Raw genomic sequence first — 270,289 nt, forward strand, 5'->3', positions numbered from 1 at the left:
TACTTTTGAGTTCTGCTGCTCACACACACAAACAACAGTACTAATAATAGTAGCAAAAATTTGTTTTTCTTCCCCATTTCCCCCCCAATATATGAACACAACATCAGCTAATGATTCATTGTCTTGCTGAGTGTCAATGCCTGGGCAGATGTGCGCATAAAAATTAATTAGCAGTTGCTGAATAAAAGTTTTTTTTTCCACTCTATATTTAGTCCAAAGTTGGTTTATAAAACTTTTATTTTCATTATTTGCTGAAATCCTCCTCATGCCTTAAACTGCCATCAGTGAAAAAAAAGTTGTCTAGTGTCTGAAAATGACACTCAATGTCACTCAAGAAACTTTAATACAGCATAGCTATGGATTTGTTTGTGTAGCATATAGTAAATTCTGCAGCTCCCATTATTTGACCCCTATAGTCCTTAAAACAGGCTTTGAGGAGCTGCTGGGCCCCCGACATTGTTCTGTTGCTCCATATTTACTGTGTCATAGTTACTGTTGTGAAAAAAAAAAAAATGTCCAAAACTGGTGGAAAAGCTCTTTAAAATTTGACTTTCAGGTGTTTGTGAAGATAAATAATTTATAAATGACATGACTGAAATGTCATAACACAATGAAACAATTTCTACAATGACTACAAAGCAAATGTTACTATATGTTGGTATTAGGTAAAATCAACAAAACTCTTTTTCATCACACACTTTAATCTTGCTCAGTGTTCTTTGTTTACATCATGTTGCATTCAAGTTTTTAAGTTTAAAAGGAAGTGGAAAAGTTGGTGTATAGATCAAATGTAAATGTGAATAAATTAAATGGAAACTGATTCAGTGAACAGAAGAAGACATTTTAAAATTGTGTATTTGAAATGTCCCAATTCCACATTTCACTAAACTGGAAATGGTAGAAACAGCAGATCTAAAAATTCTGTCAAAATCTGAAACACTTACGTCTTGTGTCGCTCTTTGACCGGCCCTGTGATGTGATTAATCACAGCCTCCCGTCATGATTGAATTTAAGGACAACTGGGATAAAGGGATTTGTGTTCAAGAACTTCGAACTGTGATTACAGACTTGAAAACTGTGTCTATTTACAACCTTAAAGCTCTTCCTCTTCCATTAAATACCAGCAGGCTGTGAGGCTGTAAATAGAGTAAAGAGGAGGTGCAGAAGAGTCAATCAAAACGAATAGACAGGATTAAAATAATCCTGCCTACTCTAACTTTAAGGTGTTTCTAGATGACACAGATTATGACTGGGGCAGTGGTTGTTTCAGTGTACTATAAGATGTCCTGGCAACTTTATTTCCTATGGGCGTCATTCCAATCAAAGTGTCAACAACATACGAATCGTGACGTTGTACCGGTGCGACAACGACGACATCGAACAAGACACAACAAACAACAATGGAGGGCATCCAGCAGCACCTATTTTGGTACTATTCCTAATTGGAAATGCAACAAAAATACAAACCGTACCTTACTGAATCAGACCCTTCCACTCAGTGGAAACGCCACCACCCAGTCCCGGCATGGTTAATCTCCCAAAATTTAGGAAGGAAATGTCTAAAATCGAGCCTCATCACAACCCCTGCTGCTGTATTTCAGTGCAGTGACTGTGCTCGTGCAGGAAGTACTGAACAATTATTTTTAATTAACTGAGTCTAATGATTCAATTACACCGAAAACAACTGCTTTACAAGTCACTAGTCGGTATATTGCACTCTAGTTTGTGTGTGTCGCGTGTTTCATGCAGCCGTGCTAGACTCCTCTGTCCCCCATCTTCTTTTTCTTGTTTCCTTTCACCCCAACCGGTCGAGGCAGATGGTTGCACATCTTTGAATCTGGTTCTAGTGCTTGCTCATTGTGTGAACTGTTGGGGTTTCTCTGCTTTCCGAGATGTTGTATTATTATTATTACTCCACCCACATTGAGGAGGTACTATAGTAATGGAAAATCATATCAAAATGTGCATTGTCCTGCCCTGTGTATGATATTCAGAGCTGTATAGAAAGTGATAGAAAGTGATTCTGTGCTGTAAAGCAGGGGTCTCAAACTGGCGGCCCCTCACTTAATATCATGTTATAATGAAAACATGGCCCACAACCTCACCGTCTTTTAAACACAGTGTGTAGCTAATGCACAGTTGCCAGGCATAGAATATAATATATGTTTTTTACAACAGTAATAATAAGACATTTGGTCATAATTATCCCATTATTGAACATATCATATACAACATTCAAGTACATATATAAATACTCTTGTTAGGGCCCAAGCCATGAATGGCAGTGGCCAAAACGGCTCCTGGTATGAATTTTAATGACAGTTGTCCACACTATTATTTATGTAATTTAAAATAAATGTCGTATTTTGATATGAACAGATTAATTTTGCATCATAAATAGTATTATTAACCCTTTAAGTTACTATTCAACCATTTGGTCGAGCACACTTTAAGTCACTATATCTCATTGAAAAATGCATCAAGCTGAACTCACTAACACTCAATGTGACTTGTTCTGAATGTCGTACTTTATGAATTATACAAAGCAGGTTTATTATGAACAGACGTCTCAACCGTTTGGTAGACGCCTGTATCTGAAATATTGTAGGGTCTAATTTAAAAAAAATAATAATAATAATATTGATTTTCGTAATGTTATCATGAGTAAGCAAAATAAAATAATAAAAAATGCAAATAAATCATTTTTCCTTTGCTTTTTTTCTTGGTGTGTACCTTAAAGGGTTAAGTATACGTGTGATATCATGATGCAATATTGTGAACAGTTGTGTTTTGTTTTTTTCACCTTTTGTTCTCTAGGTCCCCGGACCCCTCTTGACCACAATAGATGCGCATTGACCCCCAGGTCATTTGACTTTGACACCCCTGCTGTAAAGGATTTTTATACGTATACAAAGGAGAATGTGTGAATTTCTATACCAGTGGTGCCCTTCTAATTTTGCCCCTGCCCTTCCAAATGTCTGTGCACACCACTGGACTGTGGTGTAATGTGGACCTGACTGTGTCCTGCTCCAGTCACAGTGTCTGTCTGTCATGGATGTTATTGTGGATGTATCGATGCAGCTGATCTGCTGCAGTCCACCACTAGGCTTCCCCCTCGGCCTATCGCTGCTCCCACAACACGCTGACGACGAAACCCGGAAGCGCCGCGCTGTGCTCTCTGCTCTGCTTTGTTTTGTTTTAGTGACAGGAGTTGTAGGCAGAGGTCCATCCGGGTGAGAGGCGCCCGACAGATGGGGAGAGCAAAACTGAGGATGGAAGATGACGGACCGGTAAATGACGCCTGTATAATGCCGAGTTTCACCGGCTGCCTCGAGGAGGGGAGGGCGAAACTGTCCCGCAACCTGCCGACACAAAGTTCCGTCGCGGACAGCAAAGTTGAGCGCTCGGTCCGAGCTCTGAGCCGACGTGTCACCCGAGCGAACTCCCGCTTGTCACTCGACGAAGGTGCGAGGGAGCCGGAGGAGAGGAGCAGCGAGGAGGACAAGGATGCGGAGAGCAACAACAATAACAACTGCAACAGCGGAGGAGGAGGCGACAGGAGGAGGAGGGCGAGCGCCGTGGAGATTCTGAGGAGGAATTTCTCCGTGGTCAAATCTCCTTCTCTCCGTTTGAACAGCAGCGGCCGAATGCACCGCGACACCGAGCGTGAAAACCACCCGGGGAACGAGAACAACGACGCTCTTCGCGGTCATGGGAGCGAGTGTGCAAAGTCGGACAGAGAAACGGGAGAAGCCGGGACTAAAAACGAGCCAACCGTGAGCGACTTGACGAGTTCAGATGCTGCCGTGGTTCAGTGCCATCGTCTGTGTGACAGTGACGTCAGCACAGCGAGTCTGGACGAGTCTCTCAGTGTCAAAGAACATGTGTACTGCACTGTTTACTGCATCGCCGACGACATTCATCACAGAGACACTGACACAACCTACGATGAAACTGTCTCGTCTGACGAGCCGGACTTGGACCCCGAGGCCGGACCACCAGACGCGGGTCCGAGTTCGGAACCGCCCCTGTACATACTGGACGACCTGGTGGACCCTTTCGGGGACATGACCCATCAGCTGTTCAAGGAGCAGACTGATGCGGAGAGTGCGACGCAGAGTTGCCGGGTGTGCCTCGAAGACAAAACCATCGCACCCCTGCCCTGCTGCAGGAAGGCCGTGTGTGATGAGTGTCTGAAACTCTACGTCAGCTCCCAGGTCAGTGAGAGGGGGTTTATACAGTGTGTGGTCTGTCCCACTGTGATTTATCACTGATTTAACTGAACATCAACTATGATTATTCATGAGAATTTTTCTCTGTTACTGGCCCAGTAACATTTAGTAAGGTTTATGACAATACAGTACAATAACATCACTAACTGCATGGTAATAATAAGGAAACTTTTTTTTTTATTGTGTCATCATAGGGAGGAACACAGGAGTTTCCACTGTGTAAATCATAATTATAATAATGTGGTAAGAAGGAGGTAATATTATTCTCTTATTACCATGTTATTTACAAAGTAATATCCACTTATAATAGCTGGATTTATGAAAATTGTTACAGGCTACCATCATATATAATAACTTTCAAATAAATATCATTTAGTTTTTATAGGCCTTGCATTTAGGGGTGGTTGTTGGTCTTTGAAAAAGGGGTACGCTAATTTCAGGCCCGGTTAAACATAAATTCTGCAAACAAACAAACAACCAGAAGAAGGGAATGCAAGTAATTCTGAAGCCTAAATGCTATAATGCTTCTTTTTTTTTTACAGCAAATAACACACAACGCCAGTTACATGTCTACAGACCTACCTCGCAAAATCCACATAGGACTGAGGCAGAAAAGTTGCGTTTGTTTCTGTAACGCTGTCAATCAAAAACTAGTTCCGCCTCTCAGTCATTTCCTCCAATCATCATCACCTTAGAAGCCCAGCGTCTGCACCCGCCCACTGCTCCATTAACTCGGAGAGAAGCTGAGCTTCCGTGGAAGTGACATTTTTGCCGCATTTGTCCAATCACAGTTGAGCTCACCGCAGTGAAATAAACCTATTATGTGCCGTCCTATAGAGAGCAGTTATGGTTTTAATACGGCTGCCAGGGAATACCAAAATCACACAAGACACTGATCCCAAACAGATAATGACATGTTCTAATTGCGTTCTCGCGCACGTTTAGTGTTGAAATGTAAATACAACACAGAACATATTTGACAAGATTTTAGAGGAAGCTGAGCTCCCTTGCATTGCAGAGGCATCTATCATGTACCGCCATGTTTCTACACCAGCTTGAACACACTAACTAAGAGGTCAAATGGGGCCTTTCATATTTTAAAGTAATAACATCCTGTTTCTTGTATGCAAAAGCTACTGTACTTCCCCGAAGCACCTGGGAAAGGAAGTGATGATAAAAGAAGTCCTTTTCATTTGTTAGATTTCTCTGACCCACTGTACCTTTAAAATAAAAAATGGTTTGTCTTCTAAGCCTTGGAATAAGCCAAGTATGAAATTTATTTCTTGCTTTATGGAGGCTGCTATTACAACATCCAGGATTTAATATGCAAAAGTTCCCTATTTCTTACACACTCATCAAACTCTTTCTATGTATTTGGTTTGTGTGTAAAACAAAACCATTTTCTGACATTTTATAGATCAAACAACTTCCCCATAAAATTGTGAGACTAATTGACAAATGGTTATGAAAATAATTGTTAGTTGGTTGGTGGTTTGCTAAGCAGCAACAGCAACAACAACACACAAACTATCCTCTCTGTTACCTTTCATGTCTTGTGCTTGGCATCTTATCTGCCTTCAGGCGGGGGCATGGCTGCGAATTCTGGGAAGTGTGGAAAAATACTGATCCTCCGCTGGATGGGATCAGAACGCTCATGTAAATATTTGGATTAGAGACTAAAACCTTTTTTGTGTGATTGTCGCTAAAGTGTCACGGCGGCAGTGATGAGTGTTTCTCTGTGAATGTGGGTCACGCTCTGCTCTAAAATTGGTACCTGGGCAGGGAAGCTTTTCACAAAAGCACACTGAGTGTGATGCCGGGTTTATGCATCAGACTTTTATTCTCTTACCACAGGCCCACTTATTTTGAAGGAGCAGGATCCTCCACTCGGATACTTTACAAGTGTGTACTTGAGCTTAGGTGTGCTGCTTTTCTTCTCCTCACAAGTTGCCATTTCCTGATGCCAAAAAAACAAAAACAAAATAGTGATGTGATTTGAGCTGCAACTAATGATTATTTTCTTGTTTAATCGATTAATCATTTGGTCCATAAAATGTCCGAAATTGTTAAAGGTCCCATATTATACCCTATGTCTCCAAGTTAAACTAGTTCCCTGGTGTCCTAATGAACATGTCTGTTACATGCTTTGGTCAAAATACCATAAGAATGAAGCACCACAGCAGTTCAATCACTCTGCCAAAACAGCCCTGTGCAGAATGCTCTGTTTAGTAGTATCTCTTTAAAAAAAAAAGTGGGACAGGAAATGACATCAGCCACAGAGGCTACTGGGAGCTAACAGCAGTTAGCATTTGGAAAAGTGATCATTTGCAGGCTCTAGCAGGAACATTGCCGTCATATATAACATGTATCCACTGGACAGATAAATCCTCTGAGGCTGGAAGTTTGTGTAGAACTCTGTGCTGCACTGTGGAGCCAAGAATAGAACTTTTCGCGGACTTATGGTTTTCGAATGCCGTTGCCCTCGCCAGCACTCTCGCGTGTTTTATGGACAAAACAATTCCAGGAATTTAGCGTCTTGTGACGTCCCAATGAGTGCGGAAGTCAACATTGCATGTTTTATATCCTGTTCTTAGACTGAGGAGGACCACAAAGACATGAGTGAGTCATCTTTTTTCACCTCCAGAGTCCCAAATATCAGGATTTAAATGATTAAAAAGTTGATTTTGCATAATATGGGACCTTTAAAAAACCTTCATCAGTGTTTGTCAAACCTGGAAATGACGAGGTTTTTGAATGTCTTGTTTTGTCCGCAAACCAAATTGATTTAATGGTTTCTTTGTTATGTGGAGCAAAGAAACTAAGTAAACATTCACATTTAAGAAGCTTAAACAATCGGAAATCTTGTTTTAATAATGCAAAAATTGTATAATTGTTGTTGATAATTGTTCATATCTAGCTATGACAATTATCTTCCTTTATGTTACCTTCTTATTTTAGAAAAACTAAATAAGGAATCTACATTTATTGCAGTTCTAGCAGTCTTTGCAATATGTAACTTTTCCGATGTGTACCGAGTCAGAGGTCAAGTCAGTCAAAATCGACTCATAAAAAGAACGAAAGATTTCACCCCGTCTGACCTTTTTGAATATTGATGTGAAAAATAAAGAGCCGAGTCACAGATCTCACTCATTGGTCCTGGCGATGATTTACTGATGCATCAAGACAATGAATAATTGATAGATGAAACATTTGCTTCCATTAATCTTCAGTGGAGCTGCATGGAAATAGGCACTCGGCAACCAAAAGGCACATTTCCAGTTGCTGCCTCCTACCGAAGCCTAAGTGTCTCATGATGGATTCTCTTTTGTTTTTAGTGCCCAGTTTCTAAACTGGTGAATCTCCTCTTAAATCTGTTGTACTAAAACAGTGTTTTATCAGTTATAGAGACTTACTTTATATCTGTTATTATCTCTCTCTTTGATAACAGTGTATGGATAATGGTACAAACACAGATGTGCACTGATAAGCACACTGAGGATGAGATAAGGTCATGTAAACCATCCTGAGCAGGTGGAATTTTTCTTCTGCTAGTGCACCGCGCACACGTTTGATGTCGTTCCCCCAGTAGTTACAGTAAATATTAAGTGAGAGAGCTCACACTATAAGGACCTGTTGTACGAATGCAGTATCTTGCTCCAGGGCACTTCAGAAAGGAGGTCAGGCAGGGTAGATGGATGCAGTTTTTGGAGGTTGGATTTCAACGCTTTGTCTCTGTCCATATTGTTATGACAAAGGTTAAAGCAGTCACCAGTCTCCTAAGGCTAAGGCATTATTGTCAAACTGTTGATTTTGCTTTGTGTTTTCTCAATAATATTCTGAGTTTACGTTGATTTTACTGTGTACATCGCCTTGAGATTAGAGCCGATTAATCTGTCAATGATTTTCTCGAATAATCGAGTGTTTGGTCCATAAAATGTCAGAAAATGTTGATTGGTGTTTCCCTAAACCCTCGAAATGATGATGATTAGGGATGTGAATCTTTGGGTGGCTCACGATTAGATTCGATTTCGATTCTTAGCATCACGATTCGATTTCGATTCTTAGCATCAAGATTCTATTCAAAATCGATTCTCGATTCAAAAATTGATACAATGCATAGTGTGTTAAGGCAAATTATGGCATCAAAACAATAGAGTTTGTATAAGATAATGTGAAAATGTGATCACACAAAGGCAAACTTGAGACAAAAGTTAACATTTATTCATTCAAAACAAATAAAAACTAACTGTACAAAAAAATAACTTGCATAAATAAAAGCTTAGGCTAGCTGCCTTATTCTCCCAGAAGTTACAAAACTAAACTGTACACAAATAACACAAACTGGTGTTTTGTGTGGTTTTGCAAAATAAAAACTTTTTAAAATAGATTTTTGCAGTTTATGAATCGATTCAGAATTATGGATGATTAGAATTGCGATTCCTATGTGAATCGATTTTCTTCCACTTTTGGCCACAATCTTACATATGGCGCCTTTAAAACTGATCTCATTTTGGTTTGTGGACCAAACAAAACATTTGAGAACATCGTCATTTTTGGGATATTTTTCAGCATTTTATGACATTTTATAGACCAAACGATTACTCGATTAATCGAGAAAATAATAGACAGATGAATCGATTATGAAAACAATCGTTAGTTGCAGCCCTAGTAGGATTTTGTCTCAGGTTGCCTTCACAGTTATATAGTAAAATATATATGATATAAGCCAATTATACCTTGTAATGTACAAACAACCATGTCTTCAAACCAGGTACAGTAGCCTGTGTTGTAGCATTTCACACACATATATTACATTGTTTATTTTCCAAGATATTAGAAACAAAAAGAGTAATAGTGCTTTAGTTTTACGCAGCACCTGTTTTTATATGCTTATATATATATATATATAACCTATTGCTCGTTGTTTGAATCACTTGATTTATGGATGAGAGGACGAGATGATTTCAGTGACACAGCCTGACACTCGGCAAAGCTCAAACGCTGTAGATGACAAGCAAACAATTTGCACTACAAAGGTAACAGGGCCAGGTCGCCCTCTGTCGAGTATCTCTCCGCTAGCTGGAGGAGATGTGGACTCTGTTTTTTTTTACCTTTATGAGTGGAAATGTTGAACATAGTCACCCACACTTTTAACACACCGCATGTAGTTTGTGGGTGTGTGTATACAGTATGTGTGTGTGTGTGTGTGAGAGAGAGAGCTGTCCAAACCTGTCCAACCAGTCTGGCAGTGGTCATCACAGACCACAGTGTGAGTGTTGTGGCAACAAGAGTAACACATCAGCTCACAGCTTTGCAGAGGATATGTTTTCATATTCGTATAACACGCTGTGTGTGTGTGTGTGTGTGTGTGTGTGTGTGTGTGTGTGTGTGAGCACGTGCTGTAAGTGATATTTGGGATGTCACCCACATGGCCGCAGCGAGTGCTATTGTTATTTGCCTCTCATTGTCTTCCATTCATCTGAACAGCCTAAACCAGGGGTGTCAAACGTACGGGCTACAGGATGAATTTGTGAATCCAATCATAATTTGATATATTATACTTTTTGCTTCCAGATACCTGTTTTGTGCATAATATTGTTGCAATTGCACTTATTTTTCCATCTTATTTCTGGTTGTTCATCATGTGTTTTGTAAAAAGATCCTTCATTAACTGTAAAACAAAGAGAAACATTTGGAGATCTTGTTGTTTATAGGTTATTATGCTATTATTTTACTGTTCTGGCCCACTTAAGATCAAATTACACCATCTGTGGCCCCTGAACTAAAATGAGTTTGACACCCCTGGGCCTAAACAATCCCTAACCTTAATCAAGACCAGTTCATGTAGCTCTAAACTTAGCCGCTAACTCAGAAATAAGGTTCTGCCTTATTAGAATCAGGTTTTGATTGTCACGAAGACTAGGGGTCCTGGCAAGGTACATACACACACAAGCAACAGGTCTCATTGACTTTGGACTGAAAATAGTAGCGAGATATTCAAGAAGAGAAGTTCAGGGAAGAGGACAAAAAAGAGAAGAAGATAGTGAAAAGGAAACAAAGAAAAAGTCACTGGTGTAAGTTAATGTCCCCTCCAGTCTTACCTGGAATAATCACTGTGTCATGTGAAACATTAGCTGAGATCTGAGCACAAAAGGCTGTCATGAGTATCTCGAATTAATGCATGTGAATTGTTGTGGAAATTCTCTGCTGCTGATGGTGAAGAATGAAATGGAGACTTCTGCCGGCAAATAAGGTTTTATTTTCTTTGCAAAGAAAAGGTCAATCTTCACACGACTGGTCGTAGCTGGAGAAAGACCCAGAGCATGGCGAGACCTAAACATTTATACCTGGGGAACATCCCCTTTCAGATCTCTTTGTCTGGGAAGGGGTCTGCCCTTCTAGGCCGTGCTTTCACAGCCCTTTGTCTACGGCTGGATATATAGGAAATATCTTGTGTTAGAAAAAGGGTGTTGGGCAGCTGTAGCTCTGAGACAAAGACATTTAAGAGAGAGAGAGAGAGCACACCCTAAAATGAGAGCATGACACCCTGTCATGAGAAGAACGCTAATGTGATTCTTCATCTGAACAGCATTTTTGATTGTAGCTTAATTCAAAACATGACTTCCAGTACCAGTAATGTAAAAGTTTGTGTGCATGCGGATGTGCTTGAGTGTTGATACATATTAACTTACACTCTCTCCACTGCCTCCTTCAGTCTGACATTAAACTACCAATCTCTCACTCTATTCTCCGGTAAATTATTAACCATTCCCCCCCATCAGTAGCTTTTGTGAACATACCCCACATCTAACATTGTTACTCTGTGGGAGAAACCCAGCAGCTGTTCCATCCAAACTCCGGAGCAGTTATGACGCCTTTGTGTATTTGAATAAAGAGCCAGATATGATCATATGTGGTCACAGGAGATTATTCTAGGATGCATTTTAATCCTTGGTGTGATATTGTGTCATATTTAGCCCAATCTGGCTGAGATCTCAACTGAGGACAGATGTTAATACCAAGTCTGAACTGGGGCCATAGCAATTGTACACTCTTAGAAATAAAAGTGCTAAGTAGAACCATATAAGGTTCTTTGGTTTGTCCTCATAGGAGAATCGTTTTGGTTGGTGGAACCCTTAGTGTTACCTTTGGGAAAGGGTTTTTCAGAAGCAAATGGTTCGAGGTAGAACCTCAGCCCTTGTAGAAGAACACTTTTGGAACCCTTATTTCTAAGAGTGTATAGTCAGTACTGTCACTGACTGATCTGTGATGTCTCATAGGTCCGAGTGGCCAAACCTCACATCAGCTGTCCAATCCCAGAGTGCAGTGGTTACCTGGAGGAGGGGCTGGTGATTTCCCACTTGGCCAACGAGGACGTGGCCAAATATCGTTACTTCCTGGAGTTGAATCAGCTGGATTCCAGCACCAAGCCGTGCCCCCAGTGCAGTGAGTTCACTTCTCTGAAGAAGCACAACAATAACCACGCCGAGCAAAAGTACAAGGTGAGCTTGACCGTTACAGTGCACATGACCCCAGCAGGTGAAACACATGAAATCCTTGACTACAAGACTAATGTCTGCATGGGGGGGGTCTTCTTTCCTCTAGATCCAGTGTAGTAATTGCCAGTTTGTGTGGTGTTTTAAATGCCACGCGCCCTGGCACAACGGCATCAAATGCCGCGAATACAGGAGAGGAGACAAGCTGCTACGAACCTGGGCCAGTGTCATCGAACATGGACAAAGAAACGCCCAAAAGTGTCCACAGTGCAAGGTAAGAAGCTGCAGTGCAGCGTCGGTAAGCACGGGCCACTGCTGGCCGATTCTGCAAAGCAACGTGGGCGTGTGTGGAAATGGAAAGGGAGTTGACTGATGGGGTGTGGAATCAATGTAGATGAATAAATCGATGGAGGCAAAGAAGCATTAAAAGCAGGGACAGATGATGGATGGGGGGGCACTACAGAGAACGAGATGGAGGCCCAGATTTAAAGTGCATGTAGTACAACGGATCAGAGGCACATAGATGAGGAACATATTGCAAAAAAAAAAAAAAATGATGATGTCTCTGCTGCTCAAAATCATGCCTGGTTGACTCTCACGGTCATAAAAACCGACCTGGTCTTATCTCTCTCTGTCTCATTACAGCTGAGTTAGACTGCACTGTATCTAATTTGACTGTCAGAAGATGACTAAAGGAAGGCATAAATTAAGCTAATTACCGGTTTATGGGAAATGTTTGCTCACAGGAGCAAAGGCTTTCCATCTGTGTGTGCGTGTGTGTGTTTTTTCGCACTGCTGTGCCGCTCCACGTCTCCGAGTCTCCCTGCTCTGGAAACAGGGTGGGACCGCGTCGCGTTTGACTGTGAAGCCAACAAATTGGTGTCATGGTGGGTTAGGGTGGAAAAAAAAGAGGCAGAGAGCGGCTGAACTTAATTCAGTAGTTTATAGTAAGACTGCTTAGCTGATAGAGCAGCCAAGCAGTGAAAATCCATTAGCAGTGCTGCTGCATGAATACACTATCGCTGTGCCGCTAAATGGTCGCTGAGCCAAATTGTATGAAAATAAGAGAAATGTGTACCTGCACTGCACTCAAATGTCAGTAATGCACTTATTTTACAATAAAATGATGATACTGATGTTTGATACTGTCAAATAAATGTGTCTCTCTTTCCTCTCGTCATCTTTTAAGATTCATATCCAGCGAACAGAAGGCTGTGACCATATGAGTTGCACACAGTGCAACACAAACTTCTGTTACCGCTGCGGTGAGCGTTATCGACACCTAAGGTTTGAGCCTTTTGCTATTTTTCCCCCCTTCCTTTTTATGTTTTTTTATGTTTTTTTTTCTTCCCTGCAGCTCTGGTTTCATTATCACCATGTTTTTTTTTGTTGGCAGGTTTTTCGGGGATCATACATCAAACCTCAGCGTTTTTGGCTGCAAGTATCGCTATCTGCCCGATAAACCTCATCTGAGACGGCTAATTAGAGGCTCTGTCTGTGGTATGTTGGTGTTTATATGTAGGAGTATGTGCTGGCGGGGGGAAGAGAATCCTGAATCTGCTCCTTTTCTTTACTCTGTGAAAAGCCTTTAATCCCAATTAATTGAGTCTGAAATATTGAAATTTACGCTAATACATCTAATGTGCCCTCTGTTAATACGCACTATTTTGCTTTATTGGAGTCGTTTAGGGTTTTAACGAAGATTCAGCACAGTAGAAAACTTATGTGGCCATAAACTGGCTTTATTTCCTGTTGCTCCACTACTCTGCCTGACTCAAAATGAACCAGTGAGACAACTTTGCCCTCAGCTGGAGATTATAATAGTGTACAAACATGAGCAATACTGTGAGTTGGTTTTTCCCCTTCATTTCTCTTCAGATAAAAAGACAAAGGGTCATGTTCCACAAATATTTGTGAGTTTCCAACCGTGCAATCATGCAAATTCATGTGTACCTACTGTATGGGTGTGTTATTCTCAAAGTTAGGTGTGGTGCAGTGGCACTGTTGGTACATTGCAAATTTTAGGTAGTGGAACTTGACTGTGTATTTGATAAACACAAACAAGATCTAGTGACACAATGTCCTGTTATTTTTAAGGTGTATATCAGTATAGGGATATGTACTGACCAGTTAATGGCTGCTATTTCCATTACTATGTTTAAACATAGAGTATATGCAGAGGCTATAAGAATATTCAATGTAGAGTGTCTTATATCCTTTTTTTTTCCTGCACAACCTAGACTATCTGATGAAAAATTATGAAACACACCTGAGCAAAAAGTACTCAAAATGTTTAAAATCAAATTGAATTTGTGAAATTTGGAAATAAGTCACTGTTCAAAGTTCACTTGACTCGGTTTTATGAACAAAAACTAAAGAAAAAGGGGTCTATATTTGTGACATCTGCACAATTATTGGTACTTTTTATCACTGCTAAAAATTCTATAATAAAATGAATCATGCCTTTGACTAAACAACACATGAGAAGACGGAAAAAAACACGCTTTTAAAGCTTGAATATGTGACCTGTAAACACACACCCCCAGGATGTCCATATAAGGAGTTGTGTATTATTCCCACGGCAAATTTACCATGGGTGCACAGATTTAGAATGTGTGAAATTAACCCTAATCTCCTAACGATGACACCCTGAAATGGCTTTATATGTCCACAAATTTCCAAAAGAAATATTCAGTTTACTGTCACAGAAGACCAAAGGAAAAAAAGCAAGAAAACACGTAAAACGAGCCATGCTATTCCCGATCACACCACACATTTTGATATAGGTTCTCAAAACTGTGGGAGGAGTTTTGCAGCAAAGTTTTGGGTGGGAGAAGAACAAATCCAAGATGGCCGACTTCTTGTTTAGTCGAGGTCATGGTCCCAAGAGGATTTTATGTTCGTCTTGGGTGGGACGGTGTTCCCACCAAATTTCGGCCCCGCTCCATAGGCGTTTGACCTGTGGGGGCGCTATTGAGACATTTTGCATTGGTTTTTCGCAATTTCATTATTTTATAAAAAAAATTCGCCAGTTCTGGTTTACGTGGCAATTTTCTTGCACATTTAGCGGGTCAAATTCGAGATCAAAGCAGCAAAAGAAAAATAATTCCTTGACGAATCGGTCCCTAACTAATTTATCAGTGATCAAAATTGTTGTTAGCTTGCTATCATTAGCTATAATTGGAAGTTTAGTCTAAATCCAATCATTCCTGAGCACCACAGACTCTATCTCATAACTGCAGGATGAGTGTTCATTCATATCTGACTGTGTTCACAGAAACCACAGACTGACGCTTTATAATGAAGTATGAAGGAATCACTATACTGTATCCGATTAGCTTAGTCATAATCATCTTTTCGTATTTATCAAGTTATTGCACGTCCTCCAGGAGGAAGCGCAGCTTCCGTGATAGAACTGTCTGACTCTGTTCTTTGTGACAGCTACAGCTTGTTATATCAGCGGGGAGCCTGTCGGACCCGAGAGTTAATTTCTACCTTAACAAGAGCCCGTTCGCTCATTACGGCTCTCGTCGCTGTTCTAATGTCATGGGCGGTTAGCGCCACACATTTTTACATTGAACATGAAACGGGAAATCTCAGCTGTATTCCTGTAACTACATCCTCGTGACTAAATCATCTTTTAAAAATGAATTAACTCTTTAACACCTAAGCCTCAGATGTTTATTTTAATCATAAAAGGGCCAGAAAATGTGTTTGTGCCCATTTTTGCAGAATAATTTTGAATATCTGGAAGTTACTTACAATTTACTACATGTTAAAATGGTGTATTAACTATTTAAAGTGAAGAAAAACACTGTAGTTGTACACGAACAACAGATTTTGCTTGGTAAATTTGTAAATTAAACACTATAAACCATATTTAAAGTAACATTTGTTTGAGTTTTTGTCTCAATGTCCTGGCAAAAATTACGGAGAACGCAGACCTCCGCCAAGGCAGCTCAGCCCCCCACAAAATATACGGATACTGCCCAAAATATAATCACTTGTTCCTGGTTCTATTGCGGACATTTTTTTGAAAATTTCATCCAAATCAGTCCTCGACTTTCCGAGTTATGTTACTAACAGACAGAAAGATAAACAAACTCCGGCAAAAACCTCCTGGCGGAGGTAAAAAATTGAAGCTCTGGTGACAAAGACGCTGATTTGCCGGCTTCCTGCAACAGCACGAGTGAAATTACCGTAATAACCACACGTTGGCTTTGACGTGCCAACTTCCCAGCTTTTTTAGAAACCGTTGGAATTTTTTCCCGATGGCACAAACCATTGCGTAACTACTGTGATGTAAAGATACGCTCGGTGTTGAAGGGTTGAAATTTAAATATGGTGGCACATATCTTTCTATGTAACACAATCATCACAATTTTCCTCACAAAAGTGATTCCTGTTGTTGATTCTTGCTCTCTCCGTGTCTCTCTCTGCAGGCGCTAAGGTGCTGATAGCTCCAGTGGTCATGCTGCTGGCTGTGGTGCTGGGAGCTCTCGCGCTGGTGATAGGTAATGTAATTATATGCATGCACGTTGATCATGAATATTAACCAGAGTGCAGTAAACAAACAAACAGCCGAATGCTTTGGCTTCCACGATCTTGCTCTGAGCACAGCCGTGCAGCTGCAGTGTCAAGGACGTCCTCAGTTACAGACATCTCATTAGCACTGATCGATCCAGATTTCCACTGTCTGGGTGGCTTATATTTATATTTGTCGAAAAACCAACATCCAACAGGAGACCGTCTGCGCCGTCTGTCAGGCACTATTTTGAACTATCGATGCCTCGGCTGAACTGTAATTAGTGTTAATCCCTTCGCCGTGTCTGTATGTCTGACAGATGATCTGCCACAGGCGCACATGCCGCCGTGGCAGATTGATATTTATTTTCATAGTTAATAGTCGTCACTCCTCACTTTTCAGCTCATTTCATTTGGCACACGCCCCAAAATCTGTTCACGGCGCTTTGTAGTGCGGAATAATCGAATCGGATCCATGTGGAAACGTCTTGACATCATAAAGCCGTCGTGCATAAATATTTTAAGTAAACAATTGCATTAAAACTAATGGCAAATGAGATCACGCAATGCTGATTAACCCTATCAGCAAAATTCCCACCTCCACAATTTGACTCTTACCTTTTAAGGACCTTCCCTGGCATAAACACTGACCTTATCAGGACCAGTAGTCCTCATGGAGACCAAAACCTGGTCCTAGTGCAGCTGAAAATCACATCTTACGATTTGAATTGTGGTTAGGTTAAAGGGATACTTCACCGATTTGAATGTGGCTTTGTATTGCTAGAATAGCAGTAGTATTTTTTTGAAAATGTGCTTCCCTCCCTCAGTTTTTCCCTGACTTGTAAAAAAATCTGTTTTCTCTTATCCAAATGTGCCCTACTGTGTTGCAAAACGTGTCATTTGACTCACAGTAGGGCACATTTGGATAAGGGAAAACAGATTTTTTTACAAGTCAGGGAAAAACTGACGGAGGGGAGCACATTTCCTAAAAAATACTACTGCTACTCTAGCAATACAAAGCCCAGTCAAATCGGTGAAGTATCCCTTTAAGTTTTAAGGTCAGGGATTCGTCGGTTATGGTTAAGGTTAGGGATAACATATCGTTTAGGCCATTGGTTCTCAAACGCAATGAATTACTGTTGATAGTTTTAATCCAGGCGCTACTAAGCTTGTTAAATGTTTATTGGACATTACTGGATACAGACCAATTGTAGTGTAAACTGTAGAACTGCAATCTGGTCATTAAAATTATTAGAAAAGGGATTTCTTTCTGGTTTATTTTCTTGTTTTTTTTACTTTGGCGGCCCTCAGTTCAATGTTGGGTTCCTAAATTGGCCCTCAGATATCAAAACTTTGAGAACCCCTGGTTAAGGCTGTCCAAATGAATGGAAGTCAGGACAGTGTCTTCAGAAGTATAGCTGTGCAAACCTGTGTGTTTAAAGAATACATGTCCTCCTCACACCAGCGTCTCTGTCACACTGCAGAAAATGTCTTTTTTGTACTTCCTGCTGCTTGTTTTTGAGCTTTTGATCATAACCACTGAGTAACTATCAGAAAAGTACTTTTATGTCTTTATCCTCTGCCAGTTTTGTGTGCTTCTTGTTGAGAGAGAGAGGGTTAGGGTAGAGAGGAAGAGATACTGCTCTAGTGCTTTTCACTGATACATCATTTCTCTGTAACTTCCTCGTCTAGGTTTGGTGGTTTTCCCTGTCTACTATGTGTGTAAGAGGAGGAAGAAGCAGCGCACTCAGGGCTCTGGACGATGGCTCTAAAAACCTGCCCTACTCTACATCCAGGCCTCTCACACACGCACACTCAGACACACACACACACACACAGCTGGAAACGATGACGCCCACATTTCCTCAGGGACAGACACGCCATGCTGAGTCATCGCAAGAGTCTGAGAAGAACGTCAGAGCGTCTGCAATTATCGAGGGAGCAGGATATTCATGCTGAAACGGAAGTAAATAAGTAAATAAAAGAACACCCTGACATTGAAGTTGAATTCAAGAGGAAACCACTGACTAACGGTTGCTGCGTTTCAGTGTCATATTTAGCAAGATCTAGCTTTGAGGAGAGCAAAGGCAAGCGGAGGTGACGGACGGAGGCAGATTCGTTTACATCTGCACTGATCACTGATGGACAACGTGGGAAAAAATCTGGAGAAAGCCATGTTAGAGAAGGGAGTTCTCTATGATGCAACAAGGACTGACCGTCATTTTATTTTTTATTTTCCCCCCCTCTGATGGAAACTCACATTTCATTGATATCGAAACCTTTAAGCTTTTGGAAGCGCACACACACTGAAAAAGCAAAACAAAAGGACTCAACTTTGGGAGGATCATGGAAGGAGCATCATACTCTGGTATTGTTATTCGGATTTACACTGGATAAAGGCGGGGATCGGGGCCTGATCTCAAGTTCTTGCTCGAAAGGTTAAGAGTTTTTCTAAACGCGTTTGGCATTCTCGTTAATGACACTTTTGTCTGGTTGAGGATTTCCATCATCATCATCATCTCCTCCCTTTAATCCTTCTCACTGTCCTTTAGTTCTTCCATGGCTGGGGCGACACGGCCTGAATGGTAATCACCATTCACAAGTTTTAAACCAGTAATTGCAGTTTAAAACTTCTTCATGGGTTCTTCTTCATTGCTTTATCGCCCCCTGCTGTAGCTCCTCCTCCTCTTTTCCTGGCTGGATCATGGCCCACACACACACACACTCTCTGTCTGTCTGGCACCTGTACTCACATAACTGTGCGCCAGTATCTGCACCATCGAAAAAGAAGAAGCTATGCAGTAATTGTGCCAAAACAAAAACGCTGAACGTGACAGGACAGACAGTTGACCCCCTCCCCCTTTGTTAGCTTATTCATACATTGTCTTTATTGTCGCTTTGTCCTCAACAGGAGGGTCAGGGGACGCTGGAGCCAATCCCAGCTGACACAGGGCGAAAGGTGGGGTGCACTCTGTGGACCTCCATATGGTGTTGGACTGTGGGAGGAAACCAGAGTCCTGCAGAAAGGCCCTGGTTTGGACTGGTTCTCAAATCTGGGTCTTTTTGCTTTAAGTGCAAAAGTGCTAGCCACTCTGCCACCGTGATTTGTTTTTAGAGGGTCGCCCTTTTACAGAGGTGAGTGTGGGCGATGCTGCCGTCTTGCTGTGTCACACAAGTTGCAAGCATTTTTATGCATGAGACAGACGGAAGCCATTCGGAACAACGCAGCAAATGCTGTGACTGTAGACGCACAGAAGACTGTGTTCAGGTTTGTTGTTGCGTGGGTGGTAGTTTGCCAAAAGGATAACCTGGATTTTTAAATATATTATGAAAGCTTTAAGGGTCTTTATGAGGTTGCTTTGGAGTTTGCATGTACATCATAAGACGATTTAGTTCTTAAGCTTTTCAGGAATTAACATGTAAGGTTTTTGATTTTGAAGTGCAGAGGATTTCTCTCTGATTGAGTGGAGTGACATTGTGGATTTTATCTCACACACACACATCAAGCTTCTCATTCACATCTAACTATAAAGCAAGTTGCGTCTGTCTGCCTGTCTGTGACAGGCATATCTCTATGACCGTTGGTCAGATCGCCCTAAGACTTAGGATATGGGTTGAGCACTGCCCCATGGTGTGCATCCTTGATTTTCAAATTTTTTAGAGGAATTTTAATTTTTGCCGATTTATCACGCTACACCAAGCAGGCAGTGGCTCATCAGCAGCAGCTGCGCTGTCTGGAGCAGGGAGGTGGGAGTGAAAAGGCTGTCCTCACGGTGGGTGAGACATTTTCACACGGTTCACTGCAGAACATGGTGTTATACTGATACAACGAAGTCGGTGTCCATTCACCAATACGCGAGCACATGATTTATTTAGCATTAGCATGCTACTACTTTGCAGCTAACTTGGCGAACCTATTTCCAAAGGTAAGCTAGAGAGGCTACAATTAGCATTAGCGCAGGGCTAATATAATGCAAACACTGTGCAGCCTCATGAGGCAATGTTTTCATTTTCGATTAGCATTAGTGTAGCTAGCTGTTAAAAATGAGGTTGCACAGTGTTTGTATTATGTTAGCTTTTACGTTCCTTATCATGCATTACCATAATTGAAAAATTGTATTCAGCTCCCACTATAGGAATACATACTTCCTACGAGCACTGCACTAGTTGGCGCTAAAGCAAACATACATGTTGGATGCTGCCAGGAATTAGGAGATTTCCAAGCCCTTTAACAGTCATCATGTGACAGCGACTAGCTCGAAATCCTTCTTTTATCTGTCTATTCTCTCTTCTCTTTAATTTTTTTCCCCCCATTGAACACTCACTGGGCACTTTGTTGTCCAGCCTGTCCTCTGAGGTGTCACTGCATTTACATTTCTCTGACCTCTGCCCGTGGAAAGAAGCTGAAAAGCTGACCGTTGCATTATGAATGGCTCGTTTGTGGAAATGCTCGTCCGCTGCAGCTGAGGCAGAAGAAGCCGTCCAGACTGGATGCTTTTAAAGCCTCTGATGTATGAAAATAACACGGAGCAGAAGTGTGCCGCACACTGCAGTCAAGTACATCAGACACAGACATTTGTGTGTGTGTGTGTGTTTTTATCCCACGCCACTTTATGGATCTATCTTTTCTTTTTGATGTTTCTCCTAAATGGAAAGTCTATGAACATGGAGACGACTAAATGACAACAAAGGATGAGGAGAAGCACAGAAGTGATGCTACGGCACGGAGGGAAGAGATTGCTGTGTGTGTGTTTTCATGAATGCATTTTTATTTTTTTTATTTAAATCCGTCGTGTTTACCGGTGGAATATATCCCGAGCGTTACAGCATGTTTCTTTACTAAATCCAGGATTTAAAGTATGAAGGAAAAGCAGGTTCTTTGTCCCTGCATATATGGGACTTTTTTTTGCAGTGCAATGCCATTCGCTTGGCTTTATTCCAGGGATCTGAAACACTTTTTAGGAAATAATAATAAATAAACTGCTGTCTAGAACAGTACAGTCAAACTGTACATGCAAGGATTTCTGCGGTCCTGGGTTTGAATGCTCTCTCAGGAAGTCCTATTCTCTCTTCACTGTACCCAGAGCTCTCCATCTACACTGGTTCAAGATACTTCCTGATGCATTCGCTCTGAGCTGCTTAGCACCCTTTTTTTTTTTTTACTCCAGGGGAGGAAAAAGGAAGTCCTCCAGTGTCAAACCCCCCCCCCCCCCCCCCCAGATCCAGATATCAGCCTGTGTTTCCCTGTGTGACTCAGCCGTGTTGTAGAGGTCAATGCTTCTTCAGAATCAGCTCTGGGAAACTGAATTTCAGTTTGGCGCCAAACAAAAACATGCTGAAAGTGTGTACGCCGACTGTCTGAAATGTTTTATTGCACAATGTGTTTTATGTAACTGCTTGGTTAGCACTACAGTGACTATACATGTGACTGACTGACTGACGGGAGTGTGGTGGATATTTGTACTTGTGTCTTTAGAACAGAGGAATGTATCAACAGAGCGGGGGGGGAATTAGGTTCATTTACTTTGGGCTGTTGTTTTCTAACGTATGAATACTATCATTCATTCATTCATTTTTCTACAGCGTGCTACCACTGAATTTTCCCCCCTTTTTTTTGCCAAAGAATCAACAAATGTCATTTATTTTTTTTGACGACTGATTAATTGTTTACATGATTTATCAGGAAAAAGGAACGCCCATCATTTGGTTAAAAGTTTCCTGATAAACATGGGTTTACTGACACATTGAGCCCTCTGTTTCGCTGCAGCCATTCATCCCTATTCCCTGATTCCTTTACCCTCTATGTCAAAGATGCCATGTTGAAAATGCCATCATTGCTTTGTTACATTACCGATTATTTACCCAAACTCTACGTTGATTTTAAGTTGCTCTATGTGTTGTTTTAGCCAGTGGATTTCCTTCGCTGGGGTGTATCGGCTGGCTGATTCCCCCCCCAGTTGTTTGGTTATGTCCCAGTAATATTGGCATAAATATGCAACGGTGCCTTCACATCCAGTATAGATCAGGGTTTACGAAGCTGTGGTTCGTGTTGCGAAATGGGAGTGGAATAATAACGGATCACCGCGCGTTTGGTTTCACCTCTGCTTCAACGCCAAAGTATTTGATGAATGATTATTCATTGTATATGATAAATGTGAAATGACCCCCATCTTCAAACTCTATTTCCATGTTGCTCAGAAATGCACAAAACTGTAAACTTTCAATCAGGCCTTCAATTAACTAATTAATGTGTGTGTTTTCCTGCTGAATGTTATTTTATTTGTTTTGTAGAGATTAAAATGTATACACAGGTATCGCAATCCAGGGTTTCACTTATGTCCCAGATACTCAAAGACCGCAGTGATGCTTTCTTTCTCTCGCTGAGTGCGAAAGAGGCTATGAAACCAAAAAAAAAAGGATTTGTCAAATCAAAACGTCTATTTATTGACAATCATTGAGGTGAATTTCAACTCTGGAGGCCTGCAGATGAGTGTGTAGTGTTAGTATTATGGGCTTTCCTGATTAAATATGCACTTGCTGGAAAAAAAAAAAGCAGCATAATTTTTGTATGTTTTTAAATGTCTTGTCTGTCTTTTCTCTTTTTTTGCACCAAAAAAAGACACATTCTTCCACCTGCTGTCACTGTTAAACTTGTCTGCTGATATTATTATTATTATTATTATTATTGTTCACAAACATCTGATGGAGAATAAATACAACTGGATCAAACTCTTTCATACATTTGTTTGATTCGATCTCTTCTTCTGTGTTGTGCTGTATTTACAATGTGTTGCCAGCAGGGGTCGTCAGAGTGCCACACAAGCATTTCACCTTAATTTGTAAATGAGAGAGTGTATTCACTGTGTGCTGCAAGCAAAGTTTATGTAAGAATAATATTTTTTTAAGATTACTGTTGCAATAAATACAGGATATATATATATATATATATATATATATATATATATATATATATACATATATATATATAGAGCCTGTATATAACCTTATATATAACCATATAACCTTCAGGCACTACCACCTATGGTATAATATGGCTTGTTTATAAAAAGATGCTGCTCGAAATGAGACTTGTCATCTTAAATATGCCTTTTAATTAGATGTATTACTTTGACTATTTAATTTTACCTGTCTCATTTTATTTAATTATAGTCTTCTTTTTTTTTTTTACCCTTCAAAAGGTTTTAATTTTGTACCATTGTTTGGAAAAGTGCTATTGAAATAGTTGTTTGTACAGTATTACAGTACCAGCAATATAAGCAGCCACACATGCAATGCTAATATTTATCATCCTGTCGCTCCCTGACTGTCTCAGCCCGAGGTACTGTATGTGATGGGATGAAGCACAGCCAGATAATGCTCTACACATTGTGCAGGATAATACCCAGCACTCAAATAAAATCCTAAAAATAAAACAAATATTGTCCCTTTTTACAGGTTTTAACAGGATTATTTTGTCCGTTACTGTCTTCAAATGGATCATTTCCTGAATTTCAAAAATTCATTAAAATGATTCCCTAAGAGGTTTGCAAACATTTTCAACAGATCCTTGTTCAGGGCCATGCGGACTATTATGATGGTAAATTTCAAGTCATTTCGGGATACTTTTTTGTTTTTGAGAATAAAAGCTCACTGTCAAAGTGCATCAGGGCACATGGATCATTTCCTGAATTTCAAAAATTCATTAAAATTATTCCCTAAGAGGTTTGCAAATATTTTCAACGGATCCTTGTTCAGGGTGATGCCGACTATTATGATAGTAAATTTCAAGTCATTCCGAGATTCTTTTTGTTTTTGCTAAACTTAGAAATTCTTATTAATGTCTCGTTTTGTCCACAAACCAAAATGTATTTTTAAATCATTTGTCACACGGAGCAAGGAAATCAGTAAATGTACACATTTAGGAAGCAGAATGGAACATGGCAGAACTTAAATGTAGTTGAAAATAATATATTGCAGCACAATCTTGGCTAATGGTAACAAAATAGACTCTGAGTTAAGGAGTCTTGATAAGCAGAGGTGGAAAGTAATGAATTACATTTACTCATATTACTGTAACTGAGTAGGTTTTTTGTGTACTACCGAAGTATTGTACTTCGTTACGTTTTAAGTCACATCTGTTACTGAGTAAAAAATTGGCCTGACTTAAAAAATAAAATAAAATAATGCACAGTAAATGACAATTGGCATTAAAGGTGCATTATGTAATAAATCTAAAGCAACTGGCCATAAAATCCTTCTAATATGTCACAGAGACTCAGGAATAATATTCACATAACAAACTGAACTCACCAACAACAACAGTAGAGCCAAAATATTTGCATCACAAAAAATATTTTGCAGACTGCAAATCATGTTTATGTTTTGATTTCCTGTTTTGGCATGTGGCGCCACCTACCGTCGTCTACCAATCATTGCACTCAGTAGAGTCTCAGCTGCTGAGCAACCACGGGTTGCCAGTTACGTCAGAAAGCGAAACCTAAAAGACCTCGGTATTTTGAATTTGAATGTAGTAACTGTTTTTGGCCACATTCTTAAATATGGCACCTTTAATAAAAGCCCCTGAAGTATGTGTGACCTTTGACCCATTTTGACTGATACATTGTGTTAACATATTTTATTTTGTTCAGCATTATAATTAGTAAAGGTTTGCCTTCAATCAATGTGAGATTTGTGTCCCCTTGTCCTTTTTGCACAACACATGGAGGAAAGAGGAATTACTTTTTTTTTTTTTACTTTAACTTGAGTACACCAGTAATTTTACTTGTACTTAAGTAAAATGTTATCAAGAATATTGGTACTTTACTAGAATATTTCAGTACTCTTATGTTGTTACTATTGTGGTCAGTGGGAAAATTGCTTTTTGAGCCCAATTAGTATTTTTTCATGCAATACCCAGAGTGGCCACCAGAGGGGGCGGTGCTCTATCCAGTTCTTAAAACACATCCATCGCCGAGCTCCGCCTCAGGGCTGGAAGCAGCGCGTGACATCCGTAGAGTGCATGAACGCGCACTGAACCCGGCGCCGCGCGTGCTGCGTGTCTGTTATCTGTGTGTGTGTGTATGTGTGTGTGGCGGTCTCACGAGGCTGTTTGTGTTTAAGGAGTTCACCTGGCCGTCGCTGATGGAAACCAGACAACAAGGTGAGGAGAAAGAAAACGTTTCACGTTTTACGTGTTTTATTCGTTTTGTTTGTTTGTTTGTTTTGTTTGAGCTGGAGTTTGACGTGGGGCTGCACACGTCACTGAGGTCACAGTCACCGTGGGTATCAAAGCAAAAACACTGGGCAGTAAGAATTGACAATACACTACAAAATTATTGTAGTAATTCTCTTTTATTGAGAGTTTTTTTTTTCTCCCCACATACAAGTGAACACGTGTCATTTGTTGTGCTGAGGTTTTTAAATACACTCACTGGTCATTTTATTAGGTACAGCCGTTCAACCGCTTATATTTAATGTTAATGCTAATATTTAATGTTAATGCTAATATTTAGTCAGGCAGTGACTCGGGCGTGGTGAAGATGACCTGCTGGAGTTTAAACCCAGCGTCAGAACAGAGAACACAGGGTGATTTCAGTGACTTTGAACATGTTTTGTTGGTGACACACAGACTGATTTAGGAGCTGCATGGTGACCGTAGTGAGTTCAAGTAGAAAAACAAACATCCTCCTCACACAGCGGCTCTGTGTGCAGCAGGTATGTGTTACTGTTTGTTCAAGACGACACAGAAACCCCACATTAAATAAAGTTGTCCTGCACAGACTCTGTATTATGGTTTAATGCAGGAGATTTCTGGTATTTGCAGACTTGCTTTTAAACTCCTTTACTATGATACAGAGTATATACAGCTTCATTACTTGAGTAAAAGTACAGATACCCCTTGCTAAATTTTACTCAAGTACAAGTAAAATTACTACAGATGTCAGATGTCTACTAAAGTAAAAGTACTTGTTTTTAAAAGTACTTGAGTATCATGAGTACAAGAGTATATTTTCTAAATATTGCATTACTACTGCCACAGTTACATTTACATATAGAAATGTCCTACATGGAGTTATGACAAATGTTAATGTTAATACCTCGAAAAATGTAAAAGGAATCCAAAATTAAGTCGTTTTCGTCTTTTTTACCATGTTGTTTTATTTAACATTTCTCACTTGCCCACAATGCAATAGTACAATGGCAACGCTCTGGTTTAGAAAAGTAAGGAATTTTATTTCAATGTATGCAACTTGACATGCTTCCTCAAGTTGGTGATGAAGTTTTGTTTTGGTAAACACAGCAAAAACACTTGAAGCAAACACTATCATTAACTTTTTCAGAAAATGGAAATAGTCTGGCGAGGTGGGGCCACGTGTTGGCACATTCCCCAGATGGACCTACTGCGTCTTCATCCATTGTTTTCGTCTCTCACCTAAATCTGACCATGGAGGAGTTGTTGTTTTTTTTGTATAGAAGAAGTAACTGGTACTCATGGTTATGGATAGAAATGTACTGGAGTAAAGAGTACAATATTTGCCTCTCAAATGTACTTGAGTAAAGTCATGAGTACTCAAAAATGATACTCCCCTCAAAATTGTACTGTACTCAAGTATATGTACTCCATTCCTGTCCGGCTCTGATCAAACTAATGTCGCTGTTGTCCACACACGGTCTCCAACATTTTCCTTTGAGTCATTCAAATAATAAGAATTATAATCTTACAGTGTGATATCAGTGTTTTTCATAGAGCAGTATTTAAATAATGTGTGATCCAGCCATGTCAATGTGTGATATTATGTTATAGTGGTGTAAATGATTATTTGACTGAAGCATGTGGAAAATGTTAGTTTAATAGCCCTCAGATTACGCGTTATTATGGAAAGATTAAAAAGAAAAAAAAAAGCCATGGCTTGAGAACGTTGCTTTGCTCTTAACTTTTCCCATAAGCCCTTGAGAGGTTTATTCGCTGCACTGTACAGCGCGTCGGGCCAAAACTGCAGGCCACTTGGCCTCGGGGTTTAGCTTTTCAATTGATTTTGCAGCCATATGACCGTCTCCGGGCCTCTGATTTAGCTTTAGCCGCATGACTGCCGGACCAAATGGAAGTCTTGTGACCAAAGATATTCCACCCCCACTGAAAAAGAAGTGGGGGGGAAGCGCGACACAGGAAAGGGAGAGTAAAGAGAGTGAGAGAGAGAATGCTTATTTGAGAATAATATTCTCAAATTAGCAATGCATATATATTATATATGCATTGTTTTGAACTGGAATTGCACTGGAATAACCAACATGTTTTTTTTGCCTGTAATGACTCTTATGCCAACTTGATAAATTATATCGAGTGAACGATATCACTGACATCAGATAAACTGTGGAACCAGGAGGAAATGACTACCACTGAAACAGCACAATGTTGGCCTGCTTCCTCCTCCTCCTCCTGCTGCTCTGCATTATGGTGTTGTAATCGCATTTCTTGAGCAAACCTGGTTGGCTCAGAATTGCTAACCGGCTCGCTTTTCAGATTGCAAGAATTGAACACATCCAGTACAATGCCAGGGAAGTTCAGATCTCTGCCACAAAGGGGTCAAAAATCTGATTTCCTGTTTCACACCAGCGCAGACTCCTATAAGACAGACCTGACTGTTATCCGTTGAGTGGATTTTGGTACAGACACCAGAGAAACAGATCCCTGTGCGTGTGTGGATGTCTAACCAGTTTTCTTGTCTCCTCTGTCTGCCCTGCTGCCTTGCTCTGCTGCCTTGCTCTGCTGCAGCGCTGTACTCTAGTGTTCTGAGTGAAGCAGAGGTGGACTGGGGCAGCATGGGTCCCGGAGAGCAATGGGTTAACTCAATCACACACGAGGGAGAGCAGGGTAAGACTCGACTCTCCCCGTCCGAAATATAAATCCACAAGCACGAAAACGCCGCTGTACACAGGCGGCGGCGCAGGCCGTGACATCAGATGGAGTGTTTGTTTATGTGTCGATTTTCTGGAGAGTGGTTGAGTGTGCTGTACTAATGACACGGAGAACAGGAAATATTGCTTTTAAAATAATAATAAAAAAGAGAAATGTATTTGGGGTTTTTTTTTTCCACGTCATTTTGTCACAGTGTGTGTAGAGCGCTGATGATCAGAATCGTAGTTTGAAACAAAACAAGTTATCTTGCATATCTGACAGAATATTACTGCACTGTCAAAGGTTTTGACTTCCCTATTTCAGTGTCAGAGATTCTTAGAGAAAAGATCTTCTTATTATTGGACATATTTCATTTCATCCCATCCTTGCGTTAGAATGTAAATCATGCGCCGACTCATTATCTGAATAAAATTATATTATTTCCCCCAGATTGTTCAGTCCTAACACTGTGACAAAGAGTCTTATGTGTTCATTCCTCCCCCCCTTGACTGAGACTTGTCTCTTTATGACCCCACTAACCAGAGTGCATTCTTTTCAGTTGACAGAAACTTCCCTTTGCTTTGTTCTCACGTGGTTCAAATTCAAAATCTGCCCACTTGTTTTGCCAGTTAAGCTAAAACACAATTTCCCCAGAACTCGTCCCTTCCAAAAACAAGATGAGTCAAGCGATTTCTGCTTTGCCCAAGACTCTGTAACTGTATTGCTCAGGTTTGAACGAGGTTATGTTTCTACCCATCCATAGATGAATCATATAAGTGGACCTCAAATCATGGCTATGTGGATGCTGGTTGCCAAAATGGGGAAAACCTGACAGGATAGGGTAAAATGTCACCAACCAGGGAGTTTGGCCAGAGCTCAGTGTCCTACTCTGACAACTGGGCCATGTCCACTACTTGGGACATGCAGCTAGACGGCACAGGTGAAGAGAAACATAGATTAGAGTCTATAGTGTAGACCTGTCTTTCACTTTGGTTGAACATTTACTTAACCTCACTAGGGTCAACAAGACACTTCATCAGAATCTAAATGGCAGGTGGTTGGTGGTATTATGCTCACATTGATTAGAGTGGCAGCGATCAGCTCACGTGACCGCTTACGGTGGAGATCGGGGTTAGTCCGGTTCCGTTGCCGATGATCTTCGCGGTCTATTTCGGTCCGTTTAGAACCATGCATATGTGAAAGCAAACCGTACCCACGCCTGTTTGCTACAATATAACATCTTTCTGACTGGTGCGGACCAAAGCAATCTAACTATAGGTGTGAAAGCACCCTAAATTGTACGTAGGAGTGAATGGTTGTTTGTCTCTATGTGGCCCTGGGATGGTCTGGCAAATTGTCCAGGGTATACCCCGCCTATCGCCCTATGTCAGCTGAAATAGGCACAGCATCCCCCACAACCCTCCAGTGGAGGATAAAGCGGTAGCGAATGCATGGATGGAAGTGTCCAAGAGGACTTGGATGTGTCTCTAACCCTAACTCTCCAGCATAGAGTTTAATTTGTATATGTACTTGGTCAGTGTGTTTTAGACCGATCAGGTTCTGAGGTCCAGTTTAGGTTAACGGTCATTGCCGGAGTGTGAGAGAGGATATGGACAACCTGCTTCTAAATGCAATCTACAGTATGTGTCAGCTCACTGAAATATTTAAAGGGTTAATCAGTGTGGATGGACTGTGTGTTACATGTTCAACCAAAGTGAAATGTTTCCTTTAAAATGTAGGGGTGTTTGTTTTTTACCATTAATGTTGAACCTAGCTATAGCAAAAGGTTTACACAGATGATCGGCAAAGATATTGGCAAATATAAGCATTAAATTGAACTAGTTCCACTCCAGGGACCACATCACACCGATCCTGCAGAAACTACACTGGCTTCCAGTACAATTCTGGATTAAATTCAAGGTTCTTCTCATCACCTACAACGTCCTTAACAACCATGGTCCTCCAAACATCACCAATGACCTCCTTCAATGTCACTCCCCAACTCGCTGCCTTCCGACTCCTATCACCAGATACAAAGCTAAGATATCGCTACATTGCTACGCCATTGCTGCCCCAGCCCTCTGGAAATCTTTCTGGCCAAACATCCGCAATAAAGACTCACCGACCTCATTCAAAACCCACCTAAACAAGATTGTCTTCAACACCTGACATAGTCTTGATAACTTTGCTTAGCTTCGTTTGTAAAGTGACTTTACTCTGTCTGTCTGTCTGTTAGCAACATAACTCGAAAAGTCACGGACAGATTTGGGTGAAATTTTCAGAAAATGTCTGCCATGGGACCAGGAACAAGTGATTACATTTTGGGTGTGATCCGTAGAGGGGGGTGGGGAGTGGGTGGCTGAGCTGCCTTGGCGGAGGTCTGAGCTCTCGGAGTGCTTTTCTGGTTATTATTATTATTAGTAGTAGTTTTAAACAAATATAAGCTTGCTTTTAAAGTGGTGCTTTAAAATCAAACTTGTATTGACCCAACTTGTGTAGTTTAGTGAGGAGTTTCTCTCACAAGCGACCTTTGTAAGTGGCTACAACAGTCCCACTGTAACTGGAATGTACATTAACTCTTCATCTGTCTGACATGCAACACAACCAAACCATCCTCTGGCTAAAAAAATGCACAGTTTCACAGTGCACAGTCTCAGTACACTTAGACAAGAAAAGCTCCTGTCTGAGCCACAGGGGTTTAAAAACCCTAAATGTCCTCCTGCTGCTGTCGGTGCTGTTGTGTCAGAGCTCTCATCTATAGAAATGTCTGAGTTGTGCGTGCTGTGCTTGAGTTTAGTGCTGTGAGCTGCATGTGGTGCCGTATTGACCCTGTTAACCTGTGTGTGTGCGTAGAAACACACATATAGTGAGTCTTTACTAACATTTCTCCATCTTCCCTTGTCTTGTAATGCTTCGCTTTGAAGAGAGAGGACGACTCGGAGCAGGTACAGTTAGTTTTCTTCCATAAACTGGATATAAAAACTGACGCAAGCGGCGAGATTTGATATCAGACCAGTTTCATGACTGTTTTTTTAACCCAAAAGTCCACAAAGATCACTTGCAACTGGGGACCAGGATCAGACCAGGAGTCCACTTACATGTTTCTGTGCTTTGTTTTCTATTATCCTCTAAATGGGAACATATGTACAACACTGACAAAGACTTGAAAGTTGCATTTGAGACCATTAACTCCTCAGGAAGACACTGATTTTATAAATCATGGGAGAAGATGACCCATTTTCCCATTAGACTTCTGTCTCACTTTCCAAGTTGCACTTGTCACTTTTTATATACAGTCTATTGTGACTTATTTTCTGTCAAAATGACACACAGACCACACACCCTTGTGTTTACAGTCGTCCTGTTTTTACCTGTTACTGTACACCACCGAGGTTATCGGGTAGAAACTGTCTCTACTGTGTTAACCCCATGTCATTTTTCTCACTGTCGTTTGACTCGGTTCAGTCCTTGCGTTCCTTGTGTCCGTGTGTGTGAATTTCTGCTGCATCACATTCAGCTGAGGCTGATCAGATGAAGTTCAAACTGTCTTCATCACTTAAAACTGTAGAGTTTTAGTGTATAAAGAGAACATGCTGGTGTTAGTGGGTGTGGCACTGTAATTGTGTGTGTGACTTAGCGATTTTGTTTAGTATAAATACAGTGTGCAGGTCATATAATAAGGTGTTTTCAGTCACTTTTGTCTTCACTCTGTGCTCTAAATCTCCTCTAAAGCACATTTTCTATCTCGCATCTACCCATTCACACGCTGCTGGCACAGGAGGAAGTTGAGGTTGATTGTATTTCCCAGGGACACATCAGCAATAATATAGATTAGAAGAGCCCGCGGATCAAACCTCCTCCAGCTTCCTACTTGTGGGTCTAACACTGACCCACAGTCGCCTCCATGCATCTTAATTATTTGTTTGTGTGTGTGTGTGTGTGCGTCATGTAGTGTCACGTCTGAAGACTAAAAGCAAGATAATCCGAACGAGTTAATCCCGATTAGAGCTCTACTGGCTGCGGTCTCAGATGACATAACTGACAGGCAGATGGACACAGAATAAAAACAGGGAGGAAAAAAACCTGATACATACATACTTACATTTTATTGGTTTATTTCATTGCAGTGTAGGGTGACATAAACCATGTGATTATCAGTGAATAATAAACTAATCTACTGAATATATTCATCAAATATGAAATATTTCTTCCAGGTTTCATGGATTCTGAGCCGCTGAAAGAGGTCGATGAAGACCTGGTGTCAGAGGTAAACCTTACCAACTCCACCATGACGGAGGAGGAGAGAGAAGAGATTCAGCAAGAACTGGATAAAGTATTAACACACACACACACAGACACATATTTTGATCATTCAAAGGCAGTAAAATGACTGGTTTGTTTATGTTTGTGTGTCTAGTTGGAAGAGGAGATCAGCACACTGAGGCAGGTTCTGTCGTCCAAAGAGAAGCAGCACGCCGAGCTCAAACAGAAACTGGGCCTCACTCCTTTGAGTGAGCTGCGAAACAACTTCAGCAAAGGCTGGCATGACATGCAGAGCTCCACGGCGTAAGTTAAGTGTGTGCGTGTGTATATGTGTGTGGAAACAGTTGGCAAGTTGCGTGAGTGTGTGTGTTTGTGTTTGTGTTTGTGTTTGTGTTTGTCGGGCAGCTAACAGCAGAATGGATTTTCTGTTTGCTGCCAACTTGGATGCCCTTTACAGAACACACTCACAGAAAGTAAACACACAGAGATAGCAGCCACCGCAACCATAAATAACCATGTCAGCTGTCCTTTGAAACCAGATGTATATCAGAAAACCCAATTAAAAAGACATAAACATCTGCTTCTGTAGCAGCGCAGCATGTGTGTGTTTCGTTATCTTTGTTGTGACGTCATGAATACGATTAAAAACACATCAAACTGCGCTAACGGCTATTGTTGACCTCCGTGCACGGCCAGCATCACATGCTGTTTCCTGTCTCTGCACTGTAAAAGAAAATAATTTCTTATCATTTGCACCTTTTTGATTTGACAAAGTCGGATTTCCTACAGAGAAGGAGAACAGTGAAAAGTTATTTTCATTTCCAAACTAAATAGAGCAACCATCTTGCAGATGTACTGTATGTGATTAAAGGGGACATATTATGCAAAATCAACTTTTTAATCATTTAAATTAATCATTTAATCCTTTAACCATTTAAATATTTGGGACTGGAGGTCCTATCAGTCAGCAAAGTGTGTAAAAAGATGACTCACTCATGTTTTTGGTCCTCCTCAGTCTAAAGACTAAATTCCCAGGAATTGTTGTCTCGCGGAGCTCCGCTTTGTCTGTAAAACATGTGAGAGTGCTGGTGAGGGCAACGGTATCCGAAAACCGGAAGCCCGCGAAAAGTTCTATTCTTGGCTCCACAGTGCAGCACAGAGTTCTACACAAACTTCCAGCCTCAGAGGATTTATGTGTCCAGTGGATACATGTTATATATGACGGCAATGTGCCTGCTAGAGCCTGCAAATGATCACTTTTCCAAATGCTAGCTGTTAGCTCCCAGTAGCCTCTGTGGATGATGTCATTTCCTGTCCCTTAAGTTTCGTTTTACTCCTTTTTAAGGTGGACCTAAAGTGATACTACTAAACAGAGCGTTCTGAACAGGGCTATTTTGGCAGGGTGATTGAACTGCTGTGGTGCTTCATTCTTATTTGGTATTTTGACCAAAGCATTTCACAGACATGTTCATTAGGACACCAGGGAACTCGGTGAAATAGGTTATAATATTACCGCTTTAAAATAAAATAAATGCTTCCTTTTTGTATAATTCGATATTTCAGGACTGAATGCTTGTTTTTAATCTCGTGTTGTGTACATAAATAATCTAATGATTGATTGGTTGGTCAGTTGCTGAGCAAGAGGATAGTCTCCACAGGACATTTTCCTTATCCAGTTACACCTGAGCCTGAAGATCACTTTACACACACAACCTTCCACTCTCATCTATAATGAACCAGTGTGACCGCGGGAGTGTAAGACGAAGACGCTAGAGAGGCTCGGACACATTATTGGTTAAAGTTTCAAATCATGATTCAGTCGACATGGAGCTACCACATTGCGAACATGTAAAAAGTTGAAATGTAAACATGAAATAAAAACCCTAAGACTGATAGAGAGCAACAAAGTGATGTTAACCAGTAATGTGCAGAGGAGAAACTTTTCCTAAAGTAGTAGAGTATGGTGCCCACACCAGAAAATATGATAAATATTTATGCAGTATTAAAAAGGCTAAATTTTCAGAAAAGAAACCAACCTCTATCTCAACCCTCAGGGTTCAGTTTAATCTACTTACCCTCTACAAAAATGTCCACTTCCAAGAAAACTGTTGTAAAAACTTTACAGATAAATATTTCTTAAATTTATCAAACATTCAATCATATTGAGGACTTTAACCCTTTAAATGCCAGTTTGATTACATAAATCCCCCAGTCCCCCAATATTTGATATATGGAAAATAACTTATTTTTTTGTGTTATCAAAAAATATTGGCATCATGTATTCTGGCATTGAAAGGGTTAACATCCTGATAGTTATTCATTGAATTGATCAAAAGATTTAACCCCAGAAAGCAGATTTTTTTTTTAAATTTGTACTATTTTATAGCGGTTTTTTAAAGTGGACATTTGTTTTCTCTAATGAATAAGTGTATGGTAAAATGATTTAGTTGAAAAAATTGAAATTTGAATTCCAAATTTTGTCAAGAGCGAGACTTTCTCACAAAACACAACCAAAATGATGATGCATTCAAGAGGAAAATTGATTTATAATAATTAAGTCATTGTGACATTGGGTTTATTTTGCCAGCGCCTTGGGATGTGGGTGTGAGTTCAGTGCATAAACGTGTGGATTAGTAATGACATTTGACGTTTTATATGTGTGTCTCAGCTACAAGAAGACAACAGAGACGCTGTCCACAGCAGGACAGAAAACCTCCGCTGCCTTGAGCACCTTCGGCAACACCGTCACCAGGAGGTTTGAAGACTTGAGGTACACATTCTTTATTACGGACTCATAGTTCAAGAAAAGGAAAATTATTATAAAGACTAAATGGCAACCCATAAAAAAATCCAACTCACTCTAAAATATTTAAAAAGCACAAAGATATTCATGATGATACGATATCTATAAAGGTTTATAAATAGCTATATTATAGACATAGTTCTCAATTGTCAGAGCATTATTATCATACACCACCTGTAGTCCCTGCATGCTAGACTGTTTTTGTGTGTGGTAAACAGAAGTGTACAATCTGCTTTAAAAGGGGAAAATCAACATATTGTTTGCTTGGATCACATTTCATCATCTTGCTCAATCATTTTATGTCAGTTTTGTCAGAAACTACAAAGTTCACTGTTCATCCTCCTCGGCCTGTTTTGATTAATAATCTGCAAGGGATTCAATTTCTCCTTTTTTCACAGACGATTCATTCTTTTTGAAATGGTTGCATCCTCTTTCTAACATCATGCGACTTAACTGTCTGCTGTCTCACTTTTGACTATGTCCACTTCAGAGGAAGGCTGTGATTATGCAACACACACACACATACATTAAGCTGCTTTCAGAGTTGAAGGACACCCTCCGTCTCCTTCAGTCTCTCGTCGTCTCTCTGCGTCTGAGACGGTGACAGTAAACAAACAACAAAGTGTCAGGCCGCGTGTGTCTCTATTGTTCCGAGTGGAGCATAAAGACGGTTTGTTTGCACGACAACAAGAGAATGCTCCAGGATGTGAGGGCCTGTGTGTGTCCAGTACATGTGGGACAAAAGGTCAGAAAAGAAAGCCGATCGGACAGAGACACATGCAGAAGACAAAGTGAAACTGGCAAATATTAAAATAGAAGATCATTTATTCACATATGTTTTGAAAACTTTATTCAAAGAACAAAACACAGATTTTATGTTAAACCACAGGTTACTGTTTATACTTAAAAATATGGAATTCAGAAAGACAACAGTGCATTGTTTTTGGTGTGTATTCCAGCATGGTTGGTCTAGAGTTACTGTTCCCGCGGAGGTATGTTGTGTGAGTGTGAGTGTGAGTGTGTGTGAGTGAGTGTGTGTGAGTGAGTGTGTGTGAGTGAGTGTGTGTGAGTGAGTGTGTGTGTGTGTGTGTGTGTGTGTGTGTGTGAGTGTGTGTGTCTGTGAACATGCGTACAGTAAGCATGTTTACCAATTTTGCTGTTTATAGCATGTTGCATGTCATTAAGATGAGTTTCTTCAATTGAATTCTCAAAAAAACAGCGTCTCACCATAGTTTGCCTATGTTTTTATTATTCATATTGTGTCTTGTCGCATTAATAATTAAATTCACTTTTATTATCACCGTATGTGCAGCAAATATCCGACTTGTACTACTTTCAGGAATATAAGGATATATATAATGTAATGCATATGTAATGAAAACTCACCGTTTGTGGAGAGGTGAGTGTCCTACAGTGTGTTTTACAATATATTTTAACATAAAAGCTTATTTTATCCTTGACATTTCTGCTGTGTTCCTCATTAAATTAACTGTAAAAATAGATATTTAGTGCACTTAATGTTCCTCTGTTTCACCATTACTAATGCTTCTTATAACAACAAACTTTATCCTTTATATTTGCAGTGTGTTTTGTGTGCGCCTTGGTTTGTGTGGTGGTATTTATTCATTGTGTGTTTTTACGTTTGCAGTGTTTAATTTGAGTATTACTACCTTACTCTTCGCACGTCCACAGCAACATTGATTACTTATCTTTAGTTTACGTAGAATAAATGTTGAAAACAATATTACATCCAGTGTGTGTTAGTTTAATATTTCCAATGCCTGTGTCTTTTAAATGTTTTTCCATCTTCCTTCATCATGCTTCCTAAGGTCCAACTCTATAGGGTAAGAGTCACACAGCTCATTATCCCTCATTAGTTGTTCCAAAGAAATTTAAATGGATCTCTGAGTTCAGTCAGCTGAGTAAATGCTGCTGCCATGCTTGACTCGGCTGCTACAGCACGGACACACATCTAATTGATTTTGGGTTTTCTGATCGACCAAAATGAACGCACTCTCTGAATCATGTTAACAAGATTCCGTGTACTTTCCCTGTACATGCCTGTTTTTTTTTTTTTAAAGAAAATCCTCATTCATTTTATTGCTAAGACTGGTGAATATAGATGGATTAAATGACTGTGAGGTGTAGCCTTGTATAAATGATTCCAAATATGTAATATCCCTTTATTATACATGTCATAGTTGAAGCTGGTACCTGCTCTAAAGTCGTTTGTCTGTCATTTCATCAATGTTCTGGGACAACTTCTGCTTTCTCTTGCCTGCTGCGGACCTGCGTGCATGCAATGCAAACCCTGTGCTAATCATTAACTGCTCTCTCACCACGCTCTCTGGGAACAGCTACTCTGTCCGACACTCTATGAGCATGCCCACCATGAGGTAACTACTGTGAGACTGCTTCCTCCTTGTGATTCCTATTTTATCTTTTTTTTTTTTATTAATAACATCGCTTCTGTTGATATGCATGTAGTTAATGTCTTTAATCGGGGGGTCACAGCCATTCTGACACTGATTAAACCTGTGGAAATGTATATGTGGGGGGCACATGTTTGGGTTTCAGGACACCACAGTTACAGGAAAAAAAACAACTAGATTATGCATTGTTATATGTACAGGTATGTAAGTGGTACAAGGATAGTAAAAAAAATGATTTGTATACCTGATTTGTGTCTTTACAGAAACTCTCAAAGCTTCAAGTCCTTTGAGGAGAAAGTTGAGAATACAGTGTCCACTATCAAGGTATGTAGAGTGTGGATTTTATGCACGTCATTTTCAAAAATCATTTTATCACTAGTTCTTTCGTTATTTTTTAAATTCACTTTTTTATGTCGGTTTCAAATGTGTCATCACGTGCTGCAGAAAATGTCCGGCCCATCTAAATTGCTTTGTTTTCAGAATGCGGTCCAACTGAGTTTGTAATCGAATGGTTCTGCTCTACGACATAGTCCTGTCTAAAACGCATGGGTTCATACATCATTGAGCCTATGAAACCCACTCTCTATCTTTAAACACACAAAATACACAGGAAGTAAAATAAAATTAATGTAGAACTAGAAAAGCACTCAGAGAGCGCAGACCTCCGCCAAGGCAGCTCAGCGCCCCGTCACGGATCACGCCCAAAATATAATCACTTGTTCCTGGTCCCATTGCGGACATTTCCTGAAATTTTCATCCAAATTCGTCCGTGACTTTTCGAGTTAAATTGCTAACAGACAGACAAACAAACTCTGGCGAAAACATCCTTGGCGTAGGTCAGTTAACAAAACTCACAGAGAAACAACAGACCTCATAATCAGTTCAGTATTTTTGCACATTCCTAATAAGAGAAACGTGACATGGAGGTAAATATGTGGAATAAAAAGAGAAAATGTTTTAGCTGTAGCTATTAACGTCTATCTTCAGCCTATCATGAGGCAGATCTAGTATATTAATCAAATCACAAGGGGAAAGTTTGTATGCTCAACATAATAAATTAAAGAAAGAACCATATAAAACCTTTCTAAAGCAGTCTATGTTAAAATAGTGGATGTATCAGGAAAGACCCATGGTCTTTGTGTTGTTTTACACAATATACAAATGTCTTATGTTGTAAAATGCTGCCATCTTGAGTCTTTTCTGCAGAACAACAACAGTGCTGCAGTCAAAAGATGGAGGAAGTTGAGGATGAACCGCCATGTGACTGCCTTTTCTTTCTTTCTTACTTCTCAGACAAAGGTTGGCGGCACAGGACCCGGCGGCAGCTTTGAAGAAGTCCTCTCGTCTGCGGCGAACGCCAGCTCTCAGGACACGCCCACTAACAACTTGACAGACAGCTCTGAAAGACCCTGTTAGAGCTGCGTCCAAAGCACGAGGCAGGACCAAAAACCAGGAACTCTATCACTGCTGGATCACAGCACTCGTAGTCATAAATCCACTAAAAGCTCTGACTGAAACTTTATTCTATTTCTCAACTTTTTTTTTTTTTAGATGTTTTTGGCAGAAAGTCTTTTACTGTATGTGATAAATATCATCAAAGACAGACACCATCATTAACTCCTGTGACAACACCACATATTTTAATAATACAAGGTTAAAAGAAGCAGAAGCAGCTAAATATTCTCCTTACGGGGCTAAAGTGCCTCAGATCAGATTACAATTGTCAAGTTATATTTTCAAAATCTGATTTGTGTCACTTCAGTATGCGTTTTTAGACCAGATATGACATCATCGACCAAATTCAAACTCAATCTAAACTAAATCTCACCTTCAGATTCTCTGTGATAGCCTTTTTCTAAATTTGTGGCATCAATAAAAAAAAATCTGATCTTATCTTCCACATCTCTCACTTTAGTACCGAGTGGTTTCACAAATATGACATCATTTCCTGTTCAGCACTGGCTTTCAGATGGAAGACACAGATTGAAGTTATGACTGTGAACAGCTAATCTGAATTTAGCCTCAGTCATTCAAAGTTCAGTGATGAAATCACAGGTAGATTCTCCGTAAGACACAAATCAAGGTCTTCTAAAGTCAAACTGGGAGATGTACAACACATTTGACGGCCACCTCTCTGAACTTTGATTATAAAAATATGCTTTTCAATGTTACATTAACGCATTAAAAATGTACATAACCCAGGCTGACATGATCAACCCAGAACTCCTAAATACAAAAATGATTTAAGACTAAAACTGTATGTAGATAAGTTACTGTAGATTTTAAAGCTACATTGAATTGTATTTTCTGCTTTAAAAAGACCTTTTAAGATTTTGAAAAAAACATTTTGTGCTCATCCATCAGTCAAGAACTCATTAACTGCTTTATACGACCCAAAGAAAATGAACATTTTGTTGCAAAAACGAGGAAACATTTGACTTTTTTAAAACTTTTTATTTCTCTTTTCGGTAGACTAATCGACTAATGAACTAATTGTTGCTGCTCAAAAAAATAATTAAATGTTTTTAACTGACTAATCTATCCATTCTACAGATAACATTAAACTATTTATCATCACAATACGTGATTTAACTAGATTCGTCTTTTCAAATTCACTTTAAAAAAACAACTTTTTTTTTCAAATGTAACCTACCTATTTACACGTACCTGCAGTCTTACCTTTATTTCATGTACATATTATTACATTTTGTTCATGAATCGGTGTAATAATTAATTACCTATATTACACTTTGTACATATAATCATTCAAGACTTTGAAATCTGATGCTGGATTTAGATAAAAACTGTTGTACACACGACTGGGAGTTAGGATGTATATCATGGAATTAACCTGAAATTGAGCGTTTGTGTGTCTCCTGCTGCAGAAACCCAGGATAGTAAATCTGAGTCATATTACACGTCGTAAGTGTCGTACCGCTGAAACATAATCCCCGACTGTAATGTGAGACTGAAATCCAGATCGCGCTGTCGCTCCACAAACTTCATTGTGCGAAATGACCCTGATGTTGAAGCTGAAAACAAAGTGTGGAGTTACTTTGAACTTGAAAACGTTGTCTCCACCAAAGATGCAAACGACACGGAACACTGGTCGATCATGTTTGTGCTGTGTCTTCATTATCACCATGTTTTCTCTCATGTAGTAAAGACTGAACTGTTGAAATGACCATTTCGAGTGTTTTATTTCCCCTCCACAAATACACAGACAAAGACATCTCTTTAATACAAATAGCTTAAAAACCATAACTGTCCACTAAAAAATTTTTTAAAACAACACATCTTAGCATCAACATTTTGTTAAAAGGCTTCTCTTCATGTAATTGTAAAAAAAAAAAAGACTTTATTAAACTTTATTTTTTACACAACATTCGAATTCATTTATAATACATCAATCACATCTGCCAACGCAAGTCAACCTGCGTCCTCGCGTCTTCTGGCCACAAGGTGGAGATTGACTGGCTTATCTGGTACCAGAACTGTGCGGCTGATGGATTTTAACTCTCCCATCGTTGGGTCTGGTTTGATCTCAAAAAGGCGGATGAGCTGGAGGGGAAAACAAGAGACAAGGAGTTACTTAACCTTCACTTATACTGGGTTCCATCTGCATTTACTCTGACACAGTGGCATCTACAGTGAAAACTTACAATTCTGATGGAATCTCAAGTTTTTTTATTTTGGTATCGTGGTATCAAAATCTTGGCATATCTTCTAGGTATAATTCGGTAATCTTGTTATCCTCTATTTATACACTATATACTTTTTTGGGACCCCAAAAAAGGGTCCGGGAAGTGACTGACTGAATGAGGCCGCACCAATTTGGTTGCTTCATAGAAAAACTACGGTGGCCCTGAGGTGCAAAACGCAAAACAAAAAACACAAACACAAATCACAGAACACAAGCGCAAAACAAAAAATACAAACGCAAATCATAAAACACAAACGCAAAAACACAAATACGAAACACAAATCACACAACACACAAACGCAAATCACAAACGCAAAAACACAAAAACATTAACTCAAAACGGAAAATCGACCAGGTTTGTCGCTCATTGGACGGACGCACGTTCCATGTTTTTAACAGGAAGGAAAGGCACCAGACGCCTATCCACCGTGCTATCATGGATGTCTGCTATCCACCAAAAGGGCTTATGTTATACATCCATAGGTGTATGCTATTTTGCGTAACGTGTTGTAGTACTTCCGGTTCAGGGTCACTGTTGAATATGGGGCTGTTTTCGGTCAAGGAGCTACTGAAGATGACAGTGACCGATGTCCGTCACATATGCAGGCTGACATCTAAAACTCCTGCCACCAAAATGGATAAGAGTTTTAAGCTATATGCTTCCTCATACATATGGGACAATACATATTGGATTTGAGTTTGTGTTTTGCACCTCAGGGCCACCGTAATAAACACAGAAACTCTGGCTTCATTTTCAGCTGCTTTCCTTCAAACCCCATGCTCACAACTGAAGCAGTGACTCGCTGTTGTTTTGCAGCACGAAGCAACAACCACTTACAACCACTTACATGAAACACGATCATATACATCTCGAGCTCAGCGATCCGCCGGCCGACACAGCCTCTCACGCCAAAGCCAAACGGGATGGAGCCGAAGGGGTTCGGCAACTTGCGGCCGTCGCGCAGCCATCGCTCCGGCCTGAATGTGAACGGTTCTGGGAAAGTGTCTTCATCGTGACTGATCGCGTAGTGACAGAGAATGAAAGGAGTCTGGGGGGAAAAAACAGTCAGATAGCATAGCATTAAATTATTAGCACTCTGGAAGTTGAGCTTATAGGACAAGATAGTACAATCCCTCAAATAATTAGTACTTGGTGTAGAGGTCAGGGTAACGGGGTAAACGCTTCACAGAGGTCTTCAGGTGGGCACCCTCCTTCATTGCTGTTTCGTTGAAAGGCCCACGACACCTCCAAAGGGCTCCAGATGTGCCCCCCTCTGCTTTTACCCCTCAATGGTCATTTTGCAGCCCAGTTGGGGTCCTTGCTCTTGATCCATAGCCAGCTGCTGCTTCGTTCGGCAGCAGCATCTGTCAGTGATTTGACGGCTTCTCTGAAGGCCTGTCCTCACACTCCCATTCCCTTAAGAACCTTTGTTGTGGACGTGGCAACAAATCCTCTACACCCAGATTAGAGAATGGGAGACGGATTTGAAAGTGTTGGCTAGGTCCAGGAAGTCTTCCCAGGCGCCCCTTCAGGTCTGTTTGCAGGAGGTCGATGCCCCTTCTTCCCTCCACTGAGACTCTCCTCCATTGCTTCCTCAGCTCCCTTCTCTCTTTGACAAGGTGCTGGATCTCTTGCTGCCCTCTGGACTTGGGAGGGGTTGTTGGTGTCCTGTCCTTCTTTCCTGTCCTTTATGTTCCAAACCTTTCTGCTCCGTAGTAGATCAGGTCGCCCATTTTCTCCAGTTTCCTCTCCACTGTTCCTCCGATTCCGTCAAGGATCTTGATCAGGTCTGCATCAGTTGTTGCCCACTCTTTCTTGCTGCTGGACTTCGGGCACTTTACCTGAGGTCTGTGGCCTTGAATGTTCTTCTCCAATGCAGGTTGCAAGTGACTTGGTTCCAAGTTCTCTGATGTTGTGCTTGAATTGCTTTCAGCCACTGGGTTGCTGATGCTCGGTGGACTGTTGGTTAAGTCCTGCCGCTGACCTTCACTCACCTGAAACTTAAACTACTATTTTCCACTTAAATATTCACAGAACAAGTAAAAATCAGCTAACAAGGGTTGAAACATGACCCGCCTTCTTTGAAAATTCATATCCACCGATAGCAACGTCCTTTTCTGACATGATCCTTGCATTCATAGGAACGACGGGATACATCCTGCAAAAGGAGAGGAAGGAAGTTATGAAGGTATTTAGTGGGAAAATCTGTTTAGATTGCTATATTCTTTAAATTAAAATATCAACATTTGTATCTCAGAAGTCAGGTCAACAATCAAGTGTATTACTGCATCATTATCTAACATGATCTTTCCTCTCTGACCAGTTCTACCTCAGAGCTTCCTTGATAACGGCCCTTAAATACGGCATGTGGGTGATCTCTGCAGTGGAGGGGATTCGATCTGCCGACACCAATGTGGACACTTCTTTATAAAGTCTGTCTTGGCTTTCGAGGTCCTGGGACAGTAGGTACAGAGCCCAAGCGAGGGTGTTGGATGTCTTGACAAAACAAAGAAAATCCAATAAGTAAAGGAAGGCAGGAAACCTCACACTGGATTTTTTAAAGTCAGTAGTAGTTTGAATGTAAGGCTTGAATCGTGAAGTATGCTGTATATGTATTTTTTTTTTTTTTTGCCACATTTACCGTGTCCACTCCCGCTAACAGCAGCTCGGCGATGCTGCCGTACACATCCCTCATGCTCATCTGAGAGTTTGAGAGGAGGTATGTGAGGTATTCGCCCTCCACATCCTGGCTGCTGTCCACACGCCGCTGAATGTCCTCCATCTTCTTATTAATCAGCTCTTTAGCTATGGAATAAGTGCAGACATTCATTCAATTGTCACTTGAGACACTAGTAAACTAGTAATCTGGCAATGATGGTGATGGAACAGCTTCTCACCAAATTTGAAGATGCCGTCCCAGCCAGCGATGTAGCGTTTCCAGTAGGGCAGCACACTGCGGCTCCACTTGGGTGTCATCACCACGGCCATGCTGTTTGCGAACATCTGCTCTATGGCATTGATGAAATCCTGCGTGCCTTCAGGAATCTCTTCCTCCAGACACCCGAGCCTCGTCTCAAACAGAATGGAAGCGATACCTGAGTGGTTGCAAAATGGATACTCTTTAAGTCTTGGTTGAATACCAGAAAATGGTAAAACTTCACTTGACTTGATTCATCTTTGCCATTAATTTTAGCCACTGCAGAAGCCTTAAAGCTTTAGTATGCAACTTCTGTTGCCAAAACACTGCAAGTGTCGCTACCCGCAGAATCACCCCACGCCTCAGGCGAGCCTGCACAGCTTTCTGAAAGGAACGACTCTCAGTCCATATTGTTCTTTCTCAACATTTGATTTAGTATTTCACTACTTCACACTTGTTTCAGAGGGATAACACCTTAACATTAACCTTATTATGACGTTTTTATGGCTGTAGAATTGCCAAAAACGGTTCAATGAGTGAGTGCTTCTGCCCCTTTTTTCCAAGACAACCAAACATTTATCTGCTTTCTGGTATCAATCCACCTTCTACCGCTTTATCCTCCACATGAGGGTCACGCGGGTTGCTGGGCCAATCTCAGCAGACATAGGATGAAAGGCAGGGTCAGCTCTCCAGTCCATAGTTTTTGAATTTTCTAGATATCACAAACGGTCTAGGAGTTACGGTAACACGAAGTACGCATGCGTCTCACTTTACTAGCGTAGCTGTTATGCGTCCGCCTTCCCTCCGTCAGTGGGGATGTAAAATGCGTCACACTGTGTCTCCACAGACACGAAAACAACACAGAGAGAGTCATGTAGAGCTGATAGACTTAATCATCATTGTGTGAACTCATTTCACAATACTTATAACAAATATTCATTTTTAAAAGTTACATACTACAGCTTTAATAATATGGTCACTATTTTGCAATAGTGAGGTAATATTCTCGTAAATACCATCTATTTTCCAATGTTATTTCTAGCTTGGAAATAACGTGTTATAGTGCAGTAATATGATATTATATTGCAGTAATACCATATTATTTCCTAACGTAATAGCCAGGTAATAGCTTGATAATGCAAATATCTATTGGCTCCCTTTACATGAAAATTACATGTTAAAAAGCTGAAAATGTGACACATTTTCCTTTGTTTTTTATCAAGTTATTAGTTGGTGATTACCATATAAACACTTCCTAATGACAAAATGTATTGTATTGTAATGTAAAATGTAGTTCAAACAAGCTCAGTGTGCTCAGTACAACCCGAGTGCCCGGTCAACTTACCCTCGAGCGAGAAATGATGGAGCTCGTTGGCCATGTCGCTTACCAGGTCTCCCGTGGGGCTGCACTGGCGCAGAAAGTAGATCCTCTTGATGAAGTCGGCGACCACTTCACTGATCGTTCCTCCGTACTGTGCAGAGTCTTTGGGGTGCAGCATACGCTTGTTCAGGGTGGACCTCAGGCTGTGCCACTGCTCGCCCTCCCTGGTCACAAGAATAACATCTCAGAAATCGTATCAAGTCAAGAAGGTCGTTGTGTTGCACATAAACGAAATAGCATTTGTTGCGTTTAATGAATAATACCACAGCACAAACTGGGGTTTATCAGACATTTAAACTGATAAAGGAAGCTTAGTGTTTGATGATCCCTTAGTCACTACTGTTGCATAGGTTTGATTATTTGGTGAGCCGAACAAGGATGGGGTTTCTGGAGTCGGAGATGAGTTAAGTTTGAAAGCTTTATTGGAAACAGCTCAGATCTGAGGAGAACTGAGACGATGCCGAACGTGAACAAGTATATTAACAGCTGGGCATCTTCTGTCAGTCTGCCTGTGAGTCCCAGAGTTAGGATACTTAAATGTGCTTTTCTTTTTCTGACCTTCGGGAGGACTGTGCAGTTCAGTTATCAGTCATCTGCCCCAGTTCGGTCAGGCTCTTGAGGCTTGTGCTTAGGAATGTGAGCTGATAATTTGAGAGAAGGCCGAATAATACGTTTTTCTCTTACAACTACTAAGGGATCCTTTAGCTGAAATATGATGACCTTTATTGTTTTAAAATCTACTTCTTTAGCATTAAAGTATGAGCTAATACATTTCTTGAGTATTTAATTCCTGCTGACCTATCAGTTAGGCCTATGTTCCCTTTTTGTGTTAATTTGAATACGATACTTACATTTAAAGTTGGTATTTGTTTGAGAAAAAGACTGGTGGGCTTTTTGCCATCATTCTCCCGGTGCAAACACTTAACCAGTCACCGTCATTCAATCTTTACAATGGATCTATTGTATAAACACGCAGGAGAGAAGCATTCTGGTTAGTTTCCAGTCTTACACTGTGAAAGGCCCGTATCCAACTCCCCTCATGTCCCGATAATCTTTCCACAGAGACATGTCTCCTCGACAGGGGAACTTGTCATCGTGCCTCAGGACCTCCTCCAGTAGCTGTGGTGTGTTCACAGACACCGACTTTAACCCGTCTCTGTAAATGGGCCCATATCGCTGCTTCTCATAGATCTGATGCAAACAAAAGTGAAATGACTCAGTCTTATACTCCTTAAAATAAATGTTTCTTTTACTTTTGTCATATAAAGACATTGCACATTGTAAAGCCAGTGATTGGAGCATGTGATTGTGTAATTGTGAAAGCGTGACTGAATTCCATTCTGAACAGAAAGTCCTGTAAACAATCCTCTCTCTGAGGGAAACTGGGCTCAGCTGTGATTATCTTTAGGTTACTATGGGAACAAATGTAATACAAGTGGCCTGAGAACAGACAAACTGTGTCAGGGATTTTCTAAAAGTGCAGTCCACAAGAATGCATTTCTGTGTCACCCAGAGACCCCGTGTACCCCAGCTTGGTCCATACCTGTAACTCGTGCATACGTTTGTAGAAGCCCTGACACACCATCCTGTAGATCATCTCCAAAGAGCCGACATGCGGCAGGTCCTTCACCGTCCGAGGCTTGTCCTGGACAACTGTGGTGCTTCCCGAACACCTAGACTTGACCCTGGCCACGGCAGCGGGGCCGGACAACAACCAGCCCCCATTTCTTTTCACCAGACATCGGGTCAGTCCTAAAGCCATGGTGGTGTGGGGAAAAAGAAGTATGCAAAGATCCCTAATGCGTCCACAGAGTAGCTCAGCAGGGAGGAGTCATGTTTCACCCAATGTTTAACCCTTCCCAGCTCTCGAGGTTCTACCAGGAGCAACAAAGACATCATGCATATGGAGTCCAGAATTTTAGGAAAAAGCCACAAATGTTTATGTTGGGACACTATAGCGCATAGAAAAACTGTATAATAATGTAATGTATAATGTATATATTGTGCTATACCGTACACTACATTTAACTTTATAAGACATGCTGCTGAGCCTGGGCGCTTCCTGCACTTTGTTAGAATTTTAAATCAAAGATGTCTATTGTCTGAGATAAAAAAAAAAAAAACCTATAATATCGGTTATCGGCATCAGCCCTATCTCTACACTACATTCTTCAAATAATAATAGTGCCGTACTGAACAATGTTGATGAAACAAGCCTGAACAAGATTAAACTACTTTCTTTAAGCAGCAATTCAGTGAAATAAAATCTGGACTCTGAACAGTCTCATATACTTGTGAGGACATATTGCTGGGAACAGCCTCAATATAACATCTGTTTTCATTTCCTTTCTCTTTATTGCACAACTCGAGTCTGTATTTGAGGCTGTGTTTTCTTTCCGCTCTCACTGAGCACATCCTCCACTGCTGGAATTGCTGAAATTCTTTCAGTTGTATTGCAAGAAAGAGATTGATTGATTCTGTCTGAATCTAAAGATTTGTGGTGTCTAAGACTTTTACACAGCAGAAGTCATTCATAACTTGAATTGGAAATGTAAAAACAACTCATGGGTCTTCATATTTCTCTTTATTTAACTGTCATTTTCCAGTCCCGTCATCCTCTTATGTGGGCGACATTGTCTATAGACCCCGCGGAGTCAGTTTTGTGCAGCAGAAAATGTCCTTGCACCTGAGCAGCGCTGATCTCAGAGTGGGCGGCCAACGCGCTCTCCGCGAACCGCTCTCCTTCGGGCGCAGGCTCCTTTGGGTAGAACCTGCGGAACATCTGCGCGAGCTGCCAGTGCGTGCAGTGGCCGATGTACTGCTTCATATCCACGCGGCCGGGCCGGATCAGTGCCGCGTCTAACCTGTGTGCACAAGTAGATAGTGTTTTGTTTTATGTTGTGGAAATTCTCTGCTGCTGGTGAAGAATGAAATAGAGACTTCTGCCGGCCGACAAAGGTTTTATTTTCTTTGCAAAGAAAAGATCAATCTGCACACGAGTGATCCTAGCATAGTGAGCCCTCCACATTTATACATTTATACCTGAGCAACCCCTTTTGCATTCAAGGAATTGAATTTGCCATTATAATATACCAAATATCTTTCCATCAGATATACTTCATAAGAAGATAAGAAAAAGATTACCACAATACATCAGTGTGATGTCAGCATTGGTAATCTGTCTATCCAGCAGATGCATTACGATTCATGTGAAATACAACACTTACTCTTCTTTTAACTGTTCTGATAATGTTCATACCAATGCTTCGATTATGGTCTTACCTTTCAATAAAGTTGGTGGTCATGAAAACTATTCTGGCCTCCGATGAAGCCACTCCATCCAGAGAGTTGAGCAGACCGCTGAAGGTCAGTCGTCCCATTCCCTGGTAGGCCATAGGGTCTGTGAGGCATAGACAGAAGGATTCTTCTGATTTAAAGCTACACTGTGTTATTTTTAGTGATTTGTTGTTGTTATGAGGTTATTATGATGCCAATGTTTGGTTATGTCACATTATTTGCATGCCGTGTCCTTCGTCTGAAAACAGGCTCTGCCAAGCAATACTATCAGACCTAACTGAGGGAGAGTTTGTATTTATAAGTTCTGAACAACCGTTTTTTTTTTAGCTGGATTCTTCATTCTGAAGCATATCGTGGGCATTTGTTTGTGTTTTTTCGGTCATTTGCAGTGCAGTGTTTGCAGCATCCTCGCTTCACTAGTGCAATCTTGCTGTTGTCACCATCTGTCTTGACATAAAACAAATCACTTCCTGTACATGTATGTGGCACAGGATGTTGCTGGGTGACAAATAGATACATTAATAACAACAAGTCCTCAGCAAATCTAAAACCACTTGGCCTTCTCTTCTACTTACTCTCTGTGGGAAGCAGGTCTCGACTGACGAAGGCTGCGTCCACATCCTCCAGCAGTATGATGCTTTGCTGCGGTGCCACGCTCAGCAGGTGGTTCAGGCGGTCATCGGAGAGACTCCGGTCACTCAGACTCATCAGACAGATGCTGTAGCCCAGCTCGCCTGCCAGAGCCGTGCTGAAGTACAGTCATTCAAAAACAGGACAGATGTTATTGATTTGTGTATATATTTGTACCCACAGATTTGTTATGCAGTTTTAAGACAGAGGCTTCCTTTAACAAAATCTTACAGACTGTACAGACATGACAATCATAATTAGGGAACACACTAACACTAAAACTAGATAAAAACTGTTGAGATAAAAGTGCTCCAGGCTCAACTAAATAAGACTCAAAATACATGATAAATAAAGAAAAGAACCACTGACCAGTACAATAATAAAAATCTATCAAATGAATATGGTAACAATAACAATTTCAACAAATGACATGAAAAAATGTTTCAGAAACAAGATTTAACTTGACTGAGCCCATCCTTCAATTACGCAAAAACTGTACAGTCGATAAGAAAAACCTTAGCCACACTCACATAAAACTACTTTTGCCACATCCTGGCGGTCCATAGAGCAGATATCCTCTTCTGTAGGGAATGCCTGCAGACAAACGGCACATAATCCTTCAAAACAGGCAATTTTATCACAACAGTTGTGGTTTTGTACATTTAAGCTGACCAGCTACAAACCCAACAAGAATAAACAATGACAAAATATTTATTATTTCGAGATTAACTAAAAATGTTTGAGTCCTTGTGTGTACTTTACCTCTGTCTGTGTACCACTTGGGGGTTCCGATGAAGTCCTTCACATCGTCCACAATCCTGTCAGCCACGCCAGCCTCCAGCACCACAGAGCTGAGGGGTCTGCGTCGCCGTGGAAACCCAAAGGGCCTCCACTCGGCTCCCATGGCTGTGTACATGACTGTCCGCCCTTCCTCCTGCTTCAGGGCCAGTTCTCTTGCTGTAAGACATGATGCAGTAAGTGACCACGATGCACAACAAAGAGTTAAACACAACTTTAGGAAACTATATTTCTGTCCTGTACCTTCTTGTAAGATATTAAAGAAGATCTGTCTGTCTCTGCCTAAAGCAGTGAACGTGACAGACTCCCACGGGGTTCCAGTGTGCAGATCCACCATCTGCTTCTCTCTGGTCCTCTCGACCCTGATCCACTTCCTCCCATACCTGCAGAGCACAATGGATAAAAGTATTAGGTACAATATCATGCAAAACAGGAAAACAGATTCTAGAGAGAATGGATGCAGCACTACGTGTACAGTATCGTGTGTATTCTTCTGACCATATGATGTGGTTTCCAGGGCTCGGGTGGAAGTCAAACTGCGTGTGCACCCGTCCACTCTCATGAGCCAGGTAAGAAGTCTCCACGCTCAGGTGCTGAGTGTGCCTGGCGTGCTTGGTGATCCAGCTCAGCAGCCAGTGGTAGCTCTTGTCCCTGCTGGGAACCTCCAGAGTGATCATGTAGTTTCTGCGGAAGAAGATCATCCCCACCTGTGCACTTTTCCTGGCCACTGCCAATGCTGTCCCCACCCCAACTAGCCCAAAACCAGCCCCAAAGTATGGGTTGTCCTTGAGGCTGTCCAGGAAGTCTGACAGGGGCATGATGCTGATGTCTGCTGATCAGTCTCTACTATATTAAACCGTTCTGTAGGAGCACTGGTTTGCAGACATTCATTTGGAGATGAAGGAGACAGTCCAGACAGGTTAGGTTTTTGCAGGACCACTGTCACAGCAGTGGCCCTGCAATGAAGCAGGTCTACAGTCTACAAACAGCTGCTGTTTACGTTATAATTCACGTCAAATTACTCATATCCGCTCTCGCTTGACTCCGTCTTCTTCATCTCCTGCCGTAAACCCGTGACATTGGCGGTTTCCAGTGTAAACAGAGTCCAGTTCAGCCGACTACAATCCCCATGTGAGCAAAGCTGTACGTCCGCGATTTCGCTCCGTGCGGCGACCTCTAACTACACTTCCTGTGCTCGAGATATATCGTTCCGACGGTTCGCCTGCGCAGAAATATTCGTTCCTCCCCCGTGTAATTTTTACGCTAGCAAAGTAGAAAAAAACAACTGCATAAATTTAGCAAAAAATAATAACCATTGCGTATTCGAAAGACAATAGGAGAGTAATACTCATAGTTGGAGTATTCATATTTAAACTGACTATTACAGTTTTATTTTGCTCCACTACACGTGAGAGGGAAATATTGTACCTTTTACATAATACATGTGACACCTTCTGGGAATGCTATAAAATAAGACATAAACTATATGTTCCTATAATAAAGTGACTCTTTAACCTTTTAACCTGCAATTCCATATAAGGAAATTTAATGTACAGAATGTACACACATACAAATACAATATTGATGTGTATAAATTGTGCAAATGTCATTGTTTTGTACTTTCTCAATTACTAATTACTAGTAAAACAGCCTCCTGTCAACCATTGGACACTTATGTGAATAACATTTAATAGAGATGTGACATTTATCTATGAACAAAATGATTTGAAAATCGTGTATTATGGGTTGAAAGCATAATTTACTCATCACATTTGAGGACCTTTTTTTTTTTTTACAAAACCTTTTATTACAAGAAGACACTTGTATATAATAGCTTTCAAATGTATTTATTTAGATGTATTTACACAATTAAACACTGCTCTATAAATAACATCTTTATGGCTGACATGTCAAATACCACACATATTTTAAACCAAATATCACAACCCTTACCCAGGTTAGAAAAAAAACAACATGATCACATTAACCAAAAATGTAATAATGAAGAACACAAGCTTTATGCAACATATTGAAAATAGGTTTAAAAATATTTGCATTCAACTTAACCACTATTTAATCATAATTTATTATACTGAGTTTTACAGAACAGCATTGATTTGACAAACACACTGAGGTAAAACAGAAACCTCTGACTCAAAAATACAGTTTCCCACACCTGGTCATGTGACATAGTTGTGCGTGCTTGTATGCACATTTGTGTCCAGTATCTCTGTCACTCCACTAAGGAGGAGCTTGTGTGTTACTCTCAGATTCTACAGTGGCAGTCTTCAAGTCCCCAGAATTCTTTGTGTCACCAGCTTTTGTCGTGTGATTCTCTCTCTCTTCATTCAAAGAGCCGAGGAGCTGGAGCACATCTGGGTGGTGAAAACGACCTGAAGACAAAGGAAAATGTCAAACGGAAATTATGCAAAATGTAAGTGAAAGCAAACCTGCGTTTAAATCTCAGAAACATAAGTCCTCATATTAAAAAAATGGATACACAAAAACCAAAACAGACTTAAAAGTCACCTTTGGTGGAGTCAAAGAATTCCTGAAGTCTTCCAGGTGTTTCCTCTAACTCTTCATACTCGTGAGCCTGCAGGATCATCTCCAGAAGGTCAAACTGCTTCACCAACCGAGCCTCTGCACTGCTCTGGGTTTCATATTCCTGCAGATGAGAGAAGAGTGTGTGTTATTCAAATATAATCATAAAGGGACATTGTAATCTGTTCTGCTGAGGCAACTGTTAGTTAGTTATTAGTTTAACCGTTTACCTCCCAGAGTCCAAAAATCTCCTGTCTGAGCACCTCTGGCAGCAGACCTGCTAAATGTCTCATCGCTTCCTAAAAGAGATTAGAATTCAAAAATACTATAAGTACGGGGTATCTGCAACATTATACTACCATAAATAGAATAAGAAACCACTGTAGGTCAAAAACTTTATTGTAGCTGTAGACAAAATGCTGTTGATGCCTTGCCTCTTCTCTCCTGTGTTTCTCCTCTTTACTGACATTGTCTGGAGGAGCGATATCGCCCACAATGCACTCTGCCATATCATGAACCAGTGCCAGCTTTATACACCTGCGGAGACACAGTAGTTTGATGTTAATAAACGCAGACAGGGCGACATCTCATCTCGTCAGTCTTCAACGAGTTCCATCAGTTACAGATGCATCGGCAAACCCGTGTTCAGTCGTGGAGAGTGAGATCCCACCTGTCCTTGTCCACCGTGGGGTCAGTGATGGTCAGGGACATCATGGCCATGCGGTACATGTGGTCTGATACACTCTCTGGTTTCTTCACATTCCTGTAAACCCAGCCTGTCCGCGGCACCCTCTGCAAGCAGGTGACATCACACACACACACAATTATAAAATAAATATAAACATTTATTTTTAAATCTCTCACTCACATTACTGACTCAGCAGAGTGACAGTGTTTGTGTTCTACATCCTGTATAACAAGTACTTAATCAGCTGATTATTCAATATTAAAACTACACTCAGCAGCCACTTTATTAGGTACACCAGTTAATCATAATCTAATCAATTGCATGGCAGTAATTCAATGTATTTAAACATGTTTTAAATTAAAATAAGTGCTTAGTAAAGTATTAATAAACACTACCCAGAACTATGTTGGGTCCTCCATCTGTATAAAGCATACAGAGGGCTATTATTTGTTATTATAAGATGATATTAGTTATTGTTGACTCCATAAATCGACCCTATTGTCGATTATTTAATCAATTACAGCAGCAAACGGTTTCCACGTCGTCCACAAGTCACGCTGACCCAGATCCAGAAAATTGCATTTAAATCAATCTGTTGTTCATATTTTTTTGTACAGGGACGTAAACACATGCAAGAAGCTTGAGTGTGGACAGAAGTCTTACTTTGAGTTGACCTATAAGTTTCATAAACTTCAGTAAATCGCTCATGCCGGTCGCTGCCTCCATCGTGGCAGCCATTGCTGTGTACGCCGCAACTGACTGTTAAAACTCGCGGCCGCTAGATGGCAGCATAAGCAAAGGGACGAGTCTCAGGGAGGCGAGTTAACCCCGTCCTAAAATTGGAGTGTAGTAGTGTTAGAGTTAGATGATTTGCTTTTATGTATATATAATCATTGAGATAATTATTACTACCCTGTACTATTCGGGAAAATTATACTATTTGAAAATAAATGTGTACACAGGTACTTCAGAAGTACACCTGTGGGTGGGAGTACTGCAGCAAAAGACGACATTAATGACAAGGAAACACACGAAGAAGAAGCACTTACGCACAGGAACAGGAACTGCAGCAAAAGACGACATTAATGACAAGGAAACACACGAAGAAGAAGCACTTACGCACAGGAACAGGAAGTGGAAAAAGCGGGACATTGAAAAACGTAAACAAACTTTTTACTGGTGCGTGCTGGGAACATTTGCTCAAAATGCTGAAAAAGGCCCCAAAACTGAAATATATCATTAAAACGAAAGCGAAGAGTAATATAAACGTGAAACCAACATCGGAAGCGATGGTAAGAAATCATTTTGTATTGGTTCCACTCGTGTGTAACTTCAAGTTAAGCTAGCCGAAGTAAAAACAGGATTTCTCCGCGTTTCCTCAGATTGAGCTACTGACGTTGATGTTTCTGAGCAACCTGGCAGAGGAGGCCAAGACCAACGCGTTTGAGGAGAAATCTTCTACAATCAGAGCTCACAACGTCAAAGCAGTCGCCAAGGTGAGTTTATTTTGAGCTCATATACTGTGTGTAAACATTTTCTGGCTCTTGTGCTAATATTCCTCCAAAATGGTGTCTCTAAAATACTTTATGCTTTTTAACCAAAAGTGTTTGACGGTAGACATGCTGTGGTTTGAAACTCATTTAATAATTTAATGATTAATTTAATGTACTATTATGGAGGAAAAATATAAAAGTATATTCCCCATATGAAGCATTACAGCAGCTAAAAGCAAGTTACTAGTTGTTAAAGTTGATTTTGAATTAATTTAAGTTTAATTAATGTTCACTTCAGGTAATGTAATATTCAGTTGTTGTCAGGTGGTTTTCTCACTGTTTGTTTATCAAATACGTTGTATTCAGGATTGTTCTTACTTTAAATGAGCTGCTGTTCTTCAAGATATTGTTACTTATACTGGCTTTCATAATCTCTGTGTTAATCACTGCATTGACCATAACATTTTATCATAATTTGATTGTGTTAAAGGTGTGCATATAAACTAAACTGGTAACAGCTGAGGTTTCAAATGAAATAAGTGTCATCACACTTTCACCAATACGTCTACTTTTTACATTTTATCTGCTTGTATTTTTTGAATCAAATTGTTTCTTTGGTTACATTAAGGTTTATTATTGCACTGAAACTTTATTGTTGTTTGCATTGCATACAAGCGTTTGCTTGTCTAAATTGACTGCATTTAATGCTATTGACAGTACGTGGAAGCTGAGCTTAATAATACATGCAAATTTTTTCTCTTTTATAGAAAATGCTGAAAAAGGCAAGAGGATGAAGAGTGGAATTCATCACTGTAGTTTTTATGAACGTCATTGTGAATGACATTTGCAATATTTGTTTTCTTCTTAATTTAAATTTTTCATGCTTTTTATCTTGTGCAAGCAAAGGTTTTGTCGTTAGTTTCTGTTCTTTATTAAATCTTTGTGAATGTTACGCTATAATGTGTCATATATTCTTAATCTCTCTAAAATATATTTTCTTTTATTGGTATACATCAAAATTAATAGATTGGAATAAACATATTTTGTTGCAATGATGGCAAATTATCAGGAATAGACAAAAATATATAGACCTCAGGACAATGAGTATATTAAGCTATGTTTGAACTCTGGGTACAGCAGGAAGGATCCTGGTTCGCCCCGTTCCAGGTCTTTCTGTGTCTAGTTTCCATGTCCAGAAACATGCTGAGGTTACTTGTCCGCTCTGAGTGAATGATGAGTGTTTGTTTGTCTCATTGTGTGCCCCGCCTTTTGCCCTACGTCAGCTGGGATTGGCACCAGCAGCCAGTGGAGTGCAGTGGAGGATAACGTATGAATGAATGAGTTCTTGAGTTGTAAATAGCTCAGGATTTATTGGCACGTTCAGATCTTTTCACCTCTTATCTGTCTATTATCCGTCATGCTCTGTCGCATGCTTTGCAGCCTCCTCTCCGAGTGTGGGCTCAGCCTCCTTCCAAATTCCTCACTTCTTCATGCGTTATAGATTATCCGATGGTTCAGATGATATCCTCTTCATTCCTTATCACTACAAGGTCCTTATTGTGAGCGGTGAAAAGGTCACAGTCGGATTATGAATTGCTCAGCCAAACAGTATGTGCCTCGATCGTTGCTACTAACTTGTCGATGCAATTTCAGCAGCTGGTCATCCGAAGAATGTCTCTGGATCATGTTATATCAGACTCGTATTTTATTGACCTGATCCAGTCGTAAATGGATTGCACATGGTCAGTGTGAAAGCAGTACATTATGTGCTTTCACACAAAAATGCAGAAGGTGCAGCTTCAATGTCTGATTACAAATGTGTACTCTTGTCTTTATTCAGCTGTTTCTTTCTAGTCATTTCTCTGGTAGTTTGCAGTAAAGTTGTGACTCTTGCAAATCTTCTCAACCCTAAAACTAAGCCCTTCTTTTGTTTTGTTAACATTTATTCAGCAATGGTCTGGTGACATCAATGTATACCTAAAGGTGAATTGAGGAAAAGGGTGCATATCATTGAAAGCACAGTCTGATCATGCAGGAAACGCATCCCAAAATCCATAGAACTCATCCTAAGTTGCTTCCAAACCTTTGACCTGTAGTTTATACATGTCCATACGCTTTGCATTGAAAACCTCTATTACTTGCTTGGATCATAACAACTTTTGCTTTTTCTAATTGTTTATCATTGTACAGTTTCCCCTCTTATGGCAGTGGAGACATTCCACAACCTGCAATGGTTGTTTTCGTCCAAGAAACTGATCTGGCACCCCGGCGAGTGTAGATTCGTCATGTTTATGTTCCTAGTCGGGTCGAGGGGATGTTGCTGGGTTTGTTGTAGCCCCGCCCTGGTGACCCCTGAACCCTGCGACACCTCTCAGCGGTCTCGACACAGTTATTCTCTGCTTGACTCTCCTGTTGTTATTACAGAGCCCTCTAATATTTGACGAGGCACCTTCATGCTGTATACGAATATTAAAAATAAACAGATTAAAAGCGGCATATGTAAGAATGTGGCCAAAATCGGTTACTACACTCAAATTCAAAATACTGCGGCGAGTCGTATCCACACGGACCTCCAAACTCGAGGGAACAGTTCAAAACAGAACTTGAAGAGTAGCCAATTCTGCATCCGTTTTGAAATTTCTCTCAGCTATCAGCTCTCCACTGTTCAAAAGCATGTCCTATATAGACCCTCGCTTTGCCTTTATCTTGACGATTTTGACACTCGTATCGAGGTCTTTTAGGTTTCTTTTTCTCCGCCATCATAGCTCAGACATAACTGGCAACCCATGGTTGCTCGGCAGCTGAGACTCTACTGACTGCAACGATTGGTAAAAGGCAGTGGGTGGCGCCACATACAAAAACATAATTTGTGGTCCGCAAAATATATTTTTTTAATGTAAATATTTTGGCTGTACTGTTGTTGTTGTTGGTGAGTTCAGTTTGTTATACGAACATTATTCCTGAGCCTCTGTGACATATTAGGAGGATTTTATGGCCAGTTGCTTTAGATTTATTACATAATGCACCTTTTAAATTTCTAGCTAGTTTTCAAACAATGCTGTTTGAAACGATTCAATAAACTTTTAAAGGGAGCAATTTAGGATATGTTACACAGCATATCTCACATATGGTTTGGTTTCAGTAATGACCATTCATATTTTCATATTATTTCGCATATGCGGTCATAGAGTAGTTATTAATTTCAGGGTAGATCATGTGATGCTCCATCACATACAAAATCAATTATCATTTTATTATTATTAGTATTAGTTTTATGATTATATAATAATCATAAAAATAACACAATTATAATATCTTAGAAATATTTTTATATTTTCCACAAGTCTTTCACATGAACTTCCTCTGACTATTGGCTCTGAACAGAACTGTCTAAACCACCACACATGCAGACAGATGGATGATGTTGTTGGCCCGGCTGCACACACACAGAGGCTCCTCTCCTCTGAGGTGTTTTTGTATCATCTCGTCCACGTTTGCTGCTGTTCGTGAAGGACTTGAAAAACACACACTCTTCACCCCTTCTCAAAATAAAGAGGTAGCCGCAGCCACAATGTTCCCCGCCTGTTCAGTTCACATGTGTCTGAGGAGCACCTGTTGACAATTTAAGGCTGCCAGCATATCGCCCTGTCCAGCTCCTCTCTCGCCTACAGTAAATCAAAGAAGTGTAAAGAATCCCACCGCATCGCTTCTGCTAATATCTCATTTGACATTATTCCCAGACAAGCCAAGATGTAAGAGAGCCTGGCAGAGACGTTATTGTGATAAGTAACGGTTCCTTTCTTAAAAAGGAGCCCATGGTTTCACAGGTTTCAAAAATAAGCCGCTGTTTCTGTTTATTTCAGAGAGATGACGTCATGCCAACTACTCATTATGGCCTGTTAACGAATGTCGTCATTTGCGACACAATAAGCACCGACAGGCTATTGACGGCCCAAAGGCTCCGATTCATGAACAGCAGTGGATACCGATTCCAAGGAAACTATGCATGGAGGGACAGTTCCAATCTGTTTTGGAGAAGTGCTGAAAAGAACCACAGAGTTCCCAAAACAGACGATAATATACAACGAGACAAATCTCCCACATGCAGGACTGAAACTTTCCTCACATTCCAGAGGCTTTGTGGGAATCACCAGTCATTTTTTTCCGACACCTCCAGCTTCTCCAGTGTTGTTTTCTTATCATATCATTTTGTTTTCTGCACATGCAGTGGCCATTTGTGGCTTAAGGCAAAAAGTCTGGGAATTGTAGGTTGGTTTTTTTGCAGTGTGTGGATTTGTGTCCTTTCCATAGTTCAAACATTGTGACTTCATCTGGGAGCTTTGTCATGATTTGTGTCAAAAAAAACATTAACATTAAATTATGCAGTTATTTTAAAATAGATGTGACTGATATAGAGTTGTGTGCATTTCCTATACACCTGAAGCACGTTAACGTCGCATATTATGAGTTTTTCTCTAGTAATTATACTATTGTTTTTTTGGTTCAAAATAGAATTACCATTAATTTAATTTTTTTTGTTGATTAGTTAAAAATGAATGGGGGGGGAAAAGAAGACCACCTACCACACAGCTACATGATTGACAGTAAAACACTCTCACTGTGGATTCTAGTTTCCTCTCCGTTTGTGTGGGTCGCTAATAAAACAGTGGCTTCCAGTTGTGCGTCAGAAAGGTCAAACGTGAAGCAACAAATGGACTTGATGTAGAAATGAACTGATATTTTAAGATTGTTCAGTAAGTTCTGTTTTTGTGCCCCCCCCCCCCCCCAAAAAAAATAGTATTTCCCAGTCCCATTCTGTTTGAGACATTTTAGATATGATCTTGTCTCAGGAGGAGGGTCGAGCAGAGGAAAAGGAGGTGTGTGTGTGTGTGTGTGTGTGTGTGTGTGTGTGTGTGTGTGTGTGTGTGTGTGTGTGTGTGTGTGTGTGTGTGTGTGTGTGTGTGTGTGTGTGTGTGTGTGTGATACAGACACAGCAGCTTAACCAAAGTTTACATTAGCTCTAGGTTGCGACTGTCATATCACGGTGTTCTCTCGTGTTTGCATTCTTTATGGCTTCTTTCTGTCGGCTTGAGTGACAGCACGGAATGTACATGGGGTTCTTCCTTGGAAAAATATTTGTGCACTCGACTGCCGTCTCGTCACACGTCTTCTGCATGGATCCAGCTCCATGAAGAAGATTTTTTTATTGTTTATTTTTTTTTTAAACGTACATAATGATATTTGGGATGACATGCAAGGTGTCTCTGTGGACTGGATCGATTTCAAAGTGAAGGAAAAATGTGGACATCTTTATCAATTTGGATCCTGCACTTCATCGTTCTAACTGTACGTGTGGATGGCACCAAGATTCTGCAACAGAGACGTAAGTATTTATGTATAATTTGTCATTTCCATGTTTGGAGACCAATGGTTTTATCCTCACACTCTTGGCTCTATTTAGGGACCTCGTACACAACAGTGAACGAGGAACCTATTGTAATTAATAACTGTTTTCTCATGAAAAAATTTGCTTGTAGAATTCTGTATTGTAAATGTAACACAAGAAGAATATCAAAATGACTCTCTGACCTCTCACAACAGGCACTAGCTCCTCAGTGACGAGGCCGTCGTCGTGTCCGACGGGCTGCGCGTTGTGCTCGGCCCTGAACGGATGTCTCTCCTGTAAACCTCGCCTCTTCTTCCACCTAGAGTTTGACGGCATGAGGCAGAGAGGCACCTGTCTGTCCACCTGTCCCCGAGGTCACTACGGAAGCCGATCACCACGCGTCAACACCTGTCACAGTAGGTGCCAGTGTAACATAGAGTATAGGAATCGGCTGATATTTACCATTTCAGATGTTATGAACATGTTGTTTTCAGTACTGCCAAAAATGTAAAATTGCTGTATCAGACTGTTTCATATAGCCAAGGTTACAATATTGGTTTTGGTATCAGAGTCAAAAAAGTGGTATCGATCCATCCCTAACATACTGTGTGTAGGAGTAGTTTCGGAAGTATTTTGAGGAAGCTTGAATGAGGCGTGAGGAGGTGGGAGGTTGACGGCCCAAAAGTAGAGTAGCTACAGTACATCACTGATCGAGGTTCACTCCATTCGCAGGGTGCAAAGAGGACTGCGCTTTCTGCTTCAGCAAGAATTTCTGCACTCGTTGCCGCCCGGGCCACTTTCTCTTTCAAGGCAAATGTGAAAATAGCTGTCCGAAAGGGCTGACGGCGAACTCTGTACTGCAGGAATGCACAGGTGAGCTACCGATCACTGTTGGCTGTTAGACTATTGGATGGAAACCGCAGCACACTCTGTAATATTTTGCCACCCGTTGTCTCAGAGTGCCCCGTTGGCTGTGAGGTGTGCGTGAGGAGGAACATGTGTGTGAGGTGTCGAGCACATCTGTATTCTCTCCACGGGAGGTGCCACCACACCTGCCCGAGCGGAACTGAGCCTGATGTGCAGCTGATGCAGTGCATCCCCCAAGGTAAGAGCTCACCCCCCCATCTCAAACTACCCATCCTGCTGTTCTATTTCAACATCCTCACATCTAAGTCTACCGTCTCCTCTACAGTGAACTGCGAGGTTGCAGAGTGGACCGAACGGGGTCCATGTGTCCGGAAAACGAGCACACAGCAGCAGGCGTACAAGAAGGGAGAGGAGACGCGCACCAGACGAGTTCTGCGAGCCCCAACTGTCTACGGTAATCGCTGCCCCCCCCACGTGACAGAGATCAGGAGGCGTGTGATCAAAAAGAGACACAGCCCTGTATGACATAACACATTTCTGAAATTACACAGCTATTGATCTTTAATTGCACTATACAAATCAATTTTAATTGACATTTTTAGCAATGTATGAAAGTGTAGGGAAAAGGAGGAGGGAGGGCATCAAAACAAATGAAAAACAGGGAGGTGGGGGGTGGAGATGTCAGGGTTGTCCTTCGTTATCCCTCAGAAAGATTGATCTTTTGAGTTTTTGCACCAGATGTTACATTGTTCTTCTTCATCCATCTCCAGGGGCCATTTATCTCTAAGCTTGTAAATTATTCTTTAATCTCCAAGTGCTCATAGATGGTGGGTTTTTGTTTAAATGCAGTGATGCGTATTGTTAAATAAAGATATTTATCACTTTTCTCAGTCGTTTCTAGTGAAAGTATATACAGCAGATTGGCTCAATTGGTAAAATGTTTTGACTTGATTCGTGGTGTTGTGAAAACATCCTCGTATTTATTTTCCCAGAGAATTATCTCCAGTGTTTTGAGCGTGTCCTTTCATAGATTTGTTTACATCTACAGTCCAAAATTATTCTTGCTAGTTCTTTCTCCCATTTTTTTTCTTTAGCGTTTAGTAAAAATATACTGTGAATATCCAAATATGTTTTCCAATTTGTTAATGTGCTTTCTGCACAGTTTTTTATTCCATTATGTTTTTGGATATCTTTTGAGGATAAAAAGGGTCGTGTTCCCACTGATATTGATGTAGACAGTTTCCATTTAGCTTGCTCATCCATTTCATTATTGTTTCTACTTGTGTGGCTTGAATATAAGTTAGTAAATATGATAAATTAAGCCCATGATTTTCTTTGTGTTGGGTAAGCAGATTCATTTTTTCTTCTTACCTGTGTCTTACTTGTGGTGGAATGGAGATATGGCAAAACTTTGTCTGTCTGGTATTGTTTTCCGATATTTATGTATCAAGTCTTTGTTTCTCCAGTAAAACTGATTATTTACTTCAAATCTCATTTAAATGTAGGTCTATCTTTTAGTTCTGGTGGTTCCGGTTTACCAATAATAATCCTTTAATGTTATTATTATCCCTTATATTTTCGGGGAGTGCTTCTATATGCACATTCCAAACACACATTGTACCATTTACCTTTACTGTGGATATTGGTAGTATGGTATTGGTGGTATTTTATACATTCCCTGGAGGCATCTGTTAAAATGTTCCCGATTTGAGTGTAAAGTTGTAAGCTTGAAGTAATAGCGTTGTTGCGGTTTTACCCATTTTAAGTTTGTTGATGTGTAACAATATCTCCTCTGATCTCCTCTATCTCCATCTTTAATCAACTCACTACTTTAGCATACGGAAGGCACGCCCTCTGCTGGCCAGTCACAGGCCTCATTCATCACATTCAAAACAAAACAAATATGTGCTGATGCACAGTGCTGCCCAATAAAATTAACTGGCATCTAACTGTTTTTTCTTTTTTTTAAATCCACACACAAATATTACCCTGTAAAGAATGTAATCTATAAATACATCCCTAATATAAAAGAAACATGTACAACAATTTGACAAACACATAAGAACATCTGTTTTTCATTGTGAACATGTGAAAAAATATCACATTCAAAGAATCTGACCTATTAATGATATTCCTGAAATCCACATTTTTAAAATATAATTAACATGCTCATTATTTTTTATTAAGATTAATGTAAATAATAGAATTTAAGCTCAATAGCTTCCATGTCATATGACCTAAAGACTCCAAATCAGTACAGGACCATAGTACTTGTCTGCCTAGTCAGGACACACCTCTTTTTATACCATTTGAATACTTCACATATTTGTTTATAGATTTGTATTATGTAAATATTAGCATTTTAGCTCAATAGCTTCCAGGTCATGTGACCTAAAGATTTTAAATAATTTTTTTTAATGTAAATATTGGCATTTAAACGGTAATTTGTTGATGGTCCCTAAATGAAACCGCGGTAGTCCAGAGCGATGGGTCGGACTTTGAAGAAGCCGTTATCGCACACCTATCCCTGGGTGGAGACGGAGGAGGGTGCCGCTAGATCTGGAGCGGATGTCCAACCTGAAACTTCACCGCGGTTGAGCATGCCCAGTAAACTGACAAGAGAACTGTGTACTTTCCTGTCATTGTTTTGTGTAGAATTAACACAGTCAGTGTTTTGGCGTATATAACTTTATATATAAACACACATTCATCTCTATAAACCTTTATAAACACCCGCACAATAAGGACAGCATTTAAAGGCACCCTGTGCTCAGGTGAGTGTATTAACAGTGAACTTTAAATACACGCTAACAGCTATAGCTAGCAGCTACATACATATGCAGCATTTGTCGTTAACGTTTTTCTGAAATAAAGTTAAGTGAATATTCGACTTTTACCGTCAAGTATGTTCGCTACAGCGTCGTTTTACACCAGGCAGACGAGCGTTTTTTGACAACATTGAACACAGTTAATACAGGAAACGCCAGCGCTGCTAGCAAGTTAGCTTAGCTTAGCCACTAACTGTAAAACAGAGAGAGGGCAGTTGTTGTGCTTTTATGATACGGCAAAACCAGTTCTAGCTTCTTTGTGTTAGGTACATAATCCTAGCACACATATCAGAGTAATGTGTAATGCGAATGTATTTAGCGTCTATTGGTATTGGCTAAAAAAACAACAAATATAACTTTGCAGTTAGTCGACGAGGGCGTGTCCTCAGACTGTCAACAGAGCAGACATGCAGCAAGTTAGCAGCAGCAGCTCTGAAGGCGTTGTCATGTCATACTTGATAGTGTATTTTGTGGTTGTGTTTCTTTATTAATTTAGCCTTGATGCTCATGCTTGGCATGAATGAAATAAAAGTTAAATGAAAATGTGTTGTCAGCTTTATAGGATTGTGACAGTGCAGTCTTTTTGTCTGCAGCATGGCTGAATTGAAAGCTCTGGCTCCCTCTAAGCTGAAAGAGGAAATGGGAGATAGTTGTGCCACAGACTCGTCTGGCTCCCCCACCACCCGAGAGTGTGCCACCTGCCTGCAAAACTGGATCCACCCTGTACGTCTCCCATGCCGCCACGTCTTCTGTTTCTTGTGCGTGAAAGGGGCTTTCTTGCACAGCAAGCGTTGTCCCCTGTGCCGACAGGAAATCCCAGAGGACTTCCTGGATCGACCGGTTCTCCTTTCACCTGAGGAACTGAAGGCCGCAGCTGCTGGGATGAGCCAAAGTGGTGGGACGGGGAACGGTTCCCTTGGAGACCATGCGTGGTATTACGAAGGAAGCAATGGCTGGTGGCAGTACGATGAGAGGACAACCCGTGATCTGGAGGAGGCCTTTGCCAAGGGTCAGAAGAGAACAGAGATGCTCATAGCAGGGTTTCTGTATGTGGCTGACCTTGAGAAAATGGTGCAGTATCGCCAAAATGAACATGGCCGTAGGCGCAAGATAAAGCGGGATGCTGTGGATATCCCCAAGAAGGGTGTGGCAGGACTGAGGTTAGACCCTGAACCTGCAACCACCCCTGTTTTACCAGTTGAAACCGAACGTGTGAGCTCAGCTGATGGACTGGACACTGCAAGACAGTCTTCATCATTTGGAATGTTATCTCTACCCCCAGTTAGACCTCCAACACTCCTGGGCCGCCATTTCACTAGTCCTTTCACTCCGTCACTCTCAGCCTTAGACGAGTCTTTGTCTCGGCTTCAAATTAGCCAGCCAGAGGGAGAAGAAGTGGAAGGAGACGAGTTTGCGTCAAGCAACAGTGAGAGTGAGGACGACTGGGAAAGTGAGATAAGTCGAGCAGAATCAGTACCTCGGAGAAGGCCACTAAGAGAGAGCCAGCCAGCCAGAATACCTCCTAGAGGTGGACCCTCAAACTCTGCGCAGTCCTGATGGACAGTGCACTGTGACAGAAGTGTGACCGCAAATAACACAACCTAAACTCTTAATCAGTTCTGCAAAACACAAGTTAAATGTTTCTCTTTGTGGATCGTGGGCCAGTTCTGATTCTGAAAAACCTGTTTTCGTTGAAGGCACTTTTTTCTCCAGCCAGTTGATTGTAATCTTAGTTTTGTCAGCCTGTCTTTTCTTCCGAACTTGCAATGCTACAAAGATGATGAGCAGCAGCAATGACACGGCTCACAGTCGTGTACGTGGATTTTAAATTGCAAAATCATCCAAACGTCCGTGACGGCTCTGTCCTCTACTTAAAATCTGAGACTAGCTCATGGTCATCGTTGTTGTCCTCCATCTTTTTGTATAACAGTGGCACTGGTGCCATTCACAGCTCACATAGGGCGTAAGCATTTAAGCTGGATTTATATATTATAAAATATATATATCAAGCTTAAATGCCACTTGTGTACGAGACACAGAGGGTTAAAACTATTTTTCTGCTCTGCTGATTTGAAGAGTGAGAGAGTAAGTTTTAATTATGATTTAATTATTAAAAATATTAAAAAAAGGGGGTTTGTGTGTTTATGTGTTTAAGTGTACAAGTGTACAACACTCTGAGATGAAAGTTTTTCTTTTCAGTCTTGGTGTTGGTGTTTGATGTGAGAGGTGTGTTTGGTGTTGATCGGCTACTGGCAAAGCGGCTGGAAAGTATTGGGCTATATATATGTAGAGAGACACATTTGGATTTCTATTTCTTGTCATTGTACTGTCATCTTGATAGGGTTACTGTCAGAGCACTGACACAGACATGCAATTAAATGAGTCCGATCTGTCTTGTCCTTTTGATCCAGATTTGATTATTTTAATTGTAAAATTTTAGTCGTGGTGTCTCAGGTTGTCATGTCGCAGTTACCTAAAAGCTATCTGTCGTATGGCCCCTGTGGTTTTTGTCAAGTTATTAAACGTATTTATGATTTTAAAAACACATGCTGTCTAATTTATAATGCACAGTGAAGAATGCCCATTGGATTGTGGTCTGTGTCTTTTGGTTTGGAGTAATGTACATTTCGTTGAACTCCTGGTTTCCATGATGGGACAAGGTTACATTTCAGTTGTTTACAGCAACAACGTAACTGTTTTGTGTTTAACGTGACTGAACAAATAGCATAAAAAGTCTGCCTTTGGGGAACTCTAGCATTCAAAATGATAACAACAATATAACAACCACATATGCTTTTAAAATGCCAGTTATGTCAAATTATAATTTGTCTGCCTTCTGTGAAGTCTGAGTCTACTACTCTTCCTCACCCTTTCTGCATCGCAGTCAACTCTGTCCATGACACCATTATTCAGTCAACTCCACATACAAACTCATTTTCAGTGTGGATTTGATCGCTCTCAGGCGTGGCCAGCAGATGGCAGTGTAGGACGAGGGCTGCTGAGCAACGCTGCACTGCAACATTTTGGAAATATGGCAGTATAGTATCAGCCCAATACAATTCATTAAAAGACAGATAATCCTTTCGCTGTATGTAGAAGCCTTTTTTCCTGATAAGTTTGCTTCTAAACCTTTTGGATTTTGTCAGTATTAAGGATTTTTAGTTGTGAGTTTTAGACATCATGCAACAAAGAGAAAGTTGAAGAGTAATAATTAATGTGACAGGAATGGTTTACAGATGTTTAAATTATAATAATAGAAATATTCAGTGGAGGGCAGTTGTATGGACAGCTGTATGTACAGTTACAGTTAGTCGTAAACATTCTACTGCAGAATAAACTTGACCACAACGTCATGCTTAGCATGTCTATTGAGTTCTTGAATTTGGTTTATATATTTGCATTTGATATTTAACATTCTAAACCTCAAATTATGGACCATAAACACAACTCTATATATATGATATATGAAATCATATCACATGCTGCCTTGCTCTGTAGTTGACGCATTATTTTTGCTTTAAAAAAAGATTCACTGTATTACCATACATACAGTATAGATGTAGGTCATGGCCTTACTAGGCGTGCTATATAACCAGACATATTTAAATGTCATAAAAACTATCTGTATTTAGATTGATCGTGGTAGATGCTGTTGCAGTGCGTGCGTCTGTGTGTGTGTTGGTGTCATTAAGATGGCGCGACGACTTGTGGTCTTGGCGTCAGTGGGCACCAGCTGAACACACGGGCAGACGTATAGGAGACAGCACTTCTGTATGTTTTTAGCCACATCGCTGCACATTCAATCCCCCGCGCATGCTTTCACATCACGCTCAAATGAACTCTGTATCCAAACTCTTTACACTCCAGAAAATACACGCCCTGACTCCAAAATCCCTCTACAAATAGTCCTGTCATGCCATCCACATTTCTCATCACCTCTATAGGCCCACTGTTGTTGTGCGGATTATTAGTGACCTTGTTGTTTAGCGAGGTCCTAACCGGTGGCGTCCAAGTATGTGTGCTTATAAAGCCACTATTTTAAATCGCTGTGTTCAATATATAAGAGAGTCAAATATATTTACCAGTGAGTAATGTTGTGTTTACTTTTTTATGTAGGCTACAGTGCGTCATCACTATTTCTGACATTATTGCAGAGATTCACAGACGGGGTAACTCACTCGATGAGCCAGCGATGACTTCACTCCAACAGTAACCATCAACGACCTAACACCATAAGAGCCTATCAAGTGACACGTCTCACTAAGCCCGCTGCTACTGAACCATTTATAACGGTGACGTGTCACATCATTACTATGATGACTAATAAAATCATAAAGTTTATATTGTAGGTATTCTCGGTTTCTAAATACAGTACCGCACGCCTGTCTGCCTGCAGACATGGCGCACTCCATTCATTCATTCATGCTGCAACGATTTTCAACAAGCTATGTTTGGTCACTGAGTTAAAGTTGATGTCATTTTTTTTTACTACCTCTAGATTTCAATTCCATCTGTTTGACTAAATGAAGGATATGAATCTGTGAACTTTATGTAATGCAGGCCTTTGCCAGCACAGTCACACAAATGTCAATTCCGATAGTGATGAGAAGACGACCAGACTAAAAAGCTGTTTAGAAGAACTAGGTCACAATTTCTTCCCTTTTTTGGTCAATGTGCTGAATAAACCTGCTGTCATGAACTTTATGTCCACATCAGGGTGGAATATTCATTTCAGCCGAAGGAAGGAAGTTTTTGTGGTGGTCGTCAGTCTAAGTACAGGAGATAAAACACTCAATGTTGACTTCCATGTTTCTTGGGACGTCACAATGTGCTAAATTCCTGGAATTGTTGTCTCGCGGAGCTCCGCTTTGTCGGTAAAACATGCGAGATTGCTGGCGAGGTATCCAAAAACCAGAAGTGTGCAAAACGTTCTATTCTTGGCTCCACAGTGCAGCACAGAGTTCTACACAAACTTCCAGCATTCAAGGATTTATCTGTCCAGTGGATACATGTTATATATGACAGCAATGTGCCTGCTAGAGCCTGCAAATGATCACTTTTCCAAATGCTAACTGCTGTTAGCTCCCATTAGCCTCTGTGGCTGATGTCATTTCCTGTCCCTTAAGTTTCGTTTGACTTTACGTGTTGCCTTGGTGTTTTTAGTGATGATATATTATGAAATATGGCTGTTTCACCCATTTATTTCCACTTGGTCAAGTGAAGAATAAACTTAAAATCATTATGATACGGCTGTGTTTTGATAAAGAGTTGGATAAAAATCGTCCTGTTTTTTTTCATATTCATTTTCTTTTTGCAGGTTTTTTGTTCTAATTGACAGAAACACAGTGAAGTGAAGTGTAGGGCTTTTATTTTCTTTGAAGAAAGTTACTTTTATTTACATTTTTAAATCTCGACTTTCTCTGTTGTTGTGGGATCGTGACTTGTGTCATCAGTAAAAAAAACTGTATATTCGTTGGGTGAAGTGGCCCTTTAATTTACGAGTATAAAGGCAAAAAAGAGGCACATTGTGTATTCCCTCTAATACTTCATCAGTATATGTTTTTCTATATGTAAAGTATGTGTTGTTTCACTAGCCTGCCGCAGTGAAATCCATCACATAATGTTTCCAACTGTTGGCCTGTCATCTTATATCCTCTATATCTGTGTCTGAAGTTCTTAATCTGCAGTTTTTATTCCGTTTCGTCACTTTGATCCACCTCGTACCCCAACAGACGACTGTCGACGATCATTCACACACTGTTTGACATACGTGATTGAACGAGCGGTATTCGTTTTCAAGCTGTTGACATGATATTGCATCTTTGTATGAATGCCGCGCTATACTGCAATACGAGCTCCTGTGAGACATGTCTATTGCCCTATGGGGGCCCCTTCACGGTGGCTATCGGAGCCCAAAGTAGCTGCTTAATGTGCTTATTCCTCGAGTCGGCGTCGATCATCATCATCATCATCTTCCAAATGTTGCCTGGTTACTACGACGTGACAGTCACGCATTTGAGTGACAGTGGAGGCCTGATTGCGCGGCAGCACTAATGAGTCTCCTGGGTCATCTCCGGTCAGCGCAAAATGATGATTAGCGGAGAATTTTGGCTCCGATATTCTTGGCAATCGCGATGATCTCCTGACTCTGCATCACGACATCAAATGTATGTACTTTGGTTTGACATTTAGCGTTGCAATCTGATGCTAAATATGTATGGAAAACACCAATGTAGCGTTGTAGATGTACACTCTATTATTGGTGTCTGCAACTTTGTGTCTCTGAGCGTGTGCGAGGGGAGGGCCCCGCAGGTCAAGCTCGAGGCCACATAGTAGCTCCCTGCTGACTGATCCACCAAATCAAAATTAAAACTGGTCATTTGTCACGCGATAAATAGACCACGATAGTCACCTCTGCCAGGCAACACCAGCTCATCCCACGAGAACACCCCTTTCTTGTTTTGAAAGGGGAGCCTCACAGGTTGTCTTTCAAAGGAGGGGGGGGGGGGGGTGTATGGGCCCTGTTCTATTTTTAATGGAGAGGTCTGGAATTCTCCAGAACCCTTTAGGGTCCTCCCGGCTGTCCTTGATGGTACCATCTCGTGCACTCATCATCATCCGGCATTTGAGATATAATTCCAATGTATGGACGCAGACACACTGACAGTTCAGACGGGAAGACGAAGACAGACGGGGAGCTGGAGTGACCTCGTGATACTGATGTTCCATTCCACTTAGTGTAAAGTGGTTGAAAAAAGTGTAGAATGTGTAATAAACACGTGTATATATATATATATAAGTACACATGCGGTCAAACAGGGTCGACCAATGGATTTATAATTTTAACTGTCAGGCAATGAACAGCTTAGCAATCCATGTTGTGCTGTGGTTTAAGATTGGATTTAGTTATGAATGAATTTGACATGACTGACTTGCATAAATTCTGAGGTTCTTATTTATATTGGTGATGTTCAAAAGTTACTGGAGTAACAATTTTATATCTGGTTATCTGGGCCAGTCTGCCTGGATATGGGCAGTCATTAGGCGCTAAATTGTGCGCCCAAGAGTTTTCCTATCTTTTGCATCGCAAGGGCGTGTTTGTGTAGAGATAAAAGTGCTAAGTAGAACCATATAAGGTTCTTCGGCTTGTCCTCATAGGAGAACCCTTTTTGGTTCTACCTGGAACCCTTGGTGTTACCAAGAGCCCTTTTAAAACCCTTTATTCAGGAACGGGGTTTTAAAGGGTTCTCTGGATCAAAATGGTTCTTACTGGAACCATTGGTGTTAACCAAGAACCCTTGGAAAAACAAATGGTTCCAGGTAGAGCCTCAGCCCCTGTAGAAGAACACTTTTGGAACCCTTATTTCTAAGAGCGTAGCGAGAGAGCCTATGGTAAAGAGCTGTGTGCCCTAAAGGAACCGGAAAAAACTTGACCAGCACTTGGTGTACACTTGAATGCAGATTACACACATTATAGTCACGGACTGTAAAATGTGTAGCTGGTTTATTAAGATGTTACTTGTTTTTATGAAATTATTTTAGATGACTCCTATCGTCTTCTTCTTCATGTGAGACTGGTGGAGCAGTCAAAAAGGGAGGACATGATTATGGATCAGCCATTAATTGTCCTTTATCTGTATCAAAGTTGTTTCCTGAAACTCTTTAAGTACATTCATCACCAGCAGATGAGATCATTTGTTTCTGTGCAGTAGCCAATGCTCTCACAGGTGCATGTCCAACAGGGGGACAACCTTTTAAAAGGAGAAGAAAAAATGCAAACATAGTAGAACATAAAAGTACACTAAAATGCATGTCGTTTCAGACATGCAAACATCTTTGCTCCGTTAAATTTTAACAAGAGAAAATGTTGATGTATGTAGCGCAAAGACGAAGGACCTAGAAAACCCTGTAAAACAGCTCAGTTCCAGGTCGTCCGGTCCTTTTTTATGTTTGAACACTTTGAGCAGGGTGGTCCTGTCAGTCCCTCTATCCGCATTTTTTACGAGACACACTCGCACACACTCACACAAGTGGCTGTTAACTGTCTATTTTGAGTCCGTCGCAACTTACGCATGCTGAGGATTTCGGTGTAGACCTCCGAGCCCCAGCTCCAGTGAATGAAAGGCTTGTCCGGGCAGAGATGCTGCACGAGGGCAGGGGGCAGAGGGCAGAGGGCAGGGGACGGGTGGGGGGGGGACAGGTGTGTGCAGGCGTGAAAGACCCAGGAAGGAGTGTGAGATTCACACGTGTCTCAGACGGCCATGAAGACATTATGTCAACCACCAGAGGCTCATTCAGACAAATGTAGCACTTAATCCTCACTCATCTACAGATGATAGCGTATATCCAGCTTGTCATGAATAGAATTATAGACATCTGCCTAGCAACTAAGGCAGAGTCTGTCTCTGATTGGGAACTTTCATTATTCAGGGATAAATAAACCCAGCTATGTTCTTTATTTAAATCCAATAGTATTATATGATTGATGAGCAAATCAAAGAATAAATGTTGGTATTTTTTTATTTAAAAACATTTTAAATTCCAATACCTGAAAGTGTTTGTGTTGAATTGACAAATTACAATAGTAATTCTTAAATTGTGCTAAATTAATTATTACTAGTGCAGTGCCCGTAGGAAGTATGTATTCCTATAGTGGGAGCTGAAGAAAACTTTTCAGTTATGGTAATGCATGATAATGAATGTAAAGGCTAACATAATTAGATAGCAGAGGGCTGACAGTCACAACAGCTAGCTACGCTAATGCTAATCGAAAATGAAAACATTTGGAAACAGGTCCGCCAAGTTAGCCACAAAGTAGTAGCATGCTAATGAAAAATAAATATGTGCTTGCGTATTGGTGAATGGACACCGACTTCGTCGTTTCAGTATAACACCATGTTCTGTGGTGAACCGTGTGAAAATGTCTCACCCACCGTCTTCACTCCCACCTCCCCACTCCAGACAGCGCAGCTGCTGCTGATGAGCCGCTGCCTGCCTGGTGTAACGTGATAAATCAGTGAAAATTAAAATTCCTCCAACAAATTTGAAAATCGAGGATGCAAACCATCGGGCCATGCTCAACCCATATCCAAAGTCTTATGGCAATCTGACTAACGGTCAGCGAGCTATGCCTGTCACAGACAGACAGACTCGACTTGCTTTTTAGATAGATCTGTCATTGTATGCGTAGAGGTTTTAAATCGGTCTGGATTTTAACTGATAACACAAAAGTAAATGTGCCTGCTAGCTCTCCTCTTCTTCTGTTGTGTATAAGAACATACTTTCTTACTGAGCCTTATTCTGGGTTGGACTTGACAGGAAACAGTGACTATTCACCTGAATATTGAGTGAGTAGTCCTAATTTGGAAAGCTTTGTTATTTTGCTTTTGCTGCTATGGTGTGTCAAAAAAAAGGAAAAAGGTATTCCGTTCTTCATAGATGAGATTAGATTGAAATGTTGAACCGTATTCATACTGAAATCTTTGCTGGATTCACGTGTGCACATGGACGTGTCGGAGCTAACTCCAGGATTGCTGCCACTCCAATTTACAGACGTGCATGCACACATTTAAGCACTCGCAGTACTGTGACTCAAGCGAAAGGGCACATCAGCGCTCTCAGCGTGATCAAAGTGATGAGGAGAGATGCTGCTCATTCCAAGATGCCACAAATAAAGGCACATCAGTATGTACAGACTGTGGTGCATCTTCATGGGCAATGTGTGCAAAAACACAACCTGTAATAGAGGTTATGTAAAAGTCTTTGGGTAGGGTGTTTACCTCCTGTGAGGTTGGAGAGGTTGGTGCTGAGGACTTGGTCTGTTGACTCCAGAGGAGCCATGGCTACAGCTCAGCTGTCTGTTCTTGTGTTCCCTTTCTTCCTTCTCTCTGTCATCTGTCTGTCTTTGCTTTCATGAATAGCACATCCAGTGAAGAACATGCTGTGCCCAGCTCTGTCCCACTGTGGTCTCTCTAAGACAAGTATGGGAATGTGAATTTAAGGGTTTGAGTGGGTAAACACGGGTCATGCGGTTGGTGGAGTGATTGGCACTCTTGCCTTTGTAGCCTGAAGACCCGAGTCTGCATGTTCTACCCAATGCGTTGGTTTTTTCCTGGTTCTCTGGAGGGGATTAGACAAATTGGACACTCTAAATCACAGATGTCAAACTCAAACTCACATCCGGCCTGCCATGCAGTTGTATCTGGCCCGCAAGTTAATACCTCTATATACGGTCGGCATAGTGGTTAGCGCTCTTGCTTTTGGAGCAAGAAGACCTGGGTTTGAGCCCCGGTTGGATCAAGGGCCTTCCTGCATGGAGTTTGCATGTTCTCCCCGTTTGTGAGTGTGGGTGTGCTCCGGCTTCCTCACGCAGTCCAAAAACATGCGGGAATGGGAATTTAAGGGTTTGAGTGGTAAACATGGTACATGCGTTGATGTAGTGATTGGCACTCTTGCCTTTGTGTCCGAGTTTGCATGTTCAACCCGTGCTGTTAGAGAGGGCATTAGAGACATTAGACTAGAGAATCTGGCGTGCCGTGCAGTTGTATTCGGCCTGCGAGTCAATGTCTCTGCCGCTTCTCAAGTTACCTCGCCAGTAAAATAAATAAACAAATGAAATAACCACTACGCCACACGGTTGGCGTATTGGTTAGCGCTCTTGCCTTTGCAGCAAGAAAACCCGGGTTCGATCCCCGGTTCGAACAAGGGCCGTTTTTCACGCATGAGTGAATGGTTGGTTGGTCTCTGTATGTGGCCCTGTGATGGACTGGCGAACTGTCCAGGGTATACCCCGCCTATCGCCCTATGTCAGCTGAGATAGGCACAGTACCCCCCAGCGACCCTCCAGTGGAGGATAAAGCGGTAGATGATCGATGGATAGAAATTATATGTGGACTTTAAAAGCAATCTGTTTTAGGTTTATACATCTAGTAGAAATGATTGAGTGATCGAGTTCAGCAAATTATTAGCTACGATACATGCGACTACAGGCCTTTATGTGCGGTTCTACGACTGAAATAAAGCAGAAGAAACCAGGCAAGACGGATGGAAATGGACAATGGAAAATGGACTTTTTGTTATTTGACATCATTTGGCCCTCGACTTGGACTCTTGGACTTGAGTTTGACACCCCAGTTGTGGTGGATAAAGCGGTAGAAGATGAGCGAGTGAGTAAGTGAGTGGGTAAACGCATCAATGTCTTCCAAAAGAGTTAGCGAGGGCCTGAGTGGAACAGAGGAGTGATGGCCAGTGAGACGCCTTGTTAAAATACTCAAGGAGGTGGCAACCTGTAAGATGGGCTCTCATTTACACACACACACACACACACACCTTTCTATATGAGGACACTCGTACCCTTAAGCACCTCCATTAAATGCCGTACCTAATGCAAACTTCACTCTAACCTTTTGAGAGAAGGAGGAGAAACAGACTAGATCAGGGAAGAAAATATAAAAAAAACGAGTAAATTAACTAACTGACAGAACTGTTGCAAGGACAAAAATGTGATTTAAATTCCTAATTTGAACATTTTCATTTGATATTACGTATATAATATTTGATTGGGAGACAGTAATAAGTAAAAAGATAAAAGAAACAGTGGTCGAGAGACAGTGGGAGGAACCAATGGCCCCCTCCCACTCTTTATTAATACCCCCCAAAGACAGCGGGCTAAGATTTCTGGCACCAAAACACACGTCACGCTTGCTATTTCCAGTCCGATGTGCAACATAGCACCGAGAGGTTGGGTGACAGGGCTGAGGCATCATGGGACCACGGGACTTCCGTACACTCATCCCCAGCCTTTACATGACAATTCACACTTTGGCCACCTCTGCCAGAGAGGGTTTGTGTGCGGTTGTGTGAGCTTGGCACGGTGTGCACATGTATATACAACATGTATAAATCAGAATTGAGAGACACTGATCATGGCTATCCTAGTAATGATGGATAAGACATTTGCTCCTGTACAAAACTGTGCAATGTCAATATGTTAATAACATAATTAAATCTTCGTAATCCCTGTAAGTGACGGCATAATAGAGCACAGCCTGTACATTGTCACATGTCACAACTGACGTGTTGAAGTTCACAAACTGTTAGCTCTTTAGCCGTCACTGTGTTGGCATGCAGGCAAAGTTGCTGGTGTCAAATATCCATAGCATAGATGTGTGGCATGCAGTAAATCATCAACACCCTGAAATGTGAGATATCGATAATAGACCAGAACAATGCGACTCTACAACGGAAAGAAAGAGTCTTTATGTCGAAGCACAAAGTCATATTTATTACCAAGGGACAAAAAAAAAAAGACATTAAAGGCATATCATAGTCATCTGTCACAGCTGTTATTTAAACATTTTAAATATATTACTTTGACAATATGATACAATAAAACACGCTGTTGCTGACACACGGTTGAAAATGAATCCACTCCCACTGGTTGAATAATGATTCAACATGGCAAGCATGAACATTTAACACATGCACCCTCAGTCTGGGGCCGCATGCTAAATCTCTCTGTACAGAAAACCAAGTGAAATGAAATACAAATTTAAAAAAATAAATAAAAGAATAAAAGTGGATAAAGTGGAGGGGGGGGGGGGGTAAAGAAGCAAAAGGCCACAGCAACACTGGAGAATGTAGTCGACGTGTTTTTGTCTTGAACACGACATTAAGATTAAATTAAGCACTTTTGTACCACTCTCTGAAATCTTTTTACCAAAACAGTCCTTATTATTTACATGAGGGTGTTGGGTGGAAACCCTGGCAGCGGGTTTCCCTGGGAAAGGGATCAAGCTTTACTGAGATGGGGGAGAACATCACATAATGACAGTCTCAGGCTGAAGAGAGTAGGAGATGAAAGGTCGGTGCTTCGTGGCCGGACTTTGGGCTCTGGTCATGGGACTTGGGGGACGATGCATCGGCCCAGATGGGGCAGTGATTCTGGCAGTCGGGGTGCGGCTGGCCCATCTGGATGGAGGTCGCTGGTTGGCTGGCCGTGCTGGACGAGAGAAGTTCCTCTTAGAGGACATCTCGTCTGGATTCACCTGGACAGAAACATGAATTTGTTGTTTTTACTTTGAGACAAAGCTCCTGATGTTTGACTTGAAATAAAATGATGAAGCAGAAAAGAACCTACCAGCTGTGGCTCCTGTCTGTAGGCCCTGTGACCCGTTTTGGGACTGGAGCTGAACTCGTGATGGATGTCCAGCATGTCCAGCAGCTCAATAAGTCCTTCATCCCTCACTCGGCCACAATCCTGTCCTACTGACCCGCCCCTCTGACTCCTCTGAGCTCCAGAGGAAGCACTCGACACCCTGTAGTCCATTTTGGGCTCCACATGTTGGGGCGCTGTCTTCCTTCCTGCATCTTTGTCCGCAACACTGTTCGTCCTGGGTCTAATCTTTGGACTCCCTGCCACCTGTGATCTCCTATGGGGCTGCTGGGGGCTGGGCTGAGAGCCTTTAGAACCGCCGTATCCTCCTCTCTGGTCTTTGTGGTTCTGTCGACCAGGGTCCACTAACCCCCATTCTTGGCAGGGCTCTAACTCCGCTGTCATCACATCACAATCTGCTTGGCATTTGTTGCTAGAGATACGCACGGGCGCCCTGCCGGCGACTGCAGCGGCTCCTACAGCTCTGCGCTGACAGCTCGGGGTGGGGCACTTTGGCTCCGGGGCCAAACCCTGATGGGTCACCACTCCTGTTTCAGTGAGCGTTTTGCCCTCGTTTTCCTGCAGCATGGCTCCAAACTTCCTGAGGACAGAGGGGCTGTTGCACAGTCTGTCGCCGAGGACGCCCGGACTGAAGCACTTCCTGTCCGAAGCGGGAGATTCGGCGGTCGTAGCTGGGAGCTGGGACCGTGACTGTGCACTCGGAGCATCCCTTTGTCCCAGCGGGGGCTTGGCACCCGTGTTCTCTTTGTTGGGGGAACTCTCTCTGCGGGGGGAGCTCCTTGTGTGTGACACTTGGTTCTTCTTGTTTTCAGTCTCCTCCAAACTGCCCAGAAGCTGCTCAAGACCAAGTCTAGTTGACATAGAAAATACAAATGATGAATACACAAAATAGACATAGTCATTTTATGACCACGTGCCTTTGAGGATAAACCACTTACCTCTCATTTTGGTATCTTCTCCTCAGGTCATCCTGGTGTGAAGGGATGTCCTGACTCACCTTGACTGTGTCGCTGAAGTGCTAAGAGAGAAGGTAAAACAATAATTATTGGAAAAATAGTCCTCATTATCTGCTTACATCACATTCTTCCAATCTACTTCAGTGTTGCAGGGACAGGAATGTTCAAGAGTTGAGCGAACGTATGTAAAAACTCTGATCTGGTAACTTGTCTGTGTAGGCAGACTCGAAGGAACCAGCGTACCGTAATCAATATGTTTCTGCCTGAACCCCTTATATCTGGTTTCTTCAGATGTGGAGGCCTAAGGCCGGGGGGGGAAATGAGCAGAATCGATTTGGCTCCACTCACCACATGGCGATCTCCATTGTGCTTGCGGTTCATTTGCTTCCTCGCTCCCAAATAATCCTGGAGTAAGTCTCCAATCTCCGAGACGCTGTTGCCGTGACAGTAACCGTAGCCGTTCTGATGACTCGCGGGGTAGCTGTACCCGCTGGGGTTGTAGTTGCAGCCGTTGCTGTAGTGACGCGGCGCGGGCAACGCTCCGGAGTGGTTGTTGCCGTGATGACCGGGCACGAAATGTCCATTGCTATGGTGACCCAGGCCATAATCCAGCTCGCCTCCGTCTTTCTGATTGTCGGTGGCGATATCGTTTGCTCCTCTGCGGGCCTGAACGTCATTGTACAGCTGGAGAATGAAAAGGAAACAAAAGTTGAGCGACAGCCGGCTGGTTAGTCGTGACGGCATAATGACTGCACAACCTAATTTGCACTCATGATCAGCACATGCTCTTCTGTATCCCATCATAACCTTTGATACTTGAGTCACAGACTCCGTTTGTGTCTGTCGGCACGTCACAGTTAAATGAGCTTGTTAACATTTTGTCCGTGTTATTGTTCTAACAAGGCCCCAGGGTTGAGTAGCTGGCAGTCATGCAGCACACGCGCAAACAGACACACACACACACGTGAAGTGCACATACAGTTTACATAACCGGGGAACAAAACCATTAGCCTGTTGGCACACTGCAGCATTCCATGCGACACCGAACGGTGTCATGTTAAACTAAAGTCTTTCAATGAACCATGGTGATTTTACACACAAAAAATAGGCCACTGAGTTGTTAAGCAGCAATCAATAAGAGACATAGTGACATATTTCACTTATAAGAGGCTTCACACACACTAACATTACACTACTTCACTACCATCTACTTGACCGTGCATTTCATCTTTTACCTCTTCGATTTTCCTCTGAATGTCCTGCAGCTGGTCCTCCCACTCCTGCATCTCAGAGTCGAAGTTGTCCATCAGCTCTGGCCTCTCCTGTCCCCAGCCCTGGCCTCTGTGCTCCAACCCACGCTCCAGATCGATGGCTGCCATGACGCTAGGCTGCTAAATGTCCAGAGGCCTGTTTTGAAAGGCAATTTCCAACCCCTCCCTGTTCTTTTCCTCTTGTTTCACTCTGCAGTCACAGGTCACAGCGGGGTTAGGAGCGAGCGGTGGAAAGGATTGATGACCTTGACACACTATAGAGACAAATACATGGAAGAGAGATGAATAGGGTTGTTAAGCATAGACGAGCAATCCAGCCAAATTATATATTTTTTTCACTTCACTTAAAACTGCTTAATTAACTCGTCGGACACTTTCTGCTCCCATAAAGGTCAGATATTTACGGCCTTCTCCTTTCGCATTCTTGTCTAAAACTCACAGCCTACCTATGCAGCACGTGTGGACAAGACTGCAGCATGACAGCGAGTGTTCTAGCACTGTAACCTCCCAGCCTGCCTCTGTGCGCCTTGTGACTCACACAAGGGGAAGAAAAAAAATAAAAATAAAAATGCCAAGCATTTAACAGGAGGAGGGGGTGGGGTGGGTGGTCATCTTCTTGGAACCTGACCCAGCGCTGGACACATGGCATGAGTTGGGTTATGTGTGAACCCTTGCAGTGGTTACCTTCTAATACCATGTACCGTTAAAAGTTCACACCACTTGGATTTCTTTTTAAGGACAAGGAGATGTCCAAAACAATACTTCTTCTCTGCTTTTCTGTGTTAAGTAATACACCTCAATTAGCAAAACGAACTTGCCATTTCAATGTTGTTGTCACGGGTAACCAGAATCGGTTTAAAAAGCAGTATTGAAACTCAAAAATTGTCCAAACAGCAGCACTAATAACTCAAACTCAATATGTACAGCGCAGGAGCTTTGTCGTCACTGTTGTTGACATCCCTGTACATGACAAGCATCCAAGTCGAAAATGCCTGAACGTATCAGTCACTTCCCTCCCGCCTGTAAAGAGATATTAATAATCTAGTAACTATGCATAGTAACCTGGCTGCTTTTACTTGTTCTTGTGCGTGTGGGACAGGGACAGAAAGGCAGTGGGAATGTTCCATCAGACACAAATTAGATAACAAAAATAAATAAATGACTTTAACCACAACAGATTTGACTCAAGGCTGTAATCGTTTTTTTGATTCTCTATTTCATTTAAATCATCCAATAGGTAACAGATAATAATAAAAAACAGTCTATATTAGAGCAGCTCTTACCTTATCCTACAAACAAGTTTCCCCTCTGCTCTCCTGTATTAAATCCTTGGCTACTTGTTGTGAGCTCTGGCCTCTCCAACACATCCACTCCTCCAGTCAGGCAGATCGTTAAATCCCCTCGCTCTCTCTCTCTGTCCTCTGCCGTGTTACGTAAATCTTTTTTAAAGTGCCCCCCTTGTCCTTCGTCACACCTCGGGTTTTGTCGAGGTTAAGTCAGGAGCGTTGGGCTAAAGGGTAAACAACTTCTGTTCCAGGCGGGGTACCCGCGCCTTTATACCGCTCCCCTGTGTTTACTCTGGGGGGGGGGGGGGGTGCGCCGGTGCGCCATTGGAGCCGGGATCAAATTTATTCCATCATTTGAAGTCTCCATGGGGGCAACTGTCGTCACCAGCATCCTGGCTATAATTACCTGGGCTCACGGAGAGAGAGGGAAAGTGTTTACAAAGCTATTTCAGCTGCTGCGCTTTCTCAGCCAATGGGCTTCTCTGTTGCTACTCTGCTTTAGGATGCTCGGGCAGATTTCGCCTTGTGACCACGGCCCTGCTGTTAATCATTTTTTCCAAAGCCATGCAAAATAGGTGTGTGTGTGTGTGTGTGTGACACAGCGTGTAATAATGTGTCACAGTCGACATCTATATGTGATAGTCATGGGACGGAGGTGACCAGGTGGGTGAATGCCTGGCATTTATGAATCATTTTAAAAAGTCTTTTGACATTTATTTATCTATGTGTGTGTGTGTGTGTGTGTATTGGAAAGTGATACATGTGTTATCTAATCCACACAGGCTTTGCACATCTTATGCTGCAAATGTGCAAAAGAGCAAAATGTGTGAAATCTCATACAAATGTCCTGGCCTGGAGTAACCTGAACCTGTGACTGTGTTCCTGCTGTGTGTCTCAGGACAGTTGCTACTGTTCATCTGCCACACCATCAAATACTAATCAGGGATCGCGTTGGGTGGGGAATTTTTGGGCGACCGGACAAGATCTGACACTTGGCACTCGGCGCTATCACGAGAATTCCTTCCAGCTCCACCGTTCCGTACGTGCACCTGTCGCGTTCCCTAATGCGCGGCAAAGCCTTCGAGGAGTTAAGGAGCGCGATGAAAAACAAACTTTACCCTCACTTCACCTTGAGGCAGCAGCAGCAGCAGCAACAACAACAACAACAACACGATGTCACAGTAAGTGTTGTTCTAAAGGAGAGGGGAATAACTGCTGTCATAACATAAGGGAATATTTTTAGCAGGGGTTAAACTAAAGTAATAAACAGTGTTTTCTACCTTGTTATGTAACTTCAAAGCTCAGTATGGACCTCGTGTGACCCCTGCATTTCTATATTTGTGTAAAGACATTGCAGCATTTTCGTCATCTGGCCACTTTATTTTTGTTGACCTCTTGAAGCCAAATATTCTTCGTAAATCTGGCTTTGTCCAAATTTCCAAAAATGTAAATGTAAAACTAATGTAAATGTATGTTTTTGATAGGGATAGTCCGATTATTATTGGCGCTGATGTTCGGTATTTTGAAGCAAATCGGCATTTGCCGAATGTGATACATTTAAGAACCACAGATGTAAATAAACGATATTATAAATGAGTTTTACACTCACCTTCTCAAGGGACTGATGCAGACAGCAATGTGTTATGGGTAATGGAGTCTCCAGTGTTGAACCTGGCCGCGGGTCCTTGAAAGTAAGTGCAGCTGAGGCAAGTGCGGAGTATTTTTTTCCGTCCTGTGCTTTGGGTTACCTTGGCGACAAATGATGTGGGCAATAAGGGAAATCAACAGAGCAAACGACAACAAACAAACGAGGGGGGGGTTATGCAAATAATGGATGTGTGCACGTCACAGAACGAAGAAGAGCGTGAACAGAAAGACGAGTTTAAAGATGGTGGCGTAGGAGAGGGACGAGAATAGCACGAGTATGAGGATGAGCAAAATGATGGGCTGGAACATCTGAGGGACAAACCAATAACGGATGAGAAAAGAGAGGTTGGATTTGGTGAGAGAAGGGGAGAAAACGGTCAGCGTTAAATTTTTTCGTTGCCACCATAAACTCATGAACATCTCCAGTCTTTCTCTCACCGACAGCGGTTCCTCTGCGTCTCTGTCGTCCAGCTTTGGCACTTCCAGTTTTTCGATGAACGCTTGCAGCTCCTTCCTGAAGGCCTTCATCTGGGCGTTGATGCGGTAGAGCAGCTCGTGTTCTCTGACCCTGCCCCCCTCGTCCTCGCCCCCCTCCTCCCCTGCTCTCACGAGCATCAGGTCGCCGTTAGAAACGTAGACCCTCGCCTCGGAGATGATGGTGGCCGTGTCGTCGATGAGGCGATCGATGGTGCGCACGAGCCTCTCCGCTTCCATGCGGATGTCGATCATCTGCTGCCTCTCTCGCATGCTGCACCGGCCACTGGGCAGGAAGTGAGCCAAGGCGGCGGAGGCGGCGCCCTCGGGCCCCGTGGGGGTGTAGAGACCCCGTGTGGGGGTCAAGCAATGGCCGCTGCCGTTATTAATATTTCTGACCTCTTCCGAGTCACTTTCTCCACCCACAGGGCCTTCGCGTTTGCGGTGAGGCGGGAGAAGGCGGGAGGAGGAGGAGTCCTCGTCGCTCTCACGCCGGCCGCTCGCGCCGCCGCCCGCGTCGCTGTCTGCGTCGCTGTCCCGAGGGCTGGGCCGCAGGGAGAGATGGGAGGCCAGGTCGTAGCGCTGCATGTTGGAGAGGAGCACGCGGTTCTCGTACTGCAGCTGCATCACCTGGAGGAAGACGGAGAGGTAATAACTTTTGAATTACCTGCATTTATTTATTTTTTTTACACAAAAAGACGTGTTATCAACATGACACCATACTTTTAGACAAGTAGTCGGTCAGACCAACACTTTGGTCCTATTTAATGGAAAATTATGCAGATTTTCTGGCTCCCTACATGATTATTCTTGAAGGTGCCATATGTAAGAGTGTGGCCAAAAAACGGTTACTACATTCAAATTCAAAATACTGAGTTCTTTTAGGTTTCGTTTTTTGATGTAACTGGCAACCCGTGGTTGCTCAGCAGCTGATACTCTACTGACTGCAATGATTGGTAGACGGCGGTAGGTGGCGCCACATGCCAAAACATGATTTGCAGTCTGCAAAATATTTTTTTTAATGTAAATATTTTGGCTGTTGTTGGTGAGTTCAGTTTGTTATATGAACATTATTCCTGAGTCTCTGTAACATATTAGGAGGATTTTAATATTATACCATAATAATATGGCCAGTTGCTTTAGATTGATTACATAATGCACCTTTAATCTAGTCCAGTGAATTAGCACAAATCTGGCTAAACTATACATATACTGATCCGGGGTGACAATACTATATATTGGAATAATACGAGCAAGGCGATATATTGAGATTTCTTAAGTATTGAGATATAAACTACCGTTCAAAAGTTTGGGGTCACTTAGAAATGTCCTTATTTTCGAAGGAAAATGACTTTTTTTCAGTGAATATAACATTAAATGAATCAGAAATACACTCTATACATTGTTAATGTGGTAAACGACTATTCTAGCTGCAAACGTCTGGTTTTTAATGGAATATGTACATAGGTGTATAGAGGCCCATTTCCAGCAACCATCTCTCCAGTGTTGTAATGGTACATTGTGTTTGCTAATCGCGTTAGAAGGCTATTGGATGATTAGAAAACCCTTGTGCTATGATGTTAGCACAGCTGAAAACAGTTCTGCTGGTTATTTGACGAAAGCAAAGTTTGCAGGGCCAAATTATTATTTGGAATAAAAACCATTATTTCTAATCTTGTCAATGCCTTGACTATATTTTCTATTCATTTTGGAACTCTTTTGATGAATAAAAGTGCGAGTTTGGATAGAAAACACAAACAATTGTATAGGTGACCCCAAACTTTTGAATTGTAGAGTATATTGAGATTTTTTTCCCCCAATAAACAATAGATCCACCTTGGGGATCAATAATCTATCAATCAATGAAAGTTTTTAAGCCTTAATACAACACAATACCACTGTCAATAATATCTCTTATATATCAATTTAGTGCTTCAAAGAATCAATACAGTGTCAAACCATGAAATATCACGTCATTTTGTGGTATTTTCTTACACCCCTAATAACTTTTAGTCTATGATGAATTACATTGACTCATGGATGTTCTCTATCGGTATTATCAGGTCATTTTCACCTTTAAAATAGTCCAATATTAATAAGATGATTATATGATTATATCAGTATAATAAATAAAATCCCACCTTTCCACTCAGGTCATTAATCTGCAGTCTCGCTGCCTTCAGCTCCTCCTGCAGAGCCTCTGTCTTCGCTACATCGACACCTGAACCTCCATGCCTGCCGCCGCCCTCGTGAGTTCCCGCTTTGAAGCGTAACTTGTTCAGCTCCGCCGTCACCCTCTTGTTCTGGTCCTCGACGTCGGCGAGGTTCCTCCTCAGCAGCTCCGCCTCGTCCTCCACCAGCTGCAGCTGCTGCCGGAGCTCGGTCAGGTCGTCGCCCAGGCCTCGTCCTGTGCCCGACCCGCCCGTCCCTCCGCAGCCGGAGCCTCCGGCTCCTTCTGCCTCGCCGCGGAGGTCATCGAGCTCAGCCCTCAGGCCTCGGTTCTCAACCTGTAGAGAAGGAGTGAGATGAGCTCAAAAAACGCTCTCCTCCACTTTAAAAATCCAACACAACGTCTTGCTCTTACCTCCAGCTCAACTATCTTTCTCCCCAGGATGTTGGCTTCCTCCTCCACCAGGCGGAGCCGTAGCTTCAGCTCTGACTCGCGGGTGGTGGGTGGCCCTCCGGCCTCTCCTTTAGGATGGGTGCTGTCCAGTTCTCCATAGAAGGACCGGTACTTCTGCAGCTCTTGCTCTAGTCGGTCCTTCTCTTTGTCAATCTTGGCCGTCTTCTTCCTCATGAGCACGGCCTCCTCTTTGATGAATGCTAGCTGGCACTTAAGGTCCTCATTGTCCTCCTGGAGCACAGAGAGGAGACAAATGTGTGGTTCAGTCGAAGAAGGAAGTAAAATCCTCAGGGTATATGCAGGAATCCTGAAGAGTCATATTATACCCTATTTTTCCAAGTTAAACTAGTTCCCTGGTGTCCTAATGAACATGTCTGTGACATGCTTTGGTCAAAATACCATAAGGATGAAGCACCACAGCAGTTCAATCACTCTGCCAAAACAGCCCTGTTCAGAACGCTCTGTTTAGTATCTCTTTAGGTCCACCTTAAAGGGCCACCTTAAAAAAAAGGTGACGGAGGCTACTGGGAGCTAACAGCAGTTAGCATTTGGAAAAGTGATCATTTGCAGGCTCTAGCAGACACATTGCCGTCATATATAACATGTATCCACTGGACAGATAAATCCTCTGAGGCTGGAAGTTTGTGTAGAACTCTGTGCTGCACTGTGGAGCCAAGAATAGAACTTTTCACGGACTTCGGGTTTTCGGATACTGTTTTACGGACAAAGTGGAGCTTTATCAATTTTTAATACTTTTTAAGACGCCGTGGACACCCTGATCCTTAAATTCAGATCGTTTCTCTCTGATGTATGACTAAGGATGGATTTCAATTTAACTTGAAATACAGCAATTCTGAGCAAAAACTGAATCTTATTAGCGGATGTTTGACATCTACTTACTCTAAAGTAAGTGCTTTAATATCTCTGCTTTCATTGAAATATACTTTTCCTTTTACACGATTAAAGCATTTGGTTTGGCCTGATGTGAAAAATCGAAAATTACTTAAGGATGTGAGCTAAACCTGCAATATCTAAATATCTTTTCATTGAAATAGTTGAAAATTAGAAATGTAAACCTGAATGTAAAATGTAAAATTGTTCATTGTTATGGAGAAAATCAAGGTCCATGAATGTACCATATATTATTCCTACAGTATACTGTATATACAAATATACACAGAAAAACACAAATAAAGACGGAGAAAGAAAACATTTAGAACACTATTTCTCAATCCTGGTCCTCGAGGACCCCTGTCCTGCAGGTTTGAGATGCTGCTCCAACACACACGACTGATTTCATCAACTTTCCATCATTAGTATTTGAAATTATCTGAAATTTCGAGCGTCACAGGCCTCCACTAATACGATGACACTTTCTGTGATGTAGCCGGATCTTTGCCGATTGTCAGTTGGCACGTGTTTCTGAGATCTTGCTGTAACATGAGACGACGCACTGTAACGGATGTCTGCGGAAGTTACGATAATTAATTTATCCATTACTTTGGATAACTGTATTGCGTAAGCAAGAGAAACTCACCTCAGTCGGAGTATGTGCTGTTCTCTTGTCTGTCTTCTGGATGTCTTTACTTCCTCTTCTCTTCTGTGACTATTGGAGGACCGGAACAATGAGTATTTACAGATCTAAGTATATACAGTACATATACAACGAGATCTCACTCCTTTAGTCTTCTCTTGTCTAAATAGGGATATACAGTGAACGTCAGGCTGTATTGTGTCTTTAGCAGAACATTAGATTAAATCACTTTGTTGTCATTAATGGATGTGGTCTGGATTTACCGAAAACAAGTGTTTATTTTACCTCTTTGGATTTGTCGAGTTCGTTCTGCAGAGCTTGTTTGGTCACTTCCACCTCGATGAGCTTTTGCCTCAGTTTTTCATTCTCCTCTTCCGTCTTTGTGCGTTTCTCCTCCACCTTTTCCAGCTCGTGGTGCAGCCTCACCGACACGTCCTTCGCCACCTGCACGTTTCGTAATGCAGATTCACTGTTAGAGCTGAACTTTATAATACATGCGTTATTATGCGCATTTAAAGAGTTTCTTTTTATGCACAAATAAAGTACAGTTCTCATCTTGTAAAAGTTGCCCAGTAGTCAAGTAGAAGGTGACCCTTCTGTATCCACCTTCAAATCCTGCTCCAGACTCCTGAGCAGCTCCTCATCAATCTCTCCCGTCTGGGCGTAGCGCAGCCTCTTCCTCTCAGCCTTCCTCAGGCGATACTGCAGGATCCGGCAATTTTTATTGGCTCTCTCGAGCTCACGCCTCATCTCCTGCAGCTGACAAGTGTCTTCCTCGTAGAAAGTGTCTCTCATCTCGTCCATCTCGGTCCTCATCTCTTCGATCTCACACTAGTGGGAACACGGATTGCCATAAAGTGTCAAAAAAATGACCATATTTTTTTTTGATTTTTGGAGTAATAGATGAGTCAAATCTGGGTTTGCCAACATTGCACAGACAGGCAACGCAGCTGTTGACAGTCCCTTCTAAACACTAATTATTGATCCCACAAGATCAATACTGGTGTAATTGGTTATCTGCCATCTGTCTGTAGGCCAAGATGACATGAAAAATGAACAGATAAATCAAAAATACATGTTAAATGATGTGTGATTGCAAGTTTCAGTCAGTAATGACACATCACACCACAGATACAGTCCACATAGATGGTCAAATTAGACACATTTCCTGCTAATAATGTGCAAATGTTAAATTTTATGCTGTGGCCTACTGTTATAATGAAGTGACACGTGATGTTTTTCATTAAAAAAAATTACAGTTATCAAACCTTAAGATCTTCATTTTCCTCCAGCAGCCTCTCCATCTCGTCGTCAAAGGCCTGCTCCTGCTGTGTCACGGACCCCACCTCTGTCGCCTCTGCAGCCGCCTGCAGCTCTCTCTCTGCGGCCTCCTCCTCCGCGTCCATGCCGTCCGGCCTGGTCTGCATCCTCCTCGCACCGCTTCTCCTCAGGTCTCCTCTGCAGGTGGAAGTGGATCAGTTCAGCCTGTAAACATCCTCTACCTCTCCACAAAACCCCCAAAAAAGCCGAGGCCCTCTCCTCAGCGCTGGTGGTAGTGGTGGAGGACGCTGCTTTCCTCCTCCTCCTTCCCTCCTGTGGATCTCCTCTCCTTCACTTTCACCGAGGATGAAAAATGACAGCAGACGCTGGTTGGAGTCGCCTTTAAACAGGGTAAGTGTACACTGAAGTGCCGCTGGTGATGAATGTGTCGGGTGTTTTCCCACTCACAGCATCCGCCCTGTTTGCTCTGACGGGATTAGCCTCAGCACCATCCGGGTGAACATCACACTGACCCTGGCTGCGCCGGGCTCCCTCTCCTTCTCCTCCCCGCTGTTTCCGCTCCTTACTGCGGTGAGAGGAGCTGTGCACCTGCCTGTGTGTGGAGGGTCTGGAGGGTTGTTTCAGCTCGGGCGCATCTTCGTGAGCTGTAGCCGGCGAGGAAGCCCGGTGCAGCAGCCTCCTCCTCCTCCTCCACCGTGATGATGGTGACGGGGATGGAGGAGCTGCAGCGCCGCTGGCGGCCGGGTTAAACTCCTGCTCCATTACAATCTACTTTAAACTGTTTTTAAACAGACAAAAGATAGAAAAACAGAGATATACAGTAATTAAACAGTGGATTGATTCAGATTAGGTTTCGCCATTTTTGAATGGATAGAAATAATAAATTGGATGGAAATGCTTCAGTCGTGGAGCCACTAGATGTCGCTGTTCTCCAGACCTGCTCATCCCTGTTGACCCATATGAAAGTACTACACTATTTACTCTATATACTCAAGTAAAAGTGCCACTGCTTTCATAATATTTTACTTAAGTACAAGAAAAAAAACTAGGTTAAAATATGAACTTAAGTTAAGGTAAAACAAAGTTTAAAATTTACTCAGAGTAAAAGTTACTTAGTTACTTTTTAACAAGGTTGGGGTTCTTTCTTATGTGCAAAAAGGACATGGGGACACAAATATCACATTGTTTTTAATTAAAGGCAAAACTTTACTTTTTTAAAAATTGCTGACAAAATAAAATGTGTTAACACATAATATAATGTATCAGTCAAAATGGGTCAAAGGTCACAAAGGTTTTCTCACTATGTCCTCATCATTCACTGCCAAAGTTTCCGCTGTGTGAATCAGTAGTACAGTACTTCTAAAGAAATTAATTAAAAAGATATTTTTAAAAGTACAAAAAATATGTATTTAACCAGGTAAAAAAAAAAAGAGTAAGTAAGCTACATAAATGGGAGGGAACTAAACCAAGCAGACTTAACCAGTAATATGATTCCAAATAACTTGTCAACTGTAGTATAAACTGCATAAAATCACATTTTTCTTTCAGTAAACATCTGGACACTTTTAGCTTTAAAACAAGGTCCTCAATCCCCATTTTTAATCAAACTATTCACTTTCAGCCACTTCCCAAGTCAGATTTTGTGCAGATAAAGACTCATTATATACTTTATATTGCAATTATCTAACAATAATATCACATTTCTTGTTTCTCAACAATATCTGGAGTTATACACATTTACAAGTGAATGTTCTCTGTAATAGGGCAACTCAAGAGAGGCCCAGCAGAGGGAGCTCTTTACACACAGAACTGCCTCAGCTCAAGCTCTGACTGCAGGCAATGTGTGTCCACACAGATTTGGGGGAGGGGGGTGGAGCAGTAAAATGCTGACTGTTTCCACTCTGTTAGGTTAGAATGAGCTCCTTAGTCATATGCAGTAATTGCTAATGAGATGAGTGAGGGACGGGTCAGGTCTGCAAGGGTTTAACCCCTACAAACTGACCCTGCACTCTCCCGCACACTGGATAGGGTTTTATTTGACTGACACCTCATTAAAATCTGGCTCATACAAGTTTTTTTTATTATTATTAGTATTATTATAATAATAAATAAGTACATGCAGATGTGTTTAGAAACTATCAATTCAGACTCATTTCTTGAAGTGTTGCATAGGGATTATTATACTTAAATGTACTAAAATGTTTATGGAAGTGCTATTTCACCACAGATTATGTGCCTTAATTTCATGGTGTGCGTATTCATAAAGCTAGGTTGCAGGTTGCAGGTTGTAGTGACCTCTGCCAAACGCCTTTGATAGAAAAGCCTGGGGCCGGTGCAATCCTCTTAGTCACTCGCCTAGATCCCTGGATCCCCAAGGAGGGCAACTGTACTTCATCTCACTCATCTTATCCGGTCGATTGTTCTCACCTCCTTCCATCTCTCTGCCATGGATGGAAAGCGACAGGTGGTGGTGGTGGTGGTGCAGCACCGGGATAAGACAGAGGAGTGTAGTGTGGTCGAGGATATTAAGCTTAAACAAAAACAAACCATTTGAGACCAGGTAACGAAATAAAAAATGGTCAAAGACAAATATAATATCATGTTCATGTCCCACTGAATGAAGAAACCATTTATGAAACAAATCAGGATCATAATTAAACTCCTGAACTTAATATTTGAACATATAGGTCATTTCTTTCTGTCTACTGCACATATTCTTGTATGGTAATGAAAATTACTGCTGTATCAAAGCCAAACATGAACCTCTCCTTGGAGGTTGAGCAGAGTAGCAACCTGGTGGCAGATTAGAGGAGGCTTCTCTTCCAGTGACCTGTTTTCCCTCGGGTAACTCACAGGGAGTGACGTGGAAATAAGCTCTTTTGGAGCTAAAGCCAATTTACCCCCCACAGATTAGGACAGATCTGTCTGGACAGACCAAAGACACAGCCCTACCTTTCTTTCTCTCTCACACACACACACACACATGCACATACATACATACATATAATCTATAATGGCTCTTTGCATCCTTCAGATTCCAGGATGGGAGATGATGGAGTGAGGAAAGGAAGAAAAGAGAGGCACACAAACATAGTTTATGGGGTGGTGGTCTTTTTTTTATTTCTGTTACATTTGCAGCCAGAACCTGATTTTAAGTATTTTTCATAAAAAAAAAAAAGAATCAGGGATGAGTTCCCCCTTCAGTCGTAAATGGCAGTGAGATAAAACTGAGCTGTACAGTATATTCTTGCACATCAGCTACGTTGCACAGCAAGAAAATAAAATAAATATATAAATAAATCAACAAGAACCCACGGTACATTTTTATTAAAACAAACATTTGCACACATTTTCATAAATACTAAAAGAAACTACATCCCCCTCCCTTTACATGAGGATCGTTTTAAATTCACGTGAAGACAAAGAAGACAGCATGTCGTTAATGTGAAATGCACACAGAGACGTAAAGTCCATGACAAAGTGGAAGTTTTTGGTTTCGCTAAACAAAATATTTTCCCCCATCGCTGAGGGAAAGTCTGCATGTTCTGTTGTCGGTCGTAGTAAAAACCCATTAAAACTCTTTTAAGAACACTAGAAAATAATTTAGCTTATTAAAAACTATTTCAACTTTCATTTAAAACAACACTGGGATCCAAAAGTACAAAAAAAAAAATGGAGGTGAAATTTGGTCGATATGATAAGTGAATACTGAGCCAGGATGTACAGTAATATTCTTGGAAAACTTTGGTCCTATGATGGTCCAAAAAAAACACATTTGGACAGAAGAGCACAGAGACTACATGATCAGCATGTTCCTGTTGTTTTTTTAAAAGAAATGTGATAGAGAAAACCAACACCCCTCTCTCTTCTCTTCAAACCATTACATCCACAAACACACAGTGCTACCCAGTCAACTTCTGTTGGTCTCAACCTTTATTTGCAAGGATGCTCGTCTGGTTTGAACTCTGTTTATTCCCCTCCTTCTCTCTTTTTTTTTTGTTACCACAATGCAAGCCCCTTTACCAGTTTTATTTCCTTTTACTCTCTTTTGGCTCTTCCTTTCTTTTGCCTCTTCCCATTATCCTGCACTTCCTGCACTTTAACGTGACCGTTAGTCGCCGCGGTCGAGCCATTCGTGACGGCCTTGCCTCCTTTCTGGCTTTTGGAAGGCATGCCTCGGTAGGCGTGGTAGTAGAAGTTAGCGAAGAGGATGATGAAGGTGACCGCGTAACCGATCAGGGCCCACTGCATCCAGAGGGGGAACGGGCAGCCGGTGTAGAGGGAGTAGCCGGCGTGGCCGATCGTCACGTGGAACTGTATCTGTTGACGATGTCACATTTAGACATAAATTATAGACTGATGTCATAACACCTGCAGAACACATACAGCTATACGTGTTCACACCCACCATCTGAATAATGGTGAGGTACTTCTTCCACCAGAGGTACTTCTGCATGTGAGGTCCCAGCGCTGCCAGACCGTAGTAACCGTACATGATGACATGGATGCCAGAGTTGATGGTTGCCCCAAAAAATGCTGCGGGAAATGGTTGAGATTCGTGTTAAAATGTGAGTCCATAAGGATATGCAGATTCATCTTCTTTTTTTTTTTTTTTTTTCTCACCTTGTCCACCAGGGACCCACTTGATGCCGATCCACCAGAGGATGAACATGGTGCAGTGATGGTAGACGTGGAGGAAGCTGACCTGAGTGAACTTCTTCCTCAGGATGAAAAACACTGTATCCAGGAATTCCACTCCTTTGGAGACGTAGTACCACCAAAGAGCAGACGCTATCTGTAAATGTGAGTAGTAAATGATGGCAGGTTTTAATCTGATTACAGACTCCCGTAGTCCACTTGATTAAGGTTAATCTAAGTCATTCACCTTTTTCCTCCTCTCATTCCAGTGAAAATTATCTCAATATATAAAGTCATTTTCAGGATTACATCTTTGATTAAAACCCTGGCAGAAAACAGTCAAATACTACAGTAAAAAAAAATGAAGAAAGTGCCTGAAACTGAGATTACAAACATAGATTATACACAAGTGATAGCCAGTCTTAAAATAACTTAACTCTTGTTTTATAGACTTTAGAATTGAAAACTTGAGACGTTAACCGGCAACCAGGCTCTACTGAATATCATCATACACTCTTAGAAATAAGGGTTCCAAAAGGGTCCTTCTACAAGGGCTGAGGTTCTACCTGGAACCATTTGCTTCTGCAAAACGGGTTTTTCAAGGGTTCTTGGCAACACTAATAGTTCCAGTAAGAACCATTTTGATCCAGAGAACCCTTTAAAACCCCTTTCCTGAATAAAGGGTTTTAAAAGGGTTCTTGGTGGAACCCTTTTGGAGCCAAAAAAGGGTTCTCCTATGAGGACAAGCTGAAGAACCTTATATGGTTCTACTTAGCACTTTTATTTCTAAGAGTGTATCATCATATGTGCTGCACTTAATCGTCCATTATCCTCTGAATTGGAACGTAATTTACAAAATGTGCTAATGAAGACGACCAAAAGAGAATAAGATCGTTAACCGGTCAGGAAAATGTTGTATGATGTTAAAGCAAGTGAGAAGTAGACTCATTTTCTTGCTCCCTGGTGACGTTGAGTATATATATAATTATTTTTTTTTATAAAGGGTCTGAAATATCCCACTGTAGCCCAAAAACACTCCAGCTGCACAGTGCACACAGCTGCTCTCTAAGCCCTGGCACTTTGGCATCATGTCTTATCTCTTTGATAATGCCATCGCCAAAGAGTGAGTGAGTGAGCAAGCGAGGCCTGAGATGGGGAGGAGTTTCAGGGTGGCAAGACCATTTAGTCCTGCCTCTCTGAGTGTTTGACCGCACCCTCTTTCTCCTGAAATCATTAGACAAATGAACTATTGCCTCCTCTTACTGATCCTGGTACACTGACTACAGATTAAAACTCTTTCCTACCTGATGCCGTGTTTATGATCATTATTGTAATAATCTTATATGATGTACTTGCATATATGTGTGTTGACGTGTGTGTGTGTGTGTGTGTGTGTGTGTGTGTGTGTGTGTGTGTGTGTGTGTGTGTGTGTGTGTGTGTGTGTGTGTGTGTGTGTGTGTGTGTGTGTGTGTGTGTGTGTGTGTGTGTGTGTGTGACCTTACCCTGACTTCATTGACATCATTGGAGTAGTTGACAGGCTGACAGAGGAAGCTGTATCCTGCTGATCTGGTGGCTATAAGGAGCTGACGAGAAACCACAGGAAGTTAAAGAGGAGAAGTGTACTGACATCCTAACTCTACCAACATAAGTTATTTCAGGTGAAATATCCTTTTTTATTCATACATATTGTATATTTGGTTTCTTCTCTGCTAGAATGAATGAATGGGAAGTGAGTGAATGACAGTACTATAAGTTTCTACATCTGTAACTTACGTCATTGTTTCACTGCTTAAAGGTGCATTATGTAATAAATCTAAATCAACTGGCCATAAAATCCTCCTAATATGTCACAGAGACTCAGGAATAATGTTCATATAACAAACTGAACTCACCAACAACAACAGTACAGCCAAAATATTTGCATTAAAATAAATATTTTGCAGACTGCAAATCGTGTTTATGTTTTGAAATCATGTTTTGACCAATCATTGCAGTCAGTAGAGTCTCAGCTGCCGAGCAACCACGGGTTGCCAGTTACGTCAGAAAACGAAACCTAAAAGACCTCGGTATTTTGAATTTGAATGTAGTAACCGCTTTTGGCCACATTCTTACATATGGCACCTTTAACTGTCGTACTACACCGAACAAAGTGCGAGTAAAGTCTTTCTCTCTCTTTATTTTTACAGTCGCAACGCGACGCTCGTCGACTCGCGGCGCCGCTTCCGTGGCACTGACCTCTTTGGCGATGTAGAAATTGAGCACAACCATGCTGAAGTTGTAGACTATGAGGGGCTTCCTCAGCGTGTAGGCCTGGCGATCCTGCATGTATCGTGGCCCCGCCCACAGGAAAAGCAGGTACAGGCAGCTGATGGCCAGTGTGGGGAAGGGAGACGACATCATGGGCCAGTTCCCCACCCTCTTGTCTGGTGGCAGAAGAGGTGAGTGTCACATACAGTACAGGCCGTCTCTGTTGTTGTCCTTAAATTGTGGAAAAATTTGACCAATTCTTCTATTAACCATTGAGGATTTTAACCCCAATTTAAAGTGTTTTAATGCAGTGTAATAGCGTGTTACTGTTCTATATGCGTTATTTGTACTTTGTCTTACGTTGTCTTGTTTTTATAAAGCACTCAGGCTAAACTCCTGTTGTTTGTAATGTGCATCATGGACAAATACGACTCAACATACACTTTACTCTATAACACACACACCTTCACGTGTCACGCAGGTGAGACACAGTATATAAGTTACACTGTGCAAGGTCCATTTCCTGTTTACTCTGTGTGTCTTTTTTAGTCTTTTTATGTCTTTTAATGTTAATTTAGGGTTATAGTGTTTTGTTTTTTTAGTCATTGTTAGAGTTCTTTTTATGTATTTTAACTTTGTGCTCTGAATTTTGGCCAGGACTGTTTTTAAAATGTGCTATATGAATAAAAATGTATTAGATTGGATTGGATTAACATTATCCTATCATTATACATTGCCATGATATATTACATTATTGTAGAGGGAATTGAGTACAAAGTTACAACTACTGTGCAAATGATGAGAGACTCTTTGGCTCAACGTTGACCTACTAAACTCTAAATCAAATGAACTCTCACATCATTTCTCAATAGAATACAATTCTCTCGACTGATCTTACCTGCTATAGTAAGGCTCCATTTGTAAAATTCTACAGTGTCATTCACAAAATGTGTTACAACCTCCATGGCTCTGCCTTTGGTCTCGATTACACTGCAGGAAGAAGAGAGGGAGACGGAGACAGAGAGACGGAGACAGACATGGAGACGGTGAGTCACGACGACCACCCAAATCAAATTACATGTCATATCAGATGAGTGCAAATGATTGTTTACTCATTCTGTGTTTACTCTGTGCGCACTGTCTTTAAAAAAACCAACAAAAAAAAAACACCACACTCCTATATGCCCGCACTCAACCTTAAAATCCCACTTTTTTATTCCCTATATTCTTTGTTTTCCAGATCTGTAAAAAAAGAGTAAGAGCCTAATAGCTCAGATGTGTTGCACTGTGTGCTGCTCTGTCATAATAATTGTGGTCTATGAGCACTTTATACTGTTCCACTGTTTCCAAGCATTTCTGTAAATGAGAGCACATTAGGCCTCTCGCTCGTCACGTGCCCTCGACGGAAACACCACAGATGCATTAATCTCCACTAGATGATAGGTCACTTTGCATCGATTTTTTATGATCGCTGTGTGCAGTAACACGGCAGCTCGAGGTAGTTTTAGGAAACCTGGGATAGAGAGCATATCAGACTCATGCTGTGGAGATAGATGGGTAGATATTTGGGCAATGAACAATGGACACGTCTTATCCACCATAGGACAGGTGTCTATTAATCTATAATTAATCCCATGCGTGAGATCAGCTGGCCTTTAAATATTTCATTGCTAAGCACATGTAGCACTGAGCATCCACTGCAGGGGAACATACTGAGTATTTCAGTGGGATCACAGTTTCCCAGGACACGTGGCGTAATGACGGTGTACTAACATGTCAGAGGGTGTAATGACAGTGTAATAACACGTCAGAGGGTGTAATGACGGTGTAATAACACGTCAAAGGGTGTAACAAATGGTGTACTAACATGTCAGAGGGTGTAACGCCAGTGAAATAACATGTCAGAGGGTGTATTGATGGTGTAATCACATGTCAGAGGGAAATTTACGGTGTGCTAACATGTCAGAGGGTGTAATGACAGTGTAATAACATGTCAGAGGGTGTATTGACAGTGTAATCACATGTCAGAGGGTGTAATTACATGTCACAGGGTGTAATGACTGTGTACTAATATGTCAGAGGGTGTAATGGCGGTGTAATCACATGTCAGAGGGTGTAATAACGGTGTAATAAGATGTCAGAGAGTGTACTGACATGTCAGAGGGTGTAATGACAGTGTAATTACATGTCAGAGGGTGTAATTACATGTCACAGGGTGTAATGACTGTGTACTAATATGTCAGAGGGTGTAATGGCGGTGTAATAAGATGTCAGAGAGTGTACTGACATGTCAGAGGGTGTAATGGTGGTGTACTAACATGTCAGAGGGTGTAATGACGGTGTAATCACATGTCAGAGGGTGTAATGACAGTGTAATAACATGTCAGAGGATATAATGATGGTGTATTCACGTCAGAGGGTGTAATGACAGTGAACTAACATGTCAGAGGGTGTAATGACAGTGTAATCACATGTCAGAGGGTGTAATGACAGTAGCAGTTCAGTAGAGGTGGGAGATCTGATAGATAGAGGGGTGTAAAGAGGGTTTGTGCGAGCACAAAAACGACAGAGGCGCATGTGTCAGCAGGTTTTCTCTCGCAGCTCAAGAGGCTTAAATTCAATTGATCAACGAGCTTAGGCGCAGGCCTAAGTACAAATGCAACAACGGAGCCCACATGTCTGCTGCTTGTCTGACTGCACGCGCCCATGTGGACAGATGCACACAGTCTCGTCCATTGTCATGTAATATTTTCAAAATAAAATGTCAGATAATGTAACAGTGAGTTTGTGTGTAAAACAGCTCTTGAAGTTTTGAAGTCATTTTAAACTTCACAGGTGGGCGTCGGGAAACAGCATTGAGCAGATGATGAAGAAGAAGAAGATAAAGATGATTTTCCAAACCCGAACACACGTGGTGAGAAGTGTCTCCACAGACGCATCACACAAGTGACACAAATAATACTGAAAACAAACAAACAAACAAACACGCAGTTACTCACATCCTCGATACTTATGAGCCTGTAATGACATACGGTGCAATTTGATGCTCCCAGTTCCTCCCAGTCCTTCTTTGTCTCCTTCTCCTCCTCCTCCCCGATCCTCCTCTTCTCCTCTCCCTTCTTCCTTCTAATCACTCTCTACCTCTCACCTCGCTTCTATAGTTCGACATTAAAACAAGCAATTTGGCAAGAAAACCGGGACAAGGCGGAGGGGGAAAGCTATAGCTACGGTCGCTAGGCCAAGTCACGCACCCGGTCCGTGCACAGTGCTCAGCAGCCGCATCATCATCTTCTCCCTCCTGCGTCCTGGGCTCAGGGAAGCCGGCTGCTACTGCGCATGCGTGGACTTGACTGTCGTGGTCTTTGCGTGTGTGTGTGCATGGTAAACCCATCTGTCAGGAGTGCGCTCTTCTTTCCTCTTCTTTTTTTTTTTGGTAAGATATGTGCATAATTAAACACCCATATAAGTTGAATTATGACGTATACATAAAGTATTCACACTACACTCTTTTCAACACTGAGTTTTTTTTTTTTTAAATTTACTATAAATGTTTTTATTATTATTTTTATTTCACCTCCTACAAATAAATAAATAAATAAATAATTATGGGAAACACTGCCAACATCCTGACTCTTTCCCTTTGCAGACATCGACTGTAACGTCTTGGCCCAATACCTGGATTATTCCACTAGATGGCGCTATCGAACCGTCACCTGCAGTCTCCAAACTACCAAGTCAGCTTCAGGTGAGGCAATGTTTCTTTAAGGGAAATCATCACATTCATTTATTATATATATATATATATATGTATATATATATATATATGTATATATATATATATATGTATATATATATATATATATATATGTATATATATCTATGTATATGTATATATATCCATCCATCCATCCATTATCTACCGCTTTATCCTCCACCAGAGGGTCACAGGGGGTGCTATGTATATATATATATATATATATGTATATATGTATATATAGAGCTCTATAAATAAGCTATACAAAGTGTTATTTTTAAAGAAAGGTAAAAACTATATACATCTCATTCTTATTACACACCAGTAATAAACACACTTATCTGTGCCCAGGGAGCAATGGGGGGGTTGGGATTTTTTTTTTTTGCCCGTGATTTGAACCAAGTGACCTTCCTCCTTTCCTCTTGGTCATGGGTCATATGTATATATATATATACTATATACATATGTATACACCTGTGTATCAGCACCACGTGTTTCTTCTTCTTCTGTGCTTGTGTTTGGTTTGAACCCCTGGTTTATTTACAAAGGCTCCATTGCTTCATCCTGTCACAGTGTCCTTTATGGATTTGCTCGAACAGCTACATCCAGCTGGATGGTGATTCTCTCTCACACACTCTGTGTGTGTGTGTGTGTGTGTGCGTGTGTATGCTGGTGATTCCAACTTCAGATGAACCCGCCTGTTTCTCACCACCCCACAAATCTGAGGCATAAATCTATCTTCTCAGGGCCAGAACCCATTTGGCGCTCGCTAATGTGTGCCGGCGTTGTGTGAGCCTGAAACCAAATCACAACTGCGTAAAAAGTTTTCAAAATAAATCGACACAATCGCTGGTATAATTCAGAGAATACAGACCTGTATACTTTTACAATGAACACTTCTGCATTTGTGCAAAAAAAAAGAAGTTAAAACCCCATTAGATGTCTTGCAAATGACGATTGCAACACAGAGTTTACAGCTTATACTGAAGGAGTCATAACAATATCAATAATCTGCTAATCTTGCACGAATACTGATATATATATATATATGATGTTGTTTTAATGTTTCTCTGCACACAAAAATGCTTATGGAGAGGTCAGTATTTGTTATTTGGGCTCTTTTGTCACAATTCAAGTGTTTCTGTGTGTTTTGTGAACACCTGCCAGTGTGAAGTGTGGCCGTGTGCCACCTGCAGGTCGACTGCAGCCTCCGCGCTCATGTCTGCAGTGTAAATAGTGTGATTACTTCCCCTTGAGAGTGGATGTTGACACAAGCTCATCTGAATCTACTTTTAGTATCTCTTCTTTTAGGCGGTGCGGGGTTGCCATGCGTGGATGCCGTCCTTCAAAGGAGGCAGAACTTGAAATTCACTCGCCCGACTGCACAGAGTTGATCTCACCTCCCTTGAACACACACCCGTAAACACACATTCGCATCCGTGTACCCGTTTGGTTTGGCATGATGGCAAATGTGGTGTTATGCCAAAATGTGAAGGAGGCATGTTTGTGGTCCCAGACTCTGAAATGTCATGAATGCTGCTCTCTTCCTCTGTAAGCTTGGGACGGGTTGGACCTGCTGCAGGATAAATGCACTTAATATTAGGACAAAAGTATGGGAAATAGTAATTATTCTTGTCATCAAAGTCCCTGGAAATTGAAGTCATCGTTAAAAAACCGTAAAACCATCCATTCATTATCTACAGCCATATCCTCCAGGCCCATATATGGAGACAAACAACCATTCACTCACACTCTCACGGTCAATTTAGAGTGACCAATTCACCTAATCCCCGAAACTACATGTTTTTGGACTGAGGGAGGAAGCCAGAGAACTTGGAGAAAACCTATGCATACACAGGGAGTACAAACAAACTCCATTCAGAAAGGCCCTTGTTCCAACCGGGGCCTCGAACCCGGGTCTTCTTACTGCAAAGGCAAGAGCGCTAACCACTACAACCATGTGGCCCCTGCATGTAAAACCATTATAATAGAATATAACCGTATAACATACGTTTTGAAGTAAACTGTTTGTCATGGTGCACTCTTAGAAATAAGGGTTCCAAAACACAAGGGCTGAGGTTCTACCTGGAACAATTTGTTTTTCAAGGGTTCTTGGTAACACTAATGGTTCCAGTAAGAACAATTTTGATCCACAGAACCCTTTAAAACCTAGGGTTCTCCTATACGGACAAGCTGAAGAACCTTATATGGTTCTAGACATGGCACCAGTTCACTCGTGTTCCAATGAAAGTTCATCATTCATGTTACCATATAGTGTTGAATAGGAAGAACACCAAAGTAGAAGTAAGAACGTGTTTACTCGAATCATCAGTTTTCAGTGTTGTTAATAGGGAAGCATGTGTTGTTTAACCACAGTTTGGATTATCGTGTTGTAAAACACTGGCAACATTCAGAGACCTTTAAAAAGTGGTGGTTACAACAAAGCCATTTAACATTTATTCCACTGCCTGTGTGACTTTAAGTTTATAATGTGCACCTCTCTCTCTCTCTCTCTGTCAAAGTAGTAGAGTTTAAGTGTCATATGTTGGTGAGTGAACTTCCTGTTTTCAGCCTTGCTTATTTCCTCGACTGGCCTCTTTCTGCTCATTCTGTTTGTTGTCTAAATTCATCCATGCATTGTGCTAAAAAAACGCTCATATACTGTAATCACTGCTCTTTCTCACTATTCTCTCTCGCTCTCTCTCTCTCTCTCTTCATGGTCCTCATATTTCATCTCACATCTGGCAGTGCCATTTGCAGAAGGGCACACATTTCAGCTTCCAAAAAAACCCCAGCGTGTATAGCCATCTCTTTTCCCTAAAACTCCCCAAAGCATTCATCAGAGATAAATTAGCTGGTGATTTATTCTGGAGCACAAACCGCCAACGTCTTCTGTAAAGGGATTTTTTTTTTTTTTTTACTTCTGTCGGGCACATTCACAGCCAACCACCTGAGACAAACCGTTTTCCACATACCTCTGGAGCCGCGCAGTTTTTAAAAAGTCTTGAGGGAAATACCACTTTTCCAAAACATTCGCCTGCCGCACTAAGGCGTAATTTCTTTCACACGGGACTGCAACTGGGATAGGTGGGAGGTCAGAGTCTTGCAAACATGAAGTATCGGTGTGTTTTGCACACATTCACGAATGCAGAAACACTCGCATAAAGAGATCACCGCCTGGCACAGATGTGGGTGATTCTTGATGATGTGTTGGAGGAGTGCGGATGTCAGTGAAGATATATTCTCGTGTCCAGACTCTGTTTCACCATGTGCGGCCGGGGGAAATTACAGGCTTAAGGAGAGATTTTTGGTTCTTGGGACATTTTGTCAATGATGTCTCTCTGTGTGTGTGTGTGCGTGTCAGTTTCGTGCACCAGGTGACGACCGACACATTTCTGCACTCTGCTGCGTCCTAAATCAGGACAAAACAAAGTGAAACACACAGAGACTTCACATCACTGTCACATGCAACCCTTACAGTTTCTCCGGGGTTGCGTCTAATTGCCGTGAGTCATTTTCTTTCACAGTTTTTGTGTGTGTAATCTGGATCGGTTCTGTTCCACCATGAGTCTGTGCATGTGGTTTTAATTTGAAAGGCATATGCATCGGGGCTCATATTTAACTGGCTTCGTTCAGTAGCTGATCCCTCTCCCCGTCTATAGTGGCGTTAGCACAGAGTGTGAGGAGAACCTGGCTTTTTTCCTGACTGCTTCCCATAAAAATGAGATTTGAGCCGCACACACACACACACACACACACATATGTACTCTACATGTACGCACACACAGTGTCTTGTCCTCATTTGCCCTCTGTGTGTGGGGATCCCCCTCCTCACACACAGTGTTGCCAAAAGGGCTGATGATGGGGAATCAGTTTTTCTTTCTTTCTCTCTTTTTCGACCCACTTCCCCTCCCTTTACTCATCAGTTTCTCTTCTGTTTTTCCTCCACACGTTCACAAATGTGCGGCCTTGCCTTTCATTTTCGACGTTTCCTGACTAACGTACCTCACGGTTGAGCCTGTAGCATTTGCACTGAAAATTTGCACCTAACAATTTTCCCTAAACAAATTCTGCCTTAAGGCTTATGAGGCATCAGTTAAACACTTAAAGGTCCCATATTATGCAACTTTTTAATAATTTAAATCGTTATATTTGAGATTCTGGAGGCCCTATCAGTGGGAAAAGTGTGAAAAAAGATGACTCGCTCATTTTTTTGTGGTTCTCCTCAGTCTAAGTACAGGAGATAAAACATGCAATGTTGACTTCCGCGCTCACTGGGACGTCACAAATTCCAGGAATAGTTGTCTCGCGGAGCTCCGCTTTGTCCGTAAAACACGCGAGAGTGCTGACGAGGGCAACGGTTTCCGGAAACCGGAATTCTGCAAAGTACACAAAAAGATCTATTCTTGGCTCCACAGTGCAGCACAGAGTTCTACACAAACTTCCAGCCTCAGAGGATTTATCTGTCCAGTGTATACATGTTATATATGACGGCAATGTGCCTGCTAGAGCCTGCAAATGATCACTTTTCCAAATGCTAACTGCTGTTAGCTCCCAGTAGCCTCTGTGGCTGATGTCAGGGAAATCGGTTAACTTGGAGAAATAGGGTATAATATGAGTTCTTTAATGACATGAACTACAGAAAGCAAAGTGCACCATTCCCCAAAGTGTCAATATACTCTCCTATCTAACAAGTTTTAAATGAACCCAGATCTGTAGGACACAACAGGATCACCACCATATTCTAATGAATTCTCCTAGGGCCATAATCTTAATTTGTCCTTTCCTTTCTCAATACTGTTCTCACAGAGACAGACAGACAGACATGCAGACAAACAAATAAAAATCTAAAACCATAAGTTCCTTGGCAGAGGTAACGGTAGGCAGACACGAGATCACATACCTCTGCGTAAGGATGAAGCTCAGCCTTTAATTAGAGGCTGGAATTCAGATTTGCAACGTACACATCCTCAGCCACTGGTGTGCGTCTCTCAGATATTTCTGAAATTCCTGGACGACATCACATGAGTGTATAAGTATGTAATGAAATTAAAAAGTGAAACGCAATTCAGGTATTTGGTAATTATCGACGTGTAATTCTAGGCACAGGAATGTTAGAAGAGATGAGATCACCTGACTAAATGCAGATGTTTGCAAGGGCTCAGAATGGTTTTTTTTTGCACTTCAGCAATATATATATATATATATTTTTAAACCTACTTCATTCAAATAAGTCTGTAAAGCACAGATAGGGGATGTGGATGTTTGATTAAAGGTCACATGTGTTCACCATTATTTGTCCGTTCATCCCGTGGTGCAGAAGCTGCAGCTCTATAATAAAAGACAGCTCTCACATGAATATTACTATCAGTTTGAGGTCTACTATGATATTTTCATTACCTGTCGTGCAGCCTGTCACTCACTGACGTGCAAGCTCCAGACACACACACACACACACACACACACACACACACACACACACACACACACACACACACACACACACACACACACACACACACACACACACACACACACACACACTCACACACACACACACACACACACACACACACACACACACACACACACACACACACACACACATGCAGGAGCAGGAGGTCTCTGTGGGTGGAAGCTGGAGCTACTTGGCTGGCTCTCTTGTGCTCCCCGACTGAAATCTGACTCTGCGCTCTAAGCCCCATGTCTAGAAATGACATTCTTTGTCCCGACTTCAGCCATAACCTAACCTATGCAGTGATCCTCAAAAAAAAAAACAAAAAAAAACACACACACATACACACTGCTTTCATGCACTTTAATGAAAACCGGGCTCATCAAATCAGCCAGTGAGAAAGAAAAGTAACAGCACAGTTCTCAAAAATAAACATGTTTATATATTTCCATTTATTATGATGATGTCAGCACGGTTAGTTCTCAGCACATTTTCATTGCGCCACAGAAAAACAAAACCCCCTCAACGACCAAATTCCACTTGTAAAATTTTTTTTTATTTCTTTATCTGCTACCGAAACTACCGTTCAAAAGTTTGGGGTCACTTAGAAATTTCCTTATTTATTGAAGGAAAAGCACTTTTTTTCCCCAATAAATATAACATTAAATGAATCAGAAACACACTCTATACATTGTTAATGTGGTAAACGACTATTCTAGCTGCAAACGTCTGGTTTTTAATGGAATATGTACATAGGTGTATAGAGGCCCATTTCCAGCAACCATCTCTCCAGTGTTCTAATGGTACATTGTGTTTGCTAATCGTGTTAGAAGGCTATTGGATGATTAGAAAACCCTTGTGCAATGATGTTAGCATAGCTGAAAACAGCTTTGCTGGTTCTTTGACGAAATGGCAAAATTATTATTTTTGAATAAAAATCCTTATTTCTAATATTGTCAATGTCTTGACTATATGTTCTATTCATTTTGCAACTCTTTTGACAAATAAAAGTGTGATTTTTAATGGAAAACACAATTTTTTTTTATAGATGACCACTTTATTTGCTCTGACATAGCATATGATGAACAAAACAACAAGGATTTGTCCACCAAACAGGAGCTTTTGGACCAGTTTAGTTTTAATGTTACAACACGTTTTAATGTGTAGCCAATAGATGGGGGTCTGCTACTGCGGGCCTGGAAAGCAGCAGTCAACACGAGGCATTTCCAGGGAATTGTGGCCACTAATTATATTTACAGCTGCTACAGTAAAACTATGTCAGTAACCCCATAATTGGGACATACTGCAGTTAATGGGGAAGACGGGGGGGGAAACACGGTCGATTTAATTTTACTTACTTGTCAGAAAACGTAACTGTTTTACAATGAAATTAAAAGCTTAAAGCTCAGGAAAAGTGAAATTTAACTTCAAACTTATATCGTCAAAGCTCTGTTTTGGCAACCTGCTGCGGTGTTAAATACGACTTTAAAATGTCTCTCAGAAAGAGACTAAAGCCTACTTTTTCTACTTCATATCCACATTTCTCTGCGACTTTTCAGAAACGGATTTAAAAAAAGAACAGATAAAATTAGGTCTGCACGAAGCAGCCAACACTTTTATTCGCCGGTATCAGTCAAAACTTCAAGCAGCTGGAATCTACAATTAACTCCAAAGCCAGACGCCCTCAGAGTTGCCAGTTAAATTTCCACATCTTTCAAATTCCGTGGCTCAAACTTTACGACGCGGGCTTTCAGTCAAGAAACTTTGTAGATTCAAGCTTAACTCATTATCACTGTTATTTTCTACTCGCTCGCTCCAGAGCTACAGAAGAGTCATATTCCTTCATGGAAAAGGGTTGGGATTTGAAGAGAGATTTCTCTACAACAGCAGAACGCCTCCTTCCTTCCCTGCACATAAGCATAACTGACATAAACCCCTTGTATATTAGTATGTATGGAATTGGGACAGCATTAGTTCTACAGGTATAGATAGGCACTGCAGCCATAGCAGTCAGTAGTTAATCCTCTGCCCCAGAGAGCTCAAAGCCTCTCAGCACTGTCATGTTTTGTTAATGTTAATCTGAACTGGATGCACTGCCAAAGGCTGACCCACTGCCTGCCACTCTGCCGCCACTGAGGTCAGCGTCTGACGTCACAGAGAGAGAGGCAAGGCTGACCTGTGCCAGCGTGTGACCCTGTGATAATTACCTTCATTAACCTGGGTTTAGAGTTTCAATTACCTCTGATAACACTTTGGAACTCATTCGGTGTAATTGTTTGCTCACTGTAGAATAAGACAGGAGAGCCCACACCTATTATAGTGCAGAACAGATTCAATACAGTGTTTAAAACTACATTTTCATTTCCTTATTAAATGTCCCATATTATGCAAAATCAACTTTTTAATCATTTAAATCCTTATATTTAGGGACTCTGGAGATCCTATCAGTCGGCAAAGTGTGAAAAAAAGATGACTCACTCATGTTTTTGTGGTCCTCCTCAGTCTAAGTACAGGAGATAAAACATGCGATGTTGACTTCCGTTCTCATTGGGACGTCACAATGCGCTAAATTCCTGGAATTGTTGTCTCGCGGAGCTCCGCTTTGTCCATAAAACATGCGAGAGTGCTGGTGAGCGCAGCGGTATCTGAAAACCTACCTAATCTATTCTTGGCTCCACTGTGCAGCACAGAGTTCTACACAAACTTCCAGCCTCAGAGGATTTATCTGTCCAGTGGATACATGTTATATATATATGACGGCAATGTTGCTAGGTTGCTACTGGGAGCTAACTGCTGTTAGCGATGTGCCTGCTAGAGCCTGCAAATGATCACTTTTCCAAATGCTAACTGCTGTTAGCTCCCAGTAGGCTCTGTGGCTCATGTCATTTCCTGTCCCTTAAGTTTTGTTTTACTTTTTTAAAAAAAGAGATACTACTAAACAGAGCGTTCTGAACAGGGCTGTTTTGGCAGGGTGATTGAACTGTTGTAGTGCTTCATCCTTATAGTATATAGACCAAAGCATGTCACAGACATGTTCATTAGGACACCAGGGAACTATATTTTAATTTGGAGAAATAGGGTATAATATATCCTAAACACTCAAATATTAAAAACACTAATGTTCTGGTGACCCTACGATGAGCTCTTTCAGTTTTGTGCTGCAGTGTTTGTTTGCTAACCATCGAAATGTGCAAGTACCGAATAAAACAAAGTGGTTCTTTTAAAACTATGGGCTGCTACTAATCTGTCAACCATTTTCTTTGATTCATCTGTTAGATTTTTCATCCATAAAAAATGGCTGAAAATGGAAAAATAAAAAGTTGATCGCTGTTTTCCCGAAACCGAAAATGTTTTTTTTTTTCTTCCCACAAACCAAAGATGCAGTGTTTAGTTTTTCTAGGTTCCTTTGTCACAGAAGAGCAACGAAACCAGAAAATGACATTTAAAAAGTGAAAAAGCAAAAAAAAGAGAAGCAAACTCTCTCCAACCAATCATCAAAATAGTGCGTGTTAAATGCTCAAATTCACTAATAATCGATCGCTCAATAAATAATCGCGTGACATTGACTGCTGAGACTGCAGATTGTAACCCCCTCCATTTTCCAAGGGCATCAGGAAACTGCTGCGGCCTTCACATACCAGAGAGGATGTTGCTCTTCGTGGTTTGTGTCATAAGCTTCTGCCTCAAAATGTCTCTGGTTTGTTCATTCAGGCTGCTGCACAAATATGACATATGACACATGGGCATAAGATGAAGAAGTAAAGCAAGTCCCTTGCCTAACATATGTATAAAAGTCTTATTCTAAGGGCACAGAAACAAAACAATCTTTATTTTGAAGGGATCATACACTTATACAAACATACTTATGGGTAGTATGGTCCATTTTTGCCATTGTACCCTCCGAAAGGCCCATTTATACTCCATTTTCAAACATTATCTACGTCACTACTACTACGACTCTGTCAGTACCAAGTTGCAGGCGTCAACATGGCGACCATTTAAAGTTTTATTGTGTTTGATACGAAATAGACTGAAACAAAAGCGGATTTCGTGGCAGTGGAATGTTAGACCACTGAATGTAAGTTGTCCCTACAGGGGACAGCTATTCAATAGCTATTTACTTGCATATATTATGTGGGTGCTTTATTTGATGGTAGAATTGCTAGAATTGCCCACTCGCCACCACATTGGACCTTTGTCCATCCCCACCATAACACTGCCACCCACTGGCCAGGTAGTGCAAGTGCAACAAAACAATCTCTAAACCAAGATGGCCGATGGAGGGAGAGAAGAGCCAAGTAGCTCAAGAATATCCTGCCAATCCTTCTGTAATAGAAGAATCTTGCAGATAAAAACAAATTGGTAACATTGTCTAACAACTAAGTGATATAATGAGTATTAACCCTATACTGCCCACATGATTTCCAGGGGTATTAATTGTTGCTAGTGGTGAAGAATGAAATAGAGACTTCTGCCGGCCGACAAGGTTTTATTTTCTTTGCAAAAAAAGGTCAATCTGCACACAAGTGTTCGTAGCTGGAGAAAAACCCAGAGCATAGTGAGCCCGAAACATTTATACCTAAGCAACTCCCCTTTCGCATTCCTCCAATAGACAAAGAGGTCTGCCTTTCCAGGCCATGTTTTCACACCTCTTTGTCTACTGCGGATGTTGTAGAAAGGTGCAAGTTCAGTCTAGACATCCTAATTTGAATGCGCAAAAGGACCTGGTATTCTGTGTTAGGGAAAAGGGTGATGGGCAGTTGTAGCTCAGAGACAAATAAATTGAATTTGCCATTACAATTACTCCATGTCATCTGTCAGTGTAAGCTTAACAAAATTATCACAAAATACGGACAAAAGGCTCCATCCCTCTCTGTATTTTGCATAGTGTAAATGGGTCTTCGGTATTTCACAATGTACTGGTATATGTCTTTTTACTTGGCCATCGGCTTAACCTGACATACAATAGATGGAGAAAACAGACACTTGACTTCTTAAATGAATTCGACAGCCACGCTGAAAAGGACACACAGAAGAACATGGGGAAGCACTTTAATTCAGCACATTATGCACAGTATGCAGCTCTTACCGTTGTGTGCCCGTCGGACATGATGGCTGATGAAATGGCCGCATCAGGGGGCAAATTTAAAACAGTTGTTTTTCAGAATGAATTCCATTGTTTGAGTGGGTCTTCAACTGAACAAATACCACTCGGGTTGTGTTGGCATACAGTATAGCTCATGTGTAACCAGGTTAAAATGCAGCTAAATATCCACCTGGTTTACACTGAGCCGGCTGTGTTTTCCCACAGTTCACTGCTGTGTTCTTGTGTTGACAACATGTTGCTGTTGGAGGGCGATCAGTGATGAGCATCATTACCAGGGTAATGAAGTTTTGTGTGCAAGTCTCTGGTTAAGGAGTTAAGACGAAAACAGTCCTTGGTAACGTCATGCAATTTATACAGGATGAAACAACATGACAATTTATAACAGACCACAGTACTTGTACTATAAAAGAGAAACACTGATTTGACCAAGTGCAAGTAATAAACCCAGATGGAAAATATTGTTTTATTAAATAAGTGATTTCAGAGCTGGCAGACAATTCCATGTATTGGATCCTTAACCTCAGTAAAGTAACTGTGAATGTGAAATATGGTTCTTATGCTATAAAGCAAGGTTTGTTTTTAATTTAGACAGGAGATACAAGATCTCTTCTTCCAGGGAGTCCATACCTTTAAGGATGCTCTCTTAAACGACAAGACACAGACTTCCCTGATCCTGCAGAAGAAGGATTAAGATACATAACCTGTACACACACCAGGTGTGTCTTACAACCCACCGCATATACAGCCTGTGGTATAAAGTGAAACCGACTCACTCACTTCCGTCCCTCACATAATGCGGTGTTGCCCCATATTTCCCGGAATTGCCAAGAATGCCACACATTCTTACGGGTCAACGGCCAATCAGAGCGCATCTGTCTTCTTCACCAATTTTACTTGACATGCAGAAAGGCAATAGAAGTGCATGTGGATTTCTATCAATATTTTATTATGTCATATTTTTTGGTTAAATTGATTTAATTGGCTTTTTAAAAAATACATTTCAGTGAGAAAAGCAGGTAAACTTAGACGATCTTCATGCTTCTATGAGGTTTTCGAAACCCAGACAGACAGGTTTTTACTCATATTTAATTTGGTTACAACTGGTTTATGCTTGAGGGGGTGATCAGCACTTTATAATTATATTTAAACTGCAATAAAAAACAATTACGGAAGGTTAGTGTATTTCGATTGAACAAATCAGATTTTGCATTTTGTGAATTTGAACCCTCAATGGCCAACTTCAGACCTACTCAAGCTACCTATTTCTTTATGTCTCCTGGCAAATTAACCGAATAGCTTCTTAACTCGGTGGTTTTAGGCTAAAATATCTTTTTTTTTTTCTCAGCCACAATCACACAACCATAACAAAGGTCCTGGATAAGTGGTCAGAAAAAAATAACAAACATATACATGGTATAATCGAAGTGAGTCATTTGCAACGTACAGTGTGGGATGACTGGGGTTAATCACACTCAACTTAAGCACTTAAATAAGACACTTAAAACTTCAAGTAAGGTGCAATATAATATATATGGGTGTTTAAACAAGCACATATACTGTAATATAAACACAGTCTTGCTTACTATGTCAGTCCCTGTATTTACGGCTTTACGACTAAGTGCTGAAACAACATAACCTGGCTCCACAAACAGACTATGCAAATGTGTGTGTTTTTTTTTAACAGCAGCAGTTGTCATCAGGAAAAGTGGAAATGACTTTCCAAACAAAAACTGGTTAGAGAATAAACAACCAAATCCTTTATTTAAAAGAAAAAAAGAGAAGAAGAAGAAGAAGAACCCCTAATGATGTCTGCTCGAATCCAAACTTTTTTAAATGACATTGCAGGCCACAGACTACAAAGACTTCCTTTAAAATTGAGCGGAAAAGCAGTCGTATGGCCAGTTTTCTTGTCGATCCATGACTTCATCAAAGAAACCCCCAGTTAGAGCAGCATTAACTCTTAGGAGGAGACTGAGAGGCTAACGACAGATCGATAGAGATGATGTGATTAGATTTTACTGTGTTTTTTGGTTTGGATAGTCATATATTAAACTAAAACAGGCAACAGTAGATTAATTAACATTTTTCATGGACTAAAACATCTTATATAAAGGCAGGCTGACCTACTGTGTATCTATGTTCAAATGGTCAGATAAACGGTCAGATAGACTCTGGGAATTTTTTGTTCTCTTCTGTTCTGCACTCCCACAGAATCGATCTTTTGGGATTACTTGGTTTCAAAACATTTCTCTTATTCTGGCTTTAAAAAAAAAAAAAAAAAAAAAAAACCTTGAACATTTTCATCTGTTGTTGTAGTAAAGCCAAAGCAGTAAATATGTTAACCTTGAATTCGTTATCCATGATTCAGAACGTCAACTGTTTTCATTACATATTAAACCGTGACACGGGGGCTGTGCAAAATTGATTTACGCTTGTTTAACATAAGCACGATTTCTGACATCTACATTCCTATTTGAGATGTTTTGCGTACTGTGAGATTGTTGTATTTGTCATCCTGTACTGGTCTTTACACTGAAAATTACACTAAATTAACAAAGTTTTTATTTTATTTGACAATCCCCACAGGTCACCACCAACAGCTTTATTTCCCACACCATAAACCTGCCCAGGGACAACAGATGTAAATTAGCCAGTGGCCACAATAAGAGGTAAAGTGTTTTTTTTTTTAACCACTTGAGATCATTGTTCTTAAAATGACGGATGTTTCGTTGTCATGTCCCATGCCCGAGGACCTCATCTTTGGAAAGATGACAACAGTAACAGGTCAAATGTGTTTCATAATATTCAACACATTGATTCATTTATAGAAGACTGAAATTTACAACACCTGTCAGTGACTCCACACACACACACACACACACACACACACACACACACACACACACACACACACACACACACACACACACACACACACACACACACACACAGTCTTTCTTCAGGCAGGCTGAAGGTCACAAAGTGTATGATGCACTTCTGAACTGCAGAACCGGTCCCTCCTTAACTTTATTGCACTTTATACATGTTTATTTACTGGCCTTGGGGTTATTTTATCCTCGTTTTTTAAACAAATGATTTGAAACTAGCATTTAAAAAAGCTGCTATGTTAAGAAAAACCTCAGTTTTATTATACTAGTGCAGTGCCTGTAGGAAGTATGTATTCCTATAGTGGGAGCTGAAGAAGATTTTTCAGTTATGGTAATGCATGATAAGGAAGGTAAAGGCTAACATAATACAAACACTGTGCAACCTCATTAGGCACAATGCAAATGTTTTCATTTTCGATTAGCATTAGCGTAGCCAATGGCACTGTGCAACAGCTAATGAGGTCGCACAGTGTTTGTTGTACGTTAGCCCTACGCCAATGCAAATCGTAGCCTCGCTAGCTTACCTTTGGAAACTGGTTCGCCAAGTTAGCCGCAAAGTAGTAGCATGCTAATGAAAAATAAATATGTGCTCGCGTATTGGTGAATGGACACCTTTTTCCTTTCAGTATAACACCATGTTCTGTGTTGAACCGTGTGAAAATGTCTCATCCACCGTGAGACCAGCCTCTTCACTCCCACCTCCCCTGCTCCAGGCAGCGCAGCTGCTGCTGATGAGCTGCTGCTTATCGCCTGGTGCAGCGTGATAAATCAGTGAAAATTAAAATTCCTCCAAAAAATGTGAAAATCAAGGATGCACACCATGCAACCCATATCCAAAGGCTTAGGGCAATCACAGTCAGACAGACAGACAGAAACACAGACGCAACTTGCTTTATAGACAGATATTTGTATGAATTGGAAACTTAAATACATTATTCTCACTTTCGTTGTAGCACGCCCTGGATCAGGCTGTCACAACACCAGCCAATAGCATTCCTGATTGATTACTGATTAGAGATAAGGCCTCATGTTAGACCCCGTGCGTGTCGTTAAAGTAGTCGATGTTGTTGTGAAACAAACATTCTTGAGAAAGAATCGCACAGATGGAGCGATACACTGGAGAGTTGACCACACTGAACTAAAAAAAAGGCAATTCTGGACTGAGCTGTTTTCTGACTGACGATTGTGTAAAATGTCAGAAGGTGTTAGGCAGATAAGAGAGATTAATACTTCTGCAGGGGGATGGTTGGCTCAGCCAGTGGAATATTTACTGAAAAATGTACAAAATATTACAAATGCCAAGACAATACCACCACCGGCACAGACTACCCCACTCAATGTCTCCACGCAAAAGCACCAAGGACACAGAGATTCCTGTTACAGAGGACACACACACACATACACACACACCATCCACAGACCCCCCTCTGAGACTTCACAGTATGAGTCATGGAGGGTCTGATGTGGTTAATGGTGACCAGTGTTTCTGTGCCTGTCCACATGAGACTCCGTTGGTTTTGCTGAGTCATCACAAAGCTGTGACTCATTAAAAAAAAAAAAAGAACAAGAGGCATCTTTCTCATACTGAAACAATACACTTAAACTTCAAAATGTCATATGGTGACATTCATTCATTTCTCATGAGTCAGCAGCCAGACATCATCATCTACTGGTGAAGAACACTAAGGTTTTCGTACGAGACCTTCTTCTTTCTTAAAAAAAAAAAAACAACTTTCACTTTTCTTCTCTGATTCAAGTTTGTGACTTAAGTGACGTCATTTTGACAGCGTTGTCTGATGCGGGACATGTTAACATTCCACAGGTTACAGAGACGTCTGCGATTCCTGAGAATCTAGCAGACAATAGGTCATATGTACAAACTGTCTGTCAGGGAACAACAACAAAAATAAAAGAAAGACTAGTCTTTGTGTGAAGTCAGCTTTTTGAAGGTCTCACTCTCATCTCAGACACATCCTGTCTTGATTATAGAGACTTTTTTTTTTTGTATTTATCTATGAAAAAATGCACCGCATATCGGTGTGAATGGATAAGACATTACATTACTGACATATCAGAGAATATTGTCTGACATGGACTGCGCTTTGCAACCTTTGGCCCAGAAATGGGCGAATCAGTGGTAAAGCAGGTTGTTTTAATCTCGGCTCCTCAAGTCTATGTGCCAGTGCGTCCCTGAGCAAGACACTTCACCCCAAGCTGCTCCTGATGGCTGTACAAAGAGCATGTGCATGTGTGGGTGAATGGAAAAAACATGGAACAAGGGCCTTTCCGCATTGGAGTTTGCATGTTCTCCCCCGTGTGTGCGTGGGTTTTCCTCAGGGTTCTCTGGTTTCCTCCCACAGTCTGAAAACATGCAATTTGAGGATTAGGTGAATTGGACACTCCAAATTGACCGTGAGTGTGAGAGTGGACAGTTCTTCGTCTCTATATGTGGCCCAGGGATGGACTGGTCCAGAGTGTACCCCGCCTTTCACCCTATGTCAGCTGAGATTGGCACAGCGCCACTCCCAGCGAATGTGGAGGATAAAGCAGTCGAAGATGGATGGATGGATGGATCTTTAATTGCTTGTGGTGGACCCTGGTATCCTCGGGCGTCAGGGTCCAGTAGTATCTCACTTACCATAGGACGCATTCCTACCAGAGAAGAAGAGAACATTGCTACAGCTCCCTCAGACAAATCTTGTTTAGAACGGCCCTGTCGGGCAGGGGAATTGGGGTGTCAGCGGGTCGAGGCTTGGATGTCTGTCCTTAGTGACTACTTCTACTGCAAAAAAAATTTTTTTTGCTTAGTGAGCGGTGCTTAATATTTCACTTCTCTGCGTTGTCCATGCACACCCAACGCGCTCTTTGCACGCACTTTCAAAATCTTGGCAAATTGGGTCCACATGGGCACGCAGTGCATGGAATAACACCAGGGCCCTTCGTCTTGACTTAATCTCAGTCCCTAAAAGTCTTGGTATACCCTGGTCTCACACTAGATGGACAAACTAAAATGCGACAGAAGTTTTGCAGCCATTTCTGTTAATAATATTTGACACATTGACGCAACACAGCCAGAAACCAGTGAATTTTGGGGCTAGTTTTGGTCCCATTGTCATTTAATTGTGACGATGAAAATACAATTATTATAAAACAGTGCATTTTCTATGTAACTTACAGTTAATAAAAAAGGCCTGAAGGGACCATTGGGACCCTGGGAATCTTCACATTACCAAATCTGGCCCTTGTTAAAAAAATATTTGGACACCCCTGTTATAAGCATTTCAGGCCCCGCCTCATGTCCTCCGTCTCATCATTTTCATTGCGTTTGTGCAACGTTCCTTTGGACTCGGGCCACAGTGCGTCTGCTGACGTCAAGCTTGAATGGTAAGAATTACTGTAGTGATACAAGTCCAGGAGCCTCCAGTAAGAGCGGGACATGTGTTGAGCCACATCAGTCAGTCAGTCAGTCTGTAAAAGAGAACCAGATGAAGCATACTGAGCAAATAAAATAGTCTGGAAAAATCTATTAATATAGTTTGATCCTTTTGTTTTGTAGCTGGGCTCATTACAATAGCTCAAAGTCACAGATGAGTGGTAGTGATCAGTGTTTGGACGACATGAGGCAGTGATTCTGACTTTGAATGAGTCAGTAGGACTAAAAATATGTGGCCCCTAGCTGCGCAAATGTAAATCACGCGGTTGAAATCATTCCCCCTCCTCTTGCACTGTTTTGTCTGTCTTGCACCCGTCAGACATTTTGTCCTCACGTCCAGCATGCTCATCAAAGCAAGCCAAAAGCCTTTTTCCGATGCAATAAATTACACGTGTTATAGTGATAGACAACAGCATAAATTGTGACCATGTGCTCAGGAAAGGTAAAGGCTGTAATTTGGGAGGGTAGAGGAGTCACTGCTACATTTTTTATGGCTCTTCTCAACAGCTATCACGATGTAATTCATGGTCCTGTCAGTGCAGGGCACAGAGAGGAGGTTTGGACATTTTTTCAGTCAGGGTTATAAACTCAAAAGTGTTCAACCTGAGAGGGACGAGCCACTGTTGTGTGTGGAGTTGATGTTTTTTAATGACAATCAAGCAGTCTTGTATAAAGTACTTGAGTACAAGTATCTTACCAGAAAATGGCTTTGGTAGACATTAAAGTCACCTTTTATAATATTACCCGAGTAAAAGTCTTAAAGTACCTGACATTTACTGTATCAAAAGTCATTTTCTGATATAAAATATACTTAAGTATTAGAAGTAAAAGTAAAAGTATTGGTTGGCTTCTCAGAAAAATGAAGTTGAGGGGCAAGTTTAAGGACTGTATCGCCCTCAATATTGAGATTTTCCGAGACCACCCTTGGGAGCAAGGGCTACCCAGAATGCATTGCGTGTTTTGACATAACAAAGATGGCGCGGAAAGCGGCGAAACGAGTACGCTACAAATGAAGTATTTTCTTTGTTAATAGAGATATAAAAATGATGAAAACCATTGTATTATCTTAGTTTAGGCCCATATTATGGATTACTGATCCACGAACGTCACATTACGATCTCTTGTCAATAGCCGCCCCGTTTGGGACAACTTCGGAACAAGGGCATTTCTGCAAGGAGTTTGCATGTTCTCCCCGTGTGTGCGTGGGTTTTCTCCGGGTTCTCCGGCTTCCTCCCACAGTCCAAAAACATGCGATATGGGGATTAGGTGAATTGGTCACTCTAAATTGACCGTAGGTGTGAGTGTGTGAGTGAATGGTTGTTTGTCTCTATGTGGCCCTGTGATGGACTGGCGAACTGTCCAGGGCGTACCCCGCCTATCGCCCAATGTCTGCTGAGATAGGCACAGCACCCCCCGTGACCCTCTGGTGGAGGAAAAAGCGGTAGATAATGGCTGGATGGATGGATCTCTTGTCAATAGCTGGCCGGTGCGGACAATCGATCGTTTGCTATCGTTTACTTTTCAATAAGCCGTGGTGTGTGGTAACTGTCAGCTGAATATGTCCGTGGTTGTGGTATTTGTATGAGTATCATCTTATAACTAACTGACAACCTAATAACTTGACTGACAAACGGATCGTCATAAATAATCGGGACGTAAATGTGTTCTTCTTTTTTGGAGTTGACGGACTGGACGGAGCTTTCGCGTTATTCTGCCCCCCACAGTCTGAAGACGTATCTGCATTTAAGGGGTGTCCCATTTCTAAGTGACAAAATAACCCTCTACACTTGGTTTTGAGGGCCAGTTAAGATTAAGGGTTGAGCTTGAGGGTTAAGATAGGAATTGGAATTGGCCCTATACCTGGAAACAGAAAACCTGCATGCGTAGGTCCCGGCGGGCTGGCAACGAGTAGACAAAGAGCCACTGGTGTGTTTTAAGCCGAAATCTACGGCTAACAGCTTTGCGGCTAACATTTGGTGCCGCTAAAAACAACTAGCGCCAACAAACAGGCATTACGTCACCAACTCAACTTTTATTCTGTAGTAACGAGCAACGAAGATGGTTAAGGGAAATGTATCAGAGTAATCGTAAAAGTTGATGTAAAAGAAATGTAAATAACGAAGTACAGATATGTGAAAATTCTACTTAACGTACATTAACAAAGTATTTTTACTTCGTTATATTACAACACTGCAATCAAGCCCATAAAAGGACTAAACCAAACATGTAACACCCTGTACAGAAGTTAGAGTCATGACATTTGAATATCTTCTTACTGAGAAACGTATAGTTATAGTATAGTATAGTACAGTATAGTACAGAGACTCTCTAATTGACTGTAGCTGTGTGCGTGAATGGTTGTTTGTCTCTACGTGGCCCAAGTGTACGATGCCTGTCGCCCTATATTAGCTGAGATTGGCACAGCAACCCTCATGTGGAGGATAAAGAGTTAGAGGATAAATGGATAAACATGTTATTGGTCTTTGATTTCTGAACAAATGAAATAATATATGTGATTTGTAAAGTAAAGAGAAACCACTTCCCCCATTTGCAAACAGCCATTCATGAGATATCTGTTTATTAATGATTTTGTTCCAAATATATCTTGAATGTGACCATTCGTCTTTGTTATGAAGGCATTAAAGTCGAGGAAGGAATTTTAAAGTTCTTTGTTGTATGGAAGATGTTTCCAAGCCGAGTGTTGCACAAGTTTACCATATTCCGTTGGTTCTCTGTTTCCAATAAGGGAGCTTTTATTCGAGTAACATGATACGTAATGAATGTTGTATGAGTAATTGGGTGTCCCGGCCATTTAAGGGTGAAGTTGAGAAACAGCACATTAAAAAAAATCTGCTGTTGTTTTCAATAAACTCATGTACTGAAATAAGCTTCAAGCTGCCATTTCCTCCTCGTATCTGTCACGTGCACCGTGTTATTCCATTTCAAATGGTCCTGCCTCATAAAAGCCAGCGACTGTAAACAAGACATAAACAACCATAATGTGCTGCACAATGTGCTGTAACGAGATTTTTTTTTTTTTTTTTTTATCACGCGCCACGTGAGTTTTATTATTCGCAGTGTTGTGTGTTTTGCGTCTGTCTTCGGAAAAAAGGGAAAAATGGTTCACCATTGAATTCAGAGAGTGCAAGTGTTTATTTCTTCTGCTTCAGCCATTAACATGGAAAGAACAGTGTTCTTTTGAGAACATGACTCATCTTTTTTATATTCTCACCATTTTCTCCCCCCCAACATCATCATCATGTTGTTGTCTCTGGGAGGTAAAAAAAAACCCCCTGCTTGTCCTCTGCTTCAGTCTCTCTGATGATTTCCTTCTCCTCCCCGCCTGCTCTAGGTCAGTAGTCAGTCAAATCTCGAGAGGGGCTCATTTCCTTCTCTTTCCATCTTTTTTTAAATCCTCTTTCTGTTATTCTTTCCTTTTTTAAAGACTGGATTGGAGCTCACTTTTCCATGGCAGTAGCTGCACCCGCTACTGCCAGCTTCTCCTGAGGTGTGTGTGTGTGTGTGATCTTGTATGGGTATATTTGTGAGGACCAAAAACCAGTTTAAACCATAGGAAGTGAGGACATTTTGCCTGGTCCTCACATTCTGTCACTCCTTCAAAGGGCTTTTTGAGGTTTAAAACGGTGGTTTTAGGGTTAGGATTAGAATTGGGTTTAAGTTAGGATTAGGGTTAGGCATTTAGTTGTGATGGTTATGGTCAGGGTAAAGGGCTAGGGAATGTATTATGTCTATGATGTGTCCTCACTCTGAGTGTGTGAACTGTAAACTGTTTGGCAACACTACTGTGACATAAAATCCAGGATTTATAAAAGAAAATACTGTGAAGTTATAGCACGCATTTTAAATAACGTACTATAAATTATATGGCACGCTATGAAAGTGTAGTATTTTAGACACAGGAATGTAGTGAAAGTCATCACTGTGAATGTGCAGTCAAATGTTTCAAAGTGTATTCACTGATGCCTTTTATTTGTGGGAAATATTAAAAAATTAGGCCACAGCCACCACTAGTGATGGGATCGGCAGTTAATTTGAGTATACTGAATCACTTGAATCAGTTCATTAAAATGATTCGTTCAAAAGATTTGTTCACCGAATCGTTCAGTGCTAAGCAGGATCCCAGTGCCCTGCTATGTGACTCACCTCCTCCCTGAGTGCAGTATGTTCGCGCCGCGGGTCATAGAGTGACAGCGTGGACGAGATTCATGTCCTCAGCCACAGTTCACCAGCTCTCTGTGTGTCAGTTTGTTCGCGAATCATGACTGAGTCAGTGGACTGACATCGCAAACGAATCACAACACCACGGTCAGTTCGTTCACTCAAATGATTCGTACTTTCGAACGAATCACTCCTGACCGACACAACACTAGCCACCGCTGCTTATTTGATCTGTAATGGTAAATTCAACTTCTTTCCCTCAGAGCTATAGCTGCCCAACACCCCTATCTTATCACAAGGTCCTCTTTCCTATCAGGTGCGTTTGTGTATTCAAATTAGGATGTCGAGACTCAACTTGCACCTAACTACAACATCAACAGGATTTTCTGTGGGAGTCGGCCCTGATACCTGCTGTAGACAAAGGGGTGTGAAAGCACAGCCTGGAAAGGCAGACCCCTTCCCAGACAAAGAGATCTGAAAGGGATGTTCCCCAGGTATAAATGTTTAGGTCTCACTATGCTCTGGGTCTTTCTTGATCTTGAACCACTCGTGTGTAGATTTTCGTCAACTTAAACAAGGCTGGCCTGTGGGAAGTTGGAGAATAAAGTATTATTTCATGTAGTTCTTGAAAATCAAGTAGTGAAACATAAAAAAAACCCCAAGAATTTAAGAACTTTCCGACAAAGTGTGGGACAAATGCAACAGCAAAACCTATCCAAATCTGAGTGTTTAACCCAACCCAGACATAAAGCCAAGATGAACCAAAGTCAACAAGTACAAAATATATCACTCTTTAAACGTCGAGACAAGAAAATAAGATAAGACGGTAATATTTCAAACAAGTTGTCATGACAGAACACCAGAGGAGAAGAAAAAAAAAACACACTCTCAAACACAGCTGTGTCCAGATGCCAGGGCCCATGCTTTAGCTCAAACTTAGACGTCCATTTAAGTTTCTCTGCAAACTCGGTCTGTCTCCCTCAGATTAACATTGTCCGTGCGGTGACCCTCTCTCTCTCTACGCCTCTCTCTCCGTCGAACGCTCTTTGTCCCTGTCTCTTCGCGCACTTTCCAGATGTCTGCTCGCCAGCTGCGTTCAGATGGCTGAGCGGCGCAGACAGGATGAGTTTTTATGAAGCATGCACACACACACACACACACACACACACACACAAACAGACATGCACACGCAGTCTCGCAGAAGTGACCTGCTGCAGCAGGGATCCGCGACTTTTGTCCCCGAGTTTAAAGAACTCTCTCTGTTCTTGCTTTTCCACATCTTTTTTTATTGTCTGTGACCACGCCAATATGAAACAGATGCCCCCTAACCCACGAGTGACTGCAGACAAACATGGGTAATGGTCAGGAAAGGTCAGGAATTTGGCTGTTTCTAATGCTCTAATCGGATTAGTGTTTTGTTCTTTTGTTTTTTTTTTCTTGGTGTGACTAATATGAAAGTGATTAAACCGCAGCTTTTGAGGGACCGTGGAAAGCGAAGAACAGAGCCGGTTAAAGACACGTTTTTTTTTTCAAGTTGGATTCTCGATATCTCCGGAATTAGATATGATTTATTATGAAGTTCATAAATGGGAAATGTGTCGTTAATTATGCTTTTTAATAACTCCACATCCATTTCAGATTGAATCTTTTTGATGGCACAGCAGTAGACTCGCCAGGCAGGGAACAGTTGGCTTCCTCACAGAGCGAGGATTTGTTTTTGTGCGTACAACTTTTTTTTGTTAAACTGTATCGTGTAACCCCCCCCCCCCCCCCAAAAAAAAAATTAAGAATGCTACATGACCTTGGATGTAATACTGGGGGGGGAGTCATCCAGACATCCAGACGTATTTTTGGTTTGACTTTAAATGCAGACTATCGCTATTACCAGAGCGCAGTGTTCACCACTTCAACATGCGGAGGAATGTTGAATGTTGACAGCGCCGACTTCGCTAAGCTATGATTAGAAAAAATCACTATTTATGGGCGGGTTTTAGCAGATTGTCAGTTGGCCTTAATTGTCACATTTTTTTACTCGCTACATTGGCAATTTGTGTTTTTCAGACTGTGTTGTTGCCATAGTAACACAGGGCGAGGGGGGAGGGAGGCGGGGGGGGGACGGTGTGTGTGTGTGTTGCCCGCCCCTCTGACCCTCAGTAAACTGTGACCGGGACCTTCTGCGGGGTTTCTCTCTGATCCACTTCTCATGGTGACATAACTGCCGGGGTCAGTTTCTGACTTGACACGTGTGTGTGTATGTGTGTGTCTGTGTGGACCAGTAGCCCTCATGGAGACCAAAACCTGGTCCAGAACCTAATTTATCACAATGTGTGTGTGTGTAGAGGTCACGGAGAAGCCGACGGGGTCAGGTTTCAGAGGATGTGAAAGACGGTGGCCTCATGAGTAAACATAGCTGTAGATGTGAGATGAAAGAATCATGTGAAGTGTGTGTGAATACACACCACCCTCACCTTCACATACAGTATACACAGTTGTCCACCCGATGATGACATGACATGATAAATAATCGGGTCGCGAGGGTGTCACAGACGTGAAAGAATCAAGTGTTTCACCACTTTTTCCGCACCCACTTTTCCATCGTTCCTTCATGCTCACCTCTCAGCAGTCAGAACAAGTGTTATCCTCATGTGCAAACTATGTTTTTCTTCTGAAAACACGCAAAACATTGATAGTCATCATCTGCCGAGCGAAGAATGCCGTGATGCCAGAGCACTGGAGCGATTTAGCGAAAAGATTTACGAGGAGTTGTTACAATCCACAGTGTTATTTTGAACAAAGGTTTTTTCCATATTCTTTTGTGTTTTTTGGGTTCCAACCTCTCGCCACAAAAAAAGCCTTCCTTTCAACATCGGTGCCGTAATTTCAACATCAGGTCCCATTTTCGCTCGACATTTACCTTCTTACGAGTTTAAAATTGTCTCTGCTGCGAGAAGAGAAACGAGCGCGGCGCTCACTGAGGCGTTCACGCCATGTGTGTGGGAAATTATATGAACCAAACTAAATCAAATCAATGCAGAGCAATACGTTCTCAGTAAATCCAGAAAGTGCCCTTGATTAACTACCCATAAAGGACTGGGCAATAGAGGTAACTAGAAATGCCAAATGGCATAAAGTAGGAAAAAGAGTTGAAAAATGTGAGAGTGAAAGAAGAAGGTTGAAAAGGAGTACATTTTCCTATTCCTTCATAGAAATAAAACAAATCTGTGATTGAATTCAGTTGGCAGGCCAAGGCTGGACGGATATCATCTGACCATTGCGGTCACACTATGGCTATGGCTTCGCCGACTGCTAATAAAAATACACACTAGTATTCAGTAAAAGATCTTTCCGCCTCCACAAACAACGTCTTACATCAGACTCGCAAACAACAACGACTGAAGCGTCTGAAGCGAGCGGCGAGGAAGATCAAGAAAGAAGGAAAAGTGTTGTGCGGGGCGGAAATAACTCGACTGGAATCGCTGGGCTGTCTGAACGGGAATGTTGATACTGGCGCTCAAATTGTCTGTAACAGATGAACGGTCTGAGAAACTTCACGAGCACAAAGTCAGTAATTGTTGTGGTGTGATGTCAACCGAAGAATGAACTAGAGTAGAAACGATGATTTAAAGCAGGCAGGGTTGTTCAAGATACAGTTGACTGTTGAGTCTCGTCCACAGATTGTTGAAACACGAACGTTTTTTGGGATCACGGCTTTGTCCTCAGTTCATCCAGGGCCGTTTCTAGCTCTGTGGGGGGCCCTATGTAAGATGCTATTTGGGGGGCCCGAGTTTGCCAAACTACGATTCCTCACCCTTTAGATGATCCATGAAGATACCATAATCTATTACACTTGATGACCTCTAAACATCCTAAGTTGAGCCAGTCAAGCAAGATAAACTGATTCAAAGTGATAATACAAGGGAAACAACAATCCTTATCAATAAATAAAACAGACATTGAGTGTAAAAGCAAAATCAAAAAGTGTTTTGTTGCTGCCATCCAACGCATTATTGTAGTAATAATTTTTATTCTTGATAAAAAAGTGTCGAGGATTGTTGTTCCCTCATACTACGCATAATTTCCTATCGTCTGCTGTTTCCACCCCAAACACATATTTTACTCCTCACTAGCATACACCTTTTTAATGCAAGATTTAAAAAAAATTTCTGCATTTTCATTCAGATTTTCTGGGCACAAATGCACATAAAAACATTCTGATAATGTCCGAAATGCTCCGTATTGATTCTTTCTGTGTTTTGGGTTGCTTTGCAACATAGCTTTTTGCTGTTTCCAATGCTGGAACAGTGACTTTTTCACTGCTGGAGCATTTATGTGCTCAGGAGGAGTGCCATATCTCCGTTAACTGCCCTGTGATTGGTCAGTTTCTCCGATCAAATTCCAGATTGCCTCTCTGGAAACAGAGCCCATTACTCTAAAAACTTATTGAGAATTATTATTATAAGTTTTATTTTTGGCTCCACAGTGCAGCACAGAGTTCTACACAAACTTCCAGCCTCAGAGGATTTAACTGTCCAGTGGATACATGTTATATTTGACGGCAATATGCCTGCTAGAGCCTGCAAATGATCACTTTCCCAAATGCTAACTGCTGTTAGCTCCCAGTAGCCTCTGTGGCTGATGTCATTTTCTGTTCCTTAAGATTCGTTCGACTTTTTCTTAAGGTGGACGTGAAGAGATACAACTAAACGGAGCGTTCTGAACAGGGCTGTTTTGGCAGGGTGATTGAACTGCTGTGGTGCTTCATCCTATTTTGACCAAAGCATGTCACAGACATGTTCATTAGGACACCAGGGAACTACGTTAACTTTGAGAAATACGGTATAATATGAGTCCTTTAATGTACTGATTACACAGGATCAAACATTAGTGTTTATGTTAGGACAGTAGTAGTGTAAATGTGTTGAATATCTGAGCACCATATATTGACAGTGTGGCACCTGTAGCAAGTCTTGAAACTTGAACTTGTGTTTGATCAAAACCATCGCCATCGCCAGCCTGAGATGATTGTTTGCTGTGCAAACACGGCAGACAACAAGCACATGTGGCTGCAGCAGCATGAGTACACACAGACTACAATCACACAGACATGGTCATGCACGCTGCATGCTCCCCATGTGTGCTGGTGCTTACCGAAAGACGAGGAAGTGGGAGGCACATCCTCCACCGGCTCTCTGAGGGAGAACGTTTCTCTTCTCTCCTCGACACTTGACTGAATGTTCACACGAACGTGAGGTTTCTCGTGAAGTGATGAAAGTTGTGTGAATGCAGAGTGGATCATCTCTTGTTGTGTTAGCAATGGGCTCCCTGGTGATGCGCTAACATACGCACACAAACATAATCCCTCTCTTACAACAGACAGCGAACGCCATACAGAGCCAAGGAGATGAGCCAAGCTCCCTTCCAGTTTGTGATTAATAGCGTTCTATGTTTGTAAAGGCTCGCGCTGACCACCAGTGCTCTCAAAGGCAGCTCTAAAGAGCAGTGTCAAAGGTGTACTGATCATGTCCATCCATTCACCATTTCTTATGCACTTTCTTGTTTGAAGAGCAGCTGGATTTTTACTGTGAGCTGCAGTTCCACACTGTGGATACTTTTTGCTTTTCAGAGACATTGTGATATGTGATATTGGTACCAACTGACCCTTCAGTCAGTTAATGATCCAAATTTCCTCAGCCGCAGTACTAATAACTCATAACTCCTCTGAGTAGAAACAAGCAGTTGGGACCAGTCTTGTATAAAGTACCTTAAAGGTACAATATGTAGTATTTATGGGTTTATATAACCCAAAATCCACTTTTTTATACATATTATGTGCTCCTGCATTGTCTAGTCGCTGTATAATAGTTTTTGTTTCATTTTCGTAGTGTTTCAAAAAGTCATGTAAAATAACATGACCGCGGACCGCGGTTGCATAGCCACTGTTAGCAGCGAGACGCCATGTTTCTACCGGAGCCTGTAAGGACAAACGCGAGAGAACAAAACAAGCGTCTCGCTACTTGTAGCGGAAGTCCCGCCTCCTCTCTCTCCGCTCCGTCTGCTACGGCCGCGGTAGCTCCGCCCTCTCCCTCACCTCATGAACCTCATCTGCTGACACGGAGAAAGACAACGAGGACGACATTTGACCAGCTGCGGATACCGTAGCGCTCAGGGAAGGGAGGGGGTGAGCAGAGCAGCAGGTCTTTGTTGTAAATTTCAGCCTCTCCTCTAGATGGCACTATAAACTACTTATTTCCCCTTTAAAGGGATATAATGGCGTAAAAAAAGTCATTGAAAAGTCACTTTTTTAATAATATTGCTTAAGTAAAAGTTTTAAAGTATTTCACATTTACTGTACTTAAGGGTCAAAAGTTATATTCTGATGTGAGGAGGTAGGAATGAGCAATGGTGGCTCAGTGGTAGGGCGATTTGTCTTTTAATTGGAAGGTTGTGGGTTCAATTCCTGGCTCTGCTGATCTAAATGTGACACTTAACCCCAAAACTGTAATGGCAAAACTATAGTGTAAAGCAGCTCATCAAGACTAGAAAAGCTCTATATAAATACAGACCTTTACCGACCTTACTTCTTCTTCTGATTTTATTCGGTAGTAACGAGAAACAAAGACAGCTAGAGGAAATGTAGTTCACCCTAGTTCGTTTGCTCAGAAAAGTCCGGTTTGTTTGGGAAGGTGTGAATGCGTAACGGAACTCTGATGCGCTTCAAAGAAGCGAACTCTGGTCCGCCTTAAAAAACGTAGATCTCAAATGCAGGAAGCGAACTACAGAAAAAACAGAAGACCTAAGACGGTTTCTGTTAGTAAATACAAGACGTGCTTCATCACACAGAATTACAGCCACTGAAACATTTTCCTTTGCCCAGAAAAAACCATTCTGAATTTCATAGAGCACTTCAGGAAACGGCAGCACACAAATTATCAGCGTCACAGGCCGTTATGACATACAATGCTGTAAAGCAGAATTGTAAACTTGTCGACATACGCAGAGTCAATTCTTGAGGCCAGTTATAACTTTCCGTTTCCCCCGTATTAACAGCAGACCTGTACTTATCCACATACAGGTGTGATTTTGGCACGAGCAGCAAGCTGGGCAGGTGTGTTTGCAATTAAAAACGCGATAATGACTGTTATTACAGCCCAGGTAAGAACAGGCGTGTGTGGAGGAGGCCGCGCTGGAGCCGAGAGGAAAGCAATAACACTTTTACCAGGAAGAGAAGCACAACTGCACTCACATATTTAGAGAGAGGCACACGAAAAGAAACGCACACAAATTAGCACCTTGGCGATTTAAATTTAGCTCCAAATGAACCCTTCAGTGGGCATCAGTGCTGGAAATAAATGCCCATTACAGATGACTGTTATTTCATTGAAGCAAAAAAGTGCAAGTTGGCATTTTAGACTGTCATTGATCATAATGTGTGTATTTAATTAAATGCTGGATCTATTCGTTTGGCTCTGAAGGAAAAGCATTTGACTGAATGATAAAATGCAGTTTCTTTCATTTGTAAACAATGGAAAAAACCAGTTTGTGACCTTTTTTAAGTTGCCATTTCAAATCAGCAGTCACTCTGTACAAGAGATGAATTTGAAAGGTATTAACATGTCTTTCCGAAATCAAACACCACACAGAACAGACACACAGTGGTTTCCATGACTTCAGAGGAACATTGCATTGACTTAGAGTCCATTCATTTCCTGGAGACTTACTCTGACCTTAACCATAATTACTACTGGCCTAATCTTAACCCTGACCCAGGCTAACTTTAACACACGTCTTCACCTTACAATGTAGTAATTTACGTAATGAGGACTTGACTTTCGTCCCCATAATGTGACTGTGGAAACAAATCTAGGTCCCCGAGACATGAGGAACACCAGGAACATATACATCCAGGTACTTGGAAAGCAAACACATACCAACACTCACCATCTGCAGTGAATCCATCATGGTCTTTCAGTACCTCCATGGTTGTTGTGAACAGAAACAGGCAGATGTGCGCACATATGCACAAAAAAACACACGCACACCATCTTTGAATCATTATGTCCGGGCTTTGCTAACTTCCTCTTCCTCTTTAAACCTTTAAATCTAATTCCGATCCTACCTTTAAACGCGAGTCCAAGTTTTCACGTAATTCTAAACCCTTAAGAAGGTCAGTGTCGGCATACTGTCGCGTTTCCTCGATTTGAGTCTGTGATTGCAGACACATTTATTCACACACACACACACACACAACATATGCACTTTTAGACCTGCAGTCAGCGTGCTGCTCCAAAGAAAACAATATTTCCCACAGCAATAATTTAATGACTCGGGCCAAGACAAATCATATGGCATGATAAACCCTCACTGCACCCATGATAACACCAAACATGTTTTTTTGGTAATAATGATGATGATGATTGCAACACTTAGACGTTAGATCGGCCCGGAGTTCATGCTGTTTAAAATAATCCGAGTATTACCGCCGCCATTTCACACGTCAAACGGCATATGTTTTATTTCGCCGACCACTTAAATTACAATACAATAGACACTTTGATACACAATGCGACAATTCATCGGTTTGTCCCATGCAGCTCGTCTTTGCACTTAGCTAAGTGCTGCCTTTGTGTGTGTGTGTGTGTGTGTGTGTGTGTGTGCGTGTAAAGTGTGTGTTTGAGAGCAACGCACCAGATGTTATTTTTGCAGGAGAGAACAGACATGCCTCTTATGGTTTTGTTGTGAAAAGGACAATTGTTACATCATAGATGTGGTCAAAAGCTAAGTATCTGCGAGGCCGCAGCAGTCAAATATGCTTATAGTCTAACAAAATGGTCAATAAATCACCGATTTAATATTTAAATGACTTCTTAGAAAGTGATGAACCCATATTTGGATGCTGAGAGAAACTACGTATTGTTATTGCATTAAAGGTCCCATATTTTGCGAATAATCAACTTTTTAATCATTTAAATCCTTATATTTGGGACTCTGGAGGTCCTATCAGTTGCCAAAGGAAAAAAGATGACTTACTCATTTTTTTGTGGTCCTCCTCAGACTAAGTACAGGAGATAAAACATGCAATGTTGACTTCCACGCTACCTGGGACGTCATGATGGGCTAAATTCCTGGAATTGTTGTCTCGAGGATCTCCGCTTTGTCCGTAAAACATGCGAGAGTTCTGGCGAGGGCAACAGTAACCAAAAACCGCGAAGTCTGCGAAAAGTTCTATTCTTGGCTCCACAGTGCAGCACAGAGTTCTACACAAACTTCCAGCCTCAGAGGATTTATCTGTCCAGTGGATACATGTTAAATATGACGGCACTGTGCCTGCTAGAGCCTGCAAATGATCACTTTTCCAAATGCTAACTGCTGTTAGCTCCAAGTAGCCTCTGTGGATGATGTCATTTCCTGTCCCTGTTTTTTTTTTTTTTTTAAGAGATACTACTAAACAGAGCGTTCTGAGCAGGGCTGTTTTGGCAGGGTGATTGAACTGCTGTGGTGCTTCATCCTTATGGTATTTTGACCAAAGCATGTCACAGACATGTTCATTAGGACACCATGGGGAACTAGGTTAACTTGGAGAAACGGGATATAATATTGGACCTTTAAAACTGATTGTGCAGTGTTTGGTAGTAGAAAACAACAGCCTCCTCAAGCCTTGCTTTGACTGTTATTCTCTTGGCTACCTGCTCACTGCGTTTGTGGAAACACTTCTCCTGCTGATTTGTTCTAAGGCTGAGATTTACTGTACATTGTGTTTTGGCAAACGTACGACCGGTTTGAGCTGCTCCAGCTCCGTCGCAGAGAAGGAAGCCGTCACTTTCCAGGGTTTTTAAAATGGGGTTTTCCAAGGCTGTCTACCATTCAGCGGACGAGACGCGGGGGCTACCGAGTTAAAAATGGAGCCAAACTGAAATCACTTGGTACCATTTATTCTTTGCAGCCACACGCGCACAGACATTGAGATACATGAGTAGATCTATTCCTGGATTTATTACAGGTGACTTTTGTTCCCACTGAGGGGGAGAAAAAAAACTAATTTTTTCACTGCTGTGTCAAATTTGTCTCTCCCCCTCTGTTGGTTTCTGCAGCGCAGCAATCTGTATTCCAGCTTCGACCCAGTTCCAGCTGGCCAAACTATTTACACTTCCAGGCATAAACACTTAAGATTAGGGATGAATGTGATTTATTGCTCCAACCAGCCAGTTTTTTTGGCATCTGATGTCATACAAAAGTCTCCCTGTGATTGGTTTGTTCCACAAGTATGAATTATTATCATTGCGTTGCCTAATATTCAACAGGATCCAGTTCTGCTCATGGCTGCCGCTCGTGAACCCCGAAAGCAACATGGTCTGCAGATGTTTCGACACACACACGCAGAAGACTAGACGCACACTCAGGTTTTCCCTGTAAACGCAAATACACGGGCTGCACAAATACACAAATGTGAAGATACAAACACACAGACACACACACACAGAAAGGGAGAGGGAGGGAGAGAGAGAGAGAGCAAACACGCATCACTGTTTCTCACAGTCTTGTCTTACTTTTGTTTGATTTACTCCGTGACCTCTGACCGTTGCTGGGCTGAGTTGGATGGACTCTTGGCACTGCTGCTCCAACTGTGGTGCGCTTGCATGTATGTGTGTAGGCGTCCGTGTTTGCGCGCATGTCTGGATACACAGCTTCACACTGGATTTCTTCAAATTGCACAAAAAAAAGAGAGACGATAATCGAAGAATTGTCTTAAGTAACACCAAAAAAGTGCTAACCTTAGTTTTCAATTAAAGGTGCCATATGTAAGAATGTGGCCAAAAACGGTTACTACATGCAAATTCAAAATACCGATGTCTTTTAGGTTTTGTTTTTGACGTAACTGGCAACCCGTGGTTGCTCGGCAGCTGAGACTCTACTGACTGCAATGATTGGTAGACGGCGGTAGGTGGCGCCACATGCCAAAACATGATTTCAAAACATAAACATGATTTGCAGTCTGCAAAATATTTTTTTTAATGCAAACATTTTGGCTGTACTGTTGTTGTTGGTGAGTTCAGTTTGTTATATGAACATTATTCCTGAGTCTGTGTGACATATTAGGAGGATTTTACATAATGCACCTTTAACCACAGGGCTTTTTTTATTTCATAGCTCTATGATACATATATTATTAATGCTCTGTGTCTGAGCTGTGAGATCTAAACTAAATGTTTGTCTCCGTGAACTTCGGCACAAATGAAAACCTCCTGTCGACATCGTGCCCATAATTTTTGGTGTTTTACAACGTGCTAAAGATCTTTCTTGGTGTTGCATTTCCTGTTGTTCGTGAAGCCCAAATCGATTAAAGATGGGATGGTAATGGAGACGTGACCTTGACCTTTTAAAATAAAATACCACACGTGAGCTTTGAGAGTGCAATCGTGAGAAAGCAGTTGTGTGTGTTCATTTATCACCATGGACAGAAGTATGTGATAACCGCCTTGTTTTTTCACTAAAAAACCGAATAAAGTGGATATAAAGTGGTATAAATTTCCCTGAGCTTACATCATGGTCTAATTTAGCACTTTGGCCTGCTTGTTTTTCATACAACTCCTTCCGCACTTAGATTATGAATAGGCTCCTTCACGGTGGCCCATCCAAAAGTAATTATAGTTTCATTTAGATAATTATATCCTCCGAGTAGTGTACTGAATTACTGAGCCATTTAAACTGGCATTTTATATTTAAATGTAAAACTCGTACGCATTTTCTAATCCTCCGCAGCACCTTCAGCGCAGAGCAGAGAATCCCCCGTGTCTAAATCTCTCCAGTCTGACGCACGGGCCCTGAAAAGCTAAAACAAGACAGATCTGCAGCGCTATAAGAAATAACTAAATCTTTCTCGAGTAAATCTGTCAGCACCGCTTTGAACATTTGAATCATAAAGGAATCGGTTTTTTTTTCTCCTCTATTTGCCTTTGATGGCTCTTCTTCTTCGTGTCATAGCTGTGGTATTTTTTTTATTTTTTATTTTTTGCTAAAAGTCTCATCTCTGAAGGCGGTCTATGGCTCTGAGTTTTTAAACAGATGTGGGATCCCCACTGTTTCCCTCCTCACACTTAAAGTCTCAAAATATTGAGTTAGTGGAGACGAGTGCAGTGTGGAACACGACTTCTTGAACCTCATGAGAAGTTAGGTGAGAAGATTTCCACGGTCATGTCTGTGTAGGCCTACAGGTTCCAATGAGATTTGGAGTAACCTTAATACTGTAGAAGATTAACGTTGTTCTTCATAGGCTTCTCCTGTCTTTGTGCAAAGCTAAGTTAATGGCTAATGGCTACAGTAATTTACATGCAGGTTGTAAAACATTTGTGAGTGACATGGAGAGCCGGGAGAACCAGGGAGGGAAAAGGTTTTTTTCTCTGAAAACTTCCCCATACTGAAACCTACACTCTTATAAATAAAAGTGCTAAGTAGATCCAAATAAGGTTCTTCGGCTTGTCCTCATAGGAGAACCCGTTTTTGGCACCTGAAAGCCTTTTGGAGGGTTCCATCAAGAACCTTTATTCAGGAAAGTGATTTTAAAGGGTTCTCTGGATCAAAATGGTTCTTAGTGGAACCATTAGTGTTACCAAGAACCCTTTATTCAGGAAAAGGGTTTTTCAGAAGCAAATGTTTCCAGGTAGAACCTCAGTCCTTGTAGAAGAACCCTTTTGGAACCCTTATTTCTAAGAGTGCAGGAGGGCTCTGCAAATGTGCACATTTTGTTATTAATTAGGTAAAAAGTATTGTTCGAAAAATATTGTTGAAATATCAGGACACGTCGTTACCAATGCACTCCAGGATCCTCACCTGAGGAAGGCTGATCGTACCCCCGGGGGTTGTCGTCCCGCAGCCAACTGGGCGTGATGTCATAGTTGCGTCCCCCGAGGCCCCGACTAATAACACCTGACCAAGAACACACCAGTTGTTGTCCAAATTGTTGAAAGGAGGGTGATTCTTTGCGATATGTGAGATATGCCAAACTGCTTCTTTAAATACCCTCCAAAACACAGATCTGTTAAAAGTGTCTGTGCGCTGGATTCAGGATAAACTAAAAGAATGAACCAGTCAGCTAAAAAAATAAGTGGAAAACTGGCTACTAGCACATTATTAATCCTGTATTTTCAGCCGAATTGAGAATCTCATTCTACCATGAAAACGAAAGTGCAACCCAACAGAGGCCTGGGAACAGTACAGTTCTCCCTTTTCTGTTCTCTGTCCGCGACTCCTGAGAGAACTGTAGAGTAGAGCTGAAACTATTGATCTATGAAGCTATTATTAATCGATTACATCAACTATTTTGCTAATCGATTAATCGGTTTGAAGCTTTTTTTTCATGATTAAAACAAGATTTCTGATCGTTTTAGCTTCTTAAGTGTGAACATTTTCTGAAATTGTCCGAGATTTCATTCGAGAACTTTCTTTGAGCATTTTCTGACATTTTACGGACCAAACTATTCATCGTGAAAATAATAGTTAGTTGCAGCTCTGTTGTGGAGACGCAATATCTCTGCTCATCCCACACGAACACGACGTCCTACGCCACGTGTGTGTTATATTCAGGTTAGCTCTTTTCCTCAATCCCTTGGTCTCAGTTCCCGTCCTAAGCTCTTGATAAGGAAGTGGACTAGACTTTTTTTGTCCCTTCCTGGTGAGACTGACCTAAAATGGAGATTGGGGGGGAGGGGGCAGGTACAGTATGTGTTACAGTACAATAGCAGGTAAACCGCTCCTCAGTAACCACACCCGAGCACTGAGCACAAGCTTATGGAGGAAGGCTAATCAGCTTTCTGCAGATGGGTTAATGTCCTTACAGTGGCTGAGAGGGGGGCCTATATTTAGAGTCCACTCTCTCCCTCTTAACAGAGGATAACACTGGCCCCATTCTTCTCTCCATAGCTCATCTCTCTCTCTCTCCTTAAATTTGTCAATGCAGGTATACACTATGTACAATGTACATGTGCACTCACTGCAGCATACTCAGTATGAGTGACTAAAAGCAGTGTTTTTGGTCAAAAATGAACAGAATTAATAGAATACAGAGTGCGGGCGATAAAAAGAAGACAACGGATACAGATGAAAGCGATCACAAAGTCACGATTAAGTAAAAATATTTGCTCTCAGTGTCAGCATGGAAAGTGACATCTGGAGGCTGAGGCCCTACAGGCATCGGAGTGATGCAGTATTACTCAAGTCTGTTACCATGTGTCCCTGGAGACCAAGGCTCTGCTGGTAGTAAGGTCTGTGCATATGCACGATGCACACACGCAAGCGGTTGTTTCCGCAGCTGAAGAGGTTTGGCAAACGGCTCAAGTGACATTTGAGAACGGTTGCTGACGCATGCCGTGACGTTTCCCAGCGGTGGGGGAAGCCGTCGCGTTCAGCTGTCACTTGCTGGCAGCGACGTACCCTCAGGGATTGTGCGGGCACCTTGGGTTGTTGACCTCATGCGATCTTTTGCGGTGTCTGCCAACATCAGGGCGCCGAATCTAAATCCCTTAACCGAGGTTCAGTCAGACGTCGAAGAAGTGGCTACAGTAGTGAGTCGTGACAAAAACACTGGATTGAAAAGCTTTGGTTTGATGGTCTTTTTTTTTTTAATTATCAAGTCAACACACTTGGAACACAATAATAATCACACCATCGTTTTTCATGTTCAAACAGCATGGCAGTTTAAAAACACGTGTAAAAACAGTGACACAATCTCTTTGGTTGCAACACGATTTCCATATGAAGCAGTTCAGAGCACACGAGAGTCAAATCGCCGTATGCCCAAGCCCGCACTGCTCTTATCAGCCAAAACAAAACACACGTTCGCCCCCACACCACAAAACAACAACAACAACAACAACAACAACAAGAAAACTGACTTATTGACACAGCTTTGAATCTGCCTGCTACACCAGGCAAACACACAAACTGTACAAAAATAGAGATTTATAGAAAAAGAGGAGCTCGTGTTTGAGAGAACGTGCCGAGTTTCTTGTTTCCATTTAAATACAAATGTGATTGTCTTTGTCGTGTGCTCTTTTTATTGTCACTTCCTCAGCATGTGGTTCATTTCTTTTCGTGCTAAGAAGAGATAAACAAGGAAAACCGTAACCGCTCGTGCAGCCAAATTTCCAAACTTGCTAAATTGCGACTTTTTCTTCCCCCCCTCTCCACAAATATCAGGATTAAAAACTTAAAAACTGTATACTGACCACCTGTGAAGGCTCTCCGGTTTGTGCCGTGTCGTACGTGACATTATGAATGCTTTTACACACAATCCACCCTCCACCCCTCTGACAAACACACAGCTGCAGCACAGCGAGGCCCGCAGATATTTGCAGACACTAATACAGGAGATGCGTATCCTGAAGTCTTTTCTGCGTCTGTCAGTATGTCAAAATGCCTTTTGGCACACAAATTGTTGAAAAAACCCCAAAAACGATTCAATTTAATTGCCTTTTCAAACCTTTCACTGTCATTTTACTTCAAAATGTCCTCCGAACACGTTGCACGATAGCAGTGATGTGGAGCAAACCAAAAGAGCGGCTGATTTACTTTCCACATTGGATCCATGTTGATCATCGCGACTCTGCAGATGCACATATAAAGAACTCTGCAGATCTAAGAGGGGGGGGGTGCACTCAAAGGTGTTAGACCTCAGGGACACACAGTAAACTGACGGTAAACAATACTTTGCTTAAAATAAAGCTCCAGAGGGCACCTCGCGTTTTTTTTTCTTTCTTTTTTACGACATCGGGAGCTGTAAAGTTAAAATCCACTTATTCGTATGCGCCGCCGCCGCCACTCGTGTTTGTCATAATCTAATAGAACATTTCAGCGTGCAGCGTGTGTGAGCATTGCAATGTACACGTTGTCGAGATAACTCTACAACCGCCAGTTGAAAGATCAGAGGGACTTCTCTCCGCGGGGGAATCGTGATGAAGCTGCAGAGAAGGCTGTGCGCTTTAAAGTATTTTAATCTAGTACGCGTTTTCTTTTTTTTTTAATCCGACTGCGCCCCCTTTGAGACAAATGATGAGATTATGTTGTTGTTTCCTCTTTGGTAATCAGGATGTGTATTAGTCCAACAGGACATCAGATTAGAGCAGGCTTCAACTAAACATTTACAAAACCATGGTCCTACACCCTCTCCTCAGTGTAAGAGACCCTTACTCAGCATTGGGGAAACTACATTCATTTTCAGTTATCAGGGGGTCATTTTTATCAGTGTGACATCACAAAAACATCTCTTCCCTTTAGGCTTCATCTAGGCACTTAAAGTTATTCCTGAACAGAAATAAAGCATGCATTGTATTGTTGTCATTTTTTTTTTTTTTTTCAAGAGTTCACATAAACTTGAGTATCAAAGTAGATCTTTGGATTTGTAAACATTATCCAGTTCCTCTTTTTCTGTGTGGCCCCTCCCCCTCCACCTCCTCCTCCCTTCCAACCGCCCACGCATGAACAACAGAGCACATATGAAAGGTCACAGAGTTGCTGTTGTTTGATCATGAATCAATGTCTTCGTTGCGTCATGTCCAGTATCTTAACGGCGTCCCCGTGCATCTGTGTGTCTCCGTGGTCGTGCGTCCGTCCCCCAGCCGCCGCCGCCGCCGTGTGTGTGTGTGATGGGTTCTCTGTGTGTTTGAGTGTCTGTGAAATATCACCATATTCATGGTTTTCATGACTCTGAGGCCGAGCTTGGTAACGCGTCCTCGTTGTTTGCTTTACCAAACAGATCTCAGGCCCTCGGGGAGGGAACCATAAAATGGATGATGAGCCTCTCTCATTGGCATCAGTTCCTGTGTGCTTAGCTGCTCCGTGTGCTGGAGCACTCTACACCAAGGAAAATCCGTGCTCTGGCTCACTGCCTTGATCCAGGTTCCTTGTCTTCGTTTCCCTCCTTTCATCTGCACTCTAAAATGTCTTTTTTATTATTTTCCCCCAGTATTTTCTTTTTCATTTCCCTACATTTACAACCTCAAAGAAGAGATAAAAAATATCACCTTTTACCCTTTTTTTATTGGGCGTGTTTGCCGCAAGTTACACAAAAGTGCACGGATGTCCACAGGGTTTAGTTGCAGGGCAACCAGGTGCCGTACACGGGATGTTGTAGGGGAGTTAGATACTGATGAGGAGGCGAGGGAAAACAGGCGTAGACAGGTTGAACCTGTGCTACGTAATAGTTGCTAAAGTTGCAGTCTGCAACGTAAGGGGCCGGCTGGTAGAAGCAGGTGACGTTGGCGGCGTTGGGAATGGCGTTCTGTTCCGCCAAGACCCGCAGCGCCAGCGACGAGATGAGGCTGAGAGTCTGGCGCCTCTCGTGGCCCATCAGGCACACCGTGCTCTCCTGCACCACGTCGTACAGCGTGGCCAGATAGTCGTACTTTCTGTCCTCCAGGTCGACAAAGTGGTTCTGCAGATAGGACTCCAGCTTCCTCCTCTGCTCGCCCACGTCGGGGAAATCTATGAAGAAGCGCGAGCACATGTAGCGCTGCAGCAGCTTCATCTCGGACGCCGAAGCCGCGCGGAAACCTCGCACCAGGAGGTGACAGTACTTCAGCAAGCCCCCTCCCCGGATCTCCTCGGGACTCCTCGTGCAGATGAGGCGCTTCCGCAGGTGGTCGAGGGCGGTGGGGAAGTCGCCGTACACGCTCTCGCCGAGGATCGTGGGGTGGAAGGTGGCGGCCATCGGGTGTTCCGAACACTCGTAGAAGAGGAGAAGCGAGTCCAGGCGGATCTGGAAGGAGTCCACGCTGAACTCGAACTGCCGTCGAAGGGAGTCGACGAACTTCAGCTCCACGTTTTTGCCACGGTTGTTGGAGAGGGAGATGAGGCTCCAGCGGTCGGAGTCATTGCACACCTTCACCATCTTCTGCACGTAGGCCTCCTGAAACACACAAAGAGAGGAGTCAGACCAAAAACAATTGACCCACATCTGCTGTAACTGGAGGATATTGCTTGGCTTAAGTCTGCAGTATCAGTAAATTATGAATGCATTTTATCCATGACACACATAAATGTTCCACTTCAACCTAAGGAGAAGTGAAGCCCAGTAGGAATTGGACCTGAATCATTTCAGTTCTCGAGCACTAAGTCATATTTTTTTTTTTTTACGATGACTTTGTTTCCAGTCACTCAGCACCTCCTGCCTTCTGCTCTGTTTACTAACTGCCATCTCCTCAAATTTTCTTCCCCTCACAGCTGTAATTAAGTCCTTGCAGCACTTATGTCCCGTTTCTCTGAAAAGCTGCATATCACACACACGTCTGGGTTTCAAGTTTATGAATATCTTCTGAAGAATAAAAATGCTGAATACTCGTCGTACTTGGTTGGAGCAGCATAAATGATATTAGCAGCGAGATAAAAATCTTGATTTGGTCTGTTTGGTCGTGATGTTTTGCTGATCGTTATCTGTCGGTGGGCCATTAGTAGCCTGGGTAGTCCTTGGTATCCAGGTAACTGAGGGCTGACTGATTAATGTGGATTGGATTGACTCCAATTGGATTAGACAAGACTTTGCATTGGAAACAACCGTTTTTCTTTTTTTTTTTACTATTTGAAGCCGTAGGTTTCTGTTGGTTACTGGACATAATGTTACCTATAGAGTTTGTGCATGCAAATGATATGCTTTAAGAGATTGTGCAAACAGAAAGTGTGACTCATCATTGGAGGTGTATGTGATCTGCACAGAAAGTCTATGCACAAAGTTAAACAGAACTGTCACATAACGCCACCACCACACTTATAGTACATTATTTAATACCTTTAAAGTCACTGGTGTGATCTTTTCCTTATTCACTCGCTCGGGCAGGAAGTCTAGAAGAGAGTCCAGAACTATATCTTTCACTATCTGGAACTCCATCTCTCCTTTGAGCTCGGCGCAGAATATTAAGTCCAGATCTTTCCAGCCAAGGCCGCTGTCCTCGTGCAGGACGTAGCTGGCCGCGGAGCCGTTCAGGCGCACCTCCCGGACATGTATCCGCTTCTCCTCCATGCGGCTGCGGACCACCTTGACGATATCTCGCGGCTTCACCTCCAGAGTCGGGAAGCTCCAGCGGCCGTGGATGGGGATGGAGCCGGTGAGGATGGTGTCCAGGCGCTGCACTTGCTCCCAGTTGAGCACGCTGAGGCTGACGCTCTCCCCCGCGTCAGAGCAGCTGTCGGCCGCAGCAGACTCAACACTCTCGTCCATGTTACGCAGAGGGAGACGGAGGAGTGTAAACAACGCGAGTTTCCACTGGCTGCTGTCGGGTCAGTGGCATCGGCTGCGTCCAACTTTCTGTCGAAATCACCCGCGCGGACTGAAGTCTAACATATCATCAGCATGTTGACAAAGACGAATAAATAGCAGTTGTGACGGGGATGTTGTATTTCTTGCGCACCTCAGTCACTGTCCAGCATCTGTTCTCCTGCTGCGCACTTAGCCAAACTCTAGAAAAAAACAAAAAAACAAAAAAAAACACGAACTTTTTAAAGTCGTAGCAATGTTTTCTCGATCACAGCATCAGGTTTTCACGACACCCAGAGGCTTTCTTTGCTGACACGTCCATTTACATCCAGGAAAAACCTTTGATCCCGAGCAGCATCAACGGTCTTTGGCTCCACAGCCCCCCTGCTGCGCAACGGCAACTTTACGCATCGCTTTATGACCTCACTGTGCCCCCCCCCCAACTCAATGCAACACCTACTTTCAGAAAGTGGTGTAAGGTTGCTTGAACCTTTACATTTTGCCCGTTTATCGCTGGTTGTTGCTGCGGGAAGCCACAGAGATAAGCCACTCCACAGCTGCTGGAGGAGTTGAGAACAGTGTGCGCGCCTCCCGGTGTGAGACGCGTTGAGGGCGGGCTCGCTTTGACTGACAGTCCACACCTACTTACAGCCGCTGCCCTCTTCCCATACTGAACTTTAAGTGGCTGCAAGCCAGGAGACTGAGGCGTGTCTGGAGAATGGGCGTTTCAGGAGAACAGGAGTCGCACGTATACTGAACGCTGACCCCTTCATCAGAAACCCCCCATTAATTACTTCTTCTGCGCCCCCTCCCTGTCCTTTTGTGTGGAAAACACTCTACTGTTACTCCACATATGCAGCCAACATCCTGCTATTGATCCAGTATCAGATCTCCAGCTGTTGGGCTTCTGCAGTCACTCACAAACATGCACTTCATTGTTGTCTAGTTGCACATTTGGAGCTAAGTGGTTGTGGTCAGACACACACATCACATGGTGATGATGATCAAATTGCTGCATAGTGATTTAAGGGCATGGAAACTCATGAGCAGTAAGTGTGTTGTAGTTTGCTCCTGATAACAGGAACAGGTGCAGCAAATGTGAATTGTAATTTAAGTTTCAGTAAGTGGTTTTTCAGGAGTGTTAGAATTCACAGGTGAGGCAAAGAAATCCACTGCACGTGCCCCCAACGCCCTCTAGAGGTGTTTTCTTCACAGATTCATTATTTTACTGTGCAGTGAAGAGTTAGTCTGGTGTCACTTTGCAGCTTTGCAACCAAATGGGAGAAAACATCTGTTGTATCTGTTTTTTTTTTTAAAGTTATTGAATTCCAAACGTACAACCTGCAAAGATTAGCTGTCTGTCAATATGTAGGGTATAGGCCATAGGCTCGCTGTAATAGAAGATCTATAAGTGTAGAGCTTGGCACGTATGTCTGCGTCACTGCAGACGAGCTCATAAACCAGCTTACCACAGATTAACCTGTATGTGCACACACACACACACACACACACACACACACACACACACACACACACACACACACACACACACACTCAAAGTACGCAAAATAAGCTCTGTTCATGTTCAGATCACAACACTGTTACACAGTGTTTTTTTGTTTTTTTTAGTTAACCCTTTAAAGGTACTTGCAACCGTTTGGTGGATCACACTCTAAGTCACATCTCTACCACCGTTTGGTGTAGTTATGCAATGCTCATGCTCTTTTCAGTGTTCCAACAGGTGAAAAACCATTTGTGCTGTTGTACAGCCACCAAAAAATATGTGCGAGTGAGTAATATTGGTCAAGAAATTGCAGTTAATATGACTTGTTCTGAATGTTGTGCTTTTATTACAAAGAGACGTCTCAACCGTTTGGTAGAGGACTGTATCTGAAATACTGTAGGGTGTAATTAAAAAGAATACAGTATTATATACAGTATAAGTATAGAGTATTGGAGGCAGTGTTTTATGTCAAACTATATCATAAAGGATAAGATGTAGTTTAAAGGTGCATTATGTAATAAATCTAAAGCAACTGGCCATAAAATCCTCCTAATATGTCACAGAGACTCAGGAATAATGTTCATATAACAAACTGAACTCACCAACAACAAAATATTTGCATTAAAAAATATATTTTGCAGACTGCAAATCATGTTTATTTTTTGAAATCATGTTTTGGCATGTGGCGCCACCTACCGCCGTCTACCAATCATTGCAGTCAGTAGAGTCTCAGCTACCAGACAAACCACGGGTTGCCAGTTTAGTTAGTATCTGTTTTTGGCCACATTCTTACATATGGCACCTTTAACAATAAACAAAAGTTAAAATAGTGGACAATTATACATGATAAGAGCAATATTTCAGAGTAATGCAAATTGAGCATAGGTGTGTGAGTGTGCGTGGATGGTTTTTTGTCTCTATCTGGCCCTGTGATGGACTGGGTGACCCTGCCTATCACCCTATGTCAGCTGTGATTGGCGACCGTCATGAGGAGGATAAAGCGCAAGAAAATGCATGGATGGATGGACAATATAGTGCAAATTCAAAAATGTTAGAGGAGCTACAGGAGTTACAGACTGCCTTAGTATTTCTAGATTGCAGATGGTGCAGTCACTTTCCCCATTCACAACCTGACTCAGGTTGTCAGGCTTACTGCCGTAGATGCTTAGCACTAAAAACAGGACACGTGCTTGACCTTTGACGCATGAAGTGGATATAGAGTGTGTGACGACGTCACCAGGCCTGGCGAGGGGATTTCAGACGGACAAAGCGATCTTCACACGTAGGAACAAATGTGTGGTCTGTACACAGTGTACGTGCTTGCATTATAATCACTTGTCAGCGTTATAATGTACGACTCGTGATTGCGTTTGCAATGTGAAAGTGGTGTCATGGCACTCCATTGTGCACGCTGCTGTATGTGTGGTAGACAGTGTGACCTCTTCGAAAAGGTCAGAATTAGATTTGGTCATCATCATTTGGGCCTCCTGCTTTCTCTTACTTTAACTCTGCAGACGTTCTTTCTCAATCCTTGAAACCACCATCGTTTGCTACCCTTCCTCTTTTTTTTGTTCATCCCCTTTCCACTATTCCTACACGCGGAAGTTCATTATGAGATTACAGTGAGCCCGTTAGCTGAACGTGCCGCTGGTCTCGTCCTCCTTCCGTTCACCACGTTGCCCCTTCGTTGCACACCACTTCAGCTGTTCACCCCAACTTTTACTGTTACTCCACCAGATTTCCTCTAACTGTCTTTGTTACTCGTTACTACCAAATAGAAACAGAAGAAGAAGAGTTGGTAATGGTCTGTATTTATATAGAGCTTTTCTAGTCTTGATTAGCTGCTTTACCCTATACAATGTTGTCGTTCACCTATTCACATGCTTCAACAAAGGGTTCAGTGTCTTGCTCAAGGACACCTATTATAGACTAGCAGAGCCAGGAATTGGACCCACAGCCTTCCAGTTGAAAGGCAACTCGCCCTAACACTGAGCTCCCACGGCTCAATCCTAACTCCTCACTTTTTAAAAATACTTTCACTTCTAAAGTACATTGGATTAGGCTTAGAGTGAGTACATTCTTGTATGTGAGCAAATTGCTGTTTAAGCTCCAATGTGTAAGATTACTAATCTAATGTAGAGACTGCAAATACTCACCTCTCCCTTTAACAAGCACGTCAGGGAACTACGGTGGCCTTCATATGACAAAAAAAGGGCTTTTTGAAGTAAGATGTTAGTTTATTCGACTAGTAGCATCGACTGTTTGGTTGCATGGAGTCAGGATTAGGTTTAGTTTAGACCTGCGGTGAGGTTCATGACTCCTTCAGAGTCAGATTTTTACAAATATATGAACCCAGAACCCTAACCTAACTATAAAAACCCTAACCCTATCAGTTGGCAGCATACACAGTGAATACTGGGTATGTTCCATATCTCGTCAGCATTCTTTTTACGCACATAATGGATAAGAGAGTACATATTTGGCTAAGAAAGATCAGCAGCAACAAGCACCTGTTGGGCTCACATGTGCCCCCTTTCAGTGCGGCAAGGTACTGCCTGCCACACAAGGCAACTCAGAGTGCTTTACAAAGGCGTAGAAAAAAAAGGCATTAAGATTAAATCAACATTAAAATCAAAATAGTACGGAGCCATGGTCAAGAAAATATTAAATTAGTATTTCATGCGCACATTATAGCTATATTGTGGCCACAATTTTTTTTTTTTTTTTGACCATGTCATGTCCGGGGCTCCGTAAAATATAATATACACTATATCACCGTGTCCCAGTATTAACGAAGCATTCAATTTGTCACGTTACGATCGTTGCCATTGTACACTCTTAGGAATAAAAGTGCTAAGTAGAACCATATAATTCGGCTTGTCCTCATAGGAGAACCCTTTTTGGCTCCAGGTAGAACCTGGAACCCTTTTGGAGGGTTCCACCAAGAACCCTTTTAAAACCATTTATTCAGGAAAGGTTCTCTGGATCAAAATGGTTCTTACTGGAACCATTAGTGTTACTAAGAACCCTTGAAAAGCCCTTTCCCGAAGAAAGGGTTTCAGAAACAAATGGTTCCAGGTAGAACCTCAGCCCTTGTAGAAGAACCCTTTTGGTACCCTTATTTCTAAGAGTGTACTGTTGGTATCATAAAATGTCCTTGTGTCTGTTATAATCAGGAACTGTAATGAACGCACTGTGCAGAATTGCATTACATTTCTTATGTTGTGTAAGATAATTTCACGCTGTGACAACTGTGAAAACTGAGGTGTGACTTCTTGTGAGTCAGCTGCAAGCAATTATTATCAACCTCTTTGTTGCTACTGTGCATGGAGTTCACATTTTCAGAGTTGACCCTTTGCACAAATGTAGCGCAGTGCATGTGTGAGAAGCTGGTGGCGGTGTATCCAGACAAACCTCCCTGGTGTTTCCAATCAACCTTTCCAGTCAACCTTGAAGAGCATCATCAGTAGTATAAGCCACTAAACTCTCACACAGCCGCTAATGAGATTCGCCGACATGTCCTGCCACTGTAAGCCACGCTGCAGCGCTCGTAGAAGGTCCACCCGCGTATACGATCGTGTCAAACCGGAAGAAAATCGTCATGAAATGAAGACGGAGAAGTGAAATTTAGACTGAATTGTGCAGCGTCTGAGTTTATGTTCAGTGAACTCATTAGTTAAAGGTCCAGTGTGCACATTTTAATGGGAAATTATTATTCATTTGGCAGAAACTGGCGAGTAAATACACTACCTAAGTTTGGGGTCACCTATACAGTTTTTGGTTTGTTTTCCATTAATACTCACACTTTTATTTATCAAAAGAGTTGCAAAATGACTTTGTTTTTCGTCAAGGAACCAGCAAAACTGTTTTCAGCTGTGCTAACATCATTGCACAAGGGTTTTCAAGGGTTTTCTAATCATCCAATAGCCTTCTAACGCGATTAGAAAACACAATGTACCATTAGAACACTGGAGAGATGCTGGAAATGGGCCTCTATACACCTACATATTCTATTAAAAACCATACGTTTGCAGCTAAAATAGTCGTCTACCACATTAACAATGTATAGAGTGTACTTCTGATTCTTTTAACGTTATATTCATTGAAAAGTGCCTTTCCTTCAAAAATAAGGACATTTCTAAGTGACCCCAAACTTATGAACGGTAGTGTAATTACTCCACTTTTTAAAAATCACCAGGTTGCATGAATTGCTGATTCTAATTTTACCAGAATGAGCCGTTTACATTTAGGCCACCAACTGCCCATTGAGGGCCATCATTTCTGATGCTAACTGAAGGCTAACACTTAGAAAGGAGTGGTGAAAAGACAGATATTCAGCTACAACATGCAACTTCAACTTCACCACTATGTGTTGCGAAATCTTACACACTGTACCTTTAATTTTCCATGTAGGCAACTTTTCCACGCATGTGTTGCTCAAAAACACACTTTGAACTGCATCGCGTGTTTATGAAACGTTCGGGGTCGTGGAATACAAAGAACTTGTGTTTTATGTTAACAAGTCATCCGTAATTAAATAATAACACAAGTCGTTTTTTTAAACAAAGACACCCCCGCGACTTGAACTCGACTCTGTGTTTTAATGAAGCCCCAGAGATTCATGCAACCCCCCCTGCCTTCCTCATAAGTCTATATTTTCACATGATTTTCAACAGCCTGTTGTTCCGCTTTCCCCGGCGTGTCACGGCCATCGGCGGCAAAGTGCTGTAGCAAAGTAAACAGGAAGTGACTTGCTGTATCAGTGACTCAGCTTCCTGTGCGGTGCTGTGGTTGGAGATGTCAAGTAGCCGATGCCTTGTTGTTGATGTTCTGTGATGGTATCTGTTTAAGAGGAACTGATACAAACAGGCGTTCAACTTCAAATGTGATGTTAAGACAGAAAGTTTTGATGCAGTCTGTGGAGAGCTTATGTGAGAATATTATAGAACATAACACGTGATGGAATATTTAGCGAAAATGACACGTAACATCACTGCGACTCTGCTTGTTGACTTTTGTTAATAGCTTGTAGTGTAGTTCTGCGTATAGTTTATTTTTAATACAGCTTCGTTTTGGAGAACAATGATATTTTAAGATCATCTTGCATGTGTCACTGCATCAACATCAGTGCAAATGCTCCTTCTTAACATTTGTGTGCACATTTTTATAGTTATAGTTTTTTTCTTTTAATGCATAAGGGGAAGTTGCAAGTGTTGCTTTGTTTCAGTCCCACAAGCCAACAAGATTTTCTTTGGAAACCAAACCCAAGAGAGTTACTTCATTTCCTGCGAGTTTCTTTTTACTGTCACTCACACCAGTTCTCGACCTCAGCGGCACAATGTTAATAATGTGAATAACAAACGTGTTCGTCTAAGATGCTCTGGATGCAGATTTATTGTCCTCCTTCCTTTTCGTACATCACTGCTCCAGTCTCCAGCAGAAATGGAAAACCCCCTCAATGAGTTTCAACACAGGCCACACACACACAGCAGGAAGGACTACAGTGCCACCTGCTGGATCACAGCAAACAGCCCATGCTATACTGACACTCTTAGAAATAAGGGTTCCAAAAGGGTTCTTTTACAAGGGCTGAGGTTCTACCTGGAACCATTTGCTTCTGAAAAACCCTTTTTTTCAAGTTTTCCTGGTAACACTAATGGTTCCACTAAGAACCATTTTGATCCAGAGAACCCTTTAAAACCCCTTTCCTGAATAAAGGGTTTTCAAAGGGTTCTTGGTGGAACCTTTATAAAAAGGTTCTACCTGGAGCCAAAATGGGTTCTTCTATGAGGACAAGCTGAAGAACCTTATATGGTTCTACTTAGCACTTTCATTTCTAAAAGTGTATTGAATCCACCTAAGGCTATTATAGTTTTGAAATTGTCATTATTTTTTATTTATTTCAGTCTAGTTTTAGTTAATTCAACAAATAATTTTTATTTTTTATTTTGAGGAATTGACTAGTTTCAGTTCAGTTTTTATTTAGTCTTAGTCTTAGTTTTTAAGGTATTAAGAGACAGCCTTGACTTGTAGACGCTGAAAAGGATGAAAGAATGTGTGACACCAACTATGGATTATCAAATTCTTTCATTTCATTCTTTAACCTTTAAGACCTGCAGGTAAATCAAAAGTAATTGAATACTGGATTTATCTACAATTCAGTTTAGTTTTAGTTAGTTTTTATTTTGTTTTTCACGTAACTAAATCGTTTTTTCACTGCTAGTTTTAGTTTTAGTCTTAGTTTACCTAAACTATAATATAAATAACCTGGAGCCCACACAAACAGAAACGTCTTCTTACTCCTCACTAGATGGCGCTCTTTTCACACTGCTCTGCTCACACAGGACCTTGTTCCACATATGTTGCATTTCTCATCTCTCCTCAGTTTCCCACACTTAAGACAAACACTTGTATTTGCTCAGCTGTGTTGTATAAACAAGTTCTTGGGAGCTTAGTTGTATAATTCCATCCTTTAATAACATATATTATGATTCTGGTAGAAAACGGCCGAATGAGCAGATTGTAAAAAGAAGAAGACATATTTAAAAGCATCTTTCCTTTGACTGTCCACACATTGACTGTGTCTCACATGCGCCTCAGCTGACATTAGATATATCTTCATCTGCTTTGGGAGAGAGTCATACCACTTGCATGACTGTTTCCACCGAAATGAACTTTGTGTCTCAGCAAATAAACAATTTATTTTCTTTTCTCAGCATTATGATGTGGTCCTGGCAGCTGCTCCTGACTTTGTTCTGTTCTTTGCCTGCGAGACAGATGGCTCAGATGAAGAGAGTTGTATGCGCAGCTGAAAGCGAGCGCTCAGGTCGAGCTTTGTTTTGGCCCCGCCGGAAGATTTATGGCCTCGCAAGGATGCAAAAGTGGAAGCTAATGCTTTTGAGGCATTTGCCAAATCTGTGTGTGTGTGTGTGTGTGTGTGTGTGTATGTTGAGATCACCTTGAGGAGAGATGGTGACTGATATCCTCTGCACGTGCACGTGAAAACATAGAAGATTTCCCATGCATCTGCAACATGTAAGGAAACATATGCACATATCAGTGATCACTCTCACTGTGTTCCTGTAGATGAACATGACAGTGACAGTGTTGTGGTTAAATGTAGGAAGTCCTCCTACATCGGTTTGATGAAGCCCTGCGTGTGTGAGCTGCAGTCATTTTGTGTGATGGTCAGTCATTTGATTCACTTTTGCTCTATTATGAAAGCTCCAGGGTGGAGTTTGACTCCTCCGCTTGTCTGTCTGGGCTTCTTTAAGAGCCCGACCTCAGTGAGCAGTGATTTTTTTTTTTTTGGGGTGAGGCACTCCCGTCGAGCAGAACAGCAAGTGAGCCAAGGGAGGGAAGAGGGAAAAATGAACAAAAGATGAAAAAGATAAAAATACTCTCTGGTGTATAATTGAGGTTCTGGATGAAGACGGTGAGGAAGGCGTGGAGCGATGATGATGATGAGTTGGACGTGAACGGAGGGTGGGGAATAGATCAGGAGCAGAGGTGGAGACACACGGTAAAGAGTCTGGAATGAAGTTGTTCACTGAGGTCTAAGAGGAGCCTCATGCAACACAACAGGTCAGCTGGTCTCATCCGAGGTTGATGTCACGAAGGCCAGGCATCTTTACTCACATCAAACAGTGACCTACTTCTCACACACTGACTGACCCGTGTGCTTCCTCCTCGTGTCGTTTGTCATTTTTAGCTTCGGTTAACTTCCTTCCCCAGCCGAGTTGCTCATGTTGCTTTGTTGCATGAATGAATCACTGAATAATGTGAAAGAACAATAAAAACGCCAAAACATTTGAGGATTCAATTTAGGGAAAAGCTGAAAAGGCCATTATCACCCATTTCCTTCCTTCCTTCCTCAATTTTTCATCTATTCATCCATGTTCATGTTTATGGGCCGGTAAAACAAAGAAGAAAATATAACCAAATTCAATTCTTCCTTCCTTCCTTCCCTCCCTCCCTCCCTCCCTCCCTCCTTCTTCCTTCCTTACTTCCTTCCTTACTTTTTTCATCCATTTAAACTGCTCAACCAAATTCAATTATTCCTTCCTTCCTTTCTTTCTTCCTTCCTTCCTTCCTTTCTTTCTTCCTTCCTTCCTTCCTTCCTTCCCTCCTCAATGTTTCATCTATTCATCCATGTTCATGTTTATGGGCTAGTAAAACAAGAGAATATAACGAAATTCAATTCTTCCTACGTTCCTTCCCTGCCCCTTCTTCCTTCCTTCTTTCCTTCATCTAAACTGCTCAACCTAACTCTTATCTAATGCTTATGTGCCTGTAAAAAAACAAGAAAAACATTACCAAATTCAATTCTTCCTTCCTTCCTTCCTTCCTTCCTTCCTTCCTTCCTTCCTTCCTTCCTTCCTTCCTTCCTTCCTTCCTTCCTTCCTTCCTTCCTTCCTTCCTTCCTTCCTTCCTTCCTTCTTTCCTTCCCTTCCATCCCCCCTTCTTCCTTCATTCCTTCCTTCCTTCATCCATCTAAACTGCTCAACCTACTCCTTATCTAATGCTTATGTGCCTGTAAAAAAACAAGAAAAATATTACTAAATTCAATTCTTCCTTCGTTCCTTCCTTCCCTCCCTCTCTCCCTTCCTACTTTCCTTCATTCCTTCCTTCCTCACTTTTTCATCCATTCATCCATCTAAACTGCTCACCATACTCCTTATCTAACACATTAAAAAAACATTAGTTACATCCCTCAGCTCTATAGGTAACATTATACTGTAAAGGTCTGTTTCTGTCACATGGTCTGCAGTTGAAATTACCCACATATTAGTGGGAAACAGCTGTTGTATTTACTGTGATAATGTTATGGTTTTTCAAACATCACCATTCAGTTTATATTGAGTTTGACGCATAGTGTTGTTCCTTTTAATGTAAAAGCCAAAAACTGCAGTGCTTTAATTGCTCCGTACTTTCTAGTGTGTGCATATTTGTTAGTGAATAGCTATCAGAGGTATTTGCTGGACTTGTTGCTTCATAAATAATCCCTCTGTGTTTACAGGAACGTCATTCCCTGTTTGGAGGAGAGAGAGAAATCGAGGGAGGAAGACACTGAAAAGTCGATGCGGTGAGAGAAATGTGTGCATGCGTGTAGTGGTGTCACAGCATCTGTGGTCGGTAAGACACGACGAGATTAACAGCAGATGTAGACTAATATCTTTCATCAAACTTATTAGTTGATGACTTCAGCATGTACCGTAGCCTCTGTGTGCTTTGTTCCAACAGCTGATTCAAATACAACTCGGCGAAAACCGTTTTGTTGTTTGTTTTTGTAAGCTAATTTCCGTCATCATCCAGTTTCAGAAGAATTAGAATGGACTGACAGCTCATCACATTGAAGCCTCTTTAGAAATTCCTGCCAGCTGGATGAAGATGAAGTTGTGCAACTCGATCATGGCAACGTGCAAAAAATAAGATAAAGATCAACAGCTGCATGTTGTTTCTCTTCATTATTATTCCTCCTTAGAAAATGTGGTCAGCCACGGTTCAAATGTCAACACAGTGTAAAGAACATAGCACGTTGTTTAATCTTTCCCCCCCCCTCCATCATTTGGCCAATCCAGATTTACAGATTAAGCAAATAAATATGATTTAAACGTGAAAGTGACAGGCAGTATTCCCTGGCTGCAACGCCAGGTTATTGTTTTTCTAACTTGGCCGCAGCGGCGAACTATCTTTCCCTTTACGCGTAGATCAAGACGGAGGCGGAGGAGGAAAACATACAGTGGTGAGGTGGATGATTTATCCATGTGTCATTATGTGTTCAGTTCTAACTTTGCCAAACTGACTCCAACTGTATCTGCAACACTCCCACAACAGAAGAAGATCTCCTGTTAAACCAAGCTGACAGGCTGTTATAGTTCATGGGTCAAACACAACAAAAACACATGGTAAAAAACAACAAGAAAAACAAAATCCATAAACATTTTCTTTACAATTTCACTGAAGCTGATGCTCATATATTTGTGCTTGTCATTTTAATTTCTGTGGAATTTAACTTTCCCTATGTCTGGGAGATTGGGTGTGTGTCCTCTGCTAAATCACCTCCTTATCTTGGAAGTGCACTTTAGTCTGAGGGGGGCGTTGTGTCTGAAAAGAAATTGTCGTGCAGCGAAATTATCTTTAATTTACACTAATGTTAGTCTCTCGCACGTGGTATAAGGCAGCATCACTTTCTGGGGGCAGTAAATTCTCATAATTGTGCTTGTGAAAGTGTTATTTTGCACACCACCTTGCAGGCAAAAAAAACCAAGTCCACGTCCAAGAGAAAATACTGGCCTGTGTTTGAGATCCAAAAAGCCAAAGAACAAAAGTAACTGGTTTTCATCCCAGATGAATAATATAATCTGTCAAACGTGAAAGCTCCCACCAGTCTTGTGTTTTCTCTCTCGAAATTCGACTTATTCAACACGTACGGTTTTAATATAATGCAGTGATTTTATTTAGATTCAGTTAACTTTTAATTTAAACAGAGTAGAAGTCAATAGAGTCAATTGACTCAAGCTTGTATTTATTATAGCGATGACCGATTAATAAGCATTATCAGCTTTTAGTAAACACTCAAAGTGCTGTTAGTCTATAAGGTGCATGTATCTATAAAGGAAATTGCGTCTGTCTGTGTGTCTGTGACGGGCATATCTCGCTGACCGTTTGGCAGATCCTCCTAAGACTTTGGATATGGGTTGAGCATGGCCCGATGGTGTTTTTGGAGGAATTTTAATTTTCGCTGATATATTATACATCAGGCAGGCAGCGGCTCATCAGCAGCAGTTGTGCTGTCTGGAGCAGGGAGGTGGGAGTGAAGAGGCTGTCCACACGGTGGGTGAGAAAAAGTCGCTGTCCATTCACCAATACGCGAGCACATATTTGTTTTGCATTAGCATGCTACTACTTTGCGGCTAACTTGGCAAACCTGTTTCCAAAGGTTAGATAGCGTATAGGGTTAACATAATACAAACACTGTGCGGCCTCATTAGGCTGCACAGTGTTTGTAGTGTAGTCACTGGCGTGTTGCCACAGGCGTGGCTGACAGTCACAACAGCTAGCTACACTAATGCTAATCAAAAATGAAAACATTTGCGTTGTGCCTAATGAGGTTGCACAGTGAGTGTTTGTATTATGTTAGCCTTTATGTACCTTATCATGCATTACCATAATTGAAAAATCTTCTTCAGCTCCCACTATAGGAATATATACTTCCTACGGGCACTGCACTGGTTAAGTATAAAGAAGGACATCCAACACTGATGCTGAAGTATGAAAGACACCTGGATATTACAGTTGTATCCAGGGAAACCCTTTTCACAAGATTTTGCAATCTGTTTGCAGAGGTTTGATTTAAAACTCACAGTAATTCAGTGTTTGTGTTTTCTCCTGTTTTTCACCAGCCTAACGCCTCGTTCATCCGACTGAGGGACAGACTATCGTGCAACGCGTCAGCGTCCAGGTCTGGCATCCAGGGATTACAGGTTATCCTCCGGTAAATACACGGTGGTCTAAATCCAACGTGTGATGTGTAAATGTTGAATGGCGGCGGAGTAAATATAACAACAGCACAAACAAGTGACTCTTACCGTGGAAGAGAATCTATAAACAGAGGAGGCTGGACCACACACACACACACACACACACACACACACACACACACACACACACCCAGGACAGAGGAGAGAAAGACGGACACACCATTATTAGCCAGACAGATATCCACGTCCCATAAACACACATTTTCACAGACATCTTTTTGGTTTTGATGTGGAATAACAAAACTACAAAACCAGCTGGAAGGACGTTACAATAACAGTTGTGATTGTCAGAACCTAAATAACTAGTCAGTGAAAGGTCACATATTATCCCATTTTTGACTTTAAGGTTACTTTTCAAGTATGCGACTTTTCAGAAATCACACAGAGTTTCAGTGCTACATTAGTTTAATGATCTCAAAAAGTGAGCTAGCTTAAACGAAGGCTCCTTTTGAGTGTTTGCTAAATTAAAATCTGACATTTTATACCGTATAAGTATGTAGGTAGTCTTAACAAACATAATCTGCACTTTGTTGCACATTATTGATTCAATAATATTATTGGTTCTATCCTGAATTCCCTGAAATTTCGTAAAATAACCACTTCTTAAAACTGTAGTGTGTGACCTTTAAATATAAAGAAATGTCTGTTATATTAATTCCTCACATGAGGAAATGCTGATGAAGCTTGAAGATGAAGACTCTTTCTGTGTTTCTCAGTATATAGCAATGTTTATATCTCATTTTGCCCCAAGCTGCACACAGGAAGTGATTCATTTCAAATGAGGCAACGGCAACAGTGCGCTAGTAAAGGACAGGTTGGAGTACGAGTTAAAATAGAAAAAAAAAGCACCCAAAAGTGAATTCTACTGCTTAAAAAAACACAGCCTTTGTCGCTATATAGTTTGACTGCAGTTCATCGCCTGTGCTCATACATTCTCTGCTGCTGCTGCTGCTGCTGTATACACCCAAATGCTCCCTCAATCAGGTCTGATAGTTTTTAAGATGAAGCCAGCATTTACATAATGTTACGTCATTTCTGTTCAGGAAGACCAAACAGAAGCAGAACGACAACAACGCAATCTCCAAAAGTTAAGCACTGCAACGTTAAAAATTGTGTCGTAACAGATTTACAACACAATTTTAACTCCCGTTTTCCAGTGAACCGGCGAAGGATTTACAGTCTCCATCACAGATCTGTTGTTCCCTCAGTTTCTTCCAGCTCGCAACTTAATTCTGACATTTGAGAGGCGCAGCCAAAAACTGCAGAGCGACTTCTCCACTGCAGCCCTTTTCTCTGGCGTGCGGAGTTAATCCTCCACTGACACTGGGGGAAGCAAGAAGACCACAGTCAGCTCCAATTGTCCTTAACTACGGTGTTCTTATCTCATTTCGGCTGATTTGTTTGTCTGCCTCTGAAGTGAACCGGGAGATTCTCTGTTTTATATTAAGGAGGTTTTGGCAAGTCTGCTGCAAACTTTGAATTCTCCTTTTTTTTTTTTAAATACTTATTTTCTTTTGGTGAGCCGGTTGCATAGATGTGAAGACCTTTTCACACTCTAATGTTACTTAGAGACATTTGAATATATCAGTTAACATTCCTCAAATAGTTTGCAGCTCAGTCAAAGTTATGCAGTATTTTCATAGTTTTCAGTACAAGCATTTTAATTCCTGTTAACAAAATCACTTTTGAATAACTGACCAAACACACACACACACACACACACACACACACACACACACACACACACACACACACACACACACACACACGCCCGTACAGCTTTCTCAAGATTCTGCGATTGTATCATGTCACAAAAATTTCACTCCAAACAAACTTTTGAATTTAAAAAAAAGTGGGATTTCAATCATTAAGACCGGGGATTTACAGCATGTGACTGCATGTGTTTACATACATTTGGTGATTCTCACTTGCAGCTGGAGACATCTGAGCCGCACACGGTCCCGTGTTATGAAAAAAATGTCACGACCCGACATCAGCAATTTGACTCGCTGACTTTTTTTTAACTTAACTGGAACTGTGTTGTGTTTGGACAGGAACCAGTGAAACGCAATAAAAAAAGACACGGTTTAGAGAGAGCCAAGATAAATGCGCGCTTGTCATCCTCATCACATCTGTTCGACCTCATTTCAGCTTCCTTTCCATAGGTTTCCTATGTTATTGCGTTATCAGCGTTTTCAAGGATGACAATATGAAAAAAGGCCTCACTTTGAAAATGACAAACGTTACATTTGACTAAACCGAGAACAAACCTTGTCCAAGAGCTCCATTTGAGTCGTGAAGCTAAACATAAACAACTCAAAGGACTAGGGGTGTGCCAAAATGTTTTGATTTGGTGATATATCGTCGTTCTTCCTTATGCAATACAATAATTGATATGCTATATTTTAGTTAAGAAAATAAGGCGCTCTAAAGTCAGCAGTCCCTGCCAGTTTCCTAGTCCATGGTGTCTGCGGGGTCTTAAAAAGTTGATAAATCAATTTGGGGAAAATGAAGGCCCTTAAAAAGTATTAAAAAGTCTTAAAGGGGACATATTATCTAAAAATCAACTTTTCAATCATTTTAATCCTTATATTTGGGACAGTCGGCAAAGTGTGAAAAAAGATGACTCTCTGGTGTTTTTGTGATCCTCCTCAGTCTAAGTACAGGAGATAAAACACACAATGTTGACTTCCGCACTCATTGGGACGTCACAACGCGCTAAATTCCTGGAATTGTTGTCTCGCGGAGCTCCGATTTGTCCGTAAAACACGCGAGAGCAACGGAAACCAGAAAAATTCTATTCTTGGCTCCACAGTGCAGCACAGAGTCCTACACAAACTTTCAGTCTCAGAGGATTTATCTGTCCTGCTAGAGCCTGCTAATGATCACTTTTCCAAATGCTAACTGCTGTTAGCTCCCAGTAGCCTCTGTGGCTGATGTCATTTCCTGTCCCTTAAGTTTCGTTTTACTTTTTTTTAAGGTGGATCTAAAGAGATACTACTAAACAGAGCGTTCTGAACAGGGCTGTTTTGGCAGAGTGATTGAACTGCTGTGGTGCTTCATCCTTATTGTATTTTGACCAAAGCATGTCACAGACATGTTCATTAGGACACCAGGGAACTAGGTTAACTTGGAGAAATAGGATATAATATGACCCCTTTGATTGCAACTTCATGAAGTATTACATTTTGTCCGCGTTTGTTAAAAACAACGATGCGCCGGTATGCTTGCCCTGCAAGATCAGGGCGAGCCCCGAAACCCCTACAAAGGACCCACAGTGCAGCTCGGCAATGCTTGACGCTACTCTAATCAATGCGGTGGAGATGTATTAGTCTCACATCCCTCTAAGTAAAAATAGGAGCAGCTGAGATGTAGGCTACTCCTTGATTAAGCAGTGAAATGGAACTTTTTTTTGTGGCACAGTCTGCAGAGGTAGTGAAATCCTGCGCACGGTGCTGCTGGAGGTCATTTATAGACAACTGCAATTACACTGGAATTTACTTCTCGTCGTGCGACTTAACGCTGCATCTTTTCTCCAGGCTGCATCAAAGCAGTTCACTTAAAGGTCGTACGTGTAATTTAATCATTTCAGGAGAAGGGAGAAGACAGAAGCGAAAGGGATGCATTCTGTGTCGTGATCTGGCCAAAGGAAACCCGGCCTGGGCCCAAAGGACCAGCTGGAGGGGGGGAAATGAGTCACAAATACACATAAAACTACACAATCTCGAGCAATAATCCAGATACTCAAATCTTGCCTGACAGTGGTGTCTAGACAGTGATGAGCCCCGAAATGGATGCACAGTGACCGAGACTTCTGTCTGTTCACAGCTGCAGGAGCGCGTGAGTAATCTTTGAACCCACAAAAAGGGAAAGAGAAAGGGAAGACCCCCCTGGACCTGCTGGTTCATATGAAGTCACTGCCGGAAATTAGGGAGCGAAAGAAGGTGAAAAGACAAAAAGTCTGCAGAGAGCATTGAAGGAAAACAAAATGATGCTGCGAGGGATTGAACTTGAGACACATGAGACAGATCAGCACAGAGCTTTATTCAGTCTGATTGTGTGTACAGTGGCTGAGTTAAGTCACTTAGGGCCCGTTAAAAAATGATGGGAAACAGTCTGCACGAGTTATTTTTGGGACAATTCGGCTGATGGAGGAATAGAAAATAATTCATTGACTACCGCTTCATCCTCCACATGAGGCTCAGCTCGCTGCATGGAGCCAATCCCAGCTCGGATGAAAGGTGGAGCCCACCCTGATCAGGTCACCAGGCCATCGCAGGGCAAACAAACAGAGACGAACGAACAACCATTCACAGTCACATTCGCACCATTTTAGAGTCTGTAACGACTGGAAACAAGAGGAAACAGCAAGCATCGCTCAAACAGAACAAACACCACCTCAAATGCCTCTAACTCAGTGGACGAACTCCAACACAAACATTTATTTAATCTTTTGCTGACACTATTCACTATCAGCAGAGAAAAAAAAGGCCCATGTGGCCAGTGAGGTCACTACAAACAAATTATAGATATTGGAAAGCAGTAGAATTGTCCAACCATTGTCAAATCTGGATTATTACATCAGTGAAGACAGATTCAAGTGGACACAACCTCAACGTCAAACCGTGAATAATTTACAGCTCCCTGTTGCGAAAAAACTAAGAGTACACATCATCACACTATCAGCAGAGAAGATGATATCCTGTGATTGAAAACACATTTTGCTCCACGGGAGGAAATGAAATCACATTTTGAGTTGTTTTTTTATCAGCGCGCTGAGAACGCGTTTGGCTTTTGATGACACGCGTCGACTAATGAGACAGACTTCCTGGAGAAGCGAGCTTCTGTGTTATAACAGCAGTGTCTTTGTTGAGCACTCCTGTGTGTGGGAACGCGGTTTTGTGAATTCACGCCTGGTGAATAAAAGCGGCTATTCACTTCAGTGATGTTTCAGCTGTTCATATAAAAAAAAAACTCCCACAGCCTCTTGTTTATTAGAATCACTTTGATTTGCTCGCACACACACACACCAATTAGTGACAGTGAATTTGACCTCTGCATTTTAGCCATCCTTGGTGCAGGAGCAGTGGGCTCCTCATCCCTTGACCTGTGTTGGGATTTGAACCAGCGACAAGCCCAATTCCCTTCCACTTGGCCATGGGCTGTTCCATGAATGTGTCCTTAAAAGAATAGCTACTCAAACCTATTTTTATGAGGATATTTTGGCTCGTCCTTATATCTTCAAAGGGCTTGTTGAGGATTAAGACATGGTTTTAGGACAAGGGTCAGAACTGGGGTTAGGTTAGGAAAGGCAGTCTTGTATAAAGTACCTTTAAGGGGGAACTTGAGTAAAAGAAACCAGAAAGTGACTTTGTAAGAAGTTGAAGTCACTTTTTTATAATATTACTTCAGTAAAAGTCTTAAAGTATATGACATTTACAAGTATCAAAAGTAATTTCCTTATATAAAATGTACTTAAGTTTTAGAAGTGAGGAGCAAGGATTGAGCCATGGCAGCTCAGTTGTACGGTGAGTTCTCTTTCTACTGCAAGGCTGTGGGTTCAATTCCTGGCTCTGCTAGTCTATATGTGTCCTTGAGCAAGAAACTTAACCCCATGTTGATGGCACAACTATAGTAAAAGCTAGACTAGAAATACAAGAAAAGCCCTATAAATTAAGACCATTACCAACTCTTATTATTATTATTATTTAATTTGGTGATAACGAGTAACAAATATAGTTAGAGGAAATGTAGTGGAGTAAAAGTACAAGTTGCTAGACATTTACATAAAGTAAAGTACAGCTATCTGAACAAAGTATTTGTACTTTGTTACATTTCAACACTCGGTTGGGATCAAGCATTTTATTGAGATGTTTATAGTTTAGGAAATGTGTTATGTCTAGTATGAGTGTCTTCACTAAGAATGCTGCACAAGAGTGTATGTGTGTGTGTGTATGTGTGTGTGTGAGCGAGAGTATACTTGTACTTGTCACTTTGTGAGGACCAAGAAACTTGACCAAATGCCACCTGGCTTTGTGCCTTTTTTTAACCGCTGGTGTTTGTCGCCACAAATCACATATTTACACCTTTAATTAATTTGACCTTGGGAATATCACAGTTTATCATTAAAAGTATTTACAGTGCAGTCCACAGGGGAAAAAAACAACATAATTCATATCTTCTGTTTTGACCTCACGCGCAGTGTCCTCACGTGATCAAACCCTCACGCTTACAGCCTCCACCTCTCTCCTCCTGCCCACCTGTCTCTCTCTCTCTCTCTCTCTCTCTGTCTGCACGCCACTTTCTTTTTTCTTTTTCTTTTTTTTTGCATCAGAGTGGGATGCGGGATTTCTCGGAGGATTTGATGCGTGCAGCTACTGTAGCAGTTGCATGCGCATGCATTTCTTTGAGCTCAGGAAATGATGGCTCCCTGTCTACTGGAGGCTGTTTGGATGGAGAGGATGTTTTGTTAACAGAGGGAGAACGACGTGGACTGGATGTTGCTGCAGGGTTTTCTGAACGTTTTCAGGTAGGAACGCTTTTTAAGTTCTTATTTGTTGCGTGTGCAATATTTTTCAAAAATAAAGTATAAATATAGATTTGAAACGTTAATGTTCTGGGTTTTTTTTGTCCATATCATCTTGTATCTGCACTTTTTCCATAATTATCGCGAGTTTCAGTCTGTCCGAACTATAGATGTTTAACTATTTAATATATTATAAAGTAATAGACTGATGTGTAGATTAATATTAAACTGTATTATACATTTTGTGTTGATTCAATGGCAGACACCTTGTGGATTTAAAATAAGATATCACAAATAGACTTTTCTCCCAATAGGTATTTTTGTGTAAGAACTGATGTTGTGCGACCTCTGCTGGCCAAACGATATATAAAAAGGGAAAACGTGGCTTAATTTAAAGAGATATAGAGTCATAGGAGAGGAACAATTGTCAAGAGTTCATAGGTTATTGTCAAAATTCTAACCTCTGTCTATAGTGCATCTATTGTGTTATTTTGGTAATATGGCAGGATGCAGTACTGTGTCAAAATAAGACTGATATCTGAGGGAAATAAGCTTCTAAGCAGTTGACTTAAAGCAGAGGTCTCAAACTCTAGGCCCTCTAATTGATTTCATGTGGCCCGCCACTTAAAATCAAGTTATTTCTGTGTTTTTTTACCCCCATTTTAAGATTACTTTTCCGTCGTAAATACATTTTTATTGTAAACTATACATGGTTCCATATCAACAAAAATGATTTTATTTTGAAAAATGTGTGAAATATCGTCAGAATAAATGCTATGTCGTGGTGGAAAAGGCATGATATTATTTCAAGCTCACCTGTATACTGAAAAGTTGCTTAGATAGATTTCTATTTTTTTTATTTAAAGTTTTTAAAGAACAATGTTGAGAGAAATGGACCAAGTTTACCTGAGGAACATTCTGTAAAGACAAGACAAACCAGAATGTTCCTGGGCTGATGAAGTGTTCACATTTAATTGTTTTTCTCTTAAAATGTTAACTCTTTCCAACACCTTTAATTATATCTGACTTTGTCTTTTCAGTGGAATGGGCCTCAAACACCTCAAGTGTCTGCTGCTCTGTGCGGCTGCGGTGACACTTTCTGTAGTCTGCGGTAAAGATGGGATCGGCGAGGCGAACACCTGGGACCGGCAGACGCTGCCCCTGCTGCTGAACACGCGCATGCAGCTTTTAAACAGCTCTTTATTCAGAGGGCGAGAGCGGGAGGATGAGGAGAAAGGTAGAGCTCGGACGCTCTGTGGGATCGAGTGTCAAGGCGGCCTCCCGCCTCTAGACCACACTGAGCAAGAGAGGATTCTAGGATACGAGATTATGTATGAAAATGGCACACGCACACACTCGGATGTCAGTTTGCAGGATTTTAATAAGTCATCTGCAAGAAAATCAACACAAACCCGCAAGAAACGGGAGGTTTTTGGAGCAGACGGACGCTTTGTGATCTCCGATCCACATTTCATCACAAACTACCCGTTCTCCACTGCAGTTCGTCTCTCCACAGGCTGCTCTGGAGTCCTGGTGTCCCCGAAACACGTGCTGACCGCAGCACAGTGCATCCACAACGGGAGCGAGTACCTGGAGAGCGCCAGGGGCCTCAAAGTAGGAGTCCTGCAGCTGAAAACCAAGAGAAGAAGAGGAGGAGGAAGGAGGAGAGGAGTATGGCAGAGGGGTGGAAGGAGAGCAGAGGAGAAGATAATGGAGGAAAATGAGGAGCAGAATAGATTAGATGGAGATGGAGTGAGAGGCAGGAGTGGAGTCAAGGGTAGAAGGCGCCAAAGAAGAAGGGGGAAAGGTCATGATGATGGAATTATGGATGATTTTAAAAGAGGAGGCAAACAGAAGAGACTCGACCGCGTTCGTCGCAATAGTGGACCGAGAACCCAGCCTGTTTTCCGTTGGACACGAGTAAAACTGACCAAACTCCCTCAAGGATGGCTCCAAGGCAAGAGCTCCACCAACTCTGTTTCCTCTGACTATGACTACGCCCTTCTGGAGCTTAAACGCCCCGTCAAACAAAAGCCCATGAGGATGGGAGTCGCTCCTTCCGCCGCCGCCCTAACTCGGATCCACTTCTCGGGCTACGACGCCGACAAAAGCCTGCTGGACGGACGCGGGGACGAGAAGGTGGTGTACCGGTTCTGCTCCGTGGCGAAGGAGTCGGACAATCTGATGTACCAGCAGTGCGACGCGCAGCGCGGCGCGACGGGCGCGGGCGTCTACGTTCGTCTCAGACAGGAAGCGGGAGATGCGGGCGGGAAAGTGAAGTGGCAGCGGCGGGTGATTGGAGTGTTTTCGGGTCATCGGTGGGTGGAGATGGGAGGAGGCCAGGTGAGGGACTTTAACGTGGCTGTGAGGATCACGGCTCCCAAATACGCTCAGATTTGTCACTGGATCCATGGAGATCCAGGACTCTGTAAAGAAGTCTGAACTTACATGTCGTCACTTTAAGAGGCTCTCTGAAGAGTTCTCCGTGTTAGTCAGAAGTCTTAGTAAGAAGAAGAACTTAGATACTTTGCTTAAATGCTGAATGTTGTAAGTCTTTTAAGTCTTTCGTTTAAGTCTTGTAACAACAGCTATGTCCTCCCTCCCAAAGGAACTTAAACCAAGGACTAAAACAGCCATTAGTGAGACATCATTAACGTTTCATGCACACCTTGTTATGTAGTTAAGCCTAAACCCCTCACTCACTGTAACCAACATCAAATACATATACTACAGGTATACTAAAGAGAACATTTCCTGAACAGTTATTATCCTTAAAAGTCCAGTGTCTAAAAGTGCCATCTAATGGTGAGACTGCACTCTTAGAAATAAAAGTGCTAAGTAGAACCATATAAGTTTCTTCAGCTTGTCCTCATAGGTGAACCCTTTTTGGTTCCACCTGGAACCTTCAGCGTTACCAAGGACCCTTTTAAAACCCTTTATTCAGAATCAAAATGGTTCTGAGTGGAACCATTAGTGTTACCAAGAACCCTTGAAAAACAAATGGTTCCAGGTAGAGCCTCAGCCCTTGTATAAAAACACTTTTGGAACCCTTATTTCTAAGAGTGTGGAGCGTGCAACAAACATGTGCATCACGCTCTTTGGTAGCATTTATTTAACAGAAACTCTCTGTTTCTTCATTCCTTTGCAATGGTTTATGCGTCAGGTTTCTGTAGGCGAAGCTGTTTTTTATTTGCATTGTGAGCCTCTTGTCTCTGTTTTTATTATTATTTTAAAGCTATTGTACACTTATATATACTTAAATAAGGGTTCCAAAAGGGGTCCTTCTACAAGGGCTGAGGTTCTACCTGGAACCATTTGCTTCTGAACCCTTTCCTGATCGGGCGGGAAATTGTAGCGCCTATCTGTCACCACGACGCAGAAGTATAAAGGCTCCAGTGGTCTACGTGGTGACGCAGACGGATAACGCATTACGCAGTCGGAGAAGTATAATGTGGCCTTAATGGTTCCAGTAAGAACCATTTTGATACAGAGAACCCTTTAAAACCCCTTTCCTGAATAAAGGGTTTTAAAAGGGTTCTTGGTGGAAACCCTCCAAAAGGGTTTATAAAAAGGTTCTACCTGGAGCCAAAAAGGGTTCTCCTATGAGGACAAGGCGAAGAACCTTATATGGTTCAACTGAGCACTTTTATTTCAAAGAGAGTACTGAATGTTTAAATATCAAACTTTTGGATATTCATAAAACTACAGTAAACTACTCGTAGTAGTAGTTACTGTATAATATACAGTAACTACTACTACGAGTAGTACTATGGAGCTATACAACATTTTTTAATCAAAACGTAGAAAATCAAACCATCAAAATTCCAAAAAAACGGTGCCTATAATACTCACAGTTCCACTTTCTCATTTACAAACTTGTTGACTTCAGCCTTAACCAAAGATGACTCAAGTGACATCACATGAGGCTGTTAATCCCCGTGAATCAAGTAAAAGTTGATTGTAACTGTTCCCCCTGTTGCTTGATAGTTAAAAAAAACCAAAAAAAAAAACCTTTACTGTCAAGTTTATTTAATAGGTTGCGAAGCTATGTTATCCATTAACTTTCAAAATCACCCGAATACTAATATTTCACAGCTCAGCTAAGATATTATTGCACTTTTTATTGCACTTTTTATGGCTAAGAAACATTAATAATCACAACTACATTTGCATTTTATTTTAAGTATGTGCTGTATTTGCTGAGTCCTAATGACTGAGTCCTTTTTCATACTATGTGTGTTAAAATAAACACCTTTCATTAATTTATCATTAAATATGTAAAGTCTCTGTGTGTTTATATTTTCCTATGTTTTAAAAAATCTTGTTTTGTGTGGGCTAATTATTCACGTCAATCACAAATAGCAGATTAAAGCAGACCAGAGATAAGTGATGAGTCGCGGGGATCAGTTTGGATCAGTGTATTTTTCTTTTATTGCATCTCATTTGGACTCACATGCAGGTTGGGCTGAGGGAGGGGGGCGGGGGAGGGGGAGGGGGGGGGGGAGTGATGCCATCCATAAAACCCAAAAAATAAAAATAAAAACATCACAGCCGTCATATGAATACTTATTAAACATTATTTACCACATTCTTTTTGACCTTGCGTTTCATAGTCATCTGTATTTTTCTTTCAACACTTTTGTTAAATGTCACAATGGATTAAGATACAGTCACTTTTGGGAGAGGAAGAAAACAAATAAATCAACAACACACAGAACATTCAGCATAAACGTGAGTATTTTATGGAGTGAGTCCCCCCAAAGAACAGTAAAATGGACAAATGCACCGGCCACGGCTGCGTCTGAGGCCACATAACTCGTCTTGTTGACTTCCACCCTAACATTTAGTCAGTTTTTGTGGAGACTGAGTGAATGAAAACAAAGCTCTTAGAGAGCGTGACACAGAACGCATCCCAGGTGGACTTGTGTTTGCATGCTAGGATGCAATATCACTCCAGACCAGAAGGGGGCACAATAGATAAACTTACTCAATAATCACTCTGACTTCAGATTGAAATGTTCAAAGGAGGGAAAGATTTTGAGTCGACTTTTTTTCTTTTTTTTCAACCTTGACATAAATAAAAAATATATGATATACTATTTTATACTCTCAAAATAAAGAAAATATGTATAATCTATAATCATTTAAAATTGTCTAAAACGCATTGTGTCAATTGGTGGTGTTTCGCAGGTGTTCCGTACAGTTCCCTACAAAAAAGATAAAGTAATGAATCCAGATTTGGAGTTGTTTTCCGATTAAGAATCGTTTTTTAAAAAACATCAACAGGTGGGAGGATGGACGGGCAGGCAGATATAGAAACAACCAAGTCTTAAATGACATAAACACAGCTCAATATTAGTTTGGAGTGGGAGACGGGGGTGGTGGTTGAGGGAGGGGTTGGCCAGTGAAGTTACACACACTGAACACAGTCCACATTTAACAACACAGTCCTCATATGGGAGATGCGCAAAAAAACCAACATATATCCACCATTCCAAGTCAGCTGATATGCAGATATTCAGAGTGAATCTAAATACACATTTATCTTTTTTTTGTTTGTTTTTTTTGTTCATTTTTTTATCCCAGTGGTATATTAAGTAAAGGTTAACACCGAATTACACGCACACCCACACACACGTAAACAGAATCTTGTTTTCTGTATCTAGGGTTCACATTCACAGTTGTGCTACAACATTAGATAAGGAGGGCAGGTTTTTCCGTTTTAGGGGGAGGGGGGGGGGTCGCAGCTGGTGTGGGAGGTCAGAGGGCAAAGATCGTAGATTTTGATGGCTCGTTGGCTGAAGGACTGGGGCATGGCTGAGGGGGGGGGAGTGCAGACATCCACATCCACGGAGCTCCACATACAATAAACCTGCACGGAAAGCAGAGAGGAAGCAGATTGAGACTTCGAAAGAACAGAAGAGTCACTGAGGGACTGAGGTTTATGTAATAAATCTAAAGCAACTGGCCATTAAATCCTCCTAATATGTCACAGAGACTCAGGAATAATGTTCATATAACAAACTGAACTCACCAACAACAACAGTACAGACAAAATATTTGCATTAAAAACATTTTTTTGCAGACTGCAAATCATGTTTATGTTTTGAAATCATGTTTTGGCATGTGGCTCCACCTACCGCCGTCTACCAATCATCGCAGTCAGTAGAGTCTCAGGCAACTGGGACTCTACAACCACGGGTTGCCAGTTACGTCAGAAAAATGAAACCTAAAAGACCTCTGTATTTTGAATTTGAATGTAGTAACCGTTTTTGGCCACATTCTTACATATGGCACCTTTAAGAAAAGAATCCACTGAGATTTCTAAATTAGGGTCAACCTTTTATTAACGAATTACGGTCAACAAACAATATGGCGACCTAGCTCTTTGTCTCCCAGCCTGGGTCCCCAATGGCAACAAGGACCTAAACCCTTAACTTATATTATATAATAATAATTATTATATTATATTATATTATATGTAGCTTGTAATCAGATTGGAGTAAAATAATCTACAAGGGGTCCCATTTAAAAAAATACATTAAAATCACATTTCTATGTGATGTGTGTATGTCCTTTGCATCAGTTGCACTCCAACACATTATCAATTTAAAAAAGGCCTTGGGAAGATAATTTATTGTTGAACGTGGCATATGCATGCTAACTTTGATTTACTAATAAAGCCCAACTGGAAAAGATAAAATCGATCAACATTTCAAATAATTAACAATAAGTAATTAAAGAAAATGTCCCCTCATTTCTCATCCAACCTCATACATTTCCAAGTTAAAGAAAAATCCATTTGTGCAGTCGGTAATTTAGCAATGCATACGTTCTGTAAGAATTTTTAATTAGTAATATTTTTAGTGAACCACAGAAAACATGTTATCTTGAATACTTCAGGCCTTTTAATCAGTCAGCGACTCCTTAATGTTACTGTGACTGGACCAATGTCACATTTTGAGTGCATTAATCCTGTTAGCCTGTCCTGATTGCTCCAGTAAACATGCTTCAGATAAAAAAAAAAGACACCACAGATTACCTTGGGGGTTTCCGGATCAGTCGGTCTACATGAAGTCTTTGATATTGAGGTCATCCAGAGCGTTCCTCGGTGGTGGAGGCTTCCTGGGACTCTGGGCTGCTCCAGGAGACATCTGCACACACACATCCACCTTTAGCACCTACACTTATTTTGTTTTTAAGTGTAACTTAATTAAAAAAAAAAAATCAAATAATTACCGGTGCTCCAGGGGCTGCTGCTCCGGTGGCTGGGAATCCTGGCCTCACCATGGGCATCATGGGAGCTCCGGCCTTACACAGAGACAGACAAGAGAGCGAGAGACACAATAAGACAACAGCATCGTCCTCATTAGCAGGGCGTGGTGTCGCCTAAAGGGGGTTTATTGTCCGTCAGTGTCCAGTAATGTCCAGACGGATGGCTCATAGGAACATTACTAGACTGGACTTGGTGGTCTTACCATGCTGAAGCTGGGGTGATACCCCATAAAAGGAGGGACACCCATTGGTATTGGTATGGTCTAAACGTGGGGAGGGGAGGGAGAGGAGGAGTCGTGATGTTACAACACTACATTGAAGACGGACACACGTACACACACACTGCAGGACAACGTAGACACGCGGCAACAACACACACAATGTGAAAAACGTAACGGTAATGTATGAAGGGAAGATGGACAGACGAGCACACACACAAACAACCCTGACTTAACCCTGAGTTTCTATCATTTATTCACACATGCACAAAGAGTTGAAGCAGTAGTTTGCTGCAAGAGGCCTTAAGAATATCCTTAATATCCATATGCTGCATGATTATTGATGGTGGTGTGATTTCAGCTATGAGGAGGCAGAACCAGATGTCTTATCTGAATGATTTCAGGCATCGGAGAGGAAAAAAGAGAAGAAGAAGAAGAAGCTTTTTTCAAGCAAGTTTCTTAAGTTGGCACTATAATTTGCCACTTCATCACTCTCCAGTAGAAATTCCATGAATATAAAAAACGATTTATTCCTTGTTGTGTCATTTATAAACTAAATGTCTACTCACTACATGTGATCTGTTAAAGAGGTGTCATTTAGACAATGTCCACCAGAGTTTGCTCAAAGTTGACGCAAGTCTCCTTTCTTGTGTTTTTCCACACACATCTTTGTTTGGTTTTTTTCTAGCTCTGTGATTGGCTCTGGAACCTGGAGAGCCAGATGAAGGCAACGCTTTGTGACGCTGATGCTACAGGAAAACCCCTGTCAGTTGCTGCCATGCAGCTCCACTCCATGCTATAGGACACAGACAACATTTACCATGGGAGCACCCCAACTGGGGGGAGCTACCTGAGGGGCTGCTGCGGTTCCCATCGTGAGATCTGAGGGACGGAGACAAAGAGAGAGAGAGAGGTGATACAAAATCAGTGTTATCATTTTCCTGAGATAATCACAAGCACACAGTATATGATGCATTTAGTTCAACATTTTGAGGAAAACTCTTTCTTTCTGAGAGTTAGATGAGAAGAAGTTTTGTGCTAAGCCTGGAACTCAGGCCAAGAGATAATTAGTTTACTGCAGCATCAGGATTTTTAGCCAAGGGAAACAGGGAGATACATGATATAAAATGTGTACATTTGTTATAAAAGTGACTTTTAGTGCATTTTAAAATGTCGAATATGCTACATTAGCTTTTTTTTCCCCCTGTTCCTGCAGAATATGCTATTGTATTCTAAATCTATATTTGGTGCCGACACATGAGAGTAGCTTATCTTCTCAGCAAAAAAATCTCAAAATGTTAAACTACTATTTCTAAAAAAAAGTCTTGGTCAACACTAAATGTCTACTTACTACTCGCCATGTTAGCCATAGAGGTGTCAACATCGCCTGCTTGGGGAGTCATAGTGGGTTTCATGACGTCTCCTAGTCCGTCAAATACTACAGGAAGGGAAGGGGGGAGGGGGGCAAAAAGGGGGAGGAGTCAAGGAGAGACAGAGGGGAGGGAGATATTAGGATCGTTTAGTGCGAGCTATCCTCACACTCAGTGGCAGACCTCCATTCTACTGGGGATTACCATGACAACCAAAAGGTGTCTCCATGACAACAGAAGGAGGAGAGGATCACTGGAATGTGAACTGCTATGAAGAGTAAGTTGATATCACAGAATAGGACATCTAAAGGATTATTATCTTCAGTAATTAAGTCTCATCATATGTACAGTACATTATTAATACAATGCAGAATATTTATATAAGCGACTGTGACTGGAGTAACTATACATTTTGAATTTTTAAGTACAATTAAAAACAATTTTTTAAAATGTTGTCGATAAAATTGCAGGATTTGGGGTTTTATTGTACATATGCAGCAGAAATAAGGTCAAAAGCACTGCAGCTAAAATGCAGCCGGTGCTACAAAAGCACTAAACACATAATACTGCTACTTCACAGTCACTTTGTAACCATCGCACATGGCGGTGGCAGGGACAGTGCAGCTGAGAACTGCCTTACACACCACTGCAATGCAGCAGTGCACTGTGGGAAATTAGCGTGTTAAAGAGCAAGGAGACTCACCCAATCAAATGGCAGGAAGCAAGCAATGAGCCAGCCCAAGAGCCAGATGGAAAGAGAGAGAGTGAGAGAGGAAGAGAGAAAATAGAGAGAGGGGAATATATATATATAAAAAAGCATAGATACCAGAGAGAAAGAAAAATGCAGAGATGTTTTCAAGGAGCAAATGACAATGAAACGATGAGAGGTTTTTTGTGCAAATGATAAAGAGAAGGAAGGGGGAAAAAAGAGTTAAAGCCTTAAAGCAATAGTATAGCAGACTGTCACTTGTATAACATGGAAACCAATGGCACAGGACACAAGATGACCAGGAACCTGTGTTGCAAAGGTAACAGTTACCACGGTTACCATTTGAAACACTGGATGGAGATCCCCGACTAAAACCAGTGAGGCTATAGAAAAACAGGCGATGCAAGGAGCATGCCAACATGACCATATATGGACAAACCATAGATCCATAGGACTCAAAAACGACAAGCATTAACCATCACCAAATATAATAGAAACAGTAGCCACATGTTAAAAAAAAGAGTTAAATTAAAGATGTCAACACGTTGGCTCTTAAAAAAATAAATAAATAAAAATAAATAGACAACATCACAGCATGCATTTACGAATGAATTTACAATAATGTGGAGGTTTTTTTTGTTACCTGACATGAGCTCAGCACCGGGGGCAGCAGGAGCAGCAGCAGCTGCTGCTGATGCGTCTCCTCCTGTTGACTCTGCTAGGTCAACGCAACACAGACCAAACCCAACCATGCCAGGTCAGAGCAGGTCAAGCCATTTCCATCGCAGCATAAGGGCAAAGAAGGGGGGTAACAATCAGCCTCCAGCGTCACACTAGTAATGCCAAACAAAGTAGTAGAATTAGAGTCATTTAAAAAAAAACAAAAAAAAACAAATGTGGGCAACATTGCTGTTTGGAATTCATGCAAATCGCTCATCTGAGTGCCTTTCAGAGAAAGCATCCACATACATGTTCAAATGCACACTTCTTTTAATCACTTCAATATGCAAGAAAGAAAGAATCCATGAGCCAGATATGACTTGCACCTCATGACAAAGCTTCAGCCGCTTCGGAATATTTCCATCATCCACCCACAAAGGCGGCAATCAACAAGCTTAAAGCTGCAGTGCGTTACTTAAGGTGATTTATGTCGTTGTTGATTATGTTATTACTTTGCCTCTCTTTGGTCTCAATGTAGAGAATTAATGAAGCTGCATTGTTCATTTTGAAATGGGCTCCGTCAAGCAATACTATCAGACCTGACTGAGGGAGCGTTTGTGTGTATACACCTGCAGCACAGGGACAGGCCAGACCAAGAAGTGTTTTTAGAGCTACAACCTGTTTGTAGTTGGCTCACTTTACTCGCTCAATGTTGCTGTTTTTGTTGTTGTTGTTTTTTAAATCACTTCCTGTGTGCAGTGTGGTAATGTACCTGAACAACTTGACATCTTCAAACCTCCATACTGAGAAACACAGAGAGAGTCATGTGGAGCTTCAGCTCTCAGCACTGTGTGAACTCATTGGGCTACGCTTAGAATGTTAAAAGTTACACACTGCAATTTTAAACGAAAGAGCAGCGCGCAAATCTAATCCGCAGCGACAACCTCTGTAGTTTATAGATCACACACAACTCAAATGTTCCTTTTTATAATGTCATCCTCTCTTCTTCGACGGTGCTTTCGTGAACTCAGGAGAGCAGAGTGAGAGCAGGCGGTCATGCGAGTTACCCACCACCAAACAGGCTCATGATGGCTCCTGTGTCAGTATTGGATGGGGGGGCGGGGGAGATGAACACATCTGCTGTGGAGGGCAGGGTGGAGACGGTGGTTAGAACCCACTCATATGCACACACTGCACACAAATGCACAGCAAAATATGATTCATTGCAATGCACATTAATCAACTGCAAATGCAGTGCACGCAGCACATGCTGAAATGGGAGAGGAGGTCAGAGTGATTTAGTAAATGTTTCAGACAGCTCAATAGCTTTTAGCTGACCCATAAGAGAACAATCTCTTTTTTTTTTTTTTCTCTTCACTAATCAAAGCCAAGGACAAAGCTGGAAATAAAAATAAAAAAAAACAGACGGGGCAAGACAGGATATTAGAGAAGGATCACACACAAGATGGCAGACTGAGTGCAGTGGGGGGGTATACCTGCTGCAAACAAGTCAACACTGGGCGCAGGCTCTGCTTTGGTGAAACTCGTGTCTGGCATGGAATCAAAGAGATCTAACAAACACATGTGCACCCAGAGACAGGCAATATTACAAATCTCAATCATTGAAACACACAGCAGCCAGGATGAAATAAAAGAAGTCTTCAATAGGAGCACATTAGCCTAATAAAATCAGTAAAAAAGAAACCACGTGAATTTGGTAGCACACAGAACAAATCTCTCCCATTTACCGCTTAAAAGGTCAGTCGTAGGGTTGGTAGCGCTGGGGGCAATGGGAGGTGAAATGGTTGCAGTGGTGGTGATGGTGCTGAATGAAGAAGTGAAGAGCGGTGAAGGGGAAGGAGAGGGCAAGGACTGGGGCACCGCAGAGCTAAAACAGGCATCCAGGGAACTACCCGGGTTATTACTCTCCACGGTTATCATGCTGAAAAGGTCGACGCCTGACGACGCTGCGTTGGCGTTTCCCTCTGAGGAAGCAAAGGGGTCTTTAAGGAGGGAGGAAGTGGGGGGGGGGGGGGGGGTGACATATGAAGAGGGATTTGAAAATGTTAGACAGCAAATGTGATGGTTAAAAAAGAAGAAGCTCCTATATAAATGAAAGCTGGTGAGATGGAAATGAAAGCACATGAGGAATGAAATGAGGAGGAAAAAGGTGTCGTGGTTAAAAATAGCTGAAGATAAACGACTGAAGCAAGACCCCTCACAGTAGATAAACCCAATGAACAAAACTACCACAAGTAAAACCACCATCTGCTGCAGGCAACTGTCTCCATGACAAAAAAACCATAAATCTCACGATGCCAAAACATTAGAGGCAAGTAGAGCATTGTCCTCAATTACCATGGTAACAACAGGAGCACTGACCAGACCAGAGCCGCCCAGCAGTAATGCATCGGGAACAAAACCATGAGACAAAAACCTGATTGCAACTTCATACAAACAATAAGTGCACGTGTTCATAAAACACCTTAAAGTTTTAATTGCAAAGAAAATATGCAAATTAAGATGTGTTCCTCTGCAACCCACAGAGGATCAGGCTGTAACAAACAAACACGCACACACTCGAGTCAGTGGTGGAAAAGGCATCACGATCCTTTACTCAGCAACAAAGAGCAGCATGTTGTCACAATAAAAAAAAAACATTACTTTAACGCTGGTTCTGCATTGTGAAGTCTTGCTTAAGTGAAAGTGCAAATGTAGATTTATGTGAAATTTATGTGCCTCTATATTTTTAGGAATTACACTTGTTTGCTTCCTAATGGCCTGTAATTACAGTATTAACGTTTGCAGTGTTAACGTGGGCAGATTCCCCACTCCAATAATGATCTTTACTTCAGACAAAGCTTCGACAAAAGAGGGCCTACCTTCTCCAGCCAACGACCATGCATTTTGCCAAAATGGCTGCGGTGGTAGCTCTCCAGGAAATTATGCTGATGTAAGTTGAGTAAATTAACAGTTTACAAGCAGTTTAAAACCTTTTAGAGTCCTGCAAATGTGTACTTTACGGCTTCCTTCGCGCTATCATGTTTGTGGGTTGCGGCTGCAGCTGCTTGTTGAAAAAAAAAAAAAAAAAAAATCTGTACTTGCATGGCACTGTAAATCATTACATACACTAGACTTTGCAACTTTCCACCACTGACTCAAACACAAACACACACACACATACATACACACACTCAGACAGATTCTCAATCACCCACCAGCTCCAGCGTTGGTGGCTGGGGCAGATGTAGCTGCAGCCCCACCCTCAGGTGCTGCTGCTGCTGCTGCTGCTGCAGAGGCCTCAGTGGCAGGAGCAGGTGTTGCAAAGGCATCTGAGGTTCACGCAAACCGCCCCAGCAGCGGACAGAGGACGCCCAGAGAGACAGAGACAGAAAGAGAAGGAGAAAATAAGAAACATTTGGAGGGAAAAGACCGTTAAGAAAAATAAAGGCAAGATTGTAGTATTTAACCGGAGAGTAATAATCAGCATTCATTAATTTGTGACGTTAATGACTGACAGGTGAATAGACAAATGGGAATACAGGACAGGAGGCACTACAGCAAAGAACAGTCTAATGCAGTAATTAAGTTTTAAGTCTAGCACAGTGACAGCCGTCTGTGGTTGCAGAGTCATGTGACAGGGTTTGATACCATTGCTTTTCACTGAGGTCAAAGAAAAGCACGTCTGACGATCAAACACAGCACATGTGAAGAGTGATGTGCAAGCCGAACATGATGTGTGTGTGTGTGCGTGTGTGCGTGTGTGTGTGTGTGTGTGTGTGTGTGTGTGTGTGTGTGTGTGTGTGTGTGTGTGTGTGTGTGTGTGTGTGTGTGTGTGTGTGTGTGTGTGTGTCTGTGTGTGTGTGTGTGTGTATAAGATGTATGAGCTGTACCTGGTTGCATTATTTATACTATATATTATATACAAAAAACTTTACTTTCCTGGTATTCAGATTACTTCAACATTTAATGCCCTTTTCGCTCGCTCTTATTTTTTTTTTAAAAAAGGCCATTTTCCCCAAGGACATTTTTATTCTGTTGTAACTTTTTCAGCCAGTTTTGTAGCAGCTAGCTCCATTTGGCCCTTTTATGTGAAAAGAAGACACTAAAACATGAGCTACAGCTAAAACAATACAATAATAATCAATATGCCCACTACTATCCTGTTAGCCAACATGGTAGGAAGCATGCAGTCTGCTTGTTTGGCTCACAATTACTTTGGTTTTGTTGTTGCGCTAGTACCGGGAGCTAACTGTCTAATTTTGGGGAAGTTGGTTAAAAAGGTGAAGACGTCATAACTGTTCTCTTATTAACTTAAAAAAAAAAATCAGTATTTCATAATCTGTCTGATGTATTGATGTATTTGTCTTTGATGAGGCAACTTTGCTTCAAGGATACAAACAATATCAGTGATGAACCAGCAAAGTTCTGTCTGCATACTATCCGTGTCTGGACATGCATGTTTGTGTTCTCATATATAAGTATGATGGTTTTAGGGTTGAGCTTCCCAGAGTGATTCTTTCATAGAGAATTTTCTGGAAGCTCACTAACCTCCCAACAGATCCATATTGGCGGCACCAGGGGAGGTGGCAGCTGCTGTGCTAGTGGGAGGAGCTAGAGAGACCCCGGGTTCTGCCGCTGCAGGAGTGGGTGTCGCTGCTGCAGAGGAGGGGGCGGGCTCTGCTGTGAGGGTGGGTTCAGATAGCAAGGAGTCGCCCATTTCTGCGAGTACCAGCGGGGCGTTCAAAATCAATCCCAAATAAATCAACAAAAAAAAAAAATAACCGGTCGGGTCACCATTCAGATAGATTGAAAATCAAGCCAAAACAAAGGTCAAAGGTCAAATCAAACCCCCGTTAAGATCGGTTAGAAAAAACAAAACCAAATTTGAACCAAATTAATCATCATCCAACACCATCCAATAATAATTAACAAATGGGAAAAAAAAAAATTATAATAATCAACCAACAAAAATAGCCCCCGTTGAAAAAGAACAAAAACAGACAATGAGGTATGTGGAGGGAGGAGAAGGAGAGGCAGAGAGAAACAAAGACACTACTCAGCCTACAGAGAACAACTTCAGGACACAAACAGGAAGGTCGCCATGTCACATGACTAATACATTTAAGTCTAGTCTGGATTAGAACATTAGTGTGTTGAGGTCGCCTTAATAACAGATTACACAAACAGTGAATTAAGGTAAATTTAAGGCATTGTATCTGATCTACACTGGAAGTTGCAGAATGAAGCAAAGATGAGAGCGACACTCACCCGATCCAAGAAGGTCTTCGGAAGCAGAAAACGAGAGGACAGGGAGGATACATATTTTATTTATAACTTGTGTTGATTAGTGAAATGCAAATAGAGCTTGTTTGACATGAACGAGGGAGACTTACCTCCCCAAGATGTGGGGGCAGCTGATGGTGCTGAAGGGCCTGAGGAGGACAGAGGATCCAGATCCAACAGGGAACTGGGGGGGGGGGGGATTAGGCAGAAAGACATTTCAGATATTTGGCTTGACATAGAAAGATGATAGTGCACAAAGAGGGCAAAAAATAATCCCTCACTCTTCGGCTGGCTCAGGAGCAGAAGAGGGGGCGGCAGTAGCACCGGCGCTCTCCCCAGGAGGAGGCTGCAGTGCAGGGACAGCGTTTGAAGATTTGGCTGGAGTCGATGTTGGAGATACGTTGTTTGTCGGAGATCCCTGTAAGAGAGACAGTGAAGTGAAGTGGAGTCAGTGGTTTATCAGAGTGGAAAACCCATTAGGAAGGAAAAATAATGTCAAAATGTGTCTCTTACCTTTGTTGGTGACCTGAAAGATTGGAGGGAGGAGAAGAAAAAGATATGTGTTTGATTGTGATAATTGACAATGACATAAATGATCGCCATGACTGTAAAAGTCTAAAGAAATCAAACTGATATGAAAGACAGGGTGTATCTATCACGTGATCATATGAAAGGTTACATTCCAAAGTCGTATATTTTCATATCCAAAGAATACACACAGGTAATTCTAACTTAATCTGACTTTGGAACAAAACACTTCATATGCCAGGTCACATGGCATGTCAGGGTGTGACAGTACACATGTGGTGACTTCAGTCTTTTACAGCATTCAAACATGTGATCACACACATGTCCACATGTGGACCTGTAGCTTCAGTCACAGCGGTGCATACTACTACTACTAATAATAATAATAACATCTTTCACATGCAAATCACCTTCATAACGTAATTTACATGTGATGAATGTGTAAGCCGACGTTAGGGGAGGAGATGGAGCTAAATACATCTGCACACTTTGCTAAAAAGCTAGTAAACTAAAAAAAAACAAAAAAAAAAAAAACACACAATGCGTATGCTCACCCTTCACTGGTGATTCCAAAATGAACATAAAGGGGAATAAAAGAGAGGAAGTGTTAAAGGAAATTATAGAAATAGCAACCTGTCCAGGCCTCGTTTCAACATTTCTCTTCGTTATGTTAAATCTGTAATGAACCAATGATGATTTTCCTCAGTGTTGGCCTAGTTTATCTCTGGCTATAATGGTGAGAATAGGAAGCACTTGAAATAATGAAAATAATAACTGAAATAATAATTATAAGAAACTTTATTTAACATTCTCTTACCCCTTCTTTCCTCCCTTTGTATCCTCCAGACCGTTCATGTGTGTTTCCAGAGACTCCAAAATACTGCTGGGAGCCTGAATTAAAAAAAAAAAACAAAAAATCAAAAACCGTATTTAATAAATTGCCCCTTTCCACATTGTCTCCCGAGATACAGAAAAAAGAGATGAAAGATCATAAGATCTCACTGCATATACACACACACACAGAGAGAGAGATTTTTGCGTTTCATGTTTTTTGTCAAATAAAATCCGGAACAACAAAAGTGCCACTGCATTTTCGCGAAAACACACCACGCTGAGCAAGGACACGCCAAAGTGGTTTCTGTGGTTACCAGTTCCTCCTGAGGTTTAAAAGCACAGTCTTCATCATCTGAGTCCACTAGATCCACCACCACACCCGGGTGGAGACACTAGATTGAGGAGATGGTGGTTGAGACACACGGTTGCTTCAGTGTGTGTGTGTGTGTGTGTGTGTGTGTGTGTGTGTGTGTGTGTGTGTGTGTGTGTGTGACGTGGGATGGGATGGGATGGCAACATGTTCAACGTACTTAGAGAACAAAATGTCATGATACGATGTGCGTTTACTCACGTAGTTGATATCAGGAATGTCATTTTTGTCAACTCCAACTGTCTGTTGAGTGTAGAAAGAGTTACAACTCAGGATAACCATACTGTTTTTTGGGTTTTTTTCCCCCCACACATCATTATGGATGTAATAATGAGGGCTCTCTTACCTCAGCCAGCTTCATGAATTCCCCGATCTTCGTCACCCTAGTCAGAAACCTCTTATAGATCTCCAACGCCTCTTTACAGTCACTCTTCTTCATCTTGAAGTATTTCTCTATGTGAGGAACACAAAAGGGTTTGTTGACTGCGAATGGTTTAACAAGAAATGGTCAATGGACTCTCTGGATGGAAGGATGTCCCCTTTGGCTGTTATTGACTATGGAGACGTGTTGTCTTTGCATGATGGACTTGTGTGTGCCATGGGACACTGAGATTCATTACCACGTGTGGTCCCTTTACTCACCATTGTGTACCCTACTTTAAAGATAACTGGACATCTAAGTCACTGGTATGTGAAATTTGTAAAACCAAATTTTCTTTGTCTTTTAAGGAAACATGGAAGTCACAATCTCCAATCTATGGGTGCTCCTGTAATTTCTCATCCCCAACGTACGAGCTGAACTGGGCAAGAAAGCGTTTAGGTTTTTGGCACATAATACCTTGAACAATTTCCAATCTGAACTTAGCAGTGGATGTGTATGCTCTGGTGAAATTCTTGTGTGTTCATTTTGTTCATTTTATCTGTTGTTTGCGATATCTAGAAAATTCCAAAACTACGGGGCTGGTGATCTGTCCAGTGTGTGACCCCACCTTTCGCTCTAAATCAGCTGAGATTGGAATATGGATGGATGGATACCGGAAAGCAGAGAATTGGAGCTTTGCAGCCGTATACTTGTAATTGCACTAACTATAAGGACTTCTGCAGAACAACCATCCAATCACAGGCAAGATTCACTAACGCGTCACACAATTGTGATGTCAGCTTCTCTGTAGCGTAATTCCTAAACAGTTGAATAACTGCTAGAAAGTCAAAGTTACCTGAAAAGCAGCATTTTTTTTTGACAATTCTACAGCCATAAAATCTAAATAAATCCAGGCGGCCTGAATATCATGATGGAAAAATGTCTACTGACCTAATAAATTGATGATGCCGTCGTTGTAGGAAGCAAACAGTTTGACCAGGTCCTTGAAGAGAATCAAAAATGCAGCGTTGATGATCCCGTTGTTCAGCTCCTTGGGATGAACCTGAGAGGAGAAAGAGCCCGGTCTTGTAATGCAGATGAGTAAAAATAAAAGTAGAAGCTAGAAATAGGGAAATCAGACTCACATCAAACTCCAGGAGTGTGTCAATCTGAGTCTGCAGAACAGGCATGCCTTTCAACAGCTTCTCAGTGGTCATGGTCCTCATCACGCCCTCAGCACTGAGGCGACACAACAGAAAAGAAGACTAGATATTCCACAGAGTCATTGGGATATAACTCAGCACAGTAAATGATAAATAAACAGTGAAGTCTTTGACCAGAGACAGGTTAACGTACCCCTTCTTGACTCTGGTGAAGTCAAAGGCCATCTGGCGGTAGGCGAACGCTTTCTCATTCAAGTATCGTCCATACCGTCTGATGAACGTGGACATGTCGTAGCCTAAATGGAGAAATAAATGTATCAGCGAAGACAGATTGCACTCATTTCTTATTCATTTAGGTTTTAATTGAAAACATGCCTCTGTACTAGTTTGCATGTTCTCCCCATGTGTGTGCGTGAGTTTTCTCCTCCCACAGTCCATGCAATATGTGGATTTGGCAAATTGGACACTCTAAAATGACCGTAGCTGTGAGTGCGAGATGGTTGTTTGTCTCTATATGTGTCCCTGTGATGGACTAGTCTGTCCAGGGTGTACCCCACCCTGACACAGCAGGATAAAGCAGTAGAAGATGGATGGAAGGATGTCCGTATATGAGAGTGTGCACAGGGTAGATGTGTGTGTGTGTGTGTGTCAGTAATTTGTGTCATTCCCGTTATATTCCAGATGGCTCTTTTTGTGTGTATCTCTTCCTGTTTATGTGTGCATTGCCAGATAATGAGAACGCCGAGCGCTGTGCCATTAATCTCATCTGGAGAACAGATGATCTACGCACAATGCACATAATTATTTGTACACCCGCACAGAGAGAGAGAGGGACATGAATAAACACACCGAATTACCAGACGCACGGTGGACGTTCTTACCGTGAGAGCCAGTTTTGTCGATGAAATTGCTGAGGTTGAACAAGGAGGTCCTGGAAGCCAAATACTGAATGAACCTCTGAGAAAAGGGGGACAGAAAACACAGTCAAGTGTCTTGTACCTATTAAAAACAGCGCTGAGCACTGCAACACAACATAATGCATGTTAACAGGTTGTTTTACTCCTTACATCATATTATAGTTCGCAGTGTTAATCGGATTCTACTGGCAGCTGCTCTAACGCTGGACATTGTGGTGTAAGAGCGTATGTGACAAGCACCACATCAACCTTTACCACAGCACTCAGAGGACTAATTCCAGCCCTGGCCTCAGTTTACTGCTAACCCAATTCATTACACAAATGAACTCTGTAATCAACTGTCTAATATGGCTGAATTAAAACTGAATGGTCAGACTTTAACCGCGTTTTGCGCTTCACGACTTCGGCCTTTACGCCACTTGCTAACCTCATTGCCGTGGACACACATGTGATGACTGGTGACGAGGGCCTTGAAGACGACCACCCAGCTGGCGTTGGTGGATCGCTCGAATAGTGTGTCAGCCATCTGAGGAATGTTCACGTTGGTGGTGTTGGTGGCTGACACCAGGTCTGCAAAGTGCACAGTCACAAAGACAGATTAGTGGTGAGTGGCTGGTTAGGGACGTGTCAAACGGACAGAAATGGTTAGTTTATCCTCAGACCTGCGTGTGCACATCATTTTCCGAAGCTGTGATTAAACTTTGATGAAGTGTGAGAGCTAAATGTTCTGCCCTGGACACCCATTAGGATATGAAGCCATGAGCCAAAAGACGCAGACACAAAATTAGAAAGAGCACTCAGAGAGCACAAACCTCCTGCCAAGGCCACTCAGTTTCCCACAACATCAATACAAACAAATGCATAATTGCCATCAATATCCTGAATCCAGATTCTCACCTAAATCTATCTATTTTTTTTTTCTTTTTAGGACCATAGCTTTCAACCGTAGGAAATCTCTTTAGAATATGTTCCTAACTTTCTGAGTTATTCTGCTCTCAAACAAACAATCAAATGCTGCCAAAATGCTGTCATTTCATTTTCCTAGTTGCCAGTGCAGATACAGTCACATTTTTATTTTAATTATTTAAGATCTCTTCTTCCAGGGTGATGAAGATGGCAAAATAGTAACAGAGACAAAACAATTTCAGATTTAAAACTCATCACAGCTATATATAATATAAAAGCTAAGAGGAAGTATGATAAAGTGCATACAGGCCATGCCAACAAGGTCCTTAATCTGAATCTGTGATGTACGGTATGTACATTTAATTGAGGAATTGCCCAGAGATTTAAGTTTCCTTTGTGTTTCTAAAGCTGCATCACTGATGATGTGGCCTAACAAGGGCACGGCTGAGTGTATTCAGGGAGAAATGCAGCAATTATTGGCAGACACCTCCAATAATGGAATATGAAGAAGGCCGTCATATTGAAAAGACCTTGCCTTGTCACGCGCAGGTACAGTAGATACTGATCTGTAACCAGCTTCACAATGACCAAAGGATGTCACTAAGAAAGAGAGAATGAGAGAAAGAACAGACACAGAGTCTGCTGCTCAGAACCAGTCATGTTGACTTGAATGTGTAAGAAATGAGGAGGAGGATTTTAACCTGTGAGAGTGTTCAAGGTCATAAAATGGCAGCAAGCTGGGAGTGTTAGGGTGGTTGGGGGGGGGGGGGTGTTGTAAACAGATTATTACTAATCACTAGTTGTAGTCTGTGTGTGGTGGGCTGCCTGCAGCGCACACACACACTACATAATTATCATCCTCTTCTTTCACCACCTGTGTCACACAGCAGCATTATTGTATATATGCATTTTGTAACCAGTATTTTTATTTTTTTAATTAGATTACTCATAGATGCATAGATAGTGAGTAAAATCAAACGAAACATGTTTTTTAACAGTAAGGATGCTATTTATTTGATGAACTGATCTCTTTACATCTCCTGACCTATTTTTTTTCTTTCTGCAGCTGAACCATACGTACAGATTGACCGTGATAATAACAGGCGCACAGCTGCGGCCCTGTCGACGCCTGTTGCTTATTGTGAATGAGGAGCAATGCATGATGACTGCAGTGGCTCTTCTCGTTGTTGCTGTCATGTTACACCTATGCTATAATACCTATAATGCTAACAATGTAGTTGTGAAAATCGTGTGTATGTGATGAATATGCGTATGTGTTTGTGTCTAATGAGGATTGGCCGAGCTAAATAAAGACTCTTATCGTAATCCATGACTCACAGCAGAGGTTTAAGAATGGACTACAAGGCCCTGTTGTGCATATTTTTGTGTAACTTTAGCTGCAGCCACGAATTCATCCAATGTATGTTATCGCATAGATGAATTTAACAAACTGTAGACCCACAATTTTCATCTGACCCCATTGTGGACCCAATTTTTGTTGGCTTCAAATTTGTAACACAAGCCCTCCAGTAGCTACTCTTTTCATTAGATACACACAACTACACAAACATATGATATGAATATGATATCCATTAAAGATAATGAGAAATCTCAGGGGATCTATTTCCTGTGTGCACTGTGGGCCACGTTTTACAAGAAAAGCGGCATAGAAGCCAACATAAAACGATATGGAAACATTCTTAATTTTCCCTGGTATTCTGTCCTGAGCCAACATTTCTGAAAACACTGTGTTTTTGTTTGGTTAAATAACTATATCGATTGTCTCTGCACTCTAGAGATGACAGGCCTGTCCTCTTCCTTTTCAGAATCCCTCTCTTTTATTACACTGCAGTCGCCTGAAACTCTCAATCTGTTGACATGGCAACTGCAACGCACTGCCACAACACACACACACACACACACACACACACACACACACACACACACACACACACACACACACACACACACACACACACACACACACACACACACACAATCACCCCATTTACCCCAAGGGTTAGAGACTCTGTGTCACTTTGATAAAGGGATAAACACAACAGGTTGTATCTACTGTCGAATAAATCAAACACGCTGGACGGTGTCTTATCATGAGGGTGCGTTTTACTTGTCAATTTCAGTGATTACTGTAGTTACATAACCTACACTTCTTAATTTGTTACTAAATCCAGTCTAATCTATATCAGCACATATAAAATACATGATCGTGTGATGTTTTTCAGTTCTTTTTTGGAGGATGGGAATTTCCTCATTCAAGGGAAGCACAGTGGCCTACATAGAGGGAGCTTATTGAAGTGCCCTAGAAATGGATACAGCATCGACTATCTTAACTAAAACCCTTAAGGAAGCCTGTCTTCATAGGCTTCTCTACAACTTATCATTTTGGACTGGCTCAGACATCAAAAAAGAAGTCACACAAGATTTTTTTTTTTTTTTTTTTTTTTTTTTACATGTCAGCACTGTCTGGGGGTGACAAGTGATCTATTCTGGGTCATGCCAGTTCTGCAGTAGCTGCACCAGTGCAAATTTGTACTGTTTTGAAGACATCCACAGACAGAGAACGGCACAAACAAGATGAAAGCAGTGGCCGCAGGCGCATTTTGGCATTAGCATTGTCACCTTTGGCTGCGTAAATAATGCAGGGCAGTCTTTGGCTGATTATTAAATTATTCAGCAGGGGAGCGGATCACAAGATATAAGGTCCCAGCCCAAGACGCAGCACCAGACCTGCCCAGTGACCAAAGCCAGACAGACATAGACAAATCAGGAGACGCCGAAGCAGCTCGACTGCCTCACACCATCTGTATTCAGCGCCGTGCCACTGCTTTGGTCTGACTCAATGTCTGTGGTAAATGACAGTGATTAATCGTGACTTGTCATAAGGTGGAACCTGCTGTCATGTGTAGTGGTGTCAATAAAGCTGTGAGGTTTGATACATTTATCTGGCTGTGATTACACGATCCATGAGCCCACTGGCCTATATATGTACAGAGTTAAAGGTGCAGTGTGTAAGACCTGGTGACATCTAATAGGTGAGGCTGCACATTGTAACAATGGGGGACTCCTCTGCTCGCAACTTCCTTTGCTAACGTTGCTCTTCATTGTTTTTCATAGATGTGCTCTGCTAGAAACATGGCAGCACAAGATGGCAGCCTCTGTGAAGCAACACCCTGGCCTAAGGTACATATAAAAGTCTTATTTGAATACAAACACTTAAAAAAATCACACATGTGGCTACTTCTGCCAATAAACCCTCCTGAAAGTCACACTAGACATTTAAACACAAATGAATCTGTTTGTTTGTCAGTGAGGCAGCATCTTGGTGTAAATATTTGATTTTCTAAAATAATTTACAACACTGCTTAGCCGGATTTGCAGGCGTTCTAGATGTGATGTATTATCTCCCTACCCATCTGTCTTCCACCCTCAATCTCTCCAAGTCTCCATCATATTTGCTGGAGGCAGACACACACTGGGGTCATCACAATGGTTGCATGAATTCATTATGGCACCGCACCCATTCAACCAATGGGAATTAACAAGTGACTGGTAATAATAGCTCTTACGCTTGTGATGGCATGTGGCCCTGCCCTGTGTGAGGAGTGTACAGTGTGAGTCTGTGTGTGTGCATGCATACACGGTGTATATGTGGCCCTGTTGGTCCATTATACAGTCGGAGAGGAATGGCAGCACTTACAGTCCAGGTGCTTCTTCTTCGGCGGCATCACCTCATGAGTGGTGGCTTTACAGACAGCGCGGGCCATATCTGATCCCGTTAGCTGGTATTGCGCAGCGGCGATGCGATCCGTGAGCGTTTGCCCCGACATTTTCTCTCCACCGAATCGACCAGCTCAGGAAAACGGGGAGGGGGGGTGGGGGTGGTGTCTCTCAACCACGATACGATGTCAAATACTTGAATCCCGGGTGGTTCTGTGACCGGATCTGGTGCTTTTCTCCTCCCCACCAGACTGATACAGGCCTGTGACCTTCTGTGTGGGCGTAAAACACACACACACACACACATACACACACACGCTCAGCTCAAATGATTCTATAAGTGTAATAGTGTAAATGAAATCACGCGTGATAATATGTGCGATGACATGAGCAGGACTTACGCGAGGTTGACAATCTCCCCCCACGGCTTGTTCCGTTACAGGTTCGGCGCGGTCAGTTCAGCACCTTGGACAGCTCAAGCCACCCGCTTATGTAACAGTGGACTGGCGATGAAAGCTGTTCGCTCAGCCCGCAGCAATTATTTCTGAAATAGACCAATGAAAAAATGCTGCAGAGCGATGCAAATATGTTTCAGTATAATAACGGAATGTAGCCTGGTCAAATATCCTGTTTGGAGCGGGCATCAGATTTGCCTTTGCTTCCACATTAGTGCATTAAAAAAAAAAAAAAAAAAAGCTTTCAAAATTATTATTCCACGGTTTGCAGACAACAGTGTTTCTTTTCTCTGTGGTCGCCTCAGACAGCGAGGAAAAAATAATGCGCACAGCTCCCAGGTGGTGTCGCAAACACTGCGCAGCGCAAGATGCTGAGGAAGAGGAAAGGAAGAGGACAGAAGGGAATTTCCTTTTTTTCTGCTTCCGCCCACCCCCCTCCTGTCGATAGTGTATTTGTCCTATCTATACGACCATCTCAGTCTCCTCCCCCCTCCCGGCGGCTTCTTCTTGGACAGGGTTGGATGACACACGTCGCATCCCACGATTCTTAAAGGGGAGTCGACACGAGAGAGAGGAGGAGGGGGGGTTTCACTGGGTCGCACGGGTTTGCACGCACGGGAAGAGCAGATCTCTTTATGTTGAAACGATTTCAGCTGGGACGCCTATTCACGGCTCACAAAGTGCACTAGAGTGGGACCAAACCAGCTGTGTGGGGGGATATTTTTCATTCACACTAATAAAACATAACCTTTTTGTATTGTTATTTTTTTTTTTTAAATCTATTTTAAATGGATAAAACCCCACAAAGGTTTAAATGTGATTCACTTTAATACATTGTCTGAATAGTCACGTGTCATTTATTTATTTATTTTTCTTGGACACATCCCTGAACTACAACATCCCCGCTTGGGGGAGCGCGCGTGCGTAACTGCGTCACATGACGTAACCCGGAACTTACATTCAAAGCCACGTCGTCAATGGGCGAGTAGTGCAATAAGAAGAAGGCTTTTTAACTGATAGCAGCAGTAAGAGCTCTAACTTTCACTTTCTGCGCGTGTGTGTTATCAACCTCTTCTCGTTTGTTTACGTTTGTCGCTCATATTGTCGCTCTGCTTGTTCTTTTTAGTGGGAGAGTTTATTGAAGTTTATCTTTACAGCACAACGACAGACTGTCGTTCAGCTGTCACTGAACTTTTACTCCGCTAGCCTTTTCCTTTGCATTTTTTGTTTTAATGTTTAGCACGTGTTTTTAGACTGAACTACAGTGTCTGTCTTTTTGTGTTATGTAGTGGTTACTTAGTATGTATTCTAGAATGGAAGATACATGTTTAAGTAGCTCTCTCTCGCTCGCTCTTGTCTTTCTTTGGGCGTGCATACACCAACACTCCCAGGAACTTTAAATTCTCCAGGAACTCATACAGATGACATGCTCTGTAATGCTTCTACTGTCATGATTTCCAAATGTGCAGAGTAACCTTTGATTTGCTGTCGGTGTCTCCATGAAAGATCAACTTTCTACACACACAATTTATTCCAGCTCTGTTGTTTTACGTTTGGCATTTGGATTAGAAGCTACGGAAGCTAAAAATGCAGGTTTTTACCAGTAACATGAATCAATAACTTCAGGTTTAAGAGAACCAAGGTCGTGCTATTCAAGTGTACGTGTAGATCTCACTTAATACACTTGACTAACCTGAAGAAACAGTTTTGTTCTGAAAAAAATGTATACACGTTTTAAATATTTTCTGGATTTTATCTAATGAGGTGATTGAGAACAGATTACACTGTGTGGTAGGACTGAGCGGTTTTTGAATCAATATCTTATTGTGACAGGAATTGCGATATCAGATTGAATGTTAATTCATTGTTCTCATTTTTATTGAAAATCCCATTTTGGCTTTATTAAATATTGTGCTTCCTCCAATTTCCAAAATGCAGTAGGCTGAATTGAATAAATTTCGATTAATTCTTCAGCCCTATACTGCATGGTCATTGTAGCGTTGCTAAAACAACAAATCTAAAGGTTTTCTAGCACTCTTTAGACCCGGGTTTGTGTCCTGGTTGGAACAAGGCCCTTTCATGCATAGCGTTTTCATGTTCTTCCCAAAGCAGCATGTTTGTGTCTCCCTGGTGAACTCCTGTTTTGAGGTTTACTGAAAGACCTGATTGTTTCCTCACCCATTGACTGGTCTGTTCTTCATATCTTTGTGATGTGTTCTAGTAATGGCCCAGTTCCAAGAAGTATCAAAGCAGTCCAGTCAGCACCCGAAGCCTGTTGGGTTGGTTTTGCAGTATGGCACAGCTGGCTTTAGAACCAACGCCAAACATCTGGACCACATCATGTACAGGATGGGACTAATGGCCACGCTCCGCTCCAAGAAAACCAAAGCAACCATCGGGGTCATGGTCACTGCATCACACAATCCAGAGGTAAAAAAAATCTGTTTGTTAACAAACTTCCTGTGAAGCCAGTGTTTTAAGCTTCAACATAAACACATTTTAATAATAACTTGGCATATAGGAGGACAATGGCGTGAAGCTCATTGACCCCATGGGAGAAATGGTGACACCAACGTGGGAGTGCTACGCCACCCAGCTGGCCAACGCAGAACAGGACGATTTACTCACTGCTCTGAAAGACATTATCGAGAAGGAGGCCATAGACATGAGCCAGGAGGCCAATGTATTTGTGGGCAAGGACACCAGGTAAATGATTTTAGTTTGATCTGTTTTTTGATTCTTCTCCCAGAATATGTTTACCTCTTAGAATAGTTCATCTTAACTGTGCAAACATACAAGTCTACAGAAGTTTTAGCTCTACTTGACTTTTAAACTGTGGGAATCTTGAGAGTTAGCACAGTGAGTGGTCTTAAACCTGCATGTAAGTCTCACTTTAATCATTCTCATTTCTCAAATGAAATATTTGTCATTTAATTACAGGAGCAGCAGTGCCAGGCTTTCACAGGCAGTGCTGGATGGAGTGACTGCTCTCGGTGGTCACACCAAAGGTAAGGTTAATTTAACTAGAATCATAATCATATAATATAGCTTTTTTCTGTCTCACCACTGTCTGGTTCTCTCCATGTGTCCTTCCAGATTATGGTTTGGTGACGACCCCACAGCTCCACTACATGGTTTGCTGTCAGAACACACAGGGTAAATATGGAGAGGCCACTGTGGAAGGATACTACAACAAACTCTGCCAGGCTTTCATTCAGCTTACCAAGAATGTGAGAACACAGAGCGTGTCATTAAGTTGCGACTTAATGATGGCACAGTTATTCTTTTCCCTCGAGTGTGTGTTGTAACATAGTTCGTCTATCTCTAACTCCTCCCCGTGGTAGGCGTCCAACTGCACAGATGACCAGAAGCACCTCTGCGTGGACGGTGCCAATGGCATTGGAGCTCTGAAGGTGCGTGAGCTGGAGAGTCGCCTGAAGAACGAACTGCAGATTTCTCTCTTCAACGACGGGAGCAAAGGAAAGCTCAACCACCAGTGTGGGGCCGACTTTGTAAAAGTGCAACAGAAACCTCCAACAGGTAAGACATATACTGAAGTTATAACACTTATGACCACAGGGTCTTTATCTGTCAATTACAATATACTGTTTTCAAGCTTTGGGTTTAGATTCACAGTATTTGCCCAGGAAATTAGATTATTTGGCTGACATTTGCATCTAGACTGCAGTAGTGTCATTATCTGTAGTTTCTGTTCAAAAAAGTAAAAGTACCTCATCAAAGAATGTTGGAAAGAGGCTATTTTTAATCTACCATTTCTCTGTTTGCCGCCTGTAAAGGTGTAGAGATTAATCCAGGGGAGCGTTGTTGTTCCTATGATGGAGACGCTGACAGAATAGTTTATTACTACTTGGACTCTGAGGGACAGTTTCACATGCTGGATGGAGACAAGATAGCTACTCTCATCAGCACTTTCCTCAAGGAGTTGCTCACACAGGTACTCTCACACTAGCATGATTACATTTGACTTGCACATGCACACATGCACGACTCTTATTCATTTCTTTGTGGACACACAGGCTGGTTTAGACTTGAAGATAGCCGTGGTGCAAACCGCGTATGCTAACGGCAGCTCAACACATTATCTGGAGAATACGATGAAGGTGAGAGAACACATACAATGTCTGCTATTTCTATATGTATGTGAAGGTTTACGCCCGTGTATTCTGTTGTCACTGCTTTAGGTAATAGTGAGATGTACTAAAACTGGAGTGAAGCACCTTCACCATGCAGCCCAGGAATTTGACATTGGTGTGTACTTTGAAGCCAATGGCCATGGGACTGTGAGTATATCAGACACTACTAATCTATTTTCTGCTATCTTGTGTCATGGCTTGATTATTTATTTAGTTGTCTTTTTTTTTGTTTGATAAGTGTCGAGGCGTCTATCAAAGAGTGTTTGCATTGTTCTTTAGGTGTTGTTCAGTCAGACGGCTGAAGAGAAAATTCAGCAGCTCACACAGGACACCAACGCCAAGGACGAGAGCAAGAGGGCAGCTCTGCTGCTGCAGAACACTGTCAACGTCATCAACCAGGTAGTTACACCACCGACACACACACACACACACACAAACACTGCACCATGTATCCGTCATGTATATGATCATTCATTTTAATCTTCTAAAGACTGTAGGTGATGCAATTTCCGATATGCTGCTGATTGAAGCTATATTAGCCATCAAGGGTATGACTGTCCAGCAGTGGGATGTGATCTACAGTGACCTGCCAAACAGGCAGCTTAAAGTCAAGGTACTCATTTTATTGTTTTTTATTTTATTGTTTATTGTGTGTGATATTTTGTGTGTAGGAAATCAAAATGAATCTTTGAAATCATAATCAAAAACAAAACAGATATAATATTGTTATTTTTATTGTAAAAATGTTCCTCGATTCATATCAAAGCCTTATCTCTGTCCATCCTTAAATAACATTTTAAAGGATTTCCTCTGGATATTGTTTTTATTGCAGTTTTAAAGTTGTAGTTTGACTTGAAGCACATCAGCAACAAATGACACTGTCTCTAAGCACCAGTCATCCAACTCAATTACCTTAAAATAACAGCCTCTATATCATTTAGAATGGTGCATCTTTTGCTTCCACTCTTAACCTCTGGCCATGCTCTGTGAGTTTGAGTGAGTGGGTAGGAACAAGAACTGTCCAACTTAATGACAGTCAGGGACTCAAGCTGTCAGAATCAACTGAACTATGGTCTATTAAAAAACTTAGAAGCCATCAGATATCTGCTCATTGTGACATGTTTGCTACTGTGTTATTCTCTGTGTCCGCTCCGCCCAACTACATTGTGCATATTCAGTTCATCCACATTTGCATTTGTGTGTGATTTATTTTAATTTCTTTCCTGCAGGTGTCAGACCGCAGAGTGATAGACACGACAGATGCAGAGAGAAGGGCAGTGACTCCAGAGGGACTGCAGGAGGCCATCGACAGTTTAGTGAAGAAGCACAAACAGGCCCGCTCCTTCGTGCGACCCTCCGGCACCGAGGACGTGGTCAGGGTTTATGCTGAGGCACAAACACAGGTAATTAATCCCCGTGCTCGTTTTGATTTCAGTTTAGAAACAAAATTTTAAAAAACAGCCAATAGGAACATATTGTGAGAGATGTTGCTCACGATATTCGATTTGCGTTTCAGGAGAGTGCTGATGCCCTCGCACATGAAGTCAGCCTCGCAGTTTATCGCCTTGCAGGGGGAGTAGGAGATGAACCCAAACCATTGCACTAGGAACTAGGGGTGCAACAGTTCAACAAGCACACGGTTCGGTTTGTATTGCGGTTTTCGGTCGCGGTTTTTGGTTTGGTTCGGTTTTTATTTTTTTGCACATTTAGGAGAAGGAAAACATTTGAAATTTTCACAGTCTCGTATTTTGTTTTGTACAAAAAAAACAAGACATGAGACATGACTCAGGAATACTTTGACCAGTTTTCACAACATAAAGAGCAACATAAATTCAGTCAGTAGAGGCATTACATGTAAATAACAAAAAAAAAAAGCCACGCTGTTTATGGTTTCATACCTAACAAAATACGTCCAGTATGGACAGATTTTTCACTCAATACACTGTATATTCTGTCTTTATTGGCTTTACTTGAACTGCATGTGAAATTGCAGCTCTGCTAATCTCCTTAAATGTTTGGCTCTGAACAGCCCAACAGCTTTCTTTTTGTCTCCTTTTCTTTTTGCTGCCACAGTCTATGTTAATGGTAAAGTAGTAAACAAAAATGGCACGGCACTGTCTTCGTCTCCTTCGGTGTTCATGGCCACTCATTTTGCGGAAGCGTGTGACGCTGAGAGATGTTTCATTAGGTCGCAATTGCTTGACACCGACTTGGAGAAGCACTTTTGTCCAGGGCATAATGTGCATTTAACGTATACATTCTTTCCTTTTAATTTAATTTAATTTACGGAAAAGTCATGGCTATACTTCCAGTTAAAGACGTCTGCTTTAGGATTAACCGAGCTCACCGTTCCTGACGTTGATCATTTAGTGTCGTTGCGTGTGCGACTATGCCTGCTTTTGTTTGTGTGTCAACATCACCCGCCCAACTCTGCCTCTGATTGGCTTACAGTGAAATTTGACTTTACCTCAGCCAATCATCATCACTTATGTGTCGATTACTCGTTACTGGGGAAAAAAAAGTAACCGTTAATAACACTGTTTATTTCTAATGTTGTTTCTCCCATCACTGGCTGACACTTACGCTAAAGTGTTTGGCTTCTGTTTCGTTTCCATCGCCCCTAACTTGGTACGTTATTCCTATTGTGACAGCTAGTGCTACGTTCATGAATGTGGGAAAAAAAAGAAGTTGCATGTGCACACATCGTCCAATCCATGCAGAATCTATTTATAGAGAATACATGCACACGTTCAATGTACCAAAATATTACGATTTACTCCTCCAAACCGAACCGTGGCTTGTGCATTGAAGGGTTCAGTTTTTTTGCAGTTTTTACAGCCCTACCAGAAACCTTTTCATACCTTTTCACCAATCAGCTGCATAATGAAATTAAAACTATCTACCTGTTACAATTTGGCTGATTGGTGTGATGTCGATGTCTCAGTTGGTGTTTATTTGCAAATGAAATTTCATTTTATAAAGCTGTGATTATCTATTAATGTTTGTGGTGAGGTGCCAACTCGTTCTGCACTGCTAATTGCACTTGGTGCTTTATTTTTGTATGTGTCCGTTAGACTTTGAAGGGATGTTATGCAACGTAAGGTCATATACGTGACCTTCAGCAAGTAGTCATGTATCTAATCATGTTATTTTATGTATTATAAATAATCCTCCTAATCACGTATACTGCATCTTAAATTCAGAAGGTTTTTAAGTGTTTCATGTAATTTTTAATGCATCCTTTTACTGTTTCTGCTGGGTTTTTTTTTTTACTTTTCACAACACTAAAATCAGAAGTTTACGTGGGGAAGTTGTGTCAGATTTAAGTCAGTGAATAATGGTTGTAAAGACGATGCTGCTTAGTTCTAATAAATCAAGTTGTAAATGTAAAGCATGGTGTGTGTGTGTGTGTGTGTGATTAATTAGACACCAATAAGTATGCTTGCTTGCTGTTTATTCTACTTTTACTGTTACTCTTACAAAGACAAATCCCTGACACACAGGAGGATTAAGTGAGCAAAAAGGCAAAGGGAGGCTGACAGAGTTAGAAGCAGGCAGAGCAGAGTAACGGAACACAGGCTGTTGGAGTGTGCTTTCTCTTAAACTTTCAAATTTAAGGATTTGTCAAAGCATTGGGAAAAAAAAAAAGTCAGATTAACACATCATTGGATGTTGTACATAATGTAGTCCGCTACTGAAATAATTTGATTATTCTTCATCTGTGTCATCAGCTGCTCCAGAAATGGTAATGGTGCGCTCCTGTGTGTCGCTCTCAAAAGTGTCCTCATCTGTCTTAACTGTTCTGGGGAAAGAACGGGAGCAACAGGAAGAGGAAAAGATTAAGAAAGATTACCGTAATGATTGCCCACAATGAGATTTGACTGAACGCTATCACAGATGTGAGGTAGGACACTTTCTGATGCTCCTTTACCTGATGAGAAGTGTCTTCCTCTCCGACATCTCTGTGGCCTGCTCCCCCAAGCTACCGTCTGTCTGGGTGTCTGACGATGCCAGCTCCACTGGGGCTTTGCTACCATCTCTCACCTTCTCGGTGGGAGAAATGCCCAGTTTTGAAGGTGTTGGAGGTGCAAGACTATGTGCAGCTGAGGCTGAGGCAGAGGCTGCTGCATGTCCAGTACTGGACATGAGGGACAGGCCTCCAGTCAGGCAGGACAGGTGACCAACCATGGTGCTTAGACGGCTGTCTTCCCCCTCAATCAGCTTTCTGCAAAAATTACCAACAATAATGTTTAATAGAATCCCTGATATATGACAAGTACAGTATATTGTGCAATGCCTTCCATTTTTATATTTTCTCCTTGCATGGTAATTTCCTCTGCCAGGACCGACCTTACCACTTCAGACATGTAGTATATGCCAATAATTTGTTCACCTGTAGGTGGTTATCTCAATCTCTAGAGCCATCTTTATGTTCAGGAGGTTCTGATATTCCCTCAGCAGTAGAGCTATCTTTTCCTTGGTCACATTAAGATCCAGTTTAATCGATTCAATACGTTCCTGTTCCAACAGACGGAAAAGAATAACTATATTTTAGGCCACAAAAATGCAAAAAATACAAATGAATAAATGCAATGTCACGTCGTACCTGTAAATCATCCTCCGTCTTTTTGTGTCTCTCAGCTGCATCACGGAGCTGAGCCTCCAAATACTCGTATCTCGTCTTCAGCGCCTCCAATTCTCGTTCCTTGTTGAGGAGCTAGGTACACATACAAATACAGTTGCATACTCTTTTCTGGAGAAGACGAGAATGGAAAAATCCTACTCACATCCTTCTTATAGCCTGACATTTCCTCTCTCACACTCCGAACACTCTGAACATGTTTGGTTGAGGCCTTGTTCAGGTCCTGAAACTTTGATTTGTACCAGGTGTCCATTTCCTGTGACGAAAAGTAAGAAGTTTTTTTTTTAATATATATATTTGTATCACAGTTCTTTAAGGTGACATAGAAGCTGCCCTTTACATACCTGTAGGTTTTTGGCAGCAATGCTGTCATACTGAGCCTGAATTTGTCTCAGTGCAGAGGAGAGATCTGGGAGGCCAAACGTCACGTCCACCTTGGACGTTACTGAATAGATATGCTGCATGAGCTCCTCAATTTCCTGTCAATGCAACATAAATAAACAGAGGTAAAAGAGCAGCAACATATGCGGCATAGATGTAAAAATGTTGGCGTCACAACTCTCTGTTATTAATATAACTTAGAAACTCCCATACTCACAGCTTATGCCTTTGGCTTCCTCTGAGCCTTTCACACCACAATCATAATTGCCATATCCATTGTGTTACTCACACCGTCCACTGACAAGGTCATGACACTGACTCATGCACAGACACATGCCGTGAATGGGCAGACGGGTAGGAAACGTACCTCCTTGTGAACTCTCTGCAGGAAGGCCATCTCAGTCTCCAGGTTTTCGAGGTGCTTCTCCAGAGTAATCCTCGCTGAGGTCGCTTGATCCACATCCTGGGACAGAATGACACAATGGGTTTGTCTCATTACATTCAGTAAAATATATAATATGTGCTGTATTAAATAATATCTTCCGCTGTGTCTTACAGGACGAAGTTGCTCGATGTCATGCTCCGTCTTCTTCCTGGCGTCCACAGCTTCATCATATTTGGCTTTCAACATGTCCAACTGGCCCAACATTGCGTCCTTGGCTACCAAAGACATATCCTGCGTCGAGCAGGGACGAAACGGTCAAACTGAACAGATAGTGGACTGGAAAGGAGCATCAGAAAGACTGATAACGTCTTGCTCACCCTCTGGGCTCTCATCTGCTCGGCCTCCCTGTAGAGTTCCCTCAGCTGAGACTCATACATCTGCCTGAGGCCTGATGGTTTCACGTACCGGCCCTTCAGGGCCTCGATCTCGGCTTCGAGCAACTTGTTGTGTGACTCCAGTGTTCGCACCTACAAGTAGAAACAAACTAACTTGATGATCATGAGTTAAAGGGTGCAAAAAACAGTCGGCGTGTATTGCACTTGCACTGGCGACCTCTTGCCTTTTCGATGTAAGCTGCCAGTCGGTCATTGAGTCCCACCATCTCCTGCCTCTCGCTGGTGCGGGTCGTCATGAAGGCCTGGTTTTCTGCTGCAGCAGCATCCAGGTCCAGTTTTGGCCCTAAGCCCATTGACATACCGAAGCACAGCGCTCCCATACTCGCACTGCTGTAGACGGAACAGAAAAAAAATATGTCCAAAAGATAATTAATTGTTAAAGGAGAACGCTGCACTTCTTTTTATAATGCAATATTAATTGATTAGTCTATTTAAGCACTGGTAGTATTGGTATGTCTTCACATCTCCACAGATATCCAGTTTTTGCCACGTATATTTTAATATATTTTATCCCTTAAGATGGAAAGGACAATCATAAGTGTGAATTTTGATTGGATTTATAATTGTCTATATGTAATGCACTTTTCATTTCAACAGCATATTTCATTGCATTGTTAGAAACTTGAGATCATTCAGCATAGCACAGGTGACACACTCACCTGGTTATGCGACCTTTATTGGAGAGGGCCCTGCGCCCCACCGCCCCTCCACTCCTGGTGAAGCTGACCGAGCGGTGTCGGGTCTCCCTGCGGGAAGGAGAGGGGCTGCTCACCCTGAGCTGTAAGGCAGGAGGGGCGGCAAAGGTGCCCTCAAAATGACGGCGGTATGAGGACATCCTCTCTGGACTGCGGCTCATGTTGACTCTCTACCCGATGCTGCTGAAACTGAACACGACTGGACAACTGGCAAACTGGGCACTCACACCTTCAGCCTATTGGCGGGTCTTTATAGCCCGCTGGGCCCTTCCCTCAACACCACAGAGGAATGTTGAACCTCCCCAGCCCCAGTGTGAGCATATCTGCAAACATTTATCACAGCAACGTCAACAAATTAATAAGGGATATCAAATGATTAAGCAATTATCTCCACATTGTGTAGTGTGCACTTTATTTGAACACACCAAATGCATGCCCTTACCCAAACCTTTCACAATTAAGTGCCTAACCTTGACCCTTACCCTAAACCAGGTCTGAAAATGCCCTTTAAAGTTAAAGTCAAAGGTCCTGTGAAATTATTTAGATCACATCTTCTAAACTCAGGGATCTGCTATGCTTTAGGTTGCGAAGAAAATTACAAAAATACAATTTCACAAAAATCCTATATAGCAAATAAATGGGTTGCCTCAGCGACCCATTCATTGGTTGCTTTTTTTTGTACATATTAAGGAAATCTTCATATCTTTAGATATACATTATGTAGATCTATTATTTGTTTCTATTTTGTAGTTGAACATTTCTCATTTAGTGCACATCTGTTCTGAGTTTTAAAAACAAATGCCATTAAATTGGTTTATTTGTTTCATTCATGTTCAATATCGTGGCACTTACAGTGGTGCTTCACTTGCAATACAAAAGTACAAATGAACATGAGGCCACTTTTGTGTGTTTACTGCCCTCTAAGGTTTAAAACGAGAGTGGCAGTGGCTTGGTGTAAATAACACAACTATAATTAATGCAATTTATATTGTTACATTTTCCTCAACGAGTAACACATTTATTCGATGATAATGCGCGAAATTAAACATTAATTATTAATTAGACATTTAATTCAAGGTTTGCTCCAGGTTTCGAGGGCGGGAATTAAATTCCGGAACGTTTCCACTAAGGTCTGCGATTGCGACTCCGGATGGTGTTTGGTGTAACCCCCAGTGTCTGCTTACTTTTCCTGTAGTATTCTTTTCTTTATAGGAAATAAATACTAGGTTTTTATTGTACTCCTCTACCTCGTCTGCTACGACATGGCGGGGAACTTCTGGCAAAGTTCACATTAGTAAGTTTTGCTACACATTTTGACGTTTTATGTCTGTATTTTGTAAGGCGCCGTCTTTATTGTGAGGCCTAGCTGTGTTTGCGAAACCGTACACTTGCGTTAGCTGCCTCTCAAGTCAAGTTGATATTATTGAAAAAAACACAATACGAAGGTATACAAACTGAAAAGAAATATTTATATATTTGTTAAAGCTTGATTAGACTACCATGATTCCATAGAACAGCAGCATATGTGGCTAACTCGGGTGTAAAAAGCGATACTGTTGTGCTAAGTACGAGCTAAGATGCTGCGAGTTTGACAAACCATTACAAATAGTGATGTTTATCTACTGTTTTTAAAGTTTACAGTGGGTCTTGGATAAACAGGACTTGATGAAAGAGCGGCAGAAAGATCTGAAGTTTCTTACAGAAGAGGAGTACTGGAAGCTTCAGATCTTCTTTGCCAATGGTACCCATTTTCTCTCTTGTGACCAGAAAAGTCTGCAAAGACACCTTTGAATTTGTTTGCTCTTGCATACAGAGCGTTGAAGGTTGACTAGTGTTGTAGTCTGTGAATTTTCAGAATAAGTGTAACATTTCTCTTCATGTGTCAGTGATCCAGGCTTTAGGTGAACATCTGAAGCTGCGGCAGCAAGTCATCGCTACTGCAACTGTCTATTTCAAGCGTTTCTATGCAAGGTAAATCAAGTGTAAATACTGTAATTATTAATCACCTTCACCAGTTTATCAAGATCAGCGTCAGCCATTGCATTTCATACATTATAACAACTCTGAATTAATACATTTTTAATTGTTAAAACTTGTTAGAAGTGTGGATAAAAGTTTGTGATTGTTGTAATGCCAGAGAAAAAAAAGTACATCAAGATATAATTGACATTTGTATTACCAGAAGTTGTGCTTATTACCTATTGACTTTTTAGCAAGTGTAACATTATATATTGCTTATGAAAAATGTTTGTTACTGTGTAGTGTCGTCTCATCAGAGCAATTAATCCCCTTTTTTCTACATCATCGTCACTGGCTGATCGTTTTAAATTAATCAGCTGATAATTATGTACGTGAAGTACTTTAACACATTTTCCTAGAAATATTCAATAAAAGCAACTACGTCGTCATCAAAATGTCATTCTTTTTCAAAGGTTTATTTGATAAAGTTTCGCTTTTCAGATTTATGAGTACCCATATCATGCATTTAATATTTAATTTGTTTTATGTAAAATGTATATGTAGTGCAGTGCAGACACAATATGCAGATTAGAGACAGACTTTGCCGTTTAAAGGTTTTTAATTGTACAATTGTGTGTTTCATGTAATATTATTAAACTGTTGTTTAAAAGTTTTTTTTCCTCCATCTGACAAAATATATCACTTGACCTTTAATTTAAAGCATTATACATCATATAACATTATATAAATTACATTTGCTCATTCTTTGCATCCATACGCACTGCATCATTTTTTAATATGACGCAGCAGGAAAACGGATCAATAAATTAGGTTTACTAGTTGCAAGGGTGTGTATACTGCAATATAGAGTATTAGAGCCTTATAAATGCAACACTACACCTTCCTCAACACTATTACATTATGAATTAAACATGATATCTAGACTAGGTTGTGAGTGATAAGCCAATTTCTTTCAATGCAAGATTATATTAGTGACACTTCTAAATGTCAGTAAGAACTTTGTCACTTATCAATTAGTGTCTTTAGTCTTCTTCATGCTTATTTCTTTCTATTTGCAGGTATTCCCTAAAAAGTATAGACCCTGTGCTCATGGCACCGACTTGTGTATTTCTAGCTTCCAAAGTTGAGGTACGGTTATTTTCTGTGTTGCCTCTAGCATATCATGTCATCAATCTGTTTTGCTTTTGTCAAATACAACATTTGTGTTTGTCCCTTTGTCAGGAATTTGGAGTTGTATCCAATACTAGGCTGATTTCTGCAGCAACATCTGTGTGTAAGTGACTTCACTTCTTCAGTTATACAGTATATTGAACATAAAGCCATTTGCTCAAACCTGACAAGTGTCCTCTGCTACTCTTCTCTTGAACAGTAAAGACAAGGTTTTCCTACGCCTTCCCAAAGGAGTTCCCTTACAGAATGAACCATGTGAGTAAATCTTTTTTTCTTCTGTAACAGTTTACATCAGCACTGCGATGATTAATCAGTTGGTGACCAATTACAGAATAAAATACAAAATTGGTTCATATAACAAAGAAGTTAAAATTTTATAATTTGGGTTTGTGGACAAAACAAGACATTAGATATAGGAGATCAATTGGATTTGGTAAAACACAGATCAACACTTTCTGATATTTTATGGATCAAACAATCAGAAATGAAAGTATTATTTTTTTAGCCGCAGTTTACATTAAACTGCACTTAGTTGTTGCTAGCCGTAGCATCAATGTGCCAATGTCAGTGGTTATCAACCTATTTTTCCAACTGAACTATAGGCATTATTCTGTATTTCATTATATATGAAAAAAAAAAAACCTGCTAAATCAGTTGGTGAAATAAATAGATTTAAATCCAGTTCAGGACAGATTATTTTCTGTGGATATTGCAAAAATATCAGATACATTTTCCATTATATTTTAGGAACCCATTTCCCTCTCTATCATTATTTACATTATGATCATGATTAAAACTCAGCATCTTTGTGATAAAGACCCGGTAATTCAGTCTGAACACCTTGACTTTAGTTTTCTTTACAAAAATGAATTAAATGCTCATCTGTAATCTGTCATCTGTAATCAACAGCAAGTGGCTAATGGGAATATGTGTTTGTTTTTGTGTCTATAAGGAGGTCAAAGGAAAAATGGGGCACTAAATCAGAGCGAAAGAAAACTAGACATAAATCACTATGCCTATGGATCCTCTCTTCAACTTGTTTACCTGTTTCCTCCACAAAGTTATTTATGCACTGCCGTGCTACATTAGTGCATACCAGGACATTGTTGCCACGTTAGTGTCCATCACGATGTGAGATTCCACAGCTAATGTTCACAGTCTGGTGATAAAGACTCTTGTTGCTTCGTGAGAAAACGCCAACCGTCGCCACCAGTGCACAAGTGTGTGCATTCGTCTGCTCGGGCACTGCATCTCTCGCCGGTGTGTCAAGTGCACAATTAGATTTATCCCGCAACCCCACTGGGTTGCTAGGACGTCACTGGGGCTGTTCCGACACGCTGCCTGTCCAGAAAGCGGTGTAAACTATTATTTATAGTGAGCGGCCGTGAAGCGATAAAAGGAGGGAGCAGCTCGCATAGTGGAGAGTGAGTTAGCGGAGTGCTGCGAGTCCGAAGCATAAATTTTCCACGTTCAATCTGCCGATGTAGTAAAAGCGAGCGGTGGTACAGGCACAGGGTCAGACTTGGCAGCAAGAGCAGATGTGGGTTTTGCAAGTTCAACTGCGGTAATCAGGTTTGAAAATGAATATTTCTGCCAAAAGTGGATGGAATGGAGTTTCTTTGTGGCATCAGGCAAAAACAAACATCTCTGTGTTGCTTTATATAATGTAAGAAGTAATGCAAATAAAAACCTTTTTAATGTAGTTTAGATTCACTGAGATTTATAGTTGTACGCTATAGAAAAAAAACATGAAACAGATTTGCCATTTTTACTGGGGCGTTGTTTATACTGTAAATGTGTAGTTATTTCAATTCAGTTTAAAGCTGAAGTGCAACATTTTTCGTGGGTGTTTCTTTGCGATTTCAATCGTACTCCAACCGGTTTGCAGCCGACTTGCTTTACTAGCGCAATGTTGCCATAGCCTCCATCTGTCTTGACATAAAACAAATCACTTCCTGTGTGCACGAATGTTGTGCACGAATGTTGCTGGGTTACATGGGATCTAAAGATTGCTATACTGAGAATTGCGGCTTTGTGTGGAGCCGACAATGGTTTGAACGTAATCAACATTTGTTTATACTTCACTGCATTTTAACAACATCGTTTTTTTACAGATATTAGAATGTGAGTTCTACCTGCTGGAGTTAATGGTGAGTAGACAAAATATTTTTAAAATTGCCAGCGTGGTTGTGTGGCTGATGGCTCACTGATGCGGCTTATGTCTCAGGACTGCTGCCTGATCGTGTACCACCCCTACAGACCACTGCTGCAGTATGTCCAGGACATGGGACAGGAGGACATGCTGCTGCCCCTGGCCTGGTATGATGACTGTTAAACGGTAGTAAATGCTGCTGTTTTCTTGGTCAGCATCACTCACTGAGCTTTCATGCATGTCTTTAACCAGGCGAATAGTGAATGACACATACAGGACAGATCTGTGTCTGCTCTACCCTCCCTTCATGATCGCCCTGGGTAAGACCAGTCCCTTTGCTTTTCTCGTGGTGACATAAACCAAGCTTTATTGGATGTCATGTGACCAGTGTTTTTTTTTTCTGCACACAGCCTGTCTGCATGTTGCCTGTGTGGTCCAGCAGAAAGATGCCAGGCAGTGGTTTGCTGAGCTCTCTGTTGACATGGACAAAGTAAGACTGACAAGATTTACTATCATTCTGGGCTGGGCAATATACACAGAGTTTTTAAATTATACTGATTTATTTTTTTAAACACAGTTTAGAATTACATGATAAGTTTATAACATCACTGTATAGCTGATTTTGTGTCTGCATCTCTTCAGAAGAGAGTTTAAAGCTGTGTTTTCAACGCTGAGTGGAAGTGGCGTCTTTAGGGAACATTACAGCCTATCTTTTATTTATTGGTTGCCAAAATGACAAAAAAATAGTCAAAAAATAGGTTTTGTGCTAGAGCAACACAAGCAGTGGAGCTTTGATATACTATTGACCATTGTTGAGAAGTGTACTTACTTTAGACAAAACATTTCCAGCTGTCTTTATGTCCATAGATATCTTTATTTCTGTTCAAGATAATGGACTGTTACATTTTGGTTGTCTTTTACCCCTTCTGGTATAATTTTCAGGGCAAACTATCCTATGAAACATCAGAATGAGGAAGGAAATATTCAATCTAGACTAATCATTGCTGTTTGCTGTATGTCATTTTGTCAAATCTCTCTCTGTGTAAAGCGCAAACACACAGGGGAAAAAAAAGACAACAATTCCAATAATAGTTATTGTTTCTGTTGCAAGATTTAAATGGTCTTTACTTGTATTTAACTTTTGTTTGCACGTTTTCCGTCAAGATCCTGGAGATTATCCGTGTGATTCTGAAACTTTACGACCAGTGGAAAAACTTTGATGACAGGAAGGAAATAGCTGCTGTGCTTAATAAAATGCCTAAGCCCAAACCTCCTCCTAATAGGTGAGTCCGCTTGATGTTAAATACACTACATATATTATTGCATTTCAGTGAACAATCATTTGCTGAAAGAAGATATAGGCATGTAAATGATTGTATTGAACAACTGCATATCATTGGCTCTTCTACTCTAAAGTTCTACTCTCCTGCATTTCTGTTTCCCACCAACCGCAGTTAACATCACTTTGTCTGCAGAGAAATGACAGACAGTTTCCTCCTTTCTCTCCTTCTGTCCTGTGTTTAGTGAAAGCGACCAGAGCTCCAACGGGAACCAAAGCAACTCTTATAGTCAGTCTTAGCAGGCAGTCTCCGCCTCCATGGGAATCCATAGATTTAATGTAAATAGGGTCGGTCCTTTCATCTGCGATTGGCGCTCCACGCTGTCTCAAAGAGCCATGTCTTCACTTTCTCCTTTTTTTGTTGTTTTCTGATCGGCGTGGGTTCATGGTTTGACCAAGCACCAGATGAAGAGCTTGTAGTTAAACCACCACACTCTGTGACAGCCACATTCCTCTTCGCTTTCAGACTTGAAATGAACTCAAACTGATGAAGGTTTACCGGAAAACCTTTGGTAAAGGGAACTCTTGTCATCGTGACGATCCTGACATCCTTGAACAGCCCAGAAGAGCGAGTCATTGAATGCGGCGCTCCCTGGGATTTGAGAAAAAAAAAAAATCAAACTTGATCACTTGTACTGTGTGTGTGCGAGTGTGTGTGTGTGTGTGTGTGTGTGTGTGTGTGTGTGTGTGTGTGTGTGTGTGTGTGTGTGTGACCAGTCTGTGTGGGTTTTAATTCCTCAGGGACTATAGTACAGTATTCTTCTCTATAAAATAATTAGATCCTGTGCTGTTGGGTCTGATTGGATATCGGCCTGTGCAACTGTGACGAGATTTGATACCCGAGCTCTGGTGGTTGATAATAAAAAGCTCGGGAGAGAAAATCCCAGGAGAGACTTCTCTTCTAAAGGTAGAAACAAGCTCTTTTTAATTAGATTCTCGACTCACGACAACTCCACTTCCTTCCTTCCATTCCCTCCTCCCTCTTGTAAATATTTTTCTTTTTTTCTGTCATGTTTTTGCCCGTATTAAAGAAAGAATTTGATGGAAATTGTGCTGGTGTAGTTTTGTACTCCTGCTTCAAAAGAAAGTACCCTGCTGCAAAGCTTGTTTTTCTTTTATTGTAATTATGTGTTATAGTTTTTGAATAGCTTCTTGTGTGAAGCGCTTTTTCTTAAACGTTCATTTAGGAGTTGTCTGCAAACTTTTGGTTGTATATTCTCATTTTAATTTCCCTTCTGCCACCTTCTTAAATCCCTGATATGTGTATTTTTGTGAAGTATCTCAGTGGGATCTGTGTAACAAGGTGCTTGAAAGCCTTACAAAATAAAAGCTGCTGGTTTCAGATGAAATAAATCTTTCATAAAAGCACATTGTTCCATTCAGGTGAAGTGTGAAGTGTGCTCTAGGGGTTAATGTAGCTATTATTTTAAGATTCATGTTTCTCCTCCGTGTCAGTTTTCCCCTCGGTGACTTCCTGTTTCCTGCAAACCACATTAACAGGGACATAAACATCCTTTTTTTATAGGCTACACAGGCTTTAATACATATCTGTTCTGGGGTTTTCCCCTCCCTTTTCTGCGTCTCATCATATGATTGTTCACATGTGAAATTGAAGGGCTGATATATTTTTCCACGGTTAATTTCTCCCATTAGTTTTACTTGAAATTATATGTTTATGGTTGTGTGTGGTAATAAAATGTATGATGTGCTAAACAAAAGCGGTTCACTGCTGTTATTAAAGGTCACATTTATATGAAGGACTATGGGGAGTCTTCCATAACAGTCATTCTCACCCTTTGTATCCGAAGTCAATGTCACTTCAGTAAAGTGGCTCTGGAGGGACCTCTAGTGGTGAGTTGAAAGAATATCCAACACATTTCAAAGTGTGTTTTTAAAACTGTGTTTTGAATAATGAGAGATTTGGGTTGAAGTGCGCAAAATTCACTTAGTAAATCCTACACGTTTCTTTATTTAATGGTTTGGAAACTGTAAAGGAAAAAGGTGGAACAATTATCACAGGCTGTATTTACCAGTAGTTGCCTCTAGGGGGTCGTATCATCCGGTACTGTCACTCCCCCGTGACGTAACTTTAGCTGCATGAAGTAAACACACAGCAGCAGACAAAACTACAATAGTAAGTGTTTTTCAAAATAAAAGTAATTTTTAATGTTCACTTAACGATAAACTAAATACTACATTACTAGATATTTTTTTGTAACATTGACAGCTGAGTTTTAGTTTATTTGTATCTTTAAATAGTTTCACACATCTATTTTGTGTGTTGCCTTAAAAAGGTTATTACCATTACAAGACATGGTTGTACTATCTTGGCATTTGTGCCAACACATGTCAACATAGTATAATAGTTAAATGCAATGGTCAAGACCCTCTAAGTAGTACATCCAATAGTCAATTGTAAATAAGTAAGTTTGTCACCATTCTTTTTTAACCTTCTAACAACTGTGTGTTTTAAAACTTACTGTGTCTTATTTCGTAATTTTACTAGTCCTATTTAACCTGTTTGATTGTCTGTCAGTTTGAAACTGCACAACAAATTGCCCCTCGTATATGATAATTAAGATATTATATTATTTTATTAATTATAATATTAATTAACTACAGTTCTTTTATACTCATCTGGATATTTGTATTTGGCATTTTGTCCACCTATGCTGCAAAACACAACCCTTGCACCCACTTTTATTTTGTAGGATGCAGCCGGAAGTTGCTTTGTTTGTCTTTGTCCGACTTGACAGCGACAGGAGAGACCGAGGACAGGAGCTCCGAGCGGGCTGCGGAGGATGTCGACCCCGCTGCGGGGACAACGAGCCCCGTGCGAGATGTCAGAGTCCGGCCGGCTGTCCCTCGCCCTGTCGCCCCGCACCCGTGGCCCTCGGCTCCCGTGACGATGAAGCTCCGAGCAGCCAGAGTGAGGCGGAAAGAGGCCGGAGACAGAGAGGAGCATGTACTGGCGCGTCGGGTTCGCCTGGACGCGGTCGTGTGTGGTTGATCTTGGCCAGAACCAGAGCTTCTCCTTCGGCCTGCTGCGCGGCTCCGAGGAGCAGCTCTCGTTTCATGGGTACATCATCGCCTGCCCACTGCAGGACTACGGCGGGATCATGTCAGCTTTGGGCTCCGACTCGTGGTGGCGGAAGACGCTGTATCTGACCGGAGGGGCTCTGCTCGCCGCCGCCGCTTATCTGCTGCACGAATTGCTGTCCATCAGGTACAAACAACAACAGCAGCAGAAACAGCATCATCGCAGGGAGAGAGAGAGATGGGCTGCAGCACTGAGCATCACCGCAAAACAGTCAGAAAATCACTCATCGTCTGGTCTCATTCTGTTCACCTCACTGCTCATCTGTCTGTTTTTTTCACCGGGGGGTGGTTATTGCTTAACAGGATGGGAGGAGGGGGGTCTGTGGGGGGAGAAGAAGGAGTCGTGAGTGGGCTGTTTGTGATGTAACAAAACCATCATACACCCACAAACATCATATTTCCATCTTTTACAGTCTTATTTTTGTGGATGAGGCGCCTAAAAATAATGATTAACAACAATGTTCATGTTATGGGGGCTGTAGGCCTCACACACACTCAGCTCTCCTGCTAAATGAATTGAATTTGAGGATGATGTTGTGGCCTCACCATTTTGTTTTGGATTCATTTAGACCAACAACAAAAAAACACCAGCAACCTTTAGAAATGGTTAAGAATAATCAGTAATAAGAGATCAAAAGTAAACTAAAACACGTTCATGATTCATTCACAAGGAGAACATCCCTTGACAACCTTGAATGTAAACAGTCAAACACACTGGCAGCTGTGTATATATATTTATATAAGCAGCATTCAAGGTGATGTGACATGTACGTCCATTCATTATTATTGATTATCCATTGGCAGGGGTGAGGGTTTGTCTTGTCTTTTAAAAGCTCATGTTTCCTGCAGTATAAAGGGCTCACAGCCGAACAACAACAACAACACAGAGACAGAGGAAGGATTCGCTCGCCACTGGAGACACTAGTTAGGGATAAAAATACACCGGGTGTTTAAGGGACTTTTACTTGTATGAGCCTGCAGACCTGTGTCCTTAAAGCTGCACAACACATGCAGTTAAATATTTATTAGGATGGAGCACAAGTAAATGTTGAGCCTTTCTACATTTAGAATATATCATTTTACCTTTAAAAATACCCCCTTAAATATCAATGTATACCTCACGTTTACAAACAGCGTTTGTTATAGATTCAGCACCACAGAGGAAGAGACAGCTCCTACTCCTCCTGCTCCACTGCTGCTGCTGCTGCTGTTTTAACATGATGCACGTGAACGCACCACAACCTTTCACTGTCTTGTTATTTAGACACTGCAGTTTTTTTTTTCTCCCTCAGCCCCATGTCAGTTGCTCAGGACTGACAGTCACTCTGGGCCGGTGATATAAAGCACGCACATCATTTGATTGAGTCAAACCATCACAGTCACATGACTAATCGAGTGAACGATCATTTCCTGTTTCAAGCTGTGTAATAATGGGCTATTCTATTCTATTCTATGCTATAGAGCTCCCAGTAGCTCCCAGTCCCTTTCCATGTAGCCTGTCAAAGGTTTCAATAGTGAAACATATCCTGCTTACATTTGTCCCGCCCCTTTTAACGCTAAATGATTATTTGTCAGAATGAGTGTGTGTCAAATCAAAGCTCAGACTATCAGATGGACATTTAAATGACACTTCAGTGGACGCCTCTCTCGTTGACTCCATGCAGTTCCAGCCATCTCACTATATAATGCCCAGTATACATCATACATCATATATACAGCTGTACATATGGGTACTGGGAAGTGACACAGTGACAGGTGGGCAGATGATAACAAAATGAAAACTGAATAAGACAGGTTGTGTATTTGTGAATGCATTGTTCTGTTCTGTTTTTCAATAGTGTGTTTGAGATATATACAAGAAAGAAATGCATACAGAAATACAAAATGCATATGGAGCTGAATGAACCGTATTTTTATTATGTTTATTGCTAAAATATGAGTTGTGGACATCAAAATTTTTTTTTTTTTAAATTGGTTGAATTTGCGATGAGGATAACTGTAACAATAATAATAACAATATCTGTGGCCTAGTTCACAATATACAGTGCATTTTACTTTAAATGGGGCGGTGGTGAAAGGATTTACCAGTACAACAGATTGTTTTTGTTAGGTAATGTAGAAAGTTAAGAGTTTTTAGCTTTGTCTACAGAGCTAGTACTATTAGAAAATAAAACAACATTTGGGGACAAAATCTATAGATATTTTCAAAACAAGACAAATGTGAGTCTTCAAAAAGGTGAAAATGCTTCACATTAAACTGGAAATTGTCTTTTTAAAACCCTTGCTTGCAGATTACACTGATAAACAGAACTGTTGATACTTTTTCAGGTAATTCGGCAACTGTTTCTGTTCATCCAGTCATTAGAAGTACCATGTCGGGGAGAATGTTGGACCACCATTTTTGTAACACCTAATATGTTTTTGAATCAGTAAAGAAACCACTTCCAATATATTGTATGCAGGTGTGAAATAAAAGACTGGCAAATACATCAAATGAACAAAAGAGAGAATAGAATATTCTACAGACACAGATCCTCTGTGTTTCACCGCCACAGTGTGTACATATCTGACATAAGCTTAAAATACTTTAAATCATTATCTCTCTATCTAAGTCTTGGCCTTCAAATTGCTGTGTAAAGTAACAAAGTCTCTTTTTTTTTTTAATACGGTGCAACTTTAAAACTTTAAACTCGTATCTGTCTGCTGTTTAGATTAAGGACTCTGTTACAGACACAGATTCCCCTGGAGACTTAACCTAAATTCGTGCCGCAGTACATATGTTCTTCTCCGCTGCCAAGTTCACATAAACTCCAGTGCTCACAATATTTAAGCTGAAATAACAGCGTGGGTTTTGGCAGAGGGCTGCATTTAAAAAAAAAAGAAGTGTGAAAAGGTCTGTGTTTGCTGAGCATTAACCTTCTAATATATCTGCAAAATAAACACTATTATAAGTAAAAGTAATAAAAGGATTTTTTTTTGTCCCTTAGCAATTTATATAAAAAATGGATTGTAATTAGCAAAACACATATTGTGCATTATTATTATTTGACTCTCCTATGTTCTATGGACATTTTTTTTAATGCAATACATGTTAGATACCAGTTATGTCTCAAGTAACGACTTAACCTTTAATTAGAAAATAGAGGAGTTAATATTTTGATGGTCTGGGTCTAATCTTAAAGGGTAAATGTCATTGAAACTGAAGTCCATGCACACATATATACAGTATGTAGTTTGTCTATAAGCTCTTCTTCACATGCAGCCTTGATTTTCTTTGCTCCACACAGAAAAGAGGAAGAGCTGGACTCTAAAGATGCCATCATACTCCACCAGTTCTCCAGGCCTAAAAGTGGCGTCCCGTCCCTGTCCCCTTTCTGCCTTAAGATGGAGACCTACCTCCGCATGGTGGACCTGCCCTACCAGGTAAAGATGTGAAGAAGTGTAGAGTTTAATGTTTTGGTCTTTTGTCCAGAGTCCTGCTAAGGATGAAGTTTCCGTTCACCTCTTCTTTTCTCCCCTCGTCGCAGAACTACTTTGATGGGAAGCTTTCGCCGCAGGGAAAGATGCCGTGGATCGAGTACAACCAGGAGCAGGTGTGCGGCACGGAGTTCATCGTCGACTACCTGGAGGAGAGGCTGGGCGCGAGCCTCAACAAGAGCCTGACGCCTCAGGAGAAGGCCATGTCCCGCGCCATCACCAAAATGGTGGAGGAGCATTTTTACTGGTGAGGGACGAGTGGATTTCTTGTGGTAGTTGTTCTATATGGATGCAGAGTCTTCTTCTCCTTCTCTTGTTGTAACACCTTGCGTGTCCGTGTTCCAGGACCATAGCTTACTGTCAGTGGGTGGACAACCTGGAGGAGACCCAGAAGATGCTGTCGGTGAGCGGACCGCTGAGTGACCTGCTCAAGTGGATCCTGAGTCACCTGACCGGCGGGATCGTCAAGAGGGAGATGTACGGGCACGGGATTGGCCGATTTTCTAAGGAGGAGGTTTACGCTCTGATGGAGAAAGACATGCGCACCCTGGCCACTCTGCTCGGTAAGGAATATAGTTGTATTATTATTATTATTATTATTATTATTATGAAAAAGGCTGAGATTATAATCTACTAAGGGTTATTGGGCTACAATGGGATAGCACAATCATTCATTCATCCATTTCCTATTGCTTTATCCTCTATTTGAGGGTTGTAGAGGGAGGAGCTGGGCTCAATCTCAGCTGACATAGGGAGAAAGGTCACCAGTGAGCTCAGTCATATGAGATTAAAATATAAATGCTAATGAAAATCCTCACAAATTAGCACAAATTAGTATTCGAGACACATGTTTTGTGTGACATTTTGGCAGCACGTAAACAGATAAATGGGATAAAAACACACATTTTGTGCCTTGACAACTAAAACATGAAAAACATCAAGAATGCACTTGACAAGGAAAGGTAAATGTAGCTCAGTGCTGACCCTCTGTGGTCAGATGTTGCATTGCAGTATGCAGGAATGACATGGAAGGAGAGTTGAGCGAACACTGATCAGCATGATCTCATCTTTGATCAGTAAAAATCAGTCAAATTACACAATAACATTCAGTGTCGTCGCAGATAGAGGAAATTGTTGTGTTTTTTTTTGTTTTTTTTTTACAGTGACTGTATTTTTGCTTTTCCGTAGGTGATAAAAAATACATTATGGGATCGAAGCTTTCTACTGTAGATGCTACAGTGTTCAGTCACCTGGCCCCTGCTATGTGGACGCTACCAGGGACACGTCCAGAGCAGCTAATCAAAGGTGAGCTAATAATGGCCTTTAACCATGAAATTGGAGAAAAATGATTGTCAATGATTTTCTGTATAACAGCAACTTTTAAACATTCAAACTCATTTTTTTCATTCACTGACAACAAACTGTGAGAGAGAGCTGTGAGTCACAAACAAGCCATACTTCTCCGTCTCTGTCTGTAGTCACTCTCTAATTACTTTAATTGAAATTCTCCACGAGCAATCCTGTAGCCTCTGTATTAATCATCGTGAGATATTTGATATTGATTCAGACTGTGACTGCAGAGATATCAGAGCGCGGGTTACGCTGTATGTGACTGTCTGATGATATGAAAGAGAGTCACAGTAGTAATTACAGCACTGTGTTGTTTCCAAATAAGAACAGATCAGGGAAATGTCCTTGTAGAGAGTTATCAAGGAGAACTATAACCGATATTGGACCTTTTTGCCAATATTCCGATTGATATATTCCACTGATTACGATTTACATACGTTTTTACGAGGTCATTTAGTCTTTTCTGTTATGTAATGAATATAATATTTTGCATACTCATGTCACAGCAGATCCAAACCAATTCAGTGTATTTATAAAGCACATTTAAAAGTGCAGATGCAGATATACAGTTTCTTTACATAAAAAACAAACAAAACAAAAAAACCTTAGTTTAGTTGGTAGCAGCCTATTTAGCCTATTGCAGATCTTGGTGTGTTTGCTGATATCCCATAATACATTTTAAAGCCGATATCTGCTGATACCGTTATCGTATAACTCAAATGATCTATCTAGAGTTATAAGGTGATGAAACAAAAGGGAACCAAATAATCCAGAAGTTAATTTCTCCTTTTAAATAGTAATTTTGTGTTTTATCTCTATGTTTCATTCTCTTGGTTCATTGATTAATTCTAAAATACAACAAACCTTTAGTTTAATGTCACATAGGTCAAATAAAAGAGGATTTCATTGGTGGAACCAGAGATTATTTAATATTCTTGAAGTTGATGCTGTTCAAAATCATTTATTTCCCTGCAAAATTATAAATCTCTTGCCTGATGTACACTACCTGTCAAACGTTTGGGGTCACCTATACAATTTTTTGGTGTTTTCCATGAAAACTCACACTTTTATTCATCAAAAGAGTTGCAAAATGAATAGAAATTATAGTCAAGACATTGACAATATTAGAAATATTGATTTTTATTACAAATGATAATTTTGCCCTTTTGTCAAAGAACCAGCAAAACAGTTTTCAGCTGTGCTAACATCATTGCACAAGGGTTTTCTAATCATCCAATAGCCTTCTAACGTGATTAGCAAACACAATGTACCATTAGAACACTGGAAATGGGCCTCTATACACCTATGTACATATTCCATTAAAAACCAGACGTTTGCAGCTAGAATAGTCGTTTACCACATGTATAGAGTGTATTTTTCCTTCAAGAATAAGGACATTTCTAAGTGACCCCAAACTTTTGAACGGTAGTGTATAGTTTTAGCCCTAATGTCCACAGTGTTGGACATTAATATCAGTATGACTGCATGTCATCTGTCCTCCTGCAGGCGAGCTTATCAACCTGGCCATGTACTGTGAGCGCATCCGCCGGCGGTTCTGGCCGGAGTGGTTCGTGGACCTGGAGGACTTCTGCTACAGCGACACCACCGACTGCAGCGACTCGGCCTCCAGGCTCCCCGACCTGGGCCTCTACTCCCGCACGGACACTTTCGAGGAGGAAACGCACACGTCGCACACGCCGCCGACGCCGCCGGGCCCGCGGTCGCCCGACAGCGACCCCACAGGCCACTCGCTGTATGACTCAGACATGGACACCGAGTGCTCTGAAATAGACTCTCAACTCAAGTGTTGACGCACACTAGACGGTACATAGACACTTACATGCTACACATGTGCACGCCACAGGAGGGAGCACACATGCCCTCACCTTACCTCCTAACTTTTTAGGACAGAAAGTTACTGGGGGGGGGGGAATCTGTGGTGTCGGTCGTTTGTGCTGGTGGAGAAGTTGAGGTTTAACTTGCACACTGCAGTGGAGGAAGGATTGGACAGGGAGTCGAGGATAGATAGATAGATAGATAGATAGATAGATAGATAGATAGATAGATAGATAGATAGATAGATAGATAGATAGATAGATAGATAGATAGATAGATAGATAGATAGATAGATGGAAAACAAATGGAGGCAGCATAGTGAGAGTTTGACGGATGTGAACTAGAAGCATTCAAAACCAGGAGTAAATGACGCCGCTGCTGAGAAACTCCTCCACGTGGTCGACATCATCTGCAGTCGCAGCCCCTCTGTACAGGTGGCCCTGTTGCTGTAACCTTGGCAACTGTGTATGTGTGTGTGTGTGTATGTGTCTGTCTTGCCCCCCCACCCCCCCACCCCTCCCCTCCCCGCTGTATATCGTAGCAACTTGCAGCACCAAGCCGTGCTGTGTGTGAGTCTCCAACTAATCAAAAAACGCCTTTTATTGATACGACGGATATTAACACGGAGGAAACTGTACAGGATCTACGTGAAAGAACACAACCGAGTGTACATATGTGTATGTATATATATATATTTAAATGGACCTCAGATTAAATAGATAGAATATTTAATTCTATATGAGTATAAATACTATATATATAGCTTAGAGATATCAAATCCCCCCCCGTCTGTGATACGGTGTAAATATTGTAGGTGTTTCCCCTCTTGTGTTGGACACAATGAGCAACTTGTCTTGTGATCGTCTCCATGAGCCTTCCCGTGTGTGTGTGTGCGTGTGTGCGTGTACAACAGATGGTAAAACTGTAATGAGCACTTTTTATTTCTTTGTCTTATTAAGACGATTATTTTGCCAAAAAAAAACACGAGAGAAAAATCCCCAAATCTGTAGCATAACAAGACGACACACTGTCACATTTCATTTCATCCAGACATTAAGAGCGAGTCAAACAATCATGTAGAAATAGATGTTTTAGATAAAATATATATATATATATATATATGTTATAATCTGAATTTAAGTGCATGACTGGCACGTGCCAATGTCCCTTTACACTTCTGTGCGGATAGATTTATCTGTGTTTCCTCGCTGGCCTATTTTAAGTCTTTTAAGCACCTCGCAAAGATGTCAAGGATGTAGCAAGTGAACGTTAAAAAAAAAAAAAAAAAAAAAAGGACTTTATTTGTTTTGATTGTGATGATTTATGCAAAGCAATAAGAGAAGCCTGTTTTTAAATGCTGTGTTACGTCAGAGCGAGAGGTCTTCGGGGGCTTGTGAGATTGGCACGTTGCGGGAGGTTTTGTGTGTGTGTGTTTGTCGTTCAGCAAATGCACACGTCAACACGTCGAGTGCGCTAAAGGCTTCTTGAATGAATTCAAACAAGGGAGAAGACGCCAAGAGTGCGTGTGCTCGCGATGAGTCAGTCGCAGGTGGTAGAAAAGGTGAAATTCTTTTGGTTGTTTCTCTCAGCTCTCGTGTTTGAGTGCCTCACAGCGTTTTTTCTTCCCTGCAGAACACTGGTGTTAAATCACAGTTTTAAAAAAAAGAAGCTTTTGAAGCTTTCTAATCCATCAGTTGTGCTACTGGCTAGATAAAAAGTAAAGTAAAGAGACAGTTTATTCCAAAGTGTACCAGTGTCTTCAAACGAATCATTCGAGGAGGTGCAATAATAATAATAATAACTAGAAAAGCACTTGGAGAGCGCAGACCTCCACCAAGGCACAAAATAGCGCTTAAAAATGGTGATAGCGTCTATGGATTGCGGCCAAAATGTATTCACTTGTTCCTGCTCCCATTGCGGATATTTCCTGATAATTTCAGCCAAATCTGACCGTGACTTTTCGACAGACAAACAAACAAACTCCGGCGAAACAATGATGATTGTGAAAATTAGTGCCATGGTTCACAAAAGTTTAATTTAATTCACTTATGTGAGTGCAATTAAGTGAAAATGAAATTGACAGGCCTTAATAAAGGTAAACTGGATATACTGTCTAAGTAAATTACAGAAAACCTTAACTTTTCTTTGACATAATCTGGTTATTTGGTCGTTGGACATATGACTCTTCCAGTCCATATGTAGGTCACCATTTCTTTTTGGCCTTAGTCTGGCTTCACACATCCAGTGTGAAACTGGCCTCCTGGACCTGGACTGAACTGAACTCCTTCACAGAAATGTAGATTTATTTTTGTGTCTTTTAAAAATAATGCAACTGACCAGGTCCTGCTTATATTTACATGATGCCAGAGACTGAATCCAGCACTTCCACAACACTCTGGAAAGGTGTTCAGTCATTACCGAATCTTTCATGAGGACACTGATGTCAACAATGATGGTTAGACTGATATTATTGAAGGCTTTGAATGGTGATTTGATTTTCATCTGTGTGACCTCTGCGACGATGAGCTTCATTCGTTTTTGCCTGAAACTGAAGAAATTGAACAGTCTTAAAACCCTTGCCTGCATGTTCTTGCCTTCTCTCCAATGGTCAGACTTAGCCTGAGGAAAGCTGTTTACGTTCTGCCAGTGCCAGCACATGACGAAAGTTATTTATTTATTTATTTATTTATTGTGTGTTGATTATATGAGTTCAAATCACGTGCTTGAATTTGGAAGACAATATTGTCATTTATCTTTGCACTGTTCTTATGTTTACATATGTTTTCTTCTCTCCGGGCTGATAATTCCTCTCAAGACGTTATTCATTGGTCTGTGTCTTAGTGCAATACTTGTAGACTTCTGTTGACGTGTAACACTGGAGAAGAAAATGCGTATTTTCCATTGCTGTGGTTTGCATGTTTGTCCGCGTTTTTTGAGATGCCATTTTGGTAAATGGTTGCCGTTCATATCGTCGTGTGTGTCATGATATTTCAGCAGGTTGGCATTGATCTCTATATTGGAAACTATAGGGGCAACAGAAACCAGACTTCCTGTTGGAGCTCAGGTCGGCAGGGTGAGGTCAGGCGTCTTTGCTGATCAGCTGATTAAACCGTGTCTCCACTCGCCTGTCACGGGGAAAAAGATCTCTCATGTCAGCGTCCGTCCGTCACGTAGTTCCTCAGCAGTTAAAGGTCACAGAACGAGGTCACAGCTCCTCATTGAGATTTTCTGCGTGACGAATGTAGAAGCCATATTGCATTGTGTCGCTGGTGTTGTGTGTGTGTGCCCTCAAAAACGTTCATCCAACAACTGTACATATAAGACAAGTTGGGGGTTAATATGTTGAGATGAATATGTATCATACGGAAAGACCAAGATGTATGATGATGGGTTACTCATAATAGTTCAATAAATATAGCTGTGTAATTTTCCTCTTGTCTTGTCTCTATTATTGTGCACATGATTATATCTTTAAAACAGTGGTGTGTGCAGACATTTCAAGGGCAGGGGCTCAAGTGAAAAGGGGCACCCCCTCATAAGTATTCATTTAATACACATAGTGACAAATCTTGTACTTACTTATATATTTAGGACAGGGATCAGCAAGAAAATGTGGTCGAGGGCCAAAACATACGTTGTACTATCAGACAAAGTGCCTTAAAACGTCTTCAATCAGAAACAAAAACACGTTTGCTGCCTTAGCCAAGCAATAATGTGGGCATTGGTGGTCTTTAATCAGTAGCTTGTTTTGATGACAAATGTGTGTGAGATACTGTACGTACTCGTACTGTTAATATTTATTGTGCGTCATGTCATCGACAATAGTATGTTGTCCACAATTTGAAAAAAAAAAATCATGATTTAGTGTGTCGTCCAGAATTTAACAAAGAAAATCATGTTATAGTATTTGACCATTTTTAAAAAAAAAAAGATTTTTCAAATGTCATACTATACTATGCAGTACGTCATACTATCCTATGCCGTCCAAAATGTGACCTTTTTTGGAAAAAAAATAATTTGGTCCAAAATTGGACAAATTTTTTTACAAACATTTTTTTGGTCCAAAACTTGACAAAAACGTCATATTATACTATGTAGTACGTCATACTATACTATGCCGTCTAAAATGTGACCATTTTTTGAAAAAATAAAATTGGTCCAAAATTTGACAAAAACGACATACTATACTATGTCGTTTTTGATTCTGACAATTTTTTTGAAAAACGTTTTTTTGGTCCAAAACTTGACAAAAACGTCAAACTATACTATGCAGTACGTCATACTATACTATGTCTCTAAAATGTGACCATTTTTGGAGAAAAAAAATTTGGTCCAAAATTGGACAAAAACGACATACTATACTATGTCGTTTTTGATTCTGACAATTTTTTTGAAAAACGTTTTTTTGGTCCAAAACTAGACAAAAACGTCACACTATACTATGCAGTACGTCATACTATACTATGTCTCTAAAATGTGACCATTTTTGGAGAAAAAAAATTTGGTCCAAAATTGGACAAAAACGACATACTATACTATGTCGTTTTTGATTCTGACTATTTTTTTGAAAAACGTTTTTTTGGGCCAAAACTTGACAAAAACGTCACACTATACTATGCAGTACGTCATACTATACTATGTCTCTAAAATGTGACCATTTTTGGAGAAAAAATATTTGGTCCAAAATTGGACAAAAACGACATACTATACTATGTCGTTTTTGATTCTGACAATTTTTTTGAAAAACTTTTTTTGGTCCAAAACTTGACAAAAACGTCACACTATACTATGCAGTACGTCATACTATACTATGTCTCTAAAATGTGACCATTTTTGGAGAAAAAAGAATTTGGTCCAAAATTGGACAAAAACAACATACTATACTATGTCGTTTTTGATTCTGACAATTTTTTTGAAAAACGTTTTTTTGGTCCAAAACTTGACAAAAACGTCACACTATACTATGCAGTACGTCATACTATACTATGTCTCTAAAATGTGACCATTTTTGGAGAAAAAAAATTTGGTCCAAAATTGGACAAAAACGTCATACTATACTATGTCGTTTTTGATTCTGACAATTTTTTTGAAAAACGTTTTTTTGGTCCAAAACTAGACATACTATACTATGTCGTTTTTGATTCTGACAGTTTTTTGAAAAAACGTTTTTTGGTCCAAAACTTGACAAAAACGTCACACTATACTATGCAGTACGTCATACTATACTGTCTCTAAAATGTGACCATTTTTGGAGAAAAAAAATTTGGTCCAAAAATGGACAAAAACGACATACTATACTATGTCGTTTTTGATTCTGACAATTTTTTTGAAAAACGTTTTTTTGGGCCAAAACTTGACAAAAACGTCACACTATACTATGCAGTACGTCATACTATCCTATGCCGTCCAAAATGTGACCTTTTTTGGAAAAAAAATAATTTGGTCCAAAATTGGACAAATTTTTTTACAAACATTTTTTTGGTCCAAAACTTGACAAAAACGTCATATTATACTATGTAGTACGTCATACTATACTATGCCGTCTAAAATGTGACCATTTTTTGAAAAAATAAAATTGGTCCAAAATTTGACAAAAACGACATACTATACTATGTCGTTTTTGATTCTGACAATTTTTTTGAAAAACGTTTTTTTGGTCCAAAACTTGACAAAAACGTCAAACTATACTATGCAGTACGTCATACTATACTATGTCTCTAAAATGTGACCATTTTTGGAGAAAAAAAATTTGGTCCAAAATTGGACAAAAACGACATACTATACTATGTCGTTTTTGATTCTGACTATTTTTTTGAAAAACGTTTTTTTGGGCCAAAACTTGACAAAAACGTCACACTATACTATGCAGTACGTCATACTATACTATGTCTCTAAAATGTGACCATTTTTGGAGAAAAAAAATTTGGTCCAAAATTGGACAAAAACGACATACTATACTATGTCGTTTTTGATTATGACTATTTTTTTGAAAAATGTTTTTTTGGGCCAAAACTTGACAAAAACGTCACACTATACTATGCAGTACGTCATACTATACTATGTCTCTAAAATGTGACCATTTTTGGAGAAAAAATATTTGGTCCAAAATTGGACAAAAACGACATACTATACTATGTCGTTTTTGATTCTGACAATTTTTTTGAAAAACTTTTTTTGGTCCAAAACTTGACAAAAACGTCACACTATACTATGCAGTACGTCATACTATACTATGTCTCTAAAATGTGACCATTTTTGGAGAAAAAAGAATTTGGTCCAAAATTGGACAAAAACAACATACTATACTATGTCGTTTTTGATTCTGACAATTTTTTTGAAAAACGTTTTTTTGGTCCAAAACTTGACAAAAACGTCACACTATACTATGCAGTACGTCATACTATACTATGTCTCTAAAATGTGACCATTTTTGGAGAAAAAAAATTTGGTCCAAAATTGGACAAAAACGTCATACTATACTATGTCGTTTTTGATTCTGACAATTTTTTTGAAAAACGTTTTTTTGGTCCAAAACTAGACATACTATACTATGTCGTTTTTGATTCTGACAGTTTTTTGAAAAAACGTTTTTTGGTCCAAAACTTGACAAAAACGTCACACTATACTATGCAGTACGTCATACTATACTGTCTCTAAAATGTGACCATTTTTGGAGAAAAAAAATTTGGTCCAAAAATGGACAAAAACGACATACTATACTATGTCGTTTTTGATTCTGACAATTTTTTTGAAAAACGTTTTTTGGTCCAAAACTTGACAAAAACGTCACACTATACTATGCAGTACGTCATACTATACTATGTCTCTAAAATGTGACCATATTTGGAGAAAAAAAATTTGGTCCAAAATTGGACAAAAAACGACATACTATACTATGTCGTTTTTGATTCTGACTATTTTTTTGAAAAACGTTTTTTTGGGCCAAAACTTGACAAAAACGTCACACTATACTATGCAGTACGTCATACTATACTATGTCTCTAAAATGTGACCATTTTTGGAGAAAAAAAATTTGGTCCAAAATTGGACAAAAACGACATACTATACTATGTCGTTTTTGATTCTGACAATTTTTTTGAAAAACATTTTTTCGGTCCAAAACTAGACAAAAACGTCACACTATACTATGCAGTACGTCATACTATACTATGTCTCTAAAATGTGACCATTTTTGGAGAAAAAAAATTTGGTCCAAAATTGGACAAAAACGACATACTATACTATGTGGTTTTTGATTCTGACTATTTTTTTGAAAAACGTTTTTTTGGGCCAAAACTTGACAAAAACGTCACACTATACTATGCAGTACGTCATACTATACTATGTCTCTAAAATGTGACCATTTTTGGAGAAAAAAAATTTGGTCCAAAATTGGACAAAAACGACATACTATACTATGTCGTTTTTGATTCTGACTATTTTTTTGAAAAATGTTTTTTTGGTCCAAAACTAGACAAAAACGTCACACTATACTATGCAGAACGTCATACTATACTATGTCTCTAAAATGTGACAATTTTTGGAGAAAAAAAATTTGGTCCAAAATTGGTCAACAACGACATAATGTGACCATTTTTGGAGAAAAAAAACTACTATGTCGTTTTTGATTCTGACAATTTTTTTGAAAAACGTTTTTTTGGTCCAAAACTTGACAAAAACGTCACACTATACTATGCAGTACGTCATACTATACTATGTCTCTAAAATTTGACCATTTTTGGAGAAAAAAAATTTGGTCCAAAATTGGACAAAAACGAAGTGACACAAAGATCACTTTATGTCGTACCAAAAAGTGATATTTTTTATATATATATATTTGTTTGGGCCTATTTGCCTTTAATGATAGTATAGTGGAGAGAGACAGCAAACGGGAGACAGAAAAGACCACTTGGTGCAGGATTCGAACCAGGATCACCTGAAGCGAGGACAACAGCCTCAGCATATGGGGTAGATGCTCTACCAAGTGAGCCAACACTGCACCCAGATTCTGGTCCAAAACTTGACAAAAACGTCACACTATACTATGCAGTACGTCATACTATACTATGTCTCTAAAATGTGACCATTTTTGGAGAAAAAAAATTTGGTCCAAAATTGGACAAAAACGACATACTATACTATGTCGTTTTTGATTCTGACAATTTTTTTGAAAAACGTTTTTTTGGTCCAAAACTTGACAAAAACGTCAAACTATACTATGCAGTACGTCATACTATACTATGTCTACAAAATGTGACCATTTTTGGAGAAAAAAAATTTGGTCCAAAATTGGACAAAAACGACATACTATACTATGTCTTTTTTGATTCTGACAGTTTTTTTGAAAAACGTTTTTTTGGTCCAAAACTTGACAAAAACGTCACACTATACTATGCAGTACGTCATACTATACTATGTCTCTAAAATGTGACCATTTTTGGAGAAAAAAAATTTGGTCCAAAATTGGACAAAAACGACATACTATACTATGTCTTTTTTGATTCTGACAGTTTTTTTGAAAAACGTTTTTTTGGTCCAAAACTTGACAAAAACGTCACACTATACTATGCAGTACGTCATACTATACTATGTCTCTAAAATGTGACCATTTTTGGAGAAAAAAAATTTGGTCCAAAATTGGACAAAAACGACATACTATACTATTTCGTTTTTGATTCTGACAATTTTTTTGAAAAACGTTTTTTTGGTCCAAAACTAGAGAAAAACGTCACACTATACTATGCAGTACGTCATACTATACTATACTATGTCTCTAAAATGTGACCATTTTTGGAGAAAAAAAATTTGGTCCAAAATTGGACAAAAACGACATACTATACTATGTCGTTTTTGATTCTGACAATTTTTTTGAAAAACGTTTTTTTGGTCCAAAACTTGACAAAAACGTCACACTATACTATGCAGTACGTCATACTATACTATGTCTCTAAAATGTGACCATTTTTGGAGAAAAAAAATTTGGTCCAAAATTGGACAACAACGACATACTATACTATGTCGTTATTGATTCTGACAATTTTTTTGAAAAATGTTTTTTTGGTCCAAAACTTGACAAAAACGTCACACTATACTATGCAGTATGTCATACTATACTATGTCTCCAAAATGTGACCATTTTTGGAGAAAAAAAATTTGGTCCAAAATTGGACAAAAACGACATACTATACCTTGTCTTTTTTGATTCTGACAATTTTTTTGAAAAACGTTTATTGGTCCAAAACTAGACAAAAACGTCACACTATACTATGCAGTACGTCATACTATACTATGTCTCTAAAATGTGACCATTTTTGGAGAAAAAAATATTTGGTCCAAAATTGGACAAAAACGACATACTATACTATGTCTTTTTTGATTCTGACAGTTTTTTTGAAAAACGTTTTTTTGGTCCAAAACTTGACAAAAACGTCACACTATACTATGCAGTACGTCATACTATACTATGTCTCTAAAATGTGACCATTTTTGGAGAAAAAAAATTTGGTCCAAAATTGGACAAAAACGACATACTATACTATGTCGTTTTTGATTCTGACAATTTTTTTGAAAAACGTTTTTTTGGTCCAAAACTAGAGAAAAACGTCACACTATACTATGCAGTACGTCATACTATACTATGTCTCTAAAATGTGACCATTTTTGGAGAAAAAAAATTTGGTCCAAAATTGGACAAAAACGACATACTATACTATGTCGTTTTTGATTCTAACAATTTTTTTGAAAAACGTTTTTTTGGTCCAAAACTTGACAAAAACGTCACACTATACTATGCAGTACGTCATACTATACTATGTCTCTAAAATGTGACCATTTTTGGAGAAAAAAAATTTGGTCCAAAATTGGACAAAAACGACATACTATACTATGTCGTTTTTGATTCTAACAATTTTTTTGAAAAACGTTTTTTTGGTCCAAAACTTGACAAAAACGTCACACTATACTATGCAGTACGTCATACTATACTATGTCTCTAAAATGTGACCATTTTTGGAGAAAAAAAATTTGGTCCAAAATTGGACAACAACGACATACTATACTATGTCGTTATTGATTCTGACAATTTTTTTGAAAAATGTTTTTTTGGTCCAAAACTTGACAAAAACGTCACACTATACTATGCAGTACGTCATACTATACTATGTCTCTAAAATGTGACCATTTTTGGAGAAAACAAATTTGGTCCAAAATTGGACAAAAACGAAGTGACACAAAGATCACTTTATGTCGTCCAAAAAGTGATCTTTTTTATATATATATATATTTGTTTGGGCCTATTTGCCTTTAATGATAGTATAGTGGAGAGAGACAGCAAACGGGAGACGGTGGATGACACACAGGAAAGACCGCTTGGTGCAGGATTCGAACCAGGATCACCTGAAGCGAGGACTACAGCTTCAGCATCTGGGGTAGATGCTCTACCAAGTGAGCCAAAAGATCACATACTATACTATGTCGTTTTTGATTCTGACAAATTTTTTGAAAAACGTTTTTTTGGTCCAAAACTAGACAAAAACGTCACACTATACTATGCAGTACGTCATACTATACTATGTCTCTAAAATGTGACCATTTTTGGATAAAAAAAATTTGGTCCAAAACTGGACAAAAACGACATACTATACTATGCAGTACGTCATACTATACTATGTCTCTAAAATGTGACCATTTTTGGAGAAAAAAAATTTGGTCCAAAATTAGACAAAAACGACATACTATACTATGTCTTTTTTGATTCTGACAATTTTTTTGGTCCAAAACTTGACAAAAACGTCACACTATACTATGCAGTACGTCATACTATACTATGTCTCTAAAATGTGACCATTTTTGGAGAAAAAAAGATTTGGTCCAAAATTGGACAAAAACGACATACTATACGATGTCTTTTTTGATTCTGACTATTTTTTTGAAAAACGTTTTTTTGGTCCAAAACTTGACAAAAACGTCACACTATACTATGCAGTACGTCATACTATACTATGTCTCTAAAATGTGACCATTTTTGGAGAAAAAAAATTTGGTCCAAAATTGGACAAAAACGACATACTATACTATGTCGTTTTTGATTCTGACAGTTTTTTTCAAAAACTTTTTTTGGGCCAAAACTTGACAAAAACGACATACTATATATACTATGTCATCCAAAATCTGACAATTTTTTTGAAAAACATTTTTTTGGACCAAAACTTGACAAAAACGTCATACTATACTATGCAGTACCTCATACTATACTATGTCTCTAAAATGTGACCATTTTTGGAGAAAAAAAATTTGGTCCAAAATTGGACAAAAACGACATACTATACTATGTCGTTTTTGATTCTGACTATTTTTTTGAAAAACTTTTTTTCGGCCAAAACTTGACAAAAACGTCACACTATACTATGCAGTACGTCATACTATACTATGTCTCTAAAATGTGACCATTTTTGGAGAAAAAAAATTTGGTCCAAAATTGGACAAAAACGACATACTATACTATGTCGTTTTTGATTCTGACAATTTTTTTGAAAAACTTTTTTTGGTCCAAAACTTGACAAAAACGTCACACTATACTATGCAGTACGTCATACTATACTATGTCTCTAAAATGTGACCATTTTTGGAGAAAAAAGAATTTGGTCCAAAATTGGACAAAAACAACATACTATACTATGTCGTTTTTGATTCTGACAATTTTTTTGAAAAACGTTTTTTTGGTCCAAAACTTGACAAAAACGTCACACTATACTATGCAGTACGTCATACTATACTATGTCTCTAAAATGTGACCATTTTTGGAGAAAAAACAATTTGGTCCAAAATTAGACAAAAACGACATACTATACTATGTCTTTTTTGATTCTGACAGTTTTTTTGGTCCAAAACTTGACAAAAACGTCACACTATACTATGCAGTACGTCATACTATACTATGTCTCTAAAATGTGACCATTTTTGGAGAAAAAAAATTTGGTCCAAAATTGGACAAAAACGACATACTATACTATGTCTTTTTTGATTCTGACAGTTTTTTTGAAAAACGTTTTTTGTTCCAAAACTTGACAAAAACGTCACACTATACTATGCAGTACGTCATACTATACTATGTCTCTAAAATGTGACCATTTTTGGAGAAAAAAAATTTGGTCCAAAATTGGACAAAAACGACATACTATACTATGTCGTTTTTGATTCTGACTATTTTTTTGAAAAACATTTTTTTGGACCAAAACTTGACAAAAACGTCATACTATACTATGCAGTACCTCATACTATACTATGTCTCTAAAATGTTACCATTTTTGGAGAAAAAAAATTTGGTCCAAAATTGGACAAAAACGACATACTATACTATGTCGTTTTTGATTCTGACTATTTTTTTGAAAAACGTTTTTTTGGGCCAAAACTTGACAAAAACGTCACACTATACTATGCAGTACGTCATACTATACTATGTCTCTAAAATGTGACCATTTTTGGAGAAAAAAAATTTGATCCAAAATTGGACAAAAACGACATACTATACTATGTCGTTTTTGATTCTGACTATTTTTTTGAAAAACGTTTTTTTGGGCCAAAACTTGACAAAAACGTCACACTATACTATGCAGTACGTCATACTATACTATGTCTCTAAAATGTGACCATTTTTGGAGAAAAAAAATTTGATCCAAAATTGGACAAAAACGACATACTATACTATGTCGTTTTTGATTCTGACTATTTTTTTGAAAAACGTTTTTTTGGGCCAAAACTTGACAAAAACGTCACACTATACTATGCAGTACGTCATACTATACTATGTCTCTAAAATGTGACCATTTTTGGAGAAAAAAATTTTGTCCAAAATTGGACAAAAACGACATACTATACTATGTCGTTTTTGATTCTGACAATTTTTTTGAAAAACGTTTTTTTGGTCCAAAACTAGAGAAAAACGTCACACTATACTATGCAGTACGTCATACTATACTATGTCTCTAAAATGTGACCATTTTTGGAGAAAAAAAATTTGGTCCAAAATTGGACAAAAACGACATACTATACTATGTCGTTTTTGATTCTGACAATTTTTTTGAAAAACGTTTTTTTGGTCCAAAACTAGAGAAAAACGTCACACTATACTATGCAGTACGTCATACTATACTATGTCTCTAAAATGTGACCATTTTTGGAGAAAAAAAATTTGGTCCAAAATTGGACAACAACGACATACTATACTATGTCGTTTTTGATTCTGATAATTTTTTTGAAAAACGTTTTTTTGGTCCAAAACTAGACAAAAACGTCACACTATACTATGCAGTACGTCATACTATACTATGTCTCCAAACTGTGACCATTTTTGGAGAAAAAAAATTTGTTCCAAAATTGGACAAAAACGAAGTGACACAAAGATCACTTTATGTCGTCCAAAAAGTGATCTTTTTTATATATATATATATTTGTTTGGGCCTTTTTGCCTTTAATGATAGTATAGTGGAGAGAGACAGCAAACAGGAGACAGTGGATGACACACAGGAAAGACCGCTTGGTGCAGGATTCGAACCAGGATCACCTGAAGCGAGGACTACAGCTTCAGCATCTGGGGCAGATGCTCTACCAAGTGAGCCAACGCTGCACCCACATTCTGGTCCAAAACTTGATAAAAACGTCACACTATACTATGTAGTACGTCATACTATACTATGTCTCTAAAATGTGACCATTTTTGGAGAAAAAAAATTTGGTCCAAAATTGGATAAAAAACGACATACTATACTATGTCGTTTTTGATTCTGACAATTTTTTTGAAAAACGTTTTTTTGGTCCAAAACTTGACAAAAACGTCACACTATACTATGCAGTACGTCATACTATACTATGTCTCTAAAATGTGACAATTTTTGGAGAAAAAAAATTTGGTCCAAAATTGGACAAAAACGACATACTATACTATGTCGTTTTTGATTCTGACAATTTTTTTGAAAAACGTTTTTTTGGGCCAAAACTTGACAAAAACGACATACTATATATACTATGTCATCCAAAATCTGACAATTTTTTTGAAAAACATTTTTTTGGACCAAAACTTGACAAAAACGTCATACTATACTATGCAGTACCTCATACTATACTATGTCTCTAAAATGTGACCATTTTTGGAGAAAAAAAATTTGGTCCAAAATTGGACAAAAACGACATACTATACTATGTCTTTTTTGATTCTGACAGTTTTTTTGAAAAACGTTTTTTTGGTCCAAAACTTGACAAAAACGTCACACTATACTATGTCGTTTTTGATTCTGACAATTTTTTGAAAAACCTTTTTTGGTCCAAAACTTGACAAAAACGTCACACTATACTATGCAGTACGTCATACTATACTATGTCTCTAAAATGTGACCATTTTTGGAGAAAAAAAATTTGGTCCAAAATTGGACAAAAACGACATACTATACTATGTCGTTTTTGATTCTGAAATTTTTTTTGAAAAACGTTTTTTTGGTCCAAAACTTGACAAAAACGTCACACTATACTATGCAGTACGTCATACTATACTATGTCTCTAAAATGTGACCATTTTTGGAGAAAAAAAATTTGGTCCAAAATTGGACAAAAACGACATACTATACTATGTCGTTTTTGATTCTGACAATTTTTTTGAAAAACGGTTTTTTGGTCCAAAACTTGACAGAAATGTCACACTATACTATGCAGTACGTCATACTATACTATGTCTCTAAAATGTGACCATTTTTGGAGAAAAAAATATTTGGTCCAAAATTGGACAAAAACGACATACTATACTATGTCGTCCAAAATCTGACAATTTTTTTGAAAAACATTTTTTTGGACCAAAACTTGACAAAAACGTCATACTATACTATGTAGTACGTCATACTATCCTATGCTGTCCAAAATGTGACCATTTTTGGCAAAAAAAAATTGGTACAAAATTGGACAAAAACGACATACTATACTATGTCGTCCAAAATCTGACAATTTTTTTGAAAAACATTTTTTTGGTCCAAAACTTGACAAAAACGTCATACTATACTATGTAGTACGTCATACTATCCTATGCTGTCCAAAATGTGACCATTTTTGGCAAAATAAAATTTGGTCCAAAATTGGACAAAAACGACATACTATACTATGTCGTCCAAAATCTGACAATTTTTTTGAAAAACATTTTTTTGGACCAAAACTTGACAAAAACGTCATACTATACTATGTAGTACGTCATACTATCCTATGCTGTCCAAAATGTGACAATTTTTTGAAAAAAAAAATTGGTACAAAATTGGACAAAAACGACTATGTCGTCCAAAATCTGACAATTTTTTTTAGATCATTTTTTTGGACCAAAACTTGACAAAGACGTCATACTATACTATGTAGTACGTCATACTATCCTATGCTGTCCAAAATGTGACCATTTTTTGAAAAAAAGAAATTGGTCCAAAATTGGACAAAAACGACATACTATACTATGTTGTCCAAAATCTGACAATTATTTTGAGATCATTTTTTTGGACCAAAACTTGACAAAAACGTCATACTATACTATGTAGTACGTCATACTATCCTATGCTGTCCAAAATGTGACCATTTTTTGAAAAAAAAAATTGGTACAAAATTGGACAAAAACGACATACTATACTATGTCGTCCAAAATCTGACAATTTTTTTGAAAAACATTTTTTTGGTCCAAAACTTGACAAAAACGTCATACTATACTATGTAGTACGTCATACTATCCTATGCTGTCCAAAATGTGACCATTTTTGGCAAAATAAAATTTGGTCCAAAATTGGACAAAAACGACATACTATACTATGTCGTCCAAAATCTGACAATTTTTTTGAAAAACATTTTTTTGGACCAAAACTTGACAAAAACGTCATACTATACTATGTAGTACGTCATACTATCCTATGCTGTCCAAAATGTGACAATTTTTTGAAAAAAAAAATTGGTACAAAATTGGACAAAAACGACTATGTCGTCCAAAATCTGACAATTTTTTTTAGATCATTTTTTTGGACCAAAACTTGACAAAGACGTCATACTATACTATGTAGTACGTCATACTATCCTATGCTGTCCAAAATGTGACCATTTTTTGAAAAAAAGAAATTGGTCCAAAATTGGACAAAAACGACATACTATACTATGTTGTCCAAAATCTGACAATTATTTTGAGATCATTTTTTTGGACCAAAACTTGACAAAAACGTCATACTATACTATGTAGTACGTCATACTATCCTATGCTGTCCAAAATGTGACCATTTTTGGCAAAATAAAATTTGGTCCAAAATTGGACAAAAACGACATACTATACTATGTCGTCCAAAATCTGACAATTTTTTTGAAAAACATTTTTTTGGACCAAAACTTGACAAAAACGTCATACTATACTATGTAGTACGTCATACTATCCTATGCTGTCCAAAATGTGACAATTTTTTGAAAAAAAAAATTGGTACAAAATTGGACAAAAACGACTATGTCGTCCAAAATCTGACAATTTTTTTTAGATCATTTTTTTGGACCAAAACTTGACAAAGACGTCATACTATACTATGTAGTACGTCATACTATCCTATGCTGTCCAAAATGTGACCATTTTTTGAAAAAAAGAAATTGGTCCAAAATTGGACAAAAACGACATACTATACTATGTTGTCCAAAATCTGACAATTATTTTGAGATCATTTTTTTGGACCAAAACTTGACAAAAACGTCATACTATACTATGTAGTACGTCATACTATCCTATGCTGTCCAAAATGTGACCATTTTTTGAAAAAAAAAATTGGTACAAAATTGGACAAAAACGACATACTATACTATGTCGTCCAAAATCTGACAATTTTTTTGAAAAAAAATTATTGGGACCAAAACTTGACAAAAACGTCATACTATACTGTGTAGTACGTCATACTATACTATGCCGTCTAAAATGTGACCATTTTTTGAAAAAAAGAAATTGGTCCAAAATTGGACAAAAACGACATACTATACTATGTTGTCCAAAATCTGACAATTATTTTGAGATCATTTTTTTGGACCAAAACTTGACAAAAACGTCATACTATACTATGTAGTACGTCATACTATCCTATGCTGTCCAAAATGTGACCATTTTTTGAAAAAAAAAATTGGTACAAAATTGGACAAAAACGACATACTATACTATGTCGTCCAAAATCTGACAATTTTTTTGAAAAACATTTTTTTGGTCCAAAACTTGACAAAAACGTCATACTATACTATGTAGTACGTCATACTATCCTATGCTGTCCAAAATGTGACCATTTTTGGCAAAATAAAATTTGGTCCAAAATTGGACAAAAACGACATACTATACTATGTCGTCCAAAATCTGACAATTTTTTTGAAAAACATTTTTTTGGACCAAAACTTGACAAAAACGTCATACTATACTATGTAGTACGTCATACTATCCTATGCTGTCCAAAATGTGACAATTTTTTGAAAAAAAAAATTGGTACAAAATTGGACAAAAACGACTATGTCGTCCAAAATCTGACAATTTTTTTTAGATCATTTTTTTGGACCAAAACTTGACAAAGACGTCATACTATACTATGTAGTACGTCATACTATCCTATGCTGTCCAAAATGTGACCATTTTTTGAAAAAAAGAAATTGGTCCAAAATTGGACAAAAACGACATACTATACTATGTTGTCCAAAATCTGACAATTATTTTGAGATCATTTTTTTGGACCAAAACTTGACAAAAACGTCATACTATACTATGTAGTACGTCATACTATCCTATGCTGTCCAAAATGTGACCATTTTTTGAAAAAAAAAATTGGTACAAAATTGGACAAAAACGACATACTATACTATGTCGTCCAAAATCTGACAATTTTTTTGAAAAAAAATTATTGGGACCAAAACTTGACAAAAACGTCATACTATACTGTGTAGTACGTCATACTTTACTATGCCGTCTAAAATGTGACCATTTTTGGCAAAAAAAAATTGGTACAAAATTGGACAAAAACGACATACTATACTGTCATCCAAAATCTGACAATTTTTTTGACAAACATTTTTTTGGACCAAAACTTGACAAAAACGTTATACTATACTATGTAGTACGTCATACTATCCTATGCTGTCCAAAATGTGACATTTTTTTGAAAAAAAACGACTGTCGTCCAAAATCTGACAATTTTTTTTACAAACATTTTTTTGGTCCAAAACTTGACAAAAACGTCATACTATACTATGCCGTCCAAAATGTGACACTTTTTGGAAAGAAAAAATTTGTTCCACAATTTGACAAAGCTGCATACTATTCGATGTCGTCCAAAATATGACAAAAACGGCATACTATACTATGTCGTCCAATATGTGACACTTTTTGGAACGAAAAAATTTGTTCCACAATTTGACAAAACGGCATACTATTCGATGTCGTCCAAAATATGACGAAAACGGCATACTATACTATGTCGTTTGACAATTCTTTGGAAAAAAATGTTTAATCCAACATTTGACAAAAGCGTCATATAATAATATGTCTTCCTAAATTTGACAAAAATGGCATAGTATTCTATGTCATCTGACAATTTTTCAGAAAAAAATTTTTTAATCCAACATTTGACAAAAACGTCATACTATACTATGTCGTTTGACAATTTTATGAAAACAACAATTTTGGTCCAAAATTTGACAAAAACGTCACACTATACTATGTCGTACAAAACTTGACAATTTTTAGGAAAAACATTTTTTGGTCCAAATTTTGACAAAAACGCCATACTACACTATGTCGTCCAAAATTTGACAATTTTTAAGAAAAACATTTTTGGGCCAAAATTTGACAAAAACTTCAAACGATACAATGTCGTCCAAAATATGACAAAAACGCTATACTATACTATGTTCTCCAAAATTTGACAAAAACGGCATGCTATACTATGCCGTTTGACAATTTTTAGGAAAAAAATGTTTTGGTCCAAAATTTGACAAAATCGTCATACTATACTATATTGTCGAAAATATGACAAAAACGGCCTACTATACAATGTCGTTTGACAATTTTCTGGAAAAAAAATTTTCATCCAAAATTTGACAAAAACGTCATACTATACTATGTCGTCCAAAATTTGACAAAAAAAAGTCATAGTATAGTGTGTCTTCCAAAATTTGACAAAAAAAATATACCCTTAAATAAACCCTTCTGCTGTATGTGTATCAGAGTCTGTGCCCCGGATACATTGACACAAGTATCAAGCGGAACAGTGCCAAGCTGTAGACCAGTTAAAACTAATTAACAATCATAAAAACGTGGGTTAATCTCCAATTATTATCAGGGAAATGTCTAGAATCTCAATATATAACAGAGCATTCTGTACCACGACCGGCATCACAAACCCTGTCGACGTTTTCAGTCCAGAGTCAGACGGAATCTGTGCTCCGGTCATGGAGAATGTACTTTTAATTAACTGACACTGAAAACAACTGTTTTACAAGTCACTAGTCACTCTATTGGGTGTGTGTGTGTGTGTGTGTTCGTGTGTAAAACAGAGTCACAGCAGTTTCAAGCAGCCGTGCAGTGATGACCACCCACATTGAGTAAGTGGAAATGCAACCTAAACCATGCCGTGCTGTGCCGAGGCGATCCGGGATCCACTAGTGGAAATGCGCCATGAGAGGAAAATAGGCTTCACATTTCAAAGATTGTGTCCATTTTTACAGTATATGAAATAAATTGTCAGCTTTTCATTAACATGTATCGCACAATTCAACTGAATTCTAATAATAAGGGCAGCAATGCTATAGTTTCCTTATTGCTATTTCCACTATTTTTCCAGACAGGGAATGTTTTCTAAACGTCCTAAATATGCTAAAAACCCAATATCCATAGCAGTCAGTATGGAAGAGGATTAGGGTCACATTTGTGTGTGTGTGTAAACAAAATTTAAGAAATAAAAAAAAAGCCAGAATTCTGCGGGAAAAGAAGTCTCAGAATTCTGACTTTAATTTCAGTAATCTGTTTTTATTTGTTTCCAAAAAAAAATATTTTACACGTGGCACTAATAATCTTCCGTACATTCACATCTACCTTTTATCAATGTGGTCACTTTTCTCAAGTGTAGAAGACTTTTTACACTTTTTATGTTTCAATCCAGGTGGGTTTTTTTTTTTACAAAATGACTGTCTAATTTGAAGATATTCAAACTCAAATGCAATTTTCACATTATTAAATACTTTTAACCGATAAGTGATTCTAAAAATGTCTTTCAAACGCGGCCCTTACCTTGTCAGAGGGCAAAAGGGGGCAGATGCTTCAACACCCGGAGTATGCGTGTGCACATCCACGGGATAAAAAAAAGATAAGTCTTACAGCAGAAACTGCTCTGTATCAACACTTAGAGGTGGGTATTCTCCGGCATGTATCTGTCTCATAATCCCTCTCCCTCTGTGCTTGCTACAATATGACAATACTAAGCCCACCCAACAATGCTGGAGGATTAGCTCTCTGCCCTTTTCTTTGTGCCTGTGCTGGAGCTTTGGAGAAACAGAGAAGAAGAAGAAGAAGGAGGGCAGAGGGAGAGGAAGAGGAAAAAGGCAAGTCGTGGGAGCACCGCTGTAGAGAAGGGAGAGTGAGTCTGGGTGAGGGAAAAGGGGAAAAAAAGGGGGGGAAGAAGGAGACAGACAACACGTCGCAGAGAGATGATATTTGATGACTTTGCCGGGGTTGTATTTCTGACGCCATTGTGAAGAATCCCTGGGAGATAGAGGAGAAAAGAAAATGCAGAACTGACAGTGACATTGGAGAATAAAGCATATCTCTCTGGTGATGGTGATGGTGGTGAATGAATGAATGAGATGAGGTGCACACGGGCTACGGTGTGTGTTTGTATGTGTGTGTGTGTGTGTGTGTGTGTAGAAATATGAATAATGCAGAGGATGCCTGTAGGAGTGTGAGGGCCAGGAGGAGGGCAGATGGTTGCCTGCTGATAGGACAGAATCCAAGGTAATAGGGTCCACCAGAGACCTGGCACCTCTCTCTCTCTCATAGTGTGTGTGTGTGTGTTTTTTTTCTTTGTCAAATCACTGTCTTCTAGCCTTAAAACTGCACACACACACACAGCCTCATGTTTCAACATAAAAGCTGAGAGTCAATATGAAAGAGAGAGAGACCACCACACCGACTGAATACACATGGAAAAAAACGTAAAGATGTGACCCTTCATTCAGTCTGCTCTCTCTGATTAAAGTGTTATTTTACAACAACAGCTTTAAAAATCACATCATTTGTCCACGACGGTTCTCGTGAAGTCAAACACAATATAGGACATTCAGGAGTTTTAAAAATGATGTGCGTTATTCTTACATGTCCTTGTTTTGTTCTGTTTTTTCCCCGGAGAATATAAATTCAAACACAAGTATAATGACAGCATCGGCTACTCTGAATCAAATTTTAAATAAATATAAGGATGAAGAAGAGCAGTCTATCTATCTATCTATCTATCTATCTATCTATCTATCTATCTATCTATCTATCTATCTATCTATCTATCTATCTATCTATCTATCTATCTATCTATCTATCTACCTATCTATCTATCTATCTATCTATCTATCTATCTATCTATCTATCTAAAACTCAAGAAGACAATTTTATATCCCATTTTAAATCAGAAATCTTGTTTTTAAAAATACACTGGAACTCAAAATACCATTGTGTATATGTTTTAAAATGTTCAAATGAAAGTCTGGTTTGGTGAATACACACTATAATATACTATAATATACTATAATATACTATAATAGACTATAATATAGAAGGTTTGACCATACTGTCCACATTCTATAGACTGGGTCTGGTCCAATTCCTTGCCTGTGATCATTAACCGTAAACTCTAAACTATACCAACCCTCCACTAGGTGGCATTAGCGCACTGCTGGCTACTGCTTTGGCCATTGATCAGCTCATGAAATGTAATAAGGCAAAAATTAAACATGTGGGTATGAACCATAAGGGGCAAAACAACAAAAAAGAAGAAAAAAATGAGGAACCTTCAATATGAACAGGTGAAATTAGACCGTAAATATCTGCAAAAAAAACTCATAATAAAAACAAGTTATGCTCAGTTTCATGTGTAAAAAAATCTTCATAATTCACTGGTGATTTTAATTTTAAGCCAATTTGACATGTTTTTCCTGATGTGTATGTATGCAGTCATAAATGTATGAAAATGTACTTTTATAATTAATGTAGCACATGTCAAATAAAAGTCTGATTCTGGAGTTTAATGAATTAATGCGTCACCATATCTGTGTTCACCTACATGTGTACAAACATGTAGAAATTGTCTTTTTTTTTGTTGTATGATTGTCATGTTCACTTCCACGTGTGTTTGCTGATGAAAATAGGAATAAATACCCTGTGTTTCCAGGTGTATAGAACCCACACACACACTGAGTGAGTGTGTGAGGAGCGGCCTCGTGGATTATCTCGTCACACAACAATATCAGAGCACATCAAGCGCTAATAAACACTTTACAGAAACAGCTGAAGGACAGTTTTAAGCCACCGAGACGGATTGACAAAAAAAAAACCCTAATTACAATGCAAGGCCTCGCACAAGAGGGAATAAAAAAACAGCTTGTTGCCAGAGATGCGTCTTTTTTTTTTCTTTTTTTCTTTCTTTCTTCCACCCCCCGAAGCTCAATAATAAACGTGCATAGACTGCATGTGTTGTAGAAAACAATTACGATTTAATGACAAAAAGCATGTAGAAATTGTGCAATCGTTGATTTCTTTTCCCCCCCCCCTCTCTCTCCTCCGTTTGGATTGATCACAGATTTCAGGTCAATACTATTTCCTTTTGGTTTTTGTTTGTTTTATTTTTTGTTCGTCTTTATCCACCTCAGAAACTCAAATTCAGCTGAAGGATTAAAGTGGTGCAACATGTATATAGTTTCATTTAAATGAAACATTCATTATAATGTGGTATTTGTGGTAATGTACATATATTAATTAATTGACGTAAAAATTGATTTACTGTAATACTGGGCCTATACATACAGGAGGTTTTTAAAGAAATGGTGCAAAAATGGTGCAAAAATTCACATTCTGGTTTGCTACATTTTCCATCTCACAGCCTTCAGTTGGATTTGTGTTTCTGGAAAAAAACAACAACATATATTTTCTGTCAATTTTGGAGAATCAATCTCCAAAATACCTGGTGGATTTATCTCCCACCCCCCAAAAAAACCAGATCAGGTTTATTATTAATTCACAGGATTAAAGTGGCACAAGAACACGTGTTTGTGTTTGTGCTTTGGCACAGACTGACAGAGGAAACAAACAAACAAACAAACAAACAAAGCCATACAAAAACGAATGGAGATACATCCCACAAATTGTCTTCATTGTGAATGAATGAGTCATACAGTATAGTAGCCACTGCGGCCAGAGCTGGTACCAGGATATATTTAGTTTACCCCCCCATGTTCCCTTTTGAGATTATTTTTTTCAACTTATTTTTTTTGTATTTATTTATTTATTTTTGTTTGTTTTTATGTGTATGTTTTGTTTTTTTTTTTGTTTTTTATTCTTAGCAAAGGAAGGCAAAATGGGCTGGATTGCTTTGAGTGTTCCAGCCGGACAGTCTCGGTCTTTATCGTCACAGCATTTTGGAAAAAATACTACACAAATAATAATATTCATAACAATAATAATAATAATAATATTAATAATAATTCAGTAAAAACAACTGTACAGGCGCCCTTGATGTCTGCACAGAAAGAAAAGCATTAAAAATTAACATAAATAATGAGTAGTATTATCAAATATTATTATTATTATTATTATAATTATTGTGTGATGTAGTTTACCATATTAAAGCAAGATAAATATTTATAATTAATATGGAAGCGTTTGACAGCACAGTCAAAACATCGTTTCAATAATAATAATAATAATAATAATACCAATAATAATAATAATACCAATAATAACACTAATATCGATAATAATGGGCTGGTATATTGGCTTTTCATTGTTAACATTGTACAGCAGGTGTCTGCCATTTCAGAACCCCTGTTGCTTTTGTTATGATGGAAAGATGGCGTTTATTTACCCTCTGACTGCAGCTTGTTCTCGTGCCTGTGCCCCCGCGGACAACCTCGTGTCCACATCCACACTCTGCCTTTCTTTAATGACACATACATCACGACACGCGCTGGCGTCCTGCTGTAGAAATGGCATATTGTATCAATGTCGCTGTGTTTTTTTTTTGGTTTGCACACACACACGCGCGCACACACACTCTCCCACACACACTCACACACGCCTTCCACCGTATCCCAATATGCTTGGCATTTCCCGCGGCACGAAACAGCTCCATACAGCTATGCGTATTTTTTTTTTTTTAGTGCTTGAGTGCCACTGTATATCCCCCCACTCTGCGTGTCCGTGGGTCCAAACATTTAAACCGGATGAGGTCCGAGCGCGGTCCAGCACAGAGAATCAAAGAAATAAGGAAAGAATCATTCCTCCGTTAAATGGTCCGTGTCCGAGGTCACTGCACAGGAGTCTGTCCTCCGTGGTGAGGAGGGGTGTCCCCGTACATGTCCTCGCCTCCTGGCATCTGTCCCCCAGCGGGTGTCATCCTCTTCTCCTTCTGCCGCCGGTTACAAAACCAAACCCTCACCACCTCCTTCTCCAGCTGCAGGCTGTCCGCTAGGGAGTTAATCTCCGCTGCTCCTGGTTTTGGACATTTGAGAAAATGGCTCTCCAGAGCCCCTTTGACGCCCACCTCGATGGAGGTCCTCTTTTTCCTCTTTCTCCCCTGTGCTGCGATTTTGTCCAAGCTGGTGGGGCTCCCCGACGTGGAGTCCGCCTCCTCCAGCCACTTGTTCAACAAGGGCTTGAGTTTACACATGTTTTTGAAGCTCAGCTGAAGCGCCTCGAACCTGCAAATGGTGGTCTGAGAAAACACGTTCCCGTACAGCGTCCCAAGAGCGAGCCCCACGTCCGCCTGGGTGAAGCCCAGCTTGATGCGCCGCTGCTTAAACTGCTTGGCAAACTGCTCCAACTCGTCGGAGGTCGGCGTGTCTTCGTCCGAATGGTCCTGGTGGCCCCCGTGCTGGTGATGGTGCGAGAGAGACTGCTGGTGGGCCCCAGGGCCGCCGCCGTGATCGCTCAGATGTGGACTGTGGCTGTGGTGGTCCTCATCCCGGAGGGGGTGGTGGTGCATCCCCCCTTGCTCTCCCCCAGGCATCAGACCGAAGCCGGACTGGGAGTACACCAGGCTCTGGCTCTCAGATGTCGCCATACCGGGGATGAGCGTGGTGGCGGTGCTGGTTCTCCATGCTCTGGCGTCGTGATGCGCCTGCTGGTGCGCGAGGTGAGGGTGTCGCTGTTGTTGCTGTTGCTGCTGCTGCTGCTGCTGTTGCTGCAGATTGTTGGAGTTCTGCAGCTCCTCTCGGTCACTGTCGTGCAGTACGGGCTTCACGTCCTGGTCTCCGATGGGACTGGACGGCCAAGGCGCCCCGCTGTCACTGTGAGACAGCGCCGTTATCCACTGGTGCGCGTGGCTGAGCGGATGTCCACCTCCCGGTAACGTGCTGTAGTCGTTCTGGAGCAGGCTGTGCGCGTCCCTGTACGCTACCGCCTGCTGCATGCTCCCGGACTCGGAGTGCGGCGGCGGCGCGCTGCTGGGGGTGGTGAGGACGCTGTAGTGGTTAGACGTTGCGGTCGCCATAACTATCGGAGCCAGAGTGATAGCTGGAGTTAAAAGGATGCTGCCTTTGACAGTAACTCTTTTGCGCCACGGGGCAGCAAGGCGTCTCTCTCCAGCATCTCCCGGGCGCTGTGCCAAGGGGACGCAGAGGCGCGCACCTGTGGTCCGCCTCGCTCCGCTCTTTATTGGCCAAGAACGGTTGACAGATGTGGTTACCCCTGACAGCACCCCGCTCATTGGTCACGGGAGATTGTAGAGAAACCCCAATCACTCTGCCCAACAATACTAGCAGTCCTGCAGCATGCTAGAGTACAAAGTGGAAGGAGAGATCTGCAGCCGAGAGTAAACACAGAACTACTGGAATAAGAAAAAGAAACAAGTTTCTTTATGTTTGGAAACACTTTATAAACCCCTATCCAGGTCAGTGGGTCAGATTGTGTGCGTCAAGCGTGCGTAAAAGTTGCATATGGCGCACAGAATTCGTACATTTATTGGTGTAGTGGCCACACGTCGAACGAACATCCAGGGTCCACATTTTCACAAGTGTTAAACTTTGGTTTAATCCTCGTTTCCGTGCATTTAAAGTGGGTCAGAGTGGTACGGATATGTTGTGCCAAATGACACAGTGTGATCGTGAGGAGAAACTTCCAGCTGCCTCTTTACCCTCAGGACGCTGTATAGGGGAGAGGGGCTGCGTGCTTCCAGGGCCTGTGCCCCGTTGCCATGGCGAACCCGTTGAATGGAACAACAACGCCCACGTCACAGCTGCAGTTCGCTCCTTCTTTTCGTTCCGTTCCAAAGGGCTCATTGGGGCCGCGCGCTCGGCCGTCGGGACAAATGATGAGGGGGGGGGGGGGGGGGGCGATCAGAGAGGGCAGCTCGGGGCCAAAGAGAGGAGGCTGTAAGAATGGATGCTTCAAGCCTGCTCTTTGCGCGCCGCGCCCCCTTCCACCTGCTTGTTGGGTAAACTTTGAGATGGATGCATTCCCAGTGGCACGCGAGGGTCGGTTTGAATTCAGTAGTTTTCACAGGAAGAATTATAACACACACACACACCAAGAATTAAGCATTCCCAATTTTCCATGACAACCAGAACTCTCTAAATATCTTTCCCACTAAGACAGAAGTGGTGGGAAGTAGAGAATTTATAACTTTTGATGTTTGACATTGTTGTGATGAATCAGAGCCAAATAGCCTTTATTTATTTCATATTGTTGACCAGATTCAAGCCATAGATATAGATGAAGATATATGAGCACTGTTTTTCTTCTGTTGCCTTTTTCATCTGGAGTTCATCTTGCATCATGACAGTACTTCTCCAATCAGTACAACACGGAATTGATCGATGATACTGCAATGAAAAGAATCCTCGTTCTTTTGAGCCCCCTCTGAAAACCCAAGGATTTATTGGCTCAAAGTGGGACACTGGCTGTAAAACTACACACAGCTATTCAGACGTTTTAGAAAAAAGCTTCAAACATTGGAGTGCACCAATATGAAAACTTAGCAAATTCACCATTGCTAATACCACCAGTAAGAGCATATACATCGTCCGTGATGTAGGTTAATCAGTAAATCTAGTCAAGATGAAGATTCATATAGACTAACACGCATTGACTTACAGAGATCGAAAGAACAGTGGCTTATGATTAGGTTGTAATTCTTAGAATTACCAAATGTGTCGCCAGGGGCTCTGGCAAACCGTGTGTTGAGAGAGGCAAAACATATTATCCTAATAGACTAATATGCAAACTACTGGCTGCCCAATTACAGGACCTAATAACGCATAAACGATGCGAGTCCTGTTCTTACAAGAGGAAGAGGTCGCTGTTAATTCAGTCAAAGGTTCGGGTTTGCTGTCAACACAGGCAGAGGCTACGCGCACATACTGTCTCTGTTTCCCCGTGACTCATTCAGTATTCAAGAGTGAGAGTTAATGATGGAGAATCTGAGCGTTAAATTAACAGTAATTATATGGCCCCAGTGCTGTAAAGATTCAATTTCTTCGCAAGTCTAATGGACCTAAGTGTCCCTGTGTGCAGGCAGAACTCTCTGTGAGATGTTTATGATTGAAAGGCACACAGACAAAACCAAAACAACACACGGAGGCACGCGTGGAAACACACCGACGATGAATTCTCAGCATTGTTAGAGAAAAAAATAATCAGATTCAGTGTGTCAAAGTGTCTCAGATTTCCATGTGAATGTGAGTGTCCTCTGAAATGCCACACAAGCACACAATGACGCCTTATTTTTTTTGGTGGACACTCAGTGCTGAAGTGGGAGGAAAGGTCAGAAAAATGGAAACCATGGCAGCACATAAATGTTGGTGAGTTTTTGGCTCTGCGGGACAACATTCTCCTCCAGTGTTGTTTGGCTATGGACAGCGAGGGTGCACGAGGATGTGACCAGTCTCATTCATATCTAGTTCCGGGTATCGGATATCAGTATTGAACTAAAAATTTAAAAAAAGTATTCACTATCAGATTTCAGCACCTTAAGAATTAAGGATAAACATGCAACATGCTGTTTGACCAATGTCCAACAGTGTCCATGACTGGCTGTCTCAAGGCGTACAGGAAGCTAAGACCAGAGACAAGTTCATTCCCCAAAAGAGGAATACATCTAAAATCATAAAATCCTCCTAATATGTCACAGAGACTCAGGAATAATGTTCATATAACAAACTGCTCACCAACAACAACAGTACAGACAAAATATTTGCATTAAAAAAAATATTTTGCAGACTGCAAATCATGTTGTGAAATCATGCTTTGGCATGTGGCGCCACCTACCGCCATCTACCAATCATTGCAGTCAGTAGAGTCTCAGCTGCCGAGCAACCACGGGTTGCCAGTTACGTCAGAAAGCGAAACCTAAAAGACCTCAGTATTTTTGAATTTGAATGTAGTAACTGTTTTTGGCCACATTCTTACATATGGCACCTTTAAATTAATTAACTATGTAGCACGTAGAAAAAAACTATAATAAACACAGACATGCTGCATACCCACAGAAAGCTCAGAAACTAAAAGCTCATAAAAAAAACTCTTCTTATGATCAACAAACTTGGTGGAAAACACCAATCAATCAAAGCAGCAGGTGTAAGAAAACAACGTAAGAGTGAAAACTTTCATAAATGTCACCGGAGAATCAGCCTGAACATCAAAACAAAGAAGAAGAAAAAACACATGTCTGCTGTACAGCAGAGACTCCGCAGAATCCAACAGTACCATTCTTATCACTTTACGACCAAGATTTACTGATCCAGCCGGCAAAAAAAATAAGAGCAAAAACAACAAACTCTCGCTTTCAAGAAAAACAACCAGAAATACTGTTTTATATCTTTGCTGTTTATCAGAAGAACTGATATCCGCCGGAAAATAAAACCACTTCAGGACTTTGTGTAGGGATAAAGAGCATAGTGTGTAAAATTGTAAATCATTTATTTGTGCAATTGCACTCACCCTCCTCATCCAAGGGTTGGGGAACAAATACAGCCTCCGTTTAGATCGAAAACTCAAAGTTTTAAGTTTGTTAAGTTTGTCCATTCTGAGCTATTGTAAAAACAGAGAGGTCCATAATGGAGACCTTTGTAGAGCTGACCAAAATTCACTTAGGGGTAAAGCAATACAACAATTCATGCAATTAGGTGATTGTACACTATACTAAATAACATCTGCATCAAAAAGGTATCATCAACCTTTGAATTAACAGCTAGCCCTATACTCACATCTCTGATTTATGACACAGCCCAGAAAGAAAATCAGATCTGAGTCACATCAACAGAAAAAAAAATTCAATATGAGTAGCGTAAGTCATGTAAACAACAACACAGCTTAATTTAGGAAAGAGACAGTCAAAGTGTGAGTTGGAGCCATTTATGTGAAAGCAAAACTGAATTCTGGTCGCTTTCACTTTCTCTACACTATTATAGTGTGTGATCAGCCCATGTCCCTCCCCCTGTGGGAACCCTATGCTGGGGAAAACTAGGGTGAGGGGTTGTGGATGGTGTGTGTATGTGTGTGTGCGTGTGGAGGGGGGGGGGGTTCTTTATGCTGCCGGACACAGGGAGATAATGGCCATTCCTCCACAGCTGGCCCACACAATCAAAGAGTGAGGGGGCTCAGAGGATTCCAGCTTTAACCAGGCCATTGTCTGGGCTAATTACATCTGAATGCAAGACCCCAAGAACCCACCTCCCCCCTGACCAAAATCTGCACCGAATACCCCAAACAACCCTTTAGGGATGGGGCAGAGTGCACGGACATGGGGTGTACACACACAGGAACACGGAGCGAGAGAAAGAAATATATAAACCCCGGACTCCTTCATTACCCCTAAACATAAGCACACAAGCAAGACACACTCTTTCTCACACACTTGTTCATTAGCCATACACACTCTCATCCCCAGCAGGCTCTCATCAAAGTGTTCTCTCTCTCTCTCTCTCTTTCTCCCTCAGAGTCGTATGTGGCACTCAGCATTAGATCAGATCTCAGCTTGCTGCTCTCAGAAGAGATGAGGAGGTCTTAGAGGACTTAGGTTGAATAGAAAACACGCTGAAGAGCCTTTTCCCCAGTGTTCCACCATAATCCCAATCTATACACTCCTTCTGCCCCCTAACCGCCACTGCTCGGCTCCATCTGCAGCAAGAACTATGAAGCCGTGGCTCGATGCTTGAGTCCACGTTTTCATCACAGCCATAAGAATCTACTATTATCGGTGTCAGTTTGATACAGTACTTTTTTTAAAACTAAACTTGTTTCAACTCTTAGAACACAGAGCATTTTGGCAGCACTTTTTTCCATCACTATGTTTAAACGTACAGCATATACAGAGGCTATAAGAATGTGCAATATAGAGTGTCTTATGTACATCTTTTCAGCACAACCCAAAGGCAATCTGATAAAAAAAAAAGTACTCAAAATTTTTAAAATCAGATTGAATTTGTGAAATACGGAAGTTCAAAGTTCACTCAACAATACATAAGCCTGAATATGTGACCTATAAACACACACCCCCAGAAAGGCTGTCCATATAAGGAGTTGTGTATTATTCCCACAGCAATTACCCTAACCCATGGGTGCACCTGCGGCACAGAGTCGTTTATACTCCTGCGTAAAGTGCTCTACATAGGTTACGGAGAGTCCTCTGCATCGACGGTGAGCCTGTCGGAGAGCCTCTGCGTCGCCTCCGGCTGCACAAAATATTTTTTAAGTGTCTGTCACTCCGTCAAGCGACAACGGCAAGAGCTGTGATTGGTCCTCAGGACAGGCCGAGCTAACGCTGCTCTGTCACAGTGCGCACCGAGCGTCCACAGAGGCGGAGCTGATCACCGCAGACAACGTCGCTGCCAAACTATAAATACGTTATATCTTAATAAACACAGCACATGTTTAGACTCTAAATGGTTAATTTCTCGCCTCAAATTATCATAAAACTGCATTCCGGGACACAGAAAAGTGAGAAACTGCCTCTGTTATTCCGCTGCAACAACAACACCAATAGTCTTTCTCTCTCGGACGCCATTGCTTACTGTAGCCAAAAGCACAACAACGTTTGCGTAGCGACCCCTACTGATCAGGCTGGAAATTGCAGTGCGTATCCGTCACCACGACGGAGAAGTATGAAGGCTCGAGGTGTCTCCGCGGTTACGCAGTCAGAATACGCATTACACAGTCGGGAAGTATAATGTGGCCATAAGGGTTAATAAAATACGTCATGTGATACCTGCAGTGTCACTGGCATTCTGGTCACATGATGTTGGTTGCACACGTCTGTCTTCACAGTTTGTGCTTAGTGAACATTTTGGATCAATTTGATCGTTTTCTTCCTCTTCCGAAATCTTTATAGAGTTATTTTTGACCAATAACAAATCAATAACAATACCGTAACAGCTCATGCCTACTACCCTCTTAGAAATAAGGGTTCCAAAAGGGTCCTTCTACAAGGGCTGAGGTTCTACCTGGAACCATTTGCTTCTGAATAACCCTTTCCTGAAGAAAGGGTTTTTCAGGGGTTCTTGGTAACACTAAAGGTTCCAGGTGGAACCTTTATAAAAATGTTCTACCTGGAGCCAAAAAGGGTTCTCCTATGAGGGAAAAGCCGAAGAACCTTACATGGTTCTACTTAGCACTTTTATTTCTAAGAGTGTAGGTGTAGGCCAATGTGAGCAGAGCAATGTCAAAATGCTTTCACAATATTCCGTTTGTTTCTTCGCACACCTGCTGATGCATCGATTTATTCTGGTTATGTTGTGTGTGTTTTGTTTGTGTGTATGTGTGTGTGATATAGAAAAATCTCTTTGAGGCACGAGATGCAACAAAAAAAAAAATGCGGATAAAAATCCCAGGTGCAAACACTGCTAATGGGTCAAAATGTAAATTGTTTGCATCGAAGGTGTTTTGAACGCACGCCGCAGCCTGAACACGAGGTGAAGCCGGAGCACTGGTTGGGGTTTGAAGTATATGTTTTGGAGAGCAATTGCCGAGAGCGTTAAGGAATTTAAAGACAGTGGTGAACCGACAGTCGACGTGTGAACGATGAAAGCGGCCTGAACTGTCATTTGCGGAGTAGGAGATGAAAGCAGTTGAAATGTCAGGCAAAGTTGAAGCACCCCAGAGATGGTGTGAGGGCAACGAGGAGAGGGGAAGTGAGTTGGTGGAAAAGAAGTGACTGCAGTCGAAAAGGCTCCTGTTGAAAAGTAAAAAAAATAAAATAAAAACGTGTATCGATCAAGTGGCAGCTGATGTGTGGAGGCTGGAAACTTAACAGAAATTTCTGCTGGAGTCGGTGATAGATGATGTTTGCACACTGTAAAGTGAGTGATGGATTACGAAGCTTGAAGGTGCAGTTTAAGTTTTTGAAGTACGGTTGTATGAGGTATTGACACATTGTCAGCGCCGACTCCGCCGAGCGTGCCACTGTCTCCCCGAAACTGAAGTCTGATACCTGGATGCCTGCTCTCACTGAAAACATGGCTGTCAGCATGTCAGGGACACAAAGAAAAACACTTTTTTATCCACCAAAGTAAAGACTCACATTTTTCCACCCATTCAACCCACGGTGTTTGGAAAGTGAATTTTGCAAAGTGTTCACTCTTAGTTGGACTAACATACCTGGATAAATGTGATTCATAGTCTGATTACTTCTTCATGTATACACTTAGTTGGACTGGAGTCAGACTTCTGTTCTGTCCATGCACCAAAATGTCCTTCCCAATCTTTGACCTGGAAGTAGAAAGAGATGCCGTGTAAACGGCAAAAGAAGACAATGAGATTTATACAAAACATACAGAACCGCAGCACGATCCATCTCGCAATCCATTTTGCTGTTTGAGTTTGTTTTTCTGTGACGTAAAGATCAACAGGAAATTGAATACGCGCTAGCTTATAGAAAGATACAGCACCACTTAGTCAAACATAAACAGTAAATAACAAATCGATTTTCTCCTCTGCATGTAAACTCGGACGTGGCAAGTTGTCCGATTGCCTGTCTTAGTCGGACTATGGCCATAGCTGAAATAAACTGTGCATGTAAACATACTGATTGTTTTTAGCATACGCACACACTTCTGCCTAGATTAGTAAGTTTTTGTCACTGGTAAATCCAAAAAAGGGTTTGGGTTAGGGTCACCGAAGTCACAAAACAACACATTTGACCAAACTGATGACCAACAACACCTGTCTGCTGGGATGTAAAATTGTTGAATTTCTCTGTGGACTTTGGTGTTCGAAGCGTGCAGTTCACAAAGTGACAAAAACGTCAGTTTCTAGCAGTAAAAGGCGATCTAACGACAAGATAAACCAGTGCACATATTCTTGCAATATCCTAGACTCAAGCAGGCATAGATTTGACCAAAATGACTCTTCTGTTGAGTCGCTAAAATCTGTGTTGCTTTGTTTCCCTTCGAGCAGCCGCGTTTATGGTGTGAACAAGCATCTGTTTCTCAGGCTGGTTCTCAGCAATGACAGCACCCTGGTGGCAGTATCTCATACAATCACACTTAAAAAAAAAAAAAACAACAACAACACAAAATACTTCTTTAAACAGAGCGATAAACCCAAACCGGTGCAGCACTTGTGAGTTTGAGCTGCGATTTCTCAAGATATATGGACTTAAATACCATTTTCCCTGGATGCGTTTTACATTTCACGCGTGTGACAGTGTCAGGGTTAGGAGGTCTCACTGGTGCTCAGTTTAGTGTTGATTTATTCTCTTTCTCCAATTTATTTCCCTTTTCGCCCCCCCCCCATCTGCCTCCAGGAGGACAAATGGAGGAGAAATGGCAAGCTCAGTAACCATCCCTCACATACATAAGCACTCACACAAGCGGTGACAAATGTTTCCACCAGGAAATGCAGTCAAATTCATTTTTCCTGCATAGAACTGGCAAGCAAACGGGTGCACAAACACATACTCCAATACCTCCAAATGCCTCAGACAGCCAAGTTCTCAGTTTCCAGGGTTATTGTGCCGGACCAATCAGAAAGGTGGCCATTCTGTGGAACTATAAATTCACAACTCTACCGAGGTCCCAAGGCACCATTGCTCCTTTAAGACTTCCCATGTTGTCCCATATAACTGTCTTCAGAGGACCCATAAAGACATGTGGGGACGCTGCTACCTCTAGGTGAGTGGTCATAATTCATTACCAGGTGTTTTTACTGTGACATTGCTGTTGAGGTGCACAGATTCATCTTGTCTCCTGCTTTATTATGTCCTACACAAACTCCAGATAGGAGAAGCCTGAGTGCAGTCATATTTTAAAGGCGGCTTGCTGTCACATCCTGGTTTGCGGTTGAAAAAGGAGTGTGGAAGAGGGGTGTTTGGGCTTGTGGGTCCCCGGCTTAACACCTCACGTCACTTTTGCTTTGGGGTGTAATAACAAACCCCTGCCTGCCTTTTTTCTTTCTTTCTTTTTTTTTTTAACCAAGTGGAAAAAAAGCACATCTGAGGCAGGGGAGCGAGGGACAGGAGGAGGGGCAGGTAGGTCGTTAAACCCACTTGAAAGCTCAGCGCCCTGATCGATAGTCTTGGGCCGAGGAGGGATTAAAATCAGTCTAAGTCTGTTCTAATCAATACTGATGGCTAACCCCGGGGTTAAAACTGGTGTAAATCTCCATATGTCCATATACAAGTCTGCACTATGGCCTACAGTACAGATAAATCTGCAGCTATCCATGCATATGGACACACAATGGCTTGCATGCACACACAGTCGATATGAGCGAGTGCTGCACAGGCCTTCACCAGCAGCAAATTTAGTTGTATCTATATGAACGTACACTCTGGTGTCCAGTGTAGAGAAGGAGGCAGTAAATTTAGACTCATCAATGGAGATGACCAGAGAGTGTAAAGCTCTCATAAAATGTGTTTGAGTGCATATTGTGTGTGTGTGAAGAGTGAGATAGATAGATAGATAGATAGATAGATAGATAGATAGATAGATAGATAGATAGATAGATAGATAGATAGATAGATAGATAGATAGACAGACAGACAGACAGACAGACAGACAGACAGACAGACAGACAGACAGACAGACAGACAGACAGATAGACAGATAGATAGATAGATAGATAGATAGATAGATAGATAGATAGATAGATAGATATCATTCACCTGGAATTATCGTTCAACTGTGCTCATCATTCTCCTGTCCTCAACGTTCCCCTGTCCTCATCATTCACCTGTACTTGTCATTCACCTCTCCACATCGTTCACCTGTCCTCATCGTTCACCTGGAGTTATCGTTTACCTGTCCTCATCGTTCACCTGGAGTTATCGTTCACCTGTCCTCATCATTCTCCTGTCCTCAACATTCCCGTCCTCATCGTTCATCTGAAATTATCGTTCACTGGTCTTCATCGTTCACCAGTCCACATAGTTCACCTGTCCTCAACATTCAACTGTCCTCAACATTCAACTGTCCTCATTGTTCACCTGTAATTATTGTTCACCTGTCCTCAACATTCCACTGTCCTCAACATTTAACTGTCCTCATCTTTCAACTGTCCTCATTGTTCACCTGTAATTATCGTTCACCTGTCCTCAACATTCAACTGTCCTTATCGTTCACCTGTCCTCATTGTTCTCCTGTCCTTATCGTTCACCTGTAATTATATTTCTCCTGTCCTCATCGTTCACCTATAATTTTCATTCGCCTGTCCTCAACATTCAACTGTCCTCATCTTTCATCTATCCTCAACATTCACTGCCAAAGATTCCTGTGTGTGAACAAAAATTAAACATTTCAGGCCAACATTTTACTTTTTTTTACTAAGTACACAGAAAACGTACTCACGTAGTAAACATATATACATATATATGTATATATAAATATAAATAAATATATATGTATATATATATATACATATACAGTATATATATATAAAGTGACCGTGTCCATCAGTATTTGTGTCTGCAATGAAGGATGAGAGAACGACAGAGAGCTGACACACATGATTGACTGTCTCACACCTTAATGCCGGACGCCTTCTTCTCTACTCGGATTGATTTTTACAAACTCACGTCTTGCGTATCAATTACCAATACTGATCAGTGAAGCCATGGAAAGACAAGAACAGGAGGAGGGGAGGAAAAAAAAAACTGTTGCACATCTATATCCCGGTCAGCTAATTCCTCAGGTATGGAGGTTCACGTCTCCTTCCTGAATGGTTATCTGTTTCCTCTAATCATCGGGGACAGATTTCTGAGAATAGAACAGTGGAGGTGAAAGTGATAATGCTTCTAGAATAGTTTTACATTTTTGGGAAATGTTCATTTGCCGTGTTTAATGAAAAATATCAACGCAGCTCTTGCAGTAAATATGCAGTTACGTTAAGTCGTCGTAGCAGCACAGCAGAGAAATGAGGAAACAGCTGGTGAGAATGTAAATATGCACAGTCTTCAAAATGTCTTGTATTGTTCTGAGCTTTATGTGTAAAGCTAAGGTTATTGGCTGTTGGTATTAGTTCCACATTTCTAGCCTCAAAGCTGCAGTATTCTAGACATAATATCGTACATCACCAATATTTATCTATAATAATAATAAATGGTTGTTTTTAATAGTGTTTTAATACATCTCTTCACAACAGCTCCATTTTTTTGCTGCATTGTCAAAAACCAAGATTTTTGTTGTTTTCAAAGACACTGCTCGCCCTCCAGCTCCACGAGCCTCCTCACTACAGCGCCTCGCGTCTGTGTGCACAGTGTTGTCCTTGTGGTGAAATGAAGAAGCAAAGCGATCAATTGGCCACGCTGATGACTCACTGTGGTGTAAACACTAGTTGTTAAATTGGTCAATTACGAATCAGAGCAGGGGGCAAAAAGGTGGATTCACCTGCTCTGGACGCGACCGGGAATATAAGCAGAGACGATGAAGATATTTAGAGGAGGAAGATCTACATCTTGTTAAACACTGATATTTAAACACCCAGATTAAATAAGAATATGCATCGTCCCATATGTGCAATATTATTTGATTTGCATATATATATTTTTGCTTTAAACATCCCACAGTGCATACTTGTGATGTTCATTTTAGATCATTCACAAATCGGTGCATTTTCCACACCCAAACACTTGCTACACATACTGAGGAGTGAATAAGAGTTTACACTGACTCAATCAAGATGTTGGTTGGATTACCTTTTACATATCAAAACTCTCTCTCTGTCTCTCGTCTCTCTAACTTTATCAAATGTCAAGGTCACAGCAGAGATGTTGCATGGCTCAAAAACCATGACGGCATTTAAAAAAAAATCTAGTCCTGAAACGGAGCCAAGACGAACGTCCAGGGATCGAACCAAGATGGATGAGGCAGAGACCCGGGGGAGCAATAGCGGTTGTTTTCAGTGTAGTAATCAAACTAATCTCTGTCTTGTTCTCTTACTTGTTTTATGTCTCTAACAAACAAGCACAAGTCTCTCTCTCTCTCTCATCAAGACTTTTTTTTTTTTTTTTTTTACCGTCTTGAAATTTGTTCTTACTTAGCGGTGACAGCTTTTGGGACATCAGAGAGTCTTTCCTGTCGTTACTATGGGATACAGATGTGCTACAAGTTCATTACAGTGTCTCTCAGTTGGTGGAATCTGTGTTTTCCTCGTAATGAATGAACACATTCACCTTCAAATACAAAATCACGGCGGCGGGAGTATGATGTGCCAAAAAAAGCAGTCACTTCTGCTGTTGTGTATACAGGCCTGTGTGTTATTAGCCTGTGTACGTTAACATTTACAAATATAGTATATTCCCTTCTCTAATGATATAAATGGCACATGCAAATGCTGCTTTCGTTGAAGAAACACCGCTTGTACGCTCTTCCTTTCATGCATATTGAATGTGTTTCTGCAATTGAAGAGCATAATTCAGGGTGGAGGGAAAAAAACAGAGGAACTCCTCTTGGAGGCAGCCTCGCCAATTAATTTGCAGCGCGGATCTCAAAGCCTCGCCGGGCGAGGTGCTAGGCTACATACCAGTCGGCTAATTTGTGTAGCAGGTCCGTATTAAATATATGCATGAAGCTAATTCAGTTAGTGCCGTAGCCCCCGTGGCTGTGGTGAGCGCGGCGCTAGCTCCCATTAGCGGTGTCTCTGCCTCCAGTGGAAATCAACAGAAGTCGAGGGCAATGCCGTTTTTTTTTTTTTTTTTTTTGCATAAAGCAAACAAAATTAAATTTGCTTTGCTAAATCAAAGTCTACAGCCAAATTGGGACTCTCTCTTTCTCTCTCCCCCGCTGTCTCTCCCTCTCTGTATGTCCAGCCGTCTGTCTTGTTCTCTCTCTCCGAGGGATAAATTACTCCAGAATCATAAAAGAGTGCAAAAAAAACCAAAAAAAAAAAAACATTACACACACACAGAGAGAGAAAGAGAGAGGAAAAGAGAGATTTCAGTCAAGTGGGATTCCCCCTCCCAAACAATCCCAGCATGCTCTGAGCGCGCTGAGACGTTGATGTATGTGTCTGTCTGAGCTATGTTTCTCTCTGTCTTTGGTTTGTACGACGCACGGGTTCATAATATTTCGCGTGTTTTCGTTCTCGCGGGAACATTTTTTCACGTACAGTATTTGCACCAAAACCTCCTCCTCCTCCTCCAGCAGACCCAAGACAAACAGCGTTTGCCACATTGCCGCATATTGTTGAGGCTGCACGGGCTTTGTGGGCTACATTAGCCTATACGTGCTACATGATGAGTGCCATGGTGGCAACATGTGAACGCTTGTGAATGTGTGATACAAGAAGCTGCTGCTGCACATGTAGATGTACAAATCTAAATCAGAATCAGAAATACTTTTGTAATCCTCAGGGGAAATTGGGTAATGAGTGATTGACGGGTGTATGGTGAAACTGTGAGGGTAAAGTGCTTGTCTATATAGGCTCATCAAGACCACAAAAGTGCTATATTAATGCCAACAACAGGAAGAGATATCTTTAGTTAAAGCTGAATGTGTATTAGTGTGTTTCTTGATTATTTTCATGTCAGATTCAGTCAATTTAAAAAAGAATATAGAGAGATTGTGTCCGTGCGTGCATATGTGTGAAAGAGAGGCGAGGAGTGAGAGCTGTTGCAGTATACTGCAGAGCTGGTCTTAAAAAATAAATAAATAAATAAATAAAGAAGAAGAGGGTGGGGGGTTGGGGGGGGAGGTTGGCTGTTCCTATTGAACTTGACCTGCGGGCCAGATCAATGTATGTGTTAGTGTTTATGTGTGTGAGAAACAATCCCTGGTGCGCGCGTGCCTGTGTGCGTGCATGCACCCGCGAGCGTGAACGCGTGCTGCCAGATCAATGTGTCTCCGTGTGCCACGGAATGAGAGAGCACACTGATTACCCAGGGGTGGCGGGAGGAAGGAGGGAGGGAGGGAGAGAGGGAGGGAGGAAGAGAGGGGGCAATGGGAGGGATGAGAGGATGGAGGAAGAGGATGATGATACAGCAGGGAGGGAGGGTGATGAGATTGAGCAGAGGACAGAGCTGAGACCAGGATCAGGAGAGGAGCTCAGCTCATTTCATTTTCATTTTCCCTTCATTTCACCGCGAGCTGAGCCGTGTGCTGGGGCATTCCACACGGATGGGGTGCCAAAATGTAGATCCGCAGGCAGATGGCATAGATCAGTCGGGAAATAGCAACACAATCTAAATGGAATGGGATAGTCGGGGGGTCAATGATCCATGCTCCTTTTCTTTCTGTCTTCACCCTCCTCCCCTCCTCTCCCACACACACACACACACACACACACATACACACCTGAACAAGTGCTCCTGTTTGTGAAGATAGACACTAACCCCGCAGGCCTCAAGGCCAATGACGATAATTCTTTAGGTGTGCGTTAAGACGTTTGCTCTCTCTGTGTCCTCGTCGACTATGTACTGCTTTGCTTCTTTTTTTTTTTTTTTGTATTATTTGATGTTTTTATGGTTAAGAATATGAAGGACTATGACCCAATCCTCGGCACTGCAGGGGCTCCTCTCATCTCTCCCCTCGCTCTCAGTGTATTTCCAGTCACTAAAGCAGTTGTGTTTGCAAACCCCTGCCCATGTCCAAGCAGCACGTAGCCTGTGTGTGTGTGTGTGTGTGTGTGTGTGTGTGTGTGTGTGTGTGTGTGTGTGTGTGTGTGAGAGAGAGAGAGAGAGAGAGAGGGATGAATGGAGATGGGAGGTGTTTCTCCCTCTGAAGAGCTGTATTTCATCTGTGATGTATTGTGCGTGTGCGTGTGTGTGTGCGTGTGTGTGTGTGTGTGTGTGTGTGCGTGTGTGTGTGTGTGTGTGTGTGTGTGAATGACAGGAGTCCAGGGACAGTTGGAAAACGTTTGCCAATGTTACCTCACGTTGTGGGAGAATATTCTATTTTATATATATATATATTTTTTTTTTTTAGTGCGACAGTGTCAAGAGAAAGAAAAGGAGAAAACATTCTCGTCTTCACACAAAATACTTGAGTTTCACACTAATTTATTTCCAGGGCTAGGTTGGGGCTCTACCATGCCTCTACCATACCATGATTTTGACCTTGGTGATAAGAGGAGCATTCACATTATATTTGAAAAGATAAATCAATAGCTGTCATTCATTTTCATTCTTTTGACCCAAAAACAACTCTAAAAACTGTTTAAGAATCATTTAACATATAGGTTAATGTGTAAATACTAGTACTGTCGTTTACTGTTGCTATTATTATTGCTGCCATAACCATATTTTTATAAAACTATGAGTTTATAAGGTGTACATTAACCTTCAGCCTAGACCATTTTTAATTAAACATTAAGTTAGTCTTTTGGATTTTACTATTAAGTCTTTTGCAAATGAATGAAAATAACTAAAATACAGTTCAATCTATCAATGAAAATATGCTGATGCCACAAAGGAGGAAGGAGATATTGGTCCTTGAAAATTTATGAGAAGATTATTCAAATTTCAGGGGCCTAAAACAACTTCTGCCAAAGTACTCGTAAACTCAAATTATTACTGAACCAAGTGAAAATTAATAGAACACTGATGGCTCCGTGGAACCATCTTAAAACTTTAAACGCTAAAAAAACCTACAATAAATCATTGAGGAAATGAACCAGAGCTCTGTGAGAATATTTTTGTGAATGTGAAAACATTGAATCTCTGCAGCTTTTTGTTGATCGGGGAATCGTTTGAACGTACTGAAGCGGTGCGTTGTGACCATATATAAGCTACACGTGTACACCTTCCTCCCTCTCACCTCTGTCAGTGTCTCTCTAGCTCAGGATGAAATTGAATTGCAGAGTTGACCCCGACTGACACGAGGCAAGCACCATTGATTTTTATTGAAACTTGAGCCATCGATACCGAAATTGCTTTTGATTTGCGTCCGTGTGTGTCTGCGTCCACGTGTTTGTTTCCGCCACAGTCTGGAGCTGATTGTCACGTCGGTCATCTTCTGGTCATAATTCGAGTTGCGGCACTCTTGCTCGCTTAATAAACCTCATACCTCACAAATTACAGTCGGGGGAAACAATTTCACTTTGAACAAATCACAATCAGATATTCGCAAAAAAATAAAATTGGGCCTGGGATCCGGGGTGAAAAAGCTATTATGCTTAAAAAATCTCAAATGGAATTTGACTTTTATCAACTCCGTTAATAAGGATAATATTTAGAGGCCGTGCAATTATTTATTTTTGGTCAACAGATTAATTCGGCCCTTTATTAAATTTCCAAACAAAATTGGGTTGTAAAGTTCATTCTTGACAATGGAAACAGCAGCAGATAACACACACACACACACAAACATTGAGTTTTCAGTAAGGATCTTCAAAAACAGATTTGGAAATCTTCTTATTTCCATTCTGGGGCATTCTGACAACAGATGGTAGAACAAAGGTTATGCTTTAAAAAAAAAAAAAAAAAAAATAGATAGAAAATCCTGTTTCAAGTTGTCATCTGCAGATGTATTGTGTTGTTTTTATATGAATATTTACTGTTATTACTCTGCCAAATTAAATGACTTGATTGCTACAACTTGTCTTTAATGTGAATGCTTTGACAAAGCACCCCTTGTGTTGTGTCTTAACACAACACAAAACATTATACTACTATGTGTTAATATACGAACAAATGTAATTCTCGCTAATTGCTTGTATCAGTATGAAATGTGTGTCACACATGACGGCAAACAAAAATACCCCCACCCCCCCTTTTTTTTAAAAATTCCAGATATACACACACACACACACACACATACACACACATGCTCTGTGACCTCAGGTGCTACCAGCACACTCTCACCAACTCTCAGTTGACTGATGAAATCCAGTGTGGAGAGGCTGTGGTGGTGCATACTGATGCCCAGCCAAGAGCTCCCTGCTGGGCTTAACTTGATCCCGATGCTCCCCGAGATGGCTTTGCAACTCTGGAGATCTCTTCAGTGGTTCACTGGCAACACACACACACACAATCAGGTTTGTGTTTTAAGGGTTTGCCGATCCTGGATAAACTTCCCCTCCGATGCTACTCCTCCGGAGCACGAATTCACGAGCACTGTGCGGTAACAGCGGTAACTTCCGGTACCTTTTACGGTGGCGCTACGGTTTTTTAGGATACTTGTTCAAATGGCAACGTCATGCAGGAAAAACAACAAATACTGTCAAAAGATCACAAAGACGTAACGTTAACTCACCTGTCCAGTAGAAACAGGCTTTCAGTTGTTGCTACCACAGCACAGATGTGCACTCTGGTCTTGGATGGCTCCGCATGCAGTAGCTTTTCCCAAAAAAACGTCTTTCATTAGCGCCCAAAACACCTGTTTTTGGCGTCTTTTCTGACATAACGTCGCTGCATCTGTAGCATTGAATATGTAGCATGCTAGCATATAGCTCTGGCATTGTCTTCTGAGCATGCACCCATAGTACACAAAGAGGTGTTCGCGATTGATCCAATTAATTAATTTGAGCCGTTCAATATGATTGGATGGTGTTTTTACACGCAGGTGAAATGCATTTTGGGAATGCATATATCAGGGTGTGTGAAAAGGATTTACCTTCCACCCAACCTTTAATGGGACCAGGTTTTGAGGACTACCCGTCCTGACAAGGCCAGCGTTTATGCCAGAAAAGGTCCCAAGGAGGTAATGAATACAAGATACACACACACACACTGCTCTCCTATATTTTATGAGGCTGAATTTGGCTTTCAGCCCCCAGCTGCAATTCACTGTCACCACAAAACAAAGCACAGTGACCTGTGTGTGTTTCCACATATACTGTGTGTAAGCCAAATGTGTGTGTGCGTGTGCGTGTGTGAAGCTGTCAGTGCTGCTCCTGGCTGGGACGCTCACTCTTTCTTGCCTCTAACACATGCTGATAGACGCTCATATTTCCTGTGGTAACAAGCGTGAAAATGGCCTCATAAATCCAAAGTGGTTTTACAGAGACCACATCAGTGGCCTAAAGGAGATGTATTATGTAAATAAAACAACACGCTATCATCAGTAATACTGGCTTGCCACCAGATCATAATGGCTCAGTGGGAGACTTTTAGTGGCATACAGCAACAGTTCGATTAGATGTGTTTATGTGTGTGTGTGTGTGTGTGTGTGTGTGTGTGTGCGTTCGAAATAATCCCACACAGTCTTGGCGCCTTTTGCGACATAATTTGACGTTTCATCATAAGTCTCTATCCCAGCAGAGCGTGGTGTGGCTCTCTGCAGCCTGACATGGTCCAATGGTCTGTCTGCAGGGAAGGAAGGAAGGAAGGAAGGACCAATATCCACTTCCTTGTTGGTGTCACACACACACACACACACACACACACACAACAGTCACACTGTGTATTAACGGTGAAGGAATGAGTGTGTGTGCACAACCTTAAAACAGACCTGGTGTTTAATGTGTGCTGGAGCGGTGCTTTGATACACAACACAGCTGAGAGTCACATATTCAGTCATTCACACACACACGCACACACACACACACACACGCACACACACGCCCTCACGGCTTGCCTAGCTGCGACCCCTGATGGATTGGCTGCACTCCCACAGTGACAGACGAGCGATGGATGGAGAGCTGAGAAGATGAAGGCAAGAAAAGGATGGAGGTGTGTGTTTGTGTGTGTGTGTGTGTGTGTGTTGGAGGAGAGAGGGGGGGGGGGGGGGTGAAAAAAGGCTGAGCGCAGTGGTCTTGGTGCCAGAGAGGATCTTACACGGGGGCCAAGCAGATCATTTCCTCCTCGGCAGCACGTGTCATTTCCTCTAAACAAACAGCTCTTCTGTGAACAGGAGAGGCAGGAGACCTGCCCCGTCAATCATCCTCCCTCCTCACCTCCAGCTCCCCCCCCCCTCGTCCTCTGTCTCCTCTGTCAGCCTGCGTATGCTGTGTGAGCCTATAGGAAAACCACAGACGGAGTGAGTGCTGCAATCTGTTTTCCACCATAAACATCATCCTTGTAGAAATGATTCGTTAATATAACATAACCAATAAGAACTTGTTCTGTACTCACCAGCTGAAAACAGGTGTGTAGTGAGGTTTTTTTGGGGGGGAGTTGTCCTCTGGGAAATGAACACCTGATGATGTCATGGTGATGTCGTCAGAGTGTTTTTTTTTTTTTTCTCAGACTCAACCTGAGGACTTGAATGCTAAACAGGAAATGTCCTGCATCTAAAGTAGAGGTCTCAAACCCGCAGCCCCGCCACTTTATTAAAAGAGTTATTTCTGTTTTTGTGTGTTATTACTGGATTCATTTTGCATCATAAACACATTTGTATTGTGATCGATCCATGTCAAAACAAACACTTTTATTTTGAAATGATGTGAAATATCCTAGATATTATTTTGATGTCTTTTTTTCCACTTGAGCGGCCCCCTACACTTTTAGAAATAAGGGTTCCAAAAGGGTCCTTCTACAAGGGCTGAGGTTCCTTACCTGGAACCATTTTCTTCTGCTTTCCCAAAGAAAGAGTTTTTCAAGGTTTCTTGGTAACACTAATGGTTCCAGTAAGAACCATTTTGGATCCAGAGAACCCTTTGAAACCCCTTTCCTGAATAAAGGGTTTTAAAAGGGTTCTTGGTGGAACCCTCCAAAAGGATTCCAAGTGGAACCTTTATAAAAAAAGGTTCTACCTGGAGCCAAAAAGGGTTCTCCTGTGAGGACAAGCCGAAGAACCTTATATGGTTCTACGTAGCACTTTTATTTCTAAGAGTGTACGGACCAAAGGAGACACTCGGTGACCCCCAGGTCATTTAGGTTTGTGATCGGGGCTCTAAAGGAAGCAAGCAAAAAAAATAATTTATGTGAGTATATAACATATACAACAAATTTTAGAAATTGAAAATGTTTTTAATGCCGGGACAACATTAATTGCAAAATGTCAAATGGGTGCAATGTGGGAAATCAAGGTTTGAGCATTTTTTTAAGCATAAGGCATTCAAAAAAAGAATATCTCTGTATCTATGTGTGAAAAAGTTACAAACCAAATTTAATGAATCAAAGTTGCCTTGTCTTAGTGGTGTAGTGATGAAGACGTTGGTCTTTTGTCCTGATGTGTCCCAACCTGTCAACGCTTAAATCAATAATGGAAATAATTATTATATCCAGCCCCTATATAAAACACAAACCCTGCAAATGCAAATGTGTGTGTGCCTTTGTGTTGCCTTTCTACGTGTGTTTAAAGAACTTCCATACGAATGCTGAGACCTCCTGTCGTTGCTGCAGTGAACAGCCATGTTGGACATTGTGTCAGACATAATTTGTGTTTTCCAACCAGGAGTGTGTTGTGTGTACAAACCACCAATTACGCTCGCACCTAATTACACACTTAAAGACGTAATTAGGCCTGTCTGTTCCATTGCTACACAAAGTGATATCACGCCGCCACAACACTGAGACACTGCGCACGGGGGAGAAGGTTCACCCATGGAAAAGCCGAGCGCGCATACATGCATTTTAATTAACACATTAATCGTGCACACTTTACATATAGGCAAGACAACCGGGGAGCAAACATAAATGGCTGTTAATGGATTTATGGAGCACGGGTTGAGTTGAGCGAGCTCGTGCTGCAGGTTGAGAAGCGACACGTAAATGACGTTAAAGCATCACAAGTTATATAATGACATATGTCATGTTTGAAAAACAAATATTTAAAATGTATTGTTTTCAAATTGCAATGATGCAATCGGAAAATAATGCAGCATGCGTGACCCAGGGTTTATACTTCACTCTTGGTGATTTGATTCATGCTAATTCGTACCATTAAGTTGTCGTCCTTACACTAGGATTTACGGCAGATGAGTTAATATTTGATGTTACATCATGTGGCGATGCTTTGCCATCACATCCAAAGTGCGAATGTTGAACAAAAAAATGATCGCAAAACAAATTGCAATAATGATATTGGTCAGAAAACTCACAAACAGATATTTTCCCCAAATGGTTCAGCCCTACAGTTGTTTCTGTTGTTCTGTCATGAGATTATATGAAGTTATCCCAGGCGGTAAATTCCCTATTTACTGTTCTGGAGTGAGAGGTTTTATTCAACGGGCTTCTGTTTAAAGTGCGAGACGAGCAAATTAAGCCTTTTTTTCTACTGATCCTGGAACAACAATCAGTCCAAAAACAGGCTTGAAATTCTCATTTATACCAAAAATATATAAAGGAAGCTGTCACTGTTAACTGTAGTATCAGTAACCATTGCCCAAATATTGTGCTTTTTGCTATGCTCTTTATCTGTATTGTATATTTATTGGGTTTTTATGTTATTATTGTTGTGGTTGTGGTGCTGCTAACAGACTCCATCTTGACTAGTTTTCATCTCAATGTGACTTTAAAAATACACGTTCTACACTGACATTTTTGGCATCACGTTCTGCAGAAGGCTGTGTGTTATTATATCCGTTGTTATTCTCGCCTGTGTTTGCCTTTTTCTTCCCTGCTGGAAACAGCTGCCGACTGCGTCTGAACAAAGTGCAACCGTGAGATGGCACACGTGGTTTATCTGTGGGTCATTAAACCAAGACAATGGCCAAGTGGCTACAAGGTGAACTGGAGAGTTCATCACCGCGAGTGACCACTTCTACACAATGCGCTGTGATTTCAGCCATTGTACATCCAAAAATATTGATTGAGGCGCTTCTTAAAGCGCACTGTGCTCGGGTCTTTGCAGCCGCTGTAATTTCAAACAAACTCTATCAATCGGTGCGTCCTTGCCTGCAGGAAAAGCACTTTTTTGTTTCCAACATCTCGCCATAAAGAGTGCCCTTCCTTCATCCCCCTCTGTGTAAACTGTGCAACACAATAAAAATGTCAACCACCTCAAACAAAAAGAAAAAAAAAAGAAAAAACACAAAATGCCAACGAATGTGATCAAAATATAGATATGATGTCCTTGGAGATCACAGACACGAGTGAACACACGCACTACCTAATCGTTACCTTAACAAGCATGCCGGGGCTCTGAGGCGCTGAGCTACAAGAGGAACGAGGCACAAGCCTTCCTCTGAACCTTGAGATATGAACAGTTTGTCAGTGTGTGTGTGAGCGTGTGTGTGTGTGTGTGTGTGTGTAGCAGCGCTCACTCTCTAGCTGGCTGCTTAAGAATCCAGTCACATCTCTTGCTAGCAGGCAGGCAGTAAGGCGCTTTCACGCTCACAGGTTTGCTTTGGTTGGGTCTAATACCCCTTTCTCTCTATATATATATATATGTGTGTGTGTGTGTGTTTGTCTCCCTCTCCCTCTATGTGTGTATATGTGTATGTGTTCTTGTATTTGTCACCTCTGCAGGGACAAACACTCAGCACCATGCAGTCCTCATGGAGCCCAAATCCAGGTCCTAACAAGGCAGAAACCGGTCAAGTATAGGTGTTTGAATTGTCTGAATGAATGCGAGTCAATGCAGTATCCGAAGAAGAATAGTCGCACAAACCTGTGTGTGTGCACATGCCTAAATCTGACTCTGTGTGTAGCTAATGCCCCACTTCTTTGTCTCTTCACTTTGTTTGTGTGTGACAGTTGTGTGATGTTCATACTGTGTGTGTGTGTGTGTGTGTGTGTGTGTGTGTGTGTGTGTGTGTGTGTGTGTGTGTGTCTGTTGGCTCTCGGCAGAACTGATAAACCCACTTAGACTCTTCCATGATCTCTTCGCTCTGGGCTGGTAGCCTCCTCTCTCTCTCACACACACACACACACACACGCACGTGCACAGCCCTCTGCTTTAGCTGCTAGCTGATCTGTGACGGCCTGCCACTCAAAACGCAGCTCTGTTGAGACACAGCACAAAGGAGAAGAGGAGGCTGGGAGTGGAGGGAGGAAGAAAGGGGGGAGGAAGAGGTGGCGTAGTGAGGAGGGGAGTGAGAGAGAGAGAGAGAGAGAGAGGGTATCAGTGTCTTTCTTAAGGGTGCCTGCTAGCTCTCGCTCTCTGGCTGTCTCCTTATCTCCCTACTCCTCACTCTCCTCCAACTGACCGGCTTTGGCAGCTGCTCTTCACTCCCCAACCCAACACCACATTGCCTCCCCCTCCGCCCCACCAGCACCACCACCACCACCCCCCTCCCGCTGCCCCATCCCTGTTTCCTCCCGTCTTTATTTTTCTACCTGACTGAATGTCAGTTCATCTGCCTCTCATTTACTTCTCCCGACAGTGAGACTTAGCGAAAAGATGAAAGTGGGGGGAAGAGAGAGAGAGAGAGGCAGAGCATGTCATGAAGACATCTGCAAAGACGTCTCCCCACACAAAAGGTAGAGCCTATACTGTATAGACGAGAGGAAAAAACACGGGTTGGAGAGGAACTGCAGCAGCACTGGATGGATGGTGATGGTGAAGGTGAAGGCAGGGAGAGCATGCACATGTTTTATGAGCGCATGCTGCATCACTAACAGTAATAATCCATGAGCAGCAGCTCATATACTGTAGCGCTCTTTCCAGAAACACCATGCATATAAAGTAAATTATGAGGAAACCAAGAGAACACATTTTTTTTTAAAGGATTGGGTCACCCAAATAATGAAATAGCCTAATGTGTTTCTGGTGTTCATGCTTTTTAATTATCTTTGCTGTAGATTAGGTTTAATTTGGCCATGGTAAGAGTTTTTTTTTTCTATTTCTACCTCCTTCAAAGATATGTGAATAGAATTTTGTCTTTAAAAAAAAAGTTTTAAATGTTAAACTTTTACTGCATTATCTTGGCTGTAGACACTATTGTAGTTCTAAATGAAGACTGACCATAGTGAGGATGAATCCAAAACTATTGGACCGATATTGGTCAAAATCACTGCATCGGATATCGGACAGATAAAAATGTACAATGCAAAAACTCACATATCGCATGCTTCATTATGCACAGATTTAAATAAATATCAGCAAAAGCATTGTAGCTGAGTCATGTTTGGACTGTTTATTTCTTATTTTGGGGAGAACAATATTTGTTACACAAAAATATCTCAGCACAAATGTGTCGCTAACAGCTTCATACATTCATAAATGGTCTAAAATCACTGTATCGGACTGATAACGGTAGCATTAGAGCATTTTAGCATCTTTCGGCTAATAGTTTTGGTTCAACTTTGCAACTTGGCAACTTTGCTTTCAGTGTAAAAGATGCCACTGTACATTACAGCAGATAAAGTTTGCATTGTTTTTTAACTTAGCAGCGCAGTCTGCAGCTAAAATCAACACATTTCCCACAGAGGGTTGGTGGAAACCGAAAGTAAACAAAGAAAAGCTCCGATTTGAGCTTACATTTTGGTCAAACATACATAAATCCAGATGAATAATGTTCCTTTATTTTAGCTGGATGTGTATATAAGGAGCAGGGTGACAAAATATCTCAACTCTGCTATACTGAGAGGAAGATGCCCAGGGCTGGCCCAAGCCTTTATGGGGCCCTAAGCTGAATTTGATATAGGGCACCTCCTTCCACATTGGAGAAGCCAGTGCTTGACCATTATTGATCAAAATTGTACACTATAAATTGCATTCATTGTAGTTTAAGCAGTAACTTCACAAAAGTGGCCTGATATTAATTTTCACTTTCGTATTCAAAGTAACTCATTAATTGTGGTGATACTGAACATGAATTAAACAAATAAAACAGTTTAATGACACTGGTTTTTAAAACGTGGAACAAATGTGAACTAAATGAATGAACAATCTTCAACTCCAAAAAATAATATCTAAAGATATCACGTTTTCTTTTTTTCTCCACACTCTACTGAGAGCCCCCCCTGGTGATCAGGGGGGCCCCAAGCAGCCACTTAGTTCACTTATACAGTGAGTCAATTTTGAAGGGTTTTTTCACCAGGTGGTGTTTGATCAGCATTCGCTCCACGATCATGAGATTTTTATCAGCTGCAGCTTCCATTTAGCAGCAGAAAGAATGCAAGACCAGGGTGAACATGCTAATTATTTTGTTCTTTTCTCTTTCATTTTGGACAGGTTAAATTGACATTTCTGGGGCAATACTACGACGTACATTAATTTTCCCGCCTTTAGCATAGCTGTGAGCATTAATGCTTGCAACAATCCTTACGTTTGTAAACTTACGAGAGTGGTCAAAATCATTTATCACCTTATTTATTAACTTAAAGAGGTCATATTACATATATACAGCAGTTCAATCACCCTGCCAAAACAGCCCTTTTCAGAACGCTCTGTTTAGTAGTATCTCTTTAGGAATTAAGATTTTTCCTAAATAAGGTGTTAATGCATGCTTAATATTTACTTAAAAAAAGGGCTAGTATGTTACTTATATGGATGTTAGTAAGCACCTAGTTAATGGTGAATGTGTTCCCTAATTGTATAACTGGTGTGACAATACAAATTGGGAATCTTGAATTCATATAGTGTGTTGTGTTGTTCTTCCTCCAACTAGGTTTGTTTATTTTAGAGGCTTTACCAGGTATATCTGTGACTTTTAGTGTAAAAGAGGCTTGAGAGAGTCGTGTGCAGCTCATAGATGACTCAATGACAATGGTTTGTATTTAAGTTACAAATGACAGTCTTCGCCATGACCATAAAATGACGAAAACTGTATGTGAATGTATGTAATCTGTTTACATCTTGTTGTAGTCCACTGCCCCAAGTGGCCGAACGAATCAATTAATGTATTAAGGGGATAAAAAGGTACAACTGACAGAAGGGAGCCTGGGAAATCAACACAATAACAGCCTCCACCAGAGTGTTTCCTTAAGTTAATGATTGTGTCACAGTGGGAGAACAGTAGGTGACAAAACAATCAGGATAGTGGAAGCCTCTCCGTGTAGTGGACTAGGGCGAGGAAGATAAAGTTGCAGTGGGACAGAGGCAGGAAAACAGAGGACAAGTAAGGATTGGGGGGGGAACAAAAAATCGAGCTGTGATCCCCAGCAAGGCCAGACAAATGACAGCAACAAATTGGCGATAAGGCTGAGGAGGATTAAAGAGACAAAGGAAGGAGTTTGTGTTGGGGAAAGTGCGTGCTCAGCATTATGGATCCATAGCCCTGGGTTAGTGAAGACAGAGAGAACTCTTCATCAGCACCTCGACTGCTGCCGATATCGCTGAGTCATCATCGCCCCCTGATACACACAGCTGCAGGATTTAAAAAAAAAAGAAGGACCTTCAACATCACCACCTCCATTATCACTCATCAGCCTTGTCATTACCACTATACAAGATAAAAGCCATTTGTATCTGAGGAAAGTGCAGATATGGTCACATTTAATTCACGTTCAATCATTCAAACTGTTGGTGTGAGTTTATCCCCCTCAGCTATTCCTCCCAAAGCCTGGTGGGAAACGCCGGAGCTGTTGGGCACCTTTCCCAGTGGCAGCCTCGCACACCTGCCTCTGGCAAAAACAGAATAACTATGCAAAACTCTCTTTGACTCTCACAGGCTCCCTCTCCTTCCTTGTTTCCTCTTTCCCTCTTTCAGTTTTTAATTAAACAGAAGCAGGGGGCTGCAAAAACCTGCTACTAATTACACAGCCGCTGCCTCTCTCTCTCTCTCTCTCTCTCCCTCTCTCTCTTTCCTCTCGTCTGTTTGCTTGTTTCTCTCCGTTCCTCGGTCTCCCTGAGCTGAACTGGAGTTCTGCCAACCGCCTGTGGAATCACTTACCAGCTTCCACGACGGGGGGGTGGGGTGGGGGGGGGGGGAGAACGTGTGCTTGTTGGAGCCGCACAAACAAACGTGAGGAATCACATGCATGCAGACACTTTGGCACATTTAATGTGTTGCCGGCACAGATGCAGAGGAGCATCACGAGTCAGAAAGTGCTAAATGCAGACACAACCACTCACACACACACCACCCTGACACACTTGTGCTCAACCATTTAATGCCCATGCGTTCACAGCATATTTGTGCGTGCGTGTGTGTGTTTCTCACCTCTTGAGGATCTTTTCTGGCATAAGCACTGACCTTGTCAGGACCAGCAGGAGACCAAAACCTGGTCCAAATGAGGCAGGACTTAAATTTGGGGGTAATATTTGAATTGTGGGCAGGTTAAAGGTGCATTATGTAATAAATCTAAAGCAACTGGCCATAAAATCCTCCTAATACATCACAGAGACTCAGGAATAATGTTCATATAACAAACTGAACTCGCCAACAACAACAGCACAGCCAACATATTTGCATTAAATACAATATTTTGTAAATATTGCAGTCTGCAAATCATGTTTACGCTTTGAAATCATGTTTTGGCAAGTGGCGCCACCTACCGCCGTCTATCAATCATTGCAGTCAGTAGAGTCTCAGCTGCCGAGCAACCACGGGTTGCCAGTTACGTCAGAAAACGAAACCTAAAAGACCTCGTTTTTGGCCACATTCTTACATATGGCACCTTTAAGGTTAGGATTAACTAGTTATGGTTGAGGATAACCGTCCAAATAAAGAAGAATAGTGTGTGTGTAATAGTGTGTCTGTGTGCGTGTGTGTGTGTGTGTGTGTGTGTGTGTGTGTGTGTGTGTGTGTGTGTGTGTGTGTGTTTGTGTGTGTGTGTGTGTGTGTGTGTGTGTGTGTGTGTGTGTGTGTGTGTGTGTGTGTGTGTGTGTTTGTGTGTGTGTGTGTGTGTGTGTGTTTGTGTGTGTGTGTGTGTGTGTGTGTGTGTGTGTGTGTGTGTGTGTGTGTGTGTGTGTGTGTGTGTGTGTGTTTGTGTGTGTGTGTGTGTGTGTGTGTGTGTGTGTGTGAGGCAGGCGCGCGGGGGGTGATCAGCTCCTTAATGAGCGAGAGAACACTAATCATATTTCACACTGACAAACACACAATCTCAACATCTGTATCTACTGTGGCCCACCATCTCCCCCCCCCCTTTCTCCTCCAACGCAGTAGCTTTCTCCTCCCTCCTTACGTCCTTCACCTCAAACCCCTGCTTCCTAGCCATCTTTTCTATCACGTCCGTGTCTTCCCAGCTTTCTATCACTCTCTCCCCCCCCCCATCACTCTTCACTGTCTCTTTCCCTTTCTCCCCTCTGAAGTGATCAAGCACACGCTGAATGCAGCGAGAATGCTGAAAGCTTGAGGCTGACACCTCGTCTCAACCTGCTCTCTCTGGCTCCCTTCATTTAAATATGTATCTCTCTCCTTCTCCTTTTCTCCTCTTCCAGCCCTAATAAGACGGCCCTCTCTTATTTAAAGCCTGTGCTTTGAGCTGGTTGGCGGCTACACTGTAATTTAACAACGGGGGCAGTCCAATCCATCAGAATGTACACACACTGCTGCCCTAAAACACCTGCAGGCGAGTGTGTGCATTTGAGTCTGTGGTGTCTTTGAGTAAAAGAGAGTAAGTAAATCAGTGAGTTGTGAAAGCGAGAGAGGGGGGGGCAAAGGAAGGAAAATGGACCAAAAAAAAAAAAGAAGGGAGGGGAAAAGATGGTAGCGATAGCACAGAGTTTGATATAAAGACAAGTATCCACAGAGGAAGTGCACAATAATGGCTCTGAGCAGTGTTTGACAGAGCAGGGAGTGATAAAAACAGGAGTGGAAGCTTGATAATAGGCAGTAGAGGGAGTAGATAGAGAGAGAGATGCAGCTTTGTAGCTAAAGTAGCTGGACAGCAGGAGTGGGCGGGACACGGGAGCCCCCTCTGCTGCAATCAAGCCTCTGTCACCATCTGGACGCCATTTTAAAACCATCAGCTCTGGCTCCCCATGTAAACAAGGGCGCGACCCCAAACATGCTCCCCTCACTAAATGGGCTTTTTTTTCTGGCAGCTGCCGACCCCAAAATGGCTGACTTTGTGGGTCGAGGATCGGAGCCAGAATGGCTGACCGAGTGTATTATACAGAGAAGGCCGTGCTGTTGCTCATTACCGCAGCTTTTTCCGACCGTGTACAAAAGATGTCGAATTGTCGCTCGTCCAAAGCGTGTTAGTGGAACGTGAGTTCGGCACGGCGTCTGCTTCAGTTGCAGTTTTACGTTTGTTGCCGTGTGTGGACAGACAGACAAGATGATGACAGATGTGCTGGCTCATCAGTGACACACTCTCCTTTAATGCAGAATGTGTACGGACATAATGTTCATAAACATCAACTTATACGGTGAACTCACTCACTTGGTACGGTGTAGAGTGAAATCTAAGCTTAGATGTTTACGCATTCTGGTGGCAAAACTGACTATTTTTTAAGTTCAAGCAGGAGATAAGTTTTTTTTTGGAAGGGCGGATGAAGCCTGATGATTTTTTTGCATAAGCAACAATTTGTAACCCGGTGATATTTAGTTTTCAGTCACTACTAAAACGAACATGAAACATTTTTATTGACATCAACATGACTGATATAATGTTTTAAAGGTGCCATATGTAAGAATGTGGCCAAAAACAGTTACTACACTCAAATTCAAAATACCGAGGTCTTTTAGGTTTTGTTTTCTGACGGAACTGGCAACCCGTGGTTGCTCGGCACCTGAGACTCTACTGACTGCAAAGATTGGTAAACGGCGGTAGGTGGCGCCACATGCTAAAACATGATTTCAAAACATAAACATGATTTGCGGTCCGCAAAATATTTTTTTTAATGCAAATATTTTGGCTGTACTGTTGTTGTTGGTGAGTTCAGTTTGTTATATGAACATTATTACTGAGTCTCTGTGACATATTAGGAGGATTTTACGGCCAGTTGCCAGTAGATTTATTACATAATGCACCTTTAACAATTAGATTTAGCTCTCACAGTTCAGCTACCGTGCTGTGATACACGACAATATCACTAAACAAATCACTATTTTTATTGTGTGTGTTTTTTTTTTTTGCTGGGAGTTGAGAAAACAAAACAGGGTTCACGTCTTTGTCCTAAAATAAAGCTATAGTGGGCGTTTGAATCAACAGGTTAATTTAATTGGCCCTGAGATTAACACGAAGCAAATAAGCAAGCGAAGATTACGAGAGCGGCGGATTATTGAGAATTATGATGTGCTTACATGGATGTGGGACAGAGATAGAGAGATAGAGTCTGTGACAGAGGAAAACAGGGGGGAGCATGTGAGAGGGAAGTGTGTGTGTATTCCTGTGGGGGATTGTGTGTGTGCGTGTGTGTGTGCATGTGCGTGTGTGTGTGCAACAGAAACAGTTGAAGATCTGATGCAAAGTTGAGACGCGCACACACACACGTGTGTGTGTGAACACACACACAGACAGACACGTATCGCAGACTGCAGCACGATAATGACATGGAAATGATATGGTAATGATATGGTAATCTGGCAACATTATTCTACCCACCAAAGACTGGGAGGGAGAAGAACCCACCACAAACTACTCACCCACACACACACACACACACACCCACACACACACACACACACACACACACACACACACACAGGGATAAGGTGAAAACTATGTAGTGACATGGCTAAGAAAAGTTACAGCAGTATTGGAGGGGATTCAGTGTTAATGTCAAAATGTTGATGATGAAAGGAGAAATCTATGCTTACACACACACACACACACACACAGTTTTGTTCAACTATTCTTCTTAGGACACTTCACTAAACAAAGCATTATTCATAACCTTAACCATAACTAGTTAATACCTAACCCAAACCTTAACCGAACCACACTTTAATTCTCATCCCTAATCTCAAACAGTTCCAGTGAAATTAGGTCCTACCTTGTTAAGTCCAGGTTTAGGTCTCGATGAGGACTACGAGGACTCTGTGTTTATACCAGGAAAGGTCCTAAAAAGTAAAAATAGCAAATAATTACACAGATAAAAGTATACACACATTAATAAATAGTTAAACCAAACTGAATCTACATGTAGAGGTGTTGTTGTACATTGTAGATCAAATGGGAATAAACATAATAACAGACCTTGAGCATCAGAATAAAGCAGACCATAAACTACTGGACTATTAATAGACCTTTTATTACACAGGTCAGAACTTTCTACACTGAATACAACACTGCCACCCTCTGGATAAATGGGAACACTGCTGATTGTTTTTTATTCAGGGAAGAAAATTAAAATAATTGTATTTTTTTGCGATAATATAACATATAGATATGTAACTGACAAATCATTATAACCTATCATCAGTTAATCGTGCCACTGTATGAGAATAGTTTTTAGTTTTTATTTATTCATTCATTATTAATGTAGCATTTTATAATATGGAGAAGAAGTGAATTCTATTCGAGGCATATTCACAATCTGTGTCCCTGGTGATAGGTTTTTCAAACAAGGTATTTGGGGGAAATAGAAAATACAGAACATTAGTAAAATTTGCATACAATAGTGACATTGTGGAAACTGGTCATGTGAAAGGTCAGTAAACGATAAAAAGGATATACTGTACATGAGCTACATTCTTGTATGTAATGTAATGTAATCGAGGTTTCTGCACTGCACTGATTCTTTATGTTTATATGATAAAAGGTGGATTATTCATGTAAGAAAAAGGAAATAAACAAAAACAATCCTTAGAATGATATAATAGTTTGATCAAAATAAATGATATGTTGTAGTTAACAGTGTCAGTGAATGGGATTTTAATGTTTGTTGGGTTTTTTTGTTTTTTTTAATAAAAGTGTATCCAGTGGTAAACTAGATGTTGGCTAAACAACATTACCATTCATTCTGTCTTTTCCTTCCCCATCTTCCTCTCTGTCTTCCTGCCTGGTTGTCAGTGTTTCCCTCTACTCCCCTTTAAGTGGCTGTGATTGACAGGTGAGCTATATCCATGCAATATCACCCAGCGCACGTTCCTATTCCCTCCTGGAGCCTTCATCCGCTGGTCAAATTAACCTTCCGTGCCAACGGGAGGGGGCCCTGCGTGGGCCAATCAGCAGGTGATTAGGCCTGGGGTGGGAGGGGTGAGGGGTCACCGCGATGAGGCCATCGCAAGCCTGATTGGTTTCAATCAGCGGCCGGTCGCAAGGACAGCTGGGAGCTGAGCTGCAGTGAGCACTAATCAACGCATCCCACAGTGAGGCATGAACAGTCAGCACACACACACACACACACACACAGTAGATTGATGTTGGCATACACACACTGACATCGTGGACATCACAGTGTGCACACTGTCGCACAGAGACGAGAAACACAGACAAATACACGCAGTGAGACACCGAGAGCAGAAATGAACAGTCAGGACCACAACAGATAAACAGAAAATCTCATAATGGAAAGCCAGAGAGAGAGAGAGAGAGAGAGAGAGAGAGATGTGCTCAAAGCAACCACAGAATCTCACACTAAATTGAATGACTAATTGCATTGGATTCGTTAATTTAACCACTGGCACATCTGATAAGGGCCCGTGACGTTGGTTATCTATGCCCTGTCCTGCGAGCCACAGTAAAACATCTATGTTCTCGTGTTCTGCTGATTCTCATTCATGCCCTGCTAAAAAAAAAAAGTACAACGTTGACCAATTTGCAGATCGGATGGAACAAGAGAGGTGACGAAAAGCACATTTAAAACATCTGTTTCGTTGTTTTGACAGTGGAAAAGGCAGGAGGACGGTGTAAGGTCTGTTCTGAGAGCAGTGAAACTTGCTTTAAGTTGTTTTTTTTGGCCCTGACAATAAAACGAAGTGAAATGGGTTCCATGGCAACAGTGTCAACATTTTCTTGTGTGATATGACCTTTTAACGGGCACGGTCTGACACAACAATGGTACACTTTCTCTCTTCTTCAAAGGAAAATTCAAGAACTCTGCAATCAAAACGTGTATTTGCTCAAATATTTGACACTGCTGAGTGAGTGAGCGAGTTCACCAGCAGCAAATAAATTCACATGCGAGGCAGCCGGGCGAGAGGTGGAAGATGCAGATGGAGCCCACGGGAAGGAACGAGACCCCAACAAACAATAGTAATCAGCTGTGGCCCCGGAGCAGTAAATGTCAGCGACACATTATGATGCTTATCATTCAAACTCTGTCTCTGAAACACCTGTCATGATCCATGGAGGAGTAATCAGTCTCAGCCTCAAGCCTGATGATGCTACTGCTGCTGCTGCTGCTGCTGCGTGGAATCGGGATAAATGCTGGAAAAATTGCATAGTAACGGTTGCAGAGATATTTAAAGGAAGCTGGAAGTTTTCTGTGCCACGAGACAAAAGGTCATGACATGTAGACATCTTCAAGTCAGACTATATAGACTACTCCTGGTGAGAGGCATGAAGTTCAAATCTGACAAAATCTTGACTTTTATTGTACGCAAAAATCTTCCATACAGTTTGTAGCACCCTTGATTCTCCACTTAACACTTCTTCCACTTCCGTGTTGGGAATTCTGACTGATAACCGCTGTGTTTTACCATGCAATCCCGGTTATTTCTCGGATTAATCACGCCAGACATTAGATTAGACAATGTGCGAGTGTGAAAATGAATCACTAGTTGTGACATGTGAAACAAAGCTTCACTTGTATCTTGAGGTAGTCACAGTAAACGCAGTGTATCAGTGGGTTTAACAGTTAGCACTAAAGAAAGCTACAGTGTGCATTTTTGTTGGTTACTGGTTACAATTAATTATAGCTTTTTACATTTTTCAGTATGAATGTTGTTATGTATGTTGCATATCAGGATTCGCATTAAAGATCCCTTGAATATTAAAAATCATGATGTGATTTCATAAATGCATGTGTGGTCTCTTTGCTACCTTCATTTACATTTAAGCATTTTGCAGACACTTTTATCCAAAGCGAGGAATAAGGGGCATAGAAGAAGTCTTGGAAAGAAGTCCACTCGATAGGAACGGTGGACTGACAGAGGGTGAGAGTGCAGAAGTGGATCCAAGTGCAGAAGGAGATCATGCAGGGGAAGGGGGG

At 41.1% G+C, this 270,289-nt stretch overlaps 19 protein-coding genes and 1 long non-coding RNA gene across 23 annotated transcripts; 10 read left to right on the top strand and 10 right to left on the bottom strand.

The window, feature by feature from the left end:
- Positions 1-3,251: 3,251 nt before the first annotated feature.
- Positions 3,252-18,024, top strand: rnf217 (ring finger protein 217; the record flags this gene model as incomplete). Its single annotated transcript, XM_083898532.1, has 7 exons — positions 3,252-4,217; positions 11,513-11,734; positions 11,838-12,002; positions 12,918-13,015; positions 13,125-13,228; positions 16,171-16,242; positions 17,945-18,024. 7 exons carry the CDS (start codon positions 3,252-3,254, stop codon positions 18,022-18,024), a joined length of 1,707 nt encoding a protein of 568 aa, XP_083754658.1.
- Positions 18,025-25,308: 7,284 nt separating this feature from the next.
- On the top strand, positions 25,309-40,753 carry tpd52l1 (tpd52 like 1). 3 transcript variants are annotated; one of them, XM_083898910.1, is made up of 7 exons: positions 25,309-25,412; positions 32,363-32,481; positions 32,566-32,714; positions 35,080-35,181; positions 36,174-36,206; positions 37,910-37,970; positions 38,940-40,753. In XM_083898910.1, the coding sequence occupies exons 1-7, from the start codon at positions 25,394-25,396 to the stop codon at positions 39,060-39,062; spliced, it is 606 nt and encodes a 201-aa protein (XP_083755036.1). In that variant the 5' UTR covers positions 25,309-25,393; the 3' UTR covers positions 39,063-40,753. The 3 variants fall into 3 exon arrangements, with proteins under 3 accessions (XP_083755036.1, XP_083755038.1, XP_083755037.1); XM_083898911.1 differs by lacking the exon at positions 25,309-25,412 and adding an exon at positions 28,099-28,124; XM_083898912.1 differs by lacking the exon at positions 36,174-36,206.
- A 130-nt stretch (positions 40,754-40,883) lies between these two features.
- Positions 40,884-47,410, bottom strand: LOC310935164 (sterol 26-hydroxylase, mitochondrial-like; the record flags this gene model as incomplete). The annotated part of the gene is made up of 9 exons (XM_083899008.1): positions 40,884-41,207; positions 42,198-42,398; positions 43,427-43,508; positions 43,680-43,846; positions 43,992-44,155; positions 44,248-44,445; positions 45,613-45,812; positions 46,658-46,839; positions 47,192-47,410. The coding sequence occupies 9 exons, from the start codon at positions 47,408-47,410 to the stop codon at positions 41,076-41,078; spliced, it is 1,545 nt and encodes a 514-aa protein (XP_083755134.1). The 3' UTR covers positions 40,884-41,075.
- Positions 47,411-48,259: 849 nt separating this feature from the next.
- Positions 48,260-51,438, bottom strand: bcs1l (BC1 (ubiquinol-cytochrome c reductase) synthesis-like; the record flags this gene model as incomplete). The annotated part of the gene is made up of 7 exons (XM_083898282.1): positions 50,872-51,438; positions 50,617-50,756; positions 50,338-50,532; positions 50,106-50,169; positions 49,521-49,693; positions 48,931-49,048; positions 48,260-48,512 (listed from the first exon to the last, which is right to left on the bottom strand). The coding sequence occupies exons 1-7, from the start codon at positions 51,189-51,191 to the stop codon at positions 48,260-48,262; spliced, it is 1,263 nt and encodes a 420-aa protein (XP_083754408.1). The 5' UTR covers positions 51,192-51,438.
- A 1,116-nt stretch (positions 51,439-52,554) lies between these two features.
- Positions 52,555-54,343, bottom strand: hddc2 (HD domain containing 2; the record flags this gene model as incomplete). Its single annotated transcript, XM_083898357.1, has 6 exons — positions 52,555-52,766; positions 52,903-53,041; positions 53,148-53,216; positions 53,352-53,454; positions 53,588-53,709; positions 54,269-54,343. The coding sequence occupies 6 exons, from the start codon at positions 54,341-54,343 to the stop codon at positions 52,615-52,617; spliced, it is 660 nt and encodes a 219-aa protein (XP_083754483.1). The 3' UTR covers positions 52,555-52,614.
- Positions 54,344-54,763: 420 nt separating this feature from the next.
- Positions 54,764-55,921, top strand: cenpw (centromere protein W). Its single transcript, XM_083898377.1, has 3 exons — positions 54,764-54,897; positions 54,988-55,101; positions 55,866-55,921. The coding sequence occupies exons 1-3, from the start codon at positions 54,811-54,813 to the stop codon at positions 55,890-55,892; spliced, it is 228 nt and encodes a 75-aa protein (XP_083754503.1). The 5' UTR covers positions 54,764-54,810; the 3' UTR covers positions 55,893-55,921.
- A 4,475-nt stretch (positions 55,922-60,396) lies between these two features.
- LOC310934738 (R-spondin-3-like) lies at positions 60,397-61,876 on the top strand (the record flags this gene model as incomplete). The annotated part of the gene is made up of 5 exons (XM_083898533.1): positions 60,397-60,481; positions 60,700-60,900; positions 61,217-61,357; positions 61,443-61,589; positions 61,677-61,876. The coding sequence occupies 5 exons, from the start codon at positions 60,397-60,399 to the stop codon at positions 61,874-61,876; spliced, it is 774 nt and encodes a 257-aa protein (XP_083754659.1).
- Positions 61,877-63,995: 2,119 nt separating this feature from the next.
- LOC310935146 (E3 ubiquitin-protein ligase rnf146-like) lies at positions 63,996-66,126 on the top strand. Its single transcript, XM_083898989.1, is given in 3 exon segments — positions 63,996-64,125; positions 64,773-65,726; positions 65,728-66,126. Coding segments are annotated over 2 exon segments (990 nt in total). The 5' UTR covers positions 63,996-64,125; position 64,773; the 3' UTR covers positions 65,765-66,126.
- Positions 66,127-76,415: 10,289 nt separating this feature from the next.
- On the bottom strand, positions 76,416-81,096 carry LOC310935302 (uncharacterized protein). The gene is made up of 6 exons (XM_083899168.1): positions 80,864-81,096; positions 79,545-79,834; positions 78,658-78,993; positions 78,292-78,371; positions 77,318-78,203; positions 76,416-77,225 (listed from the first exon to the last, which is right to left on the bottom strand). Exons 2-6 carry the CDS (start codon positions 79,686-79,688, stop codon positions 76,998-77,000), a joined length of 1,674 nt encoding a protein of 557 aa, XP_083755294.1. The 5' UTR covers positions 79,689-79,834; positions 80,864-81,096; the 3' UTR covers positions 76,416-76,997.
- Positions 81,097-82,711: 1,615 nt separating this feature from the next.
- Positions 82,712-88,589, bottom strand: LOC310935154 (microtubule cross-linking factor 3-like; the record flags this gene model as incomplete). The annotated part of the gene is made up of 8 exons (XM_083898998.1): positions 88,413-88,589; positions 87,751-87,975; positions 87,430-87,588; positions 87,148-87,216; positions 85,572-85,841; positions 85,129-85,494; positions 82,952-83,617; positions 82,712-82,822 (listed from the first exon to the last, which is right to left on the bottom strand). The coding sequence occupies exons 1-8, from the start codon at positions 88,569-88,571 to the stop codon at positions 82,712-82,714; spliced, it is 2,025 nt and encodes a 674-aa protein (XP_083755124.1). The 5' UTR covers positions 88,572-88,589.
- A 17-nt stretch (positions 88,590-88,606) lies between these two features.
- Positions 88,607-112,296, top strand: LOC310935156. Its single transcript, XR_014592980.1, has 9 exons — positions 88,607-88,815; positions 93,061-93,228; positions 94,594-94,721; positions 95,250-95,501; positions 96,307-96,356; positions 98,146-98,224; positions 98,472-98,743; positions 98,957-99,055; positions 112,213-112,296. It is a non-coding gene; the product is annotated as an uncharacterized lncRNA (long non-coding RNA).
- On the bottom strand, positions 92,464-96,284 carry LOC310935155 (very long chain fatty acid elongase 4-like; the record flags this gene model as incomplete). The annotated part of the gene is made up of 6 exons (XM_083898999.1): positions 96,209-96,284; positions 95,299-95,486; positions 94,566-94,646; positions 93,049-93,220; positions 92,834-92,961; positions 92,464-92,745 (listed from the first exon to the last, which is right to left on the bottom strand). Exons 1-6 carry the CDS (start codon positions 96,273-96,275, stop codon positions 92,464-92,466), a joined length of 918 nt encoding a protein of 305 aa, XP_083755125.1. The 5' UTR covers positions 96,276-96,284.
- A 24,910-nt stretch (positions 112,297-137,206) lies between the features above and the next one.
- LOC310935287 (terminal nucleotidyltransferase 5A-like) lies at positions 137,207-139,327 on the bottom strand (the record flags this gene model as incomplete). The annotated part of the gene is made up of 2 exons (XM_083899150.1): positions 137,207-138,022; positions 138,899-139,327. 2 exons carry the CDS (start codon positions 139,325-139,327, stop codon positions 137,207-137,209), a joined length of 1,245 nt encoding a protein of 414 aa, XP_083755276.1.
- Positions 139,328-158,411: 19,084 nt separating this feature from the next.
- Positions 158,412-163,191, top strand: LOC310935262 (inactive serine protease 35-like). 2 transcript variants are annotated; one of them, XR_014592983.1, is made up of 3 exons: positions 158,412-158,939; positions 159,977-162,681; positions 162,712-163,191. XR_014592983.1 is itself a non-coding variant. In XM_083899120.1 (2 exons), exons 1-2 carry the CDS (start codon positions 158,908-158,910, stop codon positions 161,376-161,378), a joined length of 1,434 nt encoding a protein of 477 aa, XP_083755246.1. In that variant the 5' UTR covers positions 158,412-158,907; the 3' UTR covers positions 161,379-163,191. The 2 variants fall into 2 exon arrangements, 1 of the variants encoding a protein (XP_083755246.1); XM_083899120.1 differs by having other exon boundaries at positions 159,977-163,191.
- Positions 163,192-166,003: 2,812 nt separating this feature from the next.
- LOC310935003 (clathrin coat assembly protein AP180-like) lies at positions 166,004-183,381 on the bottom strand (the record flags this gene model as incomplete). The annotated part of the gene is made up of 20 exons (XM_083898828.1): positions 166,004-166,090; positions 166,176-166,247; positions 166,400-166,468; positions 167,250-167,311; positions 167,781-167,867; positions 169,152-169,223; positions 172,387-172,500; positions 173,720-173,890; positions 174,565-174,638; positions 174,736-174,872; positions 174,968-174,980; positions 175,800-175,873; positions 176,388-176,429; positions 176,533-176,639; positions 177,499-177,610; positions 177,693-177,786; positions 177,904-178,006; positions 178,592-178,667; positions 179,055-179,197; positions 183,252-183,381. The coding sequence occupies 20 exons, from the start codon at positions 183,379-183,381 to the stop codon at positions 166,004-166,006; spliced, it is 1,839 nt and encodes a 612-aa protein (XP_083754954.1).
- Positions 183,382-184,704: 1,323 nt separating this feature from the next.
- On the top strand, positions 184,705-190,044 carry pgm3 (phosphoglucomutase 3). Its single transcript, XM_083898908.1, has 13 exons — positions 184,705-184,751; positions 185,948-186,156; positions 186,248-186,432; positions 186,667-186,734; positions 186,823-186,956; positions 187,071-187,266; positions 187,524-187,681; positions 187,764-187,847; positions 187,929-188,027; positions 188,160-188,279; positions 188,371-188,493; positions 189,110-189,283; positions 189,397-190,044. The coding sequence occupies exons 2-13, from the start codon at positions 185,950-185,952 to the stop codon at positions 189,484-189,486; spliced, it is 1,638 nt and encodes a 545-aa protein (XP_083755034.1). The 5' UTR covers positions 184,705-184,751; positions 185,948-185,949; the 3' UTR covers positions 189,487-190,044.
- Positions 190,045-191,588: 1,544 nt separating this feature from the next.
- Positions 191,589-194,771, bottom strand: ngs (notochord granular surface; the record flags this gene model as incomplete). Its single annotated transcript, XM_083899056.1, is given in 14 exon segments — positions 191,589-191,682; positions 191,812-192,105; positions 192,274-192,398; positions 192,487-192,597; positions 192,668-192,778; positions 192,867-193,001; positions 193,271-193,366; positions 193,460-193,579; positions 193,666-193,815; positions 193,908-194,073; positions 194,403-194,608; positions 194,612-194,672; positions 194,674-194,711; positions 194,715-194,771. Coding segments are annotated over 14 exon segments (1,764 nt in total).
- A 929-nt stretch (positions 194,772-195,700) lies between these two features.
- On the top strand, positions 195,701-202,311 carry ccnc (cyclin C; the record flags this gene model as incomplete). Its single annotated transcript, XM_083898983.1, has 12 exons — positions 195,701-195,732; positions 196,073-196,179; positions 196,325-196,409; positions 197,477-197,546; positions 197,640-197,691; positions 197,788-197,843; positions 199,703-199,738; positions 199,816-199,907; positions 199,993-200,060; positions 200,151-200,230; positions 200,905-201,023; positions 201,265-202,311. 12 exons carry the CDS (start codon positions 195,701-195,703, stop codon positions 201,317-201,319), a joined length of 852 nt encoding a protein of 283 aa, XP_083755109.1. The 3' UTR covers positions 201,320-202,311.
- A 1,767-nt stretch (positions 202,312-204,078) lies between these two features.
- faxca (failed axon connections homolog, metaxin like GST domain containing a) lies at positions 204,079-210,816 on the top strand (the record flags this gene model as incomplete). The annotated part of the gene is made up of 6 exons (XM_083899045.1): positions 204,079-204,305; positions 207,466-207,601; positions 207,706-207,902; positions 208,001-208,218; positions 208,844-208,960; positions 210,512-210,816. Exons 1-6 carry the CDS (start codon positions 204,199-204,201, stop codon positions 210,814-210,816), a joined length of 1,080 nt encoding a protein of 359 aa, XP_083755171.1. The 5' UTR covers positions 204,079-204,198.
- A 24,597-nt stretch (positions 210,817-235,413) lies between these two features.
- Positions 235,414-236,815, bottom strand: pou3f2a (POU class 3 homeobox 2a; the record flags this gene model as incomplete). Its single annotated transcript, XM_083898951.1, has 1 exon — positions 235,414-236,815. The coding sequence occupies exon 1, from the start codon at positions 236,812-236,814 to the stop codon at positions 235,414-235,416; it is 1,401 nt and encodes a 466-aa protein (XP_083755077.1). The 5' UTR covers position 236,815.
- Positions 236,816-270,289: the final 33,474 nt, after the last annotated feature.

This window comes from Microchirus variegatus (assembly GCF_963457635.1).
Source record: "Microchirus variegatus genome assembly, chromosome: 12".
Taxonomy (NCBI): Eukaryota; Metazoa; Chordata; class Actinopteri; order Pleuronectiformes; family Soleidae; genus Microchirus; species Microchirus variegatus.

Bases quoted from the DNA above. Each gene is read 5' to 3' on its own strand.
- LOC310935302 (XM_083899168.1), bottom strand. From the start codon at position 79,688: ATGGCAGCCATCGATCTGGAGCGTGGGTTGGAGCACAGAGGCCAGGGC. The intron at 78,372-78,657 runs GTGAGTGGAGCC...CTTCTCTCTTAG, and splicing joins ACAATGGAGATCGCCATGTG to CACTTCAGCGACACAGTCAA. The intron at 78,204-78,291 runs GTAAGTGGTTTA...TATGTCAACTAG, and splicing joins AGAAGATACCAAAATGAGAG to ACTTGGTCTTGAGCAGCTTC.
- tpd52l1 (XM_083898910.1), top strand. The intron at 36,207-37,909 runs GTATGTTGTGTG...GTGTCTTTACAG, and splicing joins GAGTTACTGTTCCCGCGGAG to AAACTCTCAAAGCTTCAAGT. The intron at 37,971-38,939 runs GTATGTAGAGTG...CTTACTTCTCAG, and splicing joins ATACAGTGTCCACTATCAAG to ACAAAGGTTGGCGGCACAGG.
- LOC310935262 (XM_083899120.1), top strand. From the start codon at position 158,908: ATGTTGCTGCAGGGTTTTCTGAACGTTTTCAG. The intron at 158,940-159,976 runs GTAGGAACGCTT...TTGTCTTTTCAG, and splicing joins GGTTTTCTGAACGTTTTCAG to TGGAATGGGCCTCAAACACC.
- cenpw (XM_083898377.1), top strand. From the start codon at position 54,811: ATGCTGAAAAAGGCCCCAAAACTGAAATATATCATTAAAACGAAAGCG. The intron at 54,898-54,987 runs GTAAGAAATCAT...GCGTTTCCTCAG, and splicing joins AACCAACATCGGAAGCGATG to ATTGAGCTACTGACGTTGAT. The intron at 55,102-55,865 runs GTGAGTTTATTT...TCTCTTTTATAG, and splicing joins ACGTCAAAGCAGTCGCCAAG to AAAATGCTGAAAAAGGCAAG.
- pgm3 (XM_083898908.1), top strand. From the start codon at position 185,950: ATGGCCCAGTTCCAAGAAGTATCAAAGCAGTCCAGTCAGCACCCGAAG. The intron at 186,735-186,822 runs GTAAGGTTAATT...GTGTCCTTCCAG, and splicing joins TCTCGGTGGTCACACCAAAG to ATTATGGTTTGGTGACGACC. The intron at 187,267-187,523 runs GTAAGACATATA...CCGCCTGTAAAG, and splicing joins GCAACAGAAACCTCCAACAG to GTGTAGAGATTAATCCAGGG.